The sequence below is a fragment of the Ahaetulla prasina genome, chromosome 4, assembly GCF_028640845.1.
Source record: "Ahaetulla prasina isolate Xishuangbanna chromosome 4, ASM2864084v1, whole genome shotgun sequence".
Lineage (NCBI taxonomy): Eukaryota > Metazoa > Chordata > Lepidosauria > Squamata > Colubridae > Ahaetulla > Ahaetulla prasina.
The window spans coordinates 104,975,991-105,239,573 of record NC_080542.1 but is presented as its reverse complement, the minus strand read 5'-3'; the positions used below and the strand labels follow the sequence as shown (position 1 = coordinate 105,239,573).

General features: G+C 40.1%; 6 protein-coding genes across 15 annotated transcripts; 4 read left to right on the top strand and 2 right to left on the bottom strand.

Annotated features, from left to right (window-relative positions):
• Positions 1 to 40,216: 40,216 nt before the first annotated feature.
• On the bottom strand, positions 40,217 to 67,826 carry TRA2A (transformer 2 alpha homolog). Of its 5 annotated transcripts, none has more exons than XM_058179471.1 (8): positions 67,012 to 67,826; positions 57,984 to 58,117; positions 57,012 to 57,180; positions 56,696 to 56,884; positions 47,577 to 47,692; positions 46,057 to 46,188; positions 41,219 to 41,286; positions 40,217 to 41,036 (listed from the first exon to the last, which is right to left on the bottom strand). In XM_058179471.1, exons 1-8 carry the CDS (start codon positions 67,138 to 67,140, stop codon positions 41,026 to 41,028), a joined length of 948 nt encoding a protein of 315 aa, XP_058035454.1. In that variant the 5' UTR covers positions 67,141 to 67,826; the 3' UTR covers positions 40,217 to 41,025. The 5 variants fall into 5 exon arrangements, with proteins under 5 accessions (XP_058035454.1, XP_058035458.1, XP_058035456.1 ...); XM_058179475.1 differs by having other exon boundaries at positions 67,462 to 67,826; XM_058179473.1 differs by having other exon boundaries at positions 67,640 to 67,826.
• Positions 67,827 to 71,483: 3,657 nt separating this feature from the next.
• CCDC126 (coiled-coil domain containing 126) lies at positions 71,484 to 76,198 on the top strand. Of its 4 annotated transcripts, none has more exons than XM_058179479.1 (4): positions 71,484 to 71,539; positions 72,975 to 73,191; positions 74,903 to 75,281; positions 76,023 to 76,198. In XM_058179479.1, exons 3-4 carry the CDS (start codon positions 75,044 to 75,046, stop codon positions 76,196 to 76,198), a joined length of 414 nt encoding a protein of 137 aa, XP_058035462.1. In that variant the 5' UTR covers positions 71,484 to 71,539; positions 72,975 to 73,191; positions 74,903 to 75,043. The 4 variants fall into 4 exon arrangements, with proteins under 4 accessions (XP_058035462.1, XP_058035461.1, XP_058035460.1 ...); XM_058179478.1 differs by having other exon boundaries at positions 71,484 to 71,570; XM_058179477.1 differs by lacking the exon at positions 71,484 to 71,539 and adding an exon at positions 71,577 to 71,857.
• A 541-nt stretch (positions 76,199 to 76,739) lies between these two features.
• FANCF (FA complementation group F) lies at positions 76,740 to 78,821 on the top strand. Its single transcript, XM_058179470.1, has one exon. The coding sequence runs from the start codon at positions 76,745 to 76,747 to the stop codon at positions 77,765 to 77,767; it is 1,023 nt and encodes a 340-aa protein (XP_058035453.1). The 5' UTR covers positions 76,740 to 76,744; the 3' UTR covers positions 77,768 to 78,821.
• Positions 78,822 to 82,204: 3,383 nt separating this feature from the next.
• FAM221A (family with sequence similarity 221 member A) lies at positions 82,205 to 111,773 on the top strand. The gene is made up of 7 exons (XM_058181942.1): positions 82,205 to 82,635; positions 88,901 to 89,074; positions 91,059 to 91,249; positions 92,167 to 92,373; positions 109,882 to 109,995; positions 110,080 to 110,168; positions 111,334 to 111,773. Exons 1-7 carry the CDS (start codon positions 82,571 to 82,573, stop codon positions 111,403 to 111,405), a joined length of 912 nt encoding a protein of 303 aa, XP_058037925.1. The 5' UTR covers positions 82,205 to 82,570; the 3' UTR covers positions 111,406 to 111,773.
• A 3,147-nt stretch (positions 111,774 to 114,920) lies between these two features.
• Positions 114,921 to 181,938, top strand: STK31 (serine/threonine kinase 31). Of its 3 annotated transcripts, XM_058181940.1 has the most exons (25): positions 115,000 to 115,027; positions 117,018 to 117,116; positions 117,201 to 117,239; positions 117,323 to 117,375; positions 117,641 to 117,739; positions 130,043 to 130,117; positions 131,143 to 131,301; positions 132,301 to 132,641; positions 140,103 to 140,271; positions 141,897 to 142,012; positions 143,672 to 143,831; positions 147,641 to 147,763; positions 156,333 to 156,509; positions 157,305 to 157,421; positions 158,659 to 158,778; positions 159,066 to 159,197; positions 163,869 to 163,970; positions 165,311 to 165,391; positions 165,767 to 165,889; positions 170,462 to 170,587; positions 170,795 to 170,881; positions 172,375 to 172,524; positions 179,054 to 179,179; positions 179,670 to 179,738; positions 181,623 to 181,938. In XM_058181940.1, the coding sequence occupies exons 3-25, from the start codon at positions 117,212 to 117,214 to the stop codon at positions 181,812 to 181,814; spliced, it is 2,925 nt and encodes a 974-aa protein (XP_058037923.1). In that variant the 5' UTR covers positions 115,000 to 115,027; positions 117,018 to 117,116; positions 117,201 to 117,211; the 3' UTR covers positions 181,815 to 181,938. The 3 variants fall into 3 exon arrangements, with proteins under 3 accessions (XP_058037922.1, XP_058037924.1, XP_058037923.1); XM_058181939.1 differs by lacking the exon at positions 117,018 to 117,116 and having other exon boundaries at positions 114,921 to 115,027; XM_058181941.1 differs by lacking the exons at positions 117,018 to 117,116; positions 158,659 to 158,778 and having other exon boundaries at positions 114,921 to 115,027.
• A 14,253-nt stretch (positions 181,939 to 196,191) lies between these two features.
• On the bottom strand, positions 196,192 to 258,457 carry LOC131198245 (protein NYNRIN-like). Its single transcript, XM_058182735.1, has 2 exons — positions 258,346 to 258,457; positions 196,192 to 199,304 (listed from the first exon to the last, which is right to left on the bottom strand). The coding sequence occupies exons 1-2, from the start codon at positions 258,455 to 258,457 to the stop codon at positions 196,192 to 196,194; spliced, it is 3,225 nt and encodes a 1,074-aa protein (XP_058038718.1).
• Positions 258,458 to 263,583: the final 5,126 nt, after the last annotated feature.

The following is a 263,583-nucleotide window of genomic DNA, read 5'->3' as shown; positions in this document are numbered from 1 at the left end:
TTTGTGGTGGGGGGGAGTAGAATGTGTGGAGCCTGGTTCCAGGGCAAACAAAATGAAGCCCAAAGATGAAGACAGAGTATGGAAATGAAAGCCAGCACTGTATTTCATAGCTAGGAATCCAGTAGGTTTTAAGAATTCCCTTAAGTTAAAAGGGTTCATTTATTCTGCATAGCTAGAGGAAGTAGTTATAATGGGTAGATTACAACGATTCAGCATTTGATTTAGTTTACAATGACAATCCTTGCACTAATTTTTTGTGAAAACATGCTGAAAATAGTAATACATATTGTCATGTTTGCAGGTAAACAAATTTACTTTTAGTCTGCAGAAATATTCTACTTTTTAGTTAACACTTTTACTATATGCTTTTATCAAAATAATCAAATATAGAATACTGAAAGAAAATTGGTATGTCATAGTTTGATAACACTTGTATCAAAAACATATTTAAGAAGCAAATGGGTATGCATAAATTGCTATATTTTAGCACTGTCATTAGAATAGAATAGAATTTTTTATTGGCCAAGTGTGATTGGACACACAAGGAATTTGTCTTGGTGCAGATGCTCTCAGTTAATAAACAGTTTTAAGATATTAAATGTATTTTTCTGTTTTAACAATTTTTTAGGTATGAAAAAGTATTTTAACAGATAAATTGCTAGGTCAGATCAACTTCCAATAAAATAATTAGGTGAACATGTGTCTTCTTGAATGTTAGTTTTTCTATAATTAATATTCTAAATAAAAGAATTTTAAAACAAATTCAAATAGCTTACTCTGTCGTATTTCCAAAGTGTAATTTTAGTAACAATTTATAAAATACATATGTAATTATGTTTCTATCAACATGACACAAAAATTAACATAGTTTCAGGTGTTTAATGTTAATATTACTTAATATTTTCTTAACTGAAAACAAACTAAACTTAGGACTTATTTCAGGTTTAATCAGACATGTATGAAATCAGCTACTGTATAAAATATTTGAGTGAATTTTGAATTGATGAACAAACACGGTAAGACATGAATTACTTTCTATCAAATAAGTACCTTAAATTTTCATTGACAATAAGTATTTTTAAATATGAAATATTGATTTTACATATTAAATGGTAAGAGTACAAATATTTTATGATGAAAGATCCAATTTCTAAGAAATGTATTGTTCTGTTAGCTCATTCAAATGACAAATTACAAGGTACATCTCAAATATTTGATAACAATTTGTAATTAAAATGCTAGTTTATAGATTAACATTTCAAAACGGTGTTTAGTTGCTTTTAAAAGGTTCACTGTTGAGAAAAATACATGGTCACTGAAATTACAATGGAATGACTACTTTAAAACAATACCAGAATTTTCCATTCTGACTTTTTAAGAATCTAATTACAAGTTTTTATATTTATATATGTGTTTATACTTTAAATTAATGAAGTTTAATGTTAAAACTGATACAATTCTTTTACATTTTAAATTAACAGTTTTAAGATTTTAATTCTCTTAAGGATCTGAGTTCTGAAAGAATAATGGTAAAGCTGAGGTAGAATTTTTAAAAATATTCTGAAAATTTGAGTTATACTAAGATTTACTGTTAGGTATAGGCACACAAAGTACTGTGACTGTTGTTGCAATTGGAAAAGGTAAATCTCTATTTGAAGAACTGAGATTTATAATGGAGATCTATTTTTACAGAATTAAGCTCCTTGGATGAATATATTAATATAGCTATCATTCGTGCCACTTCTAGGAGTCCGGTAAAGCTATTTATAGGTAACTGTTGGTGCGAAGATAGAATTTAAAAAGCCCCACATTTCAGATAAGCAAGGAAAACAGGAGAAAATGGATTCCCGAAATTACAGGGTTGGGGGTGGGGTGGGGGGAATTACCCTAAAGCAGAACTCTCCAAGTGTTGGAAAAAATGTCATTGGTCAGCTTTGCTTTCCCTCCCCTTCTTTATTTTCCTCTCCGCCTCCAGCCTGAATTTAACATAACTATAACTTCCCATAGCAGGTCATGGATACATTTAATCGGCTCAAAAGTATCCGCTGCCGATTCAGATGTGAACATCCGTTCTTTATTCGGTGCTGATATCACAAAGCATAATCCTACGTGGGTCTATTTAAAAGTAAGGGGCCCCGAGTTCCATGTAGCTTAATATAAGGAAACTAGAGAAAGCCTTCAATGCAAAGCATAAGTACGTAGGGCTTCGCGCTCCCCCAATTTGTCAAGGTTGAAAAAAGACATGTTATTAAAAATAAGATATTCTTTCCCCCTCCCGTTTTATTGATTTACTTTCTGGTTTCAGCATTAATTGATACTGAAGTACACCCCCACCCACCCACCCCCAGGAAAGGAAATGAAGGGGTGGGAAAGGTGTCAGCCAACCTCGTCACGTAACACGCGGTTGCAATTCACCAGCCAACGCGAGCTGCAGGAAAGCGGCCGTAGTAATCGTAGTAAGCCGCACGTTAGCTCCAGGATCTGATTCTTGCTTATGTGTAACAGGATTGCGTCCTATTGGTCGACGCGTCTACCTATCGCCGTGCTCAATCACAGTAGCGCTGGCGACAGCAGCTCTCTGATTCGCTGCCGCTTCTCTCCATTCACGGGCTTTTGGGGCAGTCTTTGGTGCTTTTCTGGCTGTGGCGCGAAACTCGCTTGTCTCGCCTCGCGCGGTTGTGCTTTTGCATACTTGGGACTTCTTTTGTTTCACAGGGTAATAATTTGTAGGGTAGTTTGGGTGCTTACCCCGTTTATGTTAATAAAGGCAAAATCTATTCCTTCCTCCTTTGAAGTAAAGCGGGTAGGGGAACGAACGAATTGATGGAAGAAAGACGGAAACATTGTAGCCTATGGGTTTCCTGCAATGTCGTTTTTGCACTTCTCGATGGCTGATGGAGGAGCGGTTCTGTCGGGGCTTCAGGGTTGATTGCAGTGTTAGACGAACCTATAGTTGTGTCTTTCTCGACGTTTTCTTAGAGCAGGATTTCAATATTAAGCAGAATGGAGCGTGCACCTCGCTAAAAAGGTCTTGTTAAGGAATGTCCACTTTACCATTCAGTATGATTTATCTAAATCATACATTTATCTAAATCTTGATTTATCTAAATCATACTTGCGTCGCGAACATCAGAGACGAATCGCCTGTTAACGTGTTTGTAATCAGTAATACTATGTAAACAAAGACCAGAAATGTTCCATGAGTCTTGAATTTCGTGCATTTTTTTTAGAACTGAATCTAAAAATGTGACAGAATTAAAAAAAAAAGTTCATAGCAAAATCTTCAAGAAAATGTTAATGATGGGGGAAGGGAATGAGATCACTAAAGATTCAGAAACATTTCAATTAAAACATATTCGCATATTTCACAGACAGTTGAAGACTAGAAATAATTTAAAATACATTAACTTCTGAAAATTTTATTTAAATTGAGAAAGTGGGATTTAAATACATTTGTCATCTTCAGGAAAATGGTGCAAATGAACATTTACTGCTGCTTTTTTAGTGATACATCCAAGAAGGTACAGTACTGCTATCTCTTTACCAGGTTTCTGTACCTTTTACAAGGAAAGAAGCTGAAACCTGTGTTAAGTTTTTGCTGCCCTATTGGAGGCATACTGAAAATGTGCCAGAAGGAAAAAAAGACAACATGGGCAATTTTAATGTTAATGTTGGATCCATACAAACAGAGCATTAGCTAAATGTATAATCTCTTCTCTAGCCATGATATGTTCTCTTGCATTATGAATATTTATCTAATTTTTATTTTGGGATATATAAAGAGGCTACTTTGGGAAGAGTCTAAGCAAAAAAAAACACATCAAAATAATTTTATATTAAATAGAGACATTAAATTTATTTTAAAAATTTATGTACTGAAATATTAATCTACTTTTAATTAAATTAAAACCATTATAAGAAAGAAACTGATATTCTGCCTACCTAAGAAGGATTTGTATTTACAGAGAAGATTATTTAATGGATTAATATCCATGGGTTTTTTTGGTGATACCTCTGTTTTACTTAGTTTGGATACCAAATGATAAAATAAAATTGTGTATAATTAATTTGGGTTTTGACCTTTAGGTTTGCACGTAACAAAATATTAAATATTGGAAACAGTTGATCACAATAAAAACAAATTCATGTTATGAAGCTGCAGAAGAAACGAAAACATAATTTGTGAATGTTATTTGTAATGAATAAGATTATTATGAAATCATTTAACAATATTTTAAAACTCAGGTAACATTGAGATAGGTGGATAATATGTACATGCCTCACTAGCATTTCATTTAAATTATCTGTTGAAGTGAGTGGGTTTTTTATGGAAATTTGTAAATTAACTTTTTTTTGGCTGGTGCAGACAATACAAATGTTTGCAAATTAAACATAATTTTGTTTTGTACTTGAATAAAGACAATATGAATTATATGTGAATTATTTGGTTTCCAAATGAGGAAGATATTTAATTGATAATCCCATTGAAGTGAATCTGCTCCCCACTATCTTTAAGAACCACATTCCTTTGCCATTTCAGATATAATGAGTAAATTTCATTGTCTTTGATGAATTTTAAATATTTTTAGGATTGTAGTTATGTGGAAGAACCCTGTGAAGATTTGCTTAAAAGTATCTCTTCTTCAGTGAAATGTGCTGTCAAAAGAAGATCAGGACTTCACAGTGTGAATGCTTAATAGCTGACTGGAATTAAGTTGTTAGAAATATTTTTTGACTTGGTGGGTAAGTGACAACTTTCAGAAAATATTTTAAAACATTTGGGAATATATTATATGATATTTTAATGCCTTTTCAAAACATTCTGATACAATTAGGTCAAGAATAACTCAACATATTAGATCACTAACATTTTAAGATACTGTTGCATTATTTAATAAAAGGAGTCAGATAAATTGAGAGACAAGAATTTATTGTTGCATAATTTAATGTTAGTTGCAAAATACTGACGTTCTAAACATATTTAGTTAGAAGCAAAATCGACTGAGTTCAGTAGAGCATATACCTGTAGAGTTGCAATTTTAAGACAGAAAGTGGATCAGTCTTTAATCAAGTTACTTGCAGGGATTTGAGAGCAGTTAAGTGTTTCCCAATTTATTTCCAGGAAAAGTAAGGCTATCAATAGTCTTATGCAGGTTTTTTTAAGAAACAAGTTCAACCATTGTAAATGGGAATATGGTTTTTCTCTTAGTTTCAGAATAGCCACTTACCTGTAGTTTTAAATTTGGATGCAACTAGGACTTTTGATTGTGTAGTTTGCATTCATGGAATAGTTTTGTATGCAGTAATGTTCTATGTACTTTAGTGAAAAAGCATAATAAATGCCTTTCAAATGAATTCTGTTTTGTTACCAGCTGAAGTTTAAATTTGAGAATGTATAAAATAAGTTATAATTCATAGCTTGATTATTTGAAACTGAATTAGCAAATAGAATACAAGCTTTTTATTTTTATCAGTTTCAAATACAACTCTCTAAAAATATTTAATTCGTTTAATTTAGGTTTCTTTTTAATTTATTCTCATGTTTTAAATTGCAAATGTGATGAATTTAGCTAGAAAAAAATAGCTAAAAAGCTGGATAATTACAACACATTTGTTCATTATGATCCTAGCAATATAAGTATTAAAAGCTAGGTACTATTGATTTACTTGGGTTATAAAATGTAAAATACTACAGCTTATAATTCAAATTTGTTGACAGATGGATAAACCCTTGTAACTAGAATTTCCTGAAAACAATAGTTGTCCACATTTCAGATGATAGGTTTTGAACTCTGAAGTTTCCCATGTACATGCTTAGCTAGTATTTTCTAGCACTTTGTTACACTTGAATGAAAATTTTTAAATTCTAAAATTCTGAATTCCTTTCCTCCTAATCTCGCTTGTTTCTACATAACCTAAACGTTGCTATTTTTATATAAGTAGGAATATATTTTATTAATTATGAAACTAAATTTGTATATAGATTGTTTACCTGGCATACAGTAAATTAATGTTTGATTTAGCTAAACAGTTATATTCTCGTTTCAATATTTTTCAAGCTTGAATAGTGATTTCTCAGAATGTGAGTTAAAATAGTATAAAGGGGTCACAGGAAATTCTGTTTTATTTCAGCAGATTTATAATACTGCAACTTGTCAGGAAAAAACCCAACTTTCCTCTTTTGATTAAAATGCTGTTTAACGAATATCAATATCAAGTTTTTAACCAAATCTAATTTAATGAACAGAATAGATTGGTATATACATGAATAATATATTAGAAAACCTGATTCCTTTAAATAGACAGTTTCGTTAATGTAAAAATCCTATTCCCCTATGCTCCCAGTAGAACAATTTTTTAAACTGGAACTCAAAATTTCTTTCTTTATATTATTGTAGTCTTCTCATGTAGGTAACTACTTTTTTCCTTGACAATACTTTTGAGATGATAAAGACTATCAGTCATCCAGGTAGAGTTGTCTGGAAGGTATGTCATGGCAATTGGATTTCTTTTCTTTTTGGTTTAAATGTTTCACTGCTCCTCTTAAGTCGCTTTTTCAGACTAAAAAAGCCATTTGGGTAAGTCACGAAATGTTTCCGTTGCCATGATTCAACTTTCTACTCTACTAATTTTCTACTAATTTTCACTTAAATACTAGAAAACATTTTCCTCTTACATACTAGCATGTTTCCTCAGTATGAATAAGCAAGGAGGAATCATACCTGTTCAATTTGAACCCATTCAATGTTTAAACTAAAAAAAATGGTAAAAAAATCATTCTCATCGCCTTCATTTTCTTACATAAAGTCTGAGTCTTTAAAGATCATCAAGCTGTTGAGGCCATTGAAATTACAATGATTTAATAGTGGAATGAACCTAGATATAGATATATAGAAAAAATATTCAACTTTCTTCTTTGGAGGCAACTGCTTTACTAATTTTAATCTTAAACAACATTGTTTGTTTTCACTAAATGAAAGTGTTTTGTTTATGCTGCTGTAAACATTATATATTGATTTCACCATTTGTAATTCAAAATACCAATCTTAAAACTTTGAACGATTGGATTACACAAGGAAACATAAAAATACAGTTTTGGAAGTTGAAACGGAAAGTATGCTTCCATGCTTTCTCCATCTGTAAGAAGTTCTAGCTCTTGAAATTTTATTGCTGAACAGGTAAAATACATTGTCCATATTTAAAAGCAGTACTAACCCTTGGGGAGTTCATAGATGAAATTGCTTATATTAGAAAAGCAAAGATATATCTTCATTAACATGTTATGATGCAATATACTTAACTGATTAATCAATTGACCATATCAAACATGAGTATCAGTCACAGTAAAATACAATAAAATGAGATGAAATACAGTTAAGTGAGATAAAATAACTGGTGAAATAAAATAGAATAAAATATAGTAGGTAAGATAAAAGTAAAAATAAAAGATAAAATAATAGAAGGTGAAGTAGAAGAAGAGGATGTTATTAAGTTGATTGTATCAAATATATAAAACTGATACAAAAATATAAATAGATAAAAAAGAAAATAAAACTTCATAATAGATTGTCACTCCTACAGTTAACTTCAGCCTAATCAGGGTCTTCTGTCCTCATGGAGATGGACTTTGAAATGAAGTGTGCAATTTTAGTGATAAAGTGCAGGTTTGTTCCTTACAATAAGTAAGATTGTTCCTTCCAGATGCCCCTATATTTTTTAGTTTTTAAATAAGGTTCTAAATAAGTGACCCTTTCTGGAGATTTGTACAATTTGCAGTTGACGAGAATGTATGCAGTGCAGTGTCTTCAAAGGCTGGTGCTTCACAACTATGACTTAAACACTCTTTGTAGAAGGAGTTTCATTTAAATATTTCATTTAAATAATCATTGGAATTTAAACATACTTTCTTTTTTGTTCTATTCCTATTTCTATTGTAAGCTACCTGGAATTCAGATCCCTCACATCCAGGATATAAACTGTTTCAACTCCTACCCTCAAAACGACGCTATAGAGCACTGCACACCAGAACAACAAGAACAGTTTTTTCCCCGAAGGCCATCACTCTGCTAAACAAATAATTCCATCAACACTGTCAAACTATTTATTGAATCTGCACTACTATTAATCTTCTCATCGTTCCCATCACCAATCTCTTTCTACTTATGACTGTATGACTGTAACTTTATTGCTGGCAATCCTTATGATTTATATTGATATATTGACCATAATTTGTGTTGTAAATGTTGTACCTTGATGAAGGTATCTTTTCTTTTATGTACACTGAGAGCATATGCACCAAGACAAATTCCTTGTGTGTCCAATCACACTTGGCCAATAAAAAATTCTATTCTATTCTATTCTATTCTATTCTATTCTATTCTATTCTATTCTATTCTATTCTATTCTAAAAATTCTAGTAAAATAATATCAACAATAATTTAATAATTTGCAATAATTTAAATTAGGTTAGTTTCTACAATAAGGTACAGAAAGATAGAATTCATAAACAGTTATGTAGCTGTTTAGGAAAAATTAAAACGACATAAAACTGGATTGTCTGATAGTGCGTACCTCAAGAATTGTATAGTTACACATAGGTGCACTGGATCTTTCTATGATCATATTGCCATTTTGCTGCATATTTTCTGTTTTCCTAAAAGAAGGTTTAAATAAGTACATTAATGAACTAGACATTACTGTTTTACTAATTTCCAGTCAGAAATCAGCAACTAAAAAAGGTATTTTCCAGGTGATTCCAGGATTTTAAAATTGCTGTTGTGAGAAAAAGAGCTTTTTCTGTTGCAGCACCTATTCCTTAGCTTAAAACATCATACCCCGGGAGATTGCATTGGTCTTAAAAATACTTAAGACTTGTTTAGACTTGGCTATGAAACCAGGCAACTGGGGTTGCAATGTATGGAAGATGGTTATATTAGTGATTGGTTTTGGTTTTATCTCAGCTGCCAGTTTTGTGGGCCTTTTTTGTTACATTGTGTTTTTAACTGTTGGCTGCCTAAAGGACAATGAGATGGACAGCTATATAAATTGAAAAAATTAAACTATAACCAGTAATCCGTTGCAGATCAGCTCTGTGGTAGTGGGACAAAGACATTTGAGGCATTTCCCATATGTTAGTGTCAATAGCGAATAACTGCAATCATGAATGGGAATAGTTTAATGCAGAACAAATTTAAAACTCTCCCAAAAACCTTGCAATTAAAACATGTAAAAAATAAAAAATGAATAAAATAACTAACAAAAATAAGAATTAATTAAAATCTTGCTCAGATAGTCATCAAATAGCCAGGCTTGTTTTCAACAGTTTCACCAGAGAGATAATTACAAATGCATGCAGGTTTTATTTATTACAGGTAATTTTATAAATCTGCATTTCTATTCATCAGTTTACCAATATTGAAATATGAAGTTGTTCTTAACAACTGCAGTGACTCACCTAACAATTGTGGCAAACTAGGTCATAAAATGTAGAAAAATTAATTTTACAATTCACTTAGTAACAAAAGTTTTGGGCACAATTGTCATCATAAATTGAGGACTACCTGTATAGTTCTTTGAAATGGATTAGTTCTTCTCTTCCTAGTCTATTGCAAAAACATGCAGATTGTATATTGGTAAGACAAAAATCAAGGTCAGTTTTGTGCATTGAGGAGTTGATTGGCTCTCCTGTGTTTTAGACAATTTAATATGCTTAATGAATAGCATGTTTTGAAGTTAAATGCTATATGAAACAGCTGTGGCTTTCTCTGTGATATAAGCATGGTGATAAATTTCTAACCATTAAAAAGGTAGAAACCACAATGTCTTTTATGATCTATAAAACTGCAGTTCTTTCATTAGAAATTTAGATTGCTCACCCTTGAATGGAAGCTGAATTCAAGCTATATTTAATGCTAAAATTCAGCACATTTAATGGCATTGATAAACCAATGAAATAGATTCCATATTTTAAAGCCAATTGTACAGGTAACCTAAAGGCAATTGGAAATTTGGGTTTAGAGAGACAAATTCCCTTGAAAATTTCAACATTGTATGCTGTTATTACATTCATAATCGTATGAATGTAATACAAAGGAAACATAAAAAAGAATCACATTTGGTGCACTTTATCTGTTTCCCAAAGAATTGCACTGTCATTTGAAGACTTAAAATTCTGTAAAATTCTCTTTCTTCTGAGAGCTAAAGACTGACTAAATGTTACAAAGAAATAAGTCCACTCCAGTGGGACTGGCTACAATTTATACTTCAATAGAAGTGTGTAGTCGAGGATTCCAGACTACAGAATAAGCAAATAATATTGGTGCAACTTTTTTCTGAACATTTTAACTCTTACTGTAAGTGGGAATGGTGAAAACTCACATTCAAATGATATGTAGAAACTTGTTGATAGCTTTAGAAAAATGGCTATTTTTGCAGACTTCACTCTGAAAAAAAAAATATTCAAATCAGAAGACAATTCAATATTTGTCATCCATTTTCCACATACAATAGTTGGTGAAATTTTTGATTATTTTTGTAATGTATGTTTTCAAAATTACTAATTTTAAGAATCATTAGGAACTCAGTATTGTATCACTTCAGCAGAAGAAAATCAGAAAAAAATGAATTGTTAAGTAAGACAAAGATCAATTTTACTAACACAATAATAAATATATATGACTATCTCAAATATGTCAGCTTCATGACCAATCACAGCAGGTGGATAGTCATCTTTATAGAAAATACTTTTTCTATATTCAAGACTCCTCCCCTCCAAATGAATCAGGATCATCCCTGTACATTTAAAAATGCATCCTTTCATAAGGAATTTTAAAAATTAAACTCAGAAAATAATGAATATCATTAACAGAAACAAAATGGATCAGTTTAGCAATGGGGATTTACCATACAAACTATCTGTTCCTTAAGATCTATGGATGAAGCTCGGTGCCATGTTGAGTCAAATTCTTAAAAGTGGCTGTATGAGACAGAAAACTTGAAAGTTGCATCCAATTGCTTTCCTTGCTATAGACCCAAAGCCTCTAGACCAGAAGTGTCCAATTTGATTTCACTGAAGGCAGCATCAGGGTTGTGTTTGATCTAGGGAGTGGGGGTTGCCAGGGTGGGCATGGCTAGCTTGACATCACTCATGTTGGGGGGTGCCTGCAGTGGCTCAAGTGATCTGCCAGTGAACACAGGCTCCTGAGCTCCGTTTTCAGCCGTGACGGCCTTCTGCAGCCCTCTGCCAGCAAAAACGGAGCTTGGGGGGGCTCTGTTTTCACTGGCAGAGGGCTTCAGGAGGCCGTCATGGCCGAAAATGGAATCTGAGAGAGTTGTGCACAGCCCTCTCGTGCTCCGTTTTCACTAGCAGAGAGACTGCAGGCTGGTCCTTTCCAGGGCAGCCCCATGGGCCAGATCTAAACACCCCAAGGCCCGGATGTGGCCCGCGGTCCTTGAGTTTGACACCCCTGCTATAGACGTTGCAATACTTATTGAACATATTTTTATTTCTGTAGGTGCATTTTCATGAATTCATATTTGTATGAATTAGGTGCATTTTCATGAATTCATATTTGTATGAATTCTTTTTAGTTGGGTCCCATCTAATTTTAAAGTTTGGTTGTAAATGTAAATGAATGCTACCACATGTTTATTGGACCCATGTCCCTCCTGGTTGATACAGGTTACACAAGGCTGGCTTCAGGGAATTGTTAACGCTTCTTTGAAGGAGGGTGTCGTCCCCACAGCCTTGAAAGAGGCAGTGGTGAGACCCCTCCTCAAGAAGCCTTCCCTGGATCCAGCTATTTTATCGAACTACCATCCGGTCTCCAACCTTCGTTTTGTGGCGAAGGTTGTTGAGAGTGTGGTGGCACATCAGCTCTCTCGGTACCTGGATGAAACTGTTTATCTGGACCTGTGCCAGTCCGGCTTCTGGCCTGGGTACAGCACGGAGACGGCTTTGGTCGCATTGGTTGATGATCTCTGGAGGGCCCGGGATAGGGGTTGTTCCTCTATCCTGGTCCTACTTGATGTTGTGCCTCACTCGCTCCCCCCTCTTATCTCCTGCCAGACGCTGATAGTGCGGAAGAATGTCCTGGCATGCCTCCAGCCCCCAGCCCTGGCACCATGCCCGGACAGGCCGAGCAAGACGAATGGCCTGACGTGCCTCCAGCCCCCAGTCTTGGCACCATGCCCAGACAAACAGAGCAACTAAACCCCTCCCCTACAGCATGTGAGCCTGAAGAATGTGAAGCCAGTCATGAGCTAAGATTACCAACAGCTGGAGGCTGGAGAGATCCTCGCTTCCGGAGAATAGAGAGGCGACGTCAGCAAAAGGAAGTGAGGGGCAGGCCTGGATAAGTGCTGAGTCATGGAGCCACACCCCATGGCCTATATAAAGGATCTGCTTTCTGGCATTCTCTGAGTCAGGCAAAGTCTAATCTGGATTGCTGAAGTCACACCTTGGATTCCTGCCTGCCCTGAGGACTCTGATAGGACTTTGGCAGAGCTGCAGAGGCACGCTTGATACGGACTTCCCCGACCTGGCCGTCAGAGGAGGAGTGGGACACGACACTTGATCTGTCAGCGGCTTTTGATACCATCGACCATGGTATCTTGCTGCAGCAGTTGAGGGGCCTGGGAATGGGGGGCACCGTTTTTCGGTGGTTCTCCTCCTATCTCTCTGACCGCTTGCAGACAGTGTTGGCGGGGGGCAGAGATCGACCATGAGGCACCTCACATGTGGGGTGTCACAGGGGTCGGTTCTCTCGCCCCTCCTGTTCAACATCTATATGAAGCCGTTGGGGGAGATCATCCGTGGTTTTGGGGTAAGTTGCCAGCTGTACGCTGATGACACTCAGCTGTACATTTCCACCCTGGATCACCCCAACGAAGCCGTCGATGTGATGTCCCGGTGCCTTGAAGCCGTTCAGGTGTGGATGGGGATGAACAGACTTCGACTCAACCCATCCAAGATGGAGTGGCTGTGGATGCCGGCGTCCTGGTACAGTCAGCTAGTTCCATCGCTGACTGTGGGGGGCGAGTCACTGGCCCCCAGGGAGTTGGTTCGCAGCTTAGGCGTTCTCTTGGATGCACGGCTGTTGTTAGAAGAACACTTGACGGCCGTCGCCAGAGGAGTTTTTTATCAGGTTCGCCTGATCCGCCAGCTGCGTCCCTTCCTAGACCGGGACTCGTTATTCACGGTCACTCATGCCCTCGTTACCTCCCCCCTGGATTACTGCAATGCTCTCTCCCCTTGAAGAACACCAGGAGACTTCAACTGGTACAGAATGCGGCTGCGTGGGGGATAGAGGGAGCGTCTCGGAGCTTCCATATAACACCTTTCCTGCGCAAGCTGCACTGGTTGCCGGTGGTCTTCCGGGTGCAATTCAAGGTGTTGGTGATCACCTTTAAAGCGCTCCATGGCATGGGACCAGGTTACTTACGGGACTGCCTACTGCTGCCAATAGCCTCCCATCGACCTGTGCGCTCCCACAGGGAGGGTCTCCTCAGGGTGCCGTCAGCTAAACAATGTTGGCTGGCGGCCCCCAGGGGAAGAGCCTTCTCTGTGGCGGCACCTACCCTATGGAACGAACTGCCTCTGGGGCTACGCCTTCTTCCTGACCTCCGGGCCTTTAAGCGCGAGCTTAAAGCACGAGCTTTTGTTTCACCGAGCAAGGTTGGCCTAAGGGTAATTTTTAATGGGTGGTTTTATTACTTGTTATTTTAATATTCGGCCTATGGATTCAGATTTTTAAATTCAAATATTGTGTTTTAATTTTTGTATATGTCTTTTTAACTTGGCTGTAAACCGCCCTGAGTCTTCGGAGAAGGGCGGTATAGAAATGTAAATAATAAATAATAATAAATAAATTTAAGTAATCATCCCTAAGTATTTTGGTTGCAGTAGAAAAACAAGAAATATATTATTTTAAAGAAGCAAACAAGCTCGCAAAAATTTCCACATGTTCTGAGCTAAGTGCTATGTTAAGATGACACTGCATTTCATTACACCTGTGTGTGTGAAGAGAACATGGTATTTTTATATTTAGCTTTTGCAGAAACATTTGACATCCCCTCTCCTTGGAAATTTCAGAAATAGTTAAATATGATAAAGGCTTTCTTGCCAACTAGTTTATAGAATTGAATTAATTCAGGTTTAATTGCCCTAATGAGTTATTTAACTAAGTGTGTTCCAAGGGTTTATTAGCTGTAGGGGTTTGTCAATATCAGCATTTAATTGGATATATAAAGTGACCACTTGCTGATTGCTCATTTTCACTAACTTGTTTATTACCCTTGGCCTTAACCCTAGAGCTAGGAAGCAATGTGTGCTAAGTAAATGGACAAAAATAAAATTTGCTTAATAAAAACTGACTTTGCTTCTCCATATTTTGTCTGCCTGTCTGTCACTGAATTTCCTACGGTTTGCTTCCCATAGTCGGATCGAATTACCTTTGCCTGCTCTTCTTCCTATGGGATAATTTGGTTGAATGATTTTCCATTATGGACCAACTTGAAACTGGAAATATGTCATCAATTTAATATAATATACAGGGTATCCCAAAAGTGGATTTGTAAGTTTTATAGCTTAAAAATTCTGGGACATCCTTGATTGTACTCTGTTACCAGAGGTTCATTCCTTTTGGTGGAAGTCAAATACTTGCTGTGACTTTTCTTTTTAAATTCTACATTTTAAGCCTCCAAACTAATAACCTACTCCTGAATTGGCATGCTTTTATAATGAAATGAAAAGAAACAGAATCATAAGGCTGGAAGGGATCTTGGTCTTCTAGCCCAATTCCTTGTCCAAGGCAGGAATCCTTATATTCCATATCAGACAAATGAATGTCCAATGTTTTCTTCAAAACTTCCAGAGATAAAAGTATCCACAACTCCAGAGACAAGTTGTTCCACTGGGTAATTCCTCTCACTGTTAGGAAATTTCCTCTTGGTTCCAGGTTGGATCTCTGTCTGATGAGCTTCCAGCCATTGCTTTTTGTCCTGCCTTCAGGTACTTTGGAGAGTAAGTCAAGTGCCTCCTCTCTGCCAGCCCTTCAAGCACAGGAAGACACCCATCATGTCACCTTTAAACCTTTTCTTCATTAGGCTAGACATACCTAGTTTCCTTAACCATTCATCATATTGTTTAGTCTCCAGGCCTCTTATCATTTTATTGCTCTTCTCTGCACTCTTTATAGGATTTGAGCATCCTTTTTATATTGTGGCAACCAGAATTGGATCCAGTATTCCAAGAGTGGCCTCACTAGTGCAGTATGGAGTGATATTATTGAGTCTTATGATCATGATGATGCATCCTATGTTGATGCAACCTCAGAATGTATTGGCTTTTTTGGCAGCTGCAGCACATTGCTGACTCATACCTATCATATTTTTCAGAGTATAAGACGCACCTTTTTCTTCCCTAAAAGGGGGTGAAAATTTGGGTGCGTCTTATACACCAAATGTAGCCCACCCACCCACTGGTCCATACCCTTTGGCCTCTTCCAGCATTTTATGTCCTTGCAGCATGCAGCAAGAAGGAACAGCCCATTTCAACTTCAGCACAATCTAATTAGCACAAGTTGATTGGCTTCCCATCTCTCAGCTGTTTCAGGCTGCAGGGATTGCCATTGCCTATCTCTGCGCAGGCCTCTGCTGCTTGCTGCAAGGAGGTAAACTGCTTGGAGCAGATTTTTTTTCTTGTGCTAATCAAGCTATGCTGAAAACAAAAATGAAAGTAAAGCAAGCTATTTGCTGTTTGCTGCAACAAAGGAAAACTACTGGGAGGCAGAGGCAGTTTTTTTTTTCTTGTTTTCCACACCAGGTAGGTGGGTCTTATAGTCCGGAGCATCTTGTACTCCAAAAAATACAGTAGGATTCCTACATCTCTCAAAGTTACTGCTGTTAAGCCAGGTACTGCCTATTCTAAACTTGTACATTGGGTTTTTCCTGCCTAAATGCAGGACCTTATTTTTCTCACCACTGAACTGCATCTTATTAGATGGGTCCTTTGCTCATGTCTGCTAACATCTTTCTGAATTGTGAGTCTATCTTACAAAATGTTAATCCCCTGCCCAGCCTGGTGTCACCTGAAAATTTGATGAGTTCCCCTTGTATCCCCTCATCTATATCATTTATGAAGTTGTTGAAGAACACTAGGCCCAAAACAACCTTGAGGTACTCCACTACATGCTTTTCTCTGTAGGTGTACTTTTGTTGAGGCCTAAACATCAGGGGTGAAATTCAGCTGGTCCTATCTGGCTCAGGTGAACCAGTAGCGGCAGCTGCAGGAGGCTCTGCCCACCTGTGCGAACATCATAACGTCCCCTTTTTTGCAATGATTTCAGTCTGTGTGCACATTTGCAAACCGATGGGGAAAGTAAGTGAATTTCACCCCTGCTAAACACTGAGTGTGGTTGGTCAGTCAATTGCAAATCCACTTGGTAGTGATAGTGTCTGTCCCACATTGTTCTATCTTATGAAGAAGTAGGCTGCAAGATGGGTGGGTTCTAAAATTTTTTACTAGCGGTTCTGTGGGGGTTGTTTATTTTGTGGGTGTGGCTTGGTGGTCATGTAACTGGGTGAGAGTGGCTTGGCGGTCATGTGACTGGGTTGGCGTGGCCAATAACAATAAATAATAAAAATAATAAATAAAGTATACAAAACAATAAGCGGTACCAAAAACCAACTTTCACACTTTACACCGGCACAACACAACACGACTGACTCACACCCAATGTAAAAGCAGCTGCCCCTGCAACAAGCAGGAACCTCATACAGCCACAAAAAGCTCAAAAGCCAACTTTCACACTTTACACACACACAACACAACACAATACAACTGACTCATACCCAATGTAAAAGCAGCTGTACCTCACCCAAAATGGCCCCTGCAACAAGCAGGAACCTCACACAGCCATAAAAAGCTAAAAAAACCCAACTTTCACACTTTACACACATACAACACAATACAGCTGACTCTCACACACACAAAATGCCACATACAACTTTGTGAGATTTTGTGCATTTGTGTAGTTAGAGTGAAACACTACAGAAACACATCTCAGAAAACTGCACAAATATTTTATTATTTTATTTTATTTATATTTTTTAGACCAGAGGTCTCCAACCTTAGTAACTTTAAGGTTTATGGACTTCAACTCCCAGAATTCCTCAGCCAGGAAGGACTTAAACTCTGGGAGTTTAAGTCCACAAGTCTTAAAGTTACTAAGGTCGGAGACCCCTGTTTTAGATAAAAGCAGCTAAATTTAAAACTTCCTTAACTTTTAATTGCTGTCTAAAAAACCCCAACTCCTTAAAAAAAAGCAATGAACTACTTTTTAATAGTTTACTTACCCAATTGAGGCAGGCAGATTGAGTTGCTCACTGAAGAGATGGATTGCAGGCAGGCAGATTCAGTTGCTAGCTGATGCAACTGATTGCAGCAGCCGAAGCCGATTGCGAGCCCGAAAGGTAAGTGAGGAGAGGGTGATTGTGTGGGCATGGGCGGGGGCTGTTGTAAGAGGTTGTAAAAAAGTGATTTTAAAAGCCTGTGATGATCAGGAAACTCATCTGGGATCACCCGAGGAAAAAAAGGTTTTAAAAGGCTCCTCTGACGATCTCAACTGAAGTTGCCTGATCACAGCCCAGTATCTCTTAAAAGGATTGTTTTAGCAACCTCTTCGGCTGAAGAACTTGTAGAAAACATGTTTTTTAAAGGTTCTGGTGATCAGGGAACTCAGCTGGGATCACCAGAAGAGCCTTTTAAAACCTTTTGTTTTACAACCTCTTCAGCCAAGGGAACCAGTTCGGGGGTATAGCCAGCTGGGCATCGTTACCAGTTCTGCGAACTTGGCCAGATTTTTGCCAAACTGGTCCAAACCTGTAGCAAACCACCACTGCTGTAAGTGTACTATATCCACAGCATTTTCTTGAGTCACTGACTTAGTTAAAAGAAAGCAATAAGCTGTCTTTGGCGCTGTCTATTGCTGGCTTCTGTTAATCGCCTTGTTCATTTTTAGATGTTCACAAATCCAATCCTTAATTACCTTTTCTAGGATTTTCCCAGGTACTGATTATCTGATTGGTCTGTAGTTTCCTAGTTCCACTTTTTTCCCTTTTTTGAAAGTTGGAACCATATTAACTCTTTTGAGCCTTCTGGCACTTCCCCCAGGCTCCAGGAACTCTGATTTTGTTCAGTAGTTCTGAGATCACATTTGCCAGCTCTTTCAGAAGCCTGAAAGCATTCAAATGATATTTTGTGATAGTACATGAAAAGACCTGCTATAGAATTATTAGACCAAAATAATACTGTATGTATGTATGTATGTATGTATGTATGTATGTATGTATGTATGTATGTATGTATGTATGTATTTGTTTGCTTATTGGTTGCTTCAATCATATCCAATTTTAAGAGGCAAACTTACCATCCCTGTAAACCTGATCAATAGGAACCACTAATACTAATAATCAGGATTCCTAATGTGACAGGAAATTATTCCAATATAAGCAGTCACAATCTGCAGGGAGTTATTTTCAGTTCAGTCCCTAAAGACTTCCTGGAATCATCAGGTCTTGATGGCCGCCTGACATTCCAGAAAGTTGAAGTCTGATGGCCTTTGATGTGTGCTGCTTTGTTCTGCACTCCTGGTTGACATATCTGCTACTCCAAACAGAAAGTTTTCCTACATTTACTGTACTTAAGGTACAAAAACTGTTGTGAAAATCAGAATATTAGTGTAGACAATTCAAAATCCAAGGGATTTATTTAAAAAACTGATTTGGCAGTTCATGGATAGGAGTCCACAACAAAAAACATGACAAAGCATAGTTATCCCAGAGGGCAAAAGCTTGTGAAAGGAACTCTGAAAAAAACCTGGTAAAAGTAAAAACAACACTCATGCTCTCTCTCATACATATCCCTCCCAACTTAGAACTGTAACTGGAATATAGTACTCTCAACTGAAGTATTGGAAGAGATAATATTGAGGACTGATGACGTATCAGTATAAAATAGCATCCATTCTAAATTATTCCAGAGCAGACATAAAAGCAATGCTTCTTTTATTAAAGCATACACATCAACCCTTTTTTCCTTTTGTGAAGTCATATTGGAAGAAACTTGGTGCTGGGGGTTCCCAACCTATAGACCCACGCACTAAAACAGCATCTTTAAAATATATGGATTTCAACTCCCAGAACTTCTCAGTTCAGATCCTAACCCTTTCCATCTTCTGTCGTTGATCTATGCTCTACTTTTCCTAGCACACCAACCTTGTTTGGTTTGTATAAATGTAAATGCTGGCAGTCCTTGACTTACAAGCATAATGCCCATTATAATAAAAAGTCATGATGGTCCTCAAGCAGGTCATCCCATGTCTGATTCAATTTTACAGACTTTTTCATTGTGGTTGTTAAGTGAATCACTATGGTTGTTAAGCGAATCACTATGGTTGTTAAGCTAAATTGTGGTCATTAAGCAAATGTAGTGGCCATTAAGTTAACTTACTATTCACTATAAGGTACTTCTGCCAAAAACCAGAAGTAAAGGTCAAGGTTGTTTTTTTTGGGGCAAAAGTGTAAATCACAATTACATGACCATGGGAAATGACTAAAAATTAATTAGTTTATTTATTTATTTATTTATTTATTTATCAACAAGTACAAGGAAACAAGTAACAGTATAGACATAGTCAAGGACACATGAAAAAAAATTGGCACAAATAAGCAAAACATACACATAAACACATAAAATGAGTACATATAAATGGGGACAGTAGGACAGAGACGGTAAGCATGCTAGTGTGCTTATGCATGCCTCCTTAGGGACCTCTTTAAAAACATGACAGTTTAAGGTAAAAGGTATGGGGATTAGGGAGACTAACAACAGGATCAGGTAGAATGTTCCAGATATTTACTACTCTATTGCAGAAATCGTATTTCCTACAATCAAGATTAGACCGAATTACACTGAGTTTGAATCTATTAATAGCTCTTGTGTTATTGCGGTTGAAATTAAAGTACTCATTTACAGGTAGGACGTTTTGGTAAATAATCTTATGAATTAAGCTTAGGTCTGAATGTAGATAGCGTAGTTTGAGGCTATTGAGGCCTAAAATTTCAAGGTTGGTGATATATGGAATTTTATTTCGAGCAGAGGACTCTTCTAGTAAAATATCTCTGGTAAAATACAATCGAGATGCTGAGTGTTCAAAATGTAGTCACATGACTGTGGAGGGGGGGCTGTCAGAACTTCAGAATTGGTTGTTAAGTATCTTTTGGGAGGTCCATCATAACTTCAAATACGTGCTAAGCAACGGTCGTAAATTGAAGATTATCTGTATCTTATAACACAGCTCTTGCTGCTGAACTTCTGCAATTGTTTTCTTAACAGCACAGAACCAGGGGTGGCAGATTTAGGCAGATAAACCTGGCAGACATCAACAAAAATAGCCTATACAATGTGATGGGACAAAACTACCTTGTGGCATGTTAAGGAAAGTACATTTGTTGACTCTAGGGCAGTTCACAACAAAATTGTGAATTGCTGTATTTAGTACCCATGAACTCAGTACAAGCTATGAAATCAGTAGATTCTTAGTTCAGTAGTCATTTCTTCCATGAATTTATCAAACAATATCAAATAATAGAATTAGTTTATGGACTGGCACTGGAATGACATGTAAAATGATTAAACATCTGAATAATGTATATGTTATATTATTAACTACCACTATACCCCAAAATTTAGTAACAGTATATTTCACAGTATTGGTCATTTAAGATGTTGCTGAGTTATGACTATATTCCTGGTACCAGTACCTAAATAACTCTGAAAACAAGAAATTGTGTAGAAGTTGCTACTGCCAGGTATGGAGGACACAACTATGCTGGCTTTGAAATCTGTTAATTATATTTGTTTGATAATGGAAGCTGAAGCTACAAAAGTATATAAATGCAAAAGCAATAGATTTACTGAGTGTGAATCCCATATTTGTTGGCAAATCCAGTTAGTGGATAATTTTGCTTTAAGAAAGACCATTAATGCACCAAGAAGTTGTTAGAACCAATAGAAGCCCTTTCAGCCAAAGATAGAAAGATTTTCTCATTCAGCTGCTGGGGCTTTTGGTAACATTCAGAATCATAAACAGTTTACTATCATTGAACCTTCTCACTCTCCCCTTGCTATAACTTTTTTTCTGCCTTGCTTTAAGTTAGTTTAGTTTTTGGAACATATCAAACTCAATCCCTTTGTTTTCAGAAAAAAATGTTTTTTTTTAAGGATTTATCCTCTCCCCCTCTCCTATTGTTACTGCAAGCAGAATGCTGAGTGGAGAAAAAAGTACTGCCCACAACAATAGCTGTGCTATAAATTTGTAAACGTAAAAAGAAAAGGACACTTAAGAAAAGCTTTAAAATGCGACTAGCATGATATTAACCCTATAAATTGGTTTAAACATCATGCCTAGACTGGTATCATTACATAACAAATATGGGTATTGTTTTTTCAGCAGCTAGGCCTGGGCATTACAAAAATTTACATTGGGGATACAGATGGTGCAAAGGGCTGAAACAAGGGAGATATGAGCTTCAAACTCTTCAAGCAGGCTGGTTTGAGATATTCAAATTTCCACTTGGTGAACTGAGAGTTTTATTTTGGAAAAGAATAAAATGAAGACATACAATATTTCACTGCCATATCACTAACAGTTTGCAGCAAATTTGGAGGCTTGAAGGTTTGGTGACTTCAAGTAGCAAGCTATCTGTCAATTAATGGCATTAATGAAATGGCTTAATTGAAGAATGTCAATCTATCACAACTATAGATAGTGCTCGGCTTAAAACCATTTGTTTAGAGACAATTGGAAGTTATAACAGCACGAAAAACAGTGATTATGACCATTATTTTTCCACACTTATGGCTATTGTAGCATCCCTGTGGTTATGTGATCAAAATTCAGATGCTTGGAAACTGGCATGTATTTATGATGGTTTTTTATTTATTTATTTATTTTATTTATTTGTCACAACAGTATATATAAGTATAAGCATGAAATAACTATATGATATATAAGCATATATATAAGCATAAGTATGTAATAACTATATTAATTGGATATAATGGAGGGAACATTAGGACAGGAACGGTAGGCACGCTGGTGCTCTTATGCACGCCCCGTATAGACCTCTTAGGAATGGGATGAGATCAATAGTAGATAGTCTTTGGTTAAAGCTTTGGGGATTTTGGGAAGAGACCACAGAGTCTGGTAGTGCATTCCAGGCATTAACAACTCTGTTACAGAAGTCATATTTTCTGCAATCAAGATTGGAGCGGTTCACATTAAGCTTAAATCTATTGTGTGCTCGTGTATTGTTCCAACTGAAGCTGAAGTAGTCTTCAACAGGAAGGACATTGTAACAGATGATTCTATGAGTTAAACTCAGGTCATGTCGAAGGTGGTGGAGTTCTAAGTTTTCTAAACCCAGGATTTCAAGTCTGGTGGCATAAGGTATTTTGTTGTAATCAGAGGAGTGGAGAACTCTTCTTGTAAAATATTTCTGGACACGCTCGATTGAAATGATTGAGGTATGGGTTCCAGACAGGCGAGCTGTATTCAAGAATTGGTCTTGAATTGGAATTGAATTGGAATTGAATTGAATTGAAATCTTGACACTGGTTGCAGTGTCCCTTGAGTCATATGATCACCTTTTTCAATCTTCTGACTAGCGAAGTCACGGATGAAGCCAGATTCACTTAACAACCATGTTACTAACGTAACAACCACAGTGATTCATTTAACTGTGGCAAGAAATGTCATAAAATGGGACAAACTCACTTAACAACTGTCTTGCTTAGCCATGGGAATTTTGGGCTCAGTTGTGGTTGTAAGCTGAGGACTACCTGAATATTTTCTCAAAAATTCTTTATACATAGCTTCCTCTGAAGAAACATCACATTTTGTGAAAGGAGATATGTCATCAAATTTAGAATTGTCTGTATGCCTCTTCAAATCCTTTCTCCTATGTTGGATTGTGAACTAGTCCCTCTCTCTGGTGTCCGACACAGTGAATAGTTGCAAGGACAGACGCTTGCACATCCAGCTCTAGACAAAAGCCTTGAATGTCCCTGAAATCACATGGATTATCAGAGATTTGGCAGATGTTGATGTTGGGAGAGGGACGGGCTGGTCAGCACAGCAGTATAACCCGCAAGCAGGAAATGTTTTTGCCACAAAATGATCCTATTAGTTGCATTAAAAGCAAGTTAGGGACAGCATGCCAAGAATGGCTTCTGGAATTCTTTCCAACTGAATTATCAGCTATGGGCATAGAAAGCATTTTTATTTTCTTCTGTGTAATGAAGCCACATTACATCTATACCTCTGTATGCAGGCATGCACTTTCTCTCTGGGGTCTAAGGGTGTGCACATCCTGCCTGTATGTTCTTGGGAGGTCTAACCAGAGCCGATGCATCTACATTCCATTTTGATGTACATGTGCTTATGCTTTCATCTCATGTTGTATATTCTGGAAATGGGAAGCACATATTGAGGCCCAGCTCTGAATAAGAAGACCTGGATAGGAGTTTAGAAACAGTTCCTAAGATACCACTATTGCCAATAAAACTCAAGCATCTGAGTTGACTTGGAGCTGGAAAGAGGATAGTCCCTGAATTTAAAAGAGAAACCCTCAATACTTTTGCAAAGTGCCTTCTCTCCATCTAATGCAAGCTATAGGTTCTTCAGGCAAAAGGGTGTGTGTGTGATATCAAGTATTATTTGGGATAAAGAAACAAATGATATACACCAGGGGTGAAATCCAGCTGGATCTATCTGGCTTGCACGAACCGGTAGTGCTAGCGACGGGAAGCTCTGCCCACCAGCTGGGACGTCATTACATCCTGTTTTTTACCTTCTGCGAATATGCAGAAGAAGCACTCGTGTGCTTCTGTTCCCAGACTGGTAGCAAAGGTAAGTGGATTTCATCGCTGATATACACATTTAATATATGTGATTGTCAAAAAACAATAAATCAAACAAGAAAGGACATTGATTAGATGTGACCTTTAAAATATGTTGCATCTTCTCCTTTCTCAACCCAGTTTGTTTCATTACCACTTATAACACCCAACAACTTCAGAATACAACCGTAATGTTTGATTCACCATCCCAGAAAGGGCTAGTTTTTGGACCTCAAAGGAAATGGCTGTGGCTTAAAGGAAATACATGGTTTCCTAAATTTCAAAGGAATGGACAACATGCTAAAATATAATTTTTATTAAAATGATAGTAATAAAGCCTAAAATTTCAGGTAATATCACTAACTGCTTCTACAATACGAATTCACTGGAGAAATTGTTTTGCAGAGTATTTTCCTCCATAGTCTCCAGTCAATTCCAACCTCTTTGTGAAATCAGTCTTTATTTTTCTGGCTTCTCTCCACATCAACTCTAGTCTAGTTCTGTTCTATTTGTATAGAGATTTATTATATTGATGGCAGGTATACTATCAACATCACAAGCATCTTTACATAATGTCTTCATAGCATCCTGTTGTTGTTGCTGGAAAGAATATCAAAGTGGTGGTTTGTTTTCATTTGAAAATATAAAAATCGACAGTTATTTGTACATATTTTCACCAATAATTGGAATAAACGTAGTTTTGCAAAGTGCCTTCTCTCCATCTAATGCAAGCTATAGGTTCTTCAGGCAAAAGGGTGTGTGTGTGATATCAAGTATTATTTGGGATAAAGAAACAAATTATATACACCAGGGGTGAAATCCAGCTGGATCTATCTGGCTTGCACGAACCGGTAGTGCTAGCGACGGGAAGCTCTGCCCACCAGCTGGGACGTCATTACATCCTGTTTTTTACCTTCTGCGAATATGCAGAAGAAGCACTCGTGTGCTTCTGTTCCCAGACTGGTAGCAAAGGTAAGTGGATTTCATCGCTGATATACACATTTAATATATGTGATTGTCAAAAAACAATAAATCAAACAAGAAAGGACATTGATTAGATGTGACCTTTAAAATATGTTGCATCTTCTCCTTTCTCAACCCAGTTTGTTTCATTACCACTTATAACACCCAACAACTTCAGAATACAACCGTAATGTTTGATTCACCATCCCAGAAAGGGCTAGTTTTTGGACCTCAAAGGAAATGGCTGTGGCTTAAAGGAAATACATGGTTTCCTAAATTTCAAAGGAATGGACAACATGCTAAAATATAATTTTTATTAAAATGATAGTAATAAAGCCTAAAATTTCAGGTAATATCACTAACTGCTTCTACAATACGAATTCACTGGAGAAATTGTTTTGCAGAGTATTTTCCTCCATAGTCTCCAGTCAATTCCAACCTCTTTGTGAAATCAGTCTTTATTTTTCTGGCTTCTCTCCACATCAACTCTAGTCTAGTTCTGTTCTATTTGTATAGAGATTTATTATATTGATGGCAGGTATACTATCAACATCACAAGCATCTTTACATAATGTCTTCATAGCATCCTGTTGTTGTTGCTGGAAAGAATATCAAAGTGGTGGTTTGTTTTCATTTGAAAATATAAAAATCGACAGTTATTTGTACATATTTTCACCAATAATTGGAATAAACGTAGTTTTGTAAAGACAAGCAAAGAAAAAAAATACTGTGGCCTGAAGATTAGTTGTAAACAATCACTGTAATAAGAAAATATAACTTAGCGGTATATACTATTTAACTGCTGCTTTTGCACCAGTCATGGTTATATCTCAAGCCTCACACATCTGGGCAAGATTAAAGAAACAAAAACTACACATATTTCAGTATAGTACCTTTAATGTTAATCTGAAATATAGAATCTTGGAAACTAAGACTTCCGAGTCTTATTCATAGTGAATTACAAAGATGCCTTTGAATGATTTGAAATACTTCTTTCTGAATGCCTTTCCATCTGCACAAAGTTGCCGTTTTATGAGATAAGCTATCATGTGACCTGTCCACTATTCTTTTTTATTTTATGTTTGCATTCTCTTCTATTCCTTGCCCAGCTTTCTCAATATCTCTGAAAAAATGTAGTCTCTTTCTACTTTAATTAATGGCAACAAGAGAATGACATTCATTCTATCTAAAATAAAATTATATATTTTGTTCTTGATATGTTAAGATTTCAAGTTTGAAGAAGTTAACTGCCAACAGATAACATACAACAGCTTTAAAGATTGCCTTCCTGCAGTATTTCTTTTCCATAAGTTATTATTGAAATAAACATCTTATATTGAAAAGCTAGATAAAATAAGTTAAAGTCATAGTTAAACCTAACAACAGCAAATATTTATCTCATAATAAATTTTATTATTATTTATTTATTATTATTTATTTATTTGTCATAACAATATATACAAGCGTTACATAAAAGATTATAAATATATGAACGTATATATGAGGAGAAATGAGGTACTAAAAACGTGTATATACATAGGGAAAGAAACAGTAGGACAGGAACGGTAGGCACGTTTGTGCTCTTATGCACGCCCCTTTAGAGTCCTCTTAGGAAAGTGGTGAGGTCAACCGTGGACAGTTTTTGAGTGAAACCTTTGGGGTTATGAGAAGAAACCACAGAGTCAGGTAATGCATTCCAAGTATATACAATTCTGTTACAGAAATCGTGTTTTCTGCAATCTAAACTGGAACGGTTGACATTGAGTTTGAATCTGTTTGTAGCTCTTGTGATATTGTTATTGAAACTAAAAAAGTCATTGACAGGAAGGACATTACAACGGATGATTTTATATGCTAAACCCAGATCCAGTCGAAGGCGACGAAGTTCCAAGTTTTCTAGACCCAAGATATCAAGTCTGGTGGAATAAGGTATTTTATTAGTTTCAGAGGAATGGAGAATTCTTCTCGTAAAATACCTTTGGACACGCTCAACTGTGTTGATGTCAGATATATGGTAAGGGTTCCAGACAGGAGAGCAGTAATCAAGAATTGGCCTAACAAATGTTTTATATGCTCTGGTCAGTAGCGTGGTGTTTTTTGAAAAGAAGCTACGTAAAATTAAGTTGACAACTCTTAGAGCCTTCTTAGCTATGTAGTTGCAGTGGGCTTTGGAACTTAAATCGTTAGATGTAAAAACTCCAAGGTCTTTGACAGGGTGGGGTCATCTGCGAGGCAATGTCCATCAAGCATGTACTTTGTGATTGGGTTCTTTCTTCCAATGTGCAAGACTGAGCATTTACTGGTTGAAATTTGTAGTTGCCAAATTTTAGACCAGGCAGATAGATGATCAAGGTCCTTTTGAATTGTGGATGCATTGTCAGTGGTGTTGAAAAGTTTGACATCATCAGCAAAGAGAACACAGTTACTTGAAATATCAATACAAAGATCATTTATATATATTATAAAGAGAGTAGGTCCAAGAACGCTGCCTTGAGGAACACCACTCTTGACAGGAACAGGATTTGAAAGAGCATTACCAATTTTAACTATTTGTTGTCTGTTTGACAAAAAAGCAGATATCCAGTGGTGTAAGGGTCCTGAAATGCCATAGGATTTTAATTTTAGGAGAAGTTTATCATGTACTACTGAGTCAAAAGCTTTGCAGAAGTCTATGTATATTGCATCTATTGATTTACCTAGATCAAGATTAGTAGTCCATAGGTTTTTACAGTAGAGAAGTTGTAGATTGCATGATAAATTTTTCCTGAAGCCAAATTGTTTATTAGAGAGTAGGTTGTGCATTTCTAAGTGTAAGGTAATGGATTGGTTGATGATGGATTCCATAACCTTGCAGGCTGACGCAACATAGGAGATAGGTCTATAATTATCAACTAAGCTGGGGTCGCCTTTTTTGAAAACTGGAATGACTGTGGCTAGCGACCAGAGACTGGGAAGGGAACTGGTTCTAAAGGCTATATTAAAGATTATACTTAGGGGTTCTGCTAGATTACTAGAGAGTTTTTTAAAAAAGTAAGCACAAAGACCATCAGGTCCAATGGATAGAGATGGCTTCAATTTACTTAGAGCTTTACCAACATTTTCTTCTGTAAAATCAACAATTGTTAAGTTGTCATGCTCATTGATTGTACAAATTTGGAATGTTGGATGAGTGCCATCATATTTTACACATATTTTACACATAAAATATTTAATACAGCAGACTAGTACTCCAGAACAAACAAATGTTAATGAATCAGTGAATAAAGCTATAACCTGGTAATTCTAGTGTAAAGAATGCACAATTTTACATCCCTTTCTGGATTATATTCAACTAGAATCAAAATATATACAAGTAGACTTCAACCTAAACCCCAACTGACTCTGGAATTTCCATCACTAAGTGATGTGTTTATAAAGCCTGATGTCATATAACCATATTCCTTAATAGTGGCAATCCCATCATTCCCCATTGCCATGGTTAACGAAATTCCACCAGTTATTAGATATTAGATGAGGACCTATCTCAATGCAAGCCATTCTGGGCTTTGATCTTTCCCAGCCCAAATCTCAGTTTTTCCAGAGTATAGGACTGCCTCCACTTCAGCTCCCTCGACTGCCTGCTTCCCTCCTCTGCTCTTTTGGCTACCCTGTACCCTAGTTTGTGGGGCAGCAAACAGTCCAGCACCATGTATCTCTGGAGTTTCTTGCCACATGATGGCTCAGAGACTTCTTGGTACACCGTGGCTCTGGGGCTGCAAGAAAACTGAGTGCAAAATTGTAGCTACCCCTTGAAGCCAAAGCCATCCAAGCCCAAGGCCACCATCCACAGGGAGCTCCAACAGTGCATTCTACCACACTCTGGGAAACTCCAAAGATGTGGTCCAAAGCTATTGCTAATCCAGGAAGCTTCCTTGCTTAATACCAGCTGCAGTCATCTTCACTACTCTGCAGTGTGAGATCCCTGCCACTCCTGCTATCTTCACTATCATATTGTTCCTGCTACTGATGAGGCATATCTATCATAGCTGTTCATGAGGAAACCATGGCTTCTCCAGATGTGAAGGAACTGCCATGTACAACCTTGTGAAAAAAGCCTCATATGCAGCCACAGCATAGATGGCAAAATAGTAGATAGGGGAGTTGAACCACCCCTATGGGCCCCAATGGTAAGCCCTTTCATTCAGTGCTGTTGTAATTTTGAATGGACACTGAATGAACAATCGTAAGAGGACTATCTATAACTGAGTTTGCAGCAATATTTAGATATAGAAGAAAATGTAAAGGAAAGAATTAAAAACCATGTATTTAGTTTTAGTTTTGACCTAGAATGACCAATGAACTGCAAATACTAAAACATCAACAACCACATTAACGCTTGTTTTTCTTGTTATAACAACATATAACATGTACCAAGGAAGTTGTTTTGGTGAATAATAGATTCAAAAACTGCTCATGCTTCATTGAGTACATTAGCTAGGGAATCAAAAATACTAGCAGTGATGGCACAGTGGTTAGAATGCTGTATTGCAGGCTAGTTGTGTTGATTGCCAGCAGTTTGATTCTCATCGGCTCAAAGTTGACTCAGCCTTCCATCCTTCGGAGGTGGATAAAATGAGGACTCAGATTGTCGGGGGGACTCTGTAAACTGCCTAGAGAGGGCTGAAAAGCATGGGACATGGGTTAGATCACAACTTGGAAGTGCCTGAATGGATTTTGAAAGAAAAAAGGAAAAAATGTACTGTAAAAGATTTACTTCACTTATAAAAGTATAAATTCTGTATAAAAGAGCCTTGGAATATAAATCTTTCAAAAGAATGATTGATTATATGCCATTGTCAACTGTTAATCTCCATAAAGATTTTGTCTATGAAGCTATCTCCCCAACCTAGTTTTTTAGGTCTCCCAATGGTATAGACATTATCGCTATAACTGAGACCATCCACCTTTCTGCTGTTCTTTTTCCTTCCACCTTTCCCAGCATTAGAGCCTTCTCTAGAGAGTTAGATGGTTACATAATGGGCCTAAAGTAAGATAATTTGAGCCTAGCCTTGTGTAACTAGAGTGAGAACTCTGGATCGATTTGTTCAATGATCCTTTTGTTTGTGGCAGTCTACAGTATTTTCAAGAGTAGATGTAATGAAAGAAGATTGATATATGTCTGTAGCAGACTAAAAATTATGTTAGAGTGCCACACCATTTTGTGTGGTCCTGCTAATGGGAAATCAGGTCCTTGATAAAGTGAAGTGAGCAGCTATTGTGGATGAAGATAAATGCAAAGGACAATGACTGCTGCAAAAAAATACATTTAAGAAAAAGGTGTATTATGGATAGAGAGAAAAAAAGGCAGAGAACATGCAGCAATTTTGATGAAAATAAAAAAGGTGGAGAGGATCATCAGCAGAATGAATAAAATTGAAAATAAATAGGATGAAATGAAACAGTAAGGGAAGAAGTACTTTCTAAAGATTTATATAATAGTGACATGCTGAACCCCCAGCAACAGGGTTCAACATACTAATACTCTCCAGCAAGTCATTAAAAATATGAGAAGCTTAATTGTATGTTGTTGATTTAATACAATTGATTAACAATAAATTAGACTGAATGATGCAATAAGGAATAAGAATTTGACATTTTTTCATATAGGCCTAAAGTCATGGCTGTGCCAGTTGGCTTGGGGTGCCAATGGGAGAACAGTGCAATGGAAGTGGTTGATTAAGTAATAACAGATCCCACCTCCCTCCACTCCGTCCCCATCCTCCCCATGGTTACAGTTTTGCTGTAACCATGTTAGTTATCTGGGCCACTCTGTCTCAGCCCAAGTCACCTCACAGCGTTGTTGTGGGGAAAATAGGAGGAGGAAACCATCTTTGTTGCTTTGATTTTAATATCTTTTTATGTTTTAAGCCCTTCCCCCCCGAGTAAGATGGACAGCCAATAAATTTTATAAATAGCTAAAATAAATAAACATATTGAAAATCAAGAGTTATTTATGACAGAAAAACCGATGCTTCCTGCTTTTGTCAGACTCCTTCCTGGTAGCCATTTGTTACTTACAAAGTCTTCTACAACACAGCACCAGAATACATTAGACAAAACTGTATCAGTATAGCCAATCGAAGCATGGATTGAGATGGCCTCTTGTAAATCTTCTTCACACAAGAAGTACATGGAGAGTAAAATGGCAGATTTCTTCTGTTGCAGCCATGCACTCAGCAACTTCAGGCCATGGAAAGTTACAAATAAAAATTCAATGTCTGCCATTTAATAAAAATTGTGGAAAAAACTAGAACAAGTGAATTAATATCAGAAATTTACTGAAGAAAACTGATAAATTATGATATGCAAGTAATAGAATTACAGTGCATGGTATGTATATTGCATGGAATAAATGTGTTTTGTGCAAAATGACTATCAAAACATGCTTCTGCACATAGCATATCATTATATCGCATATCGTCTTCAGTGTTCCCATCTTTGCTATATAGATTATGTTTCATTAATTCTTATTTTACGATAACATGACCATAAGCAAGCTTCAGCAATCAGCATATTTAATCAGACTAAATTATGAAATTTAACCTGCACCAGGTGGAGACCATGAATTCGTTTCAATGTAACCATGATAGCTAGCTGGGTCACTCTGACTCAGCCTGTCACCTCACAAGGTTGTTCTTGTGGAGAAAATAGGAGGACTGTGTGTTGGATATGTTTGCCACCTTGCATTATTTGTAAAAATAATAAAGGTGGAATACAAATAAAAATAAGCATATACATGCAGACAAATCCATGAGGTGTCTTTAAGTATGCATTTGCTGTGAATTTCAATTCATCTGTAATGTATCTGTAATTCTAATGTATTTTTTTATTTGAAATGATATGATACACTTAGAATATTACATATACCCGAGGTGCAAAAATACAGAACAGTAAAATCCTCCAAGGGAAGTTAAAATACAGTTATAGATTGCAGTTCAACTTACTCTTTCAAATGATGCAGAAGAGCACTTGGATAATAGAAAATCTTGGCAGAAATATAGTTTACAGCATGTTTACGTTTTTGGTTCAGCTTGTTGCAAGAGACTGAACACAACTTCTCTTCGAGTTCACCCACCTTAAAGGTAACAAAATTCTTGTCCTTGTATAGATGAGATAGACTCTAACAGTATACATATATTGTAAGGTTATTATAACTCTTCTTTCACTTTTGACATCTATATGGACTGATCTGGATGAAAGGGATAAGTAAGAAGATTTAAACAGAATAAACTATACGTAGCAGTGAAAGAGGAAAAGAGCTACCTAATTTAAAAAAGTAAATTAAGTACTTAATTGCAAAAGAAATTGAAACTTTCTTCTTAGCAAATAAAATTCAAAAGCAGAAATCTTGTGGGATGCTTGCAGTTAAGATTGAAATATTTTTTACCTTCCTTGGTCATAGAAATAGCATTCTAGAAGTAACACCGGTAGCATAGCATTCTAGAAGTTATACTGGTAAAACGTGCTTGGATTTAAATTAAAATTAAAATATGTTTGTGAAAGAAAGGTAAACAATATACTTTGTTCCCATGTATATTTCTAGCAGATATTACAATTTTTGGACATTTTCTATTTCTTTGCTTTTGGAATTAATTCTGACATTGCAGCCAGTCAAAAATACTGAATTTTATGGAGGTCTGGAGCTTTTGCACTTGATCGTTTTCTTGAAAATGTTTCACCACCAGACTAAGAAACATCAGCAGTGTTGGTGAGCATCCTTGTTTGATCCTTGTTTATGTAGTTTGCTCTGCTAGTATTTGTGGGAATGTGGTTTCTCCTTGGTAGTTACTACTTTGTCTGGTTTTAATCCCTGCCTCTGCAAAGCAGAATGTATTGATTTCTGCAGAGGATATGCAAACACAAACAGGGAGATGGTTTTGTTAGAACAGAACAGAACAGAACGGAACGGAATAGAATAGAATTCTTTATTGGCCAAGTATGATTGGACACCAAGGAATTTATGTTGGTGCATATGCTCTCAGTGTACATAAAAGAAAAGATCATCAAGAATTCTAAGTTACACTTAATGATAGACATAGGGTACAAATAAGCAACCAGGAACCAATATCAATATAAATCATAAGGATACAAGCAACAAAGTTATAGTCATACAGTCATAAGTGGAAGGAGATGCGTGATGGGAACGATGAGATTAATAGTAGTGCAGATTTAGTAAATACTTTGACAGTGTTGAGGGAATCAATGTTAAGGCACCAATGATTGTTTGTATACATTTCTTTGTGCATGTGTATAAAACAAAATGTCTGTTTGAAACCTGTTGAATGTACAGAAAAAGTTTGGAATTTGTTTGTCCCTTTAAAAAAGCTGAATCATTTCCCATGGTGAATGCGGGCATGGGACATGCCTACATTCACTTTTTTTCTTCTTCTTCTGGTATGTATGTTTTATGTGAATTTTGTAATAAGTCAAGGAAATTGAGAAGTTTCTGTTGCTTGTTATTTTTTATTGTTTGAAATGTCTGAGGTTTCCCTCCCGCCTCCCTTTTCTATTTGATTTAGCCTTTCCCAGGCTCAAAGTTCTCTCCTCCAGATTTTATTAAGATTTGCTAATTAAGGTATCTGCCTCTTTGGTATCTGCTTCTTCTGTCTCTTCTCGTTAATTAAAGGTCACAGAGAGGATACGGAAAGGGGGAGAAGACGTAATACAATGTTTCTACAGAAAATCACTGGGAACAGATTCCCTCTCACACTTTTTCGGGGTTTTTACAGTGCTTTCACACATACATAAAATTAATTTCTTTGCATTTGAACTAAGGTTTCACTGAGTATCTCTACATATACAGAGTGCAAAGTATGCAAGATCAATTGTTTTTTGTCCAGCTTTTTTTTTTTAAATAACTTTTCTATGGGACTGAGAGTTCAATGGAAATAGCATATATGTAGAAAACATGTTACAGGCTGTCTGTTTATTGTGTTGATAAGGGAGACTTCACGAAGATCTGATAGACAAAAAGGACACAGAGAAAGGCATTCAAAGTGTTTTTAAGAAAAAAAGACAAATGGATACAAGTATTTCACAAAGGGTGGCCAGGTGGGAGGAGGATCGTCTTCCGTCTCTGAACCCTGATTAAAATGGAAGTGAAAAAGTCTTTTGAACCGAAAGCATGCACTTTTAACCTGGCACAAAACGAAGTTCCAGTTCAATTGAACAGAATGATGAAATTAAACCTTTCAGCCATAATTACGTTTTTAAGAACATGGACTGCTGGCTCCTGTTGCCTTACAGCTCTTGATTTAACATTTTTTATTATTATTTAGTTTCGGCTCCTAAAAGCCAAGAAAAGTTGTGAATAGTAATTCAATATGTTGATTCAATGTTCTCTGCTGATAACTTTCAAGCATGTACAAAATACAGAGCATGGTCCATTTCCTTATTGGGAGAAGCTGCATACTGAGTACAATGGAAAACGTCAGTTTATGCAAAAGATAATTAAAATAACTAAGCTTTCAACTTTTTCCAGCATAAAGACAGTCGCTACACAAATAAAATAAAATATTTTGCAGGGTAGCTTCTTCTCCCCTACCCCCACTTACTGCCAATGGGATTCCAGAATTTGGACTGATTATCAAGTCCTTATCTAAAGCTAACCTGAGAAGAAATCTTTTTGGCAGTTAACATAAAAGCTCATAAAATGAGGTGAAGATAGAAGCTGCTACCGCAATTTGTTTTGATAAATAAGTTGGAGAGTACAATTTTTTCACACGTTGATCTTGGCAAATATCCTTTTCTCTCCAATTATGAGTTTTACTATCTACTTCTTTTATTTGGGATGGTGGTGGTTTCCATCTGTATGCCCCACAAGGTTCAGCTTTAAGACCAAAGAATTTTTTTTCACACGCTGATATTGGTAAATGTTCATTTCTTTCTTTACGTATGTGAGTTTTTACTATCTACAGTACTAACTTTTATTTTGGGGGCCTTCAGCACACATATTTGCATGCCCCGCAAGGTTTAGCTTTAAGCTCAACCTGCTTTTCAATGACTTAAGTCTGGTACGTTAAGTCTTTTATTTAATTTATTTATTTTACAAAAGCAGAAACAAAGCTAATAGAGAATTTAAAAGGTACATCCAGTTTTAATGCAGTCTTTAAATTTTACTGTGATACCAGTTTCATCAGAGTGTGCATGGGGGAGGAGAAAGAGTGCAAGCATAAGACAGGATATGCAGTCCCCACAAAACACTGTCCAAGCAGAACTATATGACCAAGAAGGAAGAGAAGTATCAGCCCAGAAGTTTAAGTAAACTTGGGAAGACAAAGAAATTCATACAGAGGCAGAAAAGATGCTTGGCAATTATGCTGTACTAAGAGCACTTTAAGGAAAGAGGTGTAAGACTACATCCTTCCCAACTGCCTAGTGTGTGGTGGTATTCTTTCCAGATGATACAAATGGATTTTGCTGACATGCCCCTATACTTCCCATGGTATTCCTAGCTATCAAAAGCCCAACTTTTAAAACTTAAATGCTGTCTCTCTATGAAATTGTATATAGGCAATCAATGCCTTTAGACTTTGAATTAATTCGTATTCAAGATGTTTACTTTGACCATGGTCAAATTATTGATATGTTATACATTTTTTTCCATAGCAGTGCCAAAAACCCAAGGGCAAGTCAGACTACATCATGAACTGAGTGGGCTACACCACACTATAACCAATTGCTAGCAGGAAATTTGATGTTTCACAAAGTGCATCAGAGAAAGAACTCTGTGGAAAGGCAAAGCAATACAAAGTTTGAAGGTCTAACCTTACAGGTTCATTTAAGTCATTTGAGGCCTTCTCCAATCCAGAAATCCCAAAAGCAAGTCCTACTAGAGATGTTCCAACCTCCCGGAAAGCAAGGAAAAAAAGGAAAAAAAGGGAAAGTTCTGACAATGAAATCCTGAAGAGCCATGAAGACCATTTTTAATGAGTTTTAAGCCAATGGTCCTCATGGCAGTTTAATTTTGTTAGAATGAGCTTGTTTTACTATATTCATCTTCTTTCCTTCACTTTTCTGCAGCAAAAGCAACCGTGTTGCTAAAAATTGGGTTTCTGTTGGTATGATGTATTTACAATTGCCAAGTAGCATGCAACAGTCATTGAACTGGCTGTCCACCAACAACTTTTAAATAATTGCCTTAAGCCTATTTCATAATTCTATCTGGAATTTGTAAATTTGCCCTTTGTTTCCCTGCTGTATAAACCTTGATGGGTATAGGCTCAATATAGAAGAGAGCAGGTGTTTGAGATAGTGGTTTATGTGTTGAGGGTGCCTTATGGAGGCCCTACAAACACTGCTCTGTTAAGACATATTTTTAACCCAGAATCTAATTTTTCTCTTGGTAGCATAGAAAGGGATGCTACAAGGGAACAAACTGAGATTCTGGGTTAAGAATATGCTTTAGCAGAGCAGTTTTTGTAGGGCCTCAGTAAGACACCCTCAACGCATAAACCACTCAGCCTCAATCACTAAGAACATTTTTTTTTATATTGAGCCTATACCTATCAAGGTTTATAGTGTGAAAACAAAGGGCAAATCTGCAAGAGCACAATGTGTGTTAAATTGTTAAGACATGCATTTTTCAACCAATTGAAAATCCCATACAAGCAATACAACTTGAGTATGTTCAAACTCTCCTGTACTTACCAAAGATATGGTATCTGTTGACCGAAATTATTCCATACTTTCCTTATGCCTCAGGAGGTCCTTGTACAATTGGGCATTTAACCCCATTTCATGCAGTAACAGTTGCCTAAAACTAAACTAAACACAAGCCCAAGTGATTTTATAAAAACCAGGACTTCAAGGGCTTCCCAACTGCTATTACCATAATAATAATAATAATAATAATAATAATAATAATAATAATAATAATAATAATAATAATAATAATAATAATAATAAAAAAATAATAAATTTTAATTTGTATACCGCCCTTCTCCTGAAGGACTCAGGGCGGTGAACAGGCAGATAAAATATAGATACACACAATAATTAAAAACATCCCTTAAAAAACTAATTTAAATGCCCAAAAAAACGTACTCCCCCGTAAAATCACAAAATTTTAAAAACCCATCCAATAAAAATAAAAATCAGGCTAGTCCAGCCATACGAAATAAATAAGTTTTAAGTTCGCTTAGGAAAGGTCCTAAGGTCAGGTAATTGTCAAAGTCCGAGGGGAAGTTCGTTCCACAGGGTCGGAGCTCCCACAGAGAAGGCCCTCCCCCTGGGGGCCGCCAGTCGACACTGTTTGGCTGACGGCACCCTGAGGAGTCCCTCTCTGTGGAAGCGTACCGGACGATGGGAGATAGAAGCCGGCAGTAGACGGTCCCGTAGATAGCCCGGTCCTAAGCCATGGAGCGCTTTAAAGGTGGTAACCAATACCTTGAAGCGCACCCGGAAAACAAGAGGTAGCCAGTGCAGTCTGTGCAGGATAGGTGTTATGTGGGAGCTCCGAAACGCTCCCTCAATAACCCGCGTAGCCGCGTTCTGAACTAGCTGAAGTCTCCGGGTGCTCTTCAAGGGGAGCCCCATGTAGAGAGCATTGCAGTAGTCCAGGCGAGAGGTAACGAGAGCATGAGGCATCCCAGTCCAGGAAGGGACGCAACTGGCGGATCAGGCGAACCTGATAAAATGCTCTCCTGGAGACGGTCGCCAAATGGTCTTCAAAGGACAACCAACCATCCAGGAGCACGCCCAAGTTGCGTACCTTCTCCATCGGGGCCAATGATTCACCCCCGACAGACAGCCGCATCTGCAGCTGACTGTACCGAGGTGCCGGCATCCACAGCCACTCCGTCTTGGAGGGATTAAGTTTGAGCCTGTTCCTCCCCATCCAGACCCGTACGGCTTCCAGACACCGGGACAGCACTTCGACAGCTTCACTGGGGTGGCCCGGGGTGGAAAAGTACAGCTGGGTGTCATCAGCGTACAGTTGGTATCTCACCCCAAAGCCACTGATGATCTCACCCAGCGGCTTCATATAGATGTTGAACAGGAGGGGTGAGAGAATCGACCCCTGCGGCACCCCACAGATGAGGCACCTTGAGTCGATCTCTGCCCCCTGTCAACACCGTCTGCGTCCAATCAGAGAGGTAGGAGGAGAACCACCGATAAACGGTGCCTCCCACTCCCAACCCCTCCAACCGGCGCAGCAGGATACCATGGTCGATGGTATCAAAAGCCGCTGAGAGGTCTAATAGGACCAGGGCAGAGGTAACCCCTATCCTGCCCCTCCAGAGATCATCCACCAGTGCGACCAAAGCTGTCTCCGTACTGTATCCGGGCCGGAAGCCGGACTGGAACGGGTCTAGATAGACAGCTTCATCCAGGTACTGGGGTAGCTGACATGCCACCACACTCTCTACAACCTTCGCCGTAAAGCGAAGATTGGAGACTGGCCGGTAGTTCCCTAAAACAGCTGGGTCCAGGGAAGGCTTCTTGAGGAGGGGTCTCACCACTGCCTCTTTCAAGGCCGCGGGAAAGACCCCCTCCCGCAATGAAGCATTTGTAATCCCCTGGAGCCAGCCTCGTGTCACCTCCTGAGTAGCCAGTATTAACCAGGAGGGGCACGGATCCAGTAAACATGTGGTGGCGTTCAGCCTACCCATCAACCTGTCCATGTCCTCGGGAGTTACAGGATCAAAGTCATCCCAAACCACCTCAACAAGACGGGCCTCAGAACCCTCGCCTGGATCTACCCAATTTTGATCCAATCCGTCCCGAAGCTGAACGATTTTGTCATATAGATAACCGTTAAACTCCTCGGCACGCCCTTGTAGGGGGTCCTCCCGCCCCTCCTGTTGAAGGAGCGGGAGCACACCAGCCAATTACTTCGATATAAAAAAACCTGGCTTGTGTAGTTACAAAATATATAGACTTCAAACACTATAACCCTCCTAAATGAGAAGAAGGAAAAGCCGAGAACATCAATCTTGCAAATTGGCTTTATGCTAATCATTGGCTTTATGCTATTCAAAATGACCCGTGGCTGAAGAGTTTCCAGCTTTGTATTGCTTTAACCTGACAATTCCTTGCAAGTAAAAACACACTATGCAAGATGTAAGTTATCTGGCAAAAGGAACTACAATACAAGTGCTGACAGTCTACGAAATTGGCTTATCTTGTTACCTGGGACAGGCCAGTTTCAAAATGTGGCTGTAGATTGCCTACTCTTCTGGATGGAATTAGGTCTTTTCAGTATTTGTTTCCAGAAGAGTATACGGCAGATACATATTTGCCCTCCAAGAGGTCAAAAAGGAGAGAACTATAAGGAAAACAAGTTCTTGGAGGAGTGGGGGCATGTTAGCAAGATAGAAACAAAAGGAATGCAGTTATCAAAACTGCTATGGCAATGCAACTATTTCTTTATATTAAGACAATATCTCTTTCTTGAGGATAGTAGCAGTATACAGATGAAGAAGTAACTTGAGATTTTCTAATTATTAATATTCATGCTTCTATCATCTATACCTTTGTGTGACTATTAGCTTCTCCTTTCCTGAAATGTATAAAGCACCACAATCCAAGGACTCCAGAGTGCAACCCTATCTTCTCTTCCAATGGAACTACTGAATTTAACAGCAAGTTTATAGCATTATAGTATGGCAGTCCATTCATTATAGCTGTAGCACACACAGATTTCCAGAAATGAAAAATTAAGGGAAAAAAAGAATTGACTACATTTAAACCTCTAATTTTCCTTAACATTACAGAAGGGTAGGTATTATGTGTTCTTATTTCTTATTTAATTCTTCCATTCATTAAACACACTGTCCAGTTTCAGGAAATGTCTTATATTCAAGTATTACCCACTACTAAGGTCTGCTCTCAGTTTAAAAGCAGTTCAGTTCATGCTGATTCTGTAAGGATTAAAGAAAACCTTTTGGCATCATAAAAACACAGGCATTTGTAAAGCCTCAGGGTTTTTTTTTTCCAGTTAGGGGACATGCACTTTTTCCTCTATTTTTTCTTTGTAATATTTGTATGTAATGATTAAACCTTTAATAATGTAGAAAGTGATAAGAATCATATTAAATCCCCTTTCACATGCTGAATTGTAAGATCTCAATTTTTTACTGTTTTTCAGTTCAGTGTGTATTCAAGTGATTTTTCCTTGGAATGTAAAGATAGACACAAGCAGTTTGCCTTCAGCTTATCAACATGTCTAATGATTTGTTATTTTGAATTACCCATTCTCAGCTTCAATCTAAAAACTCTTAACAAATGATATAAATACTGAACAACTGCATTTGTACAATTTAAATTTATTTTGAAAAGTCAAATAATTACAGTTTCAGATCATACTACTAAATAGAACCTGCTTCATCTTAATTTCTGTATCATATAGACTTGTGTGAACAGATCAAATATTTCTTATATCCAGTCATTTGGGCCTATTCTGATTATGGGGTAATAAAAATAGGAGGAATACTTTGCAGGTCAGCTTGGTATTTAAAAGAAATTTCAATTTCCTCTCAGCAGCACTGGGATTATTTTACCAAAGCCTATTAAAGAGAGTGTGTCGGGTATAAGGTTTTTTCACCCTCCAAGGGATATACCTTCCAGTCCAATATTGTTTTAATTATTAAACTAAAAATACAGGAAAATTCTGGCTTCAGATTACATATCAAATTGTGTTAAAATGAAATAAACTGGACAAGCGGATTTTTTTGAAACCAAAAAGATGAGAGGTTATTAAAGTAGTAGTTTTCTACTGAAAATACAACATGCAAGCATTAGCACATACCAGTTCTTTCTCCATGAGGTTCAACAAAAATCCACTTGTTTAAAAAACAAATGCATGAATTACAAAATATTTTACCACTCTGGGATTCCCATTAATTTTTTAAAAGATATTTAAGCACATAAAACTACAACAATTACACCTGGAATATTACAGTAAAGAGATGAAAATGGGTATTTGAAAAGAAAATACATCTTAATGAACCAGGAACATTTTAATTTGATACAGGATAATGGTAGGGAACCAACAGGAAAAGCTAGGTTCAGAACATGCTGTTGAAAAATGTTATTTGCTCTGTAACTGACTTCTCTTCTTAATAACGCCCTAAAAGGAAGAAAAAAGAATGCTGTAATGATAAATTTATACCACCACATCAGCTTCTACATTAATTTAGTTGTCTCTGAAAGGGGAGTATATTGTATTAGCATTTCCTACGCAACTCTTAAAATCTCTCACTATATTAAGATTATGCATATTTACTCTTTAATTAATATAGTTATGCTTACTTGGACTGTAGGAACGAGATCTTGATCTTGATCTGTAACGACTATAATATGGTGAAGGTGATCGCCTCCTTTGAAAAAAATGCAAAGTATTACTGTTGACAGTGGCTCATTTCCATATTCATAGATTATAGCAATTCACAGGTATAGGCATTAATGAGGTTTGAAGATATTAATTGAAAAATTGTTTGTAGTGTTTATAATGTGGAAAAACAAGAGTTAAATTTTATACAGGTAATCCTTGACTTATAATCATTCATTTATTGACCATTTGAAGTTAAAACAACACTGAAAAAAGTGACATGACCATTTTTCATACTTATGACGGTTGCAGCACCCTCATGGTCAAGCAATCAAAATTCGGATGCCTAGTAACTGACATATATTTATGCCAGTTACAATGTCCTGGATCATGAGATCATCTTTTGCGACCTTATGACAATCTAAGTCAATTGGGAAACCAGATTCACTTAACAGTCATATTACTAACTTAACAACTACAGTTAATTCACTTAACAACTATGGTAAGAAAGATAGTAAAATAAGGCAAAACCCTCTTAACAACTATCTTGCAAATTTTTGAGTCAATTGTGGTTGCACGTTGACTACACACACACACAGGTAGTCTATTTCATTTACTTACTACTTCAATCAGTGACCATTCAAATGCTATGTCCTCACAATTACGTAACTGGAATTTGGGCACTTTGCAACTGGCACGCATTTACGGTGACTGAAGCAGCTTGTGGTCTTGTGAATGCCATTTGTGACCTTTACAGTCACAACAAGCAAGGTCAATAGGGAAGGCAGCAGGAAGCTGTGGTCATGTGATATTAATGAGTTGCAGTGACCTGCTAAACAATTGCAGTGGAGCTGAAGTTTTTATGTCCAGTATAGTCACATGATATTTTCACTTACCAACTGCATCAATTACAGACAGAGGTGCCGGTCTCAAATGCAATTGGTAGTGTGAACTATTGATTTATATAACAGCTATAGGTTACTTAGCACAAGTGTACATTCTATTTTTAAATAACTTCCCAACATGTAGGTTATAATGATCAGGACTTTTGTGTGAAACTTCCAAATTACCCTATTTGCCATTTAAGCACTTCCTAGGATATTTTCTTCCCAGACCAACTTTCTTCCATTTTTATTTTATTGTTTATTTCTCACACTGTATATCTTTCCTCTGATTTTAAAGTGATTTTTCTACCGATGAAAAAATATTACAATGAATAGTATTAACTATTTCGTCACACTCTAATTAAAAGCCTTTACAATGAACTGTAATCCAATAATCCTGATTTTTCTTTTCTTTTTTAAATGTCAGGCACAATCAAAAGTATAGCACCATAGTAAATGTGTGCCAGTTGTAAAGTGCCCAAATTGCAGTTATGTAATTGTGACGACACAGCATTTGAATGGTTATTGATTGAGGTACTACCTGTGAATAGAATAGAATAGAATAGAATAGAATAGAATAGAGTAGAGTAGAGTAGAGTAGAGTAGAGTAGAATAGAATTTATTGGCCAAGTGTGATTGGACACACAAGGAATTTGTTTTGGTGCATATGCTCTCAGTATACATAAAAGAAAAAGAAAAAAAATACCTTCATCAAGGTACAACATTTACAACACAAACGATGGTCATAGGGTACAATTTAACCCTTAATGATAGCAACAAAAAGTTACAGTCATACAGTCATAAGTGGAAAGAGATTGGTGATGGGAATGATGAGAAGATTAATAGTAGTGTAGATTTAGTAAATAGTTTGACAGTGTGGAGGGAATCATTTGTTTAGCAGAGTGATGGCCTTCGGGAAAAAATTGTTGTTGTGTCTAGTTGTTCTGGTGTGCAGTGCTCTATAGCGTCGTTTTGATGGAAGGAATTGAAACAGTTTATGTCCAGGATGTGAGGGATCTGTAAATATTTTCATGGCCCTCTTCTTGATTCGTGCAGTATACAGGTCCTCAATGGAAGGCAGTGTGTGTGTAGTCAATTTGCAACCACAATTGACTCAAAAATTTGCAAGATAGTTGTTAAGAGGGTTCTACCTTATTTGACTACCTTTCTTACCACAGTTGTTAAGTGAATTAATGTAGTTGTTAAGTTAGTAACATGACTGTTAATTTGGCTTCCCAATTGACTTTGTTTGTCATAAGGTCGCAAAAGATGATCTCATGATCCAGGACATTGTAACTGGCATAAATACATGTCAGTTGCTAGGCATCCAAATTTTGATTATTTGACCATGGGAGTGCTGCAACTGTCATAAGTATGAAAAATGGTCATGTCACTTTTTTCAGTATTGTTTTAACTTCAAATGGTCACTAAATGAATTTAATACTGGAAAACTCACTCCCTATTTATTTTGCCTCTTTCATAGGACACAGACAAGGTCATCACATCCTGATAGCATCTGATGAATCTATTTTTTCCTTAAAAAAAAGGACATGCAATGATAGAAGACCCCCCTCCTATTTTTTATTAGAAAATAATCAACTGACTATGCTTGATTGATTATTTTCTATCTAACAAGGAACAAAGAATGTTCCTTATTAGAAAATGTATCTGCTATTACCAGTTTGGATTTTAAAAGTGGTAACAAAGGAAAATAGTTCATATATCTGCTGGGTACAAAGTATAAGATGGCCACTCCTTTCCCCCACACAAATTACAAAGTTTCATTCATTTTTAATGAAATGTTCAGTATATTATTATTATTATGCTGCCTGCTTTCACGCTATTTTTTAAAATTGTTTTTATTATGGTATCCTGAGTATTTTAATAATATTCACTATATCATACTAATAGCAGCCAATAAAATGGCTAAAACATTGTTTCTATTCATTTCAAACATAATACAAATGGAAAATCATATTATATATGAGCAGTAACTTGCCTGTAAACTGCCTAGAGTCACTTAGATAAGATGGGCAGTATAGAAATTTTGTAAATAAATAAACTTAGTTTTCCAAATACTGCAAAATACTTTCTGGCAATGTCCTGGAAGAGGCAGGTCTGAATATTTTGGGCATATCTTTCACACATTTTGAGAGAAATTTACAGATGGATTTGGCTTATGCAAACCATATACTTTTATTTGTCACTTTAAATCTGCAATGTAGATAATTGAGGTTTGTTTCCCAAATTTAGTGGTGTACTCTTAGGGTGGTCTGTGTCCACAAATGGAAATTAGGTCACTCATATGACTCTTGGATTGTCCATCTCTGCTAAATGGGGAAGGAGCTCCAACAAAGGAGAATTCTGAGAACCTCCAGTGAAATTGTTGGTCCTTATCAGGCTGGAAAAGCTTACAAAACTATTTCCCAGGAGTTTGGACTCTGCCAATCCACTGTCGGGGAAACTGTGTATAAATGGATGCAATTCAACAATATTGTTAACCTCTCTAGGAAGGGTTGACCAATCAAGACCACGCAGCTTGCAATAAAAAAATTGTGGTTGCTCCCAAAATGGTTATCATTTGCAGGACTGTATCAAGTGGCTTCGATATAGAAAGGTGACATGGTGTATTGGCAGATTCTTTCCCAAAGCCAATCTCAAAGATTGCTTTTGGGAAACAGAACTTGGTGATCTCCCAAATAGCCATCCTATACATAGGCTGATTTATGACATCCTGGAATAAGCATCATTTTGGGAATGACTGCATTTCTTGCAATTTGAGAACTGTGACCACTTCCAAAATGGCACGTACTTCCGTACTGCATAGAGTTATAACTTTCAACATAGTTCGTCTGATCTCTCTCTCTCTCTCTTTTTAATAAAAGCAGAGGTGGAGTGAAGGAATAGCGGAGGTGGAGATTGGTTGCTCTGCTTTCCCAAAGGCAATCTTTGGAAAAGGTAAGTGGAGCAAGATGGGGGAGGAAGCCCAAGGGCATGGAACACAGGGTGTCTCGGGGTGGTGAAAGGCCTGGGGAGTCTGAAGCAGGCCTCATATGAACTGAGGAGATGCTGCAGTGTAAGCCTGGGGCTGTGTTGGTCTTTCTATGTATTTTCCCACCCTGAAATATCTCTTGCTCCTCTTAATGACTGCAATGAGGAGATCAGGGCCATTAAGTAAGACAATTATGCGGGTGCCTCACTTAACAGCCACAACTTACAACCATATTTTTTGATTCAATTATGATTGTAAAGTAAGGACCACTTGTATTCTACAAAAATAACATTTCTGCCCATCTACCATCTAAGAAAAACGACCAATGTAAGCTGAAAGCTTAATGAAAAAATGTTCTGTAAATGGAGGAGACCAAAACAGAACTCTGAAAATTTTATTTATTTGTATTCTATCATTATTATTGAACAAACATATTTAACTTGCCTCCCCCCACCAGCCCCCGTGAGCTGGGAAAGAGAGTGAGTGTTTGGCCCAAAGTCGCCCAGCTGGCTTTTATGGCTAAGGACGGCGCTTGAATTCACAGCCCCCTTCTTTCTAGCCTGGTGCCTTAACCATTAAGACCACACTGGCTCTCTAGAAGTTGAAGCATTCTGAAAGCAGAAATGAGCTAAAATTCTTCCAACCGCAGGACTGATCAATAGTGGAATGTTTAATTGCAGTTACATTTAACTGCAGTTATTGCTGCCCAATGGAAAAATCCATTATTGAAATAAATAAATAAATAAGTTTAATTTTTTACTGCTTTTTAGATTTAGATTCTCTATCTAATTAGGATGCGTGGAAAACAGATCATGTCTTGGGTCATATTTATGCAGATATACTGAACATTCAAAAGACTTCACAAACTTTTAAGCATCACTATCGGAATTTATTGCTTGTGTTAAAAGTTTTCCATCGCTTCCACATAATTTGAATTGAATACCTGTAGCGATAATCATATTCTTCATATCTGTCGTATCCTCTGTCGTATCCTCTGTCATAATAGGAATCACGGCGACGGCCAGTTCCTCCACCGCCGCCTCCTCCTCCGCCTCCTCCTCCTCCGCCTCCACTACTATTTATTTTAAAAAAGAAAGAGAGTTCAGACAGGTTAGCTGAAAGCTATACATCTATTTAAGATTTTGTATCAAGGATCAAAACAGTACTTCTAATGAAGGAACTGAAGATTCATAGTTGACTTAATTTCAGCAGTTATTCAAACTGGCATCAGTTATCAAAAATTATTTACAAAATGCGCTCAAGTCTTATCCTAAGCTCAGGAAAAAAATGAATAAAGCATATTCTTTTTTTTTAAGCAAGCTTTCAACTCCAGTTAACTGATATGTGGTCATTTCTCTGTATGTATACATTCCTGTAGTATTTTTAATTGGTTTTTATTCTATAGTTTAATTTTATTCATTTTAGTTATTCTGTTGTACATCAAGAACCCAGTGGCAGTGGTTAGAATGCAGTATTGCAGGCTAATTCTGCCCACAGCCTGGAGTTCAATCGTAATTGGCTGAAGGTTGACTCAGCTGTCCATCCTTCTGAGGTCAGTAAAATGAGGACCCAGATTGTTGGCTGCAATATACTGACGGCACTTTCAACGGCCCAGAGAGTGCTGTAAAGCACTATGGGGCAGTATATAAGTCTAAGTACTATTGTTATACTGCCCAGATTTGTAAGACTGGGGCCACTTAACAAATACAGTAATCTCTACAGCTCTTGGTTGGATGTAGTGAAAGGAAGTGTGTGTTTTTCTGGCAATTGGCAAATAGAAAACTGTTCACGATATGCTATAATGTTCAACTCCAGGATGCTATATATATAAAGTACAGTATGTTGTTAAATTTGACAGGTAGGCCCTGTACATGTGTATTACGAAAGCCGAAGTCATTCATTAGGGAGCAATACTGTTCATGGCCTGTCCTGAATTGAAAGCTTAACTGAATTAGGTTCTGAGCTATTTGCCAAGAAAAGCTGCAAAAATAGATACCACTATTGCTTCCTTTGAATGTTATGGTAATTTTAAAAATATTTATTCTTCAGGAAATACTGAGTACAGACTATAATTACACCTATTTCTGGAGTCCCAGGACCAAAACGTAAAAGGGGGAACAATGGGCTTATTTTGAGTTCAATTGGTTTCCTATAGCAAAATATTGGAACTATTTCTGTGGTATTGGAACCCAATCTTTTGAAACCTTCTGATGGAAAACTCTAGTGAAATAGATTGTTTGGAGTTTGAATAAGCAAATCTGTATATGTTTACTCCTATTCATTGAGCTCTGAAGTCTCACTTAAAATGCCAGCCATAGAATTTATTTGTAGAAACAGTAAGAGTGAAATAAAGAAGTCATTAGATTAAAACATGTTTAAAGGAATGGAACTTAGAGTCCAATGGCAAATGCATTTCTCATAGTAATATGAGAAACATATTACTAAATAAAAATAATATCTTACTGAGTTGGTCTGCCCATGTAGATGCCAGGGGTAGGTGTATGTGCTCTCTTTGTGATAGAGTAATCCACTCTGATTCTTCTACCATCGAGCTCCATTCCATTTGCATGTTCCATTGCCTACAAGAAAGATAAAACCCAAAACCCTCTTATGTCTATATATAGTAATCTTCTACAAATTAACTTCAAATTGGGGGGGGGGGAGAGAGAAATTAAATGTGGTCATTTTTAAGCCAACAGAGGAAGATGCTAATGCATTCCTAACATTTTATCTCTAAGCAAAGCAAAAAACAAATAAAAAGATAAATAGGCAGCTGGTTTTTTGCAACTAAAGTAAAGAATTCTATGATTAGCTTCTTCTTGCAGACTCAGTTATCATTTCATGATTTCCCTGTCTATTTCCATTTCATTTCTTCTAGAACTGGGTATAATTGAAGTTTCAAAGCTCTTCCAGAAGAGACCCCAGTTATTTTTTAATCTATATAAACATTATTAAAATTCTACCTATAAAATAAGCATAAAAACACAATAAACCACAAAAACTTAAACCTACAAATACAAAACTAACATCTAATTTAAAAACAACCCATATACAACTTCTGTTTTCATGTTCCTCAAAGATCTTCTGCCTTTACTTTCTTCACAGATCCATTAACACTAATTCTTTTGTAGAACAGATTCCCTTTTATATGACTTTTTAATTAGTCACTTTTTAAACATGCTGCATGGGGGGGGGTGATATTAAAAAACAAATCTCAAAAGTGGTACACAGAAATACATCAAAATGTCAGAAAATCGTAAAAATAAAATTTGAACTGAATGCACAAATATTTTTATTGAGTATAAATGAAAAATATCACATAATTTACTAAAATATATGACAACTGCAAGAACGAATTTGGCACAGCATTGGAAAAGAGAAACTTTGCCTACAACATCAGATTGAAAAACTAAAAATAGAGAATATGTAGCAATCACAAATTGGCATTATATATACTTAATAGAAATCTAATTAAATTTATGTAAAGTTGACTCCTATATATAGTACACATTGCATAGTAAGGCAAATTTAGTCATTTGTAACAGAAGGCAAGAATGTGTCTCTGGAAAGTTTTCCCATATTGCTTATTTTGTTTTATTCTACCATATCTATTGTCACTATTTAACATAAACTTTTTTCCTGTGTATTTTACTATAATAACAATAAAAATATATTTTAAAACATGCTTAATATATCATGAGACCGATTTTACATTGCGCAGAATCAGAGAAATTGAAACCTGCTATTACTACTGCTTTACATCAAGTTACTAAATTATTTTTCAAAAATTCTCAATGATGTATTTCATTAGCTTAAGAACCAAATAACATGTTTATGTTAAGACATTTAAAAGTTAAAAATTTCCACTAATGAGGAAAATGCCTGCTTGCCATCAAATATTTTGTTAGAAAAAGTTAATGCCATTCCAAAGAGAATTACTGCTTCTATATCATAATAGATAGTCCTATCAGAATGTTCACTCAGAATGTCTTTGTGTAAGACAGAATTGCCCTATTGTACAATAACACTTATGAATTGGCCTCAAATACATTTCAGGATATTATTTAAATAATTATATTTAAGAGGGAAAATTGAGAATTTAGAGATTAAATTCACAGACATTCACAGAAGCTAATTCGGTATTATTTATAGCCTGAAACAAAATAACAGGAAAACTGAATACTGAATATATCCCTATTTAATGTTCTTTAAAACCACATTAATTGTAGTCTATACTGCCACCTTGTGTTTCCTTTTATGCCACAAAAATACTTGTTTTCTTTTTATTATGTTATAAATCTTATGCATTATGTTGTTTCAATACATTGATGTCTGTATAATGTGTTTAAAGTTATTTTATTTAGATATCTTAGAATACTAAGAATGGAAAAGAGGAAAAAATCTATCAATGTTAATTCCAATTTTGGGATCAAAATTACAAATGTAAATTTTTTTTTTTTTTAATCCAAGCAAATTTATTCTGGTTTCTGTTCATATTATACGAATCTTTTCCCCCTTACAGAAATGTTATTAAATGCAAATTATAGTAAAATGAATATTATTTATAAAAGCATGGTTCACTTTAGTGACGAGAGCGATCATCAATCTGTGTGACATTGCGAGGTTGCTCAGATTCAAGACCATGTAACATGGCTGACATAATGGCTCACCAAAAAGGTAGAGGTGACCCATAATAAAAGGTTAATATTAGCTAAAGTTGATACTGTCAGACTGTCTTAAAGCAGAGAATGCTACTAATTGGTCTAGAACAATCCAATCATCTACTACTGACTGGCCATCAACCTTCAATGCATCTTTGTAATATCCTGAAGAAACATCTAACAACTAAACCTGCTATCAAAAGATCTCGAGTGGGTAGACTCCGTTGGTTTGATTCTGAATGCCAGAGGCTGAAAAAGAAATTGAAGGCAGCCATGAGGCTTGCCCAGAGGAATCCTACTGCTCATATATAACCTGAGATGTTGCACACAGGAAGAGAACACAAAACAATTTAAAATTAAAATTAAAATTAAAGAAAAAAAGTTCTGCCACCTTAATTTGGGTAGAACTTGAATTGGCTGCTAAAAGTCATAATTCAGCAATATAGCAGGAGTTCTAAAGGAACAGATATTTGCATTTGATAGACCAATCTCTGCTGAGGAATGGGAGAACTACTATTAAAGTCTGTTTGCTTCTACCAAATAAGTAGAGAAACAGCCTTAAAGAAGTGAATTAGCACCCCCTGAAACTCTTTCCTCTTGGCCACCAGTCTCTGTAAAAGAAATAAAATCAATTATTAAATGTCAAAACAAAGCCCCTGGTGAGGATTTCTACCAGCAGAAATATTTAAGAATTTTGCTGATTAGTGAAGTCCATTAATGGCAGGCTTTTTCACACATATAAATAACACTTGCCATATTCCAGTTGGCTGGAAGATGGCAATAGTGGTCCTCATATAAAAAAAGGGAATAAAAAGGATCCCAGTAATTATAGACCCATTAGCCTGATAAATATTGTAGCAAAATATATATATGCAAGGTTTCTTCTGAACAAAAGGAAAATCTAGGCAGAGGAAAATCATATTCTCATAGAAGAACAAGCAGGCTTCAGACAAATTCTATCTACTATCTAATTGCTAAATATGCTTATAAGAGGAGCCCCCTATATGCAGCCTTTACAGCCACATTTGATTCGGTAATCAGAGATGTACTATGGCGTAAACTGACAGCTCTTAAAACTGAACCTAGACTACTAATCCTGATTAAAGCCTTATATACAAATACTTGTTTGAAAGTGCGATATGGGGTTAATGGAGTTCTGACTAACAGGATTCACACATAAAAAGGGGTAAGGCAAGGGTGTATTTTACCTCCATTACTATTTAATTTATACATCAATGATTTGCCAGGATTAATGAAGGACACTATGATGCACATCTCAACGATTCTAAATAGAAATTGCAACATCTTGCTCTATATTGATATGATATTATCATAATTATAAGTAGGATTGCGTAGACTACCAAGAAGATTTAGTTACTACTGTCAGTTCTCTCTTTTTTTTATTGAAAAAGTTTTAACAAACAAAAACATTTTCCCCCTTTTTCCCCCCCCACAAAACCCCCTTCCCCCCTCCCTTCCCTCCACCACCCCCCCCGGCTTCCCGGGTCAATCACAAGGTATTGTTATACATAAGCCAAACAGAGAGTAAAATTTTCCCTTCTAATCCAATTCACCTCATCCAAATCTTTTCATTTCCCAACCCCCCCATTACATAAAATAATACTTCCTAATTATATCTGATATTTCTTAATCTGATATCTGTTTTGTAAATAATCAATCCATTTTTTCCATTCAATTAAGTATCTTTCTTGCGTATTGTCTTTCAAAAAAGCTGAGATTTTAGCCATCTCAGCCAAATTAGTAACTTTCAATATCCATTCTTCTATTGTAGGTAACTCTTTTTTCTTCCAATATTGTCCAATCAACAGCCTTGCTGTTGTTATTAAATTCAGAATCAATTTAGTCTCAATCTCTGTACAATCCGTTATAATTCCCAAAAGGAAAAATTGCGGCAGGAACTTTATCTTCTTCTTCAGGACATTTTGAATAATCCACCAAATTCTTATCCAAAAGGCCTTAATTTTCTTGCAAGTCCACCAAATATGAAAATATGTAGCGTCATCAGTGTCACACCTCCAACATTTTGCTTGGATATCAGGATACATACATGATAATTTTTTGGGATCTAAGTGCCATCTATAAAACATCTTATAAAATTTTTCCCTTAAATTCTGTGCTTGTGTAAACTTAACACTTCTAACCCAGATTTTCTCCCATGTTTCCAACATTATTGGTTCCTGAATATTCTGTGCCCATTTTATCAAATCCTTTTCCGAATCTATTTAAAGCAACACATTATACAATCTCTTTATATGCTCCTGGGTCTGATTTCTAATTTGCTTTATTAAATTTTCCTCCCTTTGCATTATACCAATTTTTTGATCTTCTTTCCATCTAGCACTTAGTTGCCCATATTGAAACCAAGTATAATTCCTTCATTTAATACCTGTAATGATTTTAATTGCAATCTACCTCCTTCAGCATACAAAAGTTCTTTATAAGTAATCATTTCCTGTTTCTGTTCTATATTTATATTCTCTATTGCATGTCTGGGGCTCGCCCATATAGGAATCTTATAGTCTAGTTTATAAGAATATTTTTTCCAGACCTGCAAAACAGCACTTTTCAACACATGATTCTTAAAAGCCCTATCCACTTTTTTTTCATAAAATAAATATGCATGCCATCCATATAACACTACTGTCAGCTCTCTTAATTATTAGCAAACCCAAACCAAAAATTATGGTGTTTGGCAAACATAACTAGAGACATAGATGGCAACTACCAACTACCGTGTTTCCTCAAAAATAAGACCCTGTCTTATATTTTTTTGAACCCTGAAATAAGCACTTGGTCTTACTGCCATGCGCTCAAAAGCTCGATTGGACTTATCAGGGGCTTTCTTATTTACCTGAGCAAGATTCAAACAGCTTGATAAAATGGTTAGATTTAGGAGATTCCATTCTATCCTATATAATGAACATACATGTATTTGCAGAGCTGAAGAGGTAGAAGACCTGACTCATATATTATTTGATTGCTGTCTCTATAAGGGGGGAAGCGATAAGTACCTTGGTCCATACATTAAACATATGGCCCAGTCGGAGACCCATATTAAAACAATATATCTCATGTGTAGCCAGAATTTCAAATGACATTTAATACAGCAGTTTCTGAGTAAAATGATCCGAGTGAGATTGGCATATGTGGGCCTGATTGGGGTAGATTGCAGCGGTGACAATAAAATACAATTTTATTGTGTGTTTGAACCTTATACTTTGATATGACTTATAGGCTAATCAATAAAGCTAATCTATCTAAAAACACATTATCACAAGAATCAGAATCCTGAAGGTGATATACCATAAACTCTGAACTATTTAGATTTATTTATAGTGATATGCAAAACTTCAATTTTGAAAAATTGGCAAAAATGTAAAAGCAACCTGAAACTTGATTTGATACAGATATAATTCTTAGCTCTAAGGATTTAACTCATTCACTATAGTATCAATGGAAATATTAAGCAGAATATTAATGGCAGGAGTCAAACTGAGTCCTTTGGGAGAAGGGCGGTATAGAAATTTAATAAACTAAACTAAACTAACTAAACTGTTTCAAATGAATAAATAATTAAATCTTTTAAAACTTCACCTGGAACAAATTATGCCTAATTAATTCATAAGTTTACCATATCTCCTTTTAAAAAAGACGTCCAACTGGCATTAGATCTTAACTATACTTTTTATACAATTTTTTTGTAGATTTTAACTATAGGTTAAAGATAATGTAATGGGAAAGATCATACATGTATGTAATTTCTTCCTAATTTTCCAAAAGATCTTAGCAATAATAAAGTCTTTTTCTGGCTGAATTAAGATTCTGGTTGATTAAAGTATTTATGTAGGTTTCTTTATAATAAAAAAGGAACTTGTTGCTCATTTCTTTTTTAAGCCTCCCTATAGCTCTGACTTTTCTGATAATTCCATGCAAATTACTAGGCCCAAATTTGCTTAATCATTTGAGATCAACAAGGCTTAGCTGGATGCTACTACCTAGTTGGATTAGCAGTATAAAATATTTGGTTTAAAATGAAGTAGCTGAGCCGTGGATTTATATGCTGAGTTAGCAGTATATTAGCTATCACATTTTTTAATATGACAAACAGGACAAGTTCACACATACCACAAAATTATGTACACTTACAAATAATAAACAATAGTGTTAACTTTGCACCAAGATAAAACTGTAACAGCCATAATATGGTTTTGTGCAAAATATGTATTTTGTTCTGATATTGTATTAGTCCTCTCTCTTTAAAATACATTAGCATATCCTATCAACCCCAACCAAGCTCAGAGAAAACCAGGTACTCTGTGAAAGTATTATTTATATACCGTATTTTTCAGAGTATAAGATGCACTCCCCCCCCCCAATTGGGTGGAATTGCTTATACAGCAATTGTTGCCGAAGCCCCATCTACTCGCCAGCCCCCACCCACCAGCCGTTTTCAGCCTCTGCGTGTCATGTTTTTGGCCTCTGCATGCTTCATTTTGGACCCATTCTGGGCTGCAGGGATTGCCACAGCACATCACCACCAATCGACGTCTCCACATGTCGCATTTTCATCCTCTGCCCAGCGTGTTTTCACCCTCCGCACGCCCCGTTTTAGACCTGTTCCAGGCTGTGGAGATTGCCACAGCACATCACCACCTCCACACATCGCATTTTTGGCCTCTACATGCCTCCGTGTGTTGCATTTTCAGCCAGTTCCAGGCAGCGGGGATTACCGCCACCTGGAATCAGCCAAAACAGAACATGTGGAGGCCGAAAACACGACACACAAATACCGATCGGTGGCGATATGCTGTGGCGATCCTGGCAGCCTGGAACAGGTCTAAAATGGAGCGTGCAGAGGACGAAAACACAACATGCGGAGGCAGCAATGGGCTGTGGCAATCCCTGCAGCTTAGAACAGCTGATTGGTGGTATTCCAATCAGCTGCTTGTGCTGAATCAGAATCAGTGATAACATGCAGAAGCTGACTGGCTGTTTGCTACAAGGACGCTAGCCAGATGAATACCAATGGATGTTGGTAGGCAGAGGCACTGTTGTAACTTTGAACTAAATGAACCGTTTTAAGTCGAGGACTACCTGTATTTTGTCATTTAATTCAGCGATCACCAACTGGTGGTCTGTGGACCACTGGTGTTCCATGAGAAAATTTTGGTGGTCCGCAGAAAAATTATTTGCATTTTTTATATTGCACTAAATCAAGGGTCCTCAAACTATGGCCCCTTGGGATGGATACATGCAATGAATGTTTTTGTTGCTGCACAGTCTTCCTCTTTGGGGTCTTTTTGTGCAAGCCAGAGGGGGGCAGAAATTCCAACTTGGGGGTCTGCTTCAGTCTCCTAGTGCCAGGGATTTAGGTGAAGACTGGAAGGAAGTGCCCCTGGTGGCAAAGAACCAGAGGGCCTTGTTCTAGTGGGACTGCATCATGTCCTGGAACTGGCTGACCAACTCAGCCCGCTGAACCTCCAGGCGCTGGTACCTGGCCTTGCACTCCCACAGTCTTCCCTCTGCTTGGAAAGCCTATGCTCCTACTCCTCAGTTAGGTGCTTCTGCGGAGCCTCCTTCCCAGTCAGATCCAATCTGAAAAAAGCCAGCTGTTTTGCCAACTCTTTCTCCTGGTGGCTGCTTAGCTCCAACAACTGCTTCCTATTGGGGCCCTAAGGAGCCCAGGTGGGCAGGCGAGGCGTGGCGAGTAGAGGCTGGCAATGCACCACTCGATGTAAACTCAAGTTAGCCATGCCCACCCAGTCACATGACCACATTGCCACGCCCACCCAGCCGGTCATTAGGCAGATCATATTAGTGGTCCACAGGATTTAAAATTATGAATTTAGTGGTCCCTGAGGTCCAAAAGGTTGGGGACCCCTGATTTAATTCCTGCTGTTCATAATTTACTGTTACTGAACAATTGTTACTGAGAAATTCCCAGAGATATTGACCTGAGCTGCAGGACATTATGATACTGGTCATTCAAGACTTTCAAATAACAACACTTTCATAAGAGAAAAGATGCAAGGTTATCAGCCTCCAATGAATTTGTGCTACATAAAACATTCCTTGCTAATAACATGCACTGGTCAATATTGGCACATTTTGGTTAGAATGTCAACATCAAAACCAAAGCGTAGTTTTACCCCAAGCATCCTTATGTTTTAACATGCAAGGTAGCATTTCTAAACTAGAGACCATCTGGAAACTTGCCAACATCCTACCTAAATGTCTGGAAAGTATACAGGTAGACTTCCATTTATAACCCTTTGGTTAATGAGAATTTGAATTAATGTCTATCTCCAAAAGTCAGCTGTGTCCTAATTTGAAACTTTTGACTTTCGCCCTCCCCTCCCCACCAAATGGTCACGTAATCACATTCTGGACGCTTGGTCAGACGCATTCTGACTGGTTACATCATCATGGCATTTGTGACTTTTTGGGCAGTTTCTTACAAAACTTGCCTTTAATTAAATTGGATTTATATTTACAACCACGATTCAACTTACCTCAATGGTAAAAATAATTCTTAAAATTGGTATAGTGTTGACTTGTGATGCAGAATTTGTTTTCAATTGTTAAGGTTAAGTCAGGGACTACCTGCATAGAATATACTGACCCACATCCAGGATGCATCCTTTGCGCCTCAGAATAGTTATTAGTTTTAATTGGGTAAAACAATAAAATCTGATATATGAGGTTGTGTTTTAAAAAACAATCAAGATTAGCCATATATTTAGGATCCTACATAAACTAAACTATAGTTAAAGTCATCAAAAGAAGCCATTTATTTCATTATATATGTGATTACAGAAATTTATCTGTAGTATTTATCAGGTAATTTCAAAGTTAACAAGTATCTTTGCAAAAAAACCTGATAATTTCAATTTTTTTTACCTCTTTAGAATCGTCTATTCTTTCAAAGTAAACAAATGCAAATCCTCTTGATCGCCCAGTCCGTTGATCGTACACGACGTTGACGCCACTCAATGGCCCATAACGGGAAAAGACTTCTCGAAGATCCCTCTCAGTAGTATATAAACTGAGGCCAAACACTCCAAGACATGTATTAGGATCTGGATTAGCCTAAAATGTACCAAGTTAAAATATTATCACATGATCTGCAAGCCGGATGCACGCATTCCTATGGGACAAAAAATTTAAAATACATAGGTATTTTCAAAGTATTTTCATAATATTCCTACAAGCTTACACTACATACTCTGCTGCCAGTGTGCCTTCTTCGGTTAGACATAGGAGAATGGCTTCGACTCCTTCGACGCCGATATTCTGGAGTATATGATTTACTTCGTGATCGACGCCTGTGAGAATGGGATCTAGAGCGAGTGTATCGCCTGTGAGAATGTCTTCTGGATCTAGATCTTTAAATGGTAAAAATAAAGTTCCATATAAAACTGCAATAAGCCATCATTAAAAGTTATTAATAACAATTTAAAACTACTGAAAGCATTTATAAAACAACTGATAAAAATTTAAGACATTAATTCCAAATTTATGGGCAACTTATGGAATAAGATCTGTACCTGACATGCTGTTAAAATGCTGGAGTTACATATCAAAGAAATCTCTCAAGAAATTCTAATCCTCACCTAACCTAAAACAGATTTATTTATTTTTTAAAGGCAAAGAAATGAAATAATACTACAGGTCTTAATATTCCAAAGTGGAGCAGTAAATTGCAGAAAGACTCCCAAAACTGCATGACCACTGTCACCCTATTCTAGGTGTGAAATGAGCAGAAATTTGTGTATTTTTATTTAGGACACAATTTGTCATGGAAATCTTTTAACTTATGTTCAAAGTCTTTATACATTCTAATAGAAATATTTTCATATTTTTCATAATTACCATGTAGCAATGAATTTAAATGGCTTACCTGTATTTCTACACTTGCATGTATATACTTACATATTGTTAAAACACATCACAATTGCTTGAAAACATGCACAGTACAACAATTCAGATGGGTTTTACAATGTCACAATGTTACCTTTTTATTTTTATCATTACCACCATATGACTATTTATGAAGTTTCTGGGCATTTTTCAAGCCATGACAAAAATCTTACGTTACATAATGCCTAAATTTTCCAATGAAAGATCTAACCAACAAGTGTACAAATAAAGTTTAACATATTAAAGTTTTTAATAAACATAAACATACCTGGATTTTGATCTTGATCGAGAGTGTGACTCAGAATGTTTAGAAGCTCTTGATGGGCTACGAGATCCTGACCTGCTCTCAGATTTTGCACGAGCAGGACTCGCAGCTGGAGATTTTGACTGGGAGCGTGACTCCTACCGAAAGAAGCAGTATTACAAATGGTATTGGTTGCACAAATGCCTACCTTCTTATGTTAAAAGTAACTATATTTTATTGATTGTGCCTGAAAAATAAATGGTTAGGCAATACCCTCCAGGGCAAGATTCTCTTTAACCCACTATTAATATTGTGTAATTTCCTCAAATAATTCCCTACATGAACCAGATGACCAATGTTCTATTAACTAAGTAATCATGCAAATTCATCTATAACTTGATCATACAGACACTGGAACATAAGCCATACATTTACTTAACCTAGGACCCATTCATTCTTCCAGATTCTTTTAATGCTACTTCACTCTTGCTTTCTACTTTTCTTCATTCTTCATTTTTCATTTTTCATACTTCGTGTATTCTTCCCCAATTCAAACAATTCATTATAGCCTTAAAAATATTCAAGTGCTTCTATCTGACCAATCTTCTGTTCAATTTTTTCCCCCATTCAATTTTAATTTTCTGATCTTTAACATTTTTCATTAGCCTTCTTTTATCTTGATTTATCTTCCACATTCTTGGAAAAAACTCTTCCATTTCTTCACGAACATTAACCTTAATGGAAAAAGAACATTTAGTATATTTAAGCATGTGGGGATTATAAAATCCTGCTGGATTTTCAGAATTTTATCGACTAAAATGGAATAGCCAGCAGGTGAAATGCAAATAACTAGTTTATAAAAGCAATTAAAAATATTTTAACTGATATAATCATATAGGCTCTACTAATGAGTCCACTGATTCACTTCCAGTGTTTCCCAAATATTGTACACCTATTCTCCTCCCTAATTTCAGCAACTTTCAAATCTGTAACATTTATCCATATTTGTATTTACACACACACACACACACATTCTTAAATACACACTTGCCTGAGGTTTAAAAAGATAAATAGACTTATAGGCAAAGATTCAAAGAATTGCAATGGCATATCCATTAACACAAATACAAATAATAAAGTGTCTTGATTTCTGCTTTTTAAACAGAAATATTGCACAACTTATTACAAATTTGGTTAAAATATATATTAAATGCTGGTTATTCAAGTCCCAAATCCATACTGAAAATGCAAATTTGATTTACTTCTTTGAATCTGAGCCATAGAAGCTACCTTTGATAGATAGATTCCTGTCTATCATTAAGTGTGATTATTTTATTCATTACAAATATTTGTACAGTAAAATAAAAACAAAGCTAAACTATTTGTTAGTATCAGTATGGTTTAATAGTGCAGGTAATTGGTTAACCGTCTGACTAGATGTCTACTTTGTACTCCATCAGAAGAAATGTATCAGGCAAGGCAATATAGAAAGAGCAAAGTTTGTGTATGTATATTATATGTATCTAAATGAGGTAATCGTTCTCCCAAACTAAAGTACCAAATAGGTACTTTACTCTTGAATTACTTCAAATTTATTTAATTCAAAAGCTGATCATTTTTCCAGAAGTTAAAAATGTTCATTTTATTTTCTAATTTTAGATTTTTTTCCTATCATTTTTAAAATACTGAGTAAAGTTGCAAAAATCTCAAACATTTTGCACTTTTAGCAAGAATCTGCAAATGCTTGGTAGCTTTTGTAAAATTCAGCTTTTATGTACTATTCTCTACATACTTTCCCACAATTAAATATCACATAATCTAACTATTTCAGAAAAACTTTTAAAAACAGATTTTTAATGGGAGAAAAATGGGTATTAAATATAACCCATTTTTACGACACCCAGGGGAAGGGCCTTCTCTGTGGGGGCTCCCACCCTCTGGAACGAACTCCCTCCAGGACTTCGTCAACTTCCGGATCTCCGAACCTTTCGTCGCGAGCTTAAAACATACTTATTCATCTGCGCGGGACTGGATTAGGTTTTAAAGTAATTGGTTTTAAGGGGTTTTTTATTATTTATACTGTTTTAATGATTTGGGCTTTAGAATAAGTTTTTTAATTGTCGTTTTAATCTGTATTTATATGTGTTTTAACTGCCTGTAAACCGCCCTGAGTCCTTAGGGAGATAGGGCGGTATATAAATATGAAAAATAAATAAATAAATAAATAAAACTGGAAAATGCATAAGACCATAGATAATGATAGATAGCTTATTACAAAGAACTACAGATAGTTCTCGACTTATAACCACAATTGAGCCATAATTTTTCGTGTAAAGTGAGACATTTGTTAAAGAGAATTTTGCCCCATTTTATAATCTTTCTTGCCACAGTTATTAAGTAAATCACTGCAATTGTTAAATAAATTTATTTTTATTTATTTATTTATTTAAATTTTTATACCGCCCTTCTCCCGAAGGACTCAGGGCGGTGTACAGCCAAAGTTAAAACAATTTAAATATACAAAATTAAAATATCAATTTAAAATACATATTCAGTCATGGCCAAATTAAAACCGTCAATTGACCCAACGTAAAATACCCCATATAAAATTACAAAAAGTTTAAAATTTGGAAATTTAAAAATCAAGCCAGTCCCGCTTGGATAAATAAATAAGTTTTTAATTCCCGGCGAAAGGGCCGAAGGTCAGATAATTGGCACAAACCAGGGGGAAGTTCGTTCCAGAGGGTAGGTGCTCCAACAGAGAAGGCCCTTCCCCTGGGGGCCGCCAGCCAGCATTGCTTGGCGGACGGCACCCTGAGAAGACCTTCTCTGTGAGAGCGTATGGGTCGGTGGGAGGCATAAGGTAATAGCAGGCGGTCCCGTAAGTACCCGGGCCCTAAGCCATGGAGCGCTTTAAAGGTGGTAACCAGAACCTTGAAGCGCACCCAAAAGACCACAGGTAGCCAGTGCAGACTGCGCAGGAGTGGTGTTACCCGGGAGCAACGTGGAGCTCCCTCAACCACCGGCGCAGCTGCATTCTGGACTAACTGGAGTCTCCGAGTGCACTTCAGGGGTAGCCCCATGTAGAGAGCATTGAAATAATCCAGACGAGAAGTGACGAGAGCATGAGTGACCGTGCATAAGGCATCCCGGTCCAGAAAGGGGCGCAACTGGCGAACCAGGCGAACCTGGTAAAAGGCTCTCCTGGAGACGGCCGCCAGATGATCTTCAAATGACAGCCGTCCATCCAGGAGAACACCCAAGTTGCGTACCCTCTCTGTTGGGGCCATGACTCGCCCCCAACAGACAGCCGCGGTTGCAGCTGACTGTACCGGGGTGCCGGCATCCACAGCCACTCCGTCTTGGATGGATTGAGTCTGAGTCTGTTTCTCCCCATCCAGACCCGTACGGCCTCCAGGCAACGGGACAACACTTCGACAGCTTCGTTGGGGTGGCCCGGGGTGGAAAAGTACATCTGAGTGTCATCAGCATACAGCTGATAACTCATCCCGAAGCCACTGATGACCTCACACAACGGTTTCATATAGATTTTGAACAGGAGAGGCGAGAGAATCGACCCCTGAGGCACCCCACAAGTAAGGCGCCTCGCGGTCAATCTCTGCCCTGTCAACACCGTCTGCGACCGGTCAGAGAGATAGGAGGAGAACCACCGATAAACGGTGCCTCCCACTCCCAAACTGGCGCAGCAGGATACCATGGTCGATGGTATCAAAAGCCGATGAAAGATCTAACAGGACCAGGGCAGAGGAACAACCCCTATCCCTGGCCCACCAACGCGACCAAAGCTGTCTCCGTGCTATACCCGGACCGGAAGCCGGACTGGAACGGGTCTAGATAGACAGCTTCATCCAGGTACTGGGGAAGCTGCCATGCCACCACACTCTCTACAACCTTCGCCACAAAGCGAAGGTTGGAGACTGGACGGTAATTACCCAAAATAGCTGGGTCTAGGGAAGGCTTCTTAAGGAGGGGTCTCACCACCGCCTCTTTCAAGGCGGCGGGAAAGATCCCCTCCAACAAGGAAGCATTTATAATTCCCCGGAGCCAGCCTCGTGTCACCTCCTGAGTGGCCAGCACCAGCCAAGAGGGACACGGGTCCAGTAAACATGTAGTGGCATGTAGCCTCCCCAGCAGCCTGTCCATGTCCTCGGGAGCCACAGAATCAAACTCATCCCAAACAACATCAACAAGACGTGTCTCAGTCATCTCATCCGGATCATCACAATCTTGGTCCAAACTATCCCGAAGCTGAGCGATTTTATTGTATAGATAACCACTAAACTCCTCAGCACGTCCCTGTAAGGGGTCATCCCGTCCCCCCTGGTGTAGAAGGGAACGGGTCACCCGAAACAGGGCAGCCGGGCGGTTATCTGCCGACGCAATGAGGGTGGAAACGTAGGAACGTTTCGCAACCCTCAGTGCCACTAGGTAGGCTTTTGAAAAAGACCTAACTAGTGTCCGATCAGCTTCGGAACGGCTGGACCTCCAGGTACTCTCTAGGCGTCTTCTCCGGCGTTTCATCTCTCTCAGCTCCTCAGAGCCAATTGAGATCTATGCCGGGTCAGAGGCCGCAAAAGCACGACACGGTCCAAAGCCCCAGCCGCGGCCTGTTCCCAGGCCGCAACTAGTTCTTCAGTTGTGCCGTGGGCAAGATCCTCAGGAAACGGCCCAAGCTCTGTCAGGAACCTCTCGGGGTCCATCAGGCGCATTGGTTCCATCTCCCTGCCAACGCATTGGTTCCATCTCCCTGCGGTGGTGAGCGGCGGTCTGAAAGTCTAGGCGGAGGAGAAAATGATCTGTCCATGACACCGGTATCGTCACTAAATCCTCTAATACCAGATCATTAAACCACTGTCCAGAGATATAAATCAAGTCCAGTGTGGACCCCCCCCCCATGTGTGTAGGGCCATCAGCTACTTGGATCAGGTCTAAGGCCGTCATGGAAGCCTGGAACTCCTGAACCACTGTCGACGACAAGCCGGCCGATGGCAGATTGAAGTCCCCCATGACCAAAAGTCTGGGGATCTCAATCGCCACCCCGGCAAGCACCTCAAGCAGCTCAGGTAGGGCTGTAGTCACGCAGCAAGGAGCCAGGTACGCGATCAACAGACCCATCTGATTCTTATGGCCCCACTTCACAAGAAGGGATTCACAACCGGCTATCTGAGGCACAGTGGACTCTCTCGGCTCCAGACTCTCTTTCATCACAACCGCCACCCCTACCCTGGGCCCTCGGCTGATGGAATGCTCGGAAACCCGGAGGGCACAGTTCAACCAGGGGGACACCCCCTTCTGCGCTCAGCCAGGTCTCCATAATGCCCATAAAGTCCACGGACTCCCCCTGAATATGATCACAAATCAGGGGAGCCTTATTGACTGGCTTCCCCATTGACTTTGCTCGTCAGAAGGTTACAAAAGACAATTCGCATGAGCCAGGGCCACTGCAACTATCCTAAATATGAGTTAGTTTCCAAGCATCTGAATTTTAATCACATGACTATGGAGATGCTGCAACAATTTAAGTGTGAAGTCACTTTTTTCTATTCAAACAGTCGCAAAATGAACTGTTATAAGTCAAGGACTACCTGTATTAATTTTTGACAAAGACTAAACAAATTGTTATAAGGATCCAATCTGGGTTGGTCACAAGGACAAGAGGTTTTGTCTTCTGAGCTTTTGGACTTGTGCTGGAGTCCATTTTCAGGGAACATCTCTCTAGCCAGAAGATGGGCTTTAGAATTAGTTTGAAAGCTCTGGTCCTGATGACTGATCCAGACTGGATCCTGTAACATTACCCCGGATCACATGTTATTAAAGCTCAAGACTACAAACTGGGAGACAGTTCTAGTCCTGCCCTGGGCATAAACCACTTTTGAAACATCTTTGTGAGAAAACTGCAGGGACTTGTCCAGGCATTTTTGAGAAATGGGCACAACTGAATAGAAGGAAAAAAATTACATATCCAAGGCTCACTATCAACAATTAAGAAAGACAACAAAATAGTTATATTAAGTATTTTTAAACCTATTCATATAGGTTTAAATTTACATCATGATTGATATAAATGCCTATTAGTTTAGAACAACTTTGGAAAGAGTAGACAAGGTGCATTGCCTTGATGCTATTTCCACTTAAATCTTTTTGAAATTATATCCTGACCAATACATTTAGAAATGCCTGGTTTTAATACAAGGACATCTTTTTAAAGTAACATGACTACTGTATCTTTCGCATAAATGATCTTTCTAATTTAAAAATATACATTGAACAACTGTATTGGTCATTTTTAGAACAGCAGAGAAAACAATAAATTACATTGAAAAAGAATATTCTCTGTATCAGTGATATGGTACTTCATTTTTTTGCCTTCTCCCCACCCTGAATATGGGAATTTTATCCTGGTTTGAAGGTCCTCTTTCAATTAAGCTTGATTCCCAGGTGACCTTATTAACATATCAAGAATGGGGGGAAAGCAATCAAATGATATGATTTTATACTGCCACTTTCTATATATTTTTCCCAATTTCCAGATCTATTATATGATCTTGGAATTTCCCAGTAATCCCCTTATCTTTGTAAACGTTTTTAAGATTAACCAAGGTCTACATCAAAAACATACTAATATTAGAAGGCAACCGTATTTTATAAATAATCCTTGCATTTATATCATCATGACTGCATTCTGTCCAACTCACAACTGACTCACCTTTGTGACAGATTGCAGTGCTCTGCAATTTATACTTTTTGCTAGAAGCATGCTTTCTTGGGACAGTTTTTGGCAAAAACTGCCAAATAGGAATGCACTGACTCCCTTAACGACTGCTGCATAAAAGGTCACAAAATTGGGTCAATCATGAGTCCCTCAACTTATGACTGCCATGATTTACAACAGAAATTCCAGGCTCCATTATGATCATAAATTAAATACTATCTGTATATAAAATTGTAAATATTAAACAACATTCCTCAATATATTTATATTATAAAAATAAGAAAAATTCTACAGGGAAACTACAAAATTTAAATTGCTAAATTCATTATAGGGACTTCGCTACCTTCTCAAAAGTGCAATGAGCAACTTAATTTCTCTAGACTCTTAAATCTTAAGAAATTGGTGTGGATCTCTCAGCTTTATGAAGTCTTCCCCCAGATATAAACCTAAAGGGAAGGCTAGTGACTTTTATCACTCAAAAGCCAGATGAACCTCAAGAAACTCAGATAAGCTGGTCTTGGAAAATAGCAGTGGTTTCTGTTAGGTGGGCCATTCTTAAAAGCAGGGGTGGGTTTCAAAACCCACCACTACCGGTTCGCTCGTGGGCGCGCACAAGACTTCTGTACATGCGCAAAGGTGTCCGAGCAGAGTCTCCCGCCGCCACTACTGATTCACCCAACCCAGGGCAAATCGATAGCAATCAACCACTGCTTAAAAGTATGAAATAAATAAAACATATGTTATGCGCAAAAATCCTTTTGTGGCTTTTTGCACAAGAAGCATTCTATAGATGAGAAATAATTTAAAATAAATGGTGATTTATTAGAATTTTCTCGGGGAATGTAAAATAAAATCAAGAGAAAATCGGACATTATTGGCAGACTTCCACTTATAATCATAATTGAGCCTGACTGGATTTTAGAGTGTATGGTAGTCCTCAAATTACGAGCACAGTTGAATCCAAAATTTCTATTGCTAAGTCAGATTTGTTAAGTGAGTTTTACCCCATCTAAAACTTTTCTTGCCATAGTTGTTAAGTGAACCACTGCAGTTGGTAAGTTAGTAGCACAGTTGGGAAGTGAAACTGGTTTCCACATTGACTTTGTCAGAAGATTGCAAAAGGTGAACATATGATCCCTGGACACTGCAACCAACACAAATATGAGTCCATTGCCAGGCATCTGAATTTTAATCACGTGATCATGGGGATGCTGCAATGATCCTAAGTGTGAAAAAAACGGTCAAAAATCACTTTTTTCAATGACATTGTAACTTTGAGCTGTCACTAAATGAGAACTGCTGTAAACTGAGGAGAACATGTATATGTCACCTGAATTAAGCCAAGCAGTTCAGTGCTAGCTAATGCAGGACACTTCTTAATTAAGGAAAGTGTCTCACCAAAACACAGCAAAAAAACAAAAACAAAAAACAACAACAAAAAAACAAAAAAACATGGTACTTCAATACCATAAGGAACTATTTTTAAAGTAACAAAGAGGATTCTATTGCACCCAGATTCTTATTCTAATTATACTGGACAATTTATTCTTTTAATAATCACTTCTATCTTCCCTGGGTTCAAATTGTTTCATTTTTTTCATTTCTTCACAACTTCCAGCTGCTGTTTCAATATTAAGATAAGTGTTCCTAACTTTTGCACAGAAAATCAAACTATAATCCTAAATATATTAAAAAAGCCTATCACAGTTTTATATTTGGTTTGATTATTTTTCAAGATTTAAAATATGTGAGAATAATAAGCTTTATGAAACATCATTATTAGATCCAAATGAACATTAATTGTAAAGGCTGAAATATGATATTCTTATACAAGGATAGGATTTGCATTGAATCACACACTTCTATTACGATTTTTGAGAAAAGTAGTAACAAGATATGTCAGTTTTTAAAAAAATGAGTTTTCCCAAATTTATAAGGTAGGAGAGGAACGAAATTATGTCAACTTTTTTTTATACTATAACACAGACACACACACATACACTCACAAATCTAAATATAAAAATACTCTTAACACTCTTCCCAGACACCATTTTTACAAGTATGCTACTATACTCTCTATATAAAATTTAGAAATCCCTTTCAATAATTAAATAATGACCTGATAAGTTATTTAAGATAGTGCAAACCTAGAATTGGAACAGTGGCAAGTAGCTTCTAATTAACCATTATGACTGCCCACAATAATGCAGAAAATATCCGCTAGTACCATACCTTAAATATCTTATCGTAACAAAATGTTGACTCTGTCTTCCAGTGTAAACCTAATGAATCATGCTGGAAGCTTAACAACATTTTTACCTGAAAAAATCCTGACGCCATTTTCATCGAATTATTATTAGAAACGATCCTCAACTCTCTGCCAGGACAAGGGGGCTTCTTTAGAGCCGGCCCTCCCGATTTCTCTGACTGTGTATGGGGTCCCTGCATACTTTCTATTTGGATTTGCGGGGAGGGGGGAAATGCTGTTTGTTAAAAGTGAAAAGGGAGATTTAAAACGATAGGGAATGAAATAACGTTCAAAATGGCAATAAAATAAAATAAAATAGGGACAGGGCAAACGGTTAAAAGCGCGAGGGGGACGCCAGAACCCAAACCCATGAAAGGGGTGAGGGCTGGCGCCAAAAGAGGAGTCGGGATCACGGTTTGTTAAGTCCGAGGATCCTTGGTCCGGAAGGAGGTAAAGCAGGGCAGAGTCGAAACAGCCAACGAGAGCACCGTCCCTGCGGGCGGGATGCAGCGTAGCCCCACCTCGGAAGAAGGAACCATTTTGGTAAGGAACAACGAAGTCTGTCAGGATGACTCCGCCCCGCTCAGCGCCCGATTCGGAGGCTCTCTTTTTTTTTTTTCCTCTTCGCCCACTTCTCTCCCTCAGGGCCAGGCCAGGCCTCCGACACCTCGGTCCGAACAGAAACCGCTCACTACTTACCCTCCCCTCGAAGTTATTCTCCTCCACGTCGCTCATGCTGGCACGTGTCTAAGGCGGCAGGTGGCCAAACAAGTGGGAATCCAAGGGAGGGAGCGGCGAGCCCCGACTTTCTCCTGCCGCTGCCTCCAATTACCTAACTTCTACGCTGTGGCGACGGCAACGCAAAATGGCGCTTCAGTCACTAAGGTCTGCGCCCGACACTCAGGGAAGGGGAGGGACTCCTGGTGACACGCCCAGATATGCCACAATGTGGGCATCTCCGCCGCAAGGAACAACATAGCACTAGTAGTCTGGGCGGAGTGGCACAGGCGCGGTTTGTTGGATCTAGGCTTTGCACATGTTGGACTTTTCCAGGAATGCTTGAAGTGGATTGCAATAGCATAGTAATTCTTGCTTTGTGGCCCCTATTCGTTACTTTTATTTGATTTATATATTCACCCAACTGCAAAGTGGCTGTGGACAGTTTACAATTGGATAGAAACATAAACAAAATCCAACAAATATTCATTACTTAAAAACAGACTAAAAGAATGAACACTGGTTGCTGTAGTACAGGTAGTCCTCCACTTACAACAGTTCATTTAGTGACCATTCAAAGTTACAACGGCATTGAAAAATGTGACTTATGACCATTATTATGCTACTCAGCATCTCCATGATCATGTGATCATAATTCAGATGCTTGGCAACTGGTTCATATTTAAGACTTGCTATGCCTGAAAATAATGGGATAACCTTTTGCGACCTGACAAGCAAAGTCAATGGGGGAAGTTAGATTCACAACAATTGGTTACTAATACAAGCTACAGTAATTCACTTAACTGTGGCAAGAAAAGTTGTAAAATAGGGCGAAACATTTAACAAATGTCTCACTTAACAACAGAAATTTTGGGTCTCAATTGTGGTTGTAAATTGAGGATTGTAGTTGTTGGGAAAGCTAGATATCTTTATTACTAAGATTATGCATCAGAATACTATGGCATATAAACCAGGTCAATAAGGATAGTTTGGGTTGTTGCTTATAGCCTTGATCTTAATCTCAGACACACCAACAACAGCCAAATCTTCTACAACTGACCCCATCCCATTGGGTTCACAACCCCTAGTGATCACAGAAAAGGAAGTGCAAGACCTATTTTACAGACAAAAGTTCCTTTTTGCTTAAAACTGTAAGAATTTAGCACCCACCCCCCTCCTAGAAGAATGAAATATTTTAGAAAATATTTAAAAAGGCAGAATATATTTCCCTGGATGAGAAATGGAGAAACATGTTTTAAAGACAAAGCAACTCCCCCCCCCTTTGTCAATGGGCCATTAAGGCCTGAGCTAGTCCATTGTCTACATGACAAAGATAGGATTAGCCCCTACCCATCTAGCAACAGAATCTTACCACATGGCAAGGCTCAGGCAAGCTTGAGAGACAACCTACAAGGCTAGCTAAGACTCCCACCCCCTGGGAGTCTGACAACCAATCAGGATACTCTTCCTGTGCCCCAGAAAGTTCAAAGCTCAGAAAAAGCATAAAGCCAGGAGCACACAGGATCTCAGCCCTTTTTCTGTTCAGGAACTCAAGCCATGTGATCCTGACCACCATTAAACCATCTTTCCAAGCAGCCTCCATGTTTCCAGTGTCTTTGTCCCCACTTGGAACTGAACCCAGATGGATATTTCTTCCAACAAAACGTTCTATTGTCATCCCAGTGCCGAAGAAGCCTTCCATCAAGGAACTGAATGACCACAATTGCTCTAACATCTTTAGTTATGAAAACCTTTGAAAGGCTAGTGCTGTCCCACTTGAAAACCATCACAGATCTGCTGTTAGATTCCCTGAATTTTGCAGGCCGAGCAAATAGATCAACAGATGATGCTATTATTATGGCTCTGCACTACATCCTACAACATCTTGAATCTCCAAAGACCTATGCTAGGGTCCTCTTTGTAGACTTTAGTTCAGCATTCAATACCATCATTCCAGACACTCTTCTAACTAAGCTAAACCTGCTACAGGTACCTGAACAGACTTGTAAGTGGATCACAAGCTTCCTAACATAGGAAGCAGCAGGTGAAGCTAAGCAGGATCACATCAGATACCTGTACAATTAGCACAGGGGCCCGGCAAGGCTGTGTGCTCTCCCCACTTCTCTTCTCTCTGTATAACAATGACTGCATCTCTAATCATCCATCTGTTACACTACTGAAGTTCGCAAATGACACAACAGTGATTGGTCTCATTTGAGACAATGATGAATCCGCATACACATGGGAGGTTGAACAACTAGCCTCATGGTATGACCAGAACAATCTGGAACTGAACACACTCAAAACTGTAGAAATGGTGGTAGACTTTTTGAGAAACCCTCCCATATTACCACTTCTCACAATATTAGACAACACCATATCAACAGTAGAGACCTTCACATTTCTAGGTTGTACCATATTTCAAGATCTAAAATGGACAGCTAACATTAAAAACATCATCAAAAAAGCACAACAAAAAATGTTCTTTCTGCGCCAACTTAGAAAGCTCAAACTGCCCAACGAGCTACTGATCCAATTCTACAGAGGAATTATTGAGTCTGTCATCTACACCTCTATAACTATCTGGTTTGGTTCTGCAACCCAACAAGACAGACACAGACCTCAGAGGATAATTAGAACTGCAGAAAAAACAATTGCTACCAACCTGCCTTCCATTGAGCACCTGTATACTGCACGAGTCAAAGAGAGTTGTGAAAATATTTACAGACCCCTCACATCTGGACCTAAACTGTTCCAACTCCTACCCTCAAAATGACGTTATAGAGCACTGCACACCAGAACAACTAGACACAAGAATAGTTTTTCCCCGAATGCCATCACTCCACTAACCAAATAATTCCTTCAACACTGTCAAACTATTTACTAAGTCTGCACTTCTAATTCTAATTCGGATCCTCACACAACGATTGTAACTTCTGGGTATCATGGCTTAAAGAGATATTAAAACTTATTTCAGAAGAGGATATCTTTACCTGTCTCACTGGTAATGTTGATGCTCTTGGTGAATCTAGTCTCAAATATTTTATTAATATAATTTATTTATGGTTCAAGAGCCCTTTTGATGTTGTGTCAGTTATCTTCACTTTGGCCATTAACCAATTTATGCAATTCAGTTCTCTGGGTTTGCACAACCCACAACACCATAAACTAATCATACACAAGCTAGATTTATATAATGGGTTAGACTAAAATATGGGTGGTTGGCTTGTGGTTCAGTGCCTCACGTAAACAAAGACTATTGTGAGGTGAGATAAATTAATTAACTGCAAGTAAACTACCAGCATTTTATAGGGGCATCATAGAATCATGGAAGGGGAAGAGGTCATTTGTGCCATCCATCGAACTCCCCACTTCATATAAGAATCTGAATTAAAGCATCTCAGATGTGACATCTCTACTTGAACTCACTATTTGAACTAGTTTTTGGTTCAACGTGCAATCCAATAAACTGGGGTTAAGTAGATCATGGTTAAGCTATAATAATCATGTGTTTGAACATACACAACCATAGTCTTTGTGCAGTTTATTTTTCTAGGTAACTCCACTTTTGAAATGTTGTTTGTAACTTCATATACTGTTGAAAACGCTGAAAAGATAAAAAAGATAAAAATTGCTAAAATTTAAAAATAAAAACTTAGAATTCATTTGTAAATCCAGTAATGTACTGAAAAAAAAATAATGCGCTATAATAAGTCAACGTAGTTTTAAAATTAGGAGCAAAAATTAACACTTCAAACCTTTGGCTTCCGTTGCCTTTCTTTTGCTCCACCCCGTTTATGGTAATTTTACCCGCTTTCCACCAGCAGCCGGAAGTGCGGCCTGGATATGATTCAATTGCTGTTTTCCCTATGCGCTGCGCAGGTAGGAGGTGCTGACTGAAACCTATGCCGGGGTAAGGGGACGCTTTCTCTGTGTGTGGCACTGCTGGCAGGATGCGCGAGGTTCGGTAGTAATTCACCGCTCGCACTTGGGTTTAGAGAGACACATCTGGGGACAGGGGAGAAAGAGATCGAGTGCCGGAAGGGCGGACGGGGTTTTAGTGACTGCCCGCCACCAGCTTTTTTTGCGCCGTATAACCCATGGAGAGAAAAAAATGTGATAGTCGACGAATAGATTTGTGTGAGTCGCTTGGTGAAAAACATCTGTGTTTCTAAGGCACGATTCGGGGCGTGTACAGAGGTATGTTGGTATGACATACTGACACAGAAACGAGCAAGCCAAGTTCTAACCTAGCGTCTGGCGCGAATTCAATTCGTGCGTCTAGTTTTTGGTTCAATGTGCAATCCAATAAACTGGGGCTAGATTACGGTTAAACTATGACAATCACGTGTGTGAACATACACAACCATCACCTTTGTTTTCTTAAGTATCATGGCGATTTTGCACATTCTTTATGCCTTGCAAATGTTTTCTTGATAGCTTTCCTGAAATAAGGTATTAGTATTTCACTTCCTTGCTCCTTGAATCATTTTGTTCCTTCAGTCAAGCTTCCTCCAGCTTATCTATATTGCAGATTTTGAAATAAATATGATTGTGAACAGGTTTTCTTTTTGAAAAACCTTTTCCTCCTAGTAGATTTCATTTTAAATGGTATCATTTTAAAAAGCTTTATGTTGTATAAATATTTGAGTTTAACTTGATTGAAAATATGTAATTTTATAAAGTTAAATATTATTTTTATGACCTTAGTAGGACATGTGAACTTAGATGGACACTAACCTGCTGACAGATTTTAAATTCTTTCAATTTAATAGTGTTTACTACTTCTTAAAATAATTTTCTATCTGATTACAAATAGGAAAATTGGTGTCTTTCTGTTGATGCAGTGATATCCACTGCAAAGGTATTTTCTATTTAAGTTTGATAACATACAAATAACATTAGGCCAGTAATAAGTAACTTGATAATATATATATGCTATTGTATAGTTAATAACGTATTTGCATTTTGAGAGTCTCATAAAGACCCAAAGATCACCTACTAAATAGATTTGTGTAAATCTGAACTTTACATACAATCCTCATTTTTTTTTTTTTTTGCTTATGTCTTGCTGAACAAAAAGGTAAGAATTTTGAGAGAATTGTTTCTTATAAATTAGTATACATTGGGCTTTGGGCAGTTTGGAATATATTATTTTTGACGTTTTGGTCTTTAATATCTTTTTCCTTATACTAAAGGATTATAAAATCTATGTTTGACGTGCCAACATGTCTTTTAAAATTTCTTCTCATGCCTACATTTATAACAATAATGACTTGAACACATTTTCATATTTTTTTAAATTCTTTTTCCTCAGATGTTTCTCCCTCTCCTAAATGGTTATCATTTCACCAGCAAAATGTGCTACTCTTAATTCTGAAAAATAAGAACTGCATTAGGCCAACTAAATACAACGGATTAAATAATTCTTGAGTTTACTCAAAATGATATTGAGCTGAGTATGGATGCAAATGTTGGCTTAGAATATTGGTTATTGAGGACAGCTCCAACTAAAGTAGCAGGATTATAAAATGGTAGGTGTTCCTAATTTATTATTTTGAAAAATACTTACCTTATGTGTTGACAATATGCAACTTTGCAATATGCAATATTAATCTGCAGTTGAAAATTGTCAGATAAAACACTGTAGATGTAATTCCTACATAAGTAGTTCTAAGTTGTTGTTTTTTCTAATGGGGCTTATTCTAAAGCAGGCCTGTCAAACTGGCGGTTTGCAGGCTGGATATGGCCCGCACAGGCCACGCCCACTCTGGCCCTCCAAAGGCAAAAAACATCACGATACAGCCCGCAATGTGAGCGGGTTTGACATCCCTGTTCTAAAGAGTCTGGATGTAGCTTCTATTTTCTCTCACTATTAACCAAGCTCCCTGGGGTTTGGGGGTCTGGAATAAAAAACCTTTAGGGAAGTCACGGATTTCTCACTCGCAGATGGTTTACAGGTAGTCCTTGTTTAACAACTCTTACTGAGATCGGAATGTACATCCCTAAGCAAAACAGTTGTTTGGTGAAACATCATGTTATTACATTGCTTAGCAGCAACAATTCCATTATTCCTGGTTGCAATTGTTAGGTGAGGACCTCATGTTACTCCTGTTATTCGATGCTGACCTCTTCTTTAATTCTCATCAACTGCTACCTCCCCCAATTCTGCCCGTTTGGCTGCCCTGCACTCTGTTGCATTGCCTGCCATCCCCAGCTGACCTTTGTCATATTCCTCCTGCTATTGATGAGGTGCACCAGGGCTGCTGTAGTCCTTGAGAGTCATTGTAAAAGACCAGCAGCTGCCTTGGTCAGGCATACCTCTTCAGCAGCAGGAAAAAAAAGATGGCAAAGTCAGTTGGGGCAGCCTGGTAGGTCATGGTGGCAGGGTACTGGGTGGGAGGGGGAGACAAGCGAGTGGAGAAGATTGATGTGCACACTGTAGCCATAAATGCGGGTGGACTGCCAAACACCCAAATTTAGATCATGAAAGCACAAGAATGTTACAAATGCTATATTTTCAGCAGCCACTCATTACTATCAGTTATTCAGCACTCATGTAACTTCAAATGGTTGCTGAATGAATGGCTATAATGTTAGTGAAGATTAACATTATAGCACTTTTGTCTATCTGTTCAGAAAGCAGGGGGACGGGACAACAACAGTCATTGATAGCAAACTTTCAATTTAAAAGATACCATAGAGAATGAAAAAAAGATTAATAAACAAATTTAGACATAATTTCTTAGGGTTTTATATTTTAACTTATGAGCAGGGTATAGTTTAAAGAGAGAAAAAAGGATAATGGTTTATCTGCAGGGCTGATGAAATGGCTTTTCAACTTACTGCTGATGCTTTTTCTGATATAGTTAGTAGTTAATCAATATTTTTGTAGCAATTTTTTTAGATAATGGAATTGGAATTGTTGATAATAATGGAACTGTTTTCATAGTACAGCTGTAAAGCTGAAGTAGAGAGATTAAAACTTACACAAAGGCACCAACTAGTTCATTGCTGAATGGATATTTGTACCATGGATTTCCAATTCATGATTATATTGCTATCATATACAATTATAGTTTGGAAAGTTACTAGATTTTTGTTCTTATATTGCCTGTATTCTCAGCAGTCATTTTACAGGGTTTCAATAATAATGCTCTAGATTATATAACACATTCCAAATTAATACTGTAGTTTATAAAAATTAAATAATTTTGACACAAGTTTTTTGATAAAAAATTTCAGGAAACAAATGGAAAAATTAGACAAAATAGTCTCCCCCGAAGACCAAGCATGCTGTGAAGATGTTTTGCAAAACAACTTACCTTGAAGATACTGTGACTTCACACTTACTACCTTCTACTGACATATTTAGCCTGCTCAGAAATGATTTTTGCATTTTCTAGAAAAAATGTGTCCCAAAAATTGAGTTTATTGTTGCTAGTTTTTGGTTTTATCTGGGGCATAATGTTACTGCGCTACACCTTTCAGCATCCAAGACAACAGAGCAGTGCTGAATTGCGTGAACAAATTCTTGACTTAAGTAAAAAATACGTTAGAGCCCTAGCAGAAGAAAACAAGAATGTAATAAATGGTGATAATGGAGTTGCAATGGCGGGATATGGTAAGCCTACATAATCTCTGTAAATTCATCCTCGCTTTAGTTTTTCAAAATATATAAAGCAATATTATGTAAAAGTAGCATAAGAAGTTTTTATATTTATAAAGTGGAACTAATGTTTGCTACATATTCAGTGTTTTACTGAAGTTGAACATACTAAATAATAGTTTTCATTCATAAGGAATGTTAGACTGTTCTTAAAATTAAAGAGCTGATATATTGGTATTGGACATAGTATGTCTAGAAACATTTTGCTTTGAATAATATGGGTTTTTGTCTAATACTAGAAATGTAAAATTTCCAGAACTTTTGAAACAATGGAGGATTTGGAGAAATTAAAATACTTTCTTTTTTTAAAACTGATTAGATATAAAGAATGACTTTCAGTGTATTGTTATGAAGGTTTACAGAGGTATATTAGATAAGTAAATTGTTTATTTAGATGACTAAATTTATACGGTATATTTAGTGTTTTTGTTACAAATGAAAGTTTAGAGTGTTGTGCTCTAAGGAATATAGCATTTATTTAATATATTTAAGAAAAGCAAAGAAGAAAAATTAAAACGGAAAAATAGAACATAAACAGTACATTTAAAAAGTTTGCATATGCTGTATTTTTTCCATTACATTAAACAGATACAGAAAAAGTTATACCCAGAAAAACAATGAGAAAACAACTGTTTTCTCACATGAGATTTTGCCTGTTCAGTGTCACTTTCTGAATATACTTTTTTCCCCCTCTAGCTGATCTGAAAAGAACAATTGCAGTTCTTCTAGATGACATCTTGCAGCGCTTGGTCAAACTGGAAAACAAGGTTGATTATATGGTTGTAAATGGTTCAGCAACAAATTCTACAAATGGGAACTTAATGCCATCAACTACAAGCAAACGAGTAAATGCAGCACACAATATAAGATAATAGTCAAAATACCTTGCACAGGTGAAACGGCTTTAGATCTAATTCTTCAGGAGAGAAGCAAACAGTTGGCTAAAGGCAATCTATATCCAGTTGCAGCAGAGAAAAATGAACACGTAGAGGCCCAATTTCTTTATCTTCGTGTTAAGAAAGTTGCGTCGTAAAGCAACATTGTACTGTAACTTAAAAGAGTGTATTGGTAATAAAACTATTGTAGGAAGGTAAGCAGGTAACACACGCACACGCACGCATGCACACACTCACACACACACACACACACACACGATCAAAGAACAAGCTAGCCAGAAAATTCCCTCAGAACAAACAAAAGAAATCTAACAATAGGAAGAAAAAATGATGGAATTGATGGAATGAATTGCAAACAATACCTACAGCAACAGGCCAGGCAGCAGAAATTTTCTATATGAAAACCAAATCTTAGAGCAATCAGAAACCAAACAATATTTCTAGGGAGTGATCTCTTAGCAAAAGAAAACATTTTCTTTGGAGGTTGCCAATTGACAGTAACAAGGAAATTTGCTCCGCCTCATGGAGATGCTACTCTTACAAACTGAGCAGCTACCTAGCCTTTTGGCAGCTTCCCGCTCACGAATGGTACAAAGTTGGGATCCCACGACTCTAACACGAGCTCTAAATTGGGGGCACTTCTTTCGGCGACTTCACAGCCATCTTCGGGCTCAACCAACCCTCCGGGAAGCTTTGAAGCAACAGCTGAAAAAAAGAAGTTTAGTCAGATTAAGTCACTTGAAGCGCTGCCCAGAGCTTCTGGGTTTGGCACTGCTGGAAAATCCGGCATTATCTTCTACCACCCGCCATAGCCTATTCTGCAACTTCTTGATCCCAGCAACCAGTGGAACAGAGCCCTTCATCAATCTACTGGCAAGACGTAAAGCTGCCTCTCAACTTCTTGGTCTCTTGGAATCTCCTATAAAAGGAACAGCTGGTATTGAACAATGGGAAGGACTGCCAGTGAGAGTCCAGGCTCAGATGCTGCTTTCACAGCTACAAGGTGACAGAGGTGGTGATGGGAACCAAGGTCGATCTTCCTCAGCCTTGTTAGACTGTTTGCCCTGCGGTTCCATGCTGTACAGAATTGTGGCTGCAGCATTGATGGAGCCTGGTTGGGAAATGGAGGCCAAGGTGTTTCTCCTTCCTTGGTTGCTGTTTGGAGACCCAGCTCGTCTTTTGTCCTTCTGCCGCTTTTTGCCTCCCCGATATTTGGCTTCACTTTGTGCCCATTACTCTGAATTACTTGCTTCCTATTTGAGTTTCCTCTCAGCCTGGGGAAACAGCCTCAGTTATGATCCTCTGCATGGGAAATGGCAAACTGGTGGTGTAAAAGAAAATGAAGTATCTTGGGAGGAGATGCAGGACCGTGTCAATTGCCTTTACCAGGAGCCAGAGCCTCTGGGCAGTGCAGTCCAGACTTGGCTAAGACAGCTCAAGGCCCAAGATGGGAACTTTGAAGTCCAAGGTCTGAGCATTTGGACTGATCTTTTACTGGATATGGAGATGCCTCATTTTGAAAGAAAACTTAACTACTCTAATTAAAGATGTTGAGTAGAAAAGTATAGGTATTGTACAAATCAAGTAGAAAATTCTATGATAGTTTCAGAAAAGGTATAGATTTAATATCTAAATAAATTTAAATAGGAAATTGGCTTGATCTTATGAACTGGTTTACTAATCCATAGTGAAAAAGGAATGCCTTTAAAGTGAGCAGATTTTAAGTATAGATAAGTATTTTAAAATTAGTAGGCAGTTTTTTGTTCCAATTTAAGTTTGTTCCATCTCAAAGATGGTGCTCCAAAGAGTGTCTTTTTGCACTGTGAAATAGCTTGAGAAAGAATGTTTTAAAAATAGTTACACTTGAGAAAATCTAAAGTAGCAATGTGCCAAAGTGTAATCTTGCTACAGAACTAGAACAGTTGATTAAAAAATAGTAATGTATATAGCTATTCCAGAAACATTTAATACATGTATTTAGTAACTGAAGATATAACTTATGATGAAGTCACATTAATTGGATGTTGAACACTATTAGCTTCTTATTCATTGCTTTCCTATTCAATATATTTTACAGATGATGATACATGGGGCATACTGTATCTCAAGTTATTCCTGAAATAAAAACAAGAGGAGTGGGTTGAACTCTGATTATTGGAAGCAAGGCATTTTGATGTTTACTGAAAATCTATGCTAAAGCAGTACAGTCTGTTATGCACACAATTCTTGTGAAGCATTAATAACTGGTTTTATAACCAGGATCTTTTCAAATGAATTTGAAATGGGAACAGAGAGGTCAGCATTGCCTTATATCCATGTTAGCCTTATAGTGGAGAATTGTGGTGAAGGTGCTCTATAGTACAGTCTACATTCTGCATCGTAAATTATAAAATGAAGTGCCAGTTTGGGTTTTGCACCTATATAGAATGATTTGTAAAAAGATTGCTCTGCTATTTTTGCTTAGAATATGCTATGTGGTTTAAAAAAATATTTAGAAAAACAAGATTTGTGGTTCTAGATAATACAGTTTCAAATGGTTTCCTTTTCACATGACTGTAATATTTGGAAAGGTTAAATAAAATATATGTCCATACTATGAGTCCCTATTGATCTTTTCACATATTGTTTCAAAAGTTTTTATTAGTTTTTTATTGTAATTCTGTAAAATAACATATATCCAGTTGTTAGTATTGCTTTAATATCTATTTGATAAATAAAACAGCAAGTTTGGTTTAGGATTAAAGCAGGGATATCTGAGTTCTAGTCCTAGACAGCTGGGCAATCTTGTGCTAATTCCTTTCTTTCAGTCTCGCAGGGACATAGCCAAGCAGTCAACACTGACTCAAAGAAAAAAGATAGCAATAGAATGAAGGGAAATCCTGTGCCTATTTAGTTCTAAATATATCTCACTGCAATCTGTCCATTTATAGGTAATCCCCGATTTATGACCACAATTGAGCCCAAAATTTACATTGTTAAGCTGGGTCTTCAAATTTAAACACTCAGCCATTTGGACCCGCTTCCCACAGAAAAGAAAACACCGGGAGCCACAAAACCTGGCTGGGCATGGCCATCTCATTGTCACTCCCACCCAGTCACATTACACCCCCACCCAGCCATACTTAGCCAGATTTTCTGGCTCCCCTGTGTTTTCTGTGGGAATCTCCCTCCCTCTCTCTCATTTGTTTTCTCTCTTTCCCTCTCCACCCTCTTTTTCTTTCTTTCATTCATTAATTCTCTCCCCTTCTCTCTCTCGTTTGTTTCCCTCTCTCATTCTTTCTCTCCAGTGTTCTCTCATTTCTCTTTTTCCTCTCCCTCATTTTTTGTTTTTTCCTTCCTTCCTTCCTTCCTTCCTTCCTTCCTTCCTTCCTTCCTTCCTTCCTTCCTTCCTTCCTTCCTTCCTTCCTTCCTCTCCCTTCTCTCTCTCATTTATTTCCATCTTTTCCTCTCATTCTCTCCTCCATCATTTTCTCATCTCTCTTTATCTCCCTTTCTCTCTCTCCCTCACATTTCTATTTCTCTCTCTTTTTCCTCTCTTTCTCTTTCTTTCCTCTTCTCTCTCATTTGTTGCCCTCTTTTCCCTCTCTCTCATTCTCTCCCTTTAGCTCTCTCTCATTTCTCTTTCCCTCTCTCTCATTTGTTTCTCTCTTCTTTTCCTCTCTCATTCTCTCCCTCCATTTTCTCATCTCTGTCTCTCTCCCTGTTTTTCTCCCCTTTTCTCTCATTCTCTCGCACATGTTTGCGCAGGAGTGGGGATACCCTCTCTAAAGCAAGTGGAGCTGTGCCACCAGTGGTGTTGATTGAAAAGCATCTTCTGGGCTTAAATTTAAATTTCGCATGTGAGACTTTAGACGCCCAGAGGATACTTTTCAATCAACGCCGCCAGTGGCACAGCTCAGCTGGAGGAGTAAAGAAGCTCAGTGCAGTGGGAAAAAGAGGCTGGCCCTGCCGAACCTTAACAAGTTCTTAAAAGAGATGGGAGTACCAGATCATCTTATTTGTCTTGAGAAACCTATATGTGGGTCAAGAAGCAACAGTTAGAACTGGACATGGAACCACTGATTGGTTCAAAATTGGGAAAGGAGTCTGGCAAGGCTGTATACTGTCACCTTGCCTATTTAACTTACTGCATATGCAAACAACATCATCAGAAAGGTGGGGCTAGATGAATCAAAAATTAGAATTAAGATTGCCGGGAGAAATATCAACAACCTCAGATATGCAGATGATACCACACTAATGGTAGAAAATGAAGAGGAACAAAAGAGCCTCTTGAGGCAGGTGAAGAAGGAGAGTGCAAACGGCTTGAAACTCAACATTAAGAAAAGAAAGATCATGGCATCCAGCCCTCTCAATTCCTGGCAAATAGATGGGGAAGAAATGGAGGTAGTGACAGATTTTATTTTCCTTGGTTCCAAGATCAGATAGGGACTGCAGCCAAGAAATTAAAAGACACTTGCTCCTGGGGAGGAAAGCTATGGCAAATCTAGATAGCATACTAAAAAGGGACATTACCCTGCCAACAAAAGTGCATATAATCAAGGCTATGGTTTCCCAGTTGCAATGTATGGCTGTGAAAGTTGGACCATAAGAAAGGCTGAGCGCCAAAGAATTGAGGCCTTTGAAGTTTGGTCCTGGAAAAGACTCCACGAGTCCCTTGGACTGCAAGGCAATCAAACCGGTCAGCCCTAGAGGAGATTAACCATGACTGCTCTTTAGACGGCCAGATCCTAAAGATGAAACTCAGATACTTTGGCCACCTAATGAGAAGGAAGGACTCACTGGAGAAGAGCCTAACGCTGGGAAAGAAGAAGGGAGAATGAGGTGGCTGGTTGGGGTCACTGAAGCAGTAGGCATGAGCTTACATGGACTCCAGAGGATGGTAGAGGACAGGAAAGCCTGGAGGAACATTGTCCATGGGGTCACGATGGGTCAGACATGACTTCACAACTAACAACAACTGCCGAATCTTGCATGTCCACCCCAAGGATCAGGCTCGGAGAAAGCCATAGCACCCTCGCCAAAGATGCTAGCCTGTCAGCTGGTCAACCCGCCCGTTCTATGTGCAAGGGTTAAATTCAGCAGGTTCTGACAGTTTCTGGAGAACCAGTAGCAGAAATTTTGAGTAGTTCGGAGAACCAGCAAATACCACCTCTGGCTGGCCCAAGAGTGGGGTGGGAATGGAGATTTTGCAATATCCTTCCTCAGGAGTGGGGAGGGAATGGGGATTTTGCAGTATCTTTCACCTGCCACGCCCACCAAGCCACAGCCACAGAACCAGTACTAAAAAAATTTGAATTCCACCACTGGCCATATGCCTTCACTGCGCTTTGGCGGAGTCTGGCTGCCAACTTGAGGAGGGTATCCCAGCTCTTGTGAGCCCTCCCGGCCCCGCAACAGCCGGCCTGGGGGTCGCATGAGGAGGAGGAGGGTCGTCTTTGGGGAAGCCGCCATTGCGGCTCGTGCTCCCTCCTCAACTGCAGGCCTGTATATAATGTAAATATACATGTATAAATAAAACTCAATATACATGTGCATGCACACATAGTTATATATATATATATAGGTAATAAAACTCAAGGCAGAGAACATACCTAATAGTCCTGCTTCCTACTGTACTTTCCCTATAACTGTGAGGTGGATTGGGCTGGGCTGAGAGAAAGCGACTAGTCTAAAATCATTCAGGCAGCTTTCATAGCTATGACAGAAGTTAGAACTCAATCTTCTGATTTGTATGCCAGCATTTTATATTGTTTCTTAGCTTTATTCAGAGAGCCTTCTTCCTGGGGAATTCTGGGAGTTGAAGTCCATACACCTTCAAGCTGCCAAGTTGTGAAATGCTACCTTCTGCATCAAGCTAAATTTATATAAAATATAGGTAGTTAGTGAATCACCATTCTGACTTGTAGTTCATATATGACGCACTGAAGCATTATGCTGACTAGACAGGCAAAGTTTGTGGCTCTGGCAACTGGGCAAACTCAATTTCAGGAGGGAGGGCGGCCTAGCTAGTATTTCTTTACTAGCTGCCTTTATCGCAAAATCGTTAAAACTGTAATTTTATCGCTGAAAGCGTTCACGTAGCAACGGAAAAGCGGCAGCTTCAACGAAATATATTCAAAACCAAGGCGCGCGCTGAAAGTGTTCTGAAACCGCTGCGTCCAAAGCAGCGGCAAGTCCTCCCGAGCGACACTGCGGCCAGCCGCTCCTCCTGACAGGGAGCCGCCTCCCCTCTCCCCCGAAGCCATTGCTCTGTTCTGCGTGTCTCGAATTCCTCTTGGAAAGGCTTCGCGGGATCTCCGAAAGAGCATCTCTGCTGCGGATAGCCCGTAGGTTGTTTCCAAAGTAATGGAGCGGCTGACATTTGAGTCCGGGGCTGCCGCGGCCGTAGACGATTACTTGGAATATAAGAGGTAAGGAAGCCAATTGAACGAGCGTTTCTTATCTACCGAAAAGGGACTGGGAAAGTCGTTGCTAAGGCGCCGGTACGAAAGAGGAAGTCGTCGAGGAGGGTAACAACATGTCTCCAAGACCCGCGTTTATTTAGATTATGTTTGAAGACCCGCGCTATAGTCTGGTGGCGGTTCGGATTTCTGTATGCCAGATCTCGTAGCCTAGCTATACTGTAAACTCTACGACAAATTTAGGGTTGCTTACCTGAATCAGGAACACATTTTAGAGATTGGATAAAATGGAATTGACGGGTTTTTTCCTCTCAACCTCAGCAAACTATGGGGCAGCTCCCTAAGAGTTAGGGGTCTTGGGCATATAAATTAATAAATGTCTTCTGGCCATGTATAGGAAAGAATTTCTTCAGTTTCTAAACTGCTGTTCTTTAGCAACCACGACCCAGATAAAGATCTAGACTTAAGGCTCATTTTCCAATAGGGAATTTCCATTCCATTTTTGGCCTCAGCATTTTGGCTATGTTATTGCAACACAATAACCTCTAAAGTCTAAACCGTGGTTCAATGAATCCACTAATTTTGTCTATGTATTGTATACAAGCTGTTATGAATTGGGTTTGCACAAACACTGGAGCCACCAAATAGCGGATTACATCAAAACCTAGCATATGAGATCATAAGGTGCTTAATTAGAATACTTCTCTCATTTTCTGTTCCAATCAGGGCCCAAAGAACTGTTACCTATCCTAAATCAAGCTGCTTGATCTAAATTGAGTCGTCTAGAGTAGTCCCCACAAAACGTTCCCTCTCAGGCTTTAAAGTGTACTAAAGTTAATGGGTGAATTGGGAGCAGAAAAGGAATGAGGTGTCCCAATTTAACTAATCACAATCAGTTTATTGCAGGATGAAGGCCTCTTCAGTGGCTATATATGTTTTAACACATTACTTTTTTTTCTTCGTTAACTTCTTTGAATTGAGTTATGCCATCTATCCAATACTGCAATTGATATCCAACTGCGATTATCCAGCACTGATTTGTTTGTGGTGCTCTTCACCATTTTGATGATGCTACCCAAAGCAGTTTGGCAATTTCCTTGTGGCTGCTACAAACATATATATAGATATTACAACATTTTTTCATCATCACACACCACTCATCTTCACTGGCAAACACTACCCTACGAAGAACAATAACAAGATTGATATCCCAGTCAAAATATTTAGTTCTTATTCCAAGATGGCGCTGATGAAGGCTGCCTCGATGAAATGCTCTCTAATGGTTTCTTTATTTCTAATTATTCTCTGCGACTCACGGATTTCCTACTCACGAGACCATTTGCTAAAAATTAAGCAACATTTCTTTAAGGAGCAGCTTTCTGTGATCTCACCCCTCCCCCATCTTTACAAACGTGAAGGAGATTCTAACACAGAAAGAGGCAATTTCCCTGGAGCCATGGCATACCAAAAAAACCAAACAGCAGAAGTGGCGAAGGAGAATAAATGGACGGGGATTTTAATCAAGCTAAGAAATAAGAGAAATAAAACTCCTCTGCCTTCAATTTTCCTAATCAATGTACGCTCATTTGCTAATAAGATGGATGAAATACTCCTCTTAAACAAATACAATTCTGATTTTCACAATTCAGCAGTCCTATGCTTCTCTGAAACTTGGTTAAATGAATCAATTGAAGATAGCAGCCTGCACATCCCAGGGTTTCAGATTGAACGATCAGACAGAATTACAGAAGCATCTGGCAAAAAGAAGGGAGGAGGCTTATGCCTATATATTAACAGCAGCTGGTGTCAGGATTTAACTGTAATTTACAAATTCTGTGATGACAATTTAGAGACTTTAATTATCAACTGCAAACCATACTATTCGCCTCATGAATCTTCCTCATTTCTTCTAATTGCTGTTTATGTCCTACCACAAGCCTGTGTAAACAAGGCATTACGAACTCTAGCTGACCAAATCATGGAGGCTGAAGCCAAATACTCCAATTCACTGGCCATTATTTTGGGAGATCTAAACAAGGCAAACTTAAGGAAAGAGCTACCAAAATACTTTCAGCATGTCAATTGTCCCACTTGGCAAGAAAACTTTATACCATTGCTACATAACACTAAAAGATGCTTATCGGTCTTTACCATGAGCAGCTGTAGGACACTCTGATCATTGCATGATTAACCTTGTACCTGCTTACAGACAAAGACTTAAAACCACAAAACCAACAATTAAATCAATGAAGACCTGAACTGAGGAGGTAAAATTAAAGCTACAGGCCTGCTTTGACTGCACTGATTGGAATATTTTTGAAGATATCTCTGCAGACCTGGATGAACTCACAGATACTGTAATATCATATGTCAGCTTCTGTGAAGGCCTATGTGTACCGACAAGGAACTTGCGAATATACAGTAACAACAAACCTTGGTTCATACCTAAACTTAAGCAGCTACGTCATTCCAAAGAGAAAGCCTACAGAAAACGTGATAAAATGCTGTACGATCAGGCCAGAAACGTATTAACAAGGGAGATCAGAACAGCAAAAGAAGCTATTCTGAAAAGCTAAAGAATCAGTTCTCAACAAATGAAACAGCAAACATGTGGAAAACTCTTAAAAATATCACCGGCTATGGCAAACCTCCTTCCCAGGCTGAAGGAAATCAACAACTGGCAGATGACTTGAATGAGTTTTACTGCAGGTTTGAAAGGAAACTACAGCCACCTATCTCCACAACTCCCATCTCAGACGCACCAACAACAGCCAAGTCTCCTACAACTGACCCCATTCCATTGGGTTCACAATCCCTAGTGATCACAGAAAAGGAAGTACAGGACCTAATTCACAGACAAAAGCCAGGAAAAGCTCCAGGCCCAGACAAGGTAACTCCTTCTTGCTTAAAAGTCTGTGCTGACCAATTGGCCTCATCTTCACCCATATCTTCAATAAATCACTAGAGATGTGCTATGTTCCTTCTTGCTTCAAACGCTCTACCATCATCCCAGTGCCAAAGAAGCCCACCATCAAGGAACTGAATGACTACAGACCAGTTGCTTTAACATCTGTAATCATGAAAACCTTTGAAAGGCTAGTGCTGTCCCACTTGAAAACCATCACGGATCCGCTGTTAGACCCCTTGCAATTTGCATACCGAGCAAATAGATCATCAGATGATGCTGTTAACATGGCTCTGCACTACATCCTACAACATCTTGAATCTCCAAAGATCTATGCAAGAGTCCTCTTTGTAGATTTTAGTTCAGCATTCAATGCCATCATTCCAGACACTCTTCTAATTAAGCTAAACCAGCTACAGGTACCTGAACACACTTGTAAGTGGACCACAAGCTTCCTAACAAACAGGAAGCAGCAGGTGAAGCTAAGCAGGATCACATCAGATACCTGTACAATTAGCACAGGGGACCCCCAAGGCTGTGTGCTCTCCCCACTTCTTTTCTCTCTGTATAACAATGACTGCATCTCCAATGATCCATCTGTTAAACTACTGAAGTTCCCAAATGACACAACAGCGATCGGTCTCATTCGAGACAATGATGAATCTGCATACAGACGGGAGGTCAAACTACTAGCCTCATGGTGCGACCGAAACAATCTGGAACTGAACACGCTCAAAACCGTAGAAATGGTGGTAGACTTTATGAGAAACCCTTCCATACTTCCACCTATCACAATACTAGACAACACAGTATCAACAGTAGAAACCTTTAAATTTCTAGGTTCTACCATATTGCAAGATCTAAAATGGACAACTAACATCAAAAACATTATTAAAAAAGGACAACAGAGAATGTTCTTTCTGCGCCAACTCAGAAAGCTCAAACTGCACAAGGAGCTGCTGATCCAGTTCTACAGAGGAATTATTGAGTCTGTCATTTGCACCTCTATAACTGTCTGGTTTGGTTTTGCCACCCAACAAGAAAGACACAGACTTCAGAGGATAATTAGAACTGCAGAAAAAATAATTGCTATCAGCCTGCCTTCCACTGAGGGACCTGTATACTGCATGAATCAAGAAGAGAGCCATGAAAATATTTACAGATCCCTCACATCCTGGACACAAACTTTTTTCAACTCCTACCCTCAAAAGGATGCTATAGAGCACTGCACACCAGAACAACTAGACACAAGTACAGTTTTTTCCCGAACGCCATCACTCTGCTAAACAAATAATTCTCTCAACACTGTCAAACTATTTACTAAATCTGCACTATTAATCTTCTCATGGTTCCCATCACCCATCTCCTTCCACTTATGACTGTATGACTGTACAGTCATACAGACTGTACTTTGTTGCTGGTAATCCTTATGATTTATATTGATATTGATTGTTTCCTGATTGCTTATTTGTATCCCATGATTATCATTAAGTGTTATATCATTAAGAGAGAGAAGAGGATAAGATAGGGGAGGCTTTTATGGGGCAAGGCTGAGGGAGAGAAGAGGATAGGGGAGACTTCTGTGGGGCAAGCCTGAGGGAGAGAAGGGGAAATGATAGGAGACATTTCTGTGAGGCAAGGCTGAGGGAGAGGAGGATAGGATAGGGGAGGCTTCTGTGGGGCAAGCCTGAGGGAGAGAAGGGGATAGGATGAGGGAGGCTTCTATGGAGCAACCCTGAGGGAGAGAAGGGGATAGGATAGGAGAGGCTTCTGTGGGGCAAAGCTGAGGGAGAAAAGCAAAGGGCCGGTTTAGCTCTGCCTGGTAAGGCCTGTTATTAAGAACACAAAGCCTGCAATTACTGCAGGTTCGAGCCCGGCCCAAGGTTGACTCAGCCTTCCATCCTTTATAAGGTAGGTAAAATGAGGACCCAGATTGTTGGGGGGGCAATAAGTTGACTTTGTAAATATATACAAATAGAATGAGACTATTGCCCTATACATTGTAAGCCGCCCTGAGTCTTCGGAGAAGGGGATAGGATAGGAGAGGCTTCTGTGGGGCAAAGCTGAGGGAGAAAAGGGGAAAGGATAGGAGACATTTCTGTGAGGCAAGGCTGAGGGAGAGAAGGATAGGATAGGAGAGGCCTCTGTGTGGCAAGGCTGAGGGAGAGAAGGAGATAGGATAGGGGAGGCTCTGTGTGGCAAGCCTGAGGGAGAGAAGGGGATAGGCTAGGAGACGTTTCTGTGAGGCACGGCTGAGGGAGACAGGATAGGAAAGGCCTCTGTGGGGCAAGCCTGAGGAAGAGAAGGGGATAGGATAGGGGAGGTTTCTCTGGGGCAAGGCTGAGTGAGAGAAGGGTAGAGAAGAAACTGATCGTAACTACTCATTAATTTTCAAGCTCTATGTGTTGATTTATCAAGCCCGATCACATAGTTTCATAGCGGAGCACGGGTATTCAGCTAGTCATGTATAATACCTAGTTTGGAAATTTCTCCATGCACTTAAGTGAGTCACGATGTAACCATAAACTCCAAGTTCATTCTGTAAATTCATCCTTGTCACTTTTTTTCAAACAACTTTTTTAAAAATAAAAGATAAACAGAAAAAAAGATCTGATAAAAGAAAAAGGAAAGAAAAAAGAAAATGTAAGAGAAAAAGAAAAATAGAAAAGAATAATTTCTGATTTCGTTTCATACAGACATGAGTAAAACATTTCTCCCATCTTATGATAATTATACAAATCCTGAAAATTTGTTGGAGAATACTATTGATAAATTAACCAACTATATTAAGCAATTATTGCCAATTGTATTTAGGATAATAATAGTCTGTAGATATTCACTTACCGTATATACTCGAGTATAAGCCGAGTTTTTCAGCACGTTTTTTGTGCTGAAAAACGTCCCCTCGGCTTATACTCGGGTCTATACGGCTTATACTCGAGGTTTTTTTTTTTTTAAGCCCCTCGGCTTATACTCGGATCGGCTTATACTGAGGTTTTTTTCTTTTTCACATTTTGCGGACGGAAGCCCTGCCGGTGCAGTGAGAGGCCAGCCTTCTCAGCTGAGGAGGAGGCTTTAACCGTAGGTGCCTCATTTCCCACCCTCGGCTTATACTCGAGTCCCCAGTTTACCCCAGTTTTTGGGGTAAAATTGGGGACCTCGGCTTATACTCGGATCGGCTTATATTCGAGTATATACGGTATTTCTTTTCAGACTTAGAATTCCTAGTTATGTATATTTTCTGTCTCATTCACTCATGATATAACAAGTTCTCCCTGTGTTCTATGTACATATTATTAAAAAGGTTGTTGGTTACAGTTTTAATTAAATTTGTAATGTAAAGTATTATAGAAATCAACACTTTTTCAGAATCGTAGGAGAAGATGATGGTGGGAAACTGTTTACCCCGGAAGAATATGAAAAATATAAGAAACAAGTACTACCAATTCGGTTGCAAAATAGATTATATGTGAGTTGGAGATCACCAACCGGCATTGACTGTAAACTCGTGGGTCCAGAAACACCCTGCTTTTGTTCTCATAGGTGAGGCATTCTATATTTGTGCCAATGGATGATGCATTAAAGTTTATCTTAGATTAAAAAGATGATTAAGAGACTACATGTCTTTAATAATCATATACATTATATATTTATAATATAATATACAAATGATTTTTGTCTTTAAAACAGAAGAGTGGTTTTGCATTTGTTGCCTCATCTTAATAGGGAAAAATGGGTATTGTCTTAAAATCTTGGTTATCTTACTTTGGGTTAACAGTGTTGGAAATAAATTCAGCCAACAAGCATGGGTCGATGAAAACAAAGAGACTTTATTAAAATCTATTTTGCAAAATAGGGTGGGTATATCCCAGCAGATCTCAACAAGAAGTTTGAGCCAGGAAGCCACACCTGAAATTTAAAAAGCATCACATTTTATAGTTCCCTATCACAACGCCCCTCCATGCCCCTCCTACATTGGATCCAGTGACCGATCACAGCTAATCCAGGGCGCCTTCAGAGACAACATCATTTCTCTAATTTCATGTTCTTCAACACCTTCCTATTACTACCAATACCTCCCTTTTTCTACCCATAAAATATTTTGCAAGCATGGCTCTTCCTTATCTCTATTGCCTTGGCATTAAGGAATGTCCCCATAGCTGAGCCTCTTTCTAACTGGCCTCAGACAAGGTTTATTCTAACACAACATTGTTACATTTTCAGCGTGTCTCTTCTCCACTATCTTAAAGCAGAATAATGTCTAACAAATTTAACAGAATAGCAGAACTGGAAGGGACCTTGCAGGTCATCCAGTCCAACCCCCCTACTTAAGCAAAATTGAATCTCCTCTTATATCATTTCTAACCTATATACCTATATACTATTTTATTTTTGAATTTTCTCCTATCCTACAACAGTAAACCTATTTTAATTAGCTTACGGACTACCTTTTTCTCAGGGTAGTACATTTATAATGCCAATTTCTATCCTTTTCGTTGTTTCTAGTATGGTTTTTGTTGTGTGAGAAGTAAAACAGAATTATTATTAATTTTTTTTCTCTGAATGGTAATGGCTCAATAACTGTACATTGCTGGTCTGTGCTATCATACTCAATAACAACTCTTTTGAGCACAGAATATTGTTTCTCTGCTTTTGGTTGAATTTATAAATATAACCAAGAGAAAGTAAAGCTTTAACAGCTCATATTCCTTTTATTAAGTTAGAAACATTTTGTCCTAGAAATGTGCAGATCTGTTCATTCCTCACTTCTGATATATAATAAATCTATTAAGCACAATATGTACTGGTATGTATGTATATATGTGTGTATACATATATATACAGTATATACTCACATACTTTTGAGTTGTTCAACAGGGCAAAACTCATGACCTTGTTCTTTTTTTTCTATGTAAATTACTGATAAGTAAAATTAATTTAGTAGGGTTGTGGTATTGGGAAAATTTGACTTTCCATTTTGGATTACGTTCGGTTCAGAACAAAGTTCATTCCAAATAATACTGCTGGGAAGGATTCATTCAGAGATTCATACTTTGGAAGCCACAATATTTCTGGCTATTATCGGCCCAAAAACAAATAGAAAATTGAGCAATTCTAGGGATCAATTGAAACAGGGCCCCCCAATCTCTAGGCTGTGGCCCAATACTGGGCCATGGCCTGTTTGGAACCTGGCTGTGAAAGCAGCGGGTGAGAGCACAAGTGCACAGCCCCATTTGCACAAAGAGCAGGTGCCCGTCCCTCCCCCCAGCTCATTTGGAACCATCCCCTCTTTCCTCCCCTACTGGTCCACAAACCCAGAAAGGTTGAGGACCATTGAATTAAAATATTGATGCATATTTTCTCCAAATCTGGGATTAAAATTGAGATTTTGAAGATTCTGCCAAAATGTATTGGCCTCACCCATTTTATAAAGTTATTAAATGTCTTTGAATAAGAAGATTCTTAAATATTCTAATAAGAGAATAGTAACTAAACAGTGCATCTGCATTTTTTAATTTTTTCCTAGATATAAACAACACAAAACAGATTTTGAAGTGATTCCAAAAGAACGTCCTATTTCTCTACCTTGTAGAGTGAGCTGGTGTGCATGCAAATCTTACAATTTTGTTCCTCTTAACGGTACTCAGCCCATCCGCTGTAGATGTAAGCACTTTGCAGATCAGCATAGTCCAGCAACTGGATTTCTATGCAATATGTGTAAGTGTACTTTGATTAAATTACTTTATATTTAAAAGTAATTACTATCTACAGATACCTTTCTTTAAATACCATCTCAGTATCATAACAATGTATATCTATTGCTTTGGAAGTAACAAATTCTGCAATCAGGAAACTAATTCAAGATTCACCATAAATATTTCTTTATCCAGCTTTGGCTTGCCTGATTAGATCTAGTCAGGAGAAACTGCTGCAAATTCCATACTTTTGGGAGGTTCAGGGAGTTGAGGTAAGGAGGTGCTGCTTTTCTGTTGCAGCTCCAATATTGTGGAATAGTCTCCCTGAGAAGAGTTGGCTGGTTTTTCTTTGTTGATTTCTATAAGCTTCTACAGACTGAATTTTCTGAAAAATCTCTGATTTGTGTTATCACTATCCTTTGTTCTCTAATTTTGTCTTGATGTTTTATTTTTAATTAAAATTGGGTTTCTTTTATATTGTATTTTTATGTGACCTGTCGAGTGTAAATTTTGATTGAAGTGGCAAGCAAGCAGGCTAAATAAATAAACACTTTAAATCTGATTAATTTGCATAATGATACACAATAATCAAATATATGCTGTTTCCAAATAGGAGATCCTCAATGTTGTCTTTTTCAAGCATGCACACAATAAGACTGTTCCTATTCTCAGACAACTCATTGGAAAATTAGAACTCACCTGCAAATTATTATCTAAGCAAAGAATAGTAGTCTTTATGATTCCAGATGTAGAAATAATTATCTTGTAGCTATTAGTCTTTTCGTCATGTCTGTCTTATTTAAATAATACATATATGAATATTAAAAGGTTTCAGTTGTAGCAATTGTTTATATCACCAAGGCTATGGCAAGCAAAATTGACATTGAATGGAAACTTTTCAAACAAATTCTTACTTTTTCAAAATATGTTTTGCATTAGGTTCCAAATGTGCAGGGTTTCACAGTTGCTTTACTTGTGGATGTGGCCAGCCAGCATATTCTCATGAAACTATAGTGGAAACAAAAGAGGAACGTTTAGCCCAAGGAAAGCCAGTTGGGCACGATGTCCCTTATGCTGCAATGGGGGGACTAACAGGTTTTAGTTCCTTAGCAGAAGGCTACATGAGACTTGATGATAGTGGAATAGGTAAGGATGAAATTAATTTTTTAAAAAAGTTTATGCCCGATTACCTTTGTATTTTTCAGCCAATTATCCTAGGGAGTTTGGGGCAAGACAAGCATCGGCTGTACTACCGGTATCTATTTTACATAGAAATCCTGGAAGAAATTAGGGTGGAGTGGAGATCTGGTACATGCATTGCACAAGTAACATAACCTAAAAAGGAAATAATAGTTTAGTAAAACAATTGTGATAACCTAATAGCATGTCTAAAAAAATCAGTGATGTTTCAAATAATTATATCTGACTATGAAATTGATTTTAGTACTATCAAGACTTATAGTTTAGTACAAATATGCTTGAATTTTTTTTAAATAAATGAGTATTGCCATATTTTGATTTATACAGAATTTCCTTGAAGATCACCTGAAACCTAGTATGTTTCAAATTCTTCTTCGTGATTAATTTGAAGTTATAATTCTGCATTCCAACCAGGGGTGAAATCCAGCAGGTTCTGACATGTTCTGGAGAATTTTGAGCAGTTTGGAGAACCAGTAGCAAAAATTTTGATTAGTTCAGTGAACCGGCAAATACCATCTCTGGCTGGCTCCAGAGTGGGGTGGGAATGGGAATTTTGAAGTATCCTTCCCCTGGAGTGGGGTGGAAATGGAGCTTTTGCAGTATCCTTCCTCTGCCATGCCCATCAAATCACACTACACCCACCAAGCCACTCCTACAGAAACGGTAGTAAAAAAAATTGGATTTCACCACTGATTCCAACATGGGCTTGATTTAGATTGTTGCCTCCTTCATCTTTATAAATCTATGAATGCTGATTTTAAATCACCATTCTGGCTTTTAATGCTTGCCTAGACATAGAAGTGTTTGACTTTCAAACTCTTTACAGTCTATGTTTAATGCAAATAGTCTTTCAACCTGATTGTTGATTAGGCTGGTTTGTTTATATTCTGTATATTAAGAAGTGTCATTTACAGTTGGCAACAGGCCTTTACTGGAATACTTCTGTGGTCTTCTGATATTCCTATGAAGATCAGTCATATCTTTTTTCCTCCGAAAACGTATATATATCTAAAATATATACATAAAATAGAGAAGATTTCAGGTTTACATTTTAAAATTGCTGTCTTAAATAGCTGTCCTGAAGATAATGTTATCATATGTTATTGTATGTTTATTTTTTAATTAAATATAATTAAATGTATTTTAAGTAAACTTTTGAGTTTACTTTATAACAATAAAACCATAATTTAATGGACTTTGGCTGAGAGCACAGGAGACACAAGATCAAAAATAAACGCTAGGTATTCCTTTCCCTCATGTTGGTTGTTTCCCCCATTCGAGCACTTTTTTGTTGGATGAAGTTTCATTTGAGTTCAGGATGAGGGAAGGTACAGGCAAGGAGTATGATATTATCAAACCATCAATTGGGTAAGCTAATTAGTGGGATTCATTGTGTTGAAACAGTAGTTTAGGACAGCAGAGGGGAAAAATTAAGCATTCTGGTAGGATATGCCAGCCTGGGAAATAAGCAGCAATTCCTTTTTACCATCATGACTTGCGTTTTGATTTCTTATCTACTGTATTTTTTGGACTATAAGACACACTTTTTTCCAGTGCACTGCTCAGACAATTCATAGATGGGTATTTTTATTGGTTGAGACTAAGTGGAACTTTTTTCCTATTCCCTTGACCACGCCTCTTCCCCTTGATTTCCAGTCTTTTTACTCAGTCTTATTAATGAGACTTGAGTTGGTTTTCCCTGGCTTTAGTGTGCCAGATAGTTGAAATGTTGATTGTGGAATTTTTTTGTTTTTTTATTTTAAATGTTCGGTTGATTTATAGGGCGAGCTATGCAACGTGGGATTCTTTTAAAGGCTGCTTGCGGTGTGTTATGTGTGCCTGGGGCTCCAGGTCACCAGCAGACACCCAAGATTTTTCTTAAAGCAGCATTCCGGAGTTGTTGCCTGGCTGGGCACCTCCGATGACAGATCGTGCCGCCGGTGGAAAAGCTGGTTACCCAGATTGCCAGTAAAACTGCCACCACCACCGCAGCTCTCCTCGTTGGGGCGGCTTTGGAGTCTCTGCCCAGAGAATGGAGCAAACTCCAGGAATCAGGAGAAGGCTTTGTGGCATTTAGGAACCGGTTTCTGTTTTTGTGCCATTTTCAAACTGTCTGTGCAAGCCGCGGCGGCACTGAGGAGTGGTTTTCAGCTCGTGCTCGCCATTTTTTTGACAGTTTTGGCCGTGGAGATGAGATCCCTATGCACGGTCACTCATGCTCTCGTGACATCTTGTCTGGATTACTGCAATGCTCTCTACATGGGGCTCCCCTTGAAGAGCACCCGGAGGCTCCAGTTGGTCCAGAATGTGGCTGCGCGGGTGACACCTCTCCTGCGCAGACTGCACTGGCTACCTGTGGCCTTTTGGGTGCGCTTCAAGGTTTTGGTAACTATCTTCAAAGCGCTCCATGGCATAGGGCTGGGTTATCTACGGGACCGTCTGCTGCCACCGATTGCCTCCCATCGACCCGTGCGCTCTCACAGGGAAGGACTCCTTAGGGTGCCGTCAGCCAGGCAGTGCCGATTGGCGACACCCAGAGGGAGGGCCTTTTCTGTGGGGGCTCTCACCCTCTGGAACGAACTTCCCCCAGGTCTTCGTCAACTTTCTGATCTTCGAACCTTTTGCCACGAGCTTAAGACACATCTATTTATTTGCGCAGGACTGGACTAGAATTTTTAAATTTTAACTTTGGTTTTAACGGGGTTTTATTATTTTTATTGCAATTTTTAATATTCGGCCTTATTTAATAAGTTTTTTAAATTGGTGTTTTATTTTGTATTTATATGTATGTTTTTATTAGGCTGTAAACCGCCCTGAGTCCCTCGGGAGATAGGGCGGTATAAAAATATGATTAAATAAATAAATAAATAAATAAATAAATAAATAAATAAATAAATCTGAGGCTTTTAACCTCATGCCTGACAGCTGACTGCCTTCGGGCTCTGCGACTATTCTTAAAAAGCCGAGCCAGCTTGCGAAGTGGTACCTTCGGGGAGTTTTATTCTCTCCAGCACCTTTTCTCCTGATCTTATTTGGCCTGGGTCACCGCTGGAAGAATGCCTGGATGACATAGTCGCCATCTTGTGACAGGACAGGTTTGCCCAATTACGCCAAGCTAATTTGTCTTGCCTCCTATCTAGCCTTATATAGGTCGAGGTCTGAGGCTGAGAATTTGAGTGGTAAAAGTGGCAGTTTAGGAATTGTCAATTTAAACTGCTGAAATTGGACTGTCTGAAATTCTTTCTAGCCTTACATAGGCTGCCTTCTGTGACTGAGAACTTATTGGCAAAAGTGCAGTTCCATGATTGTAATTTAACCTGATTAAATTGTTCTGTCTAATCTCAATCTTTGCCTCATTAATAGCCATAAAACAATATAATGGCAGATCATGATCTCTCTTCAGACACTGAACAGGAGGTTAGTCCACTCAAAGTTCATAAACCTAAAGCCCACAAAGTTAAACATTCTGGCTCTAAACAGCCTAAGGCAGCTACTAGAAGCAAGGCACATAAGGCTAAAAATTCCAAATCTGGGTCTTCTAAAAGGTCCACAGTGGAAGATAAAGATGCCAAAAAGAGGCATGAGGCCTTGGAACGTTAATTTACAAAGGCCTAACGTAAGGCACAGGTGACTACATTTCTGAGGGATTCTGCTGCTGAGGCAAATTTACCAGCGCAAAATACTATTCCTCAGATACCATCCCAAGTTTCTGAAAATCCAAGAATCCGGGCTCCTGGCGAAGCTCCTGTTGAACAACAAAGGCCAATTACTGGGGTTTCTCAAGAGGTCCCCTTAGTATTGCCTAATGTATATGCAGCGGGGGTTCCCTTACCACTTATTGCTGCCCGCAGATCTCCGCAAGTGATGTTTACACCGACTGCTGCCAACCTTAGGGATGTGAATGGACACTATTCTGGTCAGCTTTGGACTTCAAACTATGATGTCAGAAGCGGTTTCTCAGATTTTGGCAGCTAGCATTCAACAGGGCACTCGACTGGCCCCTATGGAACCTATTGCCGGACCTCAAGTCCAAACAGCTACGTCTAGCCCCTCTGAATCCCCTTCTGTGCAGAAATCCATTCATAGTGAGGATTCTCTGCAAGAGGATGACTATCAAGGAGAACTTGAATTTTCTGAGGGCGAAGGGATGATGCCGGACAAGCCAGCTTTCCCTGGACTGTTTAGAACATCAGTTTTCAAATCATTGTTACACAAGGCGAAGGTGACAACAAATATAGAGGTGGTATCAGGTTTGGCTTCCCAGACTCTGGATTTGTTTGTTCACAGTTCCTAAACTGGAACATGACTTCATCCCTTGCCCAGCTCTTTTCTCTGAGGTGGTCCAGCGACCTTGGGATCAACCTGGTTCTTTGGCAGGTCCTAGCATGCATGATAAAAAACTTTATTGCTCTGCACCAGACCTTGATGAGCTGTTACAATTACCATCCGTAGATATACTGGTAGCTAGCCTAACTTCTGCATCTGTCCTCTCCACTGACATTGGAGAGGGACTCAAGATGGAAGAAAGAAAGGCTGAAATATCCTTCTGGAAAACTCACCAGGCAGTGGCCTGGGCCATTCGGGCAGCAATATCCGCCTCATTTTTTAACAGGGCATCTTTAATTTGGCTCCGCCAATTGCAGAAGCGGCTCCCACCTGATGAAGCACAGCTCCACCAGGACATAAATAAACTGGTAGCTGCCACTGAATACTCGCGGATGCATCTTTGGATGTGGCAAAATTTGCTTCTCGTGCTCTCGCTTCAGCTGTCATCTCCCGCAGACTTCTGTGCTGCGCCACTGGAAAGCAGACATGAAGTCGAAATGGAAGCTAGCTGCAGCTCCATACAAAGGATCCAACCTCTTCGGAACAGCATTAGATCCCATTTTAGTTGAAGGCTGGGATAAGAAGAAAGTCCTCCCTTCCTCATACAGGAGGCCAGACCACAGATACACCCCTTATTCTCAGCGGCAACCCTTTCATGCTGACTCAGGACTTGGGGGGGTGGGGTCCTATTATCAACGATCTTACAACCAGGGATTTTTACAGTCTTCTGACCAATTGTCATTCCGAGATCGCGGCTGATGCCAGCCTCCTTTAAAAAGGCCTTTTAGGGGAGTTGGCACCTACTCCTTCTGCCATGGCAAATGACTCCCCATCGGCTAAACCCATTGGCAGTCAACTCCAACAATTCCACCATCAATGGGCAGTATCCATGACCGACACTTGGATTCTGAGCACGATGAAATTCGGCCTCATCTTAGAATTCCAATCCAGCCCTCGAAGCCATTTTCTTCAATGCCTGGTGTCCCATCATCATGTCAAAAAATATCTCATGGATCTCGAGATAAAACATCTATTAGATATCGAGGCCATCGAACTGGTGCCAAGGATCAAGAAAGGACCGGATTCTATTCCATCCTGTTCCTGGTTCCCAAGAGTTTGGAGGGCTGGAGAAAAATCTTGAATCTCAAGCACTTAAATCAGTATATATTATACTGGCAATTCAAAATGCATTCCCTCAGATCAATCTTGGGATGCATTCGGGAGGGAGACCTTCTACAATCTGTGGACCTCAAGGAGGCTTATTTACATGTGCCCATATATCCAGCACATCGCTAGTAACTGCGATTTGCATATCTCAGCCATCACTACCACTACAGAGCCATGCCATTTGGCTTTTCATTGGCCCCATGGACCTTCGCCAAGTTACTGGAGGCAGTGGCTGCAATGGTCCGCATGGTTCCAGTTTGCATGTTTGTTACTTGGACGATATTTTAATTCTGTCGTCTGCGCAAGCAGCTCAGGACAGAGTGATGGTAATTCACGCACTTTAGAGTCACGGGTTCACTCTCAACATAGCAAAGAGTCATCTAGAGCCTACCATCCGCATTGTCCACTTGGAGGAGGTGATAGACTCAATCAAAGGCCAAGTCTATATGTCGTCTGATCGCTAATTCAGTATCATGGAGCTGGTGACACTGACATTATCGCAAAAGACAGTTCAAGTACTCCTTTTCTCCCAATTGCTTGGGAAAATGATTTCCTGCATTGCAACTGTACCATGGGCAAGGTATCATGTTCGCCCACTACAATGGTTGCTACTGCCATATCAAAAACAAGGGTGAAGCAACTCCACAATCGGAGTATCAGTTCCAGCTCGGGTTCAGCTGTCTCTCCACAGGTGGGTGTCACTGGCGCTCCAGAAGGGCTGTGTATTCCAGGAACCCAGATGCATCACACTAACATTGGATGCGAGTCTCTACAGTTGGGGAGCCCATCTGCTATCTCAGGTGGCCCAGGGCCAATGGTCCACAACAGAAAAGAAACACAGTATCAGCTGGTTAGAGTTGAGAGCCGTACGACTTGCCCTGAGGCACTTTCGAGCTGAGGTGTTGGGTCAACACATTCTGATTTTGACTGACAATATGGCCATAAAGGCCCATATAAATCGACAAGGGGATACTCAGTCCAAGACACTAATGGACGAAGCAGAGCTTCTCCTGAGTTGGGCGGAGAGACACACCCTTTCACTGACAACAGAGCACATATCAGGCTCTTCGAATCTCCAAGTGGACTGGCGGAGCAGGACTCAAGTCGATCCCTCCGAGTGGAAGCTCCATCTTCAGCTTTTTCTGGAATTGTCTCAGAAGTTTGGCCAGCTGATTCTCGACCTATTCACCTATCCTGAAAATGTGCAGCTTCGAAGATTTTTCTCGAGGTTTCTGACCCCAGGGGCGGAAGGGAGCAACTCTCTGCGATGTCCATGACCTCAGGGCTTACTCTATGCGTTTCTGCTGATTCCCTTCATTCTGATGGTCTTGCAGAAACTGTTAGCCAAAAGAGCAGAACTTCTTCTGGTAGCACCACATGGGCCACGCCGATCCTGGTTTCAAGTCCTAATGAATCTTTCGTGTCCCGTCCCTGGAGGATTCCTCGGGACAGGATCTCTCTCAGCCAGGGACTCATCATCCATCCGGAGCCCGAGTGGCTCCAATTGACCATCTGGCACTGAGAGGATCCTCCTGAGGAAAGATAATTGTCGTGTCCCACCCCCCACTCCGACGAACGAGTCAAGGAAGTCCATAACCAATTTGGCAACGAAGCCTCTGCAGCTTGCCAAGTTCCTCCGAGGTTTCTCAGGGCAGGCAGGAGTCCAAGTTGTGACTTCAGCGGTAGGGTCCGGTATCAGCAAACTCGGTAAGACTTTGCTTGGCTCAAGGTTGGAATGCCAAAAGCACGTCCTTTATATAGGCTGTGGGGTGTGGCTCCATGACTCAGATTTATCCAGGCCTGCTCCTCCCTTCCTTCTGCTGGCGTCGCCTCTCAGATCTCTGGAAGCAAGGGTCCTCCCACTGTGAATTGTCTTCAGCTGGCAGCTGAATTGTCTTCAGCTGGCAGCTTCTGGGAAAGGGAGAGGTCAGAGGGAGTAGGGCCGAGCAATTCCAGAGGGAGTAGGGCCGAGTAATTCCTGGCTGACATCCTGCTCTGACGGCTGAGCCAAAGGAACACACGCTATATGAGTGAGGTTTATCGGGCTTGTCCTCCCACTCCTGGAATCCTCTCCGGGCATGGGGCCAGGGCTGGGAGCTGGAGGCATGACAGGCCGTTCATCTTCATTATCAGACTCGGACTCTGATAACAGGCCCGGTTGGAGACGGGAGGGGCCTGGCTGAGGAGAGGAGGGAGGATGAGTCACAACAATAATCTTTCAGGGAAGGTGATACAAACAATTCAACTAATTGCTTCAACGAACTGGATCTATAACGCTTCATGGCGATCATTTTGTCCGTGGTGCTCCAAACAACACATAGATCCAACTTCTGCTTCTATACCTGCAGTGCTGGACTTCTTACAAGCTGATCTGGAGAAAGGGTTGGCTCCAACTACACTATGTAGACAGGTTGCCACCTTGTCAACTGTTCTTATATGCAATTCCCACCGGACTCTTTCTCAGCAACCAAGGATCCACTGTTTTCTCCAAGGTGCTACCAATCTTCAACCGCCAGTCATACACCACTATCCAATGTGGGATCTTTCTTTAGTTCTTCAAGTTCTCATGTCATCGCTCTTTGAACCGCTGGGATCAATCAGCCTCCAATTCCTAACTCTGAAAGTCGCCTTTTTCCTGGCGAGGAGGATCTCTGAATTGGCGGCCTTGTCCATTCGAAAGGACCTCTGTATAGTTCATTCAAACAGAGTTCTGCTGTGGTTGGACCCCTCCTTTATGCCCAAGGTGAACTCTTGGTTTCACCATGCCCAGAAACTCATTCTCCCTAATTTTTGTCCAGCTCCCACTCATCCGCTGGAAGAACAATGGCACACCTTGGACATGAGGAGGGCTCTCCGCAGATACATTAAGAGGACAGCCTCCTTTAGGCGAATAGAGGCTCTGTTTGTATCCTTTCACCCTTCATCTATGGGCAGAAAAGTTTCTTCATCAATGGTGGGACAGTGGCTAAAGGCTTGTGTCTCTACTGCATATGGAATCAAGGTCAAACCTTTGCCTGGTCGCATTTTGCACATTCCACTCAAAGTACAGCCACTACGGCTGCATGGACTACTCAGGCATCCTTTGCCGCGCAACCAGCTGGTCGTCCTTGTCACCTTTCATAAGATATTACAAACTTGACAGTTATGCTTCTACTGATGCATCCTTTGGGTATTGCAAAGTGTACTCTCCCACCAGGACCTGGGGATCAGTTCTGCTCCCACCCAGAGTCCTTAACCTTGGGTATATCCCATCTATGAATTGTCTGAGCAGTGCACTAGAAAACAGACTTTGAGTTACTGAATGTCCTTTTCTGTGCACTGCGATGACAATTCAACCCTCCTGTATAAGCAGCCTGATCCTGGCCAGGGGGTGGTTTCTTCTGTGTTTTTTTGTCTTTACAGAGTTCCCATCTGACGACGCCTTTGTGAAAAGACTGGAGATCAAGGGCAAGAGGCGTGGTCAAGGGAATAGGAAAAAAGTTTCCCCTCAGTTGCAACCAATAAGAACAAAGTGAATACCCATCTATGAATTGTCATTGCAGTGCATAGAAAAGGGACATTCAGTAAGTCAATGTCAGTTTTGTCTCCCAAAAGGCAGCAAAAATGTCTGTGTTTCTTATAGACTGAATATTGCCAAAGCCCTGCCCACCTGCCAGCCATTTTTCGGCCTCTGCATGCCCTATTTTCAGGCCTTTTTCAGGCTTCTTTTTGGCCCATTTTCGAGGCTTTTTTCAGCCTGTTTTTGAGGCTTTTTTGGCCCGTTTAGGGGCTTTTTTTGGCCTGTTTCCGGTCCCTTTTTTTGGCCTGTTTTCAAGGCTTTTTTTGGGGTCTGTTTTGGGGGCTTTTTCAGCCCGTTTTGAGCTTTTGGGAGGGCTGTTTTTGAGGCTTTTTTTGGCCTGTTTTCGAGGCTTTTTTCAGCCCATTTTTTTTTGAAAAACGAAAAAGCCCGCAAAACAGGCTGAAAAAAGCCTCAAAAATGGGCCAAAAAAAGACGACCGGAAACAGGCCAAAAAAAGACTGGAAATGGGCCCAAGGAAAAGGAGGCCAAAAACTTTTTTTTTCTTTTCCTCTTCTAAATTTAGGTGCATCTTATAGGCAGGTTATGAAAAATACAGTTAACTTCGTGCCCTCATCTAAATAACCTCTTTTTTCATTCTGCAATATGTATGAGGAAGCTATCCTAACTATACTGAGTTTTCTTCTTTTTCTATCATTTGGATTTATTGGACTCTCCTGCTGAAATGACTCTAAACTGAACTTTATCTATAATTTATCAATACATTTCAAATAAATTCTGACACAGAAAAACTATTATCCTTTTCATACTTCATCACTTTTACAGAGATGTAAGAAATCATAACTTAGGATACATTTTAATTGTTGCTTCTGTCAATATTGACGAAACAACTAAAGCAAACCTCTTTAACACATTCTTTGGCTCAGTTTTTGTTAACAGTGATGACACATATCCGAAATTCCCAAATCGTACAAGCAATGAGTATGACGACTTAACACATATAGATTTCACAGAAGATAATGTTGGAAAAGCACTTCGCAACTTGAAACCATCTCTATCCATTGGACCTGATGGACTATGCGCTTACTTCTTAAAAAAACTTTCTACTAATTTAGCAGAACCCCTAAGTATAATCTTTGATAAAGCTTTCACAACCAGTTCCCATCCCAATCTTTGGTCACTAGCCACAGTTATTCCAATCTTCAAAAAAGGCAACCCCAGCTCAGTTTTCTTCTTCTGCGCATGTGCGTTATGGCGGCGTCTTGAGTTCTGCGGAGACGGTGGCTGGAAGTCCTTGGGCCGCAATGCCGTTCCACCGGTCACCTAGCTGCTTGCTCTCTGGCTCCGGTTTTGTGATCTTTCCGGCTGCCGAGAGCGAGGTCTTTGGACCTCATTGAGCTCTCGGCTGCCGAGTACGGAGCCGGAGTTTGTAAACAAGCAGCGGATGACGGCGGCCATGTTGGGGGGGGCATGAGGAGACGCCCGGCATGATTCAGCTGTTTTTCGGCCGTTTTGGCCGCGGATATCATCAAAGGCTGGGGAGCGTCCCGAACACCGACTGAGGACATCGATGGCGGTATGCTGGGCACCGGGTGTTTGGGCCGCAGTTAACATCGGTTGCTGGGACGGGACCTGCATGGGCATGAATATCGCCCCCTCCCCTCTCCTCATGGACCGGAACATCGTTCTTTCCCCACTGCTGACTTTTGCCATGGCCTGCCAAAATGCCGTAATTACCATCAACGGCTTACCTCTCTTTGAGTTGCTCTTTCCATCAGCGACTGAGAGGCGGCTTGGCCTGGACAATTTCAACAGCGGCACAGCGGCACGCTGGAGCCATATTGGGCCCAGCGGTATAATCTGGCGGCTTAGTGGTGGTGGCATGGACGGCGTTGATGGCACTGGCGATGTCATTCCAATTATCGTACTGCACGGGTCTTTGTCCTGTGATGGTGCATTGCCGGGAATCCGAGGGAGACCTTTTTATTCTTGTGGTCCCACGGACTTCTACGGACTAGGACCCATATGGCTGACTATTTAATGTCGGGTCTTGGCGATCTATTGATACGACTGGAACATCTCCGACGGCTAATGATGGACATTCTCCTGCGGTTATACTGACTATTTCTCCATGAGATACTCGTCTGCCGAACTATTATGACTGCGAGGTTCCCCCGCCTCGCAGGAATGACCCTCCAAGTTATCGAGGGCTTACCTTAACGAAGGGTCTTGGGACCCAGAGAGGTGGCATGTGGCCAAGAAGAATTTGTGGGGTTTTTTAAATAGATTTTTAAATAAGGGTTTTTTAAGGGGGGAGGGATTTGACGGATGGGGGAGAGAACCCGTCGGGGAGGGATCCAGCCCCTGTGCTTGTTCGCGGCACTACTTCATCTGGTCTGAAGGCAGGGGGGGAGGGCTCTGTTCCAGGACTAGAGGGTTGTTCGATCTGTACGGTAAGTGGGAGAGGCAGATATGGCGGAGGGGGGGCCGTATCGAGAGTTGGGAGCACGTGTTCAATGTCTGAAAGCGATCACGTGCTCCGGCCCCTCAATCCCTACCCGTTCCTCGGGCGGCCATGATCCTCAGAGCTTGGATCTTCGGCTGATGTTATGTAATGCCCGGTCCATGGCTAATAAAGCTCCCCTGATCTGCAATCTTATTCAGGGGGAGTCTGCGGACCTTATGGGCATTACAGAGACCTGGTTGGGTCCAGAGGGGGGGGATTCCCCTTGTTGAGCTGTGCCCTCCAGGTTTCCAAGCATTTCATCAGCCGAGGGCCCAAGGTAGGGGTGGGGGGGTGGCGGTTGTCATTAAGGAAGATTTAGAGCCGAGGGAGGCCACTGTTCCTCAGATTGCCGGCTGTGAATCCCTCTATGTGCGGTGGGGCCATAGGAATCAGTTGGGCTTGTTGATCGCGTACCTGGCTCCTTGCTGCGTGACCACAGCCCTGCCTGAGCTGTTGGAGGTACTTGCCGCTGTGGCGGTTGAGACCCCCAGACTTATAGTCATGGGGGATTTCAACCTACCATCAGCTGGCTTGTTATCGACTGCAGCTCGGGAGTTCCAAGCTGTTGTGTCTTGTCCGCTCTCACCGCAGCCGGGGTCTGCTTATCTGCTCCCGAACACGGAGGAATGTATGCCTCCCGGCCCCAGTTCTGGCTCCATGCCCAGACAAGCTGCAGAGGAGGGGGCACCTCCCGGTCCCAGCCCTGGCTCCATGCCCAAGCAGGCTGCAGAGGAGGGAGCATCCCCCGGTCCCAGCCCTGGCTCCATGCCCAGGCAAACGGAGCAGCTAGACCCCTCCCCCTCCTCCACAGCATGTGAGCCTGAGGAAAGTTTATTTCCAACAACAGCTGATTGGAGTGACCCTCGCATCAGAAGATTGGATAGGCGGAGGCAAGAGAAGGAAGGGAGGGGCAGGCCTTAATGAGTGCTGAGTCATGGAGCCACACCCCATGGCCTATATAAAGGATCTGCTTTCTGGCAGTCTCTGAGTCAGGCAAAGTCTAACTTATCTTGCTGAAGTCACTTACTGGTCTCCTGCCTGCTCTGAGGACTTTGCTAGGACTTTGGGCAGAGCTGCAGAGGCAAGCCTTATTCGGATTTCCCTGACCCGGCCGTCAGCGGAGGAGTGGGACACGACACAAGCTTCCATGACGGCCTTGGACTTGATTCGAGTAAATGATGGCCCTACGCACATGGGTGGAGGCACACTGGATCTGATTTATATCTCTGGACAGTGGTTAAATGATCTGGAATTAGATGATTTAGTAACAGAACCAATGTCATGGTCCGATCATTTTCTCCTTCACCTAGACTTCCGAACCGCCACTCACCATCGCAGGGAGACGGAACCTATACGTTGGTTCCGTCCCAGGCGCCTGATGGACCCCGAGAGGTTCCTGACGGAGCTTGGGCCATTCCCTGAGGATCTGGCCCACGGCACGACTGAGGAACTAGTCGTGGCCTGGGAACAGGCCACGGCTGGGGCCTTGGACCGTGTCGCGCCTTTGCGGCCTCTGACCCGGCGCAGATCTCGTCCGGCCCCTTGGTTCTCTGAGGGGCTGAGGGAGATGAAACGCCGGAGAAGACGCCTAGAGAGCACCTGGAGGTCCAGTCGTTCCGAAGCTGATCGGACACTAGTTAGGTCCTATTCTAGGACCTACCTAGTGGCAATGAGGGAGGCGAGGCGTTCTTACGCCTCCACCCTCATTGCGTCGGCAGATAACCGCCCGGCCGCCCTGTTTCGGGTGACCCGCTCCCTCCTTCATCAGGAGGTGCGGGATGACCCTTTGCAGGGACGAGCCGAGGAGTTTAGTGGTTATCTATATGATAAAATTGCTCAGCTCCGGGACGGTCTGGACCGAAATTGGGATGATCCAAGCGAGGGAGAGGAGGCACGTCTTGTCGAGTCTGTTTGGGATGAGTTTGACCCTGTGGCTCCCGAGGACATGGACAGGTTGTTGGGGAGGCTTCACGCCACGACATGTTTACTGGACCCGTGTCCTTCCTGGCTGGTACTGGCCACTCAGGAGGTGACACGAGGCTGGCTCCAGAGGATTATCAACACTTCTCTGTTGGAAGGGGTTTTCCCTGCCGCCTTGAAAGAAGCGGTGGTGAGACCCCTCCTCAAGAAGCCCTCCCTGGACCCAGCTATTTTGGGTAATTATTGTCCAGTCTCCAACCTTCGCTTCGTTGCGAAGGTTGTACAGAGTGCTGTGGCGTGACAGCTACCCCAATACCTGGATGAAGCCGTCTATCTAGACCCGTTCCAGTCCGGCTTCCGACCCGGATACAGCACGGAGACAGCTTTGGTCGCATTGGTGGATGATCTCTGGAGGGACAGGGACAGGGGTTACTCCTCTGCCCTGGTCCTATTAGACCTCTCAGCGGCTTTTGATACCATCGACCATGGTATCTTGCTGCGCCGGTTGGGGGGATTGGGAGTGGGAGGCACCGTGTATCGGTGGTTCTCCTCCTATCTCTCCGACCGGTCGCAGACGGTGTTGACAGGGGGGCAGAGGTCGACCGCGAGGTGCCTCACTTGTGGGGTGCCGCAGGGGTCGATTCTCTCGCCCCTTCTGTTCAACATCTATATGAAGCCGTTGGGTGAGATCATCAGTGGCTTCGGGGTGAGATACCAGCTGTACGCTGATGACACCCAGCTGTACTTTTCCACCCCGGGCCACCCCAATGAAGTTGTTGAAGTGCTGTCCCGGTGTTTGGAAGCCGTACGGGTCTGGATGGGGAGAAACAGGCTCAAGCTTAATCCCTCCAAGACGGAGTGGCTGTGGATGCCGGCATCCCGATTCAGTCAGCTGCAGCCGCAGCTGACTCTTGGAGGCGAGTTATTGGCCCCAAAGGATAGGGTGCGCAACTTAGGTGTCCTCCTGGATGAACGGCTGTCGTTTGAAGATCATTTGATGGCCGTCTCCAGGAGGGCCTTCCACCAGGTTCGCCTGGTTCGGCAGTTGCGCCCCTTCCTTGATCGGGATGCCTTGTGCACAGTCACTCATGCGCTCGTTACCTCTCGCTTGGATTATTGTAATGCTCTCTACATGGGGCTCCCCTTGAGGTGCACTCGGAGGCTTCAGTTAGTTCAGAATGCAGCTGCGCGGGTGATAGAGGGAGCTACGTGTAGCTCCCATGTAACACCGCTCCTGCACAGACTGCACTGGCTACCTGTGGCCTTTCGAGTGCACTTTAAAGTTTTGGTTACAACCTTTAAAGCGCTCCATGGCTTAGGGCCTGGGTACTTATGGGACCGCCTGCTGTTACCGCATGCCTCCCACCGACCCGTACGCTCTCACAGAGAGGGACTTCTCAGGGTGCCGTCCGCCAAGCAATGTCGGCTGGTGGCCCCCAGGGGAAGGTCCTTCTCTGTGGGGGCTCCCACCCTCTGGAACGAGCTTCCCCCGGGTTTACGCCAAATACCTGACCTTCGGACCTTCCGTCGCGAACTGAAGACACATCTTTTCACTCGCGTGGGGCTGGCTTAAATTTTATCGATTTTAAATTTTCTATTAATAATTTTAAATGGGGTTTTAGTTTATTATATATTTTAAACTTTTTAGGCCAATTATAAAATAAGTTTTTTAACTTGCATTTTAAATTGTACATTGTATTGCCTGTTTTTTACTTTTGCCTGTACACCGCCCTGAGTCCTTTGAGAGAAGGGCGGTATAAAAATCAAATAAATAATAATAAAAATAATAATAAAGTTGAAAATAACAGACCAATCTCCCTATGCTGCGTCACCTGCAAAGTAATGGAATCTATCATCAACCAATCCATTACCTTCCACTTAGAAATACACAACCTATTCTCAAATAAACAATTTGGTTTCAGAAAAAAATTATCAGGCAACTTACAACTTCTCCATTGTAAAAACTTATGGACTAAAAATCTTGATCTAGGCAAAACAATTGATGCAATCTACATAGACTTCTGCAAAGCTTTTGGCTCAGTAGTACATGATAAACTTCTCCTAAAATTAAAATCCTATGGCATTTCAGGACCCCTATACAATTGGATATCTGTTTTTCTGTCTGACAGATAACAAGTGGTTAAAATTGGTAATGCTTTTCCCATAGAATCATTTGTTTCCATAGAATCAAATCCTGTTCCTGTCAAGAGTGGCGTTCCTCAAGGTAATGTTCTTGGACCAACTCTCTTTATACTATACATAAATGATCTTTGTGATCCATATCTCAAGTAACTGTGTTCTCTTTGCTAACAATGTCAAACTGTTTAACACCACTGACAATACATCTACCATTCAAAAAGACCTTGATCATCTAACCGCTTGGTCTAAAATTTGGCAACTACAAATCTCAACCAGCAAATGCTCAGTCTTACATATTGGAAAAAAGAACCCAAACACTAAGTACATGCTTGATGGACATTATCTTACAGATGACCCCCACCCTGTCAAAGACCTTGGAGTTTTCATATCTAATGATCTAAGTGCCAAAGCCCACTGCAACTACATAGCAAAAAAGGCTCTAAGAGTTGTTAACCTAATCTTATGTAGCTTCTTTTCTAAAAACACCACACTACTGACCAGAGCATATAAAACATTTGCTAGGCCAATTCTTGATTACAGCTCGCCTGTCTGGAACCCATACCACATTTCTGACATCAATACAGTTGAGCGTGTCCAGAGGTATTTTACAAGAAGAGTTCTCCACTCCTCTGTAACCAACAAAATACCTTATCCCATCAGACTTGAAATCCTGGGTTTAGAAAACTTGGAACTCTGTCGCCTTCGACAGGACCTGGGTTTAGCTCATAGAATCATCCATTGTAATGTCCTTCCTGTTAAAGACTACTTCAGTTTCAACTGCAATAATACAAGAGCTACCAATAGATTTAAACTTAATGTCAACCGCTCCAATTTGGATTGCAGAAAATATGATTTCTGTAACAGAATTGTCTGTGCTTGGAATGCATTACCTGACTCCGTGGTCTCTTCTCATAACCCCAAAAGCTTTAACCAAAATCTATCCACTGTTGACCTCACCCCATTCCTAAGAGGACTTTAAGGGGCGTGCATAAAAGCACAAATGTGCCTACCGTTCCTGTCCTATTGTTTCTTTCCCTATATATATATATATACGCTTATACTTCCTTGTTTCTCATCACATATATGTTTACATGTTATATAATCTTTTTGTGTGATGCTTGTGTATATTGTTATGACAAAATTAAATAAATAAAAAATATATTTGATTGTTTTTTACTTTAATAATAGCTTAATCATTGGTCTTATTAAAATCTATTTCATAGTTATCCCCAAATGAGTAATAGTGCTAATTTTGCAACAAAAATGTGGTACTTTAAAGATTAAGAAATATGTTATATCATATAACATATTATATTTTATAAATTTATTTTTTATTTTATTTATTACATTTTTCCATTCATCTCCCTGCCAGGTGACTGTAAATAAATATAAAATAAATATTTATAAAATAATAAATTTTACTTTATGTTCGAATGTCCGTGAATTGGACTCCATCCGATATGTGGGACATTATCTTAAGCTGGAGGTTTATATTGCTATTTGGGATAGTGCAAACAAACAAAAGGAAATGAACTGCAGCAGTTTGCTGTTATCCTCGCTAACAGTGGCTGTTTTCAAGCTTTTCTTGTTGACAATTTAACCAACGACAATGTTTAGGTTGATACATGCAGTATGATTTACATTTTTAATTTTGATGTGACCTGCAGAAAATAGAATTAACCCTTTTGATGAGTGTTGATTCCTCTTGATTATCCTATTTTATCCACACTATGAACCTGTTCCTTTTATACTACACTATCATCTAACAGAAATGCTGTTCAATATCTTTGGTGATCTTAATTGAACGAATATATAACCTAGACTTTATTCATCAGCAGTATACTTTAATTTTAATCGTTAATGTTTGTTTACTTTTAAGGAGCACCTTCTGCTCAATTCTTGGAAGCTCCTGTAACCAACATGGATAATCCATTTTTAAAAGTATTCCAAGGTCCATCCAGTTCCATGCAGGCCTACTCCCAATTAACAGATGGTAAAGATTTTTTACATTTTTAAAATAGTTGATTAAACAAATTTTAAATGTACTTTAAAATCTAACAAAATTATTGTCTTTAAGAAAGTACAAATACAACAATGCAAGTTTCCAGTTTAAGGAGATCTGAAGAAGATGATATGGCTTATTTTGAAAGACAATATCAGGCACGGGTAAGTCCACAGCATACATTATTTAAAGCAGAAGCATTTGTTTCTGTTTAAAAATAATTTGTTCAAATATTGTTAGTACATTGGGAAACTGTAGTGATATCTGAAAATTGAATGTACTTAGATGGGAATAGCAGGACTATCGTGACATGCAAAAACAAAGAAGAGTGTTTGTATAATTTATATTGAACACCAGTGACTTTTTTCAAAATAAAATAAAAATAAATAAAAGTTTTAGAGGCAGCACATCTACCTATTTATTCGGTAATGTAATTGCACAAATAATATTTACATTATTGGCTAAACATTGTATAAATCTTGCTACAAGTAATTTTAAATTCTATTCATGATAGTCAATTGTATCAACTAATTCATGTGTTTCTTTATCTCCACATTATATCACAGTTTATGAGATTTCCAACAAAGTCATAACTCATACATTTCAATTTGTGAATTTGTGTCATTTCATATGGGCACGTGGATTTAGATGCATCCCCCAAAGGAAATTTCTAAGGCAACAGAATAAGAAAATGTAGCAATAATGAGACTAGTTCAGGGGTATTAAAGTCGTGGTGCCATGTTATCGTCATGTGACATATTTATAGTGACCAGACATCCCGCTTTTGGTGGGACAGTTCCGCTTTTTAATAATTTGTCCCGTGTCCCGCGGCAATTCCAAAAAGTCCCGATTTTTTTTTTGTTTCACTCCCATTCTGAAAATGGGAGGCGGCAACACAAGAGGAGGAGGCGGAGAAGGGGGAGTGGCGGAGAAGGGGGCGCGAGAGGGAGGAGAGACGCCGCTTGACTTCACCTGAGAGGAAGAGAAGGGCCGAGAGGAGAGCTGAGGAGAGCTGAGCCTGCCTGGAAGAGCGGAGAAGCAGCAGCCGCTCCTCCTCCTTCAGGCAGGTGGCAAGACTCAGCGCGCTTGCACAGTGCCCACCCCCCACCCCCGTCAATGGTATCCCGCTTTGCCATCGCTGAAATCTGGTCACTTTAGACATATTATAACTTTCCTCCCCTTCGCTAAACAGGATGGGCGTGGCCAGCACGTGACACATCCCCCTGTGGGCTGCGACACCCTTGGACTAGATGAAAGCTGTTTTCTATAGTTTGCAGAAAACAAGGAGAGCTTATGTTTCAAGTAATTTTATGATTTTTTTCATTACAGTTGAAACAAGAAAAGGCGAGGGATCAGAAAGGCAAAAGTCCTATGCCAATGAAGACACAACATCATCAATAATATATTTGGGTTTCACTGTACTTTATCAGCATCGCTGTCCGTATCTATCTGTCTGTCTATCTATCTTCAGTGACTATAGTACAATATGTTTATTTGTCTATACCAATTTTGTTGTATATAAAATGATAATGTACTTCTTTTTAGACATTGAAGCAAAATAATGCTATTCATTTATTTCTACATACTTGAAAATCACTAATGGAAAAAATTCAGGTTTCATGGCAGAAAACTATTGTATGAACTTTGAGAATTACTTCTTCAGAAGAGTTTATTATTGTTAAACATTTGCATTTTATGAAAATAGTGGTTTGATTTTCTGTATTTCAAGATTTGAAAATGTTATAATAAAGAAAAACAAATAATCATTATAGGTGGTAACTGAGCCAAACATTTCTGTTGCTAAGCAAGACAGTTATTAAGTGAATTTTGCCTTATTTTAGGACCTTTCTTGCCATAGTTGTTAAGTGAATCACTACAGTGTTAAGTTAGTAACATGGTTGTTAAGTGAATCTGACTTCCCAATTAACTTGGCTTGTCAGAAGGTTAGAAAGGCAATCACATGATCCTGGGATATTGCCACTATCAGAAATATGAGTCAGTTGCCAAGTGTCTGTATTTTGACCATGAAGATGCTGCAATGAGTGTAAGTGTGACAAACGGTTATAAGTCACTTTTTTTCAATGATGTTATAACTTCGGTCACTAATAACTGTTGTAAGTCAATGATCCCTGTATAGTTGAATTGATTTATCTAAAAATAATGCAGTAAAAATGTGGCTGACAGATTACTAGATGGTTTGGATTGGATAACATACATTTTATGCCTTTTTTTAATTGGCTATCCCTTATTAAACTAGCCTTATAGATGATAGCTGAAAATGGATCTTAATCTCTAATAACAGTAGAATAACTTTATTGTCATTTTAAATGTACACTAATCGCATACATTAAAATGAAATTTCATTGCATACAGCTCTCAAAGGGTCACCACCTCCAATATACATTATATAAACATGAACCCACACATATTGTGTGATACAGAGAAACAACACAATCTAGTTCAGATATATACATGTACCTGGTAAGAAAAATGGATCTTGTGAGTTTACAGACTGTAAAATGGGCATGTGGGGTTTCTAACAATGATTTGAGCTTTATACTCATATAGTGCTTATAAGCAGTATCCTGAATTATAGGAAGCAAGCTTCCGACTATCTTGGCTGTGCTTATCACTCTCTGTATGGACTTTGTATCTGAGGTACTGCTACCACCAAACCAAACAGTGATGCAGTTTGTTAAGATGCTCTGAATTGTGCCTCTGTAAAAAGTGGCCAGGATACAAGATGTGCTCTCCTCATCCAATTCAGGAAATGCAGACACAGGTTTGCATGCTTCACTAAGGATGATGTGTGGAGAGACCAGTTCAGATTGTTAGTTATCTGCACCCCCAGATACTTAATACTGTTGACCACCTCTATAGCTGTATCCTTAATACTGAGTGGAATGCTGGCTCTTTCTAAATCTACAGTGATCTTTGTTTTATTAACATTTAGAACCAGGTTACTTTGATTGCACCAGTCCACCAGGGCCTTCACCTCTTCCCTATAAGCACCTTCACTGTCAACCCGGATAAGACACTGCCATATCATCCAATATGATTCATAGCAGATTTTGCACAGCAGTTGTGGGTCATTAAGATGGACAATAGTGGATTCAAGAAACAGCCCTGTGGGGAACATGTACTCAAGGAGATGGAGTTGGAAACTTTAATTCCAACTAGCACAAAGTGGGACCTATCAATAAGGAAATCAAATGTCCAGTCACATAAAGGAGTATTAAAACCTAATAGGCCCGTATATTCACCTAATGCTGAAAAATGAATGTGTTGATGAAAAATGAATGGGTTGAATGCCAAACAAAAATCAACAAACAGCATTTGCATGAGTATTCTCCTCCAGGTGTGTCAACCTAAGATGAAGCACACAAGAAAGTGCATTATCTATAAAGCGGTTCTTTTGATAGGCAAACTAATGAGTCAAATGTAGAGTGCAAAGACTTCATCATAGTGGAAGTGAGTACAACTGGATGGTAATTATTAAGGCATGTGAGTTTTTGGCACTGGTACAATGTTTGCAGTCATGTCTGTGAGGGCAGTGGCCAGCTGAACAGCACACTCCTTAAGTACTGCCCAGGGATATTAGCAGGACATAGAATGTTGACCTTCCACAGCACCTTTTAAACAGCAGTTGTATCAAACCTGAGCACCTGTTCATCAGGAAGGGGAACAGCCTTCCTTGCTAGAATGTTATTTGCGGCTTCAAACCATCCAAAAACATATTTAGCTTGTTTAGAAAATCTATGTCATCCTTACAAGTTAAGGAAGCTGCCTTATAGTCAGTAATAACCCAAATATCTTGCCATATACTAGGATCTATAGGATCCTGAAAGAAATTCTGTACTTTCTGACTACAAGGCCCGCTTTGCTGTTTTTACAGTACGTCTCAAATCAGCTCTTGCTATGGTAAGTGCTGCCACAACACCTGATTTGAAAATGGTGTTTCTCACCTTCAGCACTGCACTAACCTCCTGAGACATCCAATTTGCTCTCATTTGCTCTCATAACAATCATCTTAAGAACACTGACATCCTCCAGACACTTTTGAATATAAGCAGACACAGTAGAACAGGGGTGTCAAACTGACAGCCCGTGGGCTGGATGCATCATGCGCAGGCCGCATTCATCCCGTCTTCACAAAGGCAAAAACTGGTGATATGTGACATGACGTCATCGAGTTTTGATACCCATGCAGTAGCATACCTGTTCACATCAGTATGTTGTCCAATATGTTTCAGCAACATACCTAACAGTAAGCTTCAGATACAAGATGGATCGATGACATCAGCAAGTATTATGGGCCTAATTGGCAAAAGAAAGTTCAAAACTATTGCTTGGAAACATGTGGAAGAGGCGTTCGTCCCGCAGTAGAAAGACAATGGCTAAAATGGCGATGATCCGGCAATTTAAACTATTTCCAACTAGTTTAGTTTTGATGGCACCAATGCTGCATTAAGGGTGATTGTATGCATTTTGATGCTGAAAGCTTGCAAGTTAGCTTTGCTACTTCTGCCTGATTAAAAAGTAGCCAGAAACCTAAGTGAAAAGGGATCACTGGACTCTGTTTATGTGAGGCTAATTTAAAAAGAAAAAAAGACCCACCTTTTCAGAAACCACTGGCAAAGTAGGCACAATACTTCATGAATATGGGAAAAAGAGTTTTACCCAGGAAGATTCTGTGTAGCAGGGATTAGGCAATTCAGCTACCTAGGATACACAATATTCTGTAGCAACCATGGGGAGGAATCGTCCATCATAGCACACAGTAGCCAAACGGGAGTGAAAAACTCCCTTTTCCTCACTTTCACTTTTCCCCTCCCCTAAAAGACACCGAAAGCTCAGGACCAATGGCTAAAGAGCCGTTCTCAGATTTGCCTAGTGAGATCCCAGAAAGACTTCTTGCCGGTTAACCTCTCGCGCAGGCTTAGACTGATTTAGTTTCTCACGTGACTGTGTGAGAGGGCGCAATTTTGGTTGCGTGCTGGGAGTGGCTCCTTCTGTCGTTAGGGTGAGTATTCGATCGTTTTTCTATAATTCTCGAAATTCTAACGGGCCCAATTGTTAAAACAGACGGTTGGCTGCGATTCTGAAACAAAGTGAACGCGGGAGGAAAGGAAATAAAATCCAAAGAGCATCTCCCAGCCACGTGTTAAATGGTGATTCTAAAAAGCTGAAACCATAAGGCCTTTTTCTGAATTGTTTCTTTGTAGCAAAACAAAAAACCGCGAAGAGGCCGACAGTCTTGAGTCACTTAGTTTTGCTGAAAAGTGGAGTCTGTTAATAGTATTTAACTTTTACTCGTGGCTAGATTGCATGACGCTTTAAACGGAAACGTTGGCTATTAAATCAGGAGATTTAGCTGCGTAAGAGTTTGTGGTTTACTACGGTACGCACTGCAAAGCCAGCCAGTTAGGTTAACTTGGTTCAAGAAACCGTGGGTAAGTAAGTGACTTACCAAGAGTCCACGAGTTACTTTTTTTTGGTATACTAAATTCCAAGAGGTTCATTCTGTGGAATATCTGCAGCCCAGCCTCGTGGAATAGTTATCGTTTTAACAATTTAGTAATTATATAAAGATAAGCAATTACAATAATAGAAGTGTAGTACTCAGTGACTTGCAAACGAGGTAAAACAAGTGGAATTTTTGTAACTACCTTATTGAGTGTTCTGGAATAAACATTACAATTTTACTTCTTGCAACATTCAACCAAATGGTACTGTTTTTAGATTAGTGAAATATAAAGCTAGGTAGGATATGTTTTCTGTAAATCTTGTGTCCATAGAAAATGGTAATTTTTTGGGTAGCTACTTTTAAATTAAACTAGGTTGGAGTAATCTTTAAAACAGAATGGCTAAAAGTAGATTTGATCCACTAATGAATTTATTGATGAATTGCAGTATAGTGGTTGAAATCTTGAAGTAGAGCAGGGAGATCTTAAGTTATAAACCAGCCTCAGCCACATAGCTTAGTAATGCAGGTAGTCTTAGATGTACAACCAAGTTGAGGCCAACATTTCTGTTGCTAGGCGAGACAGTTGAATTTTCACCATTTGATTATCTTTCTTGCCAGAGCTGTAAAGTGAATCACTGCAGGGTTAGTAACATGGTTGTTAAGCAAATTTCTTTTTGTCCATCTTACCTCACAAGGTTGTTTTAGGAAAAATAGGAAAAATACTATAACAAACAATACTTTGAGCTCCTGAATGAAAAGCAGGATATAAATCTAATAAATCAATAATTTTATAACATTGTTATTGTAACAGTGGCAACAATTCACTAACTCATACTTTTAATATTGAATTTTAACTATTCTTGCCTCTTATTTAAAATGTATGTATATGTTTTGCTTTAATATTTTATTTGTAGACTACCCAGAGTCCAGTTGTATATTTGTATACAATATAGTGAGGAATATGGGTGATTTATAAATCTGATAAGTAAAATGATGTGGAAATTAAATAAGTAGGAGGGCAATAACCCAGCTGTACAGACAAGCAAAGCTGGTGCCCCCACCCAAACCCAATCCACAATGCGCGAGAGGCATGCAGAGATGATAATACATGGCACATTACTGTGGAACTGGTGGGCAGTTAGAAAATTTTACTACTAACAGAGATACAAAAGTGGGTGATAGGTATAAAAAGGTTGACTACCCCGTTTAAAGTTACAACAGCATTGAAAAAGGTGACTTGCGACCATTATAGCATCCCCATGATCACATGATCAAAATTCAGGCACTTGGCAACTGGCATGTATTTACAATATTTGGAGTATTCCAAGATCATGTGATTGCCATTTGTGACTTTCCCAGCTGGTTTTCAATAAGGAAAGAAAACATGGAAAGCCAGATTTGCTTAACAACTGCATGATTCACTTAATAACCACTGTGATTCACTTAACAATTTTACAAAAAAGGCATAAATTGGGTGAGACTCACTTAACCATTTTGCAGTCTGATCCCAGTTGTAATCATTACCTGTATTACTATGATATCTCAGCTTTATCTACAGGTTTTGAGAAAGGACAGCACATTTTGTTCTAAGAAAGTGGCAAGTAGATTATCCTCTAGTTTCCTGTTTTTTTCTTCCACTGAAAAGGTACATGTAATGATGAAACTATTTAAGTTTCTAATAATAAATAATAGGCTATTATTCTAACCAACAATTGTTTCCATATTTTAGGTTCTGTCAACATGGAGGACGATTCAACATATAATAAAGGTACATATATTAAGAGGGTATAGGTTTTTTTAAAATTACCCTCTTAATATAAAACTGATTCAACTTTTTTCTTCTTCTCACAGTTGAAATGGCAGTTGGCTGTCATGTAGAAGATGCTGTAACTTTTTGGGCACAGGTAAGGTCAAAATTGTGAGGTGTTATGAACAGCACTGTTGACTAAAGTGAGATTAAAATAGTTCATGCCTGAGGGAGTTATTATTTATCTAAACTAGAAATTCTTGATGCTTAAATTTGATAAAATCAAGGTTTTTTTTAAGATACAGTCATAAAATTCTACATGTAGAATGTTTTATGTTTGAATCAGTTTAGTATTTGTCATTGATTATGTATTAAAATCTTGAATGTGAATATTTATTTGGATTTCAATGTGTGTTGTTTAGACCATTAATAAATCTAAGGAAATTTTGAAGATTTGTTCTAGTCTGGCTGAAATCTGTCCTTATGCTAACTCAGTTTTTGGCAATCCGGATTCTAATAAGGTAGGTTATACACATATTTCTTATCTTATATAAGCATAGGATAACATTTTGCAGGGATCACTTGAATTTGTATGCTTTAACATGCACTCCAAGGACTTCTATTTGAAGTAAATTGATGAACTTTTAAATAATAATGTTCTTGTCTTCCACCTCTGCTTTTAGAACATGCACAGTAAATATTGACTAGGTTTGCATTTCATGCTAAATGATAACATATTACTTGCAACCCAGCCCAGTTTGTGAATTGTGGCTATTACAAACGTGGTGTAATATATTATGTCATCTGACTTTTCATTTACCTTAAAATATTGTATTCAATGTCATTTTCATTTATTTTTGTTATATACATTGGCAGTTTATGATGGAAAAGTTGAATAAATAATTTAAATAAATACAAGTGCTAAAGTTGGCATCATTGCTAAACATGCCATCTTAGTGATTGGCAAGCTTTACTCATTTTAATGCTAGTGGACAAAGAGTAGTTTGCAAACAGTTGACAAACTGAATGTGTCACTATCAAAAAGAAAAATGTACTTCTAGTTGCTGCAGAAATATTACAACAATGTGTACAGGTAATCCTTGGTTACCGACTACATCATGTAGCAATTTTTTGAAGTTTAGGGTTTCACTAAAATAATAAATAGTTGTAATCGGTTATCGCATTTCTGATCATCACATAATCATGTTCGCATGTTTTGCAAATGGCTTACCACAAGCAGAGTTATAGAGAAAGCAGAAGTAAAATTGATCTGTGATTTTTTTTTTGCTTAGCAGCTGTGATGCTTCTCTTAACAACCATAAGACTATTATGGTCATTTTCTGCTAAGTGATTAGCAACTAAATTGCTAATCAAGTTGTGGTTGTTAAATTATTATTATTATTATTATTTGCATTTATATCCCGCCCTTCTCCGAAGACTCAGGGCGGCTTACACTATGTCAAGCAATGAGGACTATCTATGTTAAAGATTGCTGGCTTAGTTTAATAGCATCTTTAGTCTGGCTAGTTTGCTTGACTACAGGTAGTCCTTGAGTTATGAATGTAATGCAGCCTGCCCATTCCATCCATAACTTGAGAATTTGTGGGAGTGAATCTCATACCTTGAATGAGATAACTCCCTACTTTTGCCCACGCATTTGCTAATTTAATGCGTGGGTGAACGCGCAGCTTGTTAAGTGCACATGAAGTATCTTGGGGTGGGGAAGGCCATGGGGTGGCGTAGTGATGGAACAGGCAACCTACTTTAGACTACTCAAGGCTTCCCCCGAACCACAGATACCTCATTCTCCCTCCCCTGGGGTCTCCACAATTGGTTCCCCCCCATCCTGTCATGCTGGGTGACTTACCTTATGAACTTTTCTCCAGGCTGTTTCTTTGCTTGCTCCCTCCTTTCTCATCAGCAAAGGGCTTGACAGAGCCTCTGGCGGTGAGAAAGCAGTGTTAGAAGGCCGCATGCGGTCTTCCAGACCTCGTTACTCCCTGGAGATCAGTTTGACAAGGCTTCTGGCAACTTCAAAGGGGGTCTAGAAGGCAGCCTTCCAGGCCTGCTTTCTCACTGCCTGAAGCATTGTGAAGCTGATCTCCAGCAAGAAAGGAGGTCTGGAAGGCTGTGTGGAGCCCTCCGGGCCAGGTCCACAACTTTTAGGCTCTGTCTTTGGCTATGCCTGCTTCTCCACCAGGGTCCCGCCTCCATGCATTAACCTCTAGCTTTTCTCCTTGGCTAGCCCGCCCCTAACTGTTCGCCCTGGCCAATGAGCCATAGCCCCTCTGTCCCATGCCATTCAGCGTGGCCCATTTGCCGAAACAGCTTTTGGCTGCCCGGGACAGTTAGCCGCCAGCCAATCGCCTAACTGCCAATTCTGACAGCCAGAAGGCACAGTGCGATCGATTACAGGGACTGGGGGTCTTTGGGGGAGGTGCTGTAGCCAAAGGGTCTCAGGTGCTTCTAGGAGAAGGAAGGGGAGAATTAGAAGCTCCCCTGTAGCTGATTATGCCTTCCTAACACTGAACGTTTGTTGCTGCGACTGCTGTCCAGATTTGGTTGGAAGGGAAGAGCAGGGGTAGGGGGTAGTGGTAAGTAAGCCGGCTTCACCAAGTTTTTGTTTTGGGTGGGTATCCTAGCCTTAGAAGGAGAGAGGGAAGGAAGAAAAGAGAGAGAGAGAAGGGACATAAGAAAGAAAAGGAAGAGAAAAAGAAGAAAGAGAAAGAGGGAAGGGAAGGGAAAGTGAATGAGATATGGATGGATGGAGGGAGGGAGGCAGAGGAAAAGGAGAGGAGGGACGGACCATTTTGGTGCCTATAACAGAGTAGAAAATTCCCAGAAAAGGGAAGGAGTTTACTAGGACAAGGTTGCCATGCAGAGGAAGGCAGAGATAGTCCTTGACTTACAACCAAGATGGAGCCCAAAATTTAGGTTGCTAAGCAAGAGCGTTGGTAAAGTGAGTTTCGATACATGTTACTCAATCCATCCTTCAACAGTAGATGTCAATCACTACAATCACACAATTTGAGAGCAAAGGCCTGCTGGATTACAGGTGATTGACACTTGGAAGGGAAGGGTAAGGCTTGACTTATCGTATATCCACCATTGATCCTAGAATCTCTGTTGATAAGAAAGACAGCTGTTCAGTAAACTTTCACCTACTTTACGACCTTTCTTGCCATCATTGTTGGAAGTTTCCATTTTCTGACAATTTTCCTCAGTTAGAGGCACCAAAACAACCCAGATGATATAAGGCCGTGTTGGTGAACCCATGGCACGCGTGCCGGAAGTGGCACGTGGAGCCCTCACCAATTGCTCTTCCGGGTTCCGGCAGGCTGGAAACAAGAAGAGCAGCCACCCTTTGCGCGTGCGCCCTCCAGGAAGATGATCTTCCTGTTTCCAGAGTGCACATGCACACCAGCCAGCTGGTCTGGTTTCTGGCGCGCATGCAGGTGCAAAAACCAGCAACGGGCGCGTGCCAAAAAACGCAGAGAGGAGATCTTGGCGGTCACTCCAAAGGGAGCAGAACAAGGTAAGCTAGGGCTTCCCTCCCTGCCTTCCCGTGCAGGCTTCCACCGTGGCCCCAGGCGGTCTGGACCAGGAGCCCATGAAGGCAGGGTGGTGGGCTGTCTCAGCAGACGACCCCATGGCCTGGTTTCCTCCCTGCTGGGAGCCATCCTTCCCTGGCTGATGGCTGCTCTCTCGGCCCCTCCAGGAAAGCTATAAACACATGCCTTTCCTGGGCTCCTCCTTGCTGGAAGCCGCAGGCTGAGCAGGTGCAGCTGGCGGGGCTTTGGCGGACCAGCAGCTGGTGAGCTCCGAACGCAGGGCTTGCGTGGGCTCCTATTCCACTGGGAACCGTCGTTCCCTGGCTTGGCTTGGCTCGGCATGGTACCCCCATCACTACATTGCCTGCGGTTGGGTCCGTCACCCAACCCCTGCCACACCCGCTGCTGCGCCATCGGCCGAGCCAACACCGGGGAAGGAGCAGCAGGCAGGGAAGCCAGCTGCCCAGCCAGCAAATGCTGCCCTTGTGCCTGAGCTGGCCAGTTGCTCTTGCCCTTCCCCCTGCAGCCTGCGGCTCCCAAGCAAGCCGCAGGGGAGCCTAAGCAAGCCACGCGTTTGGAGTTCCCTGTTGGAGCTGAGAGCACTTCCGCTGTATGCCGCCGTCCCTTCCCGGCCACTCGCTTCAAAATAGCCAAGCCATTCCCTTGGAAGCAGGTGCCCCCGGGGCTCTGCATGGAGCTTTCGGCCGCCTCTCCCCAGAGCCCTGACGCATAGCAGCTGCCTGCTCCTCCCTCTCTGCCTCCCACCCGCCCTCAGCCCTGCACTGAAGTTTGGGAAGCACCTGTTGTGTCTTGCCCGCCCTCAGAGCAGCCGGGGCCTTCTTACCTGCTCCCCAACACTGAGGAATGTATGCCTTCCAGCCCAAGTCCGGGCTCCATGCCCCCACAAACTGCAGAAGAAGGAGCATCTCCCTGCCCCAGCCCTGACTCCATGCCCAGGCAAACGGAGCAGCTAGACCCCTCCCCCTCCTCCACAGCAGGTGAGCCTGAGGAGGGTTTACTCCCAAGAATAGCTGATTGGAGTGACCCTCGCATCAGAAGATTGGAGAGGCGGAGGCAACAAAGGGAAGGGAGGGGCAGGCCTTAATGAGTGCTGAGTCATGGAGCCACACCCCATGGCCTATATAAAGGAGCTACTTTCTGGCAGTCTCTGAGTCAGGCAAAAAGTCAAACTTATCTTGCTGAAGTCACTTACTGGTCTCCTGCCTGCTCTGAGGACTTTGCTAGGACTTTGGGCAGAGCTGCAGAGGCAAGCCTGATTCGGATTTCCCGGACCCAGCCGTCAGCGGAGGAGTGGGACACGACATCTTGCCTGACTCCTGACACATCTACAAGATGGATCTGCAACAGCTGGCGCTGATTGTGCAGCAGCTACAAACAGACAACCAGCAACTGCAACAGCAAGTCGCCCAGCTGACTGCTCAACTGGCTGCTGGGAATGCCCCAGCAGTCCAACCTCCTCCTCCTCAGCGCCACAGCCCGGTACCGGTGCCGGAGAAGTTCTCAGGACGGATGGAGATGTTCCCGGCCTTCATGGCCCAGTGCCAGACCTACATGGCAATGCGGCCGGGGGACTTTCCAGATGACCGGGCCAGGGTGGCCTTCGTGATGAACCTGTTGTCTGGCCAGGCTGCGCAGTGGGCCACGCCCTTGGTGCTCAGGGACAGCCCCTTGCTGGCGGACTACCAGGGGTTCTGGGGGCAACTACGCCTGATGTATGAAGACCCTGTGCGGGCCCAGACGGCTGCCTGGCGCCTCGGAGAGATCCAACAAGGGCCCCGCCCCCTCCGGGAGTACATCGCGGAATTCCGGTTGCTGTGCCATGATTCGGACTGGAACGACACGGCACTAGCGGACGCGTTCAAGAGGGGCCTTTCGGAAGAGCTGCAGGACGAGCTGGCTCGGGTGGAGGCGCCGCGGACCCTCGTTGACCTGGTGCCCCTCTGCCTGCGCCTCGACATCCGTCTCCAGCAACGCCCATCCTGTCACCGCCCGCAACTGTCAAAGACCGTCGCCCTCCCTCGACCCGTGCCGACCCCGTCCCGGGCCACCCCGCGCTTCGTGGCTGCCGCCGAGGAGCCCATGGAGTTAGGAGCGGCCAGGCCTCGCCTGACGGCCCAGGAGCGGAGCCAGAGGCGCCAAGGGGGGCTGTGCTTGTACTGTGGGGAGCCCGGCCATTTCGCCGCCGCATGCCCCAGGAAGCGCGGCGGAACACGTACGCCCGTCCCCGAATCCCGGCCTGGCCAGTCGGGAAACGGGGCAGGCCCGGCCCAGGGGAAACCCTAGGCCGGGCACGGACCAAGCCCCCGCCAGACATGGCCGACGTGGACCCTGGGCCCCCTCGGCACCTGATTTTGGACACCCGGGTGTGGGTGGGTGACCGGCCGGAAGGGATCCCGGCACACGCGCTGGTGGATTCAGGGCCACCACGAACTTTATGGACCGGGCCTCGTGGACCATTTGGTGTCCCTTGGTTCCGTAGACCCTCCGATGAGCGCCGAGACCATCGACGGGAGGGAGCTGGTGGCGGACCCATTAACCGCCACGCAGCCCTTGCGCCGCCATCGGGGACCACGAGGAGGCGATTCGCTTCACGTGACAGCGGACCTCCACTTCCCAGTGATCCTCGGACTGGCCTGGCTGCGGACGCACGACCCTCAGGTGGCCTGGTCGCGAACGCCATCTCGCTTCCCAGCCTGCAGTGTGTCGACCACATCCGCCACACCCGCGCCCGGCCAGGACGTCTTCACCCGGCCGTCGCCGTGCCCCGGAGCTGCAGGACTTCGCTGGCGTCTTCAGCGAAAGGAGGCGGACCGCTTACCCCGCACCGCCCCACGACTGCCCTGTGGACCTGCAACCCGGCGCCCGCTGCCCACGGACGCCTGTATTCCATGTCCGAGCCCGAGTTGGCGCCTCAGGGACTTTCTGGACAAAAATCTGGCCCGAGGGTTCATCCGGCCTTCCAAGTCCCCTCTGTCGGCCCCGGTCCTCTTCGTAAAAAAGAAGAGGGGGGATTTGCGCCTGTGTTGCGACTACCGCCGGCTGAACGCCATCACGGTGCGGAATCGCTACCCCCTGCCGCTCATCCCAGAGCTGATGGACCAGCTGCGGGAGGCCTCCATCTTTACCAAGCTCGACCTCCGGGGGGCCTACAACCTGGTGCGGATGCGTGAAGGGGACGAGTGGAAGACGGCGTTTGGCACCGCGTAGGGACACTACGAGTACACGGTCATGCCGTTCGGGCTGACCAACGCCCCCGCCGTCTTCCAACATTTTATGAACGATGTGTTCCGGGATATGTTGGATCGGTTCGTGGTGATCTACCTGGACGACATCCTGGTCTACTCCCGGTCCAGGGAAAGTCACCTCCAGCACCTCCGCCTGGTCCTGCAGCGCCTGCGGGAGCACCAGCTCTACGCCAAGCTGGAGAAGTGTTTTTTCCTCCGGTCGTCCATTGAGTTCCTCGGGCACATCCTCTCACCCGAGGGGATCGCCATGGACCCGCGCAAGGTGGAGGCCCTGAGCAGCTGGGAAGCCCTGCGTCGGGTGAAGGATGTCCAGCGGCTGCTGGGCTTCGCCAATTACTATTGGACCTTCATCCCGGGCTTCGCCACGCTGACGGCTCCGCTCACCCAGCTCCTTCAGAAGAAGGTCCTGCCCGTGGGGTCCCTGCAGGAGGAAGCCTTCACGGCTCTCAGGAAGGCTTTCGTCACGGAGCCCATCCTGCGACATCCCGACCCGCACCGGCCTTCGTGGTGGAGACGGACGCCCAACGCCGCCTCGGAGCGGTGCTGCTACAGGCCCGGCGGATGGCGGCACTCTTTTCCCTGCGCGTACTACTCGCGAAGCTCAACCCTTCCGGCGCAACTATACCATCTGGGAAAAGGAGTTGCTGGCTATCAAGGCGCGTTCGAGGCGTGGCGGCACCACCTGGAGGAGCCCGGCATCAGGTGGAGGTCGAGCGGACCATCGGAACCTCGAACATCTCACCACGGCTCGGAAGTTGAACCAGCGGCAGATCCGGTGGTCGCTGTTCTTTGCCGGTTCAACTTCCGCGTCACCTATATCCCCAGTGGCCACAACCGGAGGGCGGACGCCTGTCCCGTAAGCCGGAGTACCTGAGCGCCAAGACCCTCTTCCTCCACGGACTGTACTGCCGGCGGAAGCCTTGGCGCCGCCGGAACCGGTGGACTTACGGGCCCGGTGCGAGGCGCAGCGCCAAGACGCCTGGTCTCAGCAGCGGCGGCGGAGGCGGGCCCCACGTCTCCGTGGACATTGGAAGACGACGTACTCATGTTCCGGGGGGGGGTTGGATGTGCCCACGGGGGCGCTCCAGTCCCTCGTCCTGGCCCAGTGCCACGACAACCCTGCCGCGGGCCATTTCGGGTTTTTCAAGACTCTCAACCTGGTAACGCGGACCTTCTGGTGGCCCGGGTGCGGCATGATGTCCATGCCTATGTGGCGTCCTGCGTGCGTGCCGGCAAGCCAAGGCCGCCACGGGGCCCCTCCCGGTCTCCTCCAGCCCTTGCCGCCTCCTGACAGACCCTGGGGGGTGATTTCCATGGACTTCCTGACGGACCTGCCGCCGTCCTCGGGGTTCACCACGGTGCTGGTGGTGGTGGACATGCTCACCAAGATGGCACACTTCATCCCGTGCAGCGGGCTGCCCACCGCCACCAAGACAGCCCGTCTCTTCTTGCAGCACGTCTTCCGCCTCCACGGCCTGCGGACAGGGTGGTGTCGGACCGTGGGGTGCAGTTCACGGCCCGCTTTTGGAAGAGCCTGATGGCGCATTGAGGTGCAGGTGTGCCTGTCGTCGGCGCACCATCCGGAGACCGGCGGCGGACGGAAAAGGTCATCGGCGTCCTGGAACAGTACCTCCGGTGCCGTGAACCAACAGCAGGACAACTGGGCGATTACCTGTCCCTGGCGGAGTTCGCATTCAACAACTCCCAACACACCTCCACCCAGACCACCCGTTCCTGGCCAACTTGGGGTACCATCCGTGGCTCTTCCTCTGGCGCCCGCACTCCCCGGTTCCCGAGACACAGTCCTTTCTCTCCGAGTTGCACGCGGTCCAGCAGATGGTGCGTCGGCAGCTGAATCGGGCGAAGGAGGACTACAAGCGGGTCGCCGATCGTTCCCGACGGGCAACACCCCCACTGGTGGTTGGGGACCGGGTGGCTCTCCACAGCATCTCCCGTCCGACCGCCGGCGAAGAAACTGGACCACCGGTTCATCGGTCCGTTCGCCGAGGCGGTCATCAATCCGTGGCCTACCGATTGACCCTGCCGCTCCATGCGGATCCATCCCGTCTTCCATCGGTCCTTGCTGGTCCCTGAGGCCCGCCGTCTCCCCTTCGGCGCCCGCGCCACCGTCGCTGTCGACGAGGACGGGCGGAGGAGTACGAGGTGCACAGCATACGCGACTCCCGCTGGCTGAAGGCGCCCAATACCTGGTTGCGTGGCAAGGGTACGGGACCGAGTTCACCTGGGTCAACGCCTCCGGCGCCCACGCCCGGACCTGGTGCGGGCCTTCCACGAGCAGAACCCGCCCGACCGCATCCCGATCGTCAGCCCGGGGAAGGGCCCTGCGGTGAGGATAGTGTTGTGTCTTGCCCGCCTCAGAGCAGCCGGGCCTTCTTACCTGCTCCCAACACTGAGGACTGTATGCCTTCCGGCCCAAGTCCGGGCTCCATGCCCCCACAAACTGCAGAAGAAGGAGCATCTCCCTGCCCCAGCCCTGACTCCATGCCCAGGCAAACGGAGCAGCTAGACCCCTCCCCCTCCTCCACAGCAGGTGAGCCTGAGGAGGGTTTACTCCCAAGAACAGCTGATTGGAGTGACCCTCGCATCAGAAGATTGGAGAGGCGGAGGCAACAAAGGGAAGGGAGGGGCAGGCCTTAATGAGTGCTGAGTCATGGAGCCACACCCCATGGCCTATATAAAGGAGCTACTTTCTGGCAGTCTCTGAGTCAGGCAAAAGTCAAACTTATCTTGCTGAAGTCACTTACTGGTCTCCTGCCTGCTCTGAGGACTTTGCTAGGACTTTGGGCAGAGCTGCAGAGGCAAGCCTGATTCGGATTTCCCGGACCCAGCCGTCAGCGGAGGAGTGGGACACGACAGCACCAGGGAAAGTTTGTGTGCCACACTCAGAGCAGGAAAGCAAGCCACCGTCGCCAGCATCGTGGAGAGCAGGCCAGCTGGGTCGGAGGAGACCGCCTGACCAGCTCCCTGCTCTTCCAGCAGCTCGCTGCTTTCCTGGAGAAGGGATGGCGGTATACAACGGAAATGCTCCCAGCCCCAACAGGGAAACTCCAAACGCGCGGCTTGCTTGGGTACCTCTCCGCTGGGAGCCGCAGGCTTCAGGGGGAAGGGCAAGAGCAAGAGCAACTGGCCGGCTCAGGCTCAAGGGCAGCATTTGCTGGCTGGGCGGCTAGCTGCCCCACCTGCTGCTCCTTCCCTGGCGTTGGCTTGGCCGATGGGCAGCAGCGGGTGTGGCTGGGGTCAGGTGATGGGCCCAACCACAGGCAGTGTACTGGTGGGGGTTGGGTGGGAGTGCCATGCCGAGCCAAGCCAGGAAACAACGGTTCCCAGCGGGGAAGGAGCCAAGGCAAGCTGTGCGTTCGGAGCTCACCAGCTGCTGGTCCGCCAAAGCCCTGCCAGCTGCACCTGCTCAGCCTGCGGCTCCCAGCAGGGAGGAGCCCAGGCAAGGCGCACGTTTATAGCTTACCCAGCAGGGCTGAGAGAGCAGCTATCAGCCAGGGAAGGGTGGCCCCAGTGGGAAGGAGCCCAGGAAAACAGAGCTTCCCTGGCAGCGCTCTCGGCTCTGACATCTTGGCAGCGCCATGTGCTGGTCAGGTAATGGCTGTCTCGCCAGGGAATGGGCCGGTGCCTAGTTGTCCTCCAGTAAGAGGTATGCCAGCCCTCTTGAAAAAAGGGGCATTTTTTGGGGGGGGCGCATGCGCAGGGGGACCATGGGGGATCATTTGTGTATGCGCAAATGGAGGCGCGCATTGCATTATGGGTGCCGGCACGCGATGCCAAAAAGGTTCGCCAACACTGATATAAGGTCTCTTGTTGGAATGGGGGGTTGGACTAGATGACCTCTGATGTCCCTTCCAGTCCTGGATTGCTGTGTTGTCTCAAAGTGTCCTCTGAAGCTGTGTCTTGTGCCAGGGTTTGTGATCCTTCCTTCCTCTTCTTTTTCTCTGCCTCCCTCCCGCTATCCATCCATATCTCATTCCCTTTCCCTTCCCTTTCCCTCCCTTCCCTTCCCTCCCTCCCTCCCCCCCTCCCCCCCTCCCTCCCTCTCTTCCTCTTTCTCTCTCTCTCTCTCTCTCTCTCACACACTTTTTTTCCCTCTTCTTTCTTGTATCCCTCCCTCCCTTTCCCCTCTCTTACATTCCTCCTTCACTTTCTCCTTCTATGGCTAGGATACCCACCTGAAACAAAAACTCCTTTGGTGAAGCTGGCTTACTTACCCCCCCCCCTTCTTCCCTTCCAACCAAACTTGGGTGTCAGTTGCAGCAATAAACACTGCCTGTTCCATGTCAGGGAGGCATGACCCCAAAGTCCCATTCTGCGTGGATCTGCTTTCTCGTTGGCAACATGCTTGAGGATTACATCCCTGTCAGCTTCGGCAGCCCTTTGCAAAATGCCTTTGCCGATAGGAATAGGGCTTTGGAGGGGCGTGCCCGCTCCTCCCACTATCAAAGCCTACAGGATTGCAGTCTCCCTGAGGCTTCAACAAGGAAACAGCAAACTGAGGGAAGTCCTAAAGCCTTCCCTCCGTTTGCAAACGTCTAGGCCTCAATTTGCAAACAATAGAGGCCTAAAATGTGAGATTACACGAGATCAGTAGCACAAGATCTCGTGCTACTGATCTCGCATGATCTTGCGGTGTGTTAGGCCTATGTTCTTTGCAAATGCAGGCGAAGAAACCATGACAGAGAAGAAATCTTCACAAAATGCCTGTGAAGATTTGTGTGGGGAATAGGAGGGATGAATATTACAGAGCCTCTGCGGTCATTTGTAACAGTGAACAACTGCTATGGTGCTGCAGTATTCATAATTTCGGGACTTGTTCATAAACGCTACAGGGCGCTTATCACATAACTTCGAACATTCGCTAAGGGAATGTTCGTAATCCGGGGATTACCTGTATTATAAAATCATAAATAGAAGGATGGTATGGAAGCAACATCTCTTTGTCTGCTTATAGCAGTGTGCTTGCTCTTAACTGTTTCATGGTTAAGCATGCTGGTAATGGATCCTGGATGTTGGCCTAACAAAAGAAGGATTATTGTGCATAAAACTCTTCACATAGAATTCTTTGTATGAAATTGAAAAAAAATTTTTTTTAACTTCCAAAAGGGGAAATTTTATAATGTTACCTATAACTTCTATATTTTCCCCCTAATATTTGAAAATTATTATTTTTTCTCCATAGTTATAATGGACAAACAAAAATTTTCAACCCAGATTTCTTGTTGACAATCTTTATTTCTGTGCTGTTTATCTTTATTGGGATGTCATAATTACTTTCTACACACATTGTATCTCTATTTTGTATGCAATGTGACTAAATAATTTCTCTCAGAACAAGAATTTATTCTGTTTTGTAGTATTATACAAATACATCCTTTTTAGAATAATCTGAATTGATAGGTATAAAAATAGAAAAAAGTAGGTTCATTGCATTTTTACAGGATTGTATTTTTTTTTTAATTTATATTTATATCCTGCCCTTCTCCGAAGACTCAGGGCGGCCTACGGTGTGTAAGGCAATAGTCTCATTCTATTTGTATATTTACAAAGTCAACTTATTGCCCCCCCAACAATCTGGGTCCTCATTTTACCTACCTTATAAAGGATGGAAGGCTGAGTCAACCTTGGGCCTGGTGGGGCTTGAGCCTGCAGTAATTGCAGGCTGCTGTGTTTTAATAACAGGCTTCTTACAGCCTGAGCCACCACGGCCCATCACGGGGTGATGTAAACTTCCCAGGTGCCATGTGGTAAAATGGGTAGAGGGCTAATCCTATTATGTCCTGAGGGTGAAGGTCTTTGTTGTGGCTCCAGAACCCCCCTCCCCGGGCCTGGCCCCCTGCCAGAAAGCGACTCAGAGAGTGTTATACTGAGAGAGTATTCAATGAATTATAATATTCTGGGCAAAATAATTCATACTTTCATGAAGTTAGAATCTAAAAATTGCATGGAAAGTTACAAATTGATCTACATTTGTTTTAATCCTCAGATATATGGAGGTTGCTTTTCTGAAGATAAATGCTGGTACAGATGTAAAATACTCAAAGTTATCAATGATGAAAAAGTAAGATTGATAGTTTAATCAATAGCAGCTCAGCTTGATTTTTTGAATATAATTTTGGAAATACAAAAATGTATTGACAAGAAAATAGGAGTTTTGTAAAGTGCAGCATGTTTAAATTTGTAGCCTAATTAATAATTCAGTGTACACTGTTCAATTTTTTTTGGTCTTGTTCTGCTGGTGTATTTTAAAAAGTATACATTTCATTGTATAATTGAGAATATTGACTTCTTATTTTAATATCTAAGTAAACAAAGAGACTGTTTTTGTACAGCTAAGCTTGGATCAACTTTTTATCCTATTTTGTTACATTTGCATACTTACAAGTAAGCTCCACCAAGATCTATGGGATTTATTTTTTTGATGCCTTGAAAGTCTTAAGTGCTATTGAGACAGTTACTGAGACTCTCTATTCTGTTTCCTTCCCCAGAGCAAGGAATAGATGAAGGAGATTTTCAAATAAAAGGCAGTTATAGTTAACGGTCAAATAGTTCAAATAGTGTCCACAGCTCTGATTCAGGGAAAGGTCCATAAACTTTCAGTTATAAATTAAAGTGATATTTCTTTATTCAGATTGTTTGCTCTTTGAAAACTGATTCCTAATACATCATGTTGTTTATAATGCTATTCCTGATTTTTTACATAATGTCGCTATGAGGAAAATCAGGAAGGAGGAAGGCTTTCCTGCTTTGTTCAAGTGGCTCAGTGGCTAAGACACTGAGCTTGTGGATCAGAAAGGTCAGCAGTTTGGTGGGTCGAATCCCTAGTACAGGTCTTCTGCATGAGCAGGGGGTTGGACTAGATGGTCTCCAAGGTCCCTTCCAACTCTGTTGCTGTTAAAATAAGAGTGACATGGTATAAATAGAGTTTACTTGGTACTCTTGGAGAATCCCAATCTGTGGAAAACCATTATAGGAAGCCCAGTGTTGAGGAAATGGGGTGGAGTGTCAACTGGAAAGAATACGCTTCACTACCTTACAGCTTCAAAAGGCAGATTTTTAAAATTTTTTGTTATTTTGCTGTTACAGTGTCAAGTATTATACATTGACTATGGGAATTCTGAGGTCCTCAGAAGATCAGAAATAGTTGAGATTCCTGAAAACTTGCAGTTTCCTGGTGTGGCAAAAAAGTATAAATTGTGGGGATTACAGATATCAGCTAATATAGCTTTAAATCAATTTGATCAGGTAAGCCAGATGTTTCCTGTGATTATGTTTGTGCATGTAAATTTCAAATGTAAACTCCATGGTTATAGTAGCGGCAAGGATGTGGAGAAAAATGTGTATATATAAAATTACAAAGAAAAGTAACAGCATCAGTTCTTCTCTTGATAGCGTTCGTGTTATTTTAATTATATTGTGAGCAATTTATTCATTTTTCTTTTACTGATTATGAAAATGCCCTAGTTTTAGTATGGAATAGACGTGCCTTTATAACATCTTAATGACTTCATGAAGAGACACTGAACAAGGAATTGAGTTTTTATTCTCCTCCTCCCAACCTTTCCCATTTAATTTCATTTATAAGGAGGCAAAATGGTGAAAAGCTGCCTGTCATTCATTTTTCCTCCAAGAGTTGTATAAAAGTGGGTTTCATTTTTAAATAGTTTCTGAATTGCTGGCCAGGACATTATAAATGGAGCATGTCCTTGATTACAAAGTAGCAGTCAGTATCCTTGAAGATCCTCGCATTATAAGAAACTGAGATTAAATATTCAGTTGAAAGGGATAAAAAAATAAAAAGGAGCAATTGTTTTGTTCTGATTAAAAGTCATGATTACTCGATTTTATATACCTTTCTTACTTATAAAAGAATTACCAGGCATGTTTAAGGTGTCAGAAATGAACAGGCAAAGAGATACTGTGAATATTTAGATTAACCAGCCAGCTAAGACATTCAATTTGCTTTAACAAGAACCGTCTAAGCAATACTTGAAGTGAATATACTGTTTAGTTTTGGGTTAAATCAGATTGAATGTGGCTTTGAATGATAGATGTCAAAGTGATCGAAGTACTGGAAGTAATTTGTGTATTTGTTTAATTTGTTTTTGACATAAATAATCGTAACTTTTGATGAGTCAGAGAAAGAGTCAAAGAATATATTGCAGCACTTCATTTGTTCTAAGATTCTTTAGTTGTAAGATTATATTTCAACTTCTTCTATAACTTATAAATTTTATTTTGCAGGGAAAATTATTTCTGAGTAGTTTGATATATGAAAAAGAAATGAAGTTAACATATAAAAGTGTGCATCGGGACGGTACCATTGTTGCCCAGGCAGAATGTGATTTACTGGATGTTGGAGAAGAAATGATTAAGAAAAGCTTTGTTGAACTTCGTAAATCTCCCATAAAAACAAAATTCTTGGACGCAAAGGTGGATTTCTTTTCGCATAGGAATGCCAAAACATCAACTCCAAGATTGGCTATAAATGCTTTAGCAAGTACTAGAGTGACACGTGGTTTTGGTGATAAGTTTCTGAGTGAAAGAAATGGGAATAATTCTAAAGCTCATATTTCTTCGATCCAGTAAGTTATAGTGGGAGAGGGTTTTCTGTGATATAGTTTGATAACTGTGAAAGGCAATGGTACAAAATTATTTGTTAGATTAAAGGTATGCTACCTGCACCCATGGATATAATATACTGCATCCAATTTTTAATTTTTAATTCGCTACAATGGAAAAACTATTATTCCTCACAAATTTAATTATATTAACATGAATGGGTAATTTATCTGAATTTTAAGTTTGATCCTCATTTCATTAAAGGTTGGCTTCTTGGTCCCTCCTACATTTTGGAGCATATTCGCCAGCTGAAACACCAAAGGTGGTCCAGCCTTGGTTAATGTAGCCTGAATTAGAAGGAAACGAGACTCGCATGCAAAGCTAAACCATTTGTTAAGCAATACTTTTTTATTATTTTGGTGATATAAAATATAAATGAAGACAGACAATAGGAAAGGGGAAAAGGAAAAAAGGAAAGGGGAATAAAATAGAAAAAAAATCTGCCTTCCAACTTTTTTTAGTGCAGTAAGTTACATGATAAAATTAATCTCAGCTTTTTACTTATATAAAGATAGTGGTAGCCATTTCTGTAACAACTACCTATTTAATCATCAAAAGGCAAAATTAAAACTATTTTTATCTCTTTCAAGCAGAAACTGCAGAAAAGACAAATTCCTTGTGTGTCCAATCACACTTGGCCAATAAAGAATTCTGTTCTGTTCTGTTCTATTCTATTCTATTCTATTCTATTCTATTCTATTCTATTCTATTCTATTCTATTCTATTCTATTCTATTCTAAAATGGTTTCAAGTAGAAACAAATCTAGTTACATTATTTTCCCCAAATTAAAATAGTTGCATATGTAATAAATTCCATTTTTTTCTCCAAATCTATGCCCAACAGTCATATTTTTTTATTTCTATTATATATTTATTTCAAGGATCTTCTGAATTAAAATTCAATCTGGTCCCAGTGCTCCTTTGCCTTGTTACAAGTCCACCAGATATGATAAAAACTATTTTCCTTATAATTACATTTCCAGCAAATGTTTGAAACTTCTTTATACATATTTGTCATTTTTTCCATAAATACCAATAGTATATCATTTTATAGATTTTTCTTTAAGGTTTTAGTTCAGCATAAATTTCAGCCCTTCATTCTACATATTTACCTATGTTCAAGCACTACAACCAAAATTGTTTGCCCATTGAATCATACAATATTTAATATATTCATATTTTAATTTAAGTTCAACAGCACTTTGTAAATCTTCAGAATAACAAAATAACAGAGTTGGAAAGGACCTTTGGGGTATTTTAGTCCAATCCCCTGCTCAAACCCTATCCCACCTCAGACAAATGGTTATCCAATCTATTTTAAAAAATCGCCAGTGTTGGAGCACATACAACTTCTGGAGGCAAGTTGTTCCACGGATTAATTGTTCTGTCAGGAAATTTCTCCTAAGTTCTAAGTTAGTTCTCTCCTTAATTAGTTTCTGTCCATTGCTTCTTATTCTGCCTTCTGGTACTTTGGAGAATAGATTGGACCCCCTCTTCGTTATGGCAGCCCCTTAGATATTGAAACACTACTATCATGTCACCGCTAGTCTTTTTCATTAGTCTAGACATTGCCAATTGCAATCGTTCTTAATATGTTTTAGGCTCTTCTCTGCGCTCTTTCCAGAGTCTCAATGTCGTTTTTATATAGTGGCAACCAAAACTAGATGCAATATTCCAAGTGTGGTCTTGTCAAGGCATTATAAAGTGATATTAAAATTTACATTGTCTTGATTCTATCCCTCTGTTAATGCAGCCTAAAACTGCATTAGCTTCTTTTGACAGCTGCAGCATACTGCTGATCCATATTTAAGTGATTGTCTACTAGGTCTCCTTCTCACAGTTACTATTATTAGGCCCAAGTATCACCTATTTTATATCTGTTCATTTGGTTTTTCTTGTCTAAATGTAGAACCTTAGTTTTCTTAGCATCAATTTTTCATTTTGTTAGATAGGGCACAGTGTTCAAGTCTCAAGATCCTTCTATATCTTGAGCCTATCTTCTGGGGTATTGGCTAGTTTTGCAAATTTGATGTGTTCCCTTCTTTCTCCTTGTTTATACAACTTGTTTATAGCAAGTATTGGGCCTAAGACAGAGTGTTAGGGTATTCCACTGTATACTTCTCTCCATGTAGATGCAGTTCCATTAAGGACTACATGCTAAGTGTGGTGAGTGAGCCAGTTATGACTCCATCTTGTATGTCTATCTAACCCACACTTTTCTATCTTATTTGGTAGGTTGTGGTCTACTTTATAAAATCCCTAACTGAAATCCAGATAAATTATATCAACAGAATTTTGCTAGTCCACTAAAAAGATCTTATTGTCAAAGAATGCAATAAGATTTGTTTGGCATGATCTATTTTTTAACAAACCCATGTTGGTTTCTGGTTATGATTGTGTTTGCCTCTAGATGTTTGTAGATTTGTTGCTTGGTTATCTTTTCCAGAATCTTCCCAGACATTGATGTTAGGTGGATAAGTGTTTAATTTCCTGGATCATTTTTTTCCTTTTTTGAAAATAGGAACTATATCAGCCCTTTTCCAGTCATCAGACAGTTCCCCAGTGCTCCACTTTAAAAAATATAGTTCAGTGATTTTAAGATCACAATTCATTCAGAACCTTGGGATGTAATCCATCTGGTCCTGGTAATTTAAAATTGTCTAGAGTGAATAGGTGTTCTCTTTGCATTTTTTTGCTTATTTTTTTAATATAAAATTTGTTATTTCCATTTTCCAGCATCATATTTATGTACAATCTGTTATCAATCATTAATCTTTAATTTTTATTTATTGCTGATTCGGGCCTGCCCGACTGCCACTTCCTTTCTTCACAACCTCCCTCTACCCTCTACTACTTTCCCCTCCTTCATCTCCTTCACTTTACTACTTCCTCTCCTCCTTCTCCACTCCTCCCTTCTTCCACCCTCTCTAACCTTCTTATTCCCCTCCTCCTTCTCAACTCTTTCCTACCTACTTTCTTCCCTCCTTCTACTCCTCTCTCCCTTTCTTTCTGAAATGGCAGCCGGCAGCCCCAATATCATTTCAAATTTTAATTTCATATCTTCAATCATTACTGTACATTAATAACCAATCCATGTATCATTTTTCCCCCTCCCCCTCCTTTCCCCTCCCCCCCCCGGACTTCCCAGAGCAAATACTGGGTATTATGACCAACAATCACAAGCTAAAGTATACAAAATATACATAAATTCCCACCCTTCTCTAAAACTTTAAATCCCCTCACAATAAAAATAAAGAGATAAGAAAGAATAATAAAAAAGAAAAAAGAAAAGGAGCAATACCAATACAATCTTCCCTTCACATATTGCTTCTTCTTACAGTCCATTTTTAAAATTAGTCCATCTTCTCAAATTCAAATTTTTCCACTTGTATATTCCTTCAAATTTCATAAGTCCATTTCTTAAATTACAGTCCATCTTCTTGAGCTCAAATTTTTATCACTTATATATTTCTTCAATTGTCATAATATTTAATGTCCAATCTTCCAATATTACTCCATCAGTCAAATATCATTACGAATAAAGTCTCTCAGATACAATATTTCCAACTTAACTTCATAACTTTTACTGTCTATAAATGTATCAATTAAAACGAATAATCATTTAAGTTACATCCACAATATAACAGTAAACAATTAACATCATTACCCACAACATTATCTAAATTCATAAATTTTACTTTCCATCCTTCACAAATAAATAGTATCATCCCATAGGTTTATACCAGGGGTGTCCAAAGTTTTTTTGGTGAGGGCCAAATACAGAAAAATAAGCAAAGGCCCGGGCCACACACTTTCAGTTGATTTCTTTAAAGAAATATTCATTTTCCCACCGTGTTTGAAATCTTCTACACTCACTTGCTATCTTGCGTTTCTTCGGTGCTGCCATTTCTGGTGACTCGTGGTAAATATTTTTCTTTGCTTAATTTTGTTTAGTGGAGAAGCACCTTTTCTGTGACTGGCTCCATCTAGTGTTGAAACTGAGAAGTGCAACAGGGTTGAGCTCAAGCGCCATGTGCGGGCCATATTCAATTATATTTTCAGAATTTGCTGCGGGCCAATAAAAACTGACCCGCGGGCTACAGTTGGCCCGTGGGCCGTAGTTTGGACACCCCTGGTTTATACCTTACAAATAACAAATATCAAAACCTATAATTTATATCCTAAACAAATCAATTCTAAAAATTAACCATAATCATCATATTCACATCTTAAAACATTCCTCCCCTCTCCTGTTCTATTTTCCATCATCTCCAAACCAGTTAACTTAGCATCTAACAACAAAGGATTCCCACTCTTTAAAACATTAATATAGAAATGTCTTGCTTTCATAACTGTATTAAGAAAATACTTTCTATCTCTAAAATTCACTGACAAACCCATTGGAATTTCCTATCTAAAATATATCTGATGTTTCTTAAACTCATCCACTAAAAAAGCAAATTCTCTTCTCTGTCTTAACGTTTTAGGAGGAATTTCCTTCATCATTTTTATATCTTGTCCCAATATTTGAAATTTATTTTTATAAAAGGCTTGCAAAATTTCATACCTAACCTTTTTAGTTGTAAAATAAATCCCTCGGTAATTTATTTTGTCTTGCCCACCAAGAATTAACACGATAAATTTTTTCAATATTAATCTCAAAAACTTCTGGCTTCGCACCCTTTATCTGAGCAAAAGCTTGCATAAAAATTTCTTTTAAATTTTCCTTCCTACCTTCCCTCAATCCCCTCACCCTTATATCATATTCCATTAATCTATATTGTAATCTATAGTAATATATTGTAATATTACTCTTTCTTCATCTGCCCTATCTACCTTTGCCTGTATATCTTCCATCTTATTATCTAAGTTCCAATTGTTTTGATTCTTTTGAATTTCCTCTATTTTCCTTTGCAACTCTTAAGTTAACTTTATTAACTTCTGCCAAACTATCCTCCATCTGAATACAAGACCATAATATTTGCAAAATTGCATCCTTTACCATTTTCATTTCACTCTTCTGCTCTTCCACCACTTCCTTAAAATCCAACATCTCTTTCTCTATTTCATAAAATTTTTGATCTATTTCTGAAAAACGAGTCTCCAGAAACTCCTGTAAAAAATTTCTTAATTCCTCTTTGATTTATTCTTTTAATTTTCGTATCTGAGCTGAAGAAATTTCAAAGTTTTTAGTGGCTTTTGGTACTATTTGCTTAAAAGCCATTTTTAAAAATATATAACCTACCCAGTTACAAAAAGGGGTTAAAAGGGAAAGATTCAAAAAACTTTTCTTCTAAATCGACTATAATCCCAAAGAAGAAGAAAAAAATATAAATCATAAAATTCTCATTTCTTCCATTTAGTCAGTATCTTTTTGTAGATCTCCTAATTCCACACTAGCTGTTAATAAGCATTTCCTTAACTTTCGTTTCCAATATACAAATCGCCATTTGCTCGCATTCCACAAAACGCCATTTGCTTTCTTCTCTCCTATCTTCGCAACAGATGTATCCTCTATTAGGGGCTTGCAGTCTTCTTACAAACAAATGCTAGAACTCCAGTTTCTGCTCTGTCCGCGTTGCAATCAATCACAAATCAATTTCTGCCACGGAGATTGGACGCTACGTTTTTTTCTTGTCAAAAGGCAGATGCCTTCAGAGTCTGGAGCTTTTTTCAGGCTTTGGAAGGAGCACTCCCCTCTGAGTGGCTCAACTTCAGCCTGAATGCTCATCTCTCCCTCTTTGCCCGAGGGAGAGATTTACAAGCTGCCGGACAGCTAAATTATGCTGTCCTGGCAGCTCTACACACTACGAGGTTAGTAGTCTAAAAAAGACTGCCATCAACGAAGCGGAGGCAAACCGGAAGTTGTTCCATTTTCTTGCTTATTTTGACTTGCATTCATAGTCTGCATTTTATAGTTTGTTTGTTTTTTGATAGGCTGAACTGTTTTTTTCCCAAAACAGTTTCCCAAGCTTCTTGAGTTGTTTTCATGGAATTCTTCTCAAGGTTTAAGTTTATTGAAATCAGTACTCTTGAAGTCCAAGATTCTAATTTGACTTTGTTCTGTTGCTTGTGTTTGCATAATGTTGATTTCCAATATTGCATGGTTACTCCCCTCAAGGTTCCTGTAACTTTGCCTTCTATCATTTCATATCTTACTGAGAATTAAGTCCAGTATGACTGACCTTCTAATTCTCTTCTCTACCTTTTGGAAGACAAAATTGTCTGCTAGGTTTGTCAGGAATCACTTCGATCTTCCATTAGGTGCAGTTTATCTTCCAGTTGATGTCAGAATAGTTAAAGTTCTCTGTTGCTATTGTGTGCTTCCTATATATCTTAGTTAATCAGCAAAATGCTGTATTTTCTCTGTTTGGGTATGAAAAGTTCAGGTAATCTTTTCAGAGATCCCATTTTTTATTTTTACAACAGTAAACCAGATATACAGTCTAGTATTAAAAATGTGAAATGTAAAGCTGTAAACCATTGCTTATAAAGCATAAAGGCCAAAATTGTACATTGTTTTAAAACCATATAAAAACAGATTAATAGCTCAGCATGGAAAAAGGTGACTACTTTAAAATGTTGCAGATGCTATATTCATTCCCCTACTAGCTCCAAAGTGTCTCTCAGCCCAAATAACTTTATTATTTTAGAATTGGAAGCACATGTTTAGATGCACTAGTATTTGTGTTATATAATCACAATAAATACATGTTCATTGCACTGCTGCAACACAAGCTCCATGTCTTTGTATGTATGTGCGGTTTCATGAAAAATGTACAAAATGTACAGCACTATGATGCTTTGGTGGGGCCCTGTAGGTTCTTTGATTCTGACCCATGTAAAGCAGTAAAACAACTATTTGTTACGGAACAAGCAAAAAGGAAGACAAGCTATGTGTTTGTCTTGATAACAAATGGTCATAGTATCTAGGTGATCTTGAAAAAGCTAAACAGAATCAGGTATTGGTAGTATTTGGATGGTCAAATAGCAGGTTGTGGGTCTTTTTACTTGAAAGGTTAAAAAAGTCTCAAAAGACAATAAACCTTCACATTGTCAATAAAACAAGGATGGCATATATTCTAGGAATTGAATTTGAAGCTTAATTACCATTCAAATATTAATGTGTGATGTGAATTTTTGAACCCATTTGGAATAATGCATATAGTCTTTCAGAGTTTTTCTAGCTTCCAGTGGAGTGGAACATACTGGAAAAACATATCCTTACTTTCTTAGGAAGCAGAGCCATAAAATATGCTGTTGTTTTACTCAGGTTTGTTACATAAATGATAAATTCATTAGCAGCTAGTAAAGATGTCCTAGATAGACTTGGACACAAAGTTCTTTAAAACACACCTAAAATTCTTTCAGTGAATCTTCCTTCTGTGTTCCAGTAATAATAGAATGGTAATTTGTGATTTTAGAAAAATGTCAAATGCTACCCTGGAAAAGGTAAGAGAGGATGAGACGTTGATTGAGGAGATTGAGCAACTGAAAGAAGAAAACGAGAGTTTCAAAAAAGAAAATGCTATTCTTTCCCATCATTGTGGAATGCTGGAATCAGCACTACAGAAACTGACATGTGATCTGGAGGTAGGATAAATAGAATGTTGCAAAATCCGTAATTGTGTAATTGTCAATCTTCCAATATTAATGTAGAAAATTTTTCCTCCTCAGTTTAAAAAGTGAAGGTGGATGCTTGATGACCTTGGTCAGTGTTTCTTAAGGTAAAGGTAAAGGTTCCCCTTGCACATATGTGCTAGTCGTTCCCGACTCCAGGGGGCAGTGCTCATCTCTGTTTCAAAACCGAAGAGCCAGCGCTGTCCAAAGATGCCTCCATGCTCATGTGGCCGGCATGACTAAACGCCAAAGGCGCACAGAATGCTGTTACCTTCCCACCAAGGTGGTCCCTATTTTTTCTACTTGCATTTTTTACGTGCTTTCGCTAGGTTGGCAGAAGCTGGGACAAGTAATGGGAGCTCACCCCGTTATGCGGCACTAGGGATTCGAACCACCAAACTGCCGACTTTTCAGTTGACAAGCTCAGCATCTTAGCCACGTGAGCCACCGCGTCCCTTCAGTATTTCTTAGACTTTGTCAATTTAAGAAGTAGGGACTTCAAGAATTCCCATCCAACACTATCATAAGAAACACTGATATAGATGTTCTTTCTTTAATGTGTTTAACTTTTGTCAGTAGATTTTGTGGGCCTGACCAAATGTAATGAGTATAAAGGGGAAAGTACCTGAGACAATAGTGGTCCAGCTAATATAAGCAATTCTTTACAGTCTTAATTTGTTAGCCTGGTATCTTTTAGCTCAAGAATAGTTAGTCCACAATCACTTGTAACCAAACCCTTTTGGCTATGATTGCTAAAAATTGGAGGCATTGTTCACCATTCGAGGCAGAAACCCACAAAAATATAAGCTATAATGCAGGCTTATCATCAGAGGTGGGATACTGCTGGTTCTATCCAGTTCTGCCCACCCGCCCTGACATAATGTGTGAGTACTGTGCATGCGCAGAAGGCCGTGCATATGCACATAGGTGACATGTGCAAGTGAAGCAAGCTCACATTTGCAAACCGATAGAATAGAATAGAATAGAATAGAATAGAATAGAATAGAATAGAATAGAATAGAATAGAATAGAATTTTATTGGCCAAGTGTGATTGGACACACAAGGAATTTGTCTTGGTGCATATGCTCTCAGTGTACATAAAAGAAAAGATACGTTCATCAAGGTACAACATTTCCAACACAATTGATGATCAATATATCAATATAAATCATAAGGATTGCCAGCAACAAGTTATAGTCATACAGTCATAGGGAAGGTAAGTGAATCCCACCTTTGTTTATCATGGTCTTAAAATCAAACTCTGAAACTCATCTTCTGTGTTGGAAAATGTTGCCTTGCCCAGATGTGTAACATGGCTTCATTCAATTTGCTTTATCATGTTTTGCCTTCCTTAGTAATAATAAATGTGTCCCTTGATTGCTGAAAGGCTAACTACCCTCTGGTTATATTGGCTTTTCATCTCCACCATTTCCACTTAAAATATTTATTCCAGTACTATTTTCCTTTGCCTGAAGCAAAAATCTGTGTACTAAGGACTAAGATCTACTTAGTCCTGTTCAGTTCTTCAGTGAAAGATTGATGGCCTGTAAGAAGAAGTATTGGTGGGCTGATGCTTTAATTGGTATATCCAATGCAGAAAGAAAAGAAAGCTTCCGAGGAAAGCCTTGATTTTATGGAAAATAGGCTGCTCAGTTATGTAGGAACTACAATGAAAAAATTGGCTATCAGCTTTGAAAAATTGAAAGAAATGAGGTAAGCATATTTCCAGACTATATCTGTAAAGGATATTTTTTAGTTAGTGTAAGTAATAATAATGTTTTTCAAACATTGATTTACTCTTACGATAACCTATGATTTATTTAAGCATAGTTTATGTGAAATAGATATAGCAAAATAAGCTGGGGGTTATTTCGAGAAATAATTTGAGATATTGCAGTCAAAAAAATAATAATTAAAAAGTGAAAATGGGCAACATTTCACAAGTTTTATGCCTTTTCAGTTTCATGATTTTGTCTGTTCCCAGCTAAAATCTCAAGAGTTCTCATGGAAAACATTGACATCTTACAAGATTTAGTTGTCTTGCATATTTTGGGATTTTTGTCCATTTGTTTCTAAAGCAGATTTGTTTAATTTTGAAAAGCCAAAGGTGGTATCCAGGAATCTTGTACTGGTTTTCAGAAGCACTATATAAGTGCATGCAGACAACCATGAATCCATTTTTACTACCACATTAGCTGAATTTATATATAAGTAAAAGATTGTACTGTGTTTCAAGTTACATTGATCAGGGTGATACTAAAAATAGCCTACACATAATCCTTGACCTTACGGTGGACCTCCAAAAGGTACTTATGATGGCCACTCACCCCTCTTCTGGTCATATGATCACTGTCAACTCCTGAACAGTCACGTTTTGGACACTTAGCAACTGGTCCACATTTATGGCCATTTGCAGCACACCTAACATAAATAAAAATGTAATTATGTACAATATTTAAGTCAATGTGTTTGATTATTGAAAGGTGGATCACAGTACCAACTTCTGTAGAAAGTTAGTGTTTTGGCTCCCTCTCTCCCCTTGCTTCCATTGGTTATTTGGCATAGTGAAACATTTGAACAGCTGTAAAGAAAAGGGATAATGTGTCATGAGGCAGAGGCTTGTATATAAGTTGACTTTGTATATAATATACAAATATATATATTTAATTATATTTATATATAATGTATATCAAGTTGACTTTGTATATAATATACAAATGGATGAAGACTATTCTTAACATAGTGTAAGCTGCCCTGAGTCTTCGGAGAAGGGCGGGATATAAATGCAAATAAAAAAACAAAAACAAAACAAAAAAAAATGGAACAGGGTAGAAAGAGCAAGGAAGTGAGAAAAAAGAGTTGGAATAGAAGAGGCAAGCACGGAGGAAATATAAGAAGGTATAAAAAGCAGAATAGGTTAGCAGCTTCGCAGTTGGTGAGGAAACAGGAAGGAGGGTAAGCTGGGGTGAAGGAAAGAAATGAAGGGAAATATAGCAGCAGGCAACCTATGGGGAGGTGTAGGAAGGAAGGCTGGGGAATGAGAAAGGAACAAGACAGTTCAAAGACTAAGCATAGTCTGGGGCTGAACTTTATACATTCTTGATAAATACTATTGCTTTATCTTTTAAAGAGTAAAATTACCCAAGCATATTGTTTCATTATGTCTCTGATAATAGTATTCTACATGAAAGGTTTAATCTGTTCTTGTGTATTCTTTTATTGTACGTCAGATAGAATCAATTATACTTGGAATATTGGGACATATTTTATTGAGTAAAAATAGCTGCAAGAGATACATAGCAATGGATGTTAATTATATAATGGACCTTAATTATATAGTATTATAAATGTTCATTTTTAAATATCATTCAGGCAAAATCATGCAACAGTTCATTTGGGAGAAGATCTTTTAGAAACTGCAAATAAAATTACCAAAGATAAACTTGTAGACCCTCAGTCCATGGAAACGCTGGAAAAGATATGGGCAGATTATAATACCTCCCAGCAAGAAATACGCCTTTGCAAAGATGTGGTAGGTGACATATCGTACCATTTTATGGCAAATCATAAGCTCCGATTATGTCTCTTAAATTTTGTTGATGTAGCTGCTTATGTTTGTTAGCAAAAGGATTGCCAAGGATTTAAAATGTGACCATATTTTGCTAATATATAATGTATTCATATTTATTTATTAATTTATTTGATTTTTATCCCACTTTATTACTTTATAAGTAACTCAAGATGGTGAATATCCATAATATTCCTATTTTTCTACAACAACCCCATGAGTTGAGTTGGGCATAGAGAGTGTAATTGGCTGAAAATCACCCAGCTGGCTTTCATGCCTAAGGCAGGACTAGAATTCATAAGTCTCCTGGTTTTTGGTCCTTAACCATTAAACCAAACTGGCTCCAAGTTAGAGCTGTCACAGATTATGGATTTTGTGCAGGGGAGAAAGCAACTTGCATGGCATGATTAGCAAATTTTTATAGCTTTTCTCTTCCCTCTACTGATCAGCAATGGGATAGTTGAATAGAATACAATTTGAGAATTTGTTGGACTGCAACATCTCTGTGTGTGTGAGAGAGAGAGAGAGGGAGAGAGAGGGAGAATAAACGTCTTAAGGTTTTTACAGGTACTAGTCAAATGAAATTTCTTGTTAGTCCTACCCACTAGAACAGAGGTCAGCAACCTTAAACACTCAAAGAGCCATTTGGACCCATTTCCCACAAAAAAGAAAACTCTGGGAGCCACAAAAACTGTGTGGGTGTGGCCAACTCGATGTCACTCCCACCCAGTCACATGACCACCACCCCAGACATGCCTACACAGCCGGTCATTAGGGCAGAGAACTGGTTGTTGAATTATTTGCCCTCGCCTTCCTTCCCCCCTTTTGATTTCACCTTCCTTCCCCCCTTCCTCGATTTCACCTTCCTTCCCCCCTCCTCTGATTTTTTCTTCCTTTAATCCTGTATATTAGGGTTCGTTATTTTTCTATTTATTAAAGAATGCTGTGAGGCTTAGAAGCTCTCAGCAAAAATAACAGCAGCTTGTCTTTGTGGCTGAAGTTATCCCAGGCTGCTATTTACACACCCACACACCTACCTATTTTATTCTACTTTCCCTGGGTCCTTGGGAAAGGAATGGCATCTTTTCCCCATCCCCGTCTTTAATAATCAGAACTTTGCACCCGCGTGAGATTTAAGCACACATTTTCACTCACTCCCCCCACCCAGAAAAAAAACAGGATTCAGAAACGTGAACCAGAAAACCCAGAGGAGAGTCCCCTCTGGACTTGGGGGAGCGGAGAGAGAAAGAAAGAGAGGAGGGCCCCCGGGGGGAGGCTACCAGAGTGAGAACTTGGTGCGTTGTGGGGCTGCTGCATTTTATGCCCATTGCCTCCAACCAAGGCCCTTTGCTTCCCCATGGAAAATGCTCCAAAGCGGGTGGGGAGGCAAAGAGCTGGTCGATACCATGGAGCGAGTTCTGTATCCGTTCCCCCCTCGCAGCCTTTTAACTACTATTGTCCTACCTTGCCTTTCCCTCCCCTTAAAACGAGGCTAGGGAAGAAAGCCGGGAGGGGGGGAATCTAAGGGAAGGAAGAAGAGACCCAAGCAGATCCCTCTCTGAATAGCCTTCCACCCAGATTTTGACTGATTTCCTTTCCTATCCTCCGACGAACAGACCCCACCTACCTTTCTGGACTCTGGACTGTCGGGCCTTTATTTTCCTCAATTATTGGGGGAAATTGGATTTTTATTGGGTCTTCCCCCTGCCCCACGCCAAAAGGAAAGCCAGCTGGGCTTCTCCTCCTAGAAGTCCCCCTACCCTTCCCTCTTTGGGACAGAGGATTGCGCGCTGGAAACGCCTGTTGGGGTGACATTGGAGCGTGCCTTCTGACCCTCCTGCAGTTGGCCCGCAACTTTCCGCACTGGTCCAGGAGCAGCTTGCTGAGGAGGGAGTAGGCGAGCAGCCCTAATGCCTTCACTGCACTACCCCACTGCCCCATTGCTTCCCGGCTTCCTCAAAGGCATAGCATGTTTCAAAGACAGCAACTCATGTCTGGAGGTCAGGCATCTCCACATCCGACCTGCCAATGGGGGCGCTTCTGCCAGGCCAACTGCCCCCCTCCCACTGGGCTTTTGTGCTCACCGCTCAGCTGGGGGGGGGGAGCATTTCCACATGCCAACTTCTTCTTTCTCTTGGCCCTGCTGATGAGGGAGGAGAAAGGCCTGGCTTGGGGGATGGCCCCCACCCTGCAATATTCACTCCCGCCATTCTCTCCCAGACCTCTTTGCTGGTGGCAACAGCAAATGTACACAACGAAGACGGGATCCTGTTGCCGCGCAAAGGCAAGTACAGGGGTGTTTCACTCCTGCACTAAGGGTCCAGCCATCACTATTGCCGCGACTAGAGTGACAGCTCTTTCATCCCTTTGCCATGACAGGGAGCTGTAGCAGAAGGATGAAAGAACTGTATGTGGCTCCAGAGTCGCGGGTTGCCGACACCTGCACTAGAATAATCTTCCTAGATGTAGTTATTAGGAATTTAAATTATTAGAGGTAGCTACTGTTGGTAGGAATTTAAATTCCTAAATGTAGCCACTCGGAATTTAAATTAGTAATTACATCCAGGAAGATTATTATATTGGGTAGATCCAATGACAGGAAATTTTTCATTCGAATGAAAATTGAATTCAAGACTTCCATATCTTTTTTATCATTCATTTTATTGGTCTTGTTAATTTTATATGATTCTTATGCTTATTGCATGTCCATTACTTACAGGTTATTCCGTTAATTGTTAAACTGTTTTCAAGAGGGTAAATTAATCTTCCCTGCAACTAAATGTGTGAGAGAGGATGTTCTATCTCACTCTGTGTCTCTCCCCTCCCGAAGCTCAGCCTCTGGATTGAAAAACTGTGTAAATTCATGTAGAAACTACCATACGTTTTTGGTCTTAAAAGGTCCTATAAAGTAGCTTGGGAAAAGTCCATAAGTGAGGGTGAAATATTTGACATAACTTTATATAATAAATATAGTTTTCTTTTAAAAAAAATTAATAAATAAAAAGGTATATAAACAAATGTGAATATTTTCTTCATTGGTTATATGTCAGCAGATAAACAAAAGGACATACTGCGTGAGAGCTGTTCTTTCTGTTGTTGCTCACTTGTCTAATTGCAAGTATTGAGAATTGCCTGCTTTTGCTTTCATCTGTACTGGCTTGTAAGCGTGTACATGATACAACATTTGTTTCTGCACCAGTATCTGAAAACTGATGTCTTGGATCAATGTCAGCGCTGTATTAGGTTGTACAAAAACCTGAAGGTAGATCAGGATGCACTTTAGAAACACTTCTTGTGCTTAAATTCATTTTCACATGGTATGATTAACTGCCTAAATTTGGGGTTGTCCTATACAGGAGGTCCTTGATTTAGAACCATTTGTGATTTAGTGATAGTTCAAAGTTACAACAGCACTGAAGTGATAGTCCTCACACTTAAAACTGTCATAACGTTCCCTAATTCCCTAAGAATTTGGATTCTTGGTAAATGGCATGTATTTATGATGGTTGCATTGTCTTTGGATCATTGCAATTTGTGACCTTCCCAGATGGATTCTAATAAGCAAAATCAGTGGGAGAAGCCAGATTGGTTAGCGATTACATGATTCACAATTACAGTGGTTTATTTAACAATTGTGGCAGAAAAGGTTATAAACATGGGTGCAACTTACTTAACAACTCCTTTGCTTAGCAGAAATTTTGGTTCCAGTTGTGGTTGTAAATTGTAAATTCTCTACTGAAGAAGACCTCAATTGTGCATTCTCTTCTGCACAGGATGAAATACAAAGCTTGATTCTCCAGAGGAATGAATTGCAACATAAATTGTACAAAGCTGTAGAAGAATTTATTGTGGAAGTAGATGATCTGCCTCTTTCTGAGCGCTTAGAAACGTTGAAGGTTGGGTCCAAAGTGGCATTGTACTTATTTTATGTTTATGAGATGTTCTCCAGATCAGATTACAATTTTGTATTATCATAAACAGTAACTTAAAACAGTCATAGGATCATTCTGACATTTCATTTTGCAAACATTAATATTTAAATTAACTTCTGATGTAACCTTAGAGCCTCCTGATGCTGCTGTTTCTAATCTGAAATATTGACAAAATGTGCATCGTGTTTTACTTTTAAACAGTCTATGCAATCTGAGCAGGTCATGCTATTCAAAATAGTATTTAGGAATGACATCAGAATAGGCATATGTGTATGTGTGTGTGTGTGTGTGTGTGTGTGTGTATGTGTGTGTGTGTGTGTATATATATATATATATATATATATATATATATATATATATATATATATATAGAGAGAGAGAGAGAGAGAGAGAGAGAGAGAGAGAGAGAGAGAGAGAGAGAGAGAGAGAGAGAGAGGGAACATGCTGTTCCTGTTTGGGATCTGCTATGTAATACAAAAACAAGTAATAATAGACAAAATTAAAGCTAAGAAAAAAGAGAAAGAAAAGGATCTCTAAATGTACTGTTAGAAAATGTTTTCTCATTCATAAAAAACTAATATATCACACTAATTAGCCATTTGAGTTTACTTATTTTTCCACTTTTACAAAAAACTTCTTATACTGAGATCCACAAAGGTATTTTCAAGTATAGACTAGCTTTATATTTATTCCATATTCTCAATATGGCTATAATGTATTCTTTTTAAACTATACCCTATACACTGCCCTTAGCCCCTCTTTGAGGGAGATTGGCAGTGCAGAAATGTGAAAAATATATAGATAAATAAACAATTTGATTAACTCAAATTCCAAAGAGCCATCAAAAGTATTGGACGCTACACAGTTGGGGTTTTATATCTCGCTATAAGAGTTGGTTTTATTTTGGAAAAAGAATACCCAGGACATAAAAGTAAAAGGTACAAACATGCTGATGTGAGTTGTTTCCATGTGAATTGTCTTATACCATCTTTTGTTTTTATTAACTATTTGTAGTATATAATGTTCTCTAAACATGCCTGTGTACAATATTATACTATTTTTATTATTTATTTATTTATTTTGTCACAACAGTATATATAAGCATAAGCATGAAAATAACCGTATATACTCGAATATAAGCCGATCCGAGTATAAGCCGAGGTCCCCAATTTTACCCCAAAAAACTGGGGTAAACTGGGGACTCGAGTATAAGCCAAGGGAGGGAAATGAGGCAGCTACCGGTCAGGGAAAGCCTCCCTCCCTCAGCCGAGAAGGCTGGCGGCTCCCCCGCCCCGCCCTCTCACTGCACCGGCAGGGCTTCCCCACGCTAATGCAAAAGCCCGCCAAGTTTGCACCATCCGGTATAATGTGAAAAAAAGAAGAAAAAAAAAAACCTCGAGTATAAGCCGTATATACTCGAGTATAAGCCGAGGGGACGTTTTTCAGCACAAAAAACGTGCTGAAAAACTCGGCTTATACTCGAGTATATACGGTATATAATATATAAGCATATATATAAGCATGAGTATGTAATAACTATATTAATTGGATATAATGAAAGGAAACAATAGGACAGGAACGGTAGGCACGTTTATGCTCTTATGCATGCCCCTTACAGTCCTCTTAGACTACTACTACTATTATTCTCTGCTATATAATACTTGTACTAATATTACTATTGCTACTGTACTATTTACTATTATTAATATGATGGTGATATTATCCATTCAGTCATATTCGAGAGTGTGTTCTTATGCATCTTGGTCCGTCTTTATTCCCCCCTGCCCCAGATATCTTTTACTGTTATTTTCTTCTTTATTAATAGGCAGCAGGTAAAGCACTAGCACTTGCCCAGTATTGTGCTGGCTTGGCTGTACCTCTTTTCCTCCTTCTGTCTCTGTGAAGAAAATGGCTTTTTTTATTTGGCTTTTTTCTGGCAGCATTGGCTGCTGTTTCAGAAGCATGCATGTTCCCTCTGTTCTCCTTGCTTCTCCTCCTCCACTTGCTTCAGAGTGAAGTATTTTATGAGCAATTCTGCATAAGGAACCCAGGGAGAGGGCTCAAATAGGAGGAGAGAAAGGCAACACAGATACATGTAGTTTTCTCTACTCTTCTACAATGACATTTCTAAAAAAATCTTCAGTTCACTACAATCTTCAGTAAAATCTTGGCTTTATTGTACTATAAATGTTCAGACCACCCAAGTTTCAATTCATATCCTTTTAGCTCAAAATCTTTTCTATCAACATCCTCTTTTTCATCCAACTAAATAGCAAGCTGCAAAATACAATTTCAAATAGGGTAACCCCAGGCCTTCTCTTTCTTTTACATCTTGTAAAACTTTATATTCAATTATTATTTATCATATTAATACCCATATATTTACTTTCAATCTTAAAAACCATTTTATTCATCAATTGTTCATCTTATAACCTCTTATTAGTGTTAATGTCTTTGTTAATCTTGAAACCTAATGAACCAAACTATTCTTTATTTAACAGTGCCTTTATTTAATTTGTTTTTTACAATCTTCCACTTCCATTTCTTTTTTTATTCCTGCTGAGAGAATTTTTTCATCCAAATGTTTATAAATCAAATATTTTATATTTTTCTTTAGATGACTCTGTTGTAAGCAAATATATTTTAATTTTGTTAAGTATTGAAAAAATCTATTAAGCATCTGTTCCATTTATATTTTATAATTAAAAATTCAGAAAAGTCAATATCTGTGGAACCTAATTCAGAATTATCTCTTTCAGATTCCTTCTGTGTTGCAATCTGTCTTTTTTTGAGGATCTCTTTCAACTCCAACTGATCATAATTTTGCAGTCTTTCTTTCCCACCAATTTACTATTCTTTTACACATTTGTTCTACATTTTGAGTTTTGCTCATTTTCTCAGCATGACAAAGCCACCTCAGTATACTTCTTTCTATTTTATTCCACAAATCATCTACAAATCTATTTTGTAACAATTTAAATTCCTTAACAGGTTTAAGGTTTTTTAAACTCTTGTTTCAAACTCAGTACTGCATATGTTAGGTAAGCTTGTCTCCACAAGATGGCAGTCTTCAAGCTTTTTCAATTGTGCCATTAGCAAAGGAGTAGACATTCTGCCAATCTTGGCGTTTACAAATCTCTGAAATATTTCACTTAAAAAAAAGGATTCTTTTGATCAGAGTCAAATTGCTGTTTGGCATTAATTTTTGAAATAGGTCTCTAATATTACATCAGGACTTCAAGTATTTAATCTCACAGTCACCGTTCAAAATCACAGTTGTCTCTGTTTTTATTCTTTCTTGGAACGGCCTTGCAAAAGATGTATTTAAAATAATTTCATATTCAGTTATTTTTCATGTCGATGCTTTAGAACAGGGATGTCAAACTTGATTCCATCGCAGGCTGCATGGGTATGTGTGTGTGGCCTGGTCATCGCAGCTCACTGGTTAGGCGTGGCCGATCCCGGGGCTGCAAGGGCCAGTCCCTCACAGTCTCCGGGACAGCCCTGCCGGCCAACTCCACTGCCTATTGTGGCCCAAATATTTGACATGTGCTTTAGAAAGTCTGGTTTTCTTGCTTTAAATATTTTTGAATAGTAACATATATTTTTATTGCTTTTCTGCTATAAATTTTTTTAAAATGATAATATTTGAAAGGTTGAACATCTTTTCAGAATTGTGAAAGAGAAATAAGATTATGATATACTGCTTACCGGATTGGCTTAATTCTACTGCTTTTCAATAGAGTTAGCTTTCCATACTCACGTGAAAAATGAATGAGTTTGATTCATGGGATGAGTTTGATTCTGTGGCTCCCGAGGACGTGGACAGGCTGCTGGGGAGGTTACATGCCACTACATGTTTACTGGACCTGTGTCCCTCCTGGCTGGTGCTGGCCACTCAGGAGGTGACACGAGGCTGGCTCCGGGGAATTATAAATGCTTCTTTGTTGGAAGGGGTTTTCCCCGCTGCCTTGAAAGAGGCGGTGGTGAGACCCCTCCTCAAGAAGCCTTCCCTGGACCCAGCTATTTTGGGTAACTACCGTCCAGTCTCCAACCTTCGCTTTGTGGCGAAGGTTGTAGAGAGTGTGGTGGCATGGCAGCTTCCCCAGTACCTGGATGAAGCCGTCTATCTAGACCCGTTCCAGTCCGGCTTCCAGTCCGGGTACAGCATGGAGACAGCTTTGGTTGCGTTGGTGGATGACCTCTGGAGGGCCAGGGATAGGGGTTCCTCTGCCCTGGTCCTGTTGGATCTTTCATCGGCTTTTGATACCATCGACCATGGTATCCTGCTGCGCCGGTTGGAAAGTTTGGGAGTGGGAGGCACCGTTTATCGGTGGTTCTCCTCCTATCTCTCTGACCGGTCGCAGACCGTGTTGACAGGGGGGCAGAGATTGACCGCGAGGCGCCTTACTTGTGGGGTGCCTCAGGGGTCGATTCTCTCGCCTCTCCTGTTCAACATCTACATGAAGCCGTTGTGCGAGGTCATCAGTAGCTTCGGGGTGAGTTATCAGCTGTACGCTGATGACACTCAGCTGTACTTTTCCACCCCGGGCCACCCCAACGAAGCTGTTGAACTGCTGTCTCGTTGCCTGGAGACCGGACGGGTGTGGATGGGGAGAAACAGACTCAGACTCAATCCATCCAAGACAGAGTGGCTGTGGATGCCGGCACCCTGGTACAGTCAGCTGCAACCGCAGCTGTCTGTTAGGGGCAAGTCACTGGCCCCAACAGAGAGGGTACGCAACTTGGGCGTTCTCCTGGATGGATGGCTGTCGTTTGAAGATCATTTGGCGGCCGTCTCCAGGAGAGCCTTTTACCAGGTCCGCCTGGTCCGCCAGTTGCGTCCCTTTCTGGACCGGGATGCCTTATGCACGGTCACTCATGCTCTCGTCACTTCCCGCCTGGATTATTGAAATGCTCTCTACATGGGGCTACCCCTGAAGTGCACTCGGAGACTCCAGTTAGTCCAGAATGCAGCTGCGCGGGTGATCGAGGGAGCTTCTCGTTGCTCCCAGGTAACACCGCTCCTGCGCAGTCTGCACTGGCTACCTGTGGTCTTTCAGGTGCGCTTCAAGGTTTTGGTTACCACCTTCAAAGCGCTCCATGGCTTAGGGCCCGGGTACTTACGGGACCGCCTGCTGTTACCTTATGCCTCCCATCGACCCGTACGCTCTCACAGAGAGGGTCTCCTCAGGGTGCCGTCCGCCAAGCAATGCCGGCTGGCGGCCCCCAGGGGAAGGGCCTTCTCTGTTGGAGCACCTACTCTCTGGAACGACCTTCCCCCCGGTTTGCGCCAAATATCTGACCTTCGGACCTTTCGCCGGGAATTAAAAACTCACTTATTTATTCAAGCGAGACTGAACTGATTTTTTTTGTTAAATTTTAAATTTTAAATTTTTAATCCTTTGTAATTTTATATGGGGTATTTTAGGTTAGGTCAATCTGACGGTTTTAATTCGGCCACTATTGAATAGGTATTTTATTTTGATATTTTAACTTTGTATACTTACTGTTTTTATCTTTGGCTGTACACCGCCCTGAGTCCTTCGGGAGAAGGGCGGTATAAAAATTTAAATAAATAAATAAATAAATAAATAAATAAATGTGAGAATTAAATGCTTCAGTCTAAATAACAGTGAACTTCCAGCATGCAGCAGTCCTTTTAATATATGCATATTGATGATTTTTCAGGGACCTGTAACTAAGTAAAAATGAAAGTGTTTGTGCGTAACTATTACATTCAGAAGGAATAACATTTATAGATCTCATACAGACATGTTTCTATTTGATGTTTAGTAGATGGCAAAGATTCACCCTGGGGAAAAACCTCTTCAGAAGTCTTCAAGGAATGCAGATGTTGAAATTCATTTTCTATAATGACTCTTAATAGTTCTAGTTCTATAATAGGGATATTTAAAAATAATGAATTGCTTTAATTATGTGGAATTGTCTCATGAGTCCTCCAATTAATAAGGATTTCTGGGAACTTCTCAGTTCAGTTGCTACTTTCCCTTTTGCGATATGAAATATTCTTTTTGAAATTAGTACAAATCTATTTAATTATTTATTAAACTTGTTTGCCACCTGACTCAATAGGTCTGGACGATAATTACAACAACAAAAAATGCAGTAATATAATAAAATCCATAAAACACGTTATTGATAGTTGCGAAGTCATGTCTGACCCATCGTGATCCCATGGACAACTTTCCTCCAGGCCTTCCTGTCCTCTATCATCCTCTGGAGTCCGTTTAAACTCGTGCCTACTGCTTCAGTGACTCCATCCAGCCACCTTCGTTCTCTGTCATCCCTTTCTTCTTTTGCCCTCAATTTTTCCCAGCATTAGACTCTTCTCCAGTGAGTCCTTCTTTCTCATTAAGTGGCCAAAGTATTTCAGTTTCATCTTCAGGATCTGGCCTTCTAAAGAGCAGTCAGGGTTGATCTCTTCTAGAACTGACTTGTTTGTTTGCCTTGCAGTCCAAGGGACTCGCAGGAGTCTTCTCCAGCACCAGCACCAGAGTTCAAAGGCCTCAATTCTTTGGCGCTCAGCCTTTCTTATGGTCCAACCTTCACAGCCATACATTGCAACTGGGAAAACCATAGCCTTGATTATACGCACTTTTGTTGGCAGGGTGATGTCTCTGCTTTTTAGTACGCTGTCTAGATTTGCCATAAAACATAAATGAAGGTAAAAAGAAATAAGCATGTTGAAGTGAGAGATCTCATTCTCCCTTACCAAAGACCTAGGTGAAAAGCCAGGTTTTCACACTTTTTTAAACAACAGCAAAGTGGGGGCCATCTGGATCTTGGGAGGAACTTTATTCCAGAAGGTAGGTGCAGCTTGCAGAATGTACAGTTCCAGGGATTGAGAAATGACATTGTTTAGTTGAAGGAATTCAGAGCATGTCAGCCCTACAAAATCTTAAGATGGGTAGCTATTATAGAAAGCATCTTTGCTTCATTTTTGTTTTCATGCACTTCAGAGACTCTCCTGATTTTCTCTTATTTCCCACTACTTCATTCTTCCTGCATATAATTATAATATCTATTTCTGGTTTCAATTATTTTCAAACAGTATACAGTAACCATTCACATCCATGATAGTTTGGTGTATGTTGTGCTATAGTGTTAGAACTGGCAAGCTTTAAAACATGAAATTAGCCTTAGGACCTACAATCTTTTTGCATTTTCCATCTAAAAGCATGACAGGAACTGGAGGAGCTGTTTCAATCCAAGTAGTTTTCAGCTTACAACCATTTGTTCAGCAACCATTCAAAGTAGCAATGCCATGGAATGAAGACATTTTAAGACCGATGCTCAAAATTATGGATGTTGGAGCACCTTTATAGTTACATGATCAAAATTGGAGACTTGGTGGCCCACCTGCACTTAGGATTGCAGGAGCACTTCAACTCATCCCACCTGTCTTATCTCCCCCCACCCCATCTTTGCCATTTTGGCTCCCTGCTGACTTTTGCCGCCATCTTATTCCCACTGTTGGCAAGGTCAGCCTGGCCTGGCTAGGCTACTGGGTCATATATGTCTGGCTTTCCATGCTGAGAAAGAAACGTTTTAAGGAACTCAAGCATGTCAAAACACCCCTTTGTGCTGGGAAAAGAAGAAAAAAGCTGAAAGGAGCTCTTTCTGCAATGAGCTGGACAGAACTAGGGCTGCTGTTGGGTTTTATTTTCCTTTTTCACAAAGCAAAGCCAAACCCATACAACCCAGGAACATGGTGAAAAGGGGCATTTTGGTGAATTATCTCATTAAACTGCTTTGTGCTTTTCCCCCATTTTTTTCCATGTGAAGGCTTGCCAAGGCTAGGCATACCTTCTGAACAGCAGGAACAAGAAGAGAGTTGAAGGTCAGCTATGGTGGAGGGCAGGGTGGCAGGAGCCTCAGAATGCAGGTTTGTGAGGGTGACTGGGCTGAGATAGGGCAGCTGTAGCTTCCCGTGGTGTGGCAAGCTGTGTTGAAACCATATGGTTCTATGACTACTTCCTTCCCCCACAAGAGATGTCGGGGGTGGGAGGAATTGGAAGCAGTCTCTTATCTTACTGAGACTTGAGACTGAGAGGGATGAAGCTCAGAATGGCTTTGATTGGGATGGGTTCTTGGTAATAATCACCAAAGTTTGCTTAACAGCAAGGGGATTGCTAGGATTGTAGTCACTAAGTGATATGGTTATGTGATCTTCGGCTTTACGATCAAATTGCTTAGCAATCAAAATATCTATTCATTGTAAATTGTAAGTTGAAGACTACCTATATTTTTATGCATACTTGGAATTCTCTTTCTTCTGCTGAATAGATCGGCAATCATTACTCTTCTTCCTGATGTGTAAGTCAGAAATAAAAAATATCTAACCCATAAGCCAAAAATTTCTTACAGTCACTGCTTCAGGTTTTGCTCCATATAGTTACTAGAGGAATCAGCATAAAGCCAAAAGAGGTTGCTTTGTTTTATAATGTGTTATTATGATCCTTTGTTGCTTTTACTGGCACCTTATTTTCTTATCTATTTTGATATTCAGAAATTGCAAGGATCTTTGGAGGCTACATATGGGCAAATTAACGATGCAGAAAATTCAGAAGTGTTTGAAGAGTTCTTTGAATGGAAGAAAGCTAGGTTGGAGAAATTCAGTCGGGTTAGGCATGTTACAGATACTTCCTTACAAAATCTTGAATTAAGTTTCAGCAAGATAATTCAGGTAAAAAAGATATGTCTTATATATTAAAAAAAAGCTTTGAGTTCAGATTTGCAGCTAATCTACATTTATATTGTGATTAGAGGTTTTTGTCTAATTCTTTTTAGATTTTTTGGATCAGACAAGCTTGCAACTTTTCAATATTGCAGCTAAGTCATCTGGAGAAAGAAATCTCATTAAATGGCAGTAAAATGTAGAAAAATAATCTATTCTTTTTTGCTATTTTGCTTTTTAGTAAAATCTATTTTGCTTTTTTTATTTATTTATTTACATTTATATCCCGCCCTTCTCCGAAGACTCAGGGCGGCTTACATTGTATAAGGCAGCTGAATCCAAACAAGGAGATAATTGTTGCTTTTGCAAAAAATAATACTATATTGGAAGATCCAAAATGAAATACTTCATTATATAAAATAGCCATTAATATTTGAACGGAGAATTGTTGATCCAAAATAAAAAAATTGCCATAGTGGTCTACAGGAGAAAAATGTCTTAATTTAAAATGACAGCTGGGCGGCATTCATGTCTTGCTGGGGAATAATATTCAGCTCTGATTGACAATATGAAATGGAATCACATTAAATTGATGAAATGAATGAACAGTATTTCATGGGATTTATTTATTCTTTTGCTTTCTTGCTTAAAAAGATAGAGATTGCTTAAGGCAGAATGGAATCAAGTCTAATATTGCAGTTTTCTCATTCGCTATTAATTTTTTGAGTAATCTTTCTGAAATTACTTTACAGATTAATACTATTATAGATAACCACTTTTTTGTGTGTTTCTTTTCCTGTCAAGTTTTTTGACATAGGGTCAACAATATTAATGAAATCCGAGGATGTAGATTTCAATGTAGATGAAGTTCTTAAGAATGTCGAGCATAATATTTCACAAGAATTTGACCTGTTTCTAACAGTAAGCTATATTACTATATTTTTCCTTTCACATAAAACTCTCAAAAGTGCTTTTTTTTTCAAAAGGCAACTAGACTTTTTTCCTTGAGGAAGAAAAACAAAATGTTTAGTTTCTCAACCAAGAAACTTCATCAATTATGATGGGGGAGTGGGATGGAGGATAGATACTGACGATTAAGAATGGGTGGAGGAGGGAATGGAAGGATAGGTTCTGACTGGATTGTGACGGGGAGGATATAAAGACATTAGTAAAGGAGAATATTTGTAGTTCAGGGTTGACATGAGAGGTCCTTGGTGCTCTCTGAGCTTGCTTGTTTTCTTGCAGATGTTTCATTACCCAAACTAGGAAACATATCAGTGCTAGCCTGATCATGTTACCTAGTTTGGGTAATGAAATGTCTGCAAGAAAGCAAGAAAGCTCAGAGAACACTAAGGTTGGAAGGATGGTGTGTGTGTGTATATGTGTAACAAATGTAATCCTTCTCTCCACCCAGTCATAACCTATCCTTCCATCCCAACTATTTGATAATTGTCAAAATTGTGGCTGCTCCTCATCTTCTTTCCCAATGTTATTCTCGTAGTGTATTGCCATAGCAGTCAACCATATCATTTACTGCTTCCCAGTCATGGAATGAATATTGTATATTATGAGGCACCATACAGAAGTTTTGCAGCGATTCAGTTTTGAAGAATAAATAGCAGTTGTTCATAACTTCAAAAGAAGCTGTATCTCCTCCTGGATTCAGCAAATACAGCATAGCATACGGGTAGTCCTTGGTTAATGACTATTACTTTAGTGACTGAAGTTCCAACAATGCTGAATGAATAGTATTTACAACTATTCCTCGAAATTAGAGACATTGCAGCCTCCTTGCAATGTGATAAAAATTTCTCTTTTAGTCTGATTCTGTTGCAAAGATGTGAATGCTTGGCATTCATTTATTCAGCTCATCTTGCCAAACTCAGCCTTGTAACCTGCTTGATCAAGAAGTATGGATGTAAATTGTTTAGAAGATTATGTTTCTTTTGTTACTTATATTTGTGAGAGTTCTCTATATGAATGATATACTTTCTACTTCATCAAACAAAAATTGATAACTCGTATATTTTTCTATATATGAATGCTGTTCCATAATGCAAAGGCATTCCTTTCCTTAGAATGCATTTCATATTTTAAAAATACGCAATTTTGCAATTTTGTTATTATAGATATTTATTGTTACTATAATTTTTTTTAGGAGCTAGATGAAAAAGACAAAAAAATCATCTTAAATATGTATAGTGTGATTATGAGGAAAATCCTTCAAGAACAAGATCTCATAAATAACATGAATCAAAAATATCTTGAAAGTTGTACGGTCAGTTGTCTAGCTGGTTCTTTGTCATATCCTAGAATGCAGAAAGTTATTAACAGCTTTTTAAAAGATACTTATGCATCTTTTTCAATAACTTCCATAGGAAAAAAATAACATTTAATGAGTCATATTAATATTACAACCCAGCCTTTATGTTTGACTTTAAAATATGATCTGAAAATGTTAACACTTACATTGTAATGCAATTTGTGTATAAGGAGTAATATTCCTCGAAGTATAGGAGCTTTTTCCATTTGAAGAAATCTTTTCTCATGTGTTTTCTTTTTCAGTTCAAAAACCAGATTGTGGAGTGGCTAGATATAACTCCTAATACTAATGATTTGTTACTGATAAAGAAGAGAATGAAAAACATAAAGGCTCAGCTGAGGTGGAAATTAGTAGAAAAAAACAACTTGGAAGAAGTATGGAAATGCTATTTTGATGTTTTAAGATTATTATTATTTCTTACTTTCCATAAGAATGGTGGATGATGACATAGAAAACATTGCTTTCTAGCTTTGGAGAAATATTGTTACGGACATAATTTATTCATATACATCCAAATGAAAGCCTAAAGGGATTTATATTAGAAAAAAGTTGGAAAGAAACAAAAATGGCAGATTTTTGAACAATTTAATTTGCACATAGTGTTTCACATTGCTAATGCTCCTCGTTCTTGATTATTGCAATTTGAGAAAGTACACAATTTCTACATGTAGTATTGATTATGCAGTTAAAAACAACAGATACTCCATTGGTCTTGCAACAGGTTATTGTAACTCCAGAATGGATACATTAAACAGTATGAGATTGGAAAGCTGTGAAATGTTGATTGTACAGTTAATATAGAATTGGGATGAAAGTGTTATGAGGAGCACACAGGCATTAAGAAACATGAAGGGAGATGCTGAACAAGAAAAAAAGCACTCAAAGTACCCAGGGAGAAATTTAGTTAGAGGGAAGTATCACCCTCTAGGATAAATCCAAATTCTTTTTCGTTCAGCATCTGATTTCTTATAATGACTAAGGAGTCTGAGAAATCAATCAGTGTCAAGTGACAGTAACAAAAACTAGAGAAGTTTCCACACCACTCCCACACATTAATATCTCTAGTCTTGAAAATTTGTTGCTGCTGGAGGTTATAAAAGCTAGGATACAACTAATTGAGAAAGTTCCAGATTGTAAATTCAGCAGAATAAGTAAATTCCACAGATACAGAAACTACAAGTTTACAATATTCTGATCTCTAGAGAGGTCACTTAAAAGAAAAAAGCCTCATTTCAGTTGTGGAAGCATTTTTTGTGTCATAGATACAGAATCATAGGACTGGAAGGGACCTTGGAAGTCTTCTCCAACACCCTATCCAAGGCAGAAGTCCTTACACTATCTGGGACAAATGTTTTCTTGAAAACCTCCAGCAATAGAGCACCCACAATCTGGGGAGGCAAGCTGTTCCATTGATTAATTGTTCTTGTTGTCAGGATCTTTCTCTGGGTTGGATCTCTCTTTAATAAGCTTCCACCCAATGTCCTGCTCTCAGGTGTTTGGAGAATAAGTCAACCCTTCTCTTGATTGCCCCTCAAGTACTGGAAGACAACAATCATGTCATCCGTAAACTTTCTCTTTGTTAGGGTAAATGTATCTATTTCTCTTAACCATTAATCATACAGTTCAATTTCCAAACCCTTATCATCTTTGCTGCTCTTCTTTACACAAGTTTCTAGGATATCAGCATCTTTTTGATGCAGTATTCCAAGTGTGGCCTCACTAGTGCAATATAGAGTGATGGCATTGTGTCTTGTGATCATGATGATGCAGCTTTGTTGATTTTTTTTAAAATTAAAAAGTTTTACAAAGTTTTTACAAATTCTCCCTCCCTCCCCTCTCCCCCTCCCCCTCCCTCCTTTTCTCAATCCCCCCACCCCCTAGACTTTCTGGAGCAAAATACAGGGTATAACATCTAACATTCATAAACCAGACTACACTAACTATCCATAGACTCCCCTCCCTTCCTAGGATCCTTAACTGTCTTTTTATTTAAAAAAAAAAAGAATACAAGTACAATTCTTACATTCTATTAATTCAAAAGCTATTTGATACTTAGTCTGATACTTATTTTGAATATAATCAGTCCACCTTCTCCATTCCAGTATGCATCTTTCTTGTGAGTAATCTTTCAAATACACTGAAATTTTTGCCATCTCTGCTAAGTTTTCTACTTTTAATGTCCTTTCATTGATAGTAGGCAGTTGTTCCTTCTTCCAATATTGCGCTACCAATAGTCTAGCTGCTGCTATTAAATTTAAAATCAGTTTACTCTCTATTGCTGTACAATCCATAATTATACCCAGTAAAAACAACTGCGGAGTAAACTTTATTTTCTTTTTCAAAATATTTTGCATAATCCACCAAATTTTTATCCAAAATGATTTTATTTTTTCCTTTAATACCTTGATGTAAAAATCTCTTGCCTTCCAAACTGTGTTAAAACGGTATCTTTCTTCTGTGTAATTTACTGTTAATCCAGCTGGAGTATCCCATCTAAACTCATTCTGTCGATTTCTGAGTTCATCCACCAAAAAAGCAAAATCCTTTCTGTTTCTTAACATTTTGGGAGGAATTTCTTTCAGCACTAATACCTCTTGCCCTGCTATTTGGATTTTATTTTTGTAAGATGCTTGTAGAATTTCATTTCTGATCCTCCTGGTTGTAAAATAAATCACAACATCTCTTGGCAGTTTTCTTTGTCTAGCAACCCAGGAGTTAACATGATAGATTTTATCAATTTGAATTGCCAAGTCTGCTGGTTGCTCTCCAATCATCTGTGCAAAAACCTCTACTAAAATTTCTTTTAAATTCTCTTGATTATCTTCTTTCAGTCCTCTCACTTTCAGGGCAAACTCCATCGATCTATATTGTAACAAAACCACTTCTTCATCTGCCCTTTCCATCTTAGTTTGGACCTTCATCATTTTATTTTCCAAATTCAAATTAGATTGATAAATTTCTTCCACCCTTTCATCCAGCTGGATCATGTGTTTTGCCAAACCTTGAAATGCTAACACTGTATCTTCTCTTATATCCTTATTCCGAGCCTCAACAACATCTTTAATTTCCAATATCTCCTCTGCAATTTCCTTAAACTTTTCCTCCATAACAGCAATTTGGAGCTTTAAAGCTTCCTCTAAAGCTTCCTTTAAAGATTCCTTCAAAGATTCTTGCAAAGCTTCCAAATTCAATACTTGTGGATTAGCCATGTGAGCTGGCAAACCTCCAGCACTCTTGAAAACGCCAGGCTTTAGTTGCTTAGAGGCCATTTCTTACTTTAAATTTATACTTAAATAAATTTAATCAATTAAGTGCTCCTTAACTCTTTTCAAAAACACAGTAATTAGAATAAGTAAGTCAATTCTATAATCTATAGTCCTTTCACTTTCCACTTTTAAGCCTCTTCACTTCAGCATAAAGTCCAACTATCTTGAACAGCGCTAAGGGCGCTAACAACATTAACAAAAACCTTGTTTACTTTCGCTTTCACGCCCTCTTAAAACACAGGCGCCATTTCCTTTGTTCTTCTTAAGTTGTTTCAGAAGGAAACAATATGGAAACAGAGTTAAGGTTTAGTACTTGCAATTACAATTGCCAGCGCTTCTGTCTTTGTTCTGTCTGCTTTTGGGATCAGATTAAAATTAATACTAATTGCAGAGGTGGTTGCGGCATTTTGTTCTGCTTGAAAACAGAAATGTCCCGGATCCGGAGCTCCGTCAGACTTTCCAGGGAGCTCTCACCCTTCAAGCCTCAAGAATTACTTCTGGGGCTTTCGGAGAGTTCTACCTAAACCCAACTGCTCACCTTTCTCTCTTCTCCCGAGGGAAAGGTTTTCGAACCGCCAGACAGCTAATTTGCACTGTCTAGGCGGTTTTAATGCGATCATGGGGCTGGCGATCCACAGGGATCGTCTTCACCACCTACGGCACCACCGGAAGTTTCCTGCTTCGTTGATTTTTGTAGCTGACTAAAGTTCTTTCATTGGATAGTGGGTGGTAGTCACATGAAGGTGCTATCAAGGCCATCTAGTTCAATCCTTTCTGAGGGTAAAAATCATCATTCCATCTAGATAGATGGCTGCTGAGCCTTTTTTGAAAAACCTGGTGATGGAGCATCTATAATTCCAGGATAAGGTTTTGCCACTGCTTAATAGCTGTTATTTGTAATCCACTCAGAAAGTATTGAAAGCACTGTGGAGCAGTATCTAACTCTTAAGTGCTATTGCTAATTTTATAGTTAGGAAATTTTTCCTGATTTGAGTTTGGATCCTCTCTAGTGGGTTCTTCGGAGCTGAGGAGAATAAATCTGTAAACTTGTAGTCCTTCAAGTCTACAATTCCCAAACATGTGCCTTGGGTGCTGCAGGACCTTTTAAATTTGGACCTAATTATTTAATAAAGGGAACTTCTAAATATATATTGTGGCCTAACAGCACTGTGATTATTAGTGTCCTTAGACACTCAAAAATTAAGTGTAAAAGTAAAACAGTAAACCAAGAAAATTTGGGGAATCTCTATTCTAAGTCTTTTTCTAACTCCTCATTGCTCTTCTGTGTACTCTTTCCAGTTCCATGCTGTCCTTAAATTATGGTGAGCCAAACTGGACAAAATACCTGTAGATAGACTAGTGTAGCGTATAATACCTGTAGATAGACTAGTGTAGCGTATAATAGAACTGTTTTGTTTAGATGAATAAAAATGTTTCTTAATCCTTTTCAATAGGTGGTTTATGAGCGAGAGATCATATTGATTGTTATTTCGTCATGAAACTGAATCTGTGTTGCTTCTGACAACCACCTTTTGTCTCAAGAGTACCTTCAATATGTAAACAAGAAAGAAAACCTGAAAGAAATTGATATTAACTTGGTCAGGCAAAAAAGGAAAAGGCACAGTTGATATAGTGACTAGAAATTAATATAATTTCAGATACAAGAAGAGGGAACAGGAAGGTGAAGAGAAAGAAAATAAGTAGCAAACTCAATTTATGGTGGGTTTATTACCTGAAAGACTTTAATTTTTTGAAGTACTAATTTCTAAATTTCTGCAGGTTGATAATTACAACAAATCTGAAATAGTGGAAATAAAAGAAAAAATAAGTGTGTTACGGGATAATATATTTGAAGAAATATATAAGGAACAAGAAGAATATGTAAGTATTCAGTTATGTTAGCATCTTTGAAACAAGTCATTTTCTGGTTCCAAAATTCATTTTAAGTAATACGTGGTGTAATGCCTAAAGACAGATGTCAGAGTTCCCTCATATCAAGCAAAATTGTGACCATCTGTGTCTTATAAACCAAAGACTAGTAGAGCCAAATTATACATATTTTTCATATTTATAAATGAATATGGATAAAGCTGAAAAATTGTATTTTTGTTCATGTTCCTCCTAAATATATTTCCAGGAAGGAAAAATTGGATATCTCAGTCAATATTTTTGATTGACATTTAATTCATTTACATAAAGAATTTATGAGGCTGCCCACTTCATCCTAGGCCAGCTAAGAATATAGAAAAAACAAAATAAAAATAGAAGAAAATAAGTAATTTTCTCAATTTTAATTAATATTTGATACAAATAATACTTTAATGTTTTGAAGTAATAATTTTTAGTGATTTTGAAATGGCAAAAGCAAATAACAATGCTACCGAGGCTGCAAACAAGGTTCAGATAAAATGTACCCCAAAACATACATATTGGGCTCAGCTAACATCCTGGCCCTAACACCTTGGAAAAGAATCAGGTCTTCAGGCTTTCCAGGAGGCTACCAGGTCAGGACCATCTGAATCTCAGAGAGAGGCTGTTTCATAGTACAGATTAGAAAATTGCTCTCTGGTTTCGCCAAAAATCTGTGGCATTTTTTAAGTGTCTTATTATATGGAACTATAAAATGGCAGTAGATGTATTTTAGAGAGGTTGGCTGAGGATCAGTGCTCATACCCCTTTTTCTCTGAAAAACTGCCGTATTTGGGAAACAAAGTTAGTGGTGGGTACTACCACACAAGGATTTTTTTCCTCTCTCTCTTTTTTTAAATCAGAGTTTGTTGCTAGATTTGGTATCAGTTACAATCAAGAAGAATCTAATAGTTCCTCCTCTTGTAAACACAATTAAAATGGGGTTTCTACTTTGGCTTCGTTTTTAAGATTACAGACAAGGATGGTTGATTGTGCAATTATCCATGCTTTGAATTCTCTTCACATGCTTAGTTAAAATAGCTATAAACAACTAGAGATGCTGCTGAAGAATGAATACACAAGTGGAGCTATGATGATGCCATTTCTTTGGGACAAAGAGTTTCTACCGGCACTAAATAGTTAAATCTTCTGCATTGAAGGTTGAGGATAAAGAGGATAATTATCCATTAATATTTACCTGCTTGCTGCAGATTTACCATTGTGATACTACCAAATAAGCATGCTTCTAACATACTGCTGGATATTGTTTTTATATTGTGATTGTTACTGAAGAATTTTTTTTCGTAATTTAGGAAAAGCTTATTCATCTAGTTCAAAAACTTTTCCCTGAGCTGCCACTCCTCCATCCTGAAGCAGAAATATTGAAGTATATGGTAAGGTTTATGTTTTCTTTAAAAGTTAAAATTAATTGATATATCTCTGACAAAAGCAATTTGCAGTACTATATGTGTTATAGCAACCCCAAAGCAAAAGTAATGGGCTGAAAAGTTTGATCAAGCAATCTGAAGAAGAGGGAAACAAAGAGGAACAGAGCTGGCCTTACTTTTTACAAGAATTCTGTGCTGCTGTGTGCTCTAGAGGCAGGAATATTTTTAACCCTAAATGTGATTTTGTCTTATAATCGGTCTGTAAAGCTAGGCCTTCTGAGTAAATAGGATGACACAAAGCTTTTTACCACCGTAAGTAGGATGCACACAAAGTCTATGATCTAAAACTGAGAATAAGCTGTTTTAATTCATATTCCCCAGAGCTCAGGAGGTCTGATTGTCAATTTAGAACGTGCTCTCTTAAATGCTGAGCCAATGAAGGAACTGGGCATAAAACATCTTGTAATGTGCTCCACGGTTCAAGGACAAAAGGTTCTCCTGAAGGTATGCTTTCTGAATGATTAGCTTGGTTTTTTTCCTCCATACTTACTGCTAATAGGTTTTTAGGCAGACTTAGGAAATATTAAAGTAGCTGGGTTTATTTTGGAGCTGGAAATTACTTTTATATAGTAGATTTAAAAAGTCTATACACCGAGATGTAAAAAAAATCAGACCAAGGTAAAAATTCACTTCAGAATTTTTTCTGTCTTTAATATGACAATAAGCTGTACAATTGAATTGGAAAAACAAATATTTTTAGGGAGAAGTAATAGTAAAAAAAATATAATAACATGGTTGCATAAGTGTGCATGCCCTTAAAATAATGCTATCATAAAATAGCATGTCATATCTTGCCCTGGGAATCTTTGTCCACTTTACCTTGTAAAAATGCTCCAAATCTATCAGATTGCAAGGGCATCTCCTGTGGATAGTCCTCTCCAACTCACAGATTTTTAATTGGATTTCAGATTTCAGGATTTTAGTAACTGGCTGGGCTATTCCAAATTGTTGATCTTCTGGTGAAGCCAATCTCTTGTTGATTTGGGTCATTGTTGTGTTGAAAGGTGAAATTCCTCTCTATCTTCAACATTTTAGCAGTAGCCTGAAAATATTGTGCCAAAATTGATTGATATTTGGAACTGTTCTTAATTCCCTTTGCCTGGATTGAAGCTCTGGTTCCAACATAGTGCTGCACCACTATGCTTCACTCTGGGCATGGTGTATTTCTGGTAATGTGCAGCGTTGTTTTTGTAACAAACATATTTTTTAGAATTATGGTGAAAAAGTTCAGCCTTGGTCTCATTAGACCGTAACACATTTTCCCACATGTTTTTATCAGACTTGTGTAGGTTTTTGCAAAATATATCCAGGCTTGTATGTTTTTCTTTGTAAGAAAAGGTTTCTGTCTTTCCATCCTGTCCAACAACTCAGACTATATAAAGAATATGGGAGATAGTTGTCACTTGTAATACAAAATCAGTACTTGCTAGAAATCCCCGCAACTTCTTTAATATTGCCATAAGCCTCATGGAAGCTTTTTGGACCATCAGTTTTTCCATCAGTTTTGGAAAGACATCCATTTCTTGGTAATAGATGGTGCCACCTTTTCTACTTGACAAGTTCCCTGTATTCCATGATATATCCAAAGCCTTGAAAAATTTCTTGTGCTTGGGGAGAAGGCAGCCGACACCATGGTGAAACGGTGTGGACGAGCAGTAGCTCCCTGATGTCCCACCGAATTTTTCTAGCCAGGAGGCTCTACAGGACCGAAAGTCGCCCTGTAGGAGTGACAAAGACAGACGAGATACTTTGGTGGTCGCGAGGAGAGCGCAGTCTCCTTGTTTGACTCGAAGAAAGCCCCTTTCACTGGCGGAAGAGAAGACGGCCATTATGGCTGAACTGGAGCTGTGACAACTGAAACGGAAGAGAAGAAAGGAAAGATCCTGTAAAAGTGTGCTTGGTCTGGGTAAGAACTTTCTAACTTTTGTACTGGAATTTCTTCCAAAAAACACCCCCTTTGGAAAGTGGGATTCAATTGAGGTGAATAGCTGCGACTAAGAACCAGAACTATTGTCAGATTTGGAAAAGAAAAAGAAAAAATTGCAGACAGAAGTAACCTTAAAAATAAAGGATAGACTGGATTGGCTAATTTAAATTGTTTCAAAATATTGGATTATATTTCTATTGCCATCTTGATTTGAAGGACTTTGGAAAATTATTAGAAAATATTTTTGGAGATATTTTATTCGCAGCAAAAGTGGAACAAAAGAGTAACAGTGACACCTACTGGCCAGGGAAGATATCATAGAGCTGAAAAATGTGAAAGAAGGAATGAAAGCTGTTTAGTCTAAAAATTAGCTGGAATACACTAAACAACAAATTGATTATATTTGGTGTTTGGAGACAGACTGTGAAAATATTCAGCTTTTAGAACCTTGAGGATTACAAATATGCTGGACAGTGTAAGAGTGGGAAACAGCCTGGATACATTTTGAAACTAAGTTGCTAATGGACTCTTTAATGGAGTGGTTTTGTGAACTACTCTAATATTGGCTTTCTTGGTGTGATGAATAATTGGGATGTTGGGATCTTGATAGATTACTGAGTAACTTTTTAATTCATTAAAATAAGGCAAAATGGTACAATAGAGAAATAAGTGTATTATTAAAAGAAATATTATTATTGCTTCAAGGTATGCAGGAAATGATGACAAGGACTCATAGGGAGATAAAGAAATTGATACATGATGTAGTTGTAAGACCAGAAAATTATGAGCAAATGACACTGAGTAATGAATATGAAATCAGGAAGTAGAGGAGAAAATGCAAAGAACAGGAGAAAAAATGACAAATGATGCAAAAAGAAAAAGAAGAGCTAGTAAAAGCTGATGAGATAGAAAAGGAAAATTACACTTTAGGAGGTCAAAAAATAGAAGAGGATACATGGAAAGACACCCCTGAAGTGAGGAAAGGATCATTAAAAAGTTTACTAAAGGCCCAACAGAGTGAAGAAGTGATAAAGGCAGATGAAATACTCAGATTAAACATGAATGATATAAGAAGATATAAGACCCCAAGGGAGGAGTATGTGCCAAAAAGTCAAAGATGAGATACGTAAATGGGCAAGAGATGAGGGATAGATGTAGAATACCATAATATAGGAGTTGTTCTATTAAAAATTGGTATAGATTTAGAAACTAGAAATGGGGAAAATATTACTTTTTAACTTGGGAACTATTTTATTAATGGTTAGAAAATAGAAGAGAAGTTAGAAAATTAGAATCAAGGAGGATATATAAACAAAGATGAAGTAATTGTAAATAAAAAATGAATATTGAATAATTAGGATAAGTAAGCATGAATAATAGATTTGGAGGATAATGGTTATAAATGTTGGTTTACATGATGTTTATAATATCGAATATTGCTTATAGACAACTGAACAGAGCGTTTAATTAAATAATGGAAAATGTTTAAACAAGGATAAGCAAAGACCATGGCGAATAGATTTTGAGAATAACAGTCATAATTATTGTGTGTATAAGATTTATTTTATGTATTTAAAAGAGATTGTACTCAGACAGTATACTGCTATTGCGAATATGGAAATTTTATATATAATAAATAAAATTGCAATAATAATAATAATAAAATTTTCTTGTACCTTTCTCCTTCCAACAGCAAGATTTCTTTGATGTTTTTTAAATTCTTTGCAGACAATGAATGGCTTTTGCTGTAAGAGCAACTGAGTAAACTACAGAAAAATCCCACTAGAACAGCTGAATTTGCAGGCTTGATCACAGTCACTTGATTACTTTTTAACATTAATTTGAATGTGATTGGTTAAAATAGCCATATCCCTAAGGTATGCACACTTATGCAGCCAAATTAGCCTAGTTTTGCACTGTTGTTTTTCACCTAAAAGATTTCAGTTTGTTTTTCATTTGAATTGTACAGCTTATATGTTGTAGGTAGTCCTCGACTTACAACAATTCATTTAGTGACCTTTTGAAGTTACAATGGCACTGAAAAAAGTGACTTATGACCGTTTTTCATACTTATGACTGTTACAGCATCTCCATGGTCATGTGATCAAAATTCAGATGCTTGGCAACTGACTCATATTTATGACAGTCGCAGTGTCCCCAGGATCACATGATCTCCTTTTGCAACCTTCTACGAAGCAAACTCAGTCGGGGAGCCAAATTCACTTAACAACCGTGTTACCAATTTAATTACTGCAATGATTTATTTAACAACTGTGGCAAGAAAGTTTGTTAAATGGGACAAAATGCATTTAACAAATGTCTCACTTTGCAACAGAAATTTTGGGCTCAGTTGTGGTCGTAAGTCCACAATTTACCTGTATATTTTAAGGTGAAAAAATTCTGAAGTGATTTAACTTGGTCTGAGTTTTACATCTCAAATGGGTGTGTAGATTTTTTAAAAATACACTGTAGTTACAAGTTCATTTGGTAGTTAATTAAATTATCTGGTTTTGCCGTTTAAATATGGAGAAATCAGCAATTTGAATCCATTTTTGAGAACCCAGACTGGCTGAGATTTTTGACAACCATGCCATTTAAAAAAGCTAATTATTATGGCAACTTGTAACAGTGATAGGGCTTATTCCTAGTTCTAGCTGTGCTCGTATTTGCAGTCACCATTCCTGTTTATTGACTTGACAGGCATTCAGGAACAACTGAAAGGTGACACGCATCCTAATCTTGGTGACAAGCTGCTTAGGATAGAGAAGATGATATATGTCTTTGGATAACTACCTAGAAATTACACATTTGTTTATTTACGTAGATTATAGTTATTGCCAAATATAACTCCTTTTTTATCTGTTCTAATTATCATTATTCTGAAAGTAAGAAACACAGTTTTATTAGAATGCAATTATTTTCATTTGGGGCTCAGTATGTGCTTTTATTATTCACAAAAATAAATATTCCATTGATTAATTGAGAAAATAGAAACATTTGGCTGAAATAGTTCCCTTTTTCATATTCTGGGAAATAGTTTAATAAACTTAATGAAACAGCTTTTTACTCACCTGAATTTACCTTTTCAGGGATATATTGTGGATATGAATATTGAAACCCAAATAATAGAAAGAGCAGTAAAATATCATAAAGTTTGGAAAGAATTAAGGGAGAAATCTTGTTTAATGCAACCAATGTTCCTGCTTTTAAGCAAGGTAAGTTGTACATTGAAGTATATTTTTTCTTTGTTATTTCTGTGTAAAAACTTCAAAGATCTCATAATAGAAAGTACTTTCCCTGCTTTAAGATAAGACCCTTTAAATTTATATAGATAATATAAAAATACAAATAGGAAAGTATTTCAGTGGCATAATATTTGATGTTTTCTGTTCCTGCACATAATACTTTTGTTTTTATTTAAGTCTGATCCTATGGTATATCTAATGATTCCATACTATGCTGGAGCAAACCTGGGGACACTGCAGATGACAGCACCTTTAAATGTACCAGTAAGTAATCTGGTAATGTGAAAGGAAATCACCCTCTTGAATTTCTGAACCAACCTTTCACCTTTGCATTCCTTAGTTTTGTTCGGTCTGCTAACTGGGGAATTCTGGGAAATGCCATTTTAAAGTATCTAGAAATCATTAAATTTAGAAAAAGCTGTTCGAATCATTGAATTCATTTTTTTTACAGATCATATTATCTATATCTTCCATAACTACATAATGAAAGTAGCTCATGGTTGATATTAAAACTGGGTATTCATAGTTGGAAAGCTTCAGAAGCATGGAAATAGTTTTTATGGGTTTTCCATGGATACCTCATATGTATTTTTTTTTGCTTGTATCATTTTTGTTTCAAAAAATACTTCATTTAGCAAATTAAATTTAATGTAGAACATCTTCAAGCTCTTTGCGTGAATGGACACATTCTTAATTTTAGAAATACATAGAAATACTATGTTGATTAATTGATTATTAATGCTATACTGATTAATTGGCTGTTGAACATGGATTATTCAGAGAGAGTTCTCCATTATTTCTCTTGGTCTGTGAATGTATTGTATATATGCAAGAGTTGTGAGTATATTCAGTGTCACACTTCATTTTCAGTATTCTTTACAAGATGCTTTTTTTCCCCTTCCATAACTGATACTCCATATAGCATCAACCCTGTGAACTATCAAGCTTCCTTTTTCTGCTATGTATTTAAAATGGACATGTGTGTATGTGTATCCACCTTCAGCCATAGATTTTGAACATCAAGGAGTAAATGCCAGTCTTCATCATACCCACCTGCTATTTTTCCCCTAAGGCTGATTTGTGCCTATGTAGGATGTTCTTGCCCTACTGAAACAGTCGGGCCAAGAAAAAGGAAGAAGTCTTGATTCACTCCCTTTTGACCAGTGGCTGAACAATGTGATTTTTTTGAAATGTACTGTACACCTTTTTTGAAATGTACTGTACACCTATCTGTAGGAGATAGAAGCAATATTGATTCCACATTCTCATATTGTAGAGCCCATACTTAATTTATGTATTTGTTGTAAGATTGATCCTAGTTAGCACTTTCTGTCATCCTCATTGTTTCCTACTATTGCTTTCCAGAGAATAAAAAAATGTCAGAAATGCTATACTTAGAACTCCCATCTTATGCCTTGTCTAATCATTAGCGTGGAGGGTGATCTCCTTCCCCAGAAGAATGATGGAGGAATAAAAAGGATTTTATTCTGTGGCCTCCAACATAGTTTAAACAGTTATTAGTTTTTAAAATAACAGTTGACCTTTGAAATCTGAATTGATTAATTGTCCTAGACTACTGAAGGAAACCTAGGAAAATTAATCCTGTATAGAAAACTACAAATCTGGTTTGATAAAAGTTTTGAAAGTAGTTTTGTCTTCTGTTTTTTCATTGGATATGTAATAAGCATTTTTGAAATCCTTCTGGGAATATTTTGGCACTGATCTCATAGAACCTTTCTTGCAATCATTTTAACTAGGAAACATTAAAAGTAATGAAAGGAGTGGCATGTGGTCTGTGTGTACTACACAAAGCTGATATAATTCATGGATCATTGCATAAAAACAATGTCTTTGCATTGAACCGAGAACAGGGAATTGTTGGAGATTTTGATTTCACCAAATCTGAGGTAAAAATGTTTTCCTTATAAATAAATAGGTATTGCATAGTGTAAATTAATAGCACAAATACTAACATTTGAGGATGTGTAAAATCCAAGGAATTTGAGGAATTACTCAGTTTATTGGCATACTGTTTTTTGTTAGCAAACTATAACAGAAGAATAAATCCATCAATGACAATATGATAGAGCCTTCCATAAAAGTAACAAGGTGGGGGGGGGCAGTCTTTAGGGTAAATATATTGCATAAGGAGGGAGCCATCATGGAGAATGCCCTATTTCTTGGTCTCAGCAGAAGTATTTCTGTAATGGATGGGGTCAGTAACATACCTTGTCTTTTTGCCCTGGAGAGGTGGGTGGATGTAAATGTGGAGAAGCTGGTCTTTCAAATAAACTGGCCTCCAGCCATGTAAGGCCTTAAAGGTGATAATCAGCATTTTGAAGGTGACACATGCAAATCAGTCTTGTGCAAAACTTTGCAAGCCGCTGCAGTTTGAACCAAATTCCTGTTATTTTTCAAGAGTAGCCCCATATAGACCTCATTACAAAAGTCTAAATAAGAGTTGACCAAGATACAGGTGACTGTGAGAAGGACACATTGGTTCAGTAATAGGCATCATAGTTGTGCAAAGACCCTTGTCATCTTATTTATCACCTGATCCTCAAGCTGGAGTTGCAAATCTATGACAATCCCGGGGTGCATCTTCACTTATAACCTGCAGTAATGCAACTTCACCTATAGCCAAATATGATAATTTCACCAAGAACTAAGGAGACCTGAACCAAAGACTCTTGATCTTTCTAGGATTCAATTTTAGTCTGTTCCTTCCCATCCAGATATCAACAACCTTCAGGCACTGAAAGAGAGCAGTCATGGCATTGCTAAATTCATGGGCAGAAATGCATAATTGAATTTCATCAACGTATTGATGATATCACACTCCATGGTGACCGAATATCTTCCCTTCATATCAGGGATGAGACTGGATCACTCAATCCAGTAGTGATGGCGGCGGGCGGTTCAGAGAACCGGTAGCAAAAATCCCTCCCCCCCCCGCATGCCCAGCTGAGCCACGTGATCATCATAGTTTTTTTTTTTACTTTTAAAAGCATTTTTTCTTCGGCCGAAGAGGCTATACAAAAAATGCTTTTAAAGGGTTCTGGCGACCAGGCAACTCAGCTGGGGTTCCTCCGGCGATCTCAGCTGAGTTGCCTGATCATCAGAAGCTTTTAAGAGCATTTTTTTACAATCTCTTCAGCCGAAGAGGTTGTAGAAAAAATGCTTTTAAAAGTTAAAAAAAAAAGTTGGCCATGCCCACCCAGTCATATTACCCTCCCCAAGCCACGCTAAAGAACTGGTAGTAACAATTTTTACATTTCACCCCTGCTTCATACAGATATTAAAGGAGCAGATGTTGCATGGAACCCTGCGGTAATCAGTGGCCAAGGGTCACTGACTGAAAGTGTTATCTGAACTAAAGATAAATTGGTCAATTCCAAGTCATAAAGGCATCGCTCCAAGAAGATACCAAATTGGGTGTATGATCTCTATTTCTAGGCAGGCCTGAATTCCCACACTGTCTCTAAGCCCATCCCAAGGAAGACAGGTTGAAGTCCCCAATTCAGTAGTAAGTAGTAAGTCCTAGCTCAAGCAAGGAAACTGCTATGCAGCAGGAAGGCTAGCATAATAGCAGCAACCTCAACTGTTCCCTAGAGCCCATTGTAAGAAAAAGTCTCCTATCCAAGAGACTTGTGGAGATTCTGCAGCCAGAGTGTTTTGATGAATGAATATGAATAATGAATGAATATTTTAATTTGTATACCGCTCTTCTCCCGAAGGACTCAGGGCGGTGAACAGGCAGATAAAATACAAATATACACAATAGTTAAAACATCCCTTGAAAAACTGATTTAAATTTGCCCAAATATTAAAATAACATACACCCCCATAAAATTACAAAACTTTAAAAACCCATCAAATTCAATTAAAATTTAAAAGTAAAAATCAAGCTAGTCCAGCCATATGAAATAAATAGGTTTTAAGTTCGCGGCGAAAGGTCCTAAGGTCAGGTAGTTGTCGGAGCCCAAGGGGAAGCTCGTTCCACAGGGTAGGAGCCCCCACAGAGAAGGCCCTCTCCCTGGGGGCCGCCAGTCGACACTGTTTGGCTGACGGCACCCTGAGGAGTCCCTCTCTGTGGGAACGCACCGGACGATGGGAGATAGAGGCCAGCAGTAGACGGCCCCGTAAATAGCCCGGTCCTAAGCCATGGAGCGCTTTAAAGGTGGTAACCAATACCTTGAAGCGCACCCGGAAAACAACAGGTAGCCAGTGCAGTCTGCGCAGGATAGGTGTTACGTGGGAGCTCCGAACCGCTCCCTCAATAACCCGCGCAGCCGCATTCTGGACTAGCTGAAGTCTCCGGGTGCTCTTCAAGGGGAGCCCCATGTAGAGAGCATTGCAGTAGTCCAGACAAGAGGTAACGAGAGCATGAGTGACTGTGCATAGGGCATCCCGGTCCAGGAAGGGACGCAACTGGCGGATCAGGCGAACCTGATAAAAACCTCTCCTGGAGACGGTCGCCAAATGATCTTCAAAGGACAACCGACCATCCAGGAGCACGCCCAAGTTGCGTACCTTCTCCATCGGGGCCAATGACTCGCCCCCGATGGACAGCCGCATCTGCAGCTGACTGTACCGAGGTGCCGGCATCCACAGCCACTCCGTCTTGGAGGGATTAAGTTTGAGCCTGTTCCTCCCCATCCAGACCCGTACGGCTTCCAAACACCGGGACAGAACTTCGACAGCTTCGCTGGGGTGGCCTGGGGTGGAAAAGTACAACTGAGTATCATCAGCGTACAGTTGGTATCTCACCCCAAAGCCACTGATGATCTCACCCAGCGGCTTCATATAGATGTTGAACAGGAGGGGTGAGAGAATCGACCCCTGCGGCACCCCACACATGAGGCGCCTCGGAGTTGATCTCTGCCCCCCTGTCAACACCGTCTGCGTCCGGTCAGCGAGGTAGGAGGAGAACCACCGATAAACGGTGCCTCCCACTCCCAACCCCTCCAATCGGCGCAGCAGGATACCATGGTCGATGGTATCGAAAGCCGCTGAGAGATCTAATAGGACCAGGGCAGAGGAATAACCCCTATCCCTGGCCCTCCAGAGATCATCCACCAGCGCGATCAAAGCTGTCTCCGTACTGTATCCGGGCCGAAAGCCGGACTGGAACGGGTCTAGATAGACAGATTCCTCCAGGTACTGGGGTAGCTGACATGCCACCACACTCTCTACAACCTTCGCCATAAAGCGAAGATTGGAGACTGGCCGGTAATTCCCTAAAACAGCTGGGTCCAGGGAAGGCTTCTTGAGGAGGGGTCTCACCACTGCCTCTTTCAAGGCAGCGGGAAAGACCCCCTCCCGCAAAGAAGCATTTGCAATCCCCTGGAGCCAGCCTCATGTCACCTCCTGTGTAGCCAGTACTAACCAGGAGGGGCATGGATCCAGTAAACATGTGGTGGCATTCAGCCTACCCAGCAACCTGTCCATGTCCTCGGGAGTCACAGGGTCAAAGTTATCCCAAACCACCTCAACAAGACGGGTCTCGGAACCCTCGTCTGGATCTACCCAATTTTGATCCAATCCGTCCCGAAGCTGAACGATTTTATCGTGTAGATAACTGTTAAACTCCTTGGCACGCCCTTGTAGGGGGTCCTCCCACCCCTCCTGTTGAAGGAGAGAACGGGTCACCCGAAACAGGGCGGCCGGGCGGTTATCTGCCGACGCAATGAGGGAGGAAACGTAGGAACGTTTCGCATCCCTCAGTGCCACTAGGTAGGTCCTGCTATAGGACCTAACTAGTGTCCGGTCAGCCTCAGAATGGCTGGATCTCCAGACACTCTCTAGGCGTCTTCTCCGGCGTTTCATCTCCCTCAGCTCCTCGGAGAACCAAGGAGCTGGTTGAGACCGACGCCGGGTCAGAGGCCGCAAAGGCACGACACGGTCCAAAGCTCCAGTCGCGGCCTGTTCGCAGGCCGCGACCAGCTCTTCAGTCGTGCCGTGGGCCAGATTCTCGGGAAGCGGCCCAAGCTCCATCAGGAACCTCTCAGGGTCCATCAGGCGCCTGGGATGGAACTAACGCATTGGTTCCGTCTCCCTGCGGCGGTTGGTAGCGGTCTGAAAGTCCAGACGAAGGAGAAAATGATCTGACCATGACAAAGGATCGATAACTAAATCTTTTAAACTCAGATCATTCAACCACTGGCCAGAGATAAAAACCAAGTCCAGGGTGCCTCCCCCAATGTGAGTAGGGCCATCAATTAATTGAGTCAGGTCCATGGCCGTCATGGAAGCCATGAACTCCCGAGCGGTCGAGGATGCCGTGCCAGTTGATGGCAAGTTGAAATCCCTCATGACCAACAGTCTAGGGGTCTCAACTGCCAACCCAGCTAGCAACTCCAACAGCTCGGGCAGGGCTGTTGTCACGCAGCAAGGAGCCAGGTACATGATCAACAAGCCCACCTGAGTCCTACGACCCCACTTCACATAGAGGGTTTCACACCCAGCTATCTGAGGCACAGTGGTCTCCCTCGGTTCCAGACTCTCCCTAATAATAACCGCCACCCCTACCTTGGGCCCTTGGCTGATGAATGCTCGGAAACCTGGTGGGCACATCTCTACTAGGGGAAACCCCCCTTCTGTGCCCAACCAGGTTTCCGTAATGCCCATAACGTCCGTGGTCCCTTCCTGAATTAGATCTAAAATCAGGGGAGCTTTATTAACCACGGATCTTGCATTACATAACATCAGCCGAAGGCCCAAGTCCCGGGTATTCTGGCCACTCGGGGAACGGGAAAATTCTGGGGGGCCGGAGCACGCAATCGCTCTTAAATAGCGAGGGCATGCCCCCAAAACCTGATATGCCCCCCCCCTTCCGCCATATCTGCCTCTCCCACATACCGTATTGATCGCAAAACCCTGACGAACTGGAACAAGATCCCCCACCACCACCTTCGGACCTATTAAATTACCGCCGTGAACACTTGCTGGACTCGTCATCCCCCGACGGGTTTTCCCCCCTCCCCACCCTCCCCCCCACCCCCCCAACCCGAACCCGTCAGTTCCCACCCACCCCTTAAAATTCCCATTAAAACTCCCTTTAAAAAGCCGATTAAAACAGTTAATTAAGAATCCCCTGAGTCTCCTATTTTGGCATGCCACCTCGGGGTTCCAAAACCCGTCCTCAAGATGGGCCCTCGATAATGTGGAGGCCAAACCCATGAGAGGAATCTCGCAGGGCAAGAAGGTCGGCCGCTGTAAATGTTCGCATAACAATAGTCTGGTAAACCAAAGGGTTGCGTCTACAAATATGTCATATCATAGAAATCACGAGAAATGGTGGAAAAGCAGTCCTGGTCGGTCAAGTTGTTCAAAAAGATGGTATAGTATACGGGACAGAAATCGGCTGAATGGAATCCTTGATGACAAAAAAGGTATGCAACGGCCCAGGTGGTGGGGGAAGGGCCAGATGATTCAATGTTTATGTGGAGGTAGAGGGTCATCCCCGCAGTCGTCACCCTCATTACGACGTCAACTGCCGTCAGGAAACCATCACCCCCAGAAAGCTGTCCAAAGAGACCCATGGGCTGGCAAGCTATCTGTTCCGCCGAAGAGGGGGCAATGACATTGAAATGCCCCCCCCCCCCCGGCTGCCGTCATCTGCTGGTCGCTTCTGGTCAGTTCTGCTGTTTCAATTCGGCTGAAAGGGCGAGAGGAGGGCGAGAGTGACAAACGTCCCCTCCGCCCCCTCCGAGGGCGAGAGGAGGGCGAGTGAGAGGAGGGCGAGTATGTCAAACGCCAAGGGGCGAAAGGAGGGCGTCCCCCTCCGCCCACCGCCCCCTCCGCCGACCACTGCCGCCGCCGTCAAAAAACGGCGAAAGAAAATGCCGGCGGCCGCCCACCGCCCCAAAACGAGCCGGCCAAGCTGGCAGAACATGTCGGCAGCATTTGGGCTCGTCCTGCCGGCCCAGCTCTTTCTGAGGGCAAAAAACCCTCTCCCTGGGTCGGCAGGAAATCAGTTCAACGATTTGAACTGGGCAGCGATATCAAAACGCCCCTCCCTTCTGTCCAGACCGCCGGACAAGAGAGACCACCATCACCCCGTGAAATCAACGCGGCGCCATCTTGCGCATGCTCCAAGCCAACAGGTAGCAGTGGCAGTGGGAAGCCACAACAACCATAACAGCTTCCCTTATTACAGACTGACCTGGCATTTAAAAGCAACAGCTTAAGACATGCTTCGCTGTTGATCTGTTGACCAGATAAAGAGGCTGAGTTTAAGGAGCTAGAACATGCAACCAGTACAAGAAGTCTCCTGCAGTTATATTTCTCCATATCTGACACCACTGAAATACAATACCTGAATGGCATTAATAAGTAATAGAGTTCATCCCCCAGACAACAGGGGTTCAATATGATGGATGGGGATAAGAGTCAACGCCCTATGTATTAACCTCTGAACTGTTTTACTTTCAGAGCGAGCGTGCTTTGTCAGATTCTATGACTTTGAATGGCTTGAGCTTAATTTCCCCTGAGCTAAGAAAGGGTCAGCCACCTTCTCCAGCTTCAGACATGTATGCTTTTGGCTGTCTGCTTTACTGGGTATGTAAATCTTCAGTCACAGGCATTGCTGTATCACAATATAAATCATCTCATTCCTGTTTTGATAACTTTGTGTTTCCCTAATGACTTATATGGTGCTTCTTAGGGAAGATTAAAAAATGATAGTCAATATAATAAAATGAATATTTGAAGATTACAGAATTATAGTTTCCATAATTATTAAATCAAGTTGTGTTCACTGCACCTTTTTATTGATACTAATTGGTAATCTTGCCAATTGTGCCAGGAATATTCATTCATTTTGGACCAGTCTGATCTCCAAATGGGATTAGTACATACTTAAGAAGCCTAGCACAGGAAATGGGGAAAAAAAGAAACAGAAAGTGGATAGGAGAAAGAATCAGATAGAGAGTATGTAGGAAATTCAGTGCTGAGGGAATGCAGATGGGGGCGGGGGGAGTAGTTTGAGCAGTGCAATATTTTGTTTATTGATATTTGGGAATAATTTTGTTATCTTTTAAATGTGCAGCTACTTATCGGAAAGCAAGAAATAAAAACAAATAGAGATGGAACTCCTCAAATTGATGGCCTTGCTATGGTATGTTTTTTTTCCAACCAAAATATTTTAGGTTTAATACATAATTGACTGTTTTTTTAAGGAATGTTAAATAAAAATAATTAAAAGACATAGAAGAGTATAGGTCAGTGATGGTGAACTTTTTCGGCACTGAGTGCAGAAAAGGGAACAGTCACATTCGTTAGGGCCATGATCAGGAAGAGGAGCTGCCCAGAGGGCATGTACGCACTAGATAAGGTACTTGCAGTTTTTGATGTGCTTGTGCACACGGCCAGCAAGTCTTCTGGTTAGTGCCATGCATGTGCACGCACTGATCAGCTGGCAGCCTAGATGCTCATGCACATGTGTGTCTGGCCAGATGCTTCCAGCCCCAGAGGAGATATCTGCAGTTCTGCATTAGGGGGAGGAAGTTTACCTTGAACTTTTGAGATGGGAGGGGCCAAAATGAGGGGCAGCATCAATGAGAATTCTCTATGCTTGAGCATCATCTGTCTCCGGGCAGAGTCCTTTGGGACTTCACCCGAAGGAAGAGAGACAGTTCTGTGGAGAGAAAGAAGCAGAGAAAGTGGAAGGTGGGGAACTTGGTCTGAATAACCAACTTAGATTTGTTCTGTGCGTGGAACTCTCCTCCAGTGATTGAAGTCAAGAGAGACTGCTCCTGGAGGCTGATGATGCTGCAGAAGGGAGAATTCCCATTGATCCTCTTTCTTTCTGGATACCCCCAATTCTGAAATTTTAGGAAGCCCCATTCCCGGCTTACTTGACTGTTGCATATTGCAATGGCTGTTAAGCAAAAAGCTTCATTTAACAACCCCGCTCTCCTTGATGCAACTGTTAAACAACATGAGAGTCATTAAACAAAGAAATTATAGTAAAATCAATAAAAAATAAAAGATAAAAATAAAATATGGCAAGCATAACAGACTAGAAGGAATGAAGCAAAGCCTCTCACTCTCTCTCCTTCATCTGAGGAGTATACATTAGGAGAGTCTGCATGATGAGCTCAAAATTTGCAAGATGGTGGATATGACATCACATTCAGAGGTTTACAGTATGAACATGACATCATGGCCACCATCTGTCAGGTTTTGCCTTTCATCAGGTATGAACATGACATCATGGCCACCATCTTTCAGGTTTTGCCTTTCATAGAGGGAGCAGTTCGGAGCTCCCATGTAACACCCATCCTGCGCAGACTGCACTGGCTGCCTGTTGTCTTTCGGGTGCGCTTCAAGGTATTGGTGACCACCTTTAAAGCGCTCCATGGCTTAGGACTGGGTTACTTACGGGACCGTCTGCTGCCATCTTCTATCTCCCAACGACCTGTGCGTTCTCACAGAGGGACTCCTTAGGGTACGGTCAGCCAAGCAATGTCGCTGGCGGCTCCCAGGGGAAGGGCCTTCTCTGTGGGGGCTCCTACCCTGTGGAACAAACTTCCCCCTGGACTTCAAAAACTACCTGACCTTCGGACCTTTCGTCGCGAACTTAAGACTTATTTATTCCGTCTTGCTGGACTGGCTTGAATTTTTAAATTTTTAGCTGATTTTATGGGTTTGTAATTTTTATTAATTTTATAGGGTTGATCGTATTTTAATATTTGGCCAAATTGAATAAGTTTTTTAATGTTTGTTTTTAATATTGTATGTGTTGTTGTATTTTATTTTGGCTGTAAACCGCCGAGTCCTTCGGGAGAAGGGCGGTATACAAATTAAAATATTATTATTATTATTATTATCATCATCATCATCATCATCATCATCATCAGTAGACCAAGCACTTACTTTTTCTATTTCAGAGATACATAATAAAATGTTAATTACCTTTACTGCAAAATAAATATTCCCATTTATTGATTTTGAATAATTGTACTTTGAGTGATATTTCATGCTGGCTTTTTCTTTCAAGGATGATAAAGTTAAATCTCTACTTTCACAACTCCTTTGTTGTGATAATCGGATGACTGCAGAACAGGTGTTGAATTCCGACTGCTTCTTGTCACCTGACCTGATTTCAGTTCCACTGGAAAGTGAAGGCCATGGAGAACAGACATCAGAAAATGATATGTCTGATGAAAGGCTGGACAGCAAGAGTGAATGAGAGTACCTATAAATTAAATATCTGGTATTGTTTTGGATATTAATTTTGCTGAATTATTTGTAATTGTATTTCCTCTGTTCAGTTGCATGTTTGTTTTTGGAATAAAAATATTAAAGTATCAAAGTTGAAAGCAAATGTGTTGTTATATTTGGATAAATTGTGATTTATAAATTAGAAAGTTGGGTAGAGAAGTTGATCTTAAATTTATATAGGTATCCATTTATAAGAGGCTAATCTTTTGCAGTATCAGGCTGCAACTCCCCACTAGATGGAAGTCTTGGCTTTTAAGCAGCAGAGCTGAATTGGCATATTTTAAGAGCAGATGGTGAAATGCTGCTTTTGACTCTGTTTCAAGTTAACTGGTTGCATATATTGCTATTTAAAGAATTTACAAAACAATTTATTCCGTAAAAAGTTAGAGGCTGTCTCTAAATATATAAATAGGTAATTCTTTTGTTCAGTTGGAGCTGTAGGGTTGTATCTTGTTCAATTTCTGCTGAATTCTCAATTTTTTAAAAAGAAATGAATATAAATAGTTTTTTGTTTTAGTGATGATATCCTGTAAAATCTCATATGGTATCTATAGGAAAGGCATCTTGCTTATTCCATTTTTAAAAAAAATATAATCTAGTCTAGGATCAGAGAGAATAAGATACTTTATTCAAAAGCAAATCGTAAGATGCTTATAATTGTTTTCTATGAACTAGTATCTAGTTAATAACATTAGAATTTGCAGACTACAATTAAATCTTATAGAATGAATTGGATGTCAGGTAAACTATGGTATAGTATAATGCCTAGTCAAATATTGGACCTCTTTGGTATCATAACCTTCATTAGGTGGCATGTCTTCTTGCTTTGTAAATATGAAACTGAATCTTTCGGCTTCCAAATGGACTAATCCATTTCGATTTCATTTTGTAGAAAGGCAGGAAATTTTCCTTGTCGTTTTTTAGCACTTAAGAGACAATAACAATCCTTAAAATACCTCGGTGTAAGAAAAACTATGCAGTGTCTGAAGTAGTGAAATAAGCATACAGTACACTAATATTGCAAAGCTGAATTAATGATTAAATATTTGCTGTAGAAATAGAAGAAAAAATCTGTCATGTTATTTTTCCTGTTACTGCAAAACTTTTTGAGAAAGAAGTACTGAATACTGATTAGCACTGGAACACTCAATACTTTTTCGGCGTACAATTTCTTCCAAATCTCTGAATAACTTATTCCTATCTAGAGACAGTGCATTAAAAATACAGAAATCATATGCTGCAAACTAAATTTTTGGAATATATTTGGGTTAGGGAAAATGCATTTCCATCAAAGCAATTTTTGCATAAAAAATTATTATGGTAACTATCTGAGTAGATACTGGCATTAATTTCCTCTTTAAGATGTAGTACCTGTCAAGGATGGCTCTAATCTTTCTTAGGTGTTTGCTTTGATGTTGAAACCTTTGACATGTTTAATATGATAATCTGGTGATATTTTCAGACATTCAGTTGGCAGGAGATAAATGCAAATTGTTACGGCAGGTAATATTTGGGTCTTTCTAATGTTTATCAAGGGACACGGTGGCTCAGGGGCTAGGACATTGAGCTTATTGATCGAAAGGTCGGCAGCTCAGCAGTTCGAATCCCTAGTGCTGCAATGTAACGGGGTGAGCTTCTGTTACTTGTCCCAGCTTCTGCCAACCTAGCCGTTTCGAAAGCACGTAAAAATGCAAGTAGAAAAAATAGGGACTACCTTTGGTGGGAAGGTAACAGCGTTCCGTGCGCCTTTGATGTTGAGTCATGCTGGCCACATGACCACAGAGACGTCTTCGGACAGCGCTGGCTCTTCGGCTTTGAAACGGAGATGAGCACCGCCCCCTAGAGTCGGCAACGACTAGCACATATGTGCGAGGGAAACCTTTACCATTAATGTTTATCAAAGATCTTAATCCGGGTTTGTAGAGATAATAAAGCAATACAGCACATGCCGGAATTCTGAATGTATTGTAAATAAAACTAATCCGATATTTCATGAATTGGTAATAGGATTATGTTTAGAACTTTTTTTTGTTTTCGCTTAAACTATTAGATCCACAATGATGATTCCCATTATTCCAATTTTCTGATAGATAAGAAGTAATAACATTTCAGATTGTATGGTACAGATTAATAACTATGGACTCAAAATCAATGAACTCAGAACTAGGACAAATTTAGATATTTTCAACACACTGACAAATTCTATGAAATGGTCACATGCCCAATATCTATTTTAAAAAGGTGTGGAATTTGAATAATTGGAGGTATTTTTAAAACTTGCGTAATGTATTGAAAGAGTGATACTTAATATTACCATTATGGGCTCGCTTAGTTGGAAATAGTCCATGTCAATGTTTCTCAACCATAGCAAGTTTAAGATCTTGCCGGCTTTGGTTCTAAGCATAGTAGGCATTCTCAGCAATCATTAACATTGAAGACATTTAGATACGTATGTCATTAGCTAAGTAATTAAAATCTCTCTCTGGAAATCAATTCTCTGGTATGTCTTGTATAAAGATGGAGGGAAAAACCTTTTTTGTGGAAAACGATCAGAAAATATATAATTATTCATCATCGATTAATTATTAATGTGGTCCACCAAAACCAACTGAATTAAAATTTTAATTAAAGCATTTGTTAATGTTTGTTTTGTTTAGCCCAGATGCTTTGACTGCTTCCAAATCCCCTCTGACGGAATCTATTAGACACAGAAGCTAGACTTATTAAATACTGCCAACAGTAAATGAATAAACCTGGATGCAAGAAATGTGGAACAGAGAATTGGAGTTTGTATGACAAAACTTAGACTGCTTGAGTCTTAGCGTTAAAAATGTTTCTTATATAAAAATATTGATAAGAAAAACCTTTAAAATCATTGGATGTTTTTAAAAATGTGGTCAATATCCTTATTTTGGACATCCCAGATAAAGCTGCAACAGCTTCATCTGATAAAATTGGTCAAGGACCCTTTTAGCAACAGGTTCCATTGCTGCTTTAGTAGGAGCCACGAATCCAAGAGGTCTGCCAAATGATGGACCTACTCCTTCAGGAATAAATCAACTCCATCCACTTGCTACTAGGACAAGTAATTACAAATCAGGTTTTCGCAAAAGTCATATCCTAGAGTAACCAAAGCTGGCTGTCCCTTGCCAGGCCTGAAGGGTTCACATAATCCATTTTCCCTAGAGCATTCTGTAATTGATCTCAAGCTATTTGTCTCAACCTTTGTCAAAAAGGGAAGGTTGGAGACTGGATCCAAGGAAGGTCTTTTCATGAATAAATGCAGGAAGCAGAAGGACTGCTGGCACTGTCCGTTCTACAACAAATCATTCACTATTTTCCAAGGATCTAGATAACTACTTATTTAAAGGAGCAAGAAAAAACAAGGATCTATCCAGGTATCAAAGGACATCCGAGAGCGCACCCTATCCATTTCCTCAGATTTTATAGGCAAAAGTCCCAAATAACACAGTCACCACACATCCTCTCCAAATGAAATCCAGGCTTAGTACAAGAACATTTATCGGTAAAGGTAAAGGTTCCCCTCGCACATATGTGCGAGTCGTTGCCGACTAGGGGGTGGTGCTCATCTCCGTTTCAAGGCCGAAGAGCCAGTGCTGTCCGAAGATGTCTCTGTGGTCATGTGGCTGGCATGACAACGCCAAAGGCGCACGGAACGCTGTTACCTTCCCACCAAAGGTGGTCCCTATTTTTTCTACTTGCATTTTTACGTGCTTTCGAAACTGCTAGGTTGGCAGAAGCTGGGACAAGTAATGGGAGCTCACCCCGTTACACGGCAGCACTAGGGATTCGAACTGCTGAGCTGCCGACCTTTCGATCGACAAGCTCAATGTCCTAGCCCCTGAGCCACTGTGTCCCCAGTAAATTTACCAGTAAAATATGCTAACTGGCCCAGTTCTACTAAACTCTAGTCCAGCTCTACTAAGTAGAGTTATTCCTGCCCAGAAAGGAATTAGCCAGTCCAATATTGACTCCAAATTCCTCATATCTTATTACATTCTTGCTGCTTTACTACGAAGCCTCAGCCCATGCTAAGGAGAGTGATGGATGGTTCTTCTACTAGCTGGTGAATTTTAGTGGGAGGAAAAAAAAGTGATTTTCCATGTCTTCTGCAGTAAGTCTATAAAGATAATGCTGCAACTTTGGCCTTATAACTGGCCTAGAAAAGGACTTGCAATAAAGGAAAGTGCTCCAGCACGTTTTCCTGTGACTTTAAGGAACAAAAGTCCTTATAGTAGCTTAACTCAAATTAGACTGTTTTGTAAATCAATATGTATCAAATTCTGCTATCATTGTGCACCATTATCCCTAAACTATAAATAGCAAATGAATGCAATTTAAGAAAGGTATTAAGAATATAATTTAGGAAAACTTCAGAATGGGACAACTTTCCATGGCCAGTTGTCTCCAGTGGGACAACTGGCCACAGGACAATTCAATAAATAAAAGAATAAAAGTTAATTTCAATGGAACCTTGGCTAATAATAATGACATCAATTCAGAAAAACAAGAGTTACAATAATTTTGATAAAAAAAATCAATAATAAAAGTAACAATGACATTATTAATACAGTGTTGAATTATCCCACAGCAAGTTATACAGTGGCGACTTGGCTGTGGTGAGTAGTCCCTTGGCAAGTTTTCCATGGCGAGTTGGGCATGGCAAATTGTCCTTAGATCGGTAAAGCTTTCATGTGTAATATTTAAAAACATTTCATAATTAGGGATTGCCATGATTATCAGCTGTTTTTCCTCTTTTTTAAAAATGCATAAATCTTTTCTTTAAATTTAGTGATCAGAGTTTAATTATTTTATTAAGGAGCCAGTTTTATCTGAATTTTGTTTGAATATTTTCATAATTTGAAATATGGCTTTAGAAAGAGGGCACTACATCTTTTTCTCTTAAAGCTAGTTTTGTGCCTATTTTATTTATGTCTGTCTGTCAGTGTCAATGCTGGGGAATTCTGGGAGTTGAAGTCTACATATCTTAAAAAGTTGTTTAGTTTGAAAAACACTAACTTATGTGAAATACATTCTAAGAATGAAACACTTAAAAGATGTAAGTGGAATAATTTAGTACAAAATAGGCTATATAAATATATAGTTATATTTATGTGTGTGTGTGTGTGTGTGTGTGATGTATGTGTAGTATAATATAGAAATTGGCTGACCCATAAATTTTACCAATTTCTGTAGTGTCATTTTTATTTTGTTGCTTAACCATATTTGTCTGTCATCAAATGGAGAGGTAAGAACAGCAAGAAAATCATTGGACCAAACTTATATTCTAAATATTCCAAAGTATAAATAGAAGAGGTTGCATATAATTTCTGTGTCATATTTGCATAATAGTATGTCCAAAGAAAATCTAATGAGATTCAGGATATCTAAATTTTCATACTTAAAAGTTGTTTTTAACTGCAAATTTCATACTGATTCAGTATGAAAAATTACTGTTGGTACTAACTGAAATTTAAATGAAATTACTCATTTTTATGCTTCTTTTCTAATTTTTAATTCTTCTCAAAGTTTAATCAGTTGTGTTTCATTTTTGTAAATAAGTGAAAAAATGCCAGATCCAAACTATAAAGTTTAGATGATGTTATTGGATTCCTTAACCATAATATATATACTTGAGTGTCTATAAAGTGAACTACTCTTTATTTCAATGCTTCAAGAGGTTTGGCCTTGAATCAGCTCTGGACAAACAGTAAAGCAACAGGAGTTTGATGCTCTGAATTTAATCTTCCAGCTGGAACAGTGGTTCTGTCTGGTCTAAAAACCAACTCAACTTTGAATGTATCAATATAGAAATTTCTGGTAGATTTTTGAAGTTAGACTATTTCACTCTCAGGTAAGCCTCAACACTTTATGCTAATAAAAATCTGTTATATAAGATGAATTTTTCAAGAGGATTATATATAGGCACAGGCAGGAATTTTCATAACCAGTAGGAACAGCCTAATCACAAAAGGCAAGTGATTTTTGCATCACTAGAGCTTCCGATAGGTATTTGTACATGTAGCCTTGCTGCAATTATTTGCTATAGGTATCTGTGAATTTTGATGATATTGAATTCAAGATGGGAGCTGCCCATTTAATTAAATTCTACTAATGGAGAAAACATGATATAAAAAATTAAAATCCAAATTTTAATTGTCTCAGAAATTACATATATAATATATAGTTATGAGTGTGTCTGTATATTTTATATATAATAAATTATTTTTACTATATACACATAATTTTATTATAAATTACATATTTTATTATAAATATACATATTTATTATTTATATAACAATGTAAATTTTTGTTTACTGACTGCCAAATGAGTATTAGAAAAATAGTACAACCATAAGAAAAGTGTTTTATTTTCTATTTTTATAACATATTAGAGATACTGGCTATTTCAGGATGATTCACCAAGTAACCAGTAAAAAGCCTGATATAACTTTTTATTATAAACAAAACAATATTTTAGTAATAATAATTCATTAAACTTGTATGCCTCCTGACTCTTTGTACAGTTCACAACAATCTGATAAAGACACTGAAGTAATATTAGTGAAATATAAGTAAATTAATAATGCCACAATGGTAAAAAATGGGAAGAAAGATGAAGTGGGATATCACTCTGCTTTGCTAAAGTCCTATGCGAAGAGTCAAGCCTTTGTGGTTTTTGTAATAATATGAGAATAAGCTCGTAAGATGGGACAGGGGAGAGATACTGCCTAGGGAATGATCATAGAGCTGTGGTGGTGCAGTGGTTAGAACGCAGTATTGCAGGATAATTCTGATTGCCAACAGCTGGCAGTTTGAGACTCACAGCTCAAGGTTGACACCTGTGTTGGGCCATGGAAGTGGCGAGTGAGCATATAAAGCTTCATTTGCACATGTGCATGATCTAGATGGGTGCATGAAACCAACCCCTCCTCCACTCTTCCATTCCTAGTTCATGGAGCCAGAAAGATTGGGGACCTCTGCTTATCAGTTTTACATACCAAAGCCATCGCAGTTCTCAGCGTTTTGATTTAACTATAATTAAGTTAAATTATGAACAGCTGTTTCCTTGATCTGTGAGGAGAAAATCATTCCTACTTGAAGTTTTAAGAGGTTTCTCTTAAATTTTAAGAGGAACAGGATCCTATGGCATTGTTATTGTGATTCATCTTTGTTGCTTTGTATATTCTGGTTAATAACAACTTCATTCTTTTTCATTTTCAAGGATAACAAACTATTGTCAGAACTAGTTTTTGTTTAAATTAATATTTTGTTGCAGAACATTGTTAAGAACTTTCCCTAATTTAGAGCTGCAACAATATGAATGGCAAAAAAATGAATTTGCTGTTATGTAATGATCACCAGAATAATTTTCCCAGGCGAGTTGGTAAAGATAAGTTGCTGGGGAAAGGTAGGTGGGTAATGTAATCTGAGGAGCATGCTTTGGATTTATTTAGTTATTGATGAAAGTAAAAGTGAAAAGTTGAACCTGATAGTTTTTCTCTATTGCACGTTTCTTAAGAATGGACCACATGGATAATTTTAAGTAAATCTGACATATGTAGTGTGATTATTTTAGCAAGTTTGCTTATAGTGCAACTAAAAACATTAACATTAGGAGAACGGGGAGGAAATGAAAGATGAAAATAGCTATAGTATAAACCTGCCTATTGTTTTATTTTTGAGTGACTCCTGGGAAGTAGAATGAAATAGGCTACCTAAGGAAATTGCCTGAAAGTGTAGCCAGATAAACGTTTAAAAAATTCAAGGAGAACTGTGGTGTTTATTTTTCCTAATCTAGGGGTATGGCTTCATTTTTCTTTCTTTCAGATTGTACTACTATTGTGCTTGTAGTTCATCCGTTGTTGTGTCACTAGTACACTACATCTTTTTCCAATCATTGGGGCTGAGACACATGACCAAAATTCTTCACTATATCTTATTAGCATCTTTCAAAGCCATACAAAGCTCATTTAATATATTTCTAGGACTACAGAGGAATCCAGAATGGCACATTGTGTTGTTTATTTTATTTTACTTATTTAAAGAATTTATACTGCCTATCTCAAATAACGATCCTAGGCAGCTCATTTTTTCTTCTTCAGTTCAATTGTGTCCAATTCTTAAAGATTTCCTAGACAGTCCTTGCAATTTTCCTAGCAAGGATTTTCAGGTTTGCCATTGCCTCCTTGCTAGAGTTGAGAGAAAGTGACTGGCCCAGGGTCACACATTTATTTATTATTTATTTATTTATATTTTATTTTATTTATTTTGTCACAACAGTTTATAAAAGCATAAGCATGAAATAACTATACAATATATAAGCATATATATATAAGCATAAATATGTAATAATTATATTAATTGGATATAATGGAGGGAAACAATAGGACAGGAACGGTAGGTACTCTTGTGCTCTTATGCACGCCCCTTACAGACCTCTTAGGAAAGGGGTGAGGTCAATATTAGAAAGTTTTTGGTTAAAACTTTGGGGATTTTGGGAAGAGACCACAGAATCAGGTAGTGTGTTCCAAGTATTAACAACTCTGTTACTGAAGTCATATTTTCTGCAATCTAGATTGGAGCGGTTAACATTAAGTTTAAATCTATTGTGTGCTCGTGTATTGTTCCAATTGAAGCTGAAGTAGTCTTCAACAGGAAGGACATTGTAATAGATGATTCTATGAGTTAAACTCAGGTCATGTCGAAGGTGGTGGAGTTCTAAGTTTTCTAAACCCAGGATTTCAAGTATTTTGTTGTTTTCAGAGGAGTGGAGAACTCTTCTTGTAAAATATTTCTGGACACCTTCAATTGTATTGATGTCAGAAATGTGGTGAGGGTTCCAGACAGGCGAGCTGTATTCAAGAATTGGTCTAGCAAATGTTTTATATGGTCTGGTTAGTAGTGTAGTGTTTCTGGAGAAGAAGCTACGCAAGATTAGGTTTACAACTCGTAAAACCTTTTTTGCGATGTAGTTGCAGTGGGCTTTGGCACTTAGATCATTTGATATAAAGACTCCAAGGTCTTTAACAGAGTGGGGGTCATCTGTAAATTAATGTCCATCGAGCTTGTATTTAGTGTATCTAGCTTTGTGCCTAAGGTGGGATTAGAACTCATAGCTTCTTGTTGCTAGCCTAATACCTTAACCACTGCACCCCACTGGCTTTCAAGACATCCTATTACCAACCAATACAAATAAGAATAAAAGAACAAGAATAAATATGGAAGGCTGGGAAGATGAGAAGACTTTGAAAGCTGCCATCTATCTTGGTGGATATCACCATATCTAATGGCAAGAATTTTCTGTTGAAACTAAGCATTGGTGCCATATCTTCCTGTATTTAATTCTTATGAATAACTCTAATCTTAATAGGAATAAAGAAAATTTATCCACAATTTCTACAAACATTGATTTATTACCTTATTGTTTCTTATCCGTTTACTTTCTAAGCAAAATCTAAAATGTGAAAATCTTTCCTTAAAGGGAAATTATTCCAAACCACTTATTATTTTGGTATCTTTTTTATAGTAATTGCATCAAACATTAAAATTAAAAAGATAAAAATACAATAAAAAAATAAAAGAATAAAAATACAAAATGTAGAAAATTAAAAGGAGAAAGAAAAAGGGAAAAAATAGAAAATAAAAAACAAAAATAAAAAATATAGTAAAAAAAGAGAAAATATATAAAGAAATTACTTGTCATTTATCAGAACAAATATAAATAATTTTAGTAACTTACCACCTAAAATATAAAAATGAGTCCTCTCCCCATATCATCTATCTATTTATAAATCCTTAAAATCTGTTATTTAGTCCTAAATCACAAAAGTTGACGAAGGGTTAACACAGATAACAACACATCTTTTTTAACCTTGATAAGATGCACCAATTTCATATTCCTTTTATTTTATTTGTAACAATCTTGATTTTTAATTCCTTCAAATGATGTCTTAAAACTTGACTTTTTCCTTGTATCTTTTTGCCCCTTTTCACAAAATTATTCAAAACATTAACAATTCTCTTATAAATCCAATATTGGAAAGTTATCCAGGTCACTGCTTTGGCTTCTATTTGTGTATTTCTGTTAAGACATCAACTGGTTTTATTTGCATGCCCAGTATAATATCTTTTTCCATATCATTCTTGTAGCCGTCAATTTTTAAGTCCACTTTCTGATCAATCTGAGTCTTGTCTTGTAAAACCTGTTCCTCTTCTGTAACATTTTTTAAAAACTCTGTCTTTAATTACAGACTAAAGTTAACTTCAGGGTCCATTTTTCACAAATACCCCTCAAAATATCTAATGTGAAAATATTTTGCTCCATTTTGTATTAATAAATCAAATCTTCCTTATATCACTGATCCTTCCATATATTTCCCTGTTTCTAGCTCCTGTTTTTGTTAGCTAGTCATTGATAAAATGTCCCAAGTCAAAAAGTATTCAGTTTCTTTCTTTTCCTTAATTTTAAGTGTTACAATCTCTGCACATTCTAATATTTTTCTATTCAAATCATCATCTGTTGGGATTTCTTCACTTTTCCATTATTGTGAAAATACTATTCTTGCTGCAGTCAGTACATGTAGAATCAAATATACATTTCCTTTGTTATATTTGTCTGCTAAAATGCCCAACAAAAAAGTCTCTGGTTTCAAATCTATATGTTGTCTTATCATTTTTTCCAGCCATATATATATATATTTTTCCCAATATTTTTTCGCTTTTTTCCAACATTTTTCAGATTAATTCTTAAACTTCTTTGGTAACCTTGAGGCTGGAAAATACCATCTACAAAACATTTTATAAAGATTTTCTTTGTATGCAGTAGACCTTGTTAATTTATAATTTCTATCCCGTAATTTCTGCCATTTTATCTAACTCAATCGAATAGCCAAAATTTTTAACCCATACTATCATTGTCTCTTTTACTTGTTCCTCTTCCACCTTAATGCTTAACAATTAAATACATATTTTCTTTATTAACTTTTCATCTGTCCCTGTTAATATCTGATCTAATTCTGTTAATTGGTTAATTAGAATTAACCATACATTTTAACATCTTTCTTATATCTAGATTGTACATATGACTACCATGTTATCTCAATCCCTTGGTCACTCAGTTCCTGCTTAGTTTTAAGTTCTTCTTTTTCATTTAAAACAGCTTTATATCTGGTAACATTCTCTATAGCAGTAACATTTGGGTAAATCAGTGCCTCCATTGTGGAGAGTCAGACCGGTATTTTCAAATAATGTTGTTCTTTAATTTTCTGCCATACCAATAATAATGCATTCCTAACATAATGTCTTTGGAAATAGCTATGTATTTTCTTCCATACCATAAAAAAGCATGCCTACCTAATTCAAGATCATGTCCCTCCAACGTCAGTAGTCTTTTGTTCCTCAAGCCAATCCATTCTTTCATCCAAGTAAGTATCGAAGCCTTGTAGTACAATTCCCAATCTGATAGCCCCAAACCACCTACTAGGCCTTAGGTTTCCAGACGCCACATTTTTCCCCTGAGGGGAAGAAGGGGGGTTGAAGGGTATGGTTAAGGTGGGTTGGTAAAGGAATATGAGAATCAAACAGACAGGTATCAAGCATTAGGCCTTAGAGACATCTTTGGTCAAGCAAATAAAAAGCCTTGTCAGCTGTAACAGATAAGCAGCTGCCTCTGGTGGACCATATACCCCTACCACCCAGAAATATGCTGAGCTCAGATAACCACATCCTGCCTCTGTTGCAGATATTATGCTTTGCCATAACTGTAAACTTGTTTGTGTGACCCCCTGATATGATATCGGTTCCCCATTTCTGTTATTCCTGGAACTATACCCATATATGGAATGTAACATGCTGAGATAACATATTTGCTGCTTGCACGTAGCTATAAGGTATATAAAGCCTGGCTGGAAATCCCCTAACTTGTTCAGACCAACAGCTTTGTTCTGTATTTGAACCTGCACATATATAATAAACCCTTCCTTCCCAGAGGAGCTGGCTTGTGTCCTTCATTTCTACAACAGCTTCATGGTGACCGCGGCAGGACACTAAGCGAGACGACATCTCGTTGAGGGCAGCCCGACCCCTCGGGCCCACCCAGGGGTCACTCCTGAACATTCCCATACGCTCTACCTCTTGAGCCCCTGACTCCTCGGCTACCAAACCCTCTTCCCCTCGGAATTTCCCTTTCCATTTCCATTTCCATTTCCCTTTCGGAAGGATGTGACGTATGGACACCCTTTGTATCCGCCTCCAGTATATTCGCACACACACGCCCATCCGCTACATTTGATGGTTCCTGCGCACGGTAACCATTGGTCTGGATTACCATGCCATCCCTTGGTGTTTACTTCACACAGGTACTTGTGGTTGAACATATATGTGTTCACCCACTCTTGTGCTCCACATTGTGTACCATAGCCATACGAGAGAGCCTTACAAGCGTCAAAGATCAAGATTGCCGGGCGGTTGTTACCTTCAGGACCGTGGTATGGTTAATATAAAACAGCCTTCCGCCTCCCTCTGGCTCTGGTCTATACCATGCTTTTGGCAACCCGGTATACAATGTAAAATTAAAGCGGATGGGTGTTGTAGGATTATAACAAACTAGCTTCTGGTTTTCTTTACAGTAACTGTACATAGTTTTGTTATGCACACAGTTCTGTTTCATGGGCTTACAATTCCTAGGAGCCTGCGTATGGTAGACTAAGGTGTTGATAAGCATCTGTCCTATGCTGGCTTTCGTTATGCAGGGCGTACAGATGTCGTCCGTCTTTTGTGTGGGACGCGCCTGTACCTTTTTCCCTGGGCTCCTTGTACTCATGCCTAGGAGGACACACCGGTTTAAAGAGGTAGTCGGTGTCGGCTGCCTCCGTTCGACTGGTGAGGGTGAGGTAAGGAGCGATGTGGGAGACGTCCCTGGTTGCGGGGGGTTTGATGGGAAGCTAACAGTGGCCCTAGCTTTCCTTAATTCCTTTATCTTCTTCTCCAATCTGGTTTCGGGTTCTGTTAGCAAGTCATCAAAGACTGTTAGGGACTTCCCTGGTATTACCTCACACCCCTGAAGGTAATGACCTGCCCCGCTCCTTGCTGCAGGGGCTGGTGTAGCCGGCAGCCGGTAGCAACTTACACCCTTAGGCCCTTGACACCTGTGATACATGTGCAGGTGGTTTCCCCTAGGGTGGACAAAGAGGCATGACGTGAGGTTAAACAGGGTACAGTCTCTAGGGACTCTACGCCAGTATGATACTTCCCCCTGCTTATTCATACACTCCGTACAAGGCCCTAGGTCTTCTAGGCCTTCTAGGTCTCTCTTATGCCGTTTTTGTTTTGGAGGTCTGGGCCGTCTCTTGGGGGCTGTATCCGTGGTGTGACCACGTATATGCGGATCGCTTCGTATGATACAGGTCCCATCCCAACCCGTTTTCAGTTGGGTCACCATCGTAATGCGATCCCAGCCCCAGAACAAGGGTGGGCCACAATCAAGCGTCACTGGTACCATTCCTTTATATTGCGCTGTCAGGCACATCCCTCTTCTGAGCACGTATCCCACATACTGACAGGCCTCAGGGTTTACTGGCCGTCGCACACGACAGGCTTCCGTTGCTATTCTGTCAAACACTCGTGGGTGCTGGCACGGGTGTGGTAATGTCCCTGTCCAGCACTCAGGAGTGAAGGTCAGAGGTGGAGGGCCCCCACAGTCACCGATGCCAATGGCATAGGATTGGGTGATTCTGGGTCTATCCTCAGGGGGGCTCCATTGTCCCATGTTACGGACACACACATTATTGTTTTCGGCTAGCGCTATAACCATAAACAGTAGTAGCAATCTGTTGATCTCTACCTTCGTCCCTGTCCTCAGCACGCTGTGTACTGGCCGTTCTAACAGTTGGGCACTGTTTAAGAGTATAATAGGTGGGATTTCCCACCACCAGGTAGTGTCCCAACACATCCTCTATGACCTTGATATCACACTCTAGAGTACACCCGGTACACAATACACAATCAATACAGTGCGAACAGCAACAACATCCACAAAGACAAGGGCAGAACCAACACATAGGTCTTCAGGTCCGATCTTCTCCCGTGAGTAGAAGGTCAGCTTCCGGAGTGACCTGTCAGGGGTCTTCACTATTGTGCGTAGGGAACTCTATTGCCGGTAAGAGTTCTGCAGAGTAGCGGCAGTGAGATGGCGTCTCAGGGTCCTGAGGTTTCCCCTTCCGTGCTTTAAGACGTACACAAGACACACAAACAGTCCAAGCACTACAATAGTAATTACTAAATGGGCATAAAGCATTTGCAGGGAGATTTGGGGGTGAATTGTTACTTGCGGATCGGCCTCGGTCTCAGATTGTATGGGTGTCCACCAGGTTGTACAGTCCATTGTTGGTCTGCTGCTTTCTTAACTCTAGTCCAATGTATCCATGATTTCGATTCAGCAATCTTAACAGCAAGAGGGGATGACATGATTACAACATATGGCCCTTTCCATCTCCCTTCCAACTGTTCCTTTTTCCAATGCTTCACCCACACCCTGTCTCCAGGTTGGAATGAATGACATTGAGTGATGATCCTGGGTGGGGATTGTTCCAACACATAGTTCCTTAGTTTTGTCACCTGTTTATTTAATTCCTGTACCATTTCCATGGTCCAAACACCCCCCTTATGTCCCAAATCTGGCCACCCAGCTAAGTTTCTTCTCAGCAACACCGGCGGCCGACCATACATCAACTCAAAAGGTGACAACTTATGTTGTCTTCTGGGTGCACTCCTGACTGCATACAGTGCTAAGGGTAAGGCGTCCGGCCACTTTAAGTGTGTTTCAGCACATATTTTAGTTATTTTCTCTTTTAGGGTTCTATTCATTCTTTCTACTGTAGCGCCTCTTTGCGGGTGATAGGCACTATGGAATCGCCACTTTATCCCCACAGCTTGGGCTAAGGCCTGGTTTATGTGATGTACAAACTCAGGCCCATTATCTGAAGAGATAAAGGACGGGTTGCCAAACCGGGGTATCACCTCTTTTAACAACAGGCGGGCCACCTCCCGTGCTTGTTTTGATTTTGTCGGGAACGCTTCTGGCCAACCAGTATACATATCCACCATTACTAACATAGCTTTGTATAGGCCACATCTAGACATATCGGTGAAGTCTATCATGATGGAATCCATGGGGAAGTACGACTGGGGAATTGTTCCCGGAGGGATTATAGGACCTTGTCTAGGATTTACTTTAGCACATACTTCACATTGAGTTGTCACCCTTGCTACAATACCAGCCAACCCATCAATATAATAGTCTCTGCCTAGCGCAGTCTCAAGAGCGGTCTTTCCCATATGGGTAGTTTCATGAGACATTTGTACTAGAGGCCAGGCCGCTGAGGCTGGCACGTATATTCTGCCATCACCTAGGGTATACCAGCCATCCTTGAGGTCAGCTTTCAGGTCGTTTACTGCCTTTGCACATTCCGCCTGGGAGTATGAGGGCTTAATAGTGGGTGGGATAACACTTAAATCCTGGGCTATAAGAATGGACAGGTCTGGGGTGACATCATCCCTAAGGGCCGCAGCCCGCGCCTCCAGATCAGCTGCTCTATTTCCAAGGGCTACCCTATCATCACCACGTTGATGTCCCTTGCAATGCATCACTGACACTTTCTTAGGTTTCTTCACTGCATCAATGAGATACTGAATCAGGTGTCCATGTTGAATGAATTTGCCTGCCGAATCTCTAAATCCTCTTTCCTTATACACTGCCCCATGGGCGTGCAACGTCAAAAAGGCATACTTGCTATCTGTCCACACGTTCAACGTTTCGTCCTCCGCCCTGTTCAGAGCTCGTATCAGAGCCCATAGTTCAGCAACCTGTGCACTCCTCTTACTTCCCAGCAGTCCACTTTCTATTACTCTACTGTCATCAACTATTGCATATCCTGCTACTCTTTTGCCCTCATGCATGTAACTGGACCCATCAGTGAACCAGTTATACTTTGCGTTTGGTAAGGGGATGTCTGATAGGTCTGGTCTGGTGGAATATACATTATCCAACACATGCAGACAGTCATGTTCCAGGGTTGTCTCAATTGGTAACAGAGTTGCGGGGTTGAGACGCGTGGACACATGAAGTCTGACGTGTGGGTTTTCAATCATCATGGCCTGGTATTTCACTAGCCTCTGGTTACTGATCCACAGATGTCCTTTGTTATCCAACACCGACTGGACCGCATGTGGGGTGTGTACGTTAATGGGGCATGAAAACGTCAATTTATTACAATCCTGCAACAGTTCAGCTATGGCTGCTAGGACTTTCAAACAATGGGGCCACCCTTTCGCCACTCCGTCAAGTTGCTTTGACAGATACGCAATCGGCCGTTGCCACGCCCCTAACTGCTGAGTCAAAACACCTAAGGCTATGTTTTGTTTTGTATCCACATATAGGTTAAAGGGTTTTTCCAGGTTTGGCAGTGCCAACGCTGGAGCCCTAGTCAATTCCCTTTTTATCTCCTTGAATGCTCTGCTTTGTTCCTCAGTCCAGATGAACTCATCAGTGTTGCCCCCCTTAGTAGAAGCATAGAGGGGCGCTGCTAATAACGCGAAATTGGGGATCCAGATTCTACAAAAGCCTGCTAGCCCCAGAAAGCCTCGCAACTGTCTCCTTGTCGTGGGCTCTGCTATAGCCAACACTGCCTTCCGTTCAGGGCCTAACGACCTTTTTCCGTGTTCAATGTCGTAACCTAAATACCTCACCCGTTGCTTCACTAACTGGGCCTTGTTCCTCGATGCCCTATATCCACACTCTACCAAGAGAACAAACAAGGCTTTGGTGTTTTCCCAGCATAAGTCCTCAGTCTGCCCAGTAATCAGCACATCGTCCACGTATTGTAACACTGTGTCTCCCTTTTGTCTAGGTACATAATATTGTAAGTCCCTTCCCAGAGCCGTTCCGAACAGGGTGGGTGAGTTCTTGAACCCTTGGGGTAGACGTGTCCAGGTGTATTGTAGTTTAGTTCCCGTGGTCGGGTTTTCCCACTCAAATGCAAACAACGGTTGGCTCACGGGGTGTATTGGGATCGTGAAAAACGCATCCTTCAGATCTATGACCGAAAACCATTTGGCTTTAGGTGGGATCAAGCTTAGTAATGTGTATGGGTTCGGGACAGCCGGATGGATCGTCACTGTGACGTCATTAATAATCCTAAGATCCTGTACCGGCCTAAAGGAGACCCCATCCGGTTTCCTTATGGGTAAGATCGGGGTGTTCCAGGGTGACTGGATAGGGACCAAGATACCTGCCTTCAGAAACTTCTGGATAATTTCGTAAATGGCGGTAATTGCTTCGCGCGAACATGGCCTTTGCCTAATGTGTACCGGTGTGGCGTATGGTTTCACTTCCACGATCACTGGCGGATGGTGAGCGGCAAACCCAGGAGCACTGGCTTAACCTCCCACACAGCTTAACCGGACTTCGTTAGGACAGCCGTCCCGAGTCCAGGGGGGTGATCGGGCCCCCTCTTCTATCTTCAAATGAGATAGATAGGTACAGAAACAGTTTACATATACTCGCCTGCGGCGTCTTCACACACACGTCCTGGCCAGGATTCGGTTCAGACCACCGTTCCTTCCCGCAAGAGTTCTTGGACTAGCCGTCAGCACCGTCGATCCCGCCGAGGTGTCACTGCCGTCTCCCGGAGGAAGGACCCCCGTGGCGCCTGGAGAATGGGAAGGACGAAAATGGTGAATCAGGGTATGTTCCATCCATTTTGTAAGCTGGGAATAAGCCTCTTTTAGTCCTTTTACATGGGAAGGACGAAAATGGTGAATCAGGGTGTGTTCCATCCATTTTGTAAGCTGGGAATAAGCCTCTTTTAGTCCTTTTTCCCAGATGTTCATATACTGGTATCCCCAATACTTGTCTCGCCTGAATGTGTAAAAGGAAAAACGATGGCTTAATCCAGCCTAGAATACACGAGCCTGACCAATTAAAGGGAAGCTGTTCATAAGCCAGCCGTCCACAAATCCAATACATATTTTCTGGGGCTCTCCATATATTAGACGGGTCAGCTGCCTCTGGTGGACCATATACCCCTACCACCCAGAAATATGCTGAGCTCAGATAACCACATCCTGCTTCTGTTGCAGATATTATGCTTTGCCATAACTGTAAACTTGTTTGTGTGACCCCCTGATATGATATCGGTTCCCCATTTCTGTTATTCCTGGAACTATACCCATATATGGAATGTAACATGCTGAGATAACATATTTGCTGCTTGCACGTAGCTATAAGGTATATAAAGCCTGGCTGGAAATCCCCTAACTTGTTCAGACCAACAGCTTTGTTCTGTATTTGAACCTGCGCATATATAATAGACCCTTCCTTCCCAGAGGAGCTGGCTTGTGTCCTTCATTTCTACAACATGGTAACATTCTTCAAGCGGTCAAGGTCGGATTGTGTTCACATCTGCAGAAGGAGTGACAAGAAGAGATTTCGAATAAACTGGGAGAACGTGGGACCATGTGAACAGCAAAGGGGGTTAGGGGGGTGGGACTCTTGGGGTTTGTATAACTGGGAAAAGAATCCGGAAGTTCAGTTTTGGAATTTCACTCATCGTGTGCCAGTTTCCTTAGGCTAGTAAAGAACTCTGAAAGACAATGGCTTCTGATGGGCTCCAATTTCTAAGCGAACCAGTTGCGTGATTTGGGTCGCTGGAATGCCGCCAATTAAGGTTCCATCTACTTGGTGGAATTTAATTGGGTGTTTCAAGGGAAATGTTTTTATACGGAGGTGGGCGACCGTAGAGGTTGAAATTAGGCATCTGGTGCATCCTGTGTCCACAATAGCCTCTAAATCTTTTTTGGCCCCTCCCCCTGGAATTATTAAATTTACTTTGATAGCAAAAGGAGGAATGGGTGCACTCACCATTGGGTCGTTTTCTGCTTAGTTTGAGTCGTCAGGAGGTGAATCAGCTGAGGGAAGGTTAGTGGATACTTCAGTAGGGAGGTCCATGGCTTGTCTCGCAAAGCGACTGGTATTCGGATTTTTTTGAGGGGGTTTGCGTGGTCGGGTAGCAGTTGGGCGATACTGTGGGAGGGGTGTTGGGGCTAGGCAAACTGACGCCCAATGTCCTAGTTTTCCACAACGGTAGCATTTAATTATTGTTGAAGGTTGAAAGGTGGAAGGTCTTGTAGGTAGCCACTGTGGAGTTGTAGTTGTTGATTGGCTTTGGCGGGGGTTGAATTCTCTGTCCAGAGCTACGACACGTTGTACCAGTCATTTAGTTGTTCTGGGATTCCTCTGGTGGAGCAGGCTTTTCTGATTTTTTGATCAATTGCCTCTTTGAAATAGTGGAGGAGGATGCGGTCTGGCCAATGTCTAAGATTACCAGCAACCCTTCGAAAATCCCATACAAATTGTTTTAGAGGCCTGTTACCCTGTTTCATTGTTTTTAAGGTGGTTTCACATTCTGCAATTAGGTCATCATCTTGAAACCGGTTGCGAAGCAATGCCATAAACCGTGAATATTGTTTAGTTCAGGTGCACGCTCATTGTGTAGTTGAGCTATCCACTCTGATGCTAATCCGACGTTCATACCATCCGAGGTGGCGTTGATTAGGCTTCTTTCTGATGGGTATTGATGTTTATATTGTTCAACGTAAGCCTCAATTCTGCTGAGAAAGTAATCCAGGTGGTGTGGATGCCCATCAAAGGTTGGTTTGAAAGGGGAGGGGCTGGGTGAGGGGGTGCAGGTGAGTTTAGCTGGCCTGCTTGCGGTTGAAGAGGAATTTGTGGGAGAGTTGTTACTACTGTGGCTTGTTGCTGAGTTGTAAAGGGGGGTGGAATTTCCCCTGGCTGTTGATAAGAAAGTCCTTGAAATGATTCAGCTGGTGTGGCAAAACCCGGCCTGGGGCCCCCAGGAAAGAAAGGTGCTGAACTTGCTGGTTGCCATTGGTATTGGATCCATCCTTGTCCAGGATAAAATGCCCAACCGGGAGGAATAGAAGCAGCAGGAGGCAGCATAGGCCTTGGCTGGTGGGAAAAGTCAATTTGGGGGGGAGTTGCGGTTCCCCCCAAGTCCCTGGTGCTGCCTGAACTCCCTGCCGTCTGAAGGAGGGAAGGGAGGTCCTCCTGCGTTCATTGGAATGGCTTTGAGCTTCAGTAATTTCTCCCTCTCTGGTGGGAGGGAAGGTGAATTTAGGCTGAGCTAAACTCAAAGGCTCTCGAGGTGGGTGAGCTGAGCTTATACGAGGCCTCACTTCCAAACACTCAAAAGTTTCCGGGAGGTCCAATAGGGATTGGGATTTCAGGGGGTTTCTCAGGTCCCAATCCAGTGACTCTCCCGACTCTCCAGTTTTTACTGTCCTCCATTGAGGTTGAGAAGAGGGAGGGGGCTCTCCATTCCGCCACGGGGAAATGTTTTCTCCCAGGGATCTCACTTCTTGCAATTGATGGGGAGGGGTTTGGCCGGAATGACAGCTTACCCATGAATTGGAGTCTTTAGGCTGTGCACCAAGCTGACAAGCAGGCTCTACCACTTCGGGTTTTTGAGTCATATCTATAGGTGATTTCGACCAAGTCCTCAGATTCCAGCCTTTGCGCCCCTTCCAGGCTTTCAGCTTGCTGTTCTTCCATCTTAGCTGGGTCTTTGCACCGCTGTGGAGGTTGCGGAGGCTGGGGCCCAGCACCCCCCTGAGCAGAGGAGAGGGTACCATTAAGCAAAAGAAAGTTAGGAGTTTTGGAATAATGTCAAGGTTCCAGAAAAACCTCCTCTGCATAAAAAAACCTCAGAAGCCATTGTCTTTCAGAGTTCTTTACTAGCCTAAGGAAACTGGCACACGATGAGTGAAATTCCAAAACTGAACTTCCGGATTCTTTTCCCAGTTATACAAACCCCAAGAGTCCCACCCCCCTAACCCCCTTTGCTGGTCACATGGTCCCACATTCTCCCAGTTTATTCGAAACCTCTTCTTGCCACTCCTTCTGCAGATGTGAACACAATCCGACCTTGACCGCTTGAAGTATGTTACCATACCCCTCAACCCCCCTTCTTCCCCTCAGGGGAAAAATGTGGCAGCGTCTGGAAACCTAAGGCCTAATATGGTTTCCAGGCCTGACATCCATGTCCTCGGGAGCCACAGAATCAAACTCATTCCAGATAACATCATCAAGACCATCCGTCATCCCACCTGAATCTACCCAATCTGAGTCCAGCCCATCCCAAATCTGAGCGATTTTATCGTGCAGCTGTTGTCCAAAATCCTCAGCACGCCCCTGCAAGGGGTCCTCCCGAGCTCCCTATGAAGTAGGGAGCGGGTCACCCTAAACAGGGCGGCTGGGCGATTATCTGCCGATGCAATAAGAGCGGAAAAATACTCACGTTTTGCCACTCTTATTGCCATTAGATAGGTCTGAATGTGAGACCTAACTAGTGTTCGATCAGATTCAGAACGGCTGGCCGTCCAATCACTCTCTAGGCGTCTTTTCCGGCGCTTCATCTCTCTCAGTTCCTCAGAATACTAAGGAGCTGGTCGAGATCGGTGCAGGGTCAGAGGCCGCAAAGGCACGACTCGGTCCAAAGCCCCCATCACCGCCCTTTTCCAGGTAGCGACTAGGTCTTCCACCGAGCCGTGAGCTAGTGGCCCAAGCTCCGTCAGAAACCTCTCTGGGTCCATCAAAAGAGAATTTTTTCTTCAATATAATAACACTCATTTCCCTCTTATCCCAATTTATTCTAGTATTTTTCCCTCCATTTCCCAAAACTTCAATTATTTTTATCATAGTTGTCACTCATATTTTAATACAGATATTAACATTTTCTAAAATAAATTTCTTAACATAACTCTAAAAGTAGCCATTAGTTCCTTTCAAAAAAAATGTCGTGTGTCTACATCAGCAGCGCCTTCTCTGTGGGAATAGTCCACTATTCCATTCTTACTTTCTTTCTTTGCCTCTGAGTTCTTCTTAAGTAAGGAATTTTCCGCTTAAATCAATAATCCAAAGACACACCATCTAGAAATCTCTTCTGAAACTGTTGTGTGGTCTTATCCCAATGTATTCTAGTATTTTTCCCTCCATTTCCCAAAACTTCAATTATTTTTATCATAGTTGTCACTCATATTTTAATACAGATATTAACATTTTCTAAAATAAATTTCTTAACATAACTCTAAAAGTAACCATTAGTTCCTTTCAAAAAAAATGTCGTGTGTCTACATCAGCAGCGCCTTCTCTGTGGGAATAGTCCACTATTCCATTCTTACTTTCTTTCTTTGCCTCTGAGTTCTTCTTAAGTAAGGAATTTTCTGCTTAAATCAATAATCCAAAGACACACCATCTAGAAATCCCTTCTGAAACTGTTGTGTGGTCCCAACGAAATCAATACTCATGGGAATAGTCACAAGAAAGCTATTCGACTCTTGCTATTTTCCTCTGACTCTAATTATAAAGGCAGCCATAAGTTCCTTTCAAAAAAAATGTTGTGTGCCCACACCCATAGAACTTTCTCCATGGGGAATAGTCTCCTATTCCATTCTTGCATATTTTCTTTGCCTCTGGGTTCTTGTTTAAATAGGGAATTCAATTTCTATAGTTCAAAGGCACACCATCTGAAACTCTCTTCCAAAGCTGTTGTGTAGTCCCAGCAACATCAATCCTCTAGCTATCTTTTTCTGCCTCTAGATGTCTCCTTTTGAAACAGTTACAGCTCACAAATACTAAGTAGCGATTTTGGTGACAAAGTTCCTTTGTTCTCAAATGCTTTGGTATGTGGAGGTCAATTTTCCAAGATTTTCCCTTAATTGTATTTATTTATCTTCCAGATTCTTATGTCCTATTGATATCTTTAACATTCCATAAATTTAAAACAGAGGGATTTGAGATATTCACATAAAAAACAGTTCAATAGCTTCTTTACTTTTTTCTCCTATTTATTTAGTTTCTAATATAATCCGTTAAGACTTCCAAGAACCTCCAAACCATTATTTAGTTGGAAAATTTTTTCCTTTCTTTATTTAAATGGGGCTCTGCTTCCATTCCAAGCCCTATCTTCTCTCTTTCACTTCCCGAATGTGTATTCTCCAAATTGACTTTCATTTTACTTGTTATTCAGTTAGCCGCCAATCTGCAAGTTCTCTCCAAGGCTTGTGCCTATTTTAAATTCTTATTTTTTCTTCGTGAGATCATCACTCACCTGACTTCAACAATTTGTTTCTTGATGCTTCTTCCTCCTGCCCACTCTTGTGGCCGCTGCAGCTTTGGTGCAGCTGCCATGATGGACTATGGCGCTGCATTCCTCCCCGCTGGGTTGGGGGAAAAGATCCGGAGCTACAGGGAGTTTGCCATCTCCCCGTTCACTCCGGCGGCTCCCCCACTCTTCACTGCCCCTTCGAGGCATCTATGGTCCAATCCAAAGTTCGGACGGACACCCTGGGCAGGGGGATATTGGCGCAAACCCCGGAGACATCAGGGTTTGCGACCGTCTCACCCGCGACGCTGGCCACACCTCAGTTTAAGTCCATTTTCTTGTGGGGCTTCCCACAAGATAAAAATAAAGACCAAATCATCTGTGAATGCCTGTAGTTTATATTGTGCCTTTTTTATTTCCATACCTTTAATTTCTATATCTTTTCTAATATTTCTATTTAACACTTCCAATGTCAATATAACTAGTAGAATTCTTTATTGGCCAAGTGTGACTGGACACACAAGGAATTTGTCTTTGGTGCATATGCTCTCAGTATACCTAAAAGGAAAAGATACATTCGTTAAGAATCATAAGGTACAATACTTAATGATAATCATAGGGTACAAACAAGCAATCAAATCATACCAGGAAACAATATAATTGTAAGGATATAGCAACAAGTTACAGTCATAAGTGGGAGGAGATGGGTGATAGGAACAATGAGAAGATTAATAGTAATAGTAATGGTGATGCAGACTTAGTGAATAGCTTGACAGTGTTGAGGGGGTTATTTGTTTAGCAGAGTGATGGCGTTCGGGGAAAAACTGTTCTTGTGTCTAGTTGGTTGTTGTTGTTTTTTTAATTTGCAATTATATCCCGCCCTTCTCCGAAGACTCAGGGCGGCTTACACTATGTTAAGCAATAGTCTTCATCCATTTGTATATTATATACAAAGTCAACTTTTTTTTTTAATTTGCAATTATATCCCGCCCTTCTCCGAAGACTAAGGGCGGCTTACACTATGTTAAGCAATAGTCTTCATCCATTTGTATATTATATATAAAATCAACTTATTTCCCCCAACAATCTTTTTAGTTTAATTAATTAATTAATTAAATTTAATTAATTTAATTAATTTAATTAATTAATCTTTAATTAATCTTTTAAAAAAACAAAGTTTTTTTAGATTAATGTTTTACTGTGTATATTTATGTTGTTTTTAGATGGCTGTACACCGCCCTGAGTCCCTAGGGAGATAGGGCGGTATAAAAATATGAATAAATAAATAAATAAATAAATAAATAAATAAATAAATCTGGATCCTCATTTTACCTACCTTATAAAGGATGGAAGGCTGAGTCAACCTTGGGCCTGGTGGGACTTGAACCTGCAGTAATTGCAAGCAGCTGTGTTAATAACAGACTGTCTTAGCAGTCTGAGCCACCAGAGGCTGTTCTGGTATGCAGCACTCTATAGCATTGTTTTGAAGGTAGGAGTTGAAACAATTTATGTCCAGGATGCGAGGGGTCTGTAAATAGCCCTCTTTTTGACTCGTGTAGTATACTGGTCCTCAATGGAAGGCAGGTTGGTAGTAATTGTTTTTGTAAAGGAGAAAATTGACAACCTTGTCTTGTGCCTTTTTTTAATATTAAAATTCTCTGTCATATCTCCATTTATATGTATGTTATAGCTAGACCCCAAATGTATGCCTTAGCAGTGTCCCATACATTTTGTATTGAGGTTTCTTCTTTTCTATTCTCTTTGGAAAAAAGTCCATTTCTTTTTCCATAGTTTGTATAAATTCCTTGTCTTTTAGTATTGATTGATTCAGTGACCATCTCCATTTTTGGTTTTGTCCATTCTGTTATGTTCGGGCAATGAAGAGGCAGGAGACGATACAAGCGACAACAGCTCTTTGGTTTATTGTGATCCCAGCAAAAGCCAACAGGCAAAACCCCCTCTTTAAATAGTATTTTGGCTGAGGCATCAGCCAATCAGCAATGTGCATTTTCCCGCCCAAATTTCCCTCCTAAAATTCAAATACATTACACTCCTCCCCTCCCAGAACACATTGTACCATATTTACATAGTTTTTTGCATAACATTTGCATGTTATTTTTCCACGTAGTCACGCAGGTAGACAGGGCGTCTCCTAACTCTTTCTGATCTGCGCAATTCATTCCCTGGGAGTGAGTCGAGCTGGTCGGAGGGACTGTTTGTTCCTCCCAGCTCCTCCTCTGGGCCATCCGGCCCTGGATTATTGGCAGAGTCGTCCCTGCTGTCCTCCGGAGGAGCCGGTTGGCATCGCTGGACTTCTTCAGACTCAGCTAAGTCCTCCGATCGCCTCGGGGTTGAGTTAGCTGTTGGTTCAAATATTGGGTAGTCAGGGTCTGGCTGTTTGGTTTCTGAATTGTTTTGTATTCTTTTTCGTAATTGATCTATGTGGCGTCTCCACACTTGACCATCCCCCATGTCCACTATGTATGACTTTGGGCCCGTCACTCCTACAATTGTTCCCTTTAGCCACGCTGGGCCCTCACTATAGTTATGTGCCCATACCGGGTCACCTGTTGTCATTGTTTTGGTTCTTCCCTTTGTGCTTTGGTACCCATCAGGGGAGTATGTTGGGTTTAACCGATGGGGCCGGGATAGCTCAGGCAGTAGAGAAGCCTGTTATTAGAACACAGAGCCTGCAATTACTGCAGGTTCGAGCCTGGCCCAAGGTTGACTCAGCCTTCCACCCTTTATAAGGTAGGTAAAATGAGGACCCAGATTGTTGGGGGGGCAATAAGTTGACTTTGTAAAAAAAAAATATACAAATAGAATGAGACTATTGCCTTATACATTGTAAGCCGCCCTGAGTCTTCGGAGAAGGGTGGGGTATAAATGTAAACAAAAAAAAAATAAAAATCTAGGGGGCACCGGAGTCTTCTACCCATTAATAACTCCGATTGGCTGCGGCCGGTGGTCACACAGGGAGTTCTATGTTGGACTGCCAGGAAGGTATCAATTTTGGATTGCCAATCTCCTGGGCTAATTCTAGATAGCACTTCCTTGGCACTGCGTACGAAACGTTCTGCAAGTCCGTTCATCGCCGGGTGAAAAGGCGCCGAGAGGACATGTCAGATGCCCTCTTCTGCCAAGTACCCCTCAAACTGGGTGGCCGTGAATTGTGGGCCATTATCGGACACTAGAGTGTCGGGCAACCCGTGTGTCACAAATAGATGTCTCAATACTGTGATTACAGCTTCCGCTGTTGTGGTTTTCATGAGTAAAATTTCTAACCACTTCGAGTAGGCATCTACCACAATTAAGAAGGTCTGCCCATGGAACGGCCCGGCAAAATCTATATGGATCCTGGACCAAGGACCCTGGGGTTTCTCCCAATCCCTTATGGAGGCTGTTGGGGGTAGTGGCCTTGATTCTTGACATGCTTGGCATTTCCCTACCCGGTCGCTAGTGTCTTTATCCATTCTCGCTAGGCTTTTTATCCTTACAATCCCCGGGTGGCCCACATGCAATAGTTCCAACACATGCCCTCGTAATTTCTCCGGAATAACCATTCTATCCCCCCATAACAGACAACCCCCTTGTAACGACAGTTCCAAACGCTTTTTTGTAAATTCTTTGAAACGATCCCCCGGTGCAGTGGGCCATCCCCTCTGCACCCAACCGATCACAGTTCTTATGACAATGTCTTTGTAAGATGCCCTAGTCACTTCCGTAGATGTGACTGGGCCAGAGTCCAAAGAGTCAATTAACAAGACGGGCGTCCCTGGGGTCGGGTCTTCAATAGTCTCTGGCAAGGGCATCTACTTAAAGCGTCCGCATGTCCCAAATCCTTGCCCGGTCGGTGAGACAGTTTGTACGAATATGCTGCCAGGAAAATAGTCCAACGGGTCAGCCTGGGTGATAATGCAACCGGTGTTGGATGGTCCCCCGCCAAGAGTCCCAATAAAGGTCTGTGGTCTGTGACTATTTCAAATTGCCGCCCAAACAGGTACTCGTGGAATTTTTTAACCCCAGAAACTATAGCCAGGGCTTCCCGGTCTAGTTGGCTATAGTTCCTTTCCGCTGCGGACATCGTGCGGGAAAAATATGCAATAGGGGCTTCTGAACCGTTCGGTAACCTGTGGCTGAGGACAGCCCCTACCTCTTAGGGTGATGCATCACAAACTAGTACTAGTGGCAACTTCCCATTGTACTGAATTAGAAGGCTATCGCTGGACAAGAGATTCTTAACGCCTTCAAATGCCTTAGCCTCAACCTTGCCCCAAGTCCAAACAGATTTTTTCGCTAGCAGTTTATGTAGCAGTTTGGCTACCGTTGCCTTATTTTTTAAAAATACCGCATAAAAGTTTACAAGCCCCAAAAATGCTTGTAATTCTGTTTTGTTTTTTGGGGTTGGAGCCTTTCTAATGGCTGGCACTTTGCTCTCAGTTGGGTGGATGCCTTCCTTATCTATCCAGTAACCCAAGAATTCTACAGATTCAACTCCTATCTGGCATTTGTTGAGTTTAACCTTAAGCCCCGCAGACCTGAAAATGCCCAAAACCTTCCGCAATTTGACCCCTAATTCTTCCAAGTTTTCTGCTGATACCAGTACATCATCGAAATATGGAACTACTCCCGGTAGACCTTTTAGGAGTCGTTCCATTAGGTTTTGGAATAACCCGGGGGCTACACTAACTCCGAACTGAAGTCGAGTGCATTTAAAAGCGCCCTGATGTGTGACAATCGTCTGCGCTTCGACCGTTTTGTCGTCAACTGGTAATTGTTGGTAGGCTTGAGCCAGATCGAGTTTGGCAAAAACCTGTCCCTGTCCTAACGAGTGCAACAAATGTTGCACTACGGGAACGGGGTAAGCACTCTTTTGCAATGCTTTGTTAAGCGTTGCCTTATAGTCAGCGCAAATACGGACTGACCCGTCCGGTTTGACTGGGGTCACTATTGGTGTCTCCCATTTTGCATGGTCGACGGGGACTAGTATTCCCTGGCTTACTAATTTGTCTAGTTCCCTGTCAATCTTGGATTTGAGGGCGAACGGGACCCTCCTAGCTTTTAATCTAATGGGAGCCACCTGGGGGTCCAAATTGAATGAAATGGGGGTCCCCACGTATTTGCCCAGGCAGTCTTGGAAAACGTCCTTGAATTCTCTCAATAATTCGTCCTTCAGGTTGACTCCGCTTCTGTGAACCCTGGTTACTTCCATGCCCAAGGCTCTGAACCAGTCCAGACCTAGCAAACTGGGCAGGTTTCCATCTACGATGGTGATTGGCAGGGTTTTCTTGAATTGTCCATATTTTATTCTGACGGACGTGACTCCTCGAACAGGGATTCGGTTCCCCTGGTAGTCTTGCACTCTCAGCTTTTGGGGTTGCAGCTGGCGTTTCGCGACGTCTGGCAGGTCCCTTGCGATTGTGTCCCAAGACATAATCGTGATTGATGAGCCGGTATCCACCTCCATTTTACACTGCACTCCTTCGATGTATGTCTTGGTGAATATTTTCTTTTCTAGCCGTGTCGATGCGTGGCCCACTCTCACAGTGGTCTGATTCAACTTCGCGCCTTTTTTGAACTGACCAATCCCTGGCCGCTTCGCGGATCCGGCGCCCTGTTGATTGGCCGGTTTGAATTTTGGGCGGGAAGGTTGAGAGGCTCGGCAGGCCTGAGCTATGTGTCCTTTCTTTTCACACCGCCGACAAATTGCGTCTTTGAACCTGCAATTCTGTCGTTGGTGTTGGCCTCCGCAACTCACGCACTCGTCCCGGTCGCCTCTCTCCGGCCTCCCGGTGTGGAAAACCTCTTCCTCTTCTTCACCGTCCGATTCGGCCTGGATTTCTTCGCTGTGGACTGGCATTGCTTTCGCCGCGGCATTTGGCGTGTTCGGCTTTTGTAAGGTTTCTGCCGCTTTGGTGGGCATCTCGTGTGCCCTGGCCTCATCCAGGGCTATCGCCAGGGTTAGGTTGCTTTTTGACAGCAGCCGCCTCTGTAGTCGGATGTCCCTGACCCCACAAATGAGTTGTTCTAATAAAGAGGCCTCCAAGTCTCTATACTCACAGTGATTTGCGGCTTTCCTTAATGCGGCCATGTACACGCTTATCGATTCGCCCTCTCGCTGAACTCTTTGCCTCAACTCGAACTGTTGTACAAACTTCGATGGCACCGGCGCGTAGTGTGCTCGTAACGTCGTCTGTAGCGTTTGCCATGGCACCAACTGTACCGGTGTTGGTTCCGACAGCGATTCGGCGGTATCGAAGACTTGTGGCCCACAGTGGCTCAGGAAGTAAGCGCACTTCAGATTATCCGATACTCCTTGCAGTTCATTAGCTTTGAGGAAACACTTGAAATGAGCCATGTACGACCCCCATTTCTCCTTGGCTGGGTCGAATGGCGCTGGCGGCGTATAGCTAGATATCGCTATGTATTCGCCCTTGATACTGGCTGGGTTTGAAATTACGTTGCTCCTTCAGCTCTTTTTCCTAGTCCCACTGCCTTCAATATCCCATCCTCGTCGCCAATGTTATGTTTGGGCAATGAAGAGGCAGGAGACGATACAAGTGACAACAGCTCTTTGGTTTATTGTGATCCCAGCAAAAGCCAACAGGCAAAAACCCCTGTTTAAATAGTATTTTGGCTGAGGCATCAGCGAATCAGCAACGTGCATTTTCCTGCCCAAATTTCCCTCCTAAAATTCAAATACATTACACATTCCACATAACTCCAACTGGATTATCGTCTGCCCAAATGCTTGCTTTTATTTCTTGCACATTTAACTTTAACTCCTGTGACATCCATATCGTATCTATTCTTGACCAGGACATATGTCTATTTGAACAAAATGACTATTGATTTCTTTTAGGATTTATTTCTCTGCATACATCTTGAATACCTATTTCTTCTGCCATTTTAAAGAAAGTTTTTGGAAATGTTTTTTTAGGGTTTTTTTTTACTTACTTTACTACTTTTATAGTCCAAATCTGTGTCTACAATTGCATTGAAATCTCCTACCACACAAATATTTTCATATTCCAATTCAATAATTTTCTTATGTTTTTCATTAAAAAAATTCTTGTTTGTAATTTGGTGCATATATTGCTACCAAAAGTATTTGCTAATACCATAGTTCATTGTTATCTCCACCATCAATATTCTCCCCTCTTCATCTGTAAAAATTTGTCTTGCTTTTATTGGTTCTTTAATATATAAAACCATGCCTCTTTTCCGTTGTTGTGCTAATGAGGAGTATAGTTTCCCAATTTTAGGATATTTCAGTAATTTATTGTGTTGTTTTTTGCTGCTGCAACATGCTATCCAAAGATCTTTGACTTGCTGGACTAGTGCAGCTGATGTAGTTTTTCTCCCTACCTTGCTTAAATTTAAAGTACTAGTCATTTTGAATAGTTTTGAGATCCTCAAAAAATTTAAAAAGAATAATCAGGAGTAACACAAATGATGTCATTTCTAATAGCTGAAAAATACTTTAAAAGACATTTTTGAAAGTGATTAGAAAAGGAAGTATATAAACTTGTATCGCTTTAAAACATTGACCAGTTTCAGTAAGATATCTCCCAAAGCTCTAAGCCTGCCAGAGACCCTGTCGTCTCATGAGGTGCAGCTGGTGGGAGCACATTTAGGCAATCTCAAGCCCTCTCCTTGTTCCTCCACTTGCCTGCTCTTCTTTCCACTATTGTTGTCAGCTGTTAAGGGAGCCAACTTTAGTACACAATTTCATCCTGTTTTCTGTATCTTTCCCATCCATATAATATACATTTTAACAGTAGTATTTATTTATTTATTTATTTATTTATTTATTTATTTATTTATTTATTTATTTATTTTATTTATTTACATTTATATCCCGCCCTTCTCCGAAGACTCAGGGCGTCTTACACTATGTTAAGCAATAGTCTTCATCCATTTGTATATTATATATAAAATCAACTTATTTCCCCCAACAATCTGGGTCCTCATTTTACCTACCTTATAAAGGATGGAAGGCTGAGTCAACCTTGGGCCTGGTGGGATTCGAGCCTGCAGTAATTGCAGGCTGCTGTGTTTTAATAATAGGCTATCTTACAGCCTGAGCCACCATGGCCCCTAGTGAATTTTTCCACAATATTCTAAGTACATTGCAGTATTACCAGTTGTTTTTCCATACCCATTCCTAATAATTTCTAGATGACTGATGTAAACTTAGTTTTTTATTGATTTTACATTATACTTTAATCCTTTAATCAATCTTTGCTTATCTGGGCCCTATTAATTATATATATATATATGAAGGTCCGATTTTTATCCAATCATTTTTATCATTCAGCACTTGTACCTTCAGTGCTACCATAAGTATAGCTCTAAGCCAAACACTGGTCACTTGGGAAGGAAAATGTTCAAAGTTGTGAATGCTCTTATTAATGTTACAATTGTTGAACATCTTTTAAGTTCTATATAAATGTCATAGATTTTATAGGCTTTTATAATTGTGGCTGTAAAAAGGTTGGCATATGTCAGTACATTCAATATGTCATATGAGCAGAGTCTTCTGAATTTAATATTGCAATTTTGGTCTTGCTATGCTCGGTTAATCCAATTTGTATTTTTGTTATGTAGTATACTTTAATGTTCCTGAATATCAAAATTAGACTTTTCAAATAAAATCCACAGGTTTGGATTAAGGCTTTGCCAAAGTAGACCTATGGGTCTACCCTTAACTATGATTATGCCTGAATCCAATCCACGCTATATGCTCTTCAATCATCTGAAATGCCAGCTATTATGCAACTATATGCATGCTACTGAAATAGCAAATGAAATAGACTGAATCTAGATTGAAATTATTTGGATGTTAATGCTGTGTTCTGTATAACCAGTTTTATTTAGGGCCTCATGTTGCACCTGCAATATAAATGAAATAAAACAGTGGAAATGTCTCATTTGACTTATCTCAAAAATTAAGAGTATGTTCCTTGGAGTAGTAACAATGCACCAAGGAATAAATTTGTCAGCAAACCCACATTGATATGCTCTTTTGTCTTCACACTAGAAACTGTGAAAGATTATTTCTGAGAAGAAAAAGTTGGTAGCTTTTCCTGTTGCAAAATCTAATTTGGTCATGTATTCTTAAGATACTGTGCTCTGAACATTTGAATGTTCCTTGCTTGCATTATCACATAGTTCTAGTACATTTTAAAATACTATTTATTTTTTCAAAATTCTCAGTTGCAGCATATTTGAAAGCTAAGGTCTTCAGGAATTTGTAGATTTTGCAACAATTCTATCTTGTAAAGAATCAGAATAGAACTGGAAGGAACCTTGGCGGTTTTCTAGTCCAGCCCACTGCTCAAGCAGGAGATCCTATACCATTTTAGACAAGTGACTGTCTAGTCTCTTCTTAAAAATCTCAAGTGATGAAGCACGCACAACATCTGAAGTCAAGCTGTTTCACTGGTTAATTGTTCCAGCTGTTAGGAGATTTATCCTTAATTCCAGATTGCTTCTCTCCTTGATTAGTTTCCATCCATTGTTTCTTGTCCTGACCTCTGATGCTTTGGAAAATAAACTGACCCTCTCCTATTTGTGGAACCTTTCAAATACTGGAATACTCCTATCATGTTCCCCCTAGCCCTTCTTTTCTCTAGATTAGCCAAACCCAAATTCTGCAACCATTCTTCATATGTTTTAGTTTCCAGGCCTTTAATCATCTTAGTTGCTCTTCTTTGTACTTTTTCCAAAGTCTTAACATCTTTTTTGTATTGTGACCAAAATTGGATACAGTATTCCAGGTATGGTTTTACTAAGGCTTTATAAAGTGGTAGTAATACTTCATGTGATTTTGATTCTATGCCCCTGTTTATACAACCAAGGATTGCATTAGCCTTGTTGACTGCTGCTACACACTGCTGCCTCATATTTAAGTGATTGTCCACTAGGACTCCAAAGTCCTTCTCAGCTATGTTTTTAGCCAGTTTTCACCTAATCTGTATTTGTACCTGTGGTTTTTTCTGCCCAGGTGTAAAACCTTGCTTTTCTCCACCTTAAATTTCATTTTGTTAGATAGGGCCCATTAAAGAGAAAATTAAGTTTCCATAAACATTTTATAGGATTTTGGAAGCTGAAATTTCTAAATCTTTTTTTTTTTTTGGGGAAAAACAAGTTTTTTTAAAAAACAACAATAAAATAAGACATACAAATATCTTTGTTGAAAAAGATATCGGTCGGGTACATATTCAAACATATTTCAAATTTCATCCTCTCATTATATCATTTATCCAATATTTTCCCCTTTTCAAATGTTATGATAGCCCTTTTCTTTTAAAATCTATTCCAGGAAAATATCTAGTCCCAAAATATCTCTAAAAATTTTCATATAGTCATCATCTATATTTTTCATAAATTCCATTTTCTCTTTAAAACATTTAGTATAAATCTAAAGGCAGTCATTATCATCCTTTCTTAGAGCAGTCATGCCATCACATCAATCTATCCATCTACATGGGAATAATCCTGAGATAGAGACTATTCAGTTCCTGCTATCATCCTCTGACTCTAGAAATCACTATCTTATATCATTACAAATCATAAGTAACATTATTTCTTTTAATCAAAAATCATTTTCTATAGTCTTTCCCTCATTCCCCAAAGTATCCTTAAAAATTCTATAGTTGTTATTCATATTTTGCATAATTATAATTATCTCTTAAAACCTTTGATATAGATCTGAAGACAGCCTTTTAACATCCTTTCTAAGGCGGTCGTGCAATCACATCAACCTATCCATCTACGTGGGAATTTAAGTTTAAGTTTAATTTAATTTCTATACCAACCTTCTCCCGAAGGACTCAGGGCGGTTTACAGCCAGATAAAACACAGTTATACCCATAGCACAGAATTAAAAAACCTGTTAAAAATCTAATTCAATAAGCCGAAATAAAACTAAAAACTAATACTTAAAAACAACACTAGAACTATTAAAACCCCTATTAAAATTACTATTACGTTAAGCCAGCCCTGCACGGTAAAACAAAACGTCTTCAACTCGCGACGAAAGGTCCAGAGGTCAGGGAGTTGTCGTATCCCTGGAGGCAGCTCGTTCCAGAGGGCAGGTGCTCCCACAGAGAAGGCCGTCCCCCTGGGGGTCACCAGTTGACATTGTTTGACTGACGGCATCCTGAGGAGGCCCTCCCTATGGGAGCGCACAGGTCGATGGGAGGCTACTGATGGCAGAAAATAATCCGGTCCTATGCCATGGAGCGCTTTAAAGGTGGTAACCAACACCTTGAATTGCACCCGGAAGACCACAGGAAGCCAGCGCAGCCTGCGCAGGAGAGGTGTTATATGGGAGCCTCGAGTCGCTCCCTCTATTATTCGCGCAGCCGCGTTCTGGACCAACTGGAGCCTCCGGGTGCTCTTCAAGGGGAGCCCCATGTAGAGAGCATTGCAGTAGTCCAGGTGGGAAATGACGAGGGCATGAGTGACCGTGCATAGGGAATCCCTGTCTAGGAAGGGGCGCAACTGGCGTATCAGGCGTACCTGATAAAAAGCTCCCCTGGCGACGGCCATCATATGCTCTTCAAAGGGCAACCATCCATCCAGGAGGATGCCTAAGTTGTGAACCCTCTCCATAGGGACCAATGACCCGCCCCAGCAATCGGCGATGGGATCAGCTGGCTGTACCGTGACGCCGGCATTCACAGCCACTCAGTCTTGGCAGGGTTGAGTCGAAGCCTGTTCTTCCCCATCCAGACCCGCATGGCCTCCAGACACTGGGACATCACTTCAACGACTTTGTTGGGGTGGTTTGGGGTAGAAATGTACAGCTGAGTATCATCAGCATACAGATGACACTGCACCCCAAAACCATAAATGATCTCGCTCAGCGGCTTCATATAGATGTTGAACAGAAGAGGCGAGAGAACCGACCCCTGTGGCACCCCACACATGAGGTGCCTTGCGGCCGATCTCTGCCCTCCTGCCAACACCGTCTGTGACCGGTCAGAGAGATAGGAGGAGAACCACCGAAGAACGGTGCCCCCCACTCCTAAGCCCTCCAGCTGTCGCCGCAAGATACCATAGTCGATGGTATCAAAAGCCACTGAAAGATCTAATAGGACCAGGGCAGAGGAACAACCCCTGTCCCGAGCCCTCCAGAGATCATCCAGCAACGCGACCAAAGCCATCTCCGTGCTGTACGCAGGCCTGAAGCCGGACTGGAACGGGTCTAGATAGACAGTTTCATCCAGGTACTGGGGGAGCTGTCGCGCACCACACACTCAACAACCTTCGCCACAAAACGAAGGTTGGAGACAGGATGATAGTTCGCTAAAACAGCTTGCTCCAGGGAGGGCTTCTTGAGGAGGGGCCTCACCACCGCCTCTTTTAAGGCGGTGGGGACGACACCCTCAATCAAGGAAGCGTTGACAATTCCCTGAAGCCAGCCTCGTGTGACCTCCTGTGTGGCCAGTACCAACCAGGAGGGACACGGATGCAATAAACATGTGGTCGCATTCAGCCTCGCCAGTATCCTGTCCATGTCCTCAGGAACCATAGTATCGAACTCCTCCCAGATAATATCCCCAAGACCTACCTCCGTCATCCCGTCTGAATCTACCCAATTTGAGTCCAAGCCATCCCGGATCTGAGAGATTTTATCGTGCAGATATTGTCCAAAATCCTCAGCACACCCTTGTAGTGGGTCCTCCCGCGCCTCCTGATGAATAATCCTGAAATAAGAACTATTCAGTTCCTGCTACCTTCCTCTGTCTCTAGAGATTGCCATCTAATAAAATTGCAAATCAAAAATAACAGTGTTTCTTTTAAAATTTCAAATCATCAAAAACAATTTCCCATCTCCATCATTCCCCAAAATATCCTTTAAAATTCTATAATTCTCATTTGTATTTTATATAAATCTTTTAAAATCTTTAATATGAATCTAAAGACAGCCTTTTAACATCCTTTCTTAGGGCGGTTGTGCGATCACATCAACCTATCCATCTGTGTGAGTGGTCCTAAGGTCAAGACTACTCAGTTCCTTCTATCTTCCTCTGCTTCTAAAATCATTATTTGGTATAATTACAAAACATAAGTAACATATATTTTTAAAGTTTCAAGACATCAAAAACAACTTTCTCGTTATTATTCTATTTAAATTTAAAATGAAAAATCTTTCCTTGGGGATTGCTCTAATTCTTTTAAGTATCAGCTTTTATAGCAATTACAGTCCACAATTATCATCAAGTCTTTTATTTCAGATCATTTCAATTTCTTGCTTCTGCATTTCTTCTTCTACCTTTAGGTGTCAGTCTTTGCACTGCAGTTGCCATCCACGGTTAACAAAATCCCTTTTAAGGTCAAATCATTTGTTTCTGCCTTCTTTCTTCTGCCTTTAGGTGTCAACCTTTATACTGTAGCAATATGATAAAGTAGCAAACTCCTTTGTTTCAGTTTAATTCAATTTTTTTCTGCCTCATGCGGGGTGCTTATTTGCTAAATTTATTTTTCAGAAGGAAAAGAGAGAGGGGGTGGGGGGATGGGGAGAAAGGAAGAGAGAGAGAGAGAGATTCAGATTCTTCAATATCAGTTTTAGAACGGAGAAATTTGGGCCGCCCTTCTGCTCCTTCCCCAGCGTTAGCTCATAGACACAACTGTGAAACCCATCTGGAGTCGAGAGGGGACTTCGAGATAGGGATGTGATCGTCACCCTGCATCCTCCTCGACTTGCAACAGATGGCTCGGGTGGGGCGCAAAAAGACGAAACCGGTAGAAGTGGCTGCTCAGCACAGCGTATGTGTGTGTGTGTCCTTGAGACACGGAGAAGCCAGTTAGGTTTAGATCATGGGATGGGGGGGGGGTTCCTGAAAAGTTAACCCTTCCTCCCCACCCCCTCTCTCTTTTCCTTCCAAAAAGTCAATTTGGCAAATAAGCACCCCAGTCCCAATCTCTCCTGAGAAATTCAGATTTGTCAGGTATCAGTTTTAGTTTAGTTTCAAAAGATTTCAGGGCATGGAAAAGGAGAAACTCCGGCCACCCTTCTGCTCCTTCCCCAGTAGAAGTGGCTGTTGAGCGCAAGGTGTATGTGTCCTTGGGACGTGGAGAAGCCATTTGGGTTTGGATCGCGGGATGGGGGGTGCTGAAAAGTTAATCCTCGACTCTGCAGAACCCCCTACCCACCCACCAGCGCTTGGATGGGGTTGCTGAAAGTAGATGCGCCTGTACAGTAACGTGCGTTCATGTCTGAAGGATACTCAGGAGAGATTGGGACCAGGGTGCTTATTTGCCGAATTGATTTTTTGGAAAGAAAAGAGAGGTGGGTGGGAGGAGAGAGAGAGAGAGAAAGAGTAGGATTGGGGCTGTTTGTTCTAGTAAAGATTGGTGGAAACCTCTTCTCCTGGGGCAGCTCGCCTTCCCGCCAACGGCTTCTTCTGGCTGCTCCAGGAGCAGCCTCTGCCTCTTAGTTGGCATGAACGGCCTGCTGCCACAGTCTCCCACTGCCTTCTCTGCCCTGCCCCTGGTGCTGCCAGGGAAATCGCAGCATGAGAATCACTGTTGCCGGGGCTGAGGCGGTGGCGGCGGCAAGAGCAGCAGGCTGGGGCTTCCCTCCCTCCCCTCGGAGTTCTGGGACTATGCCAGAAGCCTGCTTGGGTGGTGAGACAGGGAAGCCCCGGCTTGCCCATCCTTGCCACCACCCCCTTGCACCTGATCAATCTGCTGCTTTCGGAAATTTGCTTTTTTTCCAACGCCAAGATTTGGATCCAGAGAGCTGCAGACTGTCTCTGAGCACATGCAGAGTGGAAGAGTCCAGTACTCTTCAGGCCTGAATGTGGAAAAAGTCACCCCAAAGCAAGGGCTTAGTGACAGTAAGAAGCTGCTGCCAGCTCCGGACTTGGCGGCCCATAAGCCCGAGCTTTACAAGCCACTGCGGTAACTGCGCAGCCTTGCCAGTTCGTCAGAAAGCTCACCGCGTATGGACACAGCAAGAATAGGTTGGGCCAAACAGCCCTGCCTCGCAATAATGATGTTCCAGGCCCAATGGGGTGGGGGAGTGCATATACCGGGGGGGGGCATGCGCAATGCAGGGCTCATGCATGGGAAAGTGGGGGTCATATGCGCATGCGCATGGGGGGTTTGTGCTGCATTATGGGTCCTGGCACACGCATGCGCTATCACGCACGCACACAATAAGAAAAGGTTCGCCATCACTGTATTAGGGTTTTCCCACTCTTCATTTCCCCCATGAATAATAGTCCTCATCAGTGGGGGGATTCAAATCTTTTCCAACTGCTTCTGTGGGCGTGGCTTGGTGATCATATGGGTGTGGTGGGACTGGGTGGGTGTGGCCAACTTGACATTACTCACATTGCAGGGTTCCTCGCCTGGCCCCTCCCCTCCCAGCTATTCATCACGCCAGGCTTCTACATATCTAGTTCTGTAAAAATGATATTCACCTTTTTTCAACTTTGTTATCTGCATCTACATACTATAAATGTACTTTCATGGACCATTGAAAGGAGGAAATGGCTCACATGCTTTGCCCAAGAGTGTGATAGGCAGGTCACATAACAGGTTTTTGAATGGCTACCACAAAGAAAGGGGGGGCAATGTATTTTCCAAAGAAGCAAAAGGCAAAACAAGAAGCAACGGGGTGGAAACGGAACAGAGAGAAGCAACCTAAAACTAAAGAGAAACTTTCTGACAGTGAGAACAATTAACCAGTGAAACTGCTTGTCTCCAGAAGTTCTGGGTTCTTGATTACTGGAAGTTTTTAAGAAAAGTCTCTGAAATGGTGTAGGGAACCCCCCACCAAAGTCCCTTCTAAGTGTTATTCTGTTATTCTAATACCTTCCCAGGCCCTCCACTCAGCTTTTGGCATCCTCAGTTTTCCTGCCTGGGCAGAGGATTGGACTAGAAGACCTCCAAAGTCCCTTTTAACTCTGTTTTTTCATTATTCCTGAGAAACACACACACACACTCAATTTAAGCAATTTCCCTTGTTTTGGAGACCTTAGAACAGGGGTGAAATCTACTTACCTTCCTTACCGGTCTGGAAGTGCATGCGTCAGGCACGGGTGCTCACTTCGTTCATGCACACATGCACATTACATGCATGCGCAGACCTGCACATGTGCAGAAAGTAAAAAACACATTACTTCCTGGTTAAAACCAGGAAGTAATGACACCCGGCCAGGCGGGTGGAGCTTTGCTCCACCATCGCTAGCAGATCACCGAACTACTGGCCACGATTGCTACTGGATCACGCAATCTGGTCCGATCCGGGAGGATTTCACTTCTGCTTTTGAATCAGAAGGTACCTTGGAGGTCTTATAGTTTAACCTTCTGCTCAAGGCAGATGACCTCATACATATGCAAGTTCGCAGACATCCCAGCTTTCGCTGCAAGACCTGCAGGCAGCCTTCCCCACCACACGCTTCCTCTTCCCACCGCCCCATGCAAGGCAGGAGGCCCGAGAGAAAGTGCCTCATCTGGGCACACAGCCTTCCATGACAGAGCCCTTCCCAGGGAGCAAAGCGAGAACTTACTGATCCATCCCGAAGGAGAGCTCCAGAGCAGCAGCAGCGGCACTCCAGCGGGCAGCCCTTGGGGGAGAAATTTTCTCTCAGGGCTTCCACCCATCAAGATGTTGCTTGATCTCGCTGCCTCTTCTTGCAGCCCTTGTTGGTGCTGGGCATGCCTTGGGCACTCAGGGAGACACCCCATGTACTCTCTGGCTTGGAAGCTGTTTTCGCTGCTGATCTTGCTGGGAGAGCATCTTGCACAGCGAAATTTAGCGGCCGTGAGCTACTGCTTTCCTCCAAGTCCCATCTGGAAAATGCTGTGGCAGAGGGAAGCAGCTAGGTTGTATGCTGTTTCTGTCTGCCACAGCGCTTTCCAGATGGGACTTACAGGACCCAAAGCAGCAACTCATGGTTATTAAATTTTGCTATGCTACACAAGATACTTTTCCAGCAAGAAAAAACAGCTGCTGAGTTTGAGAACACGTGGAACTGCTCCATGTGCTATCCGGGTCAATGGCTGCTTCCTTCCACTGCAGGTCTTGCTTGGACAGTATTTTTCGCAGCACAGCGAGCCTCCGGCATTCGGGCAGACAGTCCACGTGTTCTCCCAAGACAATGCCCTGATCCGGCTGCTTCTCCCTGCCGTAGCGCTTTACGATACAACAATAAGGTAAGACCCAAACCACTGTCTCTCCCACACTACCCCCCTCCCCACAGCCCTTCAGCTGAGTGCGGCAGGATGCATTCAAACCTGGGAGTGAAATGTAAGTAAAACAAAAAATTACCTACCTAGGGAGTGGTGAAGGCTTAGGTTGCGGGCGAGGAAGCTGGAAAGCAGCTGGTCTAGGCTAGGGTCTAGGCGAGCTGCGATGGCTGGGAAGCCAGTAAAGTGGGCGAGGGAACCGGCTGGGCCGTGGGCACCACATGGGAAGGCAGGCAAGTTGGCTGGCCCGTAGAGACTGTGGTCAACACAATAGAGGTGGGAGGCGGATGCAAGCCCAAGGGCTGGCTGCAGAGCAAGGCGATCTGATGGGGGTAGGCAGTGGCTGAGCGGGTGCAGGTTGGCCTCCCTTCCAGCCCCACTTCCCTGAGGGGGCACCTGGATGTGCTTACCGGTTCTGCTGCTGGAGCAGTTGGGAGTAGCCTGAGGCGGGCATTCAGGAGAAGGCCAAGACAAGCTGGAGGCAGGTAAGCCGGCTGAGCCTCATGGCCACGTGGTCGAGGCAAGGGAGCCAAAGAACAGCTGCAGCTATGCCATGGTGTGACTTTAAGGCACCAGCCAAGGTGTGCGAGGCCAATAAGTAGTGGCGGAGCCACCCAGCAATTTAAGAACTGGTTCGGCCAAAGTGGTGCGAACCGGTTGAATCCCACTACTGGTCCTCATAACCATTTGTTTGGTGACTGTCCTAAGTTGCAACATAGTCACGAGCAAAATCTTGGCAACTGGCATATATTTTTGATTTGCAATGTCTCAGGACAATGTGATTTCCATTTGCAACCTTCCCAGTCAGCTTCTGAAAAACAAAGTCAGGGTGAGAAATCAGATTCACTTAACAACTGTGATTTGCTTAATGACTATGGCAAAAAAAGTTCATAAAATGGAATACAACTCATTTACTTTAGTTTTGCTTAGCAATGGAAATTTTGGTCCCAGTTACAGTCAGAAGTTGAGGATTGCCTGGATAAGAAATATAATATATATAATATATATGCAGTTATAGGTGGATATTTGGGATATGGAAAACACAGGCTTGTTGTTTTATGTGAACAGTGTAACTGTTGGATGAATAGCTGCACTTGGCTCACATATTGTAAATATTTTGAGTCCATACAGAATAAAGTGATATAGGAAGTCTTCAATTTATGACCACAATTGAACCCAAAATTTCTGTTGCTAAGCAAGACAATTGTTAAGTAAGCTTTGCCTCATTTTACTATCTTTCTTGCCACAATTATTTTTTGTAAATATGTATTTTATTGGTGCATTTTTTCATTAAAAACATAAAAAATTCCATGTCTATCTGAATAGCATATTGTCTGGGCATGATTAATTTTAAGTACAACAATAACCATAATTATACTATTAATCTTAATCGACATATCAATATTCATCATAAAATAATAAAACTATTAGTTTGTCCATCTTGCAATATTTTCAGTACAGATTTTTATTATCTCTTTGAATTCTTTTTAAATTCTAACCTCTGTTTTGTTAGTTAATTATTGATAAAATATATCCCATGCTAAAAAGTATTCTGCTTCTTCCTTTTCTTTTATCTTAAGTGTCAATCTATCCATCTCAGCACATTCTAATATTTTTTTATTACACTTTCATCTGTCAGGACATCATCATTTTCCATTGTTGTACAAACCCTATTCTTGCTGCCATTACTACATGAAAAATTAAATATGTATTCCCTTTATTATACTGATCTAGTAGTATCCCCAGCAGAAATATTTCTGGTTTCAAATCTATGTGTTGTTTTATCATTTTTTCTAATCAAGTATGTATTTTAATCCAGTATTTTTTTGCCTTTGGGCATGTCCACCACATATGATAATATGAACCTGGTGTCTCTTTACAGGTCCAACATTTAGCTGATAAGTTTTCGAACATCTTAGCTAACCTTGCTGATGGTAAATGCCATCTATAAAACATTTTGTCTAGATTTTCCTTATAGGCTTTTGACATTGTTAATTTACAGTTTCTATCTCACAATTTCTGCCATTTGTCTAAATACAAGAGGGGGGAGCAGACCTGATGGGCATTTCGGAGACCTGGTTGGGCATGGAAGTGGGGGTTCCCCTTGTTGAAATGTGCCCACCGGGCTTCCGTGCATTTCATCAGCCGAGGGCCCAGGGTAGGGGTGGAGGGGTGGCGGTTATTATTAATGAAGGTCTGGAACCGAGGGACGTCACTGTACCACAGATAACCGGATGTGAGTCCCTCTTTGTGAAGTGGGGTCAGGGGTGCAGGTGGGCTTGCTGATTACGTACCTGACTCCTTGCTGCGTGACAGCAGCCCTGCCCGAGCTGCTGGATGTGATAGCTGGGATGGCGGTTGATACCCCCAGACTTATGGTTATGGGGGATTTCAACCTGCCGTCGGTCGGTGAAACATCAGCGGCGGCTCAGGAGTTCATGGCTTCCATGACGGCCTTGGACCTGACTCAGTTAGTTAATGGTCCCACTCACATTGGGAGAAACACTCTGGATCTGATTTTTGCCTCTGGACAGTGGTTGACTGATCTAGAATTAGGGGATTTAGTCATCAAACCCCTGTCATGGTCAGATCAATCGCTCCTTTGACTTGACTTTCGAACCGCCAACCCACACCGCAGGGAGACGGGACCAACTTGTTGGTTCCGTCCCAGGCACCTGATGGACCCGGAGAGGTTTCTGACGGAGCTTGGGCCATTGCCTGAGGATTTAGCTTATGGCTCGTCTGAAGAACTAGTGGCCGCCTGGGAAAGGGCGGCGGCAGGGGCTTTGGACCGCGTCGTGACTTTGCGGCCTCTGACCCGGCGCTGATCTCGACTGGCTCCTTGGTATTCTGAGGAGCTGAGAGAGATGAAGTGCTGGAAAAGACGCCTAGAGAATGATTGGAGGTCCAGTCGTTCTGAATCTGACCGAACACTAGTAAGTTCCCACATTCAGACCTACCTAGTGGCGATAAGAACGGCAAAACGTGAGTATTTTTCCGCTCTTATTGCATTGGCAGATAACCGCCCAGTGACCCTGTTCAGGGTAACCCGCTCCCTCCTTCATCAGGGAGCGTGGGAGGACCCTTTGCAAGGGCGTGCTGAGTATTTTTGACAATATCTGCACGATAAAATTGCTCAGATCCGGGATGGTCTGGACTTCGATTGGGTAGATTCGGGCGAGATGATGAAAGTAGGTCTTGAAGATATTATCTGGGAAGAGTTCGATACTGTGACTCCCAAGGACATGGACAGGATACTGGGGAGGCTGAATACAACCACATGTTTATTGGACCCGTGTCCCTCCTGGCTGGTACTGGCCACCTGGGAGGTTACACGAGGTTGGCTTCAGGAAATTGTCAATGCTTCTTTGATGGAGGGTGTCTTCCCTACCCCCTTAAAAGAGGCGGTGGTGAGGCCCCTCCTCAAGAAGCCCTCCCTGGGTCCAGCTGTGTTAGCAAACTATCATCCCGTCTCCAACCTTCGTTTTGTGGCGAAGGTTGTTGAGAGTGTGGTGGCGCGACAGCTCCCCCAGTAACTGGATGAAACTGTCTATCTAGACCCGTTCCAGTCCGACTTCAGGCCTGGCTACAGCACGGGGACGGCATTGGTCGCATTGGTAGATGATCTCTGGAGGGCTCGGGACATGGGTTGTTCCTCTGTCCTGGTCCTATTAGATCATGCTACCTTGCTGCGACAGCTGGGGGGTTTAGAAGTGGGGGGCACCGTTTTCCGGTGGTTCTCCTCCTATCTTTCTGACTGGTCGCAGACGGTGTTGGCAGGAGGGCAGAGATCAGCCGCGAGGCGCCTCATGTGTGGGGTGCCACAGGGGTCGGTTCTCTCGCCTCTTCTGTTCAAGATCTACATGAAGCCGCTAGGTGAGATCATCCGTGGCTTTGGGGTGCAATGTCATCTGTATGCTGATGATACTCAGCTGTACATTTCCACCCGTAACCACCCCAACGAAGCCGTTGAAGTGATGTCCCGGTGTTTGGAGGCCATGCGGGTCTGGATGGGGAAGAACAGGCTTCGACTCAACCCCTCCAAGACTGAGTGGCTGTGGATGCCGGCATCCCGGTACAGCCAGCTGACTCTATCGCTGGGGGTGAGTCGTAGGCCCCCGTGGAGAGGGTTCGCAACTTAGGCGTCCTCCTGGATGTACGGCTGTTCTTAAAAAAGCATATGACGGCCGTCGCCAGGGGAGCTTTTTATTAGGTTCACCTGATATGCCAGTTGTGTCCCTTCCTAGACCAGGTCTCCCCATGCACGGTCACTCACGCCTTCGTCACTTCCCGCCTGGACTACTGTAATGCTCTCTACATGGGGCTCTCCTTGAAGAGCACCCGGAATGCTCACCTGGTCCAGAATGCGGCTGCGTGGGTAATAGAGGGAGTATCTCGAGGCTCCCATATGACACCTCTCCTGCACAAGCTGCACTGGCTTCCGGTGGTCTTCTGGATATAATTCAAGGTGTTGGTTACGACCTTTAAAGTGCTCCATGGCATAGGACCGGGTTATTTACGGGACCGCCTGCTGCTACCAATAGCCTCCCATCGACCTGTGCACTCCCATAGGGAGGGTCTCCTCAGGGTGCCGTCAGTCAAACAATGTCGACTGGCGGCCCTCAGTGGGAGGGCTTTCTCTGTGGGGGCTCCTGCCCTCTGGAATGAGCTGCCTCTGGGGTTACGTCAACTCCCTGACCTCCGGACCTTTCGACGCGAGCTCAAGACCTTTTTGTTTTATCGCGCAGGGCTGGCTTAATCGTAGTTTTTAATATGGGTTTTATTATAGTTTTAGTCTATTCTCGGCCCAATTGAATTAGTTTTTTAATATGTTTTTAATTTTGGTGGAATTTGTTTTTACTTGGCTATAAACCGCCCTGAGTCATTCGGGAGAAGGGCAGTATATAAATTGAATAAATAAATAAATAAATAATTTTGTTGAGTAACCAAAGTTTTTAACCCATCTTATCATTATTTCTTTCACTTGTGCTTCTTCCATTTTAATACTCAATAAGTAGCTATAAATTTTTTAAATTAATTTTTCATCTGTCCGTAATATTATCTAGTCTAGTTCTGTTGGTTCTTTATAGAAACCATGCATTCTTGCATCTTTCTCATATCTTGATTGTATTTGCACATATGGCCACCATACTAAATTGATCCCCTTGATTGATCAATTCTTGTTTAGATTTGAGTTCCCCTTTATCTTTCAAAATGTCTTTATACCTTACAGTTATTTCCATATTAATCACATTTGAATGAATCAATGCCTCCATCGTGGAGAGCCAGAATGGTATTTTTATATAGTGACTTTCTTTAATTCCCCCCCATACTAACAGTAGTGCATTTCTACCAACGTTCCTTTGAAAATATCCATGTATTTTATTTTTCCCATACCATAAAAAGGCATGCCACCCCAGTTGGAGTTCATCTCCCTCCAAAGTTAATAGTCTTTTATGTCTCAAGTTTATCCATTCTTTTACCCAGACAAGTACCTGGTGGTATAGCTCCCAGTCTGGCAACCCAAGGCCCCCTTTCAGTTTAGTATCTTGTAGCAGCTTCAGTCTTATTCTTGCTTTTTTCCCTTGCCAAATATATTTTAGTATCGTTATGTTTAGTTCTTCCCCCCAAATTTTTTTTCTAATTTTATCGGAATTGTTTGGAATAAGAATAACAGTCTCAGCAGAATGTTCATTTTTATTGTAGGTATCCTTCTTATCAACGATAGCTGCAGGTTTTTCCATTTCTCCAAATCTAATTTAATTTGTTGTAACAGTTTCATATAATTATCTTCTTTTATAATTGCACATCTTGCTGTTAACTGAATTCCTAAATATTTGACTTTCTTAAATATCTGAATATCTATCTTTTCCACCAATTTTTTTTGTTTCTCTGTGACATTTTAAACTAGTATTTTAGTTTTCTCTTTATTCATTTTCAGTCTTGCAACTTCACCATACTCAGCTATTATTTTCATTAACTTGGGTTCAGATTCTTGTGGTTTGTCTAAAATAAATGCCAGTTTATCTGCAAATGCCAGTAGCTTACATTTTACTGTTTTTATTTCCATTCCTTTTATTTCTGAATCTTGTCTAACATTTCTATTCAGTACTTCCAATGTTAATATAAATAGTAAGGGGGACAGCGGACATCCTTGTCTCATGCCTTTTCTTATGTTAAAGTTCTCGGTCATCTCCTCATTAATCATCACTTTTATGGTTTGCTTGGAATATATTGCCTCAATCATGTTAACAAATTTCTTCCCAAAATCTATATATTTTAATTGTAATAACATAAATTGCCAATTTACGTTATCAGATGCTTTCTGTGCATCTAAGAATATCAATGTCATTTGTTTTTCAGGATCCAGCATGTTCAAAATAATTCTCATATTATTCTTAATTTGCCTTTTAGGTAAAAATCCATTCTGGTCTGAGTGTATAAATTCATTCAGGAATCTTTTTAATCTTTCTGCAATTATTGAGGTATATATTTTGTAGTCTGCATTTAATAGTGATATTGGCCTATAATTTTTTATCTCCATTAAATCTGATTTTTCTTTTGGTATTAGAGTTATATTTGCTTCCATCCAGGTGTTTGGAATTTTGACCTCTAACAGTACTTCATTATAAACTTCCAACATTGGCAGACCCAAAGTATCTTGTAAACATTTATAAAGTTCTGCCGGTAGTCCATCTGGTCCTGGTGTTTTATTATTTTTTTGTCTCTTGATTGCCTCAGTTCCATCGATGTTATCTTTTCATTTAGCATAACCTTCACTGTTTCAGGTAATTCGGGTAATTTCTCTAAATATTATTTTATTTTTTCTTCTGACACCTGCTCTTGATTATATAGTTTTTCATAGTAATTCTGGATTATTTTCTTTTTAGTTTCATTTTAATAATGAAGGATTCCCTTTTCATCTAATAGACAGTGTATCAATTTCTCTTCTTTCTCCTTTTTCAATTTATATGCTTACTATCTTCCTGGTTTGTTGGCATATTCAGAGTAGTTTTGTTTTGCTCTTTTAATCTTTTGTGCTAAATCGAGTTTATGTTTTATCAGTTCCATTTATTTATTTTTAATTTCTTTTTTGCAGTTCTTTCTGTAACTCTGTTTCCAGTCTTTTTTGTTCTTCTGCTAATCTCTTTTGTGTTTGCCTCTTTTCCTTGTTCTTTTTTGCTGTATAGCTGATCACTAATGCCCGGATATCTGCTTTTGCTGTATCCCATACATTTTGTAGTGAAATTTCTTCTTTTTTATTCTCCTTGAAAAATAGTCCATTTCTTTCTCCATTATTTGTATAAACTCTTTATCATTTTTTTTTTATAGAGCAAAATTTTTTTATTTTCCATAATAATTCCCACAATTTGACCAGTGTACAATACAATCACTTATCCAACGATCAGTCCTATACTCAAATTATACTCAATCAGGGCTGCTCGACTGCCGCTCCCCCCTTTAATCCTTTCTTCCCTTCTCACCCTTCTTAAACTTTCCCCACCACCTTCTCCTCGCTTTCCTACTTCCCCTCCTCTTTCCCACTTCTCACTACCATCCTTTCTAACCCTCTATCTTCTCCTTCTTCTCCTCCCTATCCTTTCTTCTCCTCCTTCTTTCCTCCCTACCCACCTGTCTACCTACTTTCTTCCTTCTTTACTCCTCTTTTCCTTACCCTTTCCTTGAGTGTTTGCCGAGCAGTCCCGACATTACACCATTCAACTTGTTTAATTCTACCATTATTCCTGTACAATGGCAACCAATCAATTTATAGTCTTCCCTTTCCCCCGAGACTTCCCACAACAGAATACAGGGTATTGTAACTAACAAACATAATCTAAAATATAACATAAAACATATTCCATCTCACACCATCACACTATCAATTCCCTTCTCTCTTAAACTAATACATACCAATTCCTAACTTCACTCAAAACTAATTGATATTTTTAATCTGATACTTATTTTGAATATAATCAATCCACTTCCTCCATTCCAAAATATATTTTTCTTGTGTACAGTCTTTCAAGTAGGCAGAAATTTTTGCCATTTCTGCTAAATTTGATACTTTACTAATCCATTCTCCAATTGTAGGTAAGTCTTCTTTCTTCCAATATTGTGCAATCAATAGTCTTGCAGCAGTTATTAAATTCAGAATCAGTTTTGTCTCTATAACAGTGCAATCTGAAATTATTCCTAATAAAAAGAACTGTGGAACAAACTTGATCTTCTTTTTCAAAATGTTCTGCATAATCTACCATATTTTAATCCAAAAGGCTTTAACTTTTTTGCAAGTCCACCATATATGATAATAGGTAGCATCCTCACAATCACATCTCCAACATTTTGCTTTCACATTTGGATACATACATGATGTGTTTTTTTTCACATTTGGATATAAACTCTTTATCATTTAATATAGCTTGATTCAACATCCATCTCACTTTTTTCCTTTGACCTTTCCATTTTATTTTCTTTTTTTTTTAATTGAAAAAGTTTTAACAAACAAAAACATTTTTCCCCCACCCCCTCCACAAGACCCCCTTCCCCACTCCCTTCCCCCGGCTTCCCGGGTCAATCACAAGGTATTGTTATACATAAACCAAACATAAGAGTAAAATTTCCCCTTCTAATCCAATTAACCTAATCCAAATCTTTTCATTTCCCAACCCCCCCATTACATAAAATAATACTTCCTAATTATTCAAAGGCAAGCTGATATTTCTTAATCTGATATCTGTTTTGTAAATAATCAATCCATTTTTTCCATTCAATTAAATATCTTTCCTGCGTATTGTCTTTCAAAAAAGCTGAGATTTTAGCCATCTCAGCCAAATTAGTAACTTTCAATATCCATTCTTTTATTGTAGGTAACTCTTTTTCCTTCCAATATTGTCCAATCAACAGCCTTGCTGCTGTTATTAAATTTAGAATCAATTTAGTCTCAATCCCTGTACAATCCGTTATAATTCCCAAAAGGAAAAATTGAGTCAGGAACTTTATCTTCTTCTTCAGGACATTTTGAATAATCCACCAAATTCTTATCCAAAAGGCCTTAATTTTCTTGCAAGTCCACCAAATATGAAAATATGTAGCGTCATCACAGTCACACCTCCAACATTTCGCTTGGATATCAGGATACATACATGATAATTTTTTGGGATCTAAGTGCCATCTATAAAACATCTTATAAAAATTTTCCCTTAAATTCTGTGCTTGTGTAAACTTAACATTTCTAACCCAGATTTTCTCCCATGTTTCCAACATTATTGGTTCCTGAATATTCTGTGCCCATTTTATCATATAGTCCTTTACCAAATCCTTTTCCGAATCTATTTCAAGCAACACATTATACAATCTCTTTATATGCTCCTGGGTCTGATTTCTAATTTGCTTTGTTAAATTTTCCTCCCTTTGCATTATACCAATTTTTTGATCTTCTTTCCATCTAGCACTTAGTTGCCCATATTGAAACCAAGTATAATTCCTCCCTTCTTCATTTAATACCTGTAATGATTTTAATTGCAATCTACCTCCTTCAGCATACAAAAGTTCTTTATAAGTAATCATTTCCTGTTTCTGTTCTATATTTATATTCTCAATTGCATGTCTAGGGCTCGCCCATATAGGAATCTTATAGTCTAGTTTATAAGAATATTTTTTTCAGACCCGCAAAAGAGCACTTCTCAACACATGATTCTTAAAAGCCCTATCCACTTTTTTTTCATAAAATAAATACGCATGCCATCCATATAACAAGTCATAACCTTCTGTATTCAAAATTCTTTCCTCCGTTAAATTAAACCAGTCACTTATTACTGAAAGGGCTACTGCTTCATAATATAGTTTAAAATTAGGCATTTTAAGGCCACCTCTTTCCCGTGAGTCCTGAATTATTTTCATTTTAACCCTCGCCTTTTTACCTTGCCATATAAATTTATTAATCCCAATCTGCCAATCCTCCAAATTTTTATCTTTCTTAATTATTGGTATCATCTGGAACAGAAACAAAAATCTAGGTAACACATTCATTTTGATAGCCGCAATCCTCCCCAATAGCGATAACTGCAATTTTTTCCAGACACTCATATCATTCTGAACTTTTTGCCATAGCAAGTCATAATTATTCTTATAAAGTTTCTTGTTCGATGAACTAATATAAACCACTACGTATTTAACCTTTTTTACCACCTCAAATCCTGTTATTTCTTCTAGTTTTTGTTTCTGTTGTATAGACATATTTTTGATTATCACTTTCGTTTTATTCTGATTTTGTTAAATCCTGATACCTTTCCATATTTATCAATTGTTTCCAACAAAAATCTACTTGAATTTATAGGATTTGTTAAAGTAACCACTACGTCATCTACAAAAGCTCTAACTTTGTACTCATATTGTCTAATTTTAATTCCCTCTATTTTCGTTAACTCTCGTATTTTATCCAGTAATGGTTACAGAGTCAAAACAAACAATAATAGTGATAAAGGACATCCCTGTCTCGTTCCTTTCGCAATCTTAATAACTTTTGTCAAACTACCATTTATTATAATCTGAGCTGTTTGCTCTCCATAAATCGCTTTAATTATTCTAACAAAACAATCTCCAAATTGCATTTTCTCTATTAATTTAAATAAAAAATCCCAATGCAATTGATCAAAGGCCTTCTCCGCATCCAAAAAAATAAGTGCTGCTGAAGTATTCTTCTTTTCCAAATATTCCAATATATTAATAATCTGTCTAACATTATTCCTCATCTGCCTCCCTTTTATAAAACCAGATTGATCAGTATGAATTCTTTGTTGTAAAACTAACATTAATCTATTTGCTACTATTTTAACAAAAATCTTATAATCATTATTTAAAAGTGAGATCGGCCTGTAATTACCGGGTTTAGAGCAATCTTGCTCCTCTTTTGGTATCAGTGAAATCAAAGATGTTTTCCATGACAGGGGTATTCCCCCTCCTAGTTGTATCTGATTAAATAATTCTTTAAGTGGGCCTAGTATTTCATCCTGTAGTTTTTTATAATAACTTGCTGTAAGACAATCTGTACTGGGGGATTTTCCAATTTTTAATTGTTTAATTGCCTCCACTATTTCTCTAGTAGCTATCGGCCGATTCAACTCCTCCCTTTGTTCTAATGTTAGAGTATTAACCTTATAATCTTCCAAATAATCATAAATGTCCCTATTCGATATTTTATCTTTTGCATATAGAGTAGTGTAACATTCTGAGAAGGCCTTTATAATTTTATCCTGTTGATATATCTCTTTACCTTTATATTCTATTTTTTGTATGACACGTGCTTTCTGTTTTTTCCTTAAGTTATATGCCAGCCATCTCCCAGGTTTATTTGCGTTACAGAAGGTATTATGTTTAGCATATTGTGTATTGGTTGCCACCTGATCTGCCATTAACATATTAAATTGACTCTGTAATATTCTTATAGCCTCTTTAAGTTTGTGATCTTGTGGGTTTTGAATTAATAATTGTTGTTTCTTTTGAATTTCTTCTTCCAAGTACCTACGCTGCCTTTGTTTATTATTCCTCTGCCTATTGTCCAAATATATCAATATACCTCTAATAAAAGCTTTACTCGCCTCCCACACAGTTCCTATAGGTGTCCCCTTGTGCATATTAAAATCAAAAAATTCCTTCATCTGTTTCTTACAATGATTTACATTATCCTCATATCTAAACATATTTTCATTCAGCCTCCATGTTCTACCACCTTTTTTCCCTTGTAATAATTCCATCCATACTGGGCTATGGTCAGTTAAACACCTCGGAAATATCTTCATTTTCTTCACCCTAGAAAGCAAGTCATTAGAAATTAAAATAAAGTCAATACGTGAAAAAGATTGATGCCTATTGGAAAAAAAAGTAAAATCTCTCTCATCTGGATTCCGTAACCTCCATATATCTCTAAACTCAAAGTCTTCCATCATTTCAAAGAAGGATTTTGGTAGTTTTGCATGTATAGGTATCTTCTTAGAAGAGGTTCTCTTATCATTTCTTGTATCAATTACTCCATTCCAGTCTCCTAATAAAATAAACGAACTGTAATCCCAGAGGATCAACCTCTCGTGTAACATTTTATAAAACTTTTCTTGTTGCTGATTAGGTGCATAAATACCTATCAGCAAAGTCTTTTTTGCATCTATCACCAGTTCAATAGCAATAAATCTTCCTTGAATATCTGCCTCAATTAACTTAGCTGGTATATCCTTCCTGATATATACAACGATTCCATTTTGCTTCTTATCCAAAGCTGATGCAACAAAATGTTTACCTAATTTTGAGTTTATTAAGTATTTTTGGTCTGATAATTTGATATGTGTCTCTTGCAGGCAAATCACATCATTTTTAAATTGTTTCAAGTAGTGAAATATTTTCCTTCTTTTCTGAGCTGAATTCAAACCATTAACATTCCATGACAAAATTCTATTTGCAATTACTGGCCTCCTGAAGCTTTGAAGCAGACAACAGATGATCCTCCTCCGGTATCTTCTATCTAGCTCCTCCCACAGCTTCCATACTGGGGTCCTAACTTTTACTTTGAAGCTGTTGCTCTTTTTTACACTTAAGAGCTCCTCTTGTCACCCTTTGCTCTTGTGGTTCCTCTGATGCTGGCAGCAATGAAGTCTCTTGGATCACCACGCCTTCTTGGATCTCTTGAAGTTTTTCTATCACTTCTATTTCAACTTTCAAAACTGTAGAAAGAAAATCCTTTGCCTTTAAAACAGTGTCAATTCTATATCTCCTTCCTTGATAAAATACTGTCAGACCAACTGGCACCTCCCATCTGAATTGAATCTGGTGTTTTTTAAGTTCTTGTGTAAAAAAAACAAATTCCTTCCTATCTCTTAACATCTTGGAAGGAATCTCTTTCAGGACTTCAGCTCCTGTTCTCCAATTTTCAAAGTTGTCTGATATGCAACTTGCAAAATCTGATTTCTCATAGTTCTTTTCACAAAATAAACCACAATGTCCCGAGGAAGCTTTCTCTGTCTTGCGATCCAGGAATTAACTCTATATATTTTATCAATTTGGTAAGCTACCTCTTGGGGTTCCACTTCAATAAATTCAGCCAATGCTTCTGATACGATTTTTCTTAGGTCCTCTCCTCTCTGTTCCTGCATACCACGGATTCTAAGAGCTCCTTCCATAAGTTTATATTGCAATATCAAAACCTGATCTTCATTTTGATCCACTTTTTTCTGAACACCTTGCATTTTGTCTTCTAAGTGCTTATTTGACTGAGAGATCTGTTGCATCTCTTCTTCCAATCTCTCAATTTTTTTACTCAAACCTTGAACAGCCATCATAATATCTTCTCTTATTTTTGCATTAAAATTTTCCATCATCTCTTTTTGCCTATCGTCAGAAAGTTTTAATTGTTCTTTCAATATATCCTCAAGATTTGCTTCAGATCCCCTTCTTCCAGAAGGCTTTAAAGGTTTAACTGCCATTCTATCTTCAAAAGAATCAAAAATTTAAACTTAAAAACTTTCCTTTACTCCTTTCAGTATAAGAGAGCTCCGTTTATAACAATCCACAAATAATGCTACTTTGTTGTACTAAAAAATTCACTTTCGCTTTCAGACGCCATTTTAAAAGTCAATTAATCAGAGACAAAGAGAAGTTTCAAATTTCAAAAGGGGAAGTCAGTGTACTTGCTGTGTTGTTTCTACTTCAAAGATCGAATGCTTGTGAAATCCCCGTCTGCTTAGAAAATCAATCAATTTGACAAGTCCTTTTGAGCAGAAGTGACTCCTACTCCTTTTTCCTGAAAAAACAGGAGCACATTTGAAGTCGGAGTATAATGAGGTTCGATGGGACTTGAAATCCAGATTCGCTCTTAAGAGCAAACCCCCTGGAGAGATCTACCACTCCCCCACAGCTCTGCACACTCCCTTTTGCCCAAGGGTATGCTAAGTTCAGTGATCAGTGATTTAATACTGTTTCACTGACTTTTACGATCTTCTAACGCGGAGCGCCCTGTTAGAGCACCCTGCAGGAGTGGTGACGTCACTGGAAGCCCTTTCCATTTTATTTTCATTGGATTGTGATCTGCCCATACATTTGTTTCAATTTGTATCTCTTGTACATTTGTTCTTAATTCCGGTGTTATCCATATCATATCTATTCTCAACCATGATTGATGTCTATCTGAGTAAAATGTATATTTGTTTTTCTCTAAGTTCATTTCTGTCCATGTATTTTGAAGTGATAGTTCTTCTATCATTTTAAAGAAGTTCCTAGGGAATGTTTTCCGTGCCTTTTCACCTATTTTCTCACTTCTATAGTCCAGTTTTGTGTCCACATTTGCATTAAAGTCCCCTAACACACAAGTATTTTCATAATCCATTTCAGTTATTTTCATGTGGAGTTTTTTCATAGAATTCTTCTCGTTTATTATTTGGCACATATATTGCTGTCAAAAGTACTTGTTTGTGGTTTATTATTACCTCTACCATCAAAATTCTCCTTCTTCATCTGTGTATATTTGCATGGCATTTATTGTTTTCTTTATGCATAAGACCATCACAGTGGTGGGTTTCAAATAATTCCACCACTGGTTCGCATGGCTTCTGTGCAGGCACACACGTATGGCTTCTGCACATGTGCGTGCACACGGCGTTCGCCATTTATTTATTTATTTATTTATTTATTTTGTCACAACAATATATGTAGGTATCATACAAAAAGATTATATAGTATATGTTGTGTCTTGCCCGCTCTCACAGCAGCCGGGGCCTTCTTATCTGCTCCCGAACACGGAGGAATGTATGCCTCCCGTTCCTAGTCCTGGCTCCATGCCCAGACAAGCTGAAGAGGAGGGGGCACCTCCCGGTCCCAGCCCTGGCTCCATGCCCAAGCAGGCTGCAGAGGAGGGAGCACCCCCCGGCCCCAGCCCTGGCTCCATGCCCAGGCAAACAGAGCAGCTAGACCCCTCCCCCTCCTCCACAGCATGTGAGCCTGAGGAAGGTTTATTTCCAACAGCTGCTGATTGGAGTGACCCTCGCATCAGAAGACTGGATAGGCGGAGGCAACAGAAGGAAGGGAGGGGCAGGCCTTAATGAGTGCTGAGTCATGGAGCCACACCCCATGGCCTATATAAAGGATCTGCTTTCTGGCAGTCTCTGAGTCAGGCAAAGTCGAACTTATCTTGCTGAAGTCACTTTCTGGTCTCCTGCCTGCTCTGAGGACTTTGCTAGGACTTTGGGCAGAGCTGCAGAGGCAAGCCTGATTCGGATTTCCCTGACCCGGCCGTCAGCGGAGGAGTGAGACACGACAGTATATAAACACATATATGAGTAAATATAAGGAGGTATAAGCATATATATATATAGAAAGAAGAAAAGAAAAACAATAGGACAGGAACGATAGGCACGTTTGTGCGCTTATGCACGCCCCTTATGGTCCTCTTAGGAATGGGGTGAGGTCAATTGTAGAAAGTTTTTGGTTAAAGCTTTTAGGATTATGAGAAGAGACCACAGAGTCAGGTAAAGTATTCCAAGTACTGATGATTCTGTTACAGAAGTCATATTTTCTGCAATCTAGATTAATCTAGATTGTGGCAATGCTCAACCGAGCAGCCTTTCGGGGTATGCATGCCTCCATCTCTGCTCTCTGGGCAGCAGCTGCTTTTCTCCGCACTGCTGGGAGAGCGTCTTGTGCCATTTACCACCTGTGAGCCGCCACTTTCCTCTTAAATCCCATCCGGAAAGCCATTCAACATGTGTCGTGTCCCACTCCTCCGCTGACAGCCGGGTCAGGGAAATCCGAATCAGGCTTGCCTCTGCAGCTCTGCCCAAAGTCCTAGCAAAGTCCTCAGAGCAGGCAGGAGACCAGAAAGTGACTTCAGCAAGATAAGTTCGACTTTGCCTGACTCAGAGACTGCCAGAAAGCAGATCCTTTATATAGGCCATGGGGTGTGGCTCCATGACTCAGCACTCATTAAGGCCTGCCCCTCCCTTCCTTCTGTTGCCTCCGCCTATCCAGTCTTCTGATGCGAGGGTCACTCCAATCAGCAGCTGTTGAAAATAAACTTTCCTCAGGCTCACATGCTGTGGAGGAGGGGGAGGGGTTTAGCTGCTCCGTTTGCCTGGGCATGGAGCCAAGGCTGGGGCCGGGGGGTGCTCCCTCCTCTGCAGCCTGCTTGGGCATGGAGCCAGGGCTGGGGCCGGGAGATGCCCCCTCCTCAGCCTGTCTGGGCATGGAGCCAGGGCTGGGGCCGGGAGGACATTCTTCAGCGTTCGGAAGCAGATAAGCAGACCCCGGCTGCGGTGAGAGCGGGCAAGACACAACAACATAGCTGCTGCTTCTTTGTGCTGCAGCACTTTCCGGATGGGACTTAGAGGAAAGGGGAGGCTCACAGCTGCTAAATTGCACAAGACACTCTCCTAGCAAAAGCAGCAGTGGAGAGAAGCAGCTGCCAACCTGGAGAGCACATGGAGTGTGTCCGTGAGCAACCGAGGCTCGTCAAGGGACTGAAGAAGCAAGTATCTCTGCTACAGCTCTTTCCAGATGTGACTCCTTACAGGTAAGAAGAACCATCTGGTCCATTCCCAAACTGTTTTGGCCCTCCTGTGCCCTCCCTCGTGGCCCTTTGGCCTAGCGCGGCAGGCTGCAGGCTGAATAAATTGCTTCAGCCTGGGAGGGGGCGGCGGCATAGTTTGAGGCCAGAGGGGAGGGTGGCATGCAGGCGGAGGCCCAGGGCAAGGTCAGAGCAGGGGAATGGCGCATTTCCTGACCCGAGGCAAAGGGGGAGTGGGCAGCATGTGGGCAGAAGGATGGGGATTGGCGAGACCAGGCCTGAAAGTTTGAAGTATCCAGCCAGTCCAAGACGCCCCCCCCCAAAAGGAAGAATAAAAAACAAACAAACAAGAGAAATCATTCACTTGGTCTCAAAACAAATCCAAGCTATTTCTCTTCTTCATTTTGCAAGCTCAATTTGTAATCCATGATAGTTCAAAGCATAGATCAAAGCCTTTCAATATTTTCATCCTGTATCTCCAAACTTTCAAAGTAAGCAATCTGCAGGCATTATTTTGTTTCAAACTCCTTTCTAAAAATAACCACCCTAGGCTCAGGCTGTAAGACTTCCGGTTTGGCACCGTAGGTGATGGCGGTGATCTTTACGATCACCAACCTCTGGATTTTGTGGAATCGCTAGGACAGCTTAAATCTGCTGTCCAGCGGTTCGAAAAACCCTCTCTTCGGGAGAAGGAGAAGGGGTGAGCTGAGGGCAGAGGTTGAATTTCCCTAAAGCCCCTGAGAAAAAAGGGGTTTGAAGGGTTAAGTTCCCTCCAGTAACCCGAAGTGCTCCAGATCCGAGGATTCTTCTGCTTTGGCGGAACCAATCACCACGACCAAACGCCGAGATTTATTTTGGACAATAAAGGATTATACCGGACAGAATGAAAGTGGGATAACTTTATGCAAGTAGCCAAGCCAATTCCCCGATACTTTGTAACAAGTTGGAAAACAGCAAGAAAATGGAGGCGAATTGTTAACAAGTTAACGAGTGGAAAGCGAAAGTGATACTTTCAGTGTTTGCCGTCTGCAGTTGGTAATTTGCATGTTACTTGCTGCTTTTACTCTTTAACTCTTTGCTGCCTAGAATCTAGGAGATTTTTAAATACTGCTTTAAAAGACTGTGTTTTTCAGAAGTTAAGAAGATTTAAAGTGAATATTAAGTTGGAAATAAATAAATAATTTTATAGAAGATGGCAGCCAAACAATTAAAGTCTACTGTAACAAAGGGCTCTGGAATCTCTCAGCTGGTGCCTCTCCAGCTCATACAGTGGAGACTAGAACATTGAACTTAGAGGCGGTACAAGAGAATTTAAAGACTTTATGCAAGAAAATTTAAAGTAATAACTGATGAGATGTCTGAAATGAAAGAGCAGATATCAGAAATTCAAATGGGAAATAAAGAAGTTAAGGAAGGATTTGTAATTGCAGTACAAAGTTTGGCAAATAATGTGATTTTATTGAAGAGGAGGTTGAAGAAATTAAGCAACATAATTCAAAATTAGATAATAAAATGGCTGAATTTCAAAGTAAAATGGAAAAACAGATGATGAAATAGTTTTGATACAATACAGAAATATGGAATTTGCTCTAAGAATTCGTGGTCTGAAAGAGAATAAAGAAGAGGATTTAAGGAAATTTTTCTGAAGTATTTGCTGAGATATTAGCAGCTCGTCCAGCAGATGTGGCTTATCAAATTGATAAAATATATCGTGAATTCTTGGATAGCAAGGCAAAAAAAGTTGCCAAGGGATGTTTTTATTTATTTTACAAATAGAACAGTGAGATATCAGATTTTGCAAGCCTCATATAAGGGGGAGAAGATTCAGATTGGTGGTCAGGATATCTTAATATTTAAGGAAAATCCACCAAAATGTTAAGGGCTAGAAAGGAATTTGCCTTCCTGGTGAATGAACTTAAAAAACGTCAGATTGAATATAGATGGGATATTCCAACTGGTATAATAGTATATTATGCAGGAAAGTACATCGCCTCAATACAGTTGGAAAAGCAGAGAATTTTATGTTGAGGCATTAAAAGTTGGAAGTCTTTCTCCACTGGATGCTAGAAGAAAGGAGACTGAAGTGAAGGAAAGAGAAGTGAAGCAGGTTCAAGAACAGATTGCGATGGAAGAAGATTTATTACAAGTGTTGGAAATACCTATGACGGGTCCAGATTCAAAAGAACAAAGGCTGACAAGAGCTGCTGCTAAACGCAAGGAACAAGAGATGAAGGCACAACAACAACTGGCAACTACTACAACGGAAACAGTGGAGGAGCAAGGCCTAAAGCAAAATGTGATTTGCGGCTAGTGTTCCAAAAGTTTCCTTTGGCCGATAATGGCAATTAAACTATTATCTTGGAATGTTAATGGTTTGAATTCACCGCAGAAGAGAAGGAAAGTATTTCATTATTTGAAACAATTTAAAAATGACATTACTTGTTTACAAGAAACACATATTAGATCTTTAGACCAGAAATATTTGATAAATTCAAAACTGGGAGTACATTTTGTTGCCTCCTCTTTGGAGAAAAAATGGTTTAGTTATATATATAAAGAAGGATATATCAGCAAAATTAATTGAGGTGGATAAGCAAGGAAGATACATTGCTATTGAACTCTTGTTGGAGGAAAGAAGACATTATTAATAGGAGTTTATGCTCCGAATCAACAACAAGAAAATTTTTTCAAGTTTTTACATAAAAGAATAGTATTTTGGGATTATAAATCATATATATTAATGGGTGATTGGAATGGTGTGTTGGATACTCAAAAAGACAAAAAAAGCTTAAGGAAGATATCAAGCGAAATTACCAAAGGCTTTTTGAAATGATGGAGGACTTGGAATTAAGAGATATTTGGAGAGAACATAATACAGAAGAGAGGATTTTACCTTCTTTTCTGATAGGCACCAATCATTTTCGAGGATTGATTTTATTTTGATTACTAATGATTTGTATTCTAGAGTGAAGAAGACGAAGATTTGTTCAAGAACTTTATCTGATCATAGTCCAGTTTGGATTGAATTTGATCGGGAAAAGGAGGCTAGGAGATCATGGAGGTTGAATGAGAATTTGTTTAAATATGAACAAAATGTAAATGAATGTAAAAACAAATGAAAGAATTTTTATTATGAATATGAAAAAGAGACATCTATAGAGATGATTTGGGACTCCAGTAAGGCTTATATGAGAGGAAATCTTATACAAATGAATATTAAATACAAAAATAAATTGCAGAAAAGAAAAGGAACTGGAAGAGGAAATTAAAAGAAAGAACAATTATTGATAAAATAGCCCAGGAAATAGTAAAATAAAAGAATCAATAAATATATTGAGAGGTCAATTTAATATGTTGATGGCAGATCAAGTAGCAATTAATTTACAATATGTAAAACATAATACGTTTAATAATGCCAATAAGCCAGGAAGATGGCTTGCCTATTTAATAAGGAAAAACAGAAAATCACGAACGATTGATAAAATAGAATATAGGGGTAAGGAAGTTTATCAAAAGAACTTGATTAAAAAGCATTTTAGAGTATTATAGTAAGTTATATTCTAGGGATATGGTTGATGATACAGAGATAGAAAGATATTTACAACAACAAAATATTTGTGAGCTTACAGAAAATCAAAGAGAAGAATTGAATCAATTAATTACTTCAGAGGAAATTTTCTTAGCAATTAAACAACTTAAAATCGGTAAAGCACCAGGAACAGATGGTTTAACAGCTGTTTATTATAAAATTTACAAAATGAGATGGTTGAACCACTTAAAGAGTTATTTAATAAATTTCAAATGGGAGGAGATGTTCCCCTTCATGGAGGACAGCCTTTATTTCGTTAATACCGAAGGAAGATCGAGATGGTATTAAAGCAGAGAATTATAGGCCTATATCACTTTTAAATACTGATTACAAGATATTTACCAAGATATTGGCTAATAGATTAATGCCAGTGATGAATCAAATAATTCATAATGATCAGTCAGGATTTATTAAGGGTAGGCAGATGAGATATAATGTGAGGCAAATCGTAAATTTACTTGAATATTTGGAACGAAACAACCAAGTATCAGCGGCATTCCTTTTTGGATGCTGAAAAAGCTTTTGATAGATTGGATTGGCAGTTTTGTTTAAAGTAATAGAAAAATGCAATTTGGGGATTATTTTATTCGTGCAATTAAAGCAATATATCAGAAGCAAACAGCACAAATAATAGTAAATGGTGGGTTAACAGAAACTTTTAAAATTGAGAAAGGGACGAGACAGGGATGTCCCTTGTCCCCATTACTTTTATTTTAACTTTAGAAATTCTTCTGAATAACATACGCGGTTCCGATCGAATAAACGTAATTAGAGTTAAACATCAAGATTATAGATTAAGAGCTTTTGCAGATGACCTGGTTGTTACTGTATCTCAACCAATATACTCAGTAACTGGTTTAAAAGATATAATTGGTCAGTATGGTAAAGTATCTGGATTTAAGGTCAATCAGCAAAAGACAAAGATGATAACTAAAAATATGGATATACAACAAAAGAAGAGTTAGAAAGAACTTCAGGTTTTGAAATCGTTAAAAAGGTTAAATATTTAGGAATATATGTTACAGCTTCAAATGTTAAATTATACAAAAATAATTATGAGGTATTGTGGCAGAAGGTATGGAAAGAAATGGAGAGTTGGAAGAAGTTACAACTATCTTTGCTGGGAAGAATAGCGGCTATAAAATGAATGTTTTGCCCAGGTTTTTGTTTTGTTTCAAATGATACCGGTGTTTAAGAATGATATTAAATTACAGGAATGGCAAAAGGGATTAGTAAATTTGTATGGATGGGCAAAAACCAAGAATAAAATTAAAAGTAATGCAGGATATAAGGAAAGGGGGTCTTAAAATGCCTAATTTAAAATTGTATTATGAAGCAGTTGTTTTATCATTAATTACTGATTGGATTAATTTAACTGAGGAAAGAGTTCTGAATATAGAAGGTTATGGTTTGTTATATGGGTGGCATGCCTATTTATTATATGATAAGAAAGTTGATAAAATATTTAAAAATAATATAATTAGAAATGCATTATTGAGGGTTTGGAGGAAATATCAATACAAATTAGATGGAAAGATTCCAATATGGGCAAACCCGAGACACATGATAGAAAATATAAATATATATCAAAAGATGGAGGTAGTTACTTATAAAGAACTTCTTTGTATGGAAAAGGGGGAGTTACAATTAAAATCTAGAGAAAAGATGGGGGAAGAAGGGAAAAATTATACATGGTTCCAATATGGACAACTACAAGCTAGATGGAAATTAGATCAAAAAATAGGTGTTAAGCAAATTGAGGATAATTTGTTAAAACAAATGAGAGATCAAGGTCAACAGCATATTAAGAGGTTGTATAATGTATTAGTAGAAATAGATTCAGAGACTGATTTGGTTAAGGATTGTATGATTAAGTGGGCACAAAATTTTCAGCAACCAATAATGTTGGAAACTTGGGAAAGAATTTGGGTGAGGAATGTTAAATTTACACAAGCGCAAAATATGAGAGAAAATATTTATAAGATGTTTTATAGATGGCATTTAGACCCCCAAAAATTGTCATGTATGTATCCTAATGTACAGGCTAAATGCTGGAGATGTGATTGTGAAGATGCTACTTATTATCATATATGGTGGACTTGCAAAAAAGTCAAAGCATTTTGGATTAAAGTATGGTGGATCATGCAGAATATTTTGAAAAGAAGATTAAGTTTACCCCGCAGTTCTTTTTACTAGGAATAATTATGGATTGTACAGCTATAGAGACTAAATTGATTCTGAACTTAATAACAGCCGCAAGACTTTTGATTGCTCAATATTGGAAGAAAGAAGAATTACCTACAATTGAAGAATGGACTCTTAAAGTATCAAATCTGGCAGAAATGGCAAAATCTCTGCTTACTTGAAAGACTATACACAAGAAAAATATATTTTAGAATGGAAAATGTGGATTGATTATATTCAAAATAAGTATCAGATAAAAAAATATCAAATAGCATATGAGTAAATTTAGGAAATAATTTGTATTAGATATATTTTTGAAGGAGAGGGGAATTGAGAGTGTGAATAAGCGTGGAGAGACTAGAGATTATAATTTAGGAATTATTTTAGATTATGATTGTTAGTTTTGATACCCTGCATTTTGTTCTGGGAAGTCGGGGTGGGGTGGGGGTAAAGGGAAGGGAATTGGGGGTTGAGGTTAGTGATGGAGTGATGGTTAATGTACAGGATTATTGAAGATGTATAAATATAATTAATGTAGGGTCGGGTCTGACCAGTTGCCATTTTAGAACGGTGGGGAGGGAAAAAAGAGAGAGTAGGAGGTAGGAAAGAGGAGAAGAGGAAGGAAGAGGGGTAGAAGAGGGAGAAGAGTGTAGGGTGGAGGGAGGAGAGGAGGTAGATAAGAGAAGGAGAGGAAGGTTTGGAAAGTAAAAGAAGGTAGAAGAGGGAAGAAGGTTAAAAAGGGGGGTGGTGACTGGGCAGGCCCGACTAATTGTATATAACTGTACATTGGATGAATTATTTGACAAGATTGTAAAAATAAAACTTTTTTATAAAAAAAAAAGAAAAAAAAGAAGCCTGTTATTAAAACACAGCTGCCTGCAATTACTGCAGGTTCTAGTCCCACCAGGTCCAAGGTTGACTCAGCCTTCCATCCTTTATAAGGTAGGTAAAATGAGGACCCAGATTGTTGGGGGGGCAATAAGTTGACTTTGTAAATATACAAATAGAATGAGACTATTGCCTTACACACTGTAAGCCGCCCTGAGTCTTCGGAGAAGGGCGGGATATAAATGTAAATAAATAAATAACAGACTTCTTCATTCCACTTGTAGTATCCTCTCCAACCATTAAATATGGTGCTTACTTAGTTTTCGATTTTTACTACAGTATTTATTTTGAAGACAAAAAAGACTTTTTAAAGTCCATCCAAACTAATAACCATAAAATCCATTCCAATTTTTTTTAATGTAGGAAAAAAACCCAAAGAGAACCAATCAGGCTTTCCATAAATTTTGACCCATGCCTCTTATTTTTTAAATGCAATCAGGCTTTTTCTGGATCTGTTAAAAGGTTCAAAATCTTAGTCGCTGCTAAGCTTTGGGGAGCAGGAAACGGAACACCCTGCCTCTCTCTTTTGAGTCACATTCTCAAAGAAAAGAAAAGTTCTTGGGGTAAATTCCTCCCAGAGGTTAGAAAAAAGAAAATCTTGCCCAGATCACTCATGCTGCTACTCAGTCCTTTTCAGTCACTTCTTCGATCAGGCTGTCCCAGCTTGTTATGGCCATAATGGCTGTCTTCTTCTCCTGCCTCCAGACCTGCGAGGGATTGCTTTCCTCCTTGGAATCCATGGAGTGTCCCCTCTACTTTGTCATCTCTCCAGGATGACTTCTGCCCCCACTTCCCCGGGAGCCTCCTAATAGGTAGAAGTTGGTTGTATTAGTGGACCCCTGCTAAGTCATTACCATACCGCCACAACATTGTGACAGTTGTTGTGAATCATTACGGTTGGGTTTTTTATATTTAAGTTTTTTTTAAAAAAATATTTTAAATACAAGTAATGCAAATGATACAAACATATACATACACATCTAAATACAAAAAAAGAAAAAGAAAAAAAATACAAATAATACAATGCAGAGACCATTTCCCTCCCCCTTATATTTCTTCTATAACAGCTTAAAAATATACAATATATTTTAATTGTGCCCTTATCCCCTCCAAAACAGCATATATTCTTGAGTAGGTTTGTTTCCTTTGTCTTCCACCAACACTGATTTTATAAAATCCCCCCATATTTCATTATAATTGTTTGTTTTAATAATCCCTTTTTAAAATGTAATTTCTGTTGTTAATTTATTGTTCGTTGCCATGCTCCAAATTTCATTATACCATTCATTTCTTTGAATATCTCAATTTCTATTTTTTTATTTTTATTTATTTTATTTTGTCACAACAATATATATAGGTATCATACAAAAGATTATATAGTATATAAACATATATATAAGTAAATATTAGGAGGTATAACATATATATATATATATATATATATATATATATATATATATATATATATATATATATATATATATATATATATATATATATATATATATATATATATATGTTTTCTGAGGTTTTCACGGGTGTTTGTATGTAGGTCTTTGGTTGTTCGGGTTTTCTCCCGTGTAAAATTGGAAATGTCTTGGCAACGTTTCGACGAAGTCTCATTCGTCATCTTCAGGCTTCAGCTTCGTGCTCCCAGTTTTTGGTTAAAGCTTTTGGGATTATGGGAAGAGACCACAGAGTCAGGTAAAGTGTTCCAAGCACTGATGATTCTGTTACAGAAGTCATATTTTCTGCAATCTAGATTAAAGTGGTTAACATTAAGTTTAAATCTATTGGTTGCTCTTGTATTATTGCAATTAAAGCTGAAGTAGTCTTTGACAGGAAGGATATTACAATAGATGATTCTATGAGTTAAACTTAGGTCTTGTCGAAGGCGACGGAGTTCCAAGTTTTCTAAGACTAGGATTTCAAGTCTGGCGGGGTAAGGTATTTTGTTGTTTTCAGAGGAATGGAGAACTCTTCTTGTAAAATATTTCTGGACACATTCAATTGTATTGATGTCAGAAATGTGGTAAGGGTTCCAGACAGGTGAGCTGTATTCTAGAATTGGTCTAGCAAATGTTTTATATGCTCTGGTTAGTAGTGTAGTGTTTTTGGAAAAGAAGCTACGCAAGATTAGGTTTACAACTCTTAGAGCCTTTTTTGCTATGTAGTTGCAGTTGGGTTTTGGCACTTAGATCATTTGATATGAAAACTCCAAGGTCTTTAACTGGGTGGGGGTCATGTGTAAGGTAATGTCCATCAAGTATGTACTTAGTGTTTGGATTCTTTTTTCCAATATATAAGACTGAGCATTTGCTGGTTGAGATTTGGAGTTGCCAAGTTTTAGACCAAGCGGTTAGATGATCAAGGTCTTTTTGAATGGCAGATGTAGTGTTAAATAGTTTGACATCATCAGCAAAGAGAACACAATTACTCGAGATATGGTCACAAAGATCATTAATGTATAGTATGAAGAGTGTTGGTCCAAGAACGCTGCCTTGAGGAACGCCATTCTTGACAGGAACAGGATTTAATATAACAACAGAGTTGGAAGGGACCTTGGAAGCCTTCTAGTCCAAGCCCCTGCCCAGGCAGGAAACCCTACACCATCTCAGTCAGATGGTTATCCAACATTTTCTTAAAAATTTCCAGTGTTGGAGCATTCACAACTTCTGCAGGCAAGTTGTTCCACTTATTAATTGTTCTAACTGTCAGGAAATTTCTCCTCAGTTCTAAGTTGCTTCTTTCTTTGATCAGTTTCCACCCATTGCTTCTTGTTCTACCCTCAGGTGCTTTGGAGAACAGCCGACTCCCTCTTCTTTGTGGCAGCCGCTGAGATATTGGAACACTGTTATCATGTCTCCCCTAGTCCTTCTTTTTATTAAACTAGACATACCCAGTTCCTGCAACCGTTCTTCATATGTTTTAGCCTCCAGTCCCCTAATCATCTTTGTTGCTCTTCTCTGCACTCTTTCTAGAGTCTCAACATCTTTTTTACATCGTGGCGACCAAAACTGGATGCAATATTCCAAGTGTGGCCTTACCAAGGCATTATAAAGTGGCACTAACACTTCACGTGATCTTGATTCTATCCATCTGTTTATGCAGCCCAGAACTGTGTTGGCTTTTTTAGCAGCTGCTGCACACTGCTGGCTCATATCTAAATGGTTATCCACTAGGACTCCAAGATCCCTCTCACAGGTACTACTATTGAGCAAGGTACCACATATAACCTTAAATTTCTGGGTTCTATCATATCGCAAGATCTCAAATGGACAGCTAACATCAAAAACATCATTAAAAAAGGACAACAAAGAATGTTCTTTCTGCGCCAACTCAGTAAGCTCAAACTGCCCAAGGAGCTGCTGATCCAATTCTACAGAGGAATTATTGAGTCTGTCATTTGCACCTCTATAACTGTCTGGTTCGGATCTGCAACCCAACAAGAAATACACAGACTTCAGAGGATAATTAGAACTGCAGAAAAAATAATTGCTACCAACTTGCCTTCCATTGAGGACCTGTATACTGCACGAATCAAGAAGAGGGCCGTGAAAATATTTGCAGATCCCTCGCATCCTGGACATAAACTGTTTCAACTCCTACCCTCAAAACGACGCTATAGAGCACTGCACACCAGAACAACTAGACACAAGAACAGTTTTTTCCTGAAGGCCATCACTCTGCTAAACAAATAATTCCCTCAACACTGTCAGACTATTTACTGAATCTGCACTACTATTAATCATTTCATAGTTCCCATCGCCAATCTCTTTCCACTTATGACTGTATGACTATAACTTGTTGCTGGCAATCCTTATGATTTATATTGATATATTGATCATCAATTGTGTTGTAAATGTTGTACCTTGATGAACGTATCTTTTCTTTTATGTACACTGAGAGCATATGCACCAAGACAAATTCCTTGTGTGTCCAATCACACTTGGCCAATAAAAATTCTATTTCTATTTCTATTTCTATACGGTACCTGTTCATTTTGGTTTTTTTGCCTAAATGTAGAACCTTACTTTTTTCACTGTTGAATTTCATTTTGTTAGATAGCGCCCAATGTTCAAGTCTGTCAAGATCTTTCTGTAACTTGAGCCTATCTTCTGGAGTGTTGGCTATTCCTGCCAGCTTGGTGTCATCTGCAAATTTGATGAGTTTCCCATCTATCCCCTCGTCCAAGTCATTGATGAAGATGTTGAAGAGTACTGGGCCTAAAACAGAGCCTTGGGGTACTCCACTGCATATTTCCCTCCATGTGGATGTAGTTCCGTTGAGGACTACACGTTGAGTGCGGTTGGTCAGCCAGTTACGAATCCATCTGGTGGTGGTGCTGTCTAACCCATATTTTTCTACTTTATCTAGTAGTACATTATGGTCTACTTTATCAAATACTTTACTGAAGTCCAAGTAAATTATATCGACAGCATTCCTCTGGTCTACTAATTTTGTCATTTTGTCAAAGACTGCACTAAGATTAGTCTGGCATGATCTGTTTTTGACAAACCCATGTTGGCTTTTGGTTTGATAGAGCATTGCCAGTTTTGACTACTTGTTGTCTGTTAGACAGAAAAGCAGATATCCATTTGTGAAGGGGTCCTGAAATGCCATAAGATTTTAGTTTTAGGAGAAGTTTATCGTGTACTACTGAGTATTTCGTCCCCAGTATTTAGCCATCACTAATCTAGCTACCATTATCAAATTTACAATCATTTCTTTTTTTGTTTCATTTATATCCCGTTGTTCCACCAGCAACAATAATGCAATTTTTAGTGACATATCTAAATTTATATTCAAAAGTGCTCTAATTTCTTAAACACCATGTCCCATATTTTTTGTGCTATCACAATTCCACCACATGTGTTTATATGTTCAACCTCTTTCTTGCACCTCCAACGTATATTTGTATATTTACCATCTATTTGATTTAGTTTACGTGGGGTTAAATACCATTTCCATATCACTTTATATCCATTTTCTTTAACTCTTAACTGACATATTCTTATATACTCTTCTATTCCAAACATTTTTACAATCGTTATTTATTTCTCCTAAATCTGATTCCCAAATTAATTTTAAAGCTTTTGCCTGCTAATTCAGTTAATATTCTATATATTTTCCCAATTCTTCCTTCACCTGTATTTTCTTCATTCATCTCACATTCTTTTATAATCATTTCAAATTTTAAGGGTCTATCTTTCTCCTCTAATCTTGCTTCCACTTTTATCCATTTCTCTAATTGTATTAAGTTCAATCAATTTACTTTAACATCTGCTAAAATGTTCTTTAGTTGTGTTATATTTTATCTTTTTCTTCCAGTGTTCCCAATTTATATATCTGATTTTCTTTTAGTTTACTAATCCATTCCTTCAATTCAACCCTAGGGAATTTCTCCATTTCCACCACCAGTGTTAAAGAAGAAATTCCTGGCATTAGTTGGTATCTCCATTTATTCCATAATTCTATCAAATTTTTAAAAAGAGATTTTGAATCCTCTTAGCAATTTTTTAAATATCCTTTTAAAACCAATATGTTTCTGCAGGATCACCTATTTCCCTTAATTCTTTCAACTTTATATCTCTCCATATTAAATCTAGTTACTGCTATAATATCTGGGACCACCTTTAATTGATAAATAATTTTTAACATTTGGAAGACTCAGCCCACCCTTTTTTAATGGTTTATACCAGGGGTGAAATCTAATTTATTTTGCTACCGGTCCTGTGGGCGTGGCCTGGTGGGCGTGGCTTGGTGATCATGTGACAGAGTGGGTGTGGCCAACTTGTAAAATGTGACATTTTGCAACCAAAATTTGGGGCACAATTGTGGTCATAATCTATCTTTCTTTCTTTCTTTCTTCCTTCCTTCCTTCCTTCCTTCTTTCCTCCCTCCCTCTCTTTTTTCTTTCCTTCCTTCCTTCCTTCCTTCCTTCCTTCCTTCCTTCCTTTTTCCTCTTTCTTTCTTTCTTTCTTTCTTTCTTTCTTTCTTTCTCTCTCTCTCTCTTGCCTCTCTCTCTCTCTTCCTCTTTATTTCTCTTTCTCTTTCTCTCTCTCCCTTCCTCTTTCCTTCTCTTTCTGTCTGTCTCTCATTCTCTCTCACACATGTAAACACACACACACACACACACACACACACACAAAACCTGGTCTAAACAGAGCCCTTCCTGGGGAGTTTTCCTGCCGGGGCGCTCCTGGCAGCAGCAACAGTGGCAGTGGCGGCAGCAGCAGAGCTTGCCTGGGCTCCCCCCCCAGTCCCAGAACTGTGCTGCGCCGGGGAGTTCTCCCACGTGGATGCTCCCGGCAGCCCATGATGGGGGGGGGAAGGCAAGTGGGCAGTAGTCAGCCAAAGGCTCCGCAGAATCCAAGCGCAAAAGCCGAGCACACCATGCCCAAAAGGCAAGCGAGTCTTGCAGGTCCCCCCTCAGGCTGAGCACAGTGGGTGTCCCTCCCCCCCCCACTGCCAGCATTGGGTTACCTTATAGATCCTCTCCCTGCAGCCCTGCCATGCTTTCTTTAGTTTCTGCCTTCCGCTTGCCTGCCTTCACACATGGCTGTGGGCTGCAGATTGGTTGGGGGCGTGGCCAGCTAGAGATTGCTACTGGCTCTCCGAACCAGCCCCAATCTCCGCTACCTACTCAGCTGATCCGGTCCGATCCGGTAGCCTTTCACCCCTGGTTTATACCACAATCCTTTTCCTATTCTTGCTCTCTTACCTCCATTACAATACACCTCCAGCAACCTCTGTATTTGCTTTAATTCTTGATCTGAAAATTTAATTGGAATCATCCAAAACAAAAAAATAATTTTTGGTAAAATTTTCATTTTTATCATTGCAATTCTTCCAAACCATGATAATTTTACTTTCATATTTATCTATTTTATCTTTTATATATTTCTTTAACTTCAATCACTGCAGTTGTTAGTAAGATGTTATGAAATAAATTTGGCTTCTCCATTGATTGCTTATCAGAAAGTTGAAAAAGTTGATCATATGATCCCAGGACACTGCAACCATCATAAATACATGCCAGTTGCCAAGTGTCAAAATTTGATCAAGTGACCCTGGAAATAGAGTCATAAGTGTGTAAAGTTATCATAGGTTACTTTTTTCAGTGCTGTTGTAATGCTAAATGATTATTAAACAAATGGCTATAAGTTGAGAACTAACTGTATATAAATTTATCAAAATGAAAGTGACAAAATTACAAATAATTAGTGATCTGAAATTATCAAGGCCTCTCTTAGACATTGAGAGTAGAATTGCAATGCAGTTGGATTCACCTAATACACTGGGTCAGTTGTTAATTAGTTAATTTCACATTTTAACCTAATGCTCTGGTGAACCCAAATGCAGCCTAAGGTTGAGCTGCTTCTACTTGAAACTGTACAGTATGTTTCATAAACATAGGCAATTAGATCAGCATGCTGTGAAACAGCTTGCATCACTTAACTATACTTTTAGTCTCATCAGGATATAAGGTTCATCAAAGCCACTGGGAAAAAGAGTGAACATAGTTCAAGTGTTAACAGATGCAAAATTTGGTTCTGCTAAAAGCTCAAAAAATTAAATGCATCTAGTTGGATTTTCAGCATTTTTGTGATCAAGAACGTAGACAAGGAAGTTTCAAAATCCCATTGAGCCAATACTTATATATTAACCTCTTTAAGATATCCCAATTTGGGAGCTTTTATTCATATTTTTTTCCTTCTTGGCCCTATTTTCTGAATTTCTATCATTTGGGCTCAGTATCTTTTATAATACAGTTTATGATCCAGAGACCTGATTCAACTCCAATTTTTGTCACCATGATGTAAAAAAGATGTTGAGACTCTAGAAAGAGTGCAGAGAAAAGCAACCAAGATGATTAGGGGTCTCAAAGATAAAACATAAAGAACAGTTTCTGGAACTGGATATATATAATCTTATGAAAAGAAGGACTAGGGGTGACATGATATCAGTGTTCCAATATCTCAGGGGCTGCCACAAAGAAGAGGGAGTCAAACTATTCTCCAAAGCACCTGAGAGTAGAACAAGAAGCAATGGGTGGAAACTAATCAAGGAGAGAAGCAAGTTAGAACTAAGGAGAAATTTCCTGACAATTAGAACAATTAATCAGTGGAACAACTTGCCTCCAGAAGTTGTAAATGCTCAACAATGGAAGTTTTTAAGAAGATGTTGGATAACCATTTGTTTGAAGTGGTTTAGGGTTGTCTGCCTAAGCAGGGAGTTGGACTAGAAGATCTCCAAGGTCCCTTCCAACTCTGCTATTCTATTCTATTCTATTCTATTCTATTCTATTCTATTCTATTCTATTCTATTGTATTCTATTCTATTCTATTCTATTCTATTCTATTCTATCTGCTTATGTCACTGAAGGTACTTAGATGTGAAATGTGATAGCAGCCAACCTTGATACCCATATCTGCAGGCCGATAACTTGCTGTCTGATTCAACCCTGTTGATTGCCCTTATCTACATCAGGTTCCCAGAGTTAATCTGTACAGAAAAGCACTGCTAATGTTGGGAATGTCAATTTTATTGCTACAGAAACTAGTAACTTAACTGCCTGCTGCTTGCTAGCTCCAGGTGTTACTTGCGATTGCATATGATATATTTTCAGCAAAGAGCTGTAGACCATATCTGGAGCAGCCACAAATGAGGACTGTTTTTTTTCTCACCTCGCAGAGTCAAAGGATTGATAAACCCTTTCAAAATAAAGGAGACCATTTGCTTTGAGTGGATTTAAGAAGAGTCTTTAAAAGAATGTTTTCTTTGGTTTCCTTACAAAACTCTTAGATGTGCACATTTAATGGATGTTATTAGCCTCCAAATTTGATAAACTCTCCTCCTATTAGATTTAAGCTTTAAAAATTTAGCCAGCATGGAAGTTGAAACACATGTTTGAGAAATGAGGTATAAATGTATGTATTTATAGATATAACATTAACATTCTATATTTTCCCAGTAGACCTGCTTATAGAGGGGTGTATCCTCAATTTTATCTCCAGTATTACAACATTTTAAACATACTTGGTAGCAATTGGTCAGTTCAACAAGATTCCATGATTAGCATGGACTTCCTCTCCCTCTCTCTCTCCCATCCATCCATCCCATGTCTGTATCTGTACATTAAAACTTCAGAAGGGAGGTAGTATATAAGTTGATTGATCTGGTAAAAAAAAGGCATCATTATCTTTTAACTTGCATTTCTCTTCCATAAAGACAACTATATTGATTTGTTCGACACTGTGGTCTCCAGGTTGTTATTGGTAATTGTGATCTTGCTTTGCTCTTAATTTTCTTGAGTAAATAAGGGGTCCTTGAGACCCCTGCGCCTCTGATTAGCCCATAGATTATCTGAAATGATATTTCACACTCCAAGAAACTAAAAAGGTGTTAAAAAGTAGGACATTTTTCAGTAATTTCTGAACAAATCTGGATGCCAAGCACTCTTAGACTATGAAGTTGTCTGTTTATTAATTTTCTCCCACTTGCCTTTTGTTGATCCAGCAGTAGAGTACGATATCATTTAATAAATGATACCATATTCTTTAAAGAGCCTTCAGAACTACTTTGCTCAATTATATTCAGATTCAAGGTCTCCTAAAAATAAAATCACCATGGTTTTCAAATGGCAAGGAATCAGTTGGCATTTAACCATGTTATTCCCAAATCACTATGACAATATGATATGAGAATTTTTATTCACATTAACTCTTAATTTATCAGCATTTTGCAAACTGCAGAATGAATATTTTGGCCAATGCTGATTTTTTTTAATTGCAGTAAAGTGATAAGCATGCTTTGTTTTTGTTTTTGTCATTCCAATTCTACAATATGACGATGCTAAAGCCTTTACAACAAATTGTGACAAGTTCTCAAAGAGATGGGAGTACAGACCATCTTATTTGTCTCTTGAGAAATCTGTATGCGGGTCAAGAAGCAACAGTGAGATCTGGACATGAAACCACTGATTGGTTCAAAATTGAGAAAGGAGTTTGGCAAGTCTGTATACTGTTGTCCTGCTTATTTAACTTATATGCAGAGCACATCTGAGAAAGGTGGGGCTAGATGAATCACAGTTGGAACTAAGATTGTCAGGAGAAATATCAATAACCTCAGATATGCAGATAATACCACTCTAATGGCAGAAAGTGAAGAGGAACTAAAGAGCCTCCTGATGCGGGTGAAGGAAGAGAGGGCAAAAGTTGACTTGAAACTTAACATTAAGAAAACTAAGATTATGTCTCCCAGCCCTCTCAATTCCTGGCAAATAGATGGGGAAGAAATGGAGGTAGTGACAGATTTTATTTTCCTGGGCTCCAAGATCACCACATATGGAGACTACAGCCAAGAAATTGAAAGACACTGGCTCCTGGAGAAGAAATCTAGGGCAAAGTTAGACAGCATATTAAAAAGCAGAAACATCACCCTGCCAACAAAAGTTGTTTTTTTTGTATCAGTTCTTCATGGGAAATGTGTTGTAACACACTAAGGTTAATTACCTTTGGATTTTTTAGCCGGTTATTTATATAAATATGTCACTGCTTTAAAATGGGGAGTTAACTGCTCAAATAAACATTCTTGGGAAGAACAGCCTGATGTTGGATTTCCAGATCTTTAATTCGTGCACACTCATACCCCATCATTAGAAGCAATTCCCTGGAGAAGCCAAGATACTGGAGTTTTTGTGAGATGGTCCTGAACCATCCTGATTTGAAATTATTTTCTATAAGTAGAGTACTCAAATCTGTAGGAAAGAAGTGTAGTTTTACAAAAATGTAACTCCACGCACCTGTTTTGATTTTGGCTAATACTGCCTCCTTCTATATTTGGGATGCAGAGTGCTATCTTGAAATCTGGTCTTAGGAATTTAGGCTATTAGATAAAGAATTTGAAAAAAAATGGAACTTTCTTATTATACATGTTGACTGGTGGCAACCTTATACGAATAGAAAAAATAGATGAGTCAATTCCCACAATGGAAATATGGATGGAAAAAACTGATGGAATTGATAGAGATGGCAAAATTAACTGCTTTAATTAAAAAACTTATTCAGCTTTGTTTCCACCTGAAAACTGCTTCATGACTGAATACTTGAAACAGAATTTTTAAAAAAATCAGTATTGATTAGATTAACGCTCTTGTTATAGAGATGGCTAATAGCAAAGCGTTGAGATTACAATTGTATTTTGTAATCTACTTAACTGAAAAAAGTCAGAAGTCACTGCTTTTTTTCTTTTTCTCTTTTTCTCTGTACCTTGTATCCCTTTCCCTTCTACTTTTTTCTGTTTCTTATAATCTTGCTTCAATTTGTTACAATAAACTTCTAATTTTTTTTTAAAAAAGAATGTATTAGTAGTAGTTGACCGGAAATAACTATATTTTGAAGTAGTCATGAAAGTTGCATAGAGAAAATTATGGCTTTGGAAGGCTTTTAAGAAAGCCGCCTTGATAAATTTGATGAAACAGAATAAAGTTAAACTGATGAAGCAAACGCATGGACTGGGTTCCCATTAATCTGCATATTCCAATATGCAGGTTTCTAAAAAAAAACAATCTTTGGAATGAATATTACCTCTTGTCCAAATTAACAATTCATTTCTCATCATCATTTCCACTGACTTAACTTTTGGTTATTATTAGGACAGGAGTGATATTTTTTCTTTTTATATATATTTTCCAAATTGTACTAATGCCTGTAAACACTTTCAAGTATAAACTTTTGTGTCAAAATTGTTATTTTTATTTCTGAAGGAAAAACATAGTATTATTGTATCAATCAGTTTGACTGACAAGTCATTTACTTCATGACATTATTTGTGGTTGCTTCCATAAGAAAAAGAAATAACTGTTTAGTAAGCAGAAAAAATTACAAATATACTTTTGTTGTAAGAAAGATGAAATATAATGCTGAATCATGATGATAGCTTAATTAAGCAAATTGACCCAATCAACTGCAATCTGTAGTTTTTTTGAACTACAAGTTATTCAATCCAGAAGTTAAAAACAATGAGTTTCAAATACACTCCTATACAGCTGTGCTCATACGTTTACATACCCTTGCAGAATTTATGATTTCCTGGCCATTTCTCAGAGAATATAAATGATAACACAAAAACCTTTCTGTCACTCAGGGTTAGTGTTTAGCTGAAGCCATTTATTATCAATCGACTGTGTTTACTCGTTTGCAATCATAATGACAACAGAAACTACCCAAATGATCCTGATCAAAAGTTTACATACCCTAGTGATTGGGGCCTGATAACATGCACACAGGTTGACACAAAGGGGTATGAATGGCTAATAAAGATACCCCATCCTCACCTGTGATCTGTTTGCATGTAATTAGTGTGTGTATATAAAAGGTCAATGAGTTTCTGGTCTCCTGACAGACCCATACATCCTTCATCCAGTGCTGCACTGATGTTTCTGGATTCTGAGTCATGGGGAAAGTAAAAGAATTGTCAAAGGATCTGTGGGAAAAGGTAGTTGAACTGTATAAAACATGAAAGGGATATAAAAAGATATCCAAGGAATTGAGAATCCCAATCAGCAGTGTTCAAACTTGAATCAAGAAGTGGAAAATGAGGGGTTCTGTTGAACCAAGCCATGGTCAGGTAGACCAACAATACTTGGCCAGGAAAATTGTTTGGGATGCAAAGAAAAACCCACAAAGAACTTTAGGTGAAATGCAGGACTCCCTGGAAACATATGGTGTGGCTGTTGCAAGATGCACAATAAGGAGGCACTTGAAGAAAGATGGGCTGCATGGTCGAGTCACCAGAAGAAAGCCATTACTATGCAAATGCCACAAAGTATCCTGCTTACAATACACCAAACAGCACAGAGACAAGCGTCAAACCTTGTGGCACAAAGTCATATGGAGTGATGAGACCATAAGTGAGCTTTTCGGCCACAACCATAAACGCTACATTTGGAGAGGAGTCAACAAGGTCTGATGAAAAGTACACCATTCGTACTGTGAAACATGGAGGTGGATCACTGATGTTTTGGGGATGTATGAGCTACAAAGGCATAGGACACTTAGTCAGAATAGATAGCACGATGAATGCAGTATGTTATCAAAAGATACTGGAGGACAATTTGCATGTATCAGCCCAGAAGCTGCGCATGGGATGTACTTGAATATTCCAACATGACAATGATCCTAAACATAAGGCCAAGTCGACCTGTCCTTGGCTACAGCAGAATAAAGTGAAGGTTCTGGAGTGGCCATCTCAGTCGCCTGACCTCAATATTGAGCCACTCTGGGGAGATCTCAATCATGCAGTTCATGCAAGACAGCCCAAGAATTTACAGGACCTGGAGGCTTTTTGCCAGGAAGAATGGGCAGCTTTACCATCTGAGAAGATAAAGAGCCTCATCCATACATACCACAAAAGCCCTCAAGCTGTCATTGATGTTAAATGACAGCTTATTAAGACCTGGGGTATGCAAACTTTTGATCAGGGTCGTTTAGGCAGTTTCTGTTGTCATTATGATTGGAAACAAGTAAACACAGTTGATTGATAATAAATGGCTTCAGCCAAGCACTAACCATGAGTGACAGAAAGATTTTCGTGTTATCATTCATATTCTCTTGAGAAATGGCCAGGAAATCATAAATTCTGCCAGGGTATATAAACTTATGAGCACAACTTTATACCATGTTTCCCTGAAAATAAGACCCACCTCAAGAACAAGCTCTAGCCCGAAAATAAGCCTGTGTGTGTGGTAGGGAGTGGAGCTCTTCCCAAGTGTTCTGGCTGCCCTGAAAATACGCAACCATCATTGCATCTTTCATCGGCCAGGTTGTGTATGTATTTGCTGACAACCTTCAAATTGCACTCTTCTCCCTCAGGAAGAGCTCCGCTTCCCAACACACACACACACACACACACACACACACACACATTTACATTTAGTGAAAAGACATGCACAGAAATCAAGAGGCTTCCCCTCCCTCTCTTATCCCATCTGCACTATGCTACTACGTGCTGATTGGAACAAGCCTTCCCCCCTCTCTTCTGCAAAGTAGACACAAAACATGCTACACATTCAACCGGTATATCAAGCCATTATTCTCTCTCCCAAAGGATCCCCTTAAACCAAACCAACCAAGTGAGGGCTGGGATGGATTATCCCTGTCTGCAGCTTTCACCTTACACCCCAAATCTTTGTTGCGGCACACCTTTTATCCCCTCCCTGGCATTCCTGGGGAAGTGTCAAGAATTTCCTGGGCCCGGCTCACAAGAGGTGGGGCAGGACGCTGCAAATCGCTCACCTCCCCCAGCTTATCAATCTATGGGTGACTGTGGATTGCCTTCCTTATTTCCCAGCCAATTTGGTCTCCTTCCTGCCCACTTCTGCTCCCGATGCCTGTCAAGAATTTGGGGTGGGGGTGGGAAACAGAGTCTGGGTGGGGAAGTGGAGGCGCAGAAGGTGAAGGCATCCTCTCCCTTCGTTCACTCTTTTGTTGTTCCTCTTTCACTTGACCGAACATTTCACCCAGATGGAGAAATGATGGAGACTCGAAGCTCTATGTGATTGCCAAGGGGACGATTTGAAAAGAAGTGACTAGGTCTGTTTCAAAGTGTCCCCTTTGCAAGCAGACAAAGCTTGGTCTCCCTCTGGGCAAAAAGTGTGCAGCAGAGTCAGAGGTGATCCCAATGCGCCAGTCACTCCGTATCACTGTCTCACCTTGCCTGCTACCGAAATGAATAAGCACCCATACAGGTTGTAGGGATCGCCTGCCTCCCCCATGCCTTTGCCACTATCTGCTGCCAGTGTGCCGCACAAGCCTCCTGTGAATCAGGCAGCTATGCAGCATGCTCAGCTCACCTGTCTTCTTCCCACCACCTGCCTCCACACTCAGAATTAATGGTATTTGCTCTGTGCCAAGGAGGCCGAGGCAAAGAGCTTGGCCTGTTGCAGCGGCAGGGAAGCAGACAGTGGGATGGAGAGAGCAGGGCCAGCGGTAGCTGCACTCCCACTCCTCTTGGCCCCCACCCTTGCCGACTCCTGCACTTACAAGAAATAAGACCTCCATGGAAATAAGCCTAAGTGCTTATTTTCAAGCCCAAAAGAAAATAAGACTGGGTCTTATTTTCGAGAAAACACGGTTTTCATCTTCACTAATACGGTGTTCTTTAGATAAATTGGACTTAAAGCAAGGGTGAAATGCTACCAGATTGGACCAGATTGGGAGAGTAGGTAGCAGAGATTGGTTCTGGTTCGCCGATCCAGTAGCAATTGCTGGCTGGCCACACCCCCAAACCAGTCCACGGCCCGCAGTCCAGCCTTCGCAAGCTGGACACCGGAACACTGGGAAGGCAGCTCGCCACCTGCTAGCCCTTAGATCACGGGCCGGGGCCCATTCTCCGAGGCCCCGGAGCCGCTGCCTGCCCCAACCGGATCTGGGAATGCACCATTCCCCGACTCTGGCCTTTCCCTGGCCTTTCCCCGCTCTTCCTTCGCCCACTTGCTGCCTGCTCGCTGCCTGTTCGCCCTTCGCCTTTGGTCAGGGCCCAGGGATACCTCATTCCCCTGAGACCCCAGAACCACCCCCTGCTTGCCGTCTGCCTCAACTGGGTTGGGGAATGCACCATTCCCCGACACCAGCCTTGTCCCAGAGGTGCTGCCTACTCTTCCTTCACCACGCAGCGTATACTTACTTTTTTCCAGTTGCTGGCTGCCAGGAAAGGCAAGAGTCCAAAAGTTAGAGTCCCTCTCCTTGAATATGCCACCACCATTGCTGCTTGTTCCATGCACCGGATGCACAAGCACACACCGTTTATTTCATTTATTTATCAGCGACAGGTTGGGTGTGTGCTTGTGCAGCTGGCACATAGAACAAGACGGCATATTCAAGGAGAGCAACTCCGATAACTTTTGGACGTTTGCTTTTCCTGGCAGCCAGTCGCTGGAGGAAAGTAAGTATATGCCGCGTGATGAAGAAAGAGCAGGCAGCGGCTCTGGGACAAGGCTGGTGTCGGAGAATTGTGCATTCCCTGACCCGGTTGAGGAGGCGGCGAGCAGGGGGCAACTCTGGGGCCTCATGGAATTGGGCGTCCCTGGGCCCCGGCCCCTGACCAAAGGCGAAGGGCGAGCAGGTGGCGAGTGGGCGGTGAGTGGGCGGTAGCTCCAGAGAAAGGCCGGAGTTGGGGAATGGTGCATTCCCCGACCCCATTGCCGCAGGTGGCGGCTTCGGGGCCTAGGGGAATGGCGCATCCCTGGGCCCCAGCCCCCAACCCAAGGAGGAGGAAGAACAGGTGGCGAGCGAGTGGCAAGCGGGCAGAGAGGCTGCAGCTGCAGGTATCTTGCAAAAAGGGAAAAGGCAGAATAGAAATTAATTTTTTTCCCCTACTGGGTTCTGTGGGCGTGGCTTGATGGAGGGGTTGTGACTGAGTGGGCCATGCCCACTCAGTCACAGGACACACCCACCCACCAAGCCACACCCACAGAATAAGTAGCAAAATTTTTTAGATTTCAGCCCTGACTTAAAGTCCCATCATTCCTAGCAAACAGATTTATTTGTTAGTAGGACATCATGTGGAAGAGGCTGTTATACATCTGGCTGGGAACAGCCTCATTTGAAAGAATGGGACTAGTATTCATGGAATCATAGAATTAAATAAGAAGTGATCTGCAGTGTTGAACATTTACGCTGATGGATAAAGTAAAGCTGTCCAGCTTCTGAACAGTCCCAGGAAGTGGGGGGTTGGCCTCTCTGTTAGTAATGAGCTATTTCCTCAACATTCCAGCCTAAATATGAAAGAAATTGCTGAGATGGCTAAATTGACCAGAAAAAAAGATGATATTTGTTTATGGTTAATCAGAAATGTCTTAGGAACTTTTGCATAAAAAAGCATTAAAAAAACCTTTGCAGAAAAAAATGTGAACTTATGATTATGGTTTTGATGATTAAACAGGATATATTATAGAAATAAAAGAATTGTGTTATAATCGTAAAGCAGGGGAAATGCTCCCAGTTCAGACCGGATCGCTCGATCTGGTAGCAATGGCGGCAGGTGGTTCGGAGAACCAGTAGCAAAAATCCCTGGCCCTGTCCCCTGCCCCTGCTGAGCTGTGCCATCATCAGAGATTCTTTTTTACTTTTAAAACCATTTGTTCTTCAGCCAAAAAAATGCTTTTAAAAGTTAAAAAAAAGGCCTTTGATGATCGCGCAGCTCAGCTGGGATTGTCAGAACCCTTTAATCTCTTTTTTTTTAACAACCTCTTGAGCCGAAGAGGTTGTAAAAAAAAAGCTTTTAAAAGGCTCCTCTGGCGATCCCAGCTGAGTTGCCTGATCACCAGAACCTTTAACAAACATGTTTTCTACAAGCTCTTCAGCCGAAGAGGTTGTTAAAACAATCCTTTTAAGAGGTTCTGGCGATCAGGCAACTTCAGCTGGGATCTTCAGAGGAGCCTTTTAAAAGCTTTTTTTCCTCTGGCGATCCCAGCTGAGTTGCCTGATCATCACAGGCTTTTAGAATCATTTTTTACAACCTCTTACAACAGCCCCTGCCCATGCCCATCCAATCGTCCGTCCTCACTTGCCTAATTGCTGCTTCTTTCAGGCTTGCTAAACCTTGCTTTGCTTCGGCTGCTGCAATCAGTTGATCAGCTAGCAACTGAATCTGCCTGCAATCCATCTCCTTGGTGAGCAACTCAATCTGCCTTTGCCGGCTGAGGAACTTTGGGAGTTGAAGTCCACAAACCTTAAAGTTACTAAGGTTGGAGACCCCCAATCTAAAAAATATAAATAAAATAAAATAATAAAATAAAATATTTGTGCAGCTTTCTGAGATTTGGTATGATTCTGTAGTGTTTCACTCTAACTACACAAACACACAAAATCTCACAAAGCTGTATGTGGCAGTGTGTGTGTGTGTGTGTGTGTGTGTGTCAGTTGTGTGTGTGTGTAAAGTGTAAAAGTTGGTTTTTGGTAACTTATTGTTTTGTATACTTTGTTTATTATTTTTATTATTGATTGTTATTGGCCACACCTACCCAGTCATCTGTCCCCCAAGCCATGCCCACCATTAAGCCATGCCCACATAACTGGTAGGGAAAAATGTTAGATTTCACCCCTGTCATA

Excerpts from the sequence above, each read along its gene's own strand:
- TRA2A (XM_058179471.1), bottom strand. The coding sequence starts at position 67,140 with ATGCAGGGACCCCATACACAGTCAGAGAAATCGGGAGGGCCGGCTCTA. Across the intron at positions 58,118-67,011 it reads TGGCGTCAGGATTTTTTCAG|GAGTCACGCTCCCAGTCAAA; the intron begins GTAAAAATGTTG and ends TTCTTTCGGTAG. Across the intron at positions 57,181-57,983 it reads CGATCAAGATCAAAATCCAG|ATCTAGATCCAGAAGACATT; the intron begins GTATGTTTATGT and ends TACCATTTAAAG.
- FANCF (XM_058179470.1), top strand. The coding sequence starts at position 76,745 with ATGGAGATGCTACTCTTACAAACTGAGCAGCTACCTAGCCTTTTGGCA.
- FAM221A (XM_058181942.1), top strand. The coding sequence starts at position 82,571 with ATGGAGCGGCTGACATTTGAGTCCGGGGCTGCCGCGGCCGTAGACGAT. Across the intron at positions 91,250-92,166 it reads TGGATTTCTATGCAATATGT|GTTCCAAATGTGCAGGGTTT; the intron begins GTAAGTGTACTT and ends GTTTTGCATTAG. Across the intron at positions 109,996-110,079 it reads CTACTCCCAATTAACAGATG|AAAGTACAAATACAACAATG; the intron begins GTAAAGATTTTT and ends ATTGTCTTTAAG.
- STK31 (XM_058181939.1), top strand. The coding sequence starts at position 117,212 with ATGGAGGACGATTCAACATATAATAAAG. Across the intron at positions 140,272-141,896 it reads AACTGACATGTGATCTGGAG|AAAGAAAAGAAAGCTTCCGA; the intron begins GTAGGATAAATA and ends TATCCAATGCAG. Across the intron at positions 179,739-181,622 it reads AAATTGATGGCCTTGCTATG|GATGATAAAGTTAAATCTCT; the intron begins GTATGTTTTTTT and ends TTTTCTTTCAAG.
- LOC131198245 (XM_058182735.1), bottom strand. The coding sequence starts at position 258,457 with ATGGTGTACTTTTCATCAGACCTTGTTGACTCCTCTCCAAATGTAGCG. Across the intron at positions 199,305-258,345 it reads ATATGACTTTGTGCCACAAG|CCAGTGCTCCTGGGTTTGCC; the intron begins GTTTGACGCTTG and ends TGGGAGGTTAAG.
- CCDC126 (XM_058179479.1), top strand. The coding sequence starts at position 75,044 with ATGATTTTTGCATTTTCTAGAAAAAATGTGTCCCAAAAATTGAGTTTA. Across the intron at positions 75,282-76,022 it reads AGTTGCAATGGCGGGATATG|CTGATCTGAAAAGAACAATT; the intron begins GTAAGCCTACAT and ends TTCCCCCTCTAG.